At 41.0% G+C, this 273,943-nt stretch overlaps 1 protein-coding gene across 1 annotated transcript; it reads left to right on the top strand.

Annotated features, from left to right (window-relative positions):
- The first annotated feature begins 48,322 nt into the window (after positions 1–48,322).
- On the top strand, positions 48,323–248,006 carry FARS2 (phenylalanyl-tRNA synthetase 2, mitochondrial). Its single transcript, XM_075704989.1, has 6 exons — positions 48,323–48,940; positions 60,496–60,655; positions 67,755–67,886; positions 141,811–141,971; positions 164,634–164,785; positions 247,842–248,006. The coding sequence occupies exons 1-6, from the start codon at positions 48,323–48,325 to the stop codon at positions 247,978–247,980; spliced, it is 1,362 nt and encodes a 453-aa protein (XP_075561104.1). The 3' UTR covers positions 247,981–248,006.
- Positions 248,007–273,943: the final 25,937 nt, after the last annotated feature.

Below are 273,943 nucleotides of genomic sequence, written 5' to 3'. Positions count from 1 at the left end.
GAATGTGATGGGTTTGATCAAAAACCCTCCTCCAGAAGGAGGACCCAGGAAACTACAGGCCTGTCAGCCTGACCTCGGTGCCGGGAAAGATTATGGAGAGGTTCATATTGAGTGAACTCAACAGGCAAGTGCAGGTCAACCAGGGGATCAGGCCCAGCCAACATGGGTTCATGAAAGGCAGGTCCTGCTTGACCAACCTGATCTCCTTTTATGACCTGCTGACCCGCCTGGTAGATGATGGAAAGGCTATGGATGTCATTTACCTGGACTTTAGCAAAGCTTTTGACACCATCTCCCACAATATTCTCCTTGGGAAGCTGACAGCTCATGGCTTGGATGGGCGTAGTCTTCGCTGGGTAAAAAACTGGTTGGGTGGCCGAGCCCAGAGAGTAGTTGTAAATGGAGTTAAGTCCAGTTGGCAGCCGGTCACGAGCGGTGTTCCCCAGGGCTCAGTTTTGGGGCCAGCCTTGTTTAATATCTTTATCGATGATCTGGATGAGGGGATTGAGTGCACCCTCAGTAAGTTTGCAGATGACACCAAACTGGGTGGGAGTGTTGATCTGCTGGAGGGTAGGATGGCCCTGCAGAGGGACCTGGACAGGCTGGGTCGATGGGCCGAGGCCAACTGTATGAGGTTTAACAAGGCCAAGTGCCAGGTCCTGCACTTGGGTCACAACAACCCCATGCAATGCTACAGGCTTGGGGAAGAGTGGCTGGGAAGCTGCCTGGCCAAAAAGGACCTGGGGGTGCTGGTTGACATCCGGCTGAACATGAGCCAGCAGTGTGCCCAGGTGGCCAAGAAAGCCAACAGCATCCTGGCTTGTATCAGGAATAGCATGGCCAGCAGGAGCAGGGAGGTGATTGTGCCCCTGTACTCGGTGCTGGTGAGGCTGCACCTGGAATACTGTGTCCAGTTTTGGGCCCCTCACTACAAGAAAGGCATTGAGGTGCTGGAGCGTGTCCAGAGAAGGGCAACAAGGCTGGTGAAGGGTCTGGAGCACAGGCCTTATGAGGAGCGGCTGAGGGAACTGGGGTTGTTTAGCCTGGAGAAGAGGAGGCTCAGGGGAGACCTTATTGCTCTCTACAACTACCTGAAAGGAGGTTGGAGTGAGGTGGGTGTTGGTCTGTTCTCCCAAGTAGCTAGCAATAGGACAAGAGGAAATGGGCTTAAGCTGCGCTAGGGGAGGTTTAGGTTGGAAATTAGGAAAAATTTCTTTACGGGAAGGGTGGTCAAGAATTGGGACAGGCTGCCCAGAGAGGTGGTGGAGTCACCATCCCTGGAAGTGTTCAAAAAACGGGTAGATGTGGCACTTCGGGACATGGTTTAGTCTAGTCTACCCTTGATTGGTTTAGAGTAGACTTGGTAGTGTAGGTTAATGGTTGGACTGGATGATCTTAAAGGTCTTTTCCAACCTAAACGATTCTATGATTCTATAAAAAAAAAATGCCTTTTCAAACAAGAAATGCTTGAAATCTGTCTTAGAGTAGGAAGGATGTAAGGTGGCCAACTAAACAGCACTGCATAGACAATTTTTATTGAAACTATGTCTAAACACTAGTTTTGATTTAAGCTTGTATCCCTCTCTAGATGCAATGTGAAGTTTTAGGCATAGACATCATTTCCCCTGTTGAAAGCTGACAACTTCAGTTTTCATTTAACTGACTGCTGATTCTTGAACAGGAAAGATTATTTTTCATTATTTAATTTCCTATGCAATGCTGATTAGATTTAAGACATTGTTTATGTGATGGCTAATAGCAGTGATGCATATATTGGATGCCCAAATAAAGATTTTTATAGCAACTCCTGTCCAGCTCTGCTTTAAACGAATGAGAGCCTTTAGTGTGATCTGAATGGACATCTGCTGAAACCCTGTCTACAAAGAGACAGAACTAAGCATCTGTGCAGCGCTAGGATCTGAGTTTTGAGGTGCTGAAATTAAATTTTCATTTTTAATACAAACATTTAGTGAAAAATAGAATGTGAAAAAGCATTGTTAACAAGAATTGAATCAAAGGCTATGCAGATAGGTTTCATAAATGTAACATCCAGGTTACTGAAGTTGTCTGACAATTGTGACATTGCATTTCAAATTTAATTAAAAATAAATAGTTATTTGAGATGAACATTCATTCTTCATTTCTTTGACTTTAGGTGACTTCAGATTATCTCTCTATTCATCTTAGGAAGCCTTTTAAATTTAGTGTTCTATTTCCAGTACATTGGACTGACATTTTCCATGCTCAGATATGGCAATATATTGCTGTAGGGATGAATAATGTGGCACATAAATGTATTTATAATGAAGGTAAATCTGTATGTGAAAGAAATAGTTGAAATCTTTTAAACCTATTGGTGTAACAATAATAGTAGTAGTCTGTTTTCCTTCAAAACCTGTAGTAGCCTCTAATAGAGCTTTATGGAAAAGCTTACTTAACTGTATGTAATGTAGTCAACTGTCAAATAATTAGTTTAAAATTCAGATCTAAGGGGAGATACAAAATCTGTAGACTCATATGGAGTCTTCTTCACTTTCACACTGCTGGAGTGCTTTTGCTAAAGAAGAAAGAGGATGGAGTAGCAGCTAGCTGTCTGGAACTGATCCACAGCTCATTGAATTAAATGGGAATTTTTTTTTGTTAACCTTGATCATCCTTGGATTGAACCTGCATGCGTATGATTTAATTAGTAGAAAGCTTGGGAAATGCTGGTATGTTGGCTTTTCTATTGTCTTACCTACTGAGATGATAGTAATTACATAAACCAATATATTTGTATATCTATGATATGGCAAGTGCAGAAGTACCCACAGTTAGCTTTCCTAGTGCTGGACCTTCATTTAAAAGCTAGACACATTGCTGCTAAACCTCTTTTTCTTTCTTGCTGATTATAACAGCATATCTGATCACCCTATATTACACATAAAACAGATCTATTTCGATGTCATTGAAAATATTTTTATGCTGAAAAAGGGAGCAGATTGCAACTTTATTGTATGTCTACTTTTTAACTACATACAAAAAACCCCTGAAGTTATATTTAAGGGTTAAAAATGCAAACTTTTGACAGGTTGTCTTTGCCTGAGAGCAAAAAGGAGGTTCTCTAATGTGAAATGTTTAGTTGTCCAATAAAGTATGTTTTTATCATGGATCATGTTGAAGGTATCTCTAGTAATGCTGTCATTTTGTGTGGGGGGTTTTTGTTTGGTTTTGGGTTGGTTTTTTTCTTAATCATAGAATGCATTTGAAACATTTCACCCTCAGTCAGATTTCTATCATGTTAATCCACGCTGTGTTGTACCTTATTAGGTGAGTTGCCCCAACACCTTAGCTGTGGCGGTTCATGAAGTTAAGATACTGTTTGGGGTGAGCAAAGAAGGGTGGTGGGACCTGGCTGTGGGTATTGACCCTGAACACAGAGATTCCATGTAGATGTGGCCTGTATTTGCTTTGCAAATATTGGCAGACCTTGTTGTAAGTCTGAATGATTTACAGTCTAAGAGTTTATGAAAGCCTAAATAAGAATAGTAGGTATAAATACCAACTATTTGGGTGTTAGCTTATAAGCTTTTCTCAGTTTAGCAGTCATGTAACTAGCCATAAATCTGTTACTTGGGTTTGCTTATACTTTTGATAGTTTGCACCCAATTTTTAGCACAATAAATGGGGATTCTCTAAGGTGTCAGTTGCATACCTGTCAATGAAAACTACACTAAAAAAAAATTAGGTCTATATCAGTGAAAAACTATTAAAAGGAGCCTCAAATTTTTTTGCAGAGGCATTTAAGAGCTACTGAAGCAACATTAACTATTATACCAACAAGATGCTGAGGTTTTAGGTGGTATTTTCTCTGTCGCTTTACAAGAAAAATTTCTGTAGTGACTGCAACATAGCACAGGACATATGCTACTTTTGAGGCACACATTATCTTCTTAATGACATATACTTAGGCTATACTGGTATGTGATTAGGCTATACTGATATGTGATTGTGTATCATCTACAATGATGTTGGGGGACATGTATTACAAGAGTGTCTGTATGCTTTAGGGAGTGATCCAGACCTCAGAAAATGAGTGGAGTAGGTGATCTAAGTAGCTATTTTTTTGTCTCTAGCTGCTGATTGATAAACTTATATTTCTACTTCTGCATTTGCATTTGAGAAGGGACCTAGGTAAGCAGATGATTTTTCTCACTTGCCTTTGTTGCTCAAAAAATTAGTGACTTCTTTTAGAAGGAGAACTATATTTTAACAGAGGAACAAAAATGTATATGTGGTCTATTTTTTTGGTGTCAAATGGGAATAAAAGCAGAAAAATATTAATGTATTGTGAAGCAAGATATATCTTGCTTGTTATGTATCTTGAAACAACATAGGTAAATGATCAGGGTATTATTATACAAGTTGGGAAAACTCTTGCTCTGTCACAAACCTGCTGTTTGACTGCCACAAGATTTTAAAGAATATAATTATAGTTATTATCTGACCTCTACTGATTAGGAATTGGGATTTGGTTTCTTGTTTTTGAATATGTCAGTTTGTCAGCTTCTGTGCCTCTGATGTAGTTTAGCATTTCCATGTAGTCTACCATTTCAAAAATTATCATTGCTGTCATACCTCTTAATATCTTTGAAAAAGCAGACCTTTAAAAAGCAGCGACTCTCATTTTTCTGCCCAGGATCACCCACAGAGAAACGTGCGGTTTGTGTTCCATGGCCCCTCTGTGAATGTATGGTTTCACTCTACAAAGTCTCTCTCGTAATCTTTGTCCATCTACAGTGAAATGCAGTGGCAGCTTGTTTCACGTTTCTGGATGTTAATTTGTTCACACTTAAACATGTTGCAGCCCAGTGAAAGCAGTGAGTATCCTGGATGAATGATATGAAAGAAGTGAAATGGATGTATGTAAGTGTAATCTGCTCCCAGAGGGGGCAGATTACCTGTGCATTATTTAGCAATGAACTTTATCACTGAGAACAGACTAAAGTTGTATAATTTTTGAGAACCAGAGTGCTACTTTCACTTAAGCTGTTGCTGGGTGATATGTTTTGATGTCACTTTTTGGAGACACTGTTGGGTTGAGTTTAATATTATTCTTAAAAATTCCAGTTTTTAAGCATAAATTCCTAAGGAAATGATGGCTGCGAGGTAGTATTTGTATATCTGTTGTCAGCCCTCCTTTTTCCACTTATCTCCAGTCAAATTTCGCAAAGGGTGTCCAGATCACCAAAGACAGCAAGTTACAGGTGGTGTGTGAGAATAAAGGGCTTAATAAAGGAGAGAGACCGTATTAATGCCTCAGCTAAAGCAGAGGTGGCAGGATGAATTTGTCCCTTACCACTGCATCTGCAAACAAGCTTTGCTTCCAGACATAGAGGAAATAAAGTTTTGCGTTTTCTGCTGCTTGCAAAAAAAGCTTACTCTAAACTGCTTTCCCTGAGGATGAATTATGTTCCATTGGCTGACACATCTTACAGAAGTGGAAAAGAGAATAGTGCTGTTGAAATATTTTAAAAGAACTGAGAACGGATGCTTTATGAAAAAGTGCATGTGTTGTCTTTCAGACTATTTTGGAAGAATAGTGTGTCTACAGGAGAAGGCTTGAGACAGAAGATGCTATTTTTCCCAGTCTTGGAGATCATTAGCAAATGTTGGAATTTCATAGAAATGATAATCAACTGTAGATGTAGGCTGTTAGATTGCTGCAGAGGGAGAAGGCTGCTTAGACAATAAACCTTACAGTAACATGTCTACTTTTAAAGCTGTCAGCGTGTTGCCATCATCTCGAAAAGTACACAATAACTTGTCATAAATGTATCAACTTTCCTCCTCAAATGAACATCTCCATTGGTGATGTACGAGATCTTAAATGAACTATTTTTAAATGAAAGCTGTTCTCATTTTGTGGGTTTAAACCCCCTTGCCACAATTAAATTCTGAACGAGAAATATTCTAGATGGCAGGAGCTGTGGACCCATGGAGAGAGGAGCCCACGCTGGAGCAGGTTTGCTGGCAGGACTTGTGACCCCATGGGGGACCCACGCTGGAGCAGTCTGCTCCTGAAGGGCTGCACCCCGTGGAAAGGACCCATGTTGGAGAAGTTCATGGAGGACTGTATCGCATGGGAGGGACGCCAGGCTGGAGCAGGGGAAGAGTGTGAGGAGTCCTCCCCTGAGGAGGAAGGAGCGGCAGAGACAACATGTGATGAACTGACCGCAACCCCCATTCCCCATCCCCCTGCGCTGCTGGCGGGGAGGAGGTAGAGAAAATCAGGAGTGAAGTTGAGCCTGGGAAGAAGGGAGGGGTTGGGGGAAGGTGTCTTTAAGATTTAGCTTTTATTTCTTATTATCCTACTCTGATTTGACCGGTAATAAATTAAAGTAGTTTTCCCCAAGTCGAGTCTGTTTTGCCTGTGACTGTAATTGCTGAGTGATCTCTCCTTGTCCTTATCTCGACCCATGAGCTTTTTTGTTATATTTTCTCTCCCCTGTCCAGCCGAGGAGAGGAGTGATAGAGTGATTTTGGTGGGTACCTGGTGTGCAGCCAGGGTCAACCCACTACAAGGACTTAGAGCAGATTTTCAACAAGAGTGTGTATGCTGTGAGCAACCAGGATGTGGAGAATTCTGGTTCCTGAACCATTGGACTCTGTGTATCTGGATCATGTTATTCTGGAGCTCAAACGTTTTCTGGAGTGGACTAAGTTGGAATGACTGATCCCAAAGAGAGGGCTCATGTATCCCGAGAGCAAGGTTCAACAAAAACTCTTTTCCTTATACTGCTCATTTGCTTAGCCCTGCAGTTTTGGAAGGTGTTTAAAACTCTATTTCTTTAATCTTCTGCTTGTACTGAGAAAGCTGCTCCCTTGTGGTACTCATCACCAGCGAGAGGAAGCTGCAAGTAACAGTAGTAGTTAATTACCCATTTTGAGAATTGGCAGTATCTGTTTTTCCCATACCAGGGGAAATTAATGCAATTCCAAAATGTGGTGGAGAAATGCAACTCTTACTGTATTTTTTTTTTATCCCTTTCCCATTGCTTCTATTAAAGTTTTTTTTTGAGCAGTGGCAATATCCCAATGTATGCTTGAACAATTAGTACAGTGGGCCAGCTGATGCCAATTTGATTGCCTGAGCACAATAGCACATGGAAAAATCCTCTATGCAACTTGAAGTGGTTTGACAAAGGAGGATGTATTTTTCCAGTCCCCATGCGCATGAATGTAGAAACACACGTACGCACCTGTTGTTGCAACCAAACAGCCTGCCTTTTGGAGATCATGCCTCAAGTGTGCATGGTCATGCCACAATCTGGAGTTAGGTGACCTTATTCTGCTACTGGAAATATTCAAAGTAATTTGATTTAAAAAAAGAATGCTAGTGATTTCAAATTCAATTGCTTGCCATTGCTTGAAATATGAGGTGCTGTATGAAAAATAAGACAACAAACTAGCAGTATTTTTACAGGCTCTCCTTTGAGATACTGGTCTGCCAAGCATATATTGGTAATATATTTACATTGTGAAATGGTGTCTTATTATACTTCACTCTTAAAATGTAATATCATGTAGTACCTAAGATTTGCAGCTGTCAAACTATACCCATTCAGAGCATCACTGATGATGTTTTATAAAGATCTCACCACCAGATGTGAGTACAAAATACTTAGAAAACTGTGGTGATATCTTTTACTGATGATTGCTAATAGAGCTTCCTTTCCAATGGCCTGGCCAGCACGTTTTGATATGTATAATTTGTGGTTTGCATTTGGAACTAGGCTCTCTAGCTTTTACCCTCATAGGAAGGCAGAACAAAAACAGAGTGAAATGCGAAGCATCGTTTCTGTAGAAAGCTGTTTATGCTAATTCTTGAGGGTTCTCTGTTAATCCTGAACTAAAATCTTAGATACAAATAAATCACACCCTGGGGAATGAATGTGCACCAGGTGCTGATGACTGCTAAATAATACAAGTATTTTTAAAAAGCTGATTCATGAATATTCGGGTTAAAGGCTCTGGGCTGACCATTGCAGCTAAGGCCACTCTCTGCCATTGCTTAATAGTAACAGGATGTCTTACAAGTGGCATAAAAAACCTGAAAACCTCCCTTTCTTGGCTTCTCTAGATGCTGTAGAAAAAGATATTGTTAGGTTCACTTCATACCTTTATTCTCTTTTTGATTGTCACAAGAAAAAAAAAAAGTGCTATTTCTTTTCTCAATGAAATGCTGAGTGCTCCAAGATGAGATTAACTCAATAGAGGAATGCAAAACTTCTACTACAATGAGCAACTTTACCCAGATGAGTTATTTGCTGAAAATAATTAAGGATGTCCGGGTAGCTGAAAACTTTCATCTACTGTGCACCAGAAGGAGCATTTGGTTTGTTTTGCTCTTTTGTTTGTTTTGCTCATAGAAGTTTCCTCGTTTTCCAAGCCAGCCAGGAAAACCAGCAGAATTGTTTAAACACAGCTCCCTCTAGCACACTATGATAAGGCCAAATAATTAGATTCATACCCTTAGAGTGGGTATACAGAACAGCTTAAAAACAAAAACAAACCCCTCTGATTCAGCTGACACGAGTTGTTTTCTGGTATAGGAGGACAGAGAAGAGAGTTCACCTGTCTGATAGTAGGCTGGTTGCACTTTGCCAGCACTAGGACTGTTGTCCTAGAAAGACTCTGATGTTCCTGAGGTAGAGTGGGAGCTGAAAGAACCTGGTGCCAGCATCAGCAAAGATTTCATGCATTTAATTTGGTCTTCCAGTGTGTATAAAATAATTCCATTTCAGATGTCCACTCTCTTAGGAAAGAATCTTTTTAAGCAGGCAAATATTGTACTTTTAAAGCCATTTTCCACAAAATATCTCTGTTTGTGAGTAGAAATAAGCCAAAATGAGCTTATTAAAAAACCCTCAGTGGTACATGACAAAACTGAGCTTCTGTACTTACTGTGTCATTGATTCCCCATAGATTGTTCTGTTTATATGAAAGTAATACTTTTTTGAAACTATTGGCCCATCAGGCTCTGATTCAGATATTTAAATTGGAATGGATACTTTTGCTGGTTGTACTTCTACAAATGATGGTTTCCATAATTGTTATGGGTGGGCTAGTTACCAAGTTCTTTATTTTTAGGGAGGCTAGCACTGACCGCTATTAAGTCTGGTAACCTGGGTGGAAAGGAAAGGGAAGAAAAACCCTGCTTTTGCATTGTGATGATACCGAATAATTCTGGATACATTCAAGAAAAAGATCTCTTGAACAAAGCTGTAACAATTTATGATTGCTGTGTAGAGTAAAATTTCATCTCTAAGAGAAATCATAAGAGATCAAAACCTGAACCTGCTTCCACTGAGAGAAATAGAAATGTTTCTTCCTCGGAAGATCTTTGAGCCCAAATTCTAAAATGCTGGAATATTTTCAGGTCTGGGTAGAGTGACTTTTACTAGCTAGCTGTATTTAATCAAATGTGAATGCAAGACAGATGAGAAAAGTAAAATACAGTGTAAAATTAAGACCTGGAGAATCGAGTCAGGTTTTGTTGCTGTCATGCACATCTGCTTTTAAAGAAAATGCTGAAACTTTGTTGTGGGGGTTTTTTTTGAGCAGGTTTTTAGCAAAGTGAAATGTTTTTGAAGGTTAAATAGGAATATCTGCTTAGGTGATTACAGTTTCTTAAATAAATTAAGAGTGTTACGCACACTAGAGTCAGGATGCCATGCTCTGGGATGAATCCTGACCCCACAAGACCATTATAAAAGGATATGGAATGGTCTAAGTGGACTGTGTAACTATAGGTCAGTGATACCACTTACAGGTGTGCCTTTTTCCTTTTCATAATGAGAACAATTCAAGACTTGATAAAACAAGAAAATATGTTGTGTTTTTAAATAATTTTTGGTTTGTACGGTTCTCAAAGGTATGAGGAGAAGCCTTCAACAGTGGGTACAAAGTAATTTTTACTTTTAAAAATTATTTGGCTGTGGGCACTAGCTGCCTCTGTTCTTTTGTGTAGCATGGGCAAGATCTGTCTGTCACAGCAATGTACCTTATTTGTATCGTATTGAAACACAGATGATTTAAAAATAAGATGCAATAAGCTAAAGGAGGGAATAGAAAGAATATTTTGCTAGTAACATTGGATGATTAACGTTATAGGAACTTTAAATTTTCTTCTGATGCGTTTTTATAATAGAAGTTAAAAATTAAAGATGTCTGTTTCATACGCAAGTTTTCAGTGATGTAGGCTTTGCTCCAACTGTTTCATAAAAATAATTACTTAAAAAAACCCAAACAGCTGTTTTTATTGGACTAGAAAGGGGTTTTCATGTGAATAATGCTATAGTTAAAAACCTATTACCTGACTTTGAGAGTTTATTTGCTTTGGTGGAAGGCTTTGTTCATTTGGATTTAAACAGAGTCTTCTGTTCGGCATTGTATCTGAGAGTTCCCATTCTTAACCCACATCATTTTAAAAAGTGTGGGCCAATTCATGGATGAACCAAATCATGTTAGCTGGTTTTTATTACTTAACTGTGGGCTCATGCTAATGCAGGGAATACAAAACAGTGGAAATAACCTGCATGGTTCCAGTGTTGTCATCTGTGCTTTAGCTGGAAGAGCCGGGTTTTGCAGCTGGTACTTGGTAAAGGTGCTTGAGACTTTAGGAACCAAGTGTCTTCGCTTCAGTCCCAGGAACAGTTGGTCAGACTTTTTGTAGCTGTTGTTGAGATACAAAATTCTGAAGACTACCAAGTCTAAAGGAATTTAAACAATCAAAATAACTTTAATTTTGAAGAAATAAGTTTCCTGAGAACTATGCTTTCAGTGGTGCATAGCTCTTCTGTGTTGCACCCAGTGCAGTATCTGTTGGCTTCATTTTAGTACGGGCATTTTTTAAAACCGCTGTTTGGAAGTTTTTAAAAATCTGTTGTAGTAACTATGAAGGAACTCTGGCCTCATGCATACAGACATTTACAGAACTGTGGCTTGTGTGGATACACGTTTGCTCACATTTTGTGATTTCTATCTCCTGAAAACTGCTTTTTGTTGTGTTCTCCTTTCTCTTCATACATGTTTATATAAGTGTATTTTAAATTTAATTCTGTCACATTTTTGCTATATGAAAGGCAAAATTTAGCGCAAAACATTTATGGACAAGTAGTAAGATAACTTTGTATTTGCAAAGATGGTGGTAAATGTTATAAAGGCCTGTTCTGGATAACTTTGTGTGTTAAAAGAACCCAGACAGTTTTATGTGATTGAATTGCTTTCATTGAGGTGGTAGAATTGATGATGTTAAACAGAACCGTTTGGGGTTTTTTTTTCAGTGTGTCATCTATGAAAAACAAATATACCTCTGAATCAAAAGGCCAGCTTGGAAATCCCAGTCTAAGCAAGTTTGCTCCACACTCTTATGCCTTCACTCATTGCAAAAACAATGTTTAGAGCTGATAAAGGTTAGTGCTAAAGAGGAGGCATTTTGCTTTCAAACTCATGAAGGCAAACCAACCTTCAAGGTTTAGTTTTCTCTTCCATCCCATTTCATTTTGTGGCAGTACTTTGAGAGACCTGAGCATTCCTCATTTCACCTTCTGCCAGCTTGACCTCCTTTCTCAGTCCACAAGTAGAACCAGCAGAAGGATGGTACTCGTCGCCATTTGGGGAGGCCAGCAGAGGAGGTAAACTGAGCTTGTACCTTGGTTCTTACACTTCTTTTTGAATGGAGATACTTTCTGCTGCTGATATCTCCAGAGGAGTACTAACTTTTTGAATTTTGAACTGCCTCTCTCATTTAGGGTTTTGCCATCAGTCCATTCATTTGGCCGAGATACCTTTCTAAAGACATTTTGAAGGCAGTGATAATTACAGAGCTTTTGGTTATTTAAAAGGAAGTTGTTGAAGCTTTCTGTTGTCATGAACTCTTACAGCTGCTGACTTGCCACATACTTCCAAGGGTCATTTTAAAGCATTATTGTGTTCATGGCAAGTAGTTGTTAAGCCATGTAAGACCCAAATAAATATTTTAAACAAACAGGTCTGCTGAAAGCATGTGAGTAGTGCTGAGGGAATTGTATTCTTTTATATTTTTTCTAGTAAGAGATATTTATTAGGGTGAGCAGATGGGCACTACTCATTTTTGGCATTCATTGATAAGCCTGCTACCTCTCCAGGTGGCTCAACAAAAATGATAACACTGTGGCACTGCTCCCATTTTATTTTTATTTCTCTCAGACTAGTTAATCACCTGTCTCTGTTCTCCTCATTTAGAGCCACCTGCTGGAATTTTTTGCTTCTGGTTTTTGGTTGTTCTCTAAAGTCACCAAGGGATCTCTATTAGGGGCTGATGCAAAGTCTTTGTATGTTTGCTGAGTATTGGGCTCAAGGATGTCTTCTTCTTCTCATCTCTGTAGTCAGCTTGCAAGTTTTATTTTCTGCAGCCTGTCCTTATGAAGTAATCCATGCAACACTGAATTATGCTTGTCCTTAATGGACTAGTCTACCACTTTTCATTATTAATATAGTGGTTCCCTTACTTTTTTATGCTCTTCATTAAAAGAATGAAGAGCAACTGAGAATCCATCCTCTGTTGCGTTTGTTCTTATCACAAGAGAGAAGAATGGGAATTTGATTAAAACACAAACTTTATCTATATAAAAATACATTTTTAAAAGTTTAATCCAGAATTTATTTCTTGTCTGAAGAGATGAGATAGGGAACATGCTTCTAAAATGGAAACCCTTTTATAGTGAGTGTGTGAGACTGTCTAGACTGTGTTTAGGGCTGAGTAGGACTAACCCACACCTATCACAAGCATGCATCTCTGAAGTAGGCCAGTAGCTTCTCTTCCCACTTGCTCACTATTCATGTTGAAGTGTCCTCACTTGGATATTTTCATTGTGATAAATGTGCTCCATTTGCTTAGCAAGTCTTTTGAATATATGCATTTTTCCTACGTATTAGTTTAAAATGTATCACCTGGATGGATTTGAGAATGGAATCAACAAAAGGCATATACCTGATACCAGACCAAACAACTTCTCTGGCTGAAGGGCCAGGCCACTATTTCATGGCCCTGTTTCCCCGTGCTTTCTTATTCTTCTTTCCTTCTTCCTTGCAAACTCGTTCTTCTTCCCTCACCTTGAAGGGCAAAGCTGCTTTGGCGTGGGTGGGGAGTGGGAAGTCCCCTGCACTGCTCACTGGAGAGACCTTGGAGGGTAATGGGGTACATGCAGACCATGACTTCTCTGCTGTCTTTTGCTGAACGTGTATTTGGTACAGAGCCACTCTCTTCCACTTCAGTCCAGCCTTATTCCTTGGTGGATCCTACTGAAATCAGTGGACCTCCTTGTGGAGTGAGAAGCAGTTGTTTGGTGTGTGTAAAACTGCTCTGGTGGGAACCACAGAGATGAACTTACAAGCAATACTCATAAACAGCTTCCAAGAGAGCGCAGCTTCCATATCCTTTTGGAGAGCCAGTACTAAGCTATTGGACCTTGTTCCCAGGTTTCCATTTGTGGTTGCAAATTTTTTTTCTCTAATGTGTTATTAAAACTGATATAAGCAACATTAGAAGAAAAGTCAATATAGATGAACATACAGCTTAATTTTAAATGTTTAAGTGCGTATTATGTGTGGCCACAGGAACAGGAAAAACAGAAATTTGATCATATTGAACTCAGAATTACCTGTTTGTTACTTGCTAGTTATTAAGATCATTGTGTCGTGTTGCTCTGAAGGTTTGGGAGCACTGATACACCTGATTTTACTGCCTAGTGGCAGTAAGAGTATGCAGTTTGAGTTTCAGTTGCAATTCCTCTTTCTTGAATATGTTTATTAGAAAACAATGGAAATGTTTTTTCCTTGCAGACATCTGGGATGTCTTTTCCTTCTTTCCCCTCCAGACATCAGCACATCCTTTTGCTGGTCTTGCTCCCAGCTGTTTCTATTGGAACACTGAATATTACCAGATCTTTCTCATTTCTTGGCTTGTCCCTGCCCTTTTTTCCCCCTTATTATTAGTTGTATGATTCCCCCTACCCTGTACTGTATTTTGTTGTATGTAGCTGTTGAAAGAGTTTCTCTTGCCACCACCCATCTATTTAAGGAAATGTCTGAGCACCCCATTATCCTCATTACGGTTGCTGCATTATTTTCCCATTACCTATCCTTACATCTATTCTTGCTTTGCTGTTTTAATAAATAGCTGTTGGCAGTGATACAGAAAGGACAGAGATAAATGACAGATGGTAGATCTGAGGAGGTAAAGAGTGAAGTTCTACATATTACGTTTTTTGGTTTGGTGGTGTGAGGCTTTATAGTTTATTTTTCTGAGTGGTAGTGTAATATCTATTCTGGAATTTATACTAATAATAAATTATTGCAATCAGTTCAATCAGCAATGGCTTGAGACCACTGAGAACTGATGTAATCCATAGTGATAAAGCTACTGGGTAATCCAGGGTGAAATTTATAGATATTTACGCATATTTACATTTTTACAGAGTTTTTACTGTGTTCTTGCATTTTTTCTGCATGCCAGTTTGCCTCTGGTGAATGATGTATTTTATCCATGGCTTTGAACTCTTAGTAACCAGGTTTTTTTCTCTGTTTGATGACTTTGCATTTCCGTAATATTGAGCTTTAAACTACAGTAAACAGACTGAAGCAGTAGTTTGTCATTTGTGATGGAGAACCATGTCAACATACTTGAATTTAGTTTGACCTCAATGATTTTTTTCCCACCCTCTAAATGTCAGTAGAAAAAAATGATCTTGAAGTTTCCAGGAGGAATTTCTATACAAAATGGAGTCAACCTAGGTATCTGGCTTTTAACATTGATGATCTGGACCAGTGAGCAGTGATGTATGTTCCATCTGTGTCAGTCAGAACTGCTTGAGGGAGAACCTATATATGTTGTCATCGCTGTGTCCATATTGTTTTTATTTCAGTAGTTCAATTCCCCCATCTCAGGTTCAAGGTCTACTGCTGTCGTGGTTTAGCCCCAGCCAGCAACTAAGCACCACGCAGCCACTCACTCACTCCCCCTACCCTGATGGGATGGGGGAGAGAATTGGAGGAGTAAGAGTGAGAAACACTCCTGGGTTGAGACAAGAACAGTTTAATAACTGAAATAAAGTAAAATGGTGATGATAATAACAATAATAATGTACGAAGCAAGTGATGCACAATGCAATTGCTCACCACCCACCGACCGATACCCAGCCAGTTCCCGAGCAGCGATCGTTGCTCCCCAGCCAACCTCCCCCAGTTTATATACTGAGCATGACGTCATATGGTATGGAATAGCCCTTTGGTCAGTTTGGATCAGCTCTTCTGGCTGTGCCCCCTCCAGGTTTGTTGTGCACCTGGCAGAGCATGGGAAGCTCTTGACTAGCATAGCTAGTCCTTGACTAGCATAAGCAGTACTTAGTAACAACTAAAACATCAGTGTATTATCAACGTTCTTCTCATTCTAAATCTAAAAGACAGCACTATGCCTGCTACTAGGAGGAAAATTAACTCTATTCCAGCCGAAACCTGGACAACTGCTGATATGGAGAGGTTTGGAGTCACTTTCTGTGGCTTTCTACTAACTTCTGAAATGAGGCAGCACTCAAGTCACAGAATGGATTGGTAAAGAACAATTAGATTTTAATGCAAAAAACCCTAAATGAATGTGACAGCTGAGGACCATGTGTGTTTCTCGTCCTACTTAATTTCTCACAATTCTTTTTCTATTCCATCTTGAATCTGTAGAGAAACCTGCTTAGCAGATATAAAACAGGCCATCTTTTGGAAGAAGATTGAAAATGTAGACCCCAAAGCAGTGATTGATAACAGGAGTGTCCCTTCTGTTTTAAATCATAATACAAATGGCCCAGTATCTAACGCAAGGCATATATAACAAATTAATTTCCTTGAATCAAGGCTGACATACATAGCTAATAACCCCGAGGCATTCCTACATTTGTTTATTTAATAACGTAGAAATAAAAGTGTTTTAAGAGAGTAATAAAACAATATGGTCAAAGTGTAGGTATTAACCAAAATGCTTTGTGAGTGAGCATTTTTAACAGTTTTTGTGGTGAAACGTGCTCGTTTGCCTCATTTGAGGCAAATGAGCCCTTCAAATTGAGGCGAATTTGAAAGAGAGTGTCTGTCAGCTCTAAATTTCCCTCGCTGCTGTTGCACATCTTTCTTTATGTTTAAAGCGTTCTCTTTTACTGGAGATCATCTGCTTGGTGCTTTTTTAAGCAACTGGTCTCAGTGCTACTGTCAGTTAAACCAGTACAGCTACATGAAGCATCTGACCCATAGGTCAGTGTTCTGTCTTTTGCTCTCATAAAGGACTGAGATACTGATATTATCATCTACAGAAGAATTGCAGCGTGGTGGACAGGGGATGGCATGCTAATGTGGGAGATCTTTGAATAAAATTCATGCCTTTTTGGAAAGGAGAGGTGAAAATAATAAAAAAAATAAATGGATGAATATTTTAGAACTTCACCGTGCTCAGAAATTCACCTTAAGGAAGGTTATCTAGAGAAGAGGTAAGTAGAGGGAAATGCACATGAACCATCAGTTCTATAGGTCCTTAAAATATATGTTTTTCTCCTCCCTGTTCTCATTTTTAATGTAAAATGGCAAAGTTCAGCCATTACGGATGTGGAAGTAGGAAGGAGCATTATATTATCTAGATTGATAGTATGAGTGGGACAGTCAGACAGATTTCATTGGTTCTTTCCAATAGCTTCTGGATAGGGCAGGGCATATCTTTCAGAGATGTTCAGTCTCAGTGTAAGTACTTCAGTTAATGGAAATTATGTCGCACATGTTCCCAGGTAGTTTCAAAGAGAAAGAGGGATTGGATAGTAGCATTCTTCAGTCAACTAGAGAAAAGCATAAATGAGTAACAACTTGTAATCAAATACATATATATAGTTTGTGTGTGTGTGCGCACATGTACGCATGCATATGTAAATGGCACTGACATGAATGATTATCCGCTGCAGCAAATTTGTTACCAGCCCTGGATAGGATCTATCCCAAATCAAGGCCTGTTGATAGACTGAGGAATAATTCTACCTCAACACTGCTCCGTACCCCAACTTTACCCAAACTAGTGTTTTACCTTTCTAGATCTGTCCGTTTCCACAGGATGTGTGGCTTGGTCTTTTCTCACATTTTCTTCTTTCCTCACACATGTTGAAAGGGATCAGAGTGCTCCTGTATATTCAAACAAAGACTACAAACAAAACATGCTTCATTTGCAAGATACATAAACAGAGTTTAATTGTGCTTCCTATTGTCAGAGCTTGCTCTGTAATTCATGTGTGGTAAAGCTAATTAAATTATACGCTGATAGTTTCAAACCGTGATTTATTTTTCTATGTATTTGAAACAAAGTCTTTTATGTTGGTGGTTGCAGTTGCCAGCCACCTTTGTTGTTCTGGGCTTGGAAAATGACAAATTCACATTTCTAAGGTTCTTCCATAAGGAAAGTATGCTTATAAAATGAGAGCTCAGTTTCTGCTCTCATCCTCCCATTCTAGAAGCTGGAGACATTAAGTAGAATGCCAGTTGATATGAGATGCTCTATAAAAATTTGATCATGAAAGGACAGGCATGGATGGAGACCTCTGCTTTATTTTTTTACTTTGTTTTCTGAATTGGGAGGAGGGCCTTTAGAGCTGAGCAGTTTTCCTATCTGTGCATCACTAAAATAGTCTCAAAAACCAGGAAGAGACAAACTTACTTTTACATACCTGTCTTCTAACTGTTTGGGTTTTTTAGGGATGACAAGAAAAAATACCGCCAATGGACGAAAATGTGATTTCCCCCCTGCCCCCCCCAAATCACAAAAGTACTCCTCCCTCCCTGAGTGTAAATAAACAAATCAACAACAAAAATTCAGCTGATTTTCTCCCTTTCCCTTTCCCTTTCCCTTTCCCTTTCCCTTTCCCTTTCCCTTTCCCTTTCCCTTTCCCTTTCCCTTTCCCTTTCCCTTTCCCTTTCCCTTTCCCTTTCCCTACAATTATTCCATTTTATGCAGTGTGTATAACAGTGTGTTACCACTGTTTGTTCCTTCTAAAACTTTACAGACTCTTTGAAGTAATCAGTACAAGTTTAGGGGACAAGTGCGTAGCTTCTTAAACCTGTGAATTATGATGGAAGACACTTCTATTAAAGTTTATGGTGTGTAGATAAAGGTTTGTAAGATTTTCAATTAACTTGAAGAATTAAAGAATTACAGCTATTGTTCCTGCCTTGTGAGAGGTGAAGAAATGGTAACCTGCTCATTAGGTATGGGTAGTATATATACCTGTATAAAGTATATATAGTATATGTAGCAGGAAGACCATTCTGTTTTCTTCATACTTTGGGAATGAAATGACTAGTTACTTTTGATAGACTCCTAAATAAAGGGAAGAACAATAATTAACCAGGACCTGCATGAAGGCTACTGCAATAAATAGAGATAAGTATCATGACACTGGAAAATAGGTGTACCAAAATAATAACTTATTCTGGTTGATCGTGCATGTGGTATACATTACAGGTTAATCTGAGGCAAAGAAACCAGAAGGATTAAATCTTTGGGTACTGTGCGATGACAGGGCAAGAACAGCCTTGTGGTTTTGTTCTGGTATTTAATTTTATATATTTTTTCTGAAAGTTAGCTCAATGTATTGTGTGTGAGAGAGAAGCTTCTCTAGGGAGTGATTCAGAGCAGGTGCCTCAAGTCAAAAAATCTTCTGTTTAGTTGATAGAAGGAAAACTTTGGTTCTTCAGGATGCTGAGCATTCTGCTCTGATCTGCTGAAGCAGTTACAGGTGTTTAGTTTAAAGCATTATGAAGCCATTGAAAAGTATAAATGCTTTGCTGGGTTGGTGTCAGATCACACAGCAACTTACAGGTGGGGAACTAGAGACTAGAGGAGGATTAGAGGAGTGGGAAAGAACCTTTGTTGTAAATAAGTAATGAAAGGCTGTGGCCAGAGAAGGTAAGATGTTTACAAAGAGCAGGAGGAGGTTGTAAAGAAGGAGAATGTGCCTGTGGCTGTGTATGAGCTTGTTGCGTTGAGAAGGAAGAAAACAGAATATGGAACATACCTCAATTCGATTAAAAGGTCGAGAAGAAATAATAACACAAGAAAAGGGTGTAAAACTTAATGCAGTTTTTGGAATATTGGCAAAATGCTCTAGGGGAAAAGAATATGAAAACCAGAGTTAAATAGGACATTGAAAATGTGTAATAAATATATAGGGGTGATAGAGTGGGTTAAAAAAGAAGGTAAAACAGAAAGTGTTTTATATGCTACAGGAATTCTGACAGAAGTAGGTGAAGACTTTCCTTCTCAAATGGTTTTGTCTTCATCCCTTCCTATTCACACCTCACTGCACTGTCTGCTAACACCCTCTAGATGGTGTTGGGGGATACCGGGATGTTGAATTTCTCCTAACTCTGTGAGTTAGGATAGATGTGTAGTGGTTGTGGGTTGGGGTTCTTTTTTTTTAATATATAAAGTTATTTTTGATGAAGTGTTGGCATAATTGTAGGTGGTGTTTGAGCCAGTGTAGATTTAAACACATGAGGAACTCAAATACAGTCATGAAGAAAATAGTCTGTTATCCTTTATTTAAAACATTGCATGGATACTGTAGCCTGGTTTTTTTGTAAGAAGTTAAGAGCATACAGCAGAGTATTTCGAGGGAACCCATCTCTGGTGGGGATTATGTAAGTTTTGACTTGGCTTTTCTTTGGGTTGCATGCCTGCGTTTCTCAATGGCAGGACACTGTTTCAGAGCTCTGCAGTTTCCTTTTCTCAGCACAGCTAAGAGTCACTGCCTCTGTTCTCTGGTATAGTGTAATGAACACAGTCCTTAAAGGAAATTAGAACATTTTCTTATGTGATCTGCAAGTAGTTGCAGCTGCTCTGTTGTCTGGAAAAACTAAACAACCCACCACCCCCTACATACCTGCCGGCAGAAATGGAGTGCCATTGCAGGAGTATTTTTGGCTTGTCATATGTAAGAATGGAAGTCAGTGTGTTAATGTTTGTTTGGGTTTTGGTTTTTTTTTTCCTTTTCAAACAAAAATCTTAAATTATTTTTAAAAATCCTGAAAGGACAGAAGCTGAGTAGTCATCCTTCCTCTTGAAAATCCCCAAATATTTTAAAACATTGTGCAGGACACAAAACATATGGCATTATCTCTTTAATCATTTTTGTGTGGTGGGGAAATGCTGCTTTGCTTTCTGTGGAGTATATTAAATATGCTATTGTTGCACAAGCTTAATGTTCACTATGCATTAGAGGAAATAGTGGCAACCAAAAGAGATTGACACCTGATTATTGCATCATTATTCCCATATTTTCATAGGACAGTGCTGTGATGCTGCAATCCCTTTATCATCTTTGTGGCCCCTCCCTGGGCTTTACTTGGAAGCCCAGAGTGGACACCATACTCCACGTGTGGCTTTACCAGTACTGAGCAGAGGGGAAGGATCACCTCCCTGGACCTGCTGGCAACGGTCTTCCTAATGCAGCCCAGAATACTGTTGGCCGTCTTTGTTGCATGAGACCGGCTCATCTTTTTATCCATCTGGACCGTCAGGTCCTTTTCTGCAAAACTGCTTTCCTACTGGTCAGGCCCCAGCATATAATGATGCATGGGGTTGTTCCTCCCCAGGAGCAGCATTTTGGCCTTCTCTTTGTTGAACTTGATGAGGTTCCTGTCAGCCCATTTATCCAGTCTGCCATGGTCCCTCTGAATGGCAGCATGTTCATCTGGTGTATCGGCCACTGTTTCCAGTTTTGTTTCATCTGTGACTTTGCTGAGGATGCACTCTATCCCACCATCTAGGTCATGAATGGAGATGTTAAACAGTATTGGACCCTGTATTGACCCCTGGGGCACACTGCTGGTGACCAACCTCCAGCTGGACTTATTGCAGCTGATAACAATCTTTTGAGCCTGACAGTTCAGCCAGTTTTCAGTCCACCTCACTGTCCCCTTATCTAGCCTGTACTTCATGAATTGTTTATGAATATGCTATGGGAGACAGTGTCAAAAGCCTTACTAAAGTCAAGATGAACACGTGCACTGCTCCCCTCTCATCTGCCAAGCCAGTGATCTCTTTGTAGGAGGCTAACAGGTTGATCAGACATGATTTCCCCATCATAAATTCATGCTGATGGCTTCTAATCACCTTCACATGTTTTGGAAGTTATTGCCATGATTAGTTACTCCACCACCTTCCCAGTGATTGAGGTGAGGGTGCCTGGCCTGTAGTTCCCCAGATCCACCTTCTTGAAGATAGCACTGACATGATTTCTTCTACCTCTGTTTCAGCTAAACTTTTCTAGAGAAGACATTTAGATTACAGTTGCCTTTTCTTGATGTAGTTTGCTTGTTATTTTTGTAAAGACACTTTTAATTTAGACACTGCAAATAAAATAACACTATTCACCGAATTTAACTTTCCTATATGTTGATCAAATCTTCACCTTACAGCTGGAAGGAGGTTAAATTTGTACTGACTATAAATAAGGTTGTATGCTGAAAGTAGTGTAGTATATCTTGTTAATTTTTTTCCTCCCTTCCACTTCATTAGCTGGAACCAGCCTAGGTTAATTGAGAGTGGGAACTCTATTCCAGACTACCATCTTTAGAGAATGATCAGTTTTCCTGAGAGCATCACGAGGAGATTGTTAGGGAGGGCACTCGTAAAGGCCTTCCTTTGATGCACACAAGAAATCATTTATGCAAGCTAGCAGCTCCCTACACATCAGTATGAAACTTAGCAACATTCATTCTGGTCATGGAAGGGGAAGCTTGCAGATTGGTGAGAGCAAACTGGGCCATCAGTCAAGCTGAATTGATTTAAATCATAATTAAAAATGGATTCTTTAAAGGAGTAGGGATGCTTTTGTGCAGCTTATGTTGTTTTTCTTGGAAATGCTTGGTTCTCACTGGATGGCAAAAAGTGAAATAAGTTGTTTGGTAAATAGTGTTAGTCCTTTATGCTAAAGTAAGCATTGACTTTGCACTTCTAAGCAAGTATACAACCTAACAGAAATATGGTTAGTTTCTTGATATTTACACGTTCTTATTTTATAAAATAATGGTTGGTGCATTTCCTGCTGTCGTGGTTTAGCCCCAGCCAGCAACTAAGCACCACGCAGCCGCTCGCTCACTCCCCCTGCCCTGATGGGATGGGGGAGAGAATCGGAGGAGTAAGAGTTGAGAAACACTCCTGGGTTGAGATAAGAACAGTTTAATAATTGAAATAAAGTAAAATAGTAATGATAATAATAACAATATAATAATGATAATAATAATAACAACAATATACAAAGCAAGTGATGCACAATGCAATTGCTCACCACCCGCTGACCGATGCCCAGCCAGTTCCCGAGCAGCAATCGCTGCCCCCCGGCCAACCCCGCCCAGTTTATATACTGAGCATGACGTCATATGGTATGGAATAGCCCTTTGGTCAGTTTGGATCAGCTCTTCTGGCTGTGCCCCCTCCAGGTTTCTTGTGTACCTGGCAGAGCATGGGAAGCTGAAAAGTCCTTGACTAGCATAAGCAGTACTTAGCAACAACTAAAACATCAGTGTGTTATCAACATTCTTCTCCTACTAAATCCAAAAGACAGCACTATGCCTGCTACTAGGAAGAAAATTAACTCTATTCCAGCCAAAACCGGGACACCTGCTTAGCAGCTAATGATTAATTTTGATTTGGGACATGTGCAGTTGCATTTGGATGGAAATTTGAATTAAATTAAAAATACAGAAACCTAACATGATACAATTTTCCCCCAAAACATATTCTGCATTTAAAACTAGTGGAGTAGACTAAACAAAGGCAGTATCTTTATTGAACGAAGCAGATTGTTTCTGGATATCATGGTCTTCTAGTTTTTATAATTAATGGATATCATCTTGAGAAGGAAAGGTGCAGGTGGTTTTGGTCTGACAAGCCCATTATGATTTTCTTCTGGAGAAGTTATGTGTGGAATATGGTGATGTATGATTTTTGAAGTGACAAAAAGGTGTTTATATTATCTTCCATGGTTTTTTAGAGAGTTGTTCTGATCTGTGGTTCATTTCAATAATTAAGTATTCCCAGATGTTAGCAGGTGCTTGTTTTACTATGCAGAAAGTTAATGTCCCCCAGCTTTGTTATTTATACAACTTTGCTTTGTTGAGGGATTTAAGAATTGAGTGCATAATCTTTTTTTTTTAGATCTTACTCAGTTTGACAGAAGAAAAATTATGAACAAACTTGCCATGGAATATCTCTTTCTTGGTTTTGCTCCTTTCTATTTTGTTGTGGGTTGTATGACATGAGGACTGTGTAGGTACGTGCAGAGCTTAGAATGTAGTTCAAGCTTCAACCCCAGGCTTTAATCCAGGCTTCCTCCATTCCAATGATAATAATTTGCTATAAGTGAAGGAAGGAACATAAATTTCTTAACATGCTTCAGACAAATTTTTGTTTAAATTCCGCCTTGTCTGCTGTTTTCAAGTAAGGAGACACCTTTATATTATTTGGGTCTGTGATGCCTGGGGCCAGCAGGTTTCTCCTTTCAGGTCTGAGGGCCTCATCTCCCAGCCTGCCTGGACACATGGCAGGAAAAAGGCTCTGGGATCGTCTCTTCCCATTACATAAGGAAAAAATGCATACTACCTCAGACTTCATGCCATCTGAGGTTCAGACCAGTGCAGTAGATCTGTTTTCCTGGGATGCGTTGCATCCAGTCAAACCCCGAGATGATCCGGCTGTCAGGAGGAATCGGTAATGACTGAAGCAAATGGTTGCTATGACTGTAGTAACATGATTGCCTTCAGTGCTGTTTTACTGCCTTATTCTGACGATGAATTAGGCCTAGGATGCATGGGGCAAATAAAGAATAATGGAATAAAGTATACATGTATGACTCTATAAATCTACCTCAGAATGTGCAGTGTCTGAAAGGTTAATATAATATGTAATAGTTAATGTAAGTGCTGACAGCTCACATACTAAAGTGGCTTCTAAGAGATAGCTGCAAACTTACTTATGTTGCTAACTGAAAAAATCTGGTTTCTGTATTTTGGTGAATTTAACATGCAAGTAAAATTAAGATATTTGAAGAGGCAAAAAGTGTGGTATTTGGGTTTTGCTACGGGAACCCTGTAACCTTTAAATCAATTTAATAGCAGTATGCAATAGCATTTGCTAAACAAGCATGCTTATGTTTAGGGAGTCTGGTTCATCAAGGATACCTTAAACTATAGGGTTTCCCAGCCTTTTTTTTTGCAATGGTGGTGGTACCCGCAGCATCTTCCAGCTCTGGGCAAAGCTGTTATGTATGTTCAGGTGGAAGTTTTTTGTTACCTTGGCAGTGTTTATATTCTGCTTTGAAGTAGCTTGCCATAGTTTGAAAATACATTTCTCTGATGTGTACTCTGAACATTTCAACTTCAATGTGAAAAGAAAAAAATATTTTGCACCTTTGTTACTTAGTGCTTTTACTCAGAATTGAATGAAACAGCCAGTGAGTCGTTAGTTGTTAGAAAGGAGATGATGATTCTGCAGTTACTAAGCTTTCCACTTCTGTCTGAAGGTACCTTCTTTACCCAAATCTGTGAAGCCTATAATTTTTTGAATTGGAGATTTTTGTCAAAGGGTTTTTTTTGTCAGAAAAAAAAAAATCATTCCCAAAACCAGTAAAATCATTATCCTTTCGAGATTACTTCTGAATGACTCTGTGTGCATGTGCGTGTAGAAGCGTACCACTTGGCATTCATGCCTGTATGCGTTTGAATGATGGAGATCCTGAGGGGAATGAGGACTTGCTTTGGGAAGTGATTCTTAGAAATTTCTGGACATGTGGCTTACAACATTAGGTAGGACCTGTTTATTTTACTTCCTCTACAAGCAGAAAGCCTTTGACTTTGCCGAGTACTTTTATTAAGCCATTAACAGAAATGCTTCAAAACAGATATGTCTTGTACAGATGTATTCAATACTGATGACACTGGTGTGGCCAAATCTGATGTACAGGAACAACTGAGCTGATTAAATGAGCAGATGCCACTCAGATGGTAAAAGACTGTTCTAAACTCTGCTCTGGCAGTTTTCAACAAGCGCATGAAAAGGGAAATGAACGTTTTTATTGAACAAGTAGTTATTCAGCTTTTAATGTAAATTGTTATTATTCTGCAATACTACTGCCGCTTCATCATCTGTCAGTAGGTCCTTTGGGGGCCAGGTCTCTTCCGTCTCAGTAGTGCTGCTAAAGTCAATGTGACTGCTCTGTGCGGTTCATTTACACAAATGAAGGAGAAGATGCAAGAGGAGGAGAAGGCGCGTGTGACTGTTTCGCCAAATGAAGGTTGATTACGTTCCCTTCTTTCCCTCCAGATTCTTGTCCTTATTGTACTGAAATTTACTTTAAGAATTGGCAAAAGAAGGATTTTCATCAAACTTTGAACTAGTGAATTGTTACACAATTTTTACAGGAATTCACCAGGCAGAGGTCCAAAAAAAAAAAAAAAACCCAAACCAAAAAACTGTACATCACTTAAGGCAAAAAATTGTGGCAAGATGATTTCTTCTTTCAAAAGAGAAGATCCCTGTGCAACATTAGATTCATTCCACAAAGTGGCAGGTTTCATCTGGAAGTATCTGTGGCTCCATAGAGTTCATCTTTAAAGGGGAAAATGCTTTAGGGGATCTGCTAAAAGTCTTTCTCACTTTAGATTGCTGTAATCATGGATTGGTATTCGCAGATGAAAACAGCTTTTCTCATTTTCCACAAACCCTATTTTAGGTACTTCAAGCATGGACAATTATTTTGCAAGTTGGTATCATCCTAATGTGCAGAGCAAATTAAGGGTTTCAGATACACTTAAAATTGTGAGAAAGTCTATTTTAGGTTAAAATCAGTGGATCCCCCCCCCCCACCCCTTTTGCTATTGATGTGAGACTCTTGCTTTCCAGCCAAATCATATGGTTTCAGTTGTTGTGCAACATGGCATTTGAGGATGTGAATGACTGTTAATTTCCACTGGATTATGCACATGCTTGCAGCTCCAGAAAAGGATTCAATGAAGTGTGGCGGATCATGCAGCACTTGGCTAGCTTCAACTTTGTGCTTGTGCTCGAATTCCAGTGGAATCAAGCATGAGTCTAATCCAAAGTCCAGTAATTACAGTACAGTTGAAAGACTGTGCGATAACAAGACTTTGGGGCAAGTCTTAAGTTCTTTGGGCTTTCAGTAAGTTTGCAAATTGCACTGCTAAAGCCTCATTTTTCTCAGGTACATAATTAGCTTCATTCTTACCCTGTGTTGGTACCCTCTGCAAGCCCAGGTAAGGGCCTTGTGCATTGAGATGCCAAGCTGAGCTGAGTGAGTTTATGATTGTAATGGAAAGAGTGAAAACTCAAGCAGGGACTAAGCTGATGCCAAGACAGACTTGGCAGGGGAGGAAGGGAATGGTTGATCATCAAATTGAAATTCAGGGAGATCTGAGACCCTGTATGACCTGTGAACAAATGCCCCAGCATTACGTATGCGGGGCAGTGCAGTGTTAGATTTCAATGCAAATATTCCCAAGTGTCTGTGTCCTTTTATTAATTGTATAATCAATGGAAATAAGACATTTTAGACTTTAGTCAGCAGAATAGTGATGGCTTATGTCATAATGTATAAAAGTTTTACCATCGCATCTGTACGGTAGTTTGTATTAGTATGACAACTGTTGTTGCTTGCGAGTCACAAGTGGTAATCTTAAGATCATGTCAGTAAAATCTTTATGCTACACAGTTGCCATTGTGTTTGATATACAGTACACCAAAAATGTTTTACAGAAAACAAGTTTATTTACTAACAGTTTAGAGGGTTTTACATTTTTATTGTAGGTAGTTTTCATTTCCCTCATCTGTAAATCTACTCTTTAGTTATTTCATTGCTGTATATAGTCGAGAAAAGAAGATATTTTAATACACTCATAAGAAGCCTGCAGGAATTACTTGTAGTAAAATTCAGTATCTAAACAAAGTGCTCCTAAGATTTAGTACCTTGAAACTTTATAGGAAATAAAAACATGTGCTCTGCTGCAGATGAAAGGTGATAATCCACCTTTTCCCATATGAAAAACATGAGATTTTTAAAACAGGTTCATGATTGATAATGTAATGTTACCTGTCCTTCCCCAAAGTTCAGAATAATTCTGGAAGAGGAAAGCCTTAATTCTTGTGTTTTTAAGGGAGAAAAAAAAAAAAAAAAGAAAAAAGTGAGGCGTGGCTGTCTCTCAGGATATTTACATAATACGATTAATTTATTTATACCTGTGTGGGATGAACTTTATTTGAAGTAGTTTGAACATCTGAGAGGATTTGGAAATATTACAGGTTTAATTGGTTTCCAAGAGTCATAGCCTATGTACTCTGTAGAATAAAGATGTTCCAGAAAGGTGGATGAGTAGGACTTTCAGAAACTCATGTTATACAAAGCATGTAGGAGGTCTCACCTGAAATAACCTAACGAAGTCACACATTCACTTCAGATCTGTATTTGGGTGGGAAATTAGTTTAAAAATGTCAAGAGCATTGTCACTTCTTCTGTTTTCTCTGCCTCTCAGCTCTAAAATAGGTTTCTTAGATTACTTCTATGATACTTATTTGGTGTAATTACTAATGCTTAACTGGCTTAAAAGTTTAACAAATAAAAAACTACTATAGGGTTGCTCAGAGCAGGATTAAGCGTGGTCTGGAACATATTCCTCCAACCTAAATACCCCCTAATTGCTGTTCAGTGTTTCCTTTGGACTGACTGGATGTTGCATACCTGTGAGTAACCACTTTGCTCAGGGACAGAAGTGAGGCCTGATGAGACTGCACCTCAGGACTACAAAACTGACATTATATCTGTAAGGGCAGGGAGAAATACAGATGTGATTTTTATTTGTTACATTAGGTGGAGAGCGTCATCGGACTGTCGGATCTCTGGAGACGGTACATCTCCATTGTGCTAAGACTGTGGTTAGCATGCTGTGCAAAATGTCCTGTCCTTTCTTTACAAGAAAATTGTATCTATGTTTTCTACACAGGGTATCTACAGTCTTTTCTGGTGTGCTGTCTTGTGGAACTGGATGGCACCTTGCTGCTAATATGTTTGAATTGACTATTAGTGATTTCTGCATTTCACTTTTTTTTTTTTTTTTTTTTTGGTGGTTGTTGTTGTCCCAAGTGAAGGCTCTGTCCCGAAAAAGCATTAAATCCACAGTTTGTATTCAGGGTTACTTAAAAAACATCCCCTTTGGAGACCTGTGCTTGAGTCTTACACTTGCTAGAAGCAGAGCAACACAGGATGCATTTATTCTGGCTGGAGTAGACGTGCAACTGAGAACAATGACTTCAAATGAAAGCTTTTCTGGAGAGGGAGGAGATTTTTTGTTTGTGTGCTTGTTTTATTGCACTTCTTGCCTGAGCATATTGGGAACCCGCCTGATGAAGATGGATGTGTTAGAACCTCAGAATGATGGGATGTTATAAGAAACAAGAATATGACCTGAGGAATTTGCTTTAGCAGTCAAGAAGCAATCTGCTTGTCAGGTGACTGCTTTTCTATCATTTGTATATGCAATTTAAAAAGAGACTATTATTCTTAATAGAACTGATGGAGGGGAGGAGAGAAAGGGACTGTTTTCCATTCTGAAAGTATTTGTGATGGATACCCTTTATCTTATATTTGTGTTTCTGATGGAAAGATCAATAGGAAGTCTACCAGGAGAAGGGACAAAAACACATTGGAAGGTATATTAGAAATGCTTTTGATGGGGTGTTGATTGCATTTTTAGTTTCCACTTACCTTGCTTCATTTAAGGAAGGGTTATGTGTGCTAACATCTATGTATTTCATCATCAGGTCTGTCTTGGAGCTCTCTGTCCTGCAAAATGCATTAAATAATAATGTGGGATTTTGCATGATGGGTGTTTCAAAATTTCTTCTGTGTTTCATTTGTTTATTGAAGGGGGAAAAAAAAAAAAGGTTATTTCAAGCTGTTTTATAAGAGGGCCAGGCTCTTTCTTTTCACAATTAATCTTAGTTTTCCTACTTGTGTGTTCTTTCCATAATTACTGAGTAGTGCAGTGCCCTGCGATGCCTGCTTGTCCTGGTTTCGGCTGGGATAGAGTTAGTTTTCTTCCTAGCAGCAGGCACAGTGCTGTGTTTTGGATTTAGTAGGAGAAGAATGTTGATAACATGCTGATGTTTTTAGTTGTTGCTGAGTACTGCTTATGCTAGTCAAGGACTTTTTCAGCTTCCCATGCTCTGCCAGGCGCACAAGAAACTGGGAGGGGGCACAGCCAGAAGAGTTGATCCAAACTGACCAAAGGGCTATTCCATACCATATGACGTCATGCTCAGTATATAAACTGGGGGGGGTGGGGGTGGCCAGGGAGCAGCGATGGCTGCTCGGGAACTGTCTGGGTATCGGTTGGCGGGTGGTGAGCAATTGCATTGTGCATCACTTGCTTCGCGTATCATTATTATTATTATCATTATTATACTGTTACTATTAGCATTACTATTTTACTTTATTTCAATTATTAAACTGTTCTTATCTCAACCCAGGAGTGTTTCTCACTCTTACTCCTCCGATTCTCTCCCCCATCCCATCGGGGCAGGGGGAGTGAGCGAGCGGCTGCGTGGTGCTTAGTGGCTGGCTGGGGCTAAACCACGACACTGCTGTTGACAGCTGATAGGTATGTCAGACACATTCAAACAGACTCTAAATGTTACTGCCCCCCACCTTTTTTGTGACAGCATGGGTCTACTTGAAACAGCCTTTTTCAGGGAAACAAATACAATATCTTATTCTTTATCTTGCTTTGACCCTCTCCACCCTTATTGCTGAGATGCTAAATTAGTAATTTTACTCCTAATGTAGTAGATTCTGTGATTATATAGAAGTGCACCCTGAAATGTCCTCTTCAGTGGGAGGAACACTCTGTGGTGTGCAATGCAGTGAGAAGAATTCCACTTTCAGAACTGCCTTTTTAGGTTTTTCAGTTGTCCTGCTTAAAATTTGTTTTCAGATTACTTTCTTTGTATGTCTTTGAAACACATAAAAACATTAAACGCATTGGTACGTACTATATATATGACATCTTGCATGACTTTTCCATGGTAATGAGCATTTTTCAACAGGAGGCAGCTGTTACTCACATGAAATATCATTAAAAAAGAAGAAAATGAAAAAAAGTTTTTGCTAGATACCAGAGGATAGAGGAAAAACAACTACATTTTTTTCTCTGCTTTTGCCAGTGTTCACCTGTGTTACCACCTTCTTTTGCCATGAAATGAAACAGTATTGACAGTGAAGCATCATTTCTGAATCGCTGGGGTGTGCACATCAGATACAGCTAGTTAGGAGCCACTGTTGCTCATATTTTATAGTGATGGATGAAACTGAAAGCTTTGAGAATAAAGTTCAAATATGTTCCTTGCACTTCTGTTTGAATCTGCTTAGGGGTATTGGAGTAACAAACTGCAGAGTACAAACTTGGTGCTTTAAGAAAGGAGAAATATTTTATTTTTATGTCCTTCAAGCAGTATAGTCACAGGCGTCATACAGGTTCGTATTGTGCTTAATGCTTAATCTCACTGTCGTCAAGCAGCCAAGATGAAATGTAAGTAAAGAAAAGAAAAATGTTGGGATGTGAGAAGGAGATAACTTTGGGAAGGTCATTGTATGTTCCAGTGATATCAGCTGAAATATTAAATCTTGAGTATAGTTTTCAATTTCAGTCCACTTATTCTCTAAAAAGAGAGATCAGAGCAAGCAGTAGAAGTTACTCAAGAACCTAAGTGATGGAAATGATGACTTCTGTATGAAGGAATACTAAAAAAAAATTTAAAAAAAATTGCAGTATGTATGACTGCCGTTTGTGGAGTGGAGTAAAAATAGTATCTTGTCAGCTCAATATATTTCCACAGATGTTTCTGGCGTCTTTCCATTAATTTCAGTGGGAGTTTGTATCTAGACCACCTGGAAATTTTAAACACAAATAGGATGAAATTATGAATGGAAAAGCCTAATCCAAATGGATTTTTCTGCCTATCTTATGCCATGGAACAAGATGAAGGGACTAATTGAAACACAACCATAGTACATTTTAAGTAAATCAGGTACCATTGTTGCAGCATACAGTTAGCAGGTGGTGTCTATTTGAATGACCATTGCAGTTTGTCTACTGTCGTATTTCCTTCAATACAAAAAATTACTGAGAAATTTTGTTGTAATAGGAAAGGAACATTCTTGTGTTGTGTTTTGTTTACTGATAGTACACAGCTAACTGTGGCTGTCAGTGAGCGCTCAAACTTTCTTTTTTAAAACTGCTGTGAATATTTGTACTCTTGCCAGTTAATCTGAGAGTAGGAATGCCAATGTGGGGAATAAAATATGGAAAATAATGCTGTGTTTTATATAGCACCTGCCATATTCTAGAATGTTAAAGCACTTACTAAATAGATGCTGAGATGGATAAAATGTGACAGTGCCTACAAGCAAATACATCACCTGCTAAGCTTTCAGCAATATAACTGGCATACAGCCATAAGCACCATTAAAACTGCTACTGAAAGAAAGACTTGGCTAGGCCTCTAAGGGATAACCCCCTATTATGTGTTTCATTAAATAATTTGTAATGATGATCACAGAAATTATAACATAAGAAACCAAAACAAGACTAGAAAGACCTTGAGATACTGACTAGTCTGTTCTTTGGCTCCCAAAGGCTGAATTTTATAACTGTTTTTTTTAGCACAGCTGTTCAGAAATCAACATGAAATAATAAAACTACAATGGGGTCCACACAAGCCCTTCCTTAAAATATGTCACTCTATTGGTAGAAATACTTCTCCTAATAACAAATACAATTTTTTCTAGCTTTGGTTTCAGTAGGTGCATTGCTGCTTCTCCTAGCCAGGGTACAGTGGAGACAAGGTGTGCAAATTTCTTTCAGATCTGATGATGATGAAAACGCCTTGAAATTTTTACCTCTCTAGTCTAAATAGTCCTAGTATATTCAACCTTTCTACATAGTTCCTCCTTTGATACTTGTGGTATTTTCTGTTACTATCTTTGGACTCTTTCCAATTGATTCACATTTTTTATAAATGTTATGCCAAAACTTTGACTCTCTTACTCCTTCCTGCTAAACAGAAGGACAGAAGTGCTTCCTATTTTATGGAGTATGTACTCCTGTTTATATTCCTGTATGATGGTTTCTTTTTTTTTTTTAAATCACATTTTGAACTTTTATTCAGCTCATGGTCTCTTATAACCCCTGATCCTCTTCTGAAGAAGCTGCCATCTGACCGCTTACTTGCTGTGCTGTACGTATGCAGCTGACTATCTGCCAAAGTACGGAAACTTGCACTTGCCCCTGCTGAATCATTCTGTTATTTTTCTACTACTTCTCTAGTTTGACAGAATAAATCTGAGTTCCAGCCCTGCAGTGCTGGCTCTTGATGAGCATGTCCTCTGTTCAGTTATGTAGGTTGCTAATGAAAATATTCCCTGAAACTAGACCGAGATCAGGTCCTTGCAAAAAGCCACTCACTGCATCTTTTTCGTTTTCGACACTGAGCTATTAACAATTTTTTGGGGATCATGTAATCAACAAATTTTGCCTTCATTCACTAGTAATCTCCGGTAGAAAATACCAGCGTATAAGAAAGGATGTGTGAGGGAGTCATCTGCCTTTTCTTTGTTAGGACAAGCTGGAAAGCATAAAAAGGGAATCAGGAATCTCCTGGTTTCTGGCCTGTGCTATATTTCCCCACTGTTCCTCAGTGGAATAGAATAAAAGTTGACATTTTTAATGATCTGATGGTGCCTAAGAAATAGGACTAGTTATTCTTATGTGCAAATTAGGACTTTACTGTTGAGAAATGATCCCATAGCACAAAAAGAAAAAAATAAGTGGAGGTACTTGTTTGCACATTAGGAACTACATGTTTGTTGATAGTTGGATGGTCAGATCAGGGTATTCTGTGGCTATTTTAGTAGCTTTGATAGTCAGGCCTATGTTTTCTCAGGTTGGACTCCTGTAATTACTGGATGCTTGTAACAATGCAGATTACAGTTGCTAGAGAAGAGACAAACATGAAAGTATCCTTTCAAATATTGTAGAATAGTCTTTTTTGTTCAAAACTTACATTTTACCTTATTTACTGGTGTATACTTCAAGTCATTATAGAATATACTTTATAATTTATTCGACATTTGTATCTGTAGAAGGAAATATGTCATGAGCTAAATTTTATGTTGTGAAGGCATTCTGTGACATGCAGAAAAATACATAGAATTCAATGGGGTTTTTTGTGGTGGGGTTTTTTTTGGTTTTTTTTTTTTTTTTGTGGGGAGGGCCAAATACAACAGCATGACTATAGCTAGATGTAAAGTCATCGATATTCTTACTATAGTGTTTTACTGGTGATACCTTGTTTGCCTATGGAATTGAAACAAACACTGATTAAGATGAATCCAAGTCTGCTGATAATTACACTAATTACACACAGGTTGCTAATAATAAACTTGTGATTTTTGAGAGAGATAGTAGAAGTTAGAGTGACAGATGTACTGACTGCACTAAATTTGATGCTCATGGAACTTAAAGTGAATGAAGTGTGGATACGATTAGGATGGAGATTAACATGGTAATTATTTGAACAGTTGAATGCAGGACATTCATACAGAGATACAATGTTACTTACGTGAAACATTTTTGAGTGTACCTGGTATGTCAGAAGGCTGTTTTCTGAAGTTCTCAATAAACAGATTTGAGTTGAGGCCTTAAGCTGCAAATTCCTGCCATGTGAGATACATCTAGTGCAGAATTCAGGCATCAGAACTGTGCATGATTTTATAGTTATCTTTATAAGGCTTACCTGGCAATGAATCAGGTGCCACCCTTCTGCAAAGTGGTGAATTTCAGCCTTAAACGTGAGTATATGTCATCTTCGGGTACACCAGCAGAGATCTTTCTATCGTTTATTTCTCAATTTACAGCAAAATTAGCAAAAGTGCAACAAAAAATACAGCAGCTTAAAAGACCACTGAAATTTAGCTCTTTTTTTCCTGATGAAACATTTTGCTTTACCCACTCCACATGGTATCAAAATAAACATTAGAGCAGAGAAGTCATTCAAAAGTGTAGAAGAGCTTTCCCTGGTTTGCTACTTTGTTGTGAGAAGAAGTTGGCCTTAAGACTTCAAGGAAAAAGTCTTACTGAGTGCTTTATAGTTATTTTATTTTAAATTAATGTAGTGCTAAACAAGACTGAATGCCCACAAAAGCTAGCAATGATAATGCAGGAAACTACCATTCCCCTGCTTCTGTCTTAATTAAACAGCATCAGCCTGGAAGCAAGAGATTGTAATTTGGTGGTGGGTTTTTTTTTTTTTTTTATTCTTTCTGTCTGCCTGTATACAGTTATTTGATCTTTTCCTGTAATTATGAACAGAGGTTCTGATTGTAATGGTGTATTTTATACGTGATTTTGCAATACTCTGTGATTGAAGGCCCCTTCACTGGATGCAGTTCTTCTTTAACGGCTGTTGAAATATTAGCGTCATGTCTTGATTGCTTGCTTTTCCTTTGAGCTGTGTTTCTTAGTAGCTCTGTAGTAGGAAGTAAATGAGAATTGAAGAGACAGACTTCAGTTTCATTCTGCTTAAATTCTGTTCTTCACATCTTTTTCATAAACTTTGCTATGTGGTAAATTCAACTTTTTTTTTTTTTTTTTTCAAATCACTTGCCTTAAAAAAAAAAAAAGTTCATTTTTTGCAGCATTGCTCTTCAGCTTTGTTGAAGAAAATTTAAACATTCCTATCCAGTCTATTGATCCTTATTTAGCAAGACTCCTCTCTGTGGTGTCAAGGAATGAACTACAAACTGAAAGCAATCAGCAACTGCTTGAGTCAATCTAATTATTCTACTCTGCCTCCCAGCAGCTGACAGAAAGAAGAATTGGAAAAGGAGAGTTTTCAGCCCAGATGCCAATGCATGTATTGGAATGGCAGAAAATTAAATGCCATAAAGGTCCAAGATAGCGGCTTTAACTTTAAGAATTCAAAAAATTTCATCCTAGGACTTTTCATCCATGGCTTAGTTACCTGATAGATTTTATGGAAATATTTCCCAACAAAGTTCAGTTGTTTTACCATGTTTAAATAAAAGTCAAAGGCAGCAATTGTGTATGCAGCTTTATATGGTGGGGTGACAGAAAATATTTTTTCTTAAAAAACCCCACAAATAACAAAGACCAACACCCTCACCCAAACCCCAAACAAGAACCAAACAACAAAAAAAAAAATGCTAAATAATATAGGCTGAACGATAAAGGATCTGGTAATTTAGAGAATGATTTTTAGCTCTTATGTTATTCACTGAAATAATGTTTTTAGCTTCATGGGAGTAATTTGTTTTAAAGCAGTGTATGGTGTTCAGTTTGGCTTAGCTGAGAACAGACCCCAGAATGGTCTTAGAAATATCTGGGCTCTCAAGTGGTATGAGGTAAGAACAGAGCAGAATCCTGCAAATGCGTCCAGCTGAGCACACATCTTGGTGTGGCTGGAAGGGGGTGGGTGTAGGAACACATAAACAACTAGAAATGTTTAGTTGTAATTTATAAATATGAAATTAAATATAATTAAAAAATTATATAGTCCCTGAATATGAAATTACCACATGCAGGTTTATTTTATACCTATAGAAGTTGGATGTTTACGATTATGCATATAAATCTTTACAGTTTTGCTTACATGTTTTTGAATAAATTGCCAGTTCATATTTGGGCATTCAGTAGATTTGTAGATAAATCAGGTTCATCTGACATGATTAATATGATTTTGTCTACTCAGCCTCAAAAATAAAGTCTAATACTCATATTTTAATGTTGTCTCGAAAATGAGGCGATGTGCCATGCTAGGGCAGATTTTATTATATCAGATAGCAAGCTGGACAAATTTCATGTAATTCTTTTGGTTCTTTGAGTATACGTAGAGTACTAGCATGAAAACGAAATTAATTCTTTTTTTTAAAGACCAAATAAGGTAATAATAACTAGAGAGGAAAAAAAAAAGTCAAAATCAATCACTATATCGGTTACATGATAGCCTATACTTCGGAAATTGTAACTTTGAAATTAGCTAGCCTGTATAGAGAATAAAACAAGTCTAAACCATCATTTTTATGTAATAGCTCTTGGCAGTGGTCCCTGGAACTTCAGGAATTTAATATGAAAGGTTCATACTGAAAAAATGTTAGGACACATTATAAACGTGTGGCTGTCCCAGTTTGATATTGTGTAGATGCTGAGCGAGACCTGATTGCCCTTACTCACCTTTCGTAGCTGTTCATTATAGCAATAATCCATTGGGTTTTATGCATTTAAGCAAGAGGGATTGTGGCCATGCCTTTTACCTTAAAGTTAACTCACTGTGACCTTCTCAGGTCCCATGTAGTTGATTCTGGCCTCAGCAAGTCACCGTTTCCCACCTTGCACACTGCGAGACCTGCATCTCCCACCCCTCCATTCAATTAGGATTTGGTTTCAAAACATCCTGTAATGCTTTTAAATCCCACTGGGGATTCACTTCTACCCTGCCCCCTGGCTGTGGTAAAGATTATAGTCTAGAACTATGTAGCACTAATCTGTGGTATCTGTCACTACTGACCTCACGCTTCTTTCTGGTTGCGCCAGGTTGCACTGGTGGCACCAGGCGTGGCCATTCTGCTGCTGTGCCCAGCCAGCAGGCAGGTGCCGTGGCCCCAGGAGAACCAAGTCCTAAGGCTGATGGCACGCTTTTGGCTAGGTTTTCACTGGTAAATATGATTAAAAGGTTCTTATCTTTCTTGCCTGCCTTGGATCTCGGTATGTATTGTGTGTGTTTGAACCTCAGACGACTGCCGGTCCTCACAGCTGATAGAGGAGAGAGAACCTGCCGTGTCACGCTCTTTCTCCTGGTCGGGCTGGCAGGCTGACGTGATTCTGCATCATAGAATCACAGAATGCTTTGGGTTGGAAGGGACCTTGAGAGATCATCGAGCCCAACCCCCCTGCAGTAAGCAGGGATTGAACCTGTGAACTTAGCACCATGTTCTAACCAACTGAGCTAACCCAGCTGGTCATCTGAGGCAAGAGCAACGGTGGGGTTAGGTATAACGTGAAACTTCCCCAAAAGAGGCCCCTGACAAACATAAAATTTCCTCGTCAAAGTAAATGCTATCTTTGGTTCTGGTAAATGTGGTGATCAGAGGTGAAATCCTGGTTAAAGGAAGATGATTTGTGGATGCTGTGCTGGTTTGCAGGCCAGCTGTGCCATGGAGCAGATAGAGCAGCAATGGTCTGTCCCATGCAACTTCACCCAGTTTGTTACTTTCTTCTTTCATATCCCTCTTTGCCTCAACAACACTTCATTTATTTACCTTCCCATCTCCCCTAAACGTCTTCTGCCTCTCCAGTTGATCTCTCCTGATCATACTAAGTACATAATTATAATTACAATAAAGTTAAGGCCTATAAAGTTTGAGACACAATACAAACAGAGCAGTGACTGTACTTCTTGCTCAAGGAACGTAGGTTTGAGCCTTAAAAATCTGCACGTTCAGGGACAAGGTTGTTTCAGTGGTAATTGCTCAGTATTTCTGAACTGTTCGGCATGATTCTTAATAGGCGATTTGTGGCAAGCTGCTTTCAAAACATTTTGATTCTATTCACAGTAGCCTTTATACTTGTTAAATTGTTGATAAAATGATATTGCAAACAACAAAAAAATTCTGAACGTGGAGAAAAAATGGAAATATAATCAAAACAATTTGGAAAGAAAACATAAGCATAGGCCGAGATGTTTAACTACAGCACTTTTTGAATTGAGAGCTGCCACACTAATGGGTATAAATAATGCAATACTTTTCCTGTAGGGGTATTGTGGAGCTTAATTGGTTAATGGCTGAAAAGCAGTTTGAGATCCTATGTAGATATATGCTGTGTAAGAGCAGAGTGCTGCTTAATGAAAGTCTCAATGCTGCTGTATAACACTGTTCCATATATGTGTCAGTATGTCAAACTGGTGTCAATGGTGATCGACCCATGGATCACACTGTTGGATGTTTAACATTTTGCAAGGTGACTATGGCTATGTTTTGGTAAATCAACATACATTAATAATTGGCTTTCTTTGCCAATAGGACCATGTTCTTTTTTAATGAAAGTTGCAGATTATTTTTTAATACATGATGATGCTTTGTGTGCTTTTCAAATTTGCTTACACTAAAAATTAGCAATGTCACTTTAAAAACTAAGCCTTCAAATTTATTATATAAAGAGTACCATATAAAATTATAGTATACCTGGCCCTAAAAGCTTGCTTACAATTATTATAATTACCATATTTAATAAGCATATTAAAATTATATCAAAATTTATGAATAAATATAAAACGTGGGAATAAATGGTAGGAATATGGAGTCTGACTGAATCTTTTCATAATCTTTTTCTTTTGCAAGTTCCTCTTATGGAGAAATAATACTTGGAAACTCCAGGAACTGATTTAGTTCTTAGGTCTTTTATAGAATATAGATTTTAACACCTGATTTGACACAGTGGTTACAATTTTGTCTTTGCTTTCTTCATTATGATTTGTGAGGAAAACTCAAGAGGAGTGTGTTTTTTCATTGTTCTGTATCTGTCCCTTGTGGGTTTGTGGTTTGGTTTGTTTTTTTTTTTTTGCATTTGTTTATGTGAGTTTTCAATAATTAAGTAGCTTCTTTCATGACAGCACCTTTTAGCTCACATACTACATGGTGAGCTATTTATTTGCAAAGAAAATCACTAGGAGTAATTTCTTGGAGGAATCAAGACTTGAAAATTTGAATTCTAGATCTTGGAACGGCTCATAGTTCCTTTTGGAAGTTAGTACCTGTTATTACTAATTCTGAGTCTGATGAATTTTTATCTTTAAATACTTCCATTCATTCATTTATTGTTTTCTTCCAAAGCTTATAAGCGTGGACAAGCAAATGAAAGTGATCTTTTTTTTTTTTTTTTTTTTTCCTTCCTTTTTTCCCTTTTCCTCTTTTAACCGCTTGGTTTGTACTGCCCTAGCTTGGTATCTTATTGCTAGCCTCTTTGTGTGGCTGCCAAGGTTTCTTGCATAATTTTCTTGACAAATGGCTTACTCATTAATATTTCAGCCCTGTTCCTACCAACCTCAGAGAAGTGGTATGCCCCAGGCAGGAAAATGTAGTTCCTTCCTTAGGAGCCTTCTAATCTTTTCCTTAAACGCTTTGTCAGAGCCTGTGACAGATAAATGAAGACGGTGCAGTTCAAACTAGAGATGATTCCTCTGTACATGTGTGATCATACATTTTCTAACTGGGAGGTGCTGGACTGCAGTGGTCTCTGCTGCAACCATCTACATTTTCTCTTCTTTATCCATACTGAAATCTGTGAGACTGATTGATTCTGAAGTAAAATCTGTAGAGAAATTTGTCTCTTTCTTTTTTTGATTGGCTGTTGAAATACACATAGTCCTGGTAAAGGCTCTGTCTGTTCACAGACTTTCATTATTTCTATAATAGATACAGACCAAGGCGCGATACTGCAGCTGAGTTAGTTTGAGTTGAGATCAAGTTCACATCACAGCTAGGTCTGAGATGTGGATCTCTAGTGATATTTTTGCTCAAGACGATAGCAAATATGTGAAACTGATCTCTTTAGAGCTTGGTGTGACAAAAAATTGATATGACACAAAACTTATAATACCCCCAGCCCACTTAGGCTTCAAACATGATAAGAAAGGGTAGTTTGATTTGAATGTTGATTACATACATACTAAAACTGTGAAATAACTCCCTGGTTTAAAATATTCATTATCTTTATTAATATTTAGATTATTCTTTGAAACTATAGCATGATGTCTAGGATATTGCTAAGGAGGGCATGTGCAGATCTGTGTTGAGTCATGGATTTTGCCAGTTCTCCTCAAGAATGGAAGGAGATGGAGGAATCGGAGTACTACCAGGAGATAGCAGGTAAAGCTGAAGACTTCTCCTAGTTTGTGGATGAGAGTGATTCATGTTAGCTGCCTCCTCTGGCATGACCCATCTAAGTCATTTGGTTTTCTTGGTATTGAGTGGGCTGGGTTTGTTTCTCGAGTTTAATTTTTCACTGTGCAATATGAGGTGTCTGAAATGTCAGCGTTTGGGCATGTTGAATGTTTTGCAGATGAAGGTTAAATGTAGCCCGTTAGGTAGCATGTGTGTTGCATCTGGTATGTAAGATGTTGCTGTGTTTCTTTCTGCCTTTTCCCTGGAAGAGGCAGGCAGTCATTATTTGATCAGTGAATGATGCCTTCTGAGTTGAAGGGTATCTTCTTTGTCTACCACAGGCATCTCCAGAGGGCTTGGGCTGCTCCTGCCATTGCCATTGCCAGGGATGTGCAGCACTTCTCCAGAAGGGAGATTGCAGCTTCCCGGTTGGCCCACCGGGAGGATACAGCACTTCCGGAGGCTGCGGTTGAGCCATTCTGCCTTAAACTGTAAAAATAAAGCATATACCTATAGCCTCATGCTTTTCTGCAGTGTATTGCGGTGTGCGTCCTCATCCCACAGAGACCACTGACACGTGCCAATGCACCTATAGGTGACTTTCTCTACGTGAGAAGCAGTGCTGAAGTTCAGGAGGTTCTGCTGTTTCAGGAATGCAGTGTGTACCACGTTGATCACCCCCCACGCTGTGGAGTTGATGTTTTATGGTGTAGTGTTTTGGATTACTAGTATGGAAATTATTAACACTTAAAATTAATTACTTATGCTTCCTCTGCTGTCCTTTGCACTGTACCAAGTCTGCACGTGTCCCATTCATGGCATTTAATAACTGACTGCAAAAAAATTATTACTCCCTCCTCCTGTTAAGGCAGTATGAGGTCTCTATGGTTTTATTATGTCCAAATGGTGTAGTTAATCAGTGAGAACTAAGAAAGTGTACCAGTACCTCATAAATATTGCTAATATCTGATTTCTAAACAAATTAATTTTTACTGAGATAAAACTCCATAGGAGTAAAATTCTTGATGGCATATGCCTCTATAGGAAAATACAGATAATCAAGTTGCAGATATTGGTAGAAAAAAAGAAGGCAGAAGAGATAGTGATAATCTTGACTGCAGTGAGGATTTTATAGGTATTTAAAAGTCTCTGTCCCTTTCATCTGGCAGTTATTTACAATATGTCTTCTAAGGAAGAAAGCTAGTTGGCAACATTTTCAAGGTATTGGAAAAAGAATATTCCCTGAGCAGCCAAAGGTAGTGTTTTCTCAGATTGCATCCCTTGAAAAATGGATGTATTTAAAAGCAGGAGACACATCTGAGAATATTTAAGAGTGATTCCTGCATTGCCTTTTTGCAGTCCGTAATTTGTAATGTAATGCATTCAAAATATGTTTGTGTAATGAGGATTTTCCCTTAAAATGTGGAATTGACTATTAGCTGTTTTGTCTCATTGTGGAGAGAGGGAAGAGCACAGGTATGTCAGTGGGAGCTCAGCTCACAGCTGCTTAATTTTCAATAGAGTTTTGTGTGCCTTAATTGACGTTTCTTCGGTAAAAAAACCCCTCTGTTTTAGTTTGTGAAAAGAAAATCAAGAAATAATCGATGTATAAATGAAAGAAAATTAGGTACTGTTTCTAAGAAGGGGTGATTTTCCTTAATTTAATCTACTGTCATGTATATATAGAAAATCCTTTTTTTTTTTTTTCTCTTTTCCACTGATAGTTTCTTTCCTCTGTATTGTTTATTTTATTTTTATTCATCTGGGGTTTTTTTCTGTTCAACTAAAAGTGGCATGGTTGGACTGCTCACCTTAAAGTTCTGAATTTTGCATGTTACAGAGTTTGGTGTCTTTCCATCTTCTAGAACCTGAAGTCTGAATTTGTTTGCCTTTGGTCTTTAACTTCTAATGCAAACTGTGCTGTATAGTTTTCTCTTTTAAAAAATTATATAGTCCCTGAATAATTCAGCAATTTGATGACCACAAATTCCAGTGTGTGGATACTCTGCTTCTGAACTGCTTAAACCAAATTCACTGCAGGTTGTCCTGAAACCTGATCATGTCAATCTTTTAAACAGTCTTATACCAGCTAGGCAGTACAGCTACAAAGTATTTTGACTACTGAAACACATTTTACCTGTCTTGAATCATATGTCTTGAGAAGTATTATCCTTTTAATAAGTGTGAAACATGGATAAACCTGAACAGTCTTGGAGTGACTCTGTATCAGGGGAAACTAGTGCCTGTAGCAGCCTTTGGAGGACCGCACGGGGAACTGAAACTCGTTGCAGTGTGATGTGAATACAACATTTGTCATCATTTGCAATATCCAACCTGAAATTGAATGGCGAGTGTACTCAAGCGATGCTTCAAAACATGTTAAGACTGGTGCTTGCCCAGATGTCCTTACAGAAGTGTGTTCCCCTCTCCAAAGACTTGCTGCCCACTATGACTATTTTAGCCCATCCTGCAGTCCTAAAGAATGATGAAGGTGGTTGAAGGTGTACCTCAGAAGTATGGACCACGTTTTCTGTGCTTGCTTTCGAGTGCTCATGTATGTGAAGCAGGGCATGAAACACTGGTCTTTGTTCAGACAATAGGCATCTTCTGGATCAGTGAAAAAGGTGCATGGTTGTTAATAACTTTTATTCCATATTTAAGAAGGTCTTACTTGTAACACTGAGAGAAAACACAGTCATGCCTTGTCCCAGAAAAGGTTTTTTAATTTTCTCTTCCAATATTGCAAGCCTCAAAATGTTGCCAAAGGTGGCATCATGATTAATGTATCACTATTAGAGAGCAGACAGCAAGCCAGCTTATGACACATTTTTGCTTCAGTTAAGAAAAATAACAAAAAAAAAGGTTATTCTGTATGTTTCTTGGAACTTGCTGATGGATTATTAACTAGATGAACTCCAAGTACATGAAAAAATTAAAAGCCAAATACTTGAAGGCTATGTTATCTGGCCTGGTGCTTTGTAGTGCATGCAGCATTTTGTTCCATTGGGTATTTAGCCATCATCAGGCACGTGTGAAAATGTTCTGCCCTCGGAAGGTCAGGTTCTAAAATGGATCCATTCTAAGTTGTCTATAAGGCTATTTCAGAGGTTTGTGTGTGTAACATAAATTCAGCATGCTCAGTAAGAGTGAAAGCCTCTTCTGGTGTGCGATAATATATATGCATTTTAAAATGAGCTTGAAAAGAATCTGAGATCATTATTAGTATTGCATGCAAAATAATTTCTGTTATAGGCTATGCAATGTAGATATGGTCATGGCAATACAATGATATTTGCTGCTGTATGCCTACATAGTTTTCAAAACTAAAATTCAATGCTTAGCTAAATTGCTAAGCAGACTGGTAAATGTCCAATTTTAGCAGCCTAGCATATGTTTATAACTTTTGTTTTAACATATGCTATGTTGGTTGAACTCCCCTCCCCACACATACGGTAGATAAAAGCTGTCACATCACAAAATGGTGGCAGCCCAACTTTTCTAACATTTTCCATGGCACTTCAGAGTCTTGCATTAATTAGCTATTCTTGGATAGGAGACAGACTCTCATCTTTGTAGAATTTTGGTTTCAAACCCGTCATGTACTTCGGTTTATGTATGCAGTAGCCCATCTGTGTTTCTGCAGCCATAAACAGTCAAAAGCACAGGGCATACAGAAAAGTGGTCAGCGAGAGCGAGGGTGCCCTTGCTTCACAGAGATAAATACCTAGCAAATGGCCCTAAAAGCAGGCCTGTTTGGTTCACCGGTGGGCTCTAGTTTGCTCGAACAAGAGCGTTCTTTCTCTTTTACTTTTCTAGGAGAGGTGGGTGAATAAAACAATGCTGGTGCACAGGCCTTTTTCTTTTAATTGTGAGCTGCTAAACTACCCCTCTTTTCTCCTCCTTTTTCAAGGCAGGTGTAAGGAGGAATTTCACTGGGTCTATGATTCTTTCCTAAACCTCAGTGGAGTAGAGGGGACTTGCGACAAATACCACTGCAGCTGTGATAACGCTGCCTTAAATCCTTGCTGCACTGTGACATGGAAACCTGGATTTAGACATGAAAGGACATGCATTAACAGTACAGCAATATGATCCCTTATCACATCAAACTGCCTTTTTGCATGTGCTCCAAAAACACGATACTTTTTTGGTATTCTGTCTGCTGTTGTTAAGCTCCTGACTGTGGTGTACTTCTGCATGTATAATGTCTGCTGTGCTGCTGCATGGGGGATGGTTGGTTTTCTGTGGGGGATGAAGGAGCCTTGCCCATCAACTGAAACTGCTATAGAAATGGCACGGGGTCTGTGGTAGAGGGCTGACATTGGCAAGTGCAGTCACATCTGTGCCTGGTCTATCTGCAGCATGGACAGGGCTGTTCTGATGCCTTCATCCCTGGGTGGCACAGGTGCCACCTCCTGCCCTCTGGTCTACCTTGAAGCTGCTCAAAAGCTCATACCCACGCGCAGGCATGGTTCCAAATGTATTACCAAAACACAATGTATGATATCATCCCTATCAAAGATCCGAGTTCCAATTGTATTAGACATGTCAATGTGGAGATTGAGGTACAGGGACAGGCTCATGGAGCTTCAGAGGAGCTGCTGAGGTACGTGGGAATGTGGCAGCATCAAGGTAAGGACCTGTGTAGTAGGAGATAGTGGGCCTGGTGCTTGCACGTCCATCTGCAGTGCTTTTGAGAAGCCCCACTGGGAGCTGCTGGTGGGGCAGTCTGCTTCCAAAACCCTGCATCGGCTCCCAGCTGTGAGTCAGAACCACTGTCAAGCCCAGAGCGTGTGGACCCGCTGGTAATGCTGGTGGAGTGCTTTGCCATCTTTGGATTGTAGATGCCAGTGGTGGTTGTTCAATGTTTATTTCCCATTTATGTATTTGTTTTCAGCTACAGGACCTACAGCTGCTGTTTGGCTTGCTGTGGTTGTTAGCTGGCTGGCAGTCTTTGCTGTGGGATTCAGGTTTTGTCAGTGTGCGCAGGAACCAGTTTCGGTTTACTGCCAAATAATAAGCATGGTGGAAATGAAGGAAGAAAATGATAAATTTAAACTGTGCTTTTTCAGACCTAGATGTCTACTAGAAATAACTGTCCATTTATTACAAGTGAACGTAAGTAATTAGTGTATCCTTAACATCAGTTAGTTATTGCTAGCAGAAAGGTAAAGAGTTTTCTTTATTTGCCAGCGTTGCTCTCCGACCTGGTAAACATTTCTTTGATGTACAGTGCAAAGAGTGTAAACATGGCCTTTTCCTTCCTTCTTTATGGCTTCTCTTCCCCAAATGTAATTTATCACCGGTTGAGTTGAACTAAGTCCGATACCCTTTTTCTGTAATGAACCTGGAAGTAGCATACGTGAGTCTGTGGTGGGAGAGGGGAGCAGAAGAGCGTTGGTGAAGGACTGGTGATCTTGTGTGATACCGTGTCGGTGACTCTTTTACTGCTTGTTTGCTGTCGTTTGCAGTACTTGGACATTGGATAACTCGTCGGATAACATTAGATAACTGTAACTTTTTTCCCTTACTGCTCACAGTAGATTTTGCTTTAAATTAGAATAATAGTGCAGATAGTAATGCAATTTAACTCTTTAAGGCACAAGCATAATGTTAGGATGAAAACTCTGATACAAATTCATCTGTAGGTTTTTCTCCTATACAAGTTTGTGAAGAGTATATATCACTCAGAAAAATTAGCATTTCTGAACTATTAGAAACTGATAGCAATGTTGCTCATTACAAATATTAAAAAATCATCAGGTAAGCCCTTAGAGATATATGGGTTAGAGTCTCCCTTAAAAAACACGAGTCTTAAAATAAACAAACAAACAAATGTTCCTCTTTCCCCCCCCCCCCCCAACACTTATGGTTCATGTTCTAATTTCTTTTTCCATAAAGTTATAATCATGAGAAGAACTGTTTATGTGAAAGTTAAGCTTCTCATATGGTTGTCTGATTCTCAGAGGAATGGTATTTAGGAAAGCAGCAAACATCACGAGACTCACGATAAGGTCACGAGAGTTTTTCATACATTACAGTTATGTATAAGATTTGAATCGAATTTTTTGGAAAAATAAATGTATGGACAGATGGTGATATTTACTTAAGGGAAGCTGAATTCATTATCTGACTGGAACTGGGTATTTCAAGCAGCTGTTTGGAAACGAGAACTCACTTGCCATGAAGGAGAACGTATGTTTGGGGAAAATGGAGCCTCTTTTCAAAACGTAAGGCTATCCCTCATTTAGTCTATGTCAGAGGGGTTTCTAGTGTGTGTGTGAATTCATTTATGGAAGAAACTTACCAGTAATGGCCAAGAACTAATTTGGTGAAATGGTTTTGCAAACTCTTTTTTTTTAAAAAAAAAAAAAAAAGTAGTCCTCAAACGTTTCAAAACTAGATAAAAATTTAGCTGCTCTTTTTTCTTAAGATATTCAACGAGAAAAATGATTAAACGAAATATTTAGTAATCTTACGCTGCCCTGTCAAATCTAATTTCTGACTACCCAACTTGCCTTTATTTTGATTTATTGAGATACAGTTACTTCAGGAAATAGACCTATAGAGGTGTAAGCCAGGAGAAAAGCAGCCAAATATGAACATACCCGTTATCTTTTACAGATCTGTTTTTGGGGACTCTGTATTCTAGAATGTGTCTATTCTATTTGCATACATATTTTTAGAGCTTAAGAGTATGTAATATAATCTTAGCTTATTTATTCTTTTTTTTATGCTTGTTTCTCTTATGTTCCTGTGGAAAGCTAGCCAGATACTGTAATCCTAGCGTAAAGGTGGAAAGCTATCCTTTGAAGACTGTGATCTATTCATTGCTTATGTCCCTTCTTCCCCCATTTCTTTAAGACGACTTTCACAGGAAATTCTTTCACCCAGGGAACCTGTGGCCCTGGATTTCTTGGTTCATAGGAAATACAAACCAGTTTGTTGTTTGGAGCAGATGCCTTTCCCCAGTCACTTAACATCTAATGCCTCTGTTTTCCCATTCTGTAATAAGCAAATTGTAATGCTTAATTATTTTACTGGAACCTACAGTAATATTTGTGAAGCCCAACTATAGACTGTCAAGTCCTTTTGCATCTCAGAATGGGCTTATGCATTTGGAGTGACTGAAGGGCTTTGATCCTCAAAACTCTTTGGTTTTGGAATTATCTCTTTGAACACTACAGAGTAATGCAGCTGTGTACACATGAAGCACAAAGCCTATTTGTAAACAGGGCAGATGTGTAAAGATGGCCCTTTGACAGGACACGAGTTGTTCAGTTGAGGCATCTTGCAGAATCCCATCACTTCATTCACCTTCCTGGTATTTGGCAAGCCTCCCTGCCCAGTGCAGCAGTGTAAGCTGTGAAAATGGCCATTCTGGGAACATACAGAAAAGGGGGTTTATGCTCACCCCAAAATGTTAACATTGATTCTGACTATGTGGAGCCTTTGTTGTGAATCTTGTCAATACTCATACGTTAATAATAATATACGTTAATAATAATAATACGTTAATAACTTAATATGCTGTTTATATATAAATATATGCCTTGTGGTCTGGCCATCTGTTTTTTTCACAGTAGTTCAGTAGTTTGAAAGGTTAAACTGGTTTTGTTTGGCATCAAGTAAGAATTAGCGAAGATTGCATAGTGTGTGCCACATACATCTGGTTGGTGTGGAATGCCTTCCATAGCTTCTGCTAAATGGGGGAGATGATAAAACAATAAGTTAATGCTTCAGGTTTTATTATAAGCAAGTCCCTGACTGCCAGAGGGCATTGTTAAATTTCTGACTTTCTCCTAAGCAGTATTCAGTTATTGTCTCATATTTTAACTGGATGAAAAATAATGTTTCAAAGAAGGCCTGACGTTTATTCAGCTGTAAAAAGTAGCAGTATCTAGAATGGGGTTAAGGCTAGGCCTATAGTCATTAATACTGATGCAGTGATGCAGAAGACTGACAACTGAATAAGATACCCTAGCTGAAATTTGATCACAAGGGTACTTTCCCTCCTCTGACGTCAAAACAGTGGTTTATAATGGGAACTTTGTCATATTAATCAAGCAGACATTTGGATTTCACTTATCCCTGAGATACTAGCAATTACTGCAGCAAGATTGCAGTTCCTAATTTTTTTCTTTGTTTGTTTTGTTTTTTTCTTTTCCCCTTTCCTTCTCTAGATCATAAAAGAGTTTGCAATGGCAATGTTCTGGAAATTCATGAGAGTAGCTAAGTATTCTAAAACAGCTTTATCACCAAAAGTAAAGGTAAGAGGAATTCCCACCCATTCAAGGCATTCTTCATCCAAGTCTGTACCTTCAGATTTTGCTGCCAACGCACCCTGCTCAAATACCGTGGAACTAGTTGGTAAAGCTTATCCTCAAGATGACTACAGCAACGTCACAGAGAAGATTCTTTCCAAGGTGGGGAAGAACTTGCATAACAAAAAGCATCACCCTTTGTGGCTAATCAAGGAGCAGGTGAAGGACCACTTTTACAAACAATATATAGGACGCCGTGGGACTCCACTCTTTTCTGTCTATGATGGTCTTTCTCCAGTGGTTACAGTACAGCAGAATTTTGATAGTTTGCTTGTCCCACAAAACCATGCCAGCAGAAGGAAAGAGGATAACTATTACTTGAATCGTGATCACATGCTAAGAGCACATACATCAGCTCATCAGTGGGACTTGATACACTCTGGCCTAGATGCCTTTCTGGCAGTGGGAGATGTCTACCGCCGTGATACAATTGATAATACACACTACCCAGTCTTCCATCAGATGGAAGGAGTTCGGCTCTTCTCCAGTCATGAGGTAGGAATTCTCTAGTTGGGGTGAAAGAGATTTTGGGTAGATTGCATGGTCTTGTGTTTGCTGTAAGCAAAGTGCATGCATGTAAACGTGTTACAGCAACACATGTTATGCTGTACATTGATAAAGATCAAGTGATTAATCATGTAGTAATACTTTTTTAATTTGGGAAAAATATAGGTGGAAAATGTTGAATTTGAAAACAGCTATAAACTTTCCCAGAAAAATGTGGAAAATATGGAAAGACATTATTCTTGAAAGCTAGCAAAATAAAACATTATCTGAAAGGAAACAGCTTGTTCAGCTAATGAGCTGCATGATTCAATTCTAGTTCTATCACAAGTCTCTTCTGGTGAGGTCACTTTACTGAAAACTTTGTCATATTAATACTTGAAGGACTCATGGATGTGAGTTGTTGCAGCTACATCCAGAGTGCAGTTTTTATTCTGTCATCTTTTTTCTTTTAATAGCTCCAACCTTCTGTAAATGAATGTCTTTTTTAATGAATTGTTCCATTCTTTATCTCATCCTAAAGCTGCATTGAAGGATTCATGTGTTGCAGCTGATAGTTATGGGTGTGTGATACATACACAGTAAACTCATCAGGGTCCAGAGGCATCAGCTAAAGAGCTCTAGGTCGATGTCCAAGACTCTTGAGTTTATATATTTTGTTGGCACAGCTTGCGTGTTCTGCAAACACCTGGGTGTCATTAAGTATTCTGCTGTATCATTGATCAGTGGTAAATATAAGCCAGTTTGTTTTCCCAATAGTAATTGATTTGTATAATTTGTGTATGCTTGTAGCAGTACTGCCAAATTCACATTTCTATAACTAAAACTAGCTTATTCTAATAATGCTGAGATGTAGACCATTCTTAATGTGGTTGCCAATGGGTGACAGGAGCTTGGCAGGGGAGCCTGATGGGTTTGGATGCCTGAGGGAAAACTAGGGTAATCATAGAGCACTGCTTTTCTCACTGGCGGAAATAGTTCATGCTGCTTGCACTAGTGTTTCCCACCCCATGCTGTCAGTTCTTCCACTTCAAAAACATACCTGCTGCTGCAGATGTCCTGTGAGCTATGTGGTGTCAAATACAGCTTGCAACTGCTTCTTTGGTAACCAGGAAATGGAAATCTTGCAGATTTATCTAATCTTGTTTGCTGTTCTTTTCCCAAAGGCGTGTTTATGAATACAGTCAGGGTATATGGAAGAGAAAAATGTACAATACTACATTAATAAAATGCCATTTCTTAATGTTTTATGTTCATGACAAATTTTTTTACTTGAGCTGGAGTTCAGGCATTCAGATGGAAAGATTTTATCTGCCACAAAATTATAACATCGACACTCTAGCAGGATGGAATTTCTGCAAACTTAGGTGTGATTGATCTAATTATTGAAATTACTGTTAATGAATGTGTCCCTTAAGAAATTTTCGTCCGAATGACAAACTATTTATTTCTTCTCTACAAATTTAATAATAGGAATAATAGCAATAATAGGATTTTAATAGCTGGGAAGAAAGGTACAGAAATGTTCATTGACAGCTTCTATCTAAGAAATACACGATGTGTAACAATCTGATTCATTGCATTGTAGATTGCTTGTTTATTTTTCTCTTCTTTCTTTTTCCCCAAGAAAATGCTTGAGATGTTACTAGAGAATGTTAATAGCTGATGAATTTGAAGTTAGCTATGTGCTGGAAAATGTGCCTGTCTCTCTAAAGAATGAAAGTCCAGCTGACTTTCTATAGTGATGAAAAAAGAATAGTGGTATGGTGTACAATGTGTAAAGTCTTGTTTATTGGGCAACATGCATAAATTCTAAACCTGAGCATGATCTAAAGTGTCCTTTTTTGCTTCAGTTGCAGATTAAATACTGATAGAGTCTTGCAATATGTAAAACTTCTTACAGTCATCATCGCAAGAGCCTTGTGGAAAAAATTGAATGTGTAATTCTGAAATTTCACTGGGGACTGTTTCTGTGTTTTATATTCTGGTTGCCTGTTCAAAATAACCCACATTTAAATAATTCCAGAAGGAACTGTTTGAGCGGAACAAAGACTAAATAGAGGTAATACTACATGAGAGAAATATTTTTATATTTTTATATTCATTTATTTATACCCGTGTTTAAGTTGTAACCCACTGAGCAGAAATGTGTGAATGTCAGGGCCTGTTACCTTCATCTCAGACTTTTCATTCATAACCAGGCTGCAATGTCTGGCGAGAGGAAATTTGCACAGTACTGAGGATAAGAATTTTTGGAAGGAAAAACCTGTTAGCTCTTAGCTACAAGTCCTGCGTACATTTCCTCTTATGGCCAATACAATAATTTTATATGCTGTAGTCAGTTTACTGATCTACTTTGTTCTTTTGATTTATACATTTATCATTTGTCATCCTCTCAGTGAAGGTGACCACAGAACTGGGGGCGTGAGAACAAAACCCAAAACCTAGAGTGATTTTCATAGGAACTTGAATTTAGAGGAATTTGACATCTCATCTCCAGTTTGCGAGGGGGAAAAAAAGGTCAGTTCATCCTCAGCTGAAATTTTAGGCAGGATAAGAAAGATGATAGGATGTGTAGAAAACTGTCTCTCCTTTACAAATACCAAATTTTGTTGTCAAGGCTAGGTTAAACCTTCTGCCCTGTGACTGAAAGCTTTAGTATAATTCTTCTTCATATCAAAGTTAAAATCAATACCTCGGAAGTAAGAGCTGGAAAAACAAGTCTTAGTTTGGCAATTTTACAGTGTTCTACTCTGAGGTACTTGTGAGCTATTTGCTTCTTTGGCTATACTATTTTTCATGATGGTTGGTTGATTATTTTTATAAGAGAAAAGTAATCTATGATTCGAAGATAGGCAGGTAACATGCTTTTCTGCAGCTTTGTATGAGTGCAGATATTAACGTACTAAAGAATTTCCCATCTTCCAAACTTACTTATTACTAAAAGTTAGAATAATTCATGCTGAAATTTCCCATAAACTTTTTAAAAATTTCCTTGGACTGCTATAAAAGAACATCTGAAAATCTATTTAGACATGTTTTCAGTATATTTAAAAATATTTTAGGTAACTATTAAGAGTTAGAAACTAACTAATAGAAATAGTTAAAACTAGTGCCAAAATAGCTTCCCAAATGTGCTTCAAAATTCTGGACATAAAATGAACTGTTAAATAGTACCCCCAAATGATATTTCTTTTGTATTCTCTTCCTCCAGCATGCCTGTTCTCCTTCTAAAGGGCGTATAGATTTTTTTTTTTTCCCCCTTCTGTGGTGTATGGCTTTTCTTTAAATCCTTTGGTTGGCAGTATTGATTCTGCTGTAGTCAGGTTTGAACTAGCAAACTGTCCTGGGTGGATTATAAAAGAAATTATTTCTGTGCTATGCCGTGGTCTTTGGTGGAGTTCTTTACTTACCACAATTTATGGAAAAGAGGAAAAAAAACCCTCAACTAAATTACACTTTGTGCATTTTAGCCAGCAGAGGGAGCCAGTATAAACCCAATGGCAATCACAGAACGTTTTTCAGTTGACAGCAAATAATGTTTACACATTGGAAGGAGACTTCATAAGGTATTTTATAGTCTGTACTGAATTATACATAAATTTTAAGGGGAACAGATGTGAAAACATAGGAATTGCTCCTCTAATTTAGTAACCTTGTTCCAATGGAGGCCAATACCAGATTGTTCAGATGGAGAAATGATGCTCTCATCAGGCTCATTTGTGCTAACATCTGAAAACTATAAATAGGGAGACTGTGAAGAAGTAGTAGGGATACGTCTTTATTCTCCATTGAAATGTTTTTGGTGGAAATGGCAACTTTTTTGTTAGGACACAATGGAAAACTGTAAATATTCCAGTTAAAAATAAAGACTGCTCCTCAAAGCAGTATATATAATTGCAAAAAAAAAAAAAATTCCATATTGTAAATTCATAGTGTTTATATCCTGAAATGTGAAGACTCTTGTCCCAGGTAACAGAAGTGTAGATTTTCTCTTATTCATAAAAATACACACTTCTTTCTTCCTCTATTCATAGTTGTGTACCTTGGCCATATTCCTTGTGTATTGTTTAAAAAAAAAAAAACAAACCAAAGTTGCTTTTATCCTTTTCCTTATGCTTTGGGTAGGTGTGAGCACCTAAGTGACCTACATCTTTCTTTACACTTTTTTTAAAACCAAAATCAGTGCATGCCATCCTAGGTTTTCACTTGTAAGACTAGTGTCATTCGGTTTGACTTTTCCAGAATCCTGTACATTACTGCAGCTTTGGACACTGTGCTTCGGTGCTGACACTGTATCAAAGGAAAGCTCCTTCCTGTCTTCAGTCACTTTTTTTGTCTCCTCACATGTAAAGGAATTTAAATAAATTTATAGTGTTCCAGGGATCAGCCTATTGTATAGCGTGATTTGGAGCATTTTAGTATGTGCAAGAATAATTGTGTATGTAACTGGGCGTGATAATAGCAATGTTTAGCTGGGCAGCAAGGAACAAATATTTAAAAAGGCTTAAGTGGCCTAGGAAGGGTACTCTTCTTAGCCTCCTGCAACTTCAGGATCGGGAGAGGCTTGTCCAGGGGTGATACAAGAGCCTGAAACCAGCCTCTGGAAATCCCCTTTTCTGTGTGTTTCTTCTGATTTGGGTAATGCTCTTCGGTGCCTTAGCTGGTGAGGATTAAGGCTTGGGTGAGGAGGAGTCAGTGACTCTGTAGCCAGATGAGATGGACGTGGAGAATCATGGATTGGTGTGTCAGTCCCTCTGACTGAGGGCATTTATCTCCTGTCATGTAATAGCATGTATGAGTTAGAGGGAATTTGGGATTTCCTGGATGCTTTGAGAGAATAGTATTGAAGTGGAGATCCATGCAGCTTTCTTCTGTAGATGGCAAATGATGAAATAGGGGTTTTTTGGGTTTTTTTTTTTTTTTTTAAATTTAGGATGGACATCTACCACATATCTCCCTGCATGGATCCATGCTTCTGCCATCCCTTGGTAATACCGCTGTGGGCCAGCAGTTGGTGTACCCGCATCTTAGGCACATCCGGGCGTGGGAAAGTGGTGCAGGGTGCCTGCATTTGGTGAGACGCACGCCCAGCTCAACAAGCAGTGTGCATCGCATCAAGTTTCAGGTGCTGCTGCCTCTGGGATGGTGTTTGGGATGTTGGTTGTGAGCAATGCATCAGTCCCAAGAAGGCTGAGAGATGGTGGGAGTAGGGAGGAGCATACAGGAGCAGGGGCACCTGAACTAGATCCACCATGTTAAGAAAAAGAACAGCAGCGTTACTTTGCTATAATATTCTGAGGCGAATTTATTCCTGAAGCTGCTGAATGGTAGGAATAAAGGGCCTGGCTAGTTCAGGTGGAACTGAGTTCACTCTTGCGGATGTCTACCCGAGTTGTGAATGTTGTATTATTCAGTATTTTCCAAGTCGTGGTATATAAATCATGCCATAATAAATAGAGCTTCACTGGTCCGAGGACCCACATTGTATTCTTTGTTATTTTTAGTTGAAAACTCGACAGCGAAGGGCATCAGAAGGTCTGTGAGATTTTCATAGTGGTCCATGGTCTAGAAAGTTTGGAAGCCGCTAGTGCATCTTTTATTGCAAAGACTTTATATAAAATATTTTTTCAAACTTTGTCTTACTTTGTCTCATCCAGCTAAAAAAAATAAAAAAAATCCAACAATGCTTTTCAGAATAAAGCAGTTAAATCTATTCAATGTGATATTTAAATTGTGCAGGGAAAAAAAGAGCAAAATGTCTGCAAGTGTATTTGGGAAATCTAGGGTGCTTTAAAAAAAAGGAATTTCTATTGCCACAGGAACAGAAGTCGAAGTCCTATCATATATGTCTCATTGTAACTGAGATCTTTGTAGCCGTGTTGCTTTTTCCTTCCTGCTCAAAAACATCTGTATGGTTTTCCCTTAAATGTGGCAATGATTTTTGTGTTTTTCAGAAACATTTTTATTAGGTTAAAAAAAACCAAATAGAAATAACCTTTCTTGACTGTAATTGGAGGTCTGAAAATGGAAGGATCCAGAAATCAAGGTGACCACCTGCAAGCTTGTTGCTTTAAGTGATTTTTGCCATTTTCTCCCAAAACAAATGCTTATGATATGCAGTAAAGAGCATTCTGTTGTGCAGACGATGGGCTGTGTATCTCTTTGGGACCTGAAACTGCCTGGATAGGGGTGCAGGTTTACAAGTTTCATCATCTTGGAGGCCGATCTTCTGGCATTAGGTTTTCTTTTTGATGAGCCATCTTCAAGAGGCATCATCTTCATCATTCCTGATCCATTGGTTGAGTGTTACAGCACATTTAAAATGTGGTGGAAATGGTTTGCTCTTTGTAAGTGGATCCTGAATGCAGCTGTTTGTTTATTTATAGGGATATTTATCAGGGCCAGTGAGTCAAAATGTATTCGGTGTGGCAAGGTTGAGTGTTGCCACATGCAGATCCTCATGTAGAGTTAGTCTTAAGTGCTAGTTTGTCTGTGAGTGTAAGTACATGAGCATTATGTGTACATTATCTTAATTGCTGGTGTATGCATGACTGGCAGGAGGAATACACAACTACATTGTGGAAAGACAGGATGTAGTTACAGATCTCTCTGATCTGAAACCTACTATGAATGCCATCCTGTAAAGAGACACTTAATCTTGGACTGAATCCTAAACGTATGGATAATGAAATGATTGGAGATTAAAAAAAGTCTGTCGAGTGACTGAAGAAATGTTGGGGTCTTTACTGAAATCACACATGTGACATCTGCCCTCCGTGCCAGGCTGAGAAATACCGTGAAGTGCTTTTAAAGGAGCATAGCTCCATTTGGTCATTTAAAACCCAGTGTCTTCTGGCTATTACATGTTACTAAATTTGACTTTATTCTTATTATGAGCTAAAATTGTGAGTAAATTTCATGCCACATGTAAGGTCACTTCGATTCCTTTCTGCCTTCTCCTTTGTAATGCAGCATCAGTCAGATATGCTGATAAATCCTGGTAATTATTAATTTTTTTTGACTTCTGCATGATGACACAATATTCAGTGTTTTGCACATCTTCACTTGAAAAAATTTTTGTCCTTACACTAGACAGACACACAGGTGCTTGATTTATGGCTACAGGAAATTTCTTTTCTGGTAGTAGTAATGACTGATCATATTCAATACAATAAAATAGTGCATTTTATTTTAGTCTGCACTGAAGCAATAAATGTACATAAAACTGTGGCATCTTGGTTGTGTCGGTGTTTTATGCAAGACAGTGAGATTCCCCCCCACCCCCCCTCCATTCGCTCACATATGTGCTTGAGAAGCATTGACATCAAAAAGGGGAAACTGTAGGTGATTCTTCATTTTATTCAAGCTTTGACTTTCCTGGCTTTGTGTATATAGAAATGTTGAAGTGTTTCTAATCTAAGACACGTACTTAGTACAGTTCAATCATTGTAATAGTGAAAGTGGTGTATCAGTTTAAAGCTGCTCATATTGACATAGCAATGTCAGTGAATGGAAAGAAGGGAATAAATATTAATACCACTGTAAGGCATCTTTTTTTCTCAGTATAACCCCATCCACAGCTGTGCTGGAGTTGACAGGAGCTGATGGAGCCTCTATGGAGAATACCAAAGTGCCTCCCAGTGCCTGACTGTAAGGGGGGCTGTTTCCTTGCCGCTACCTGTCTTTCGGGGGACTCCCCTAAGGCTGTGCTTTTGCAGCCTGTGCCAAAAGTGGCCCAGCCCCGTGCCACGTGCCAGCGTGTCTCTTGGTGCTGCCAGCATGCTGATAATTGATTACCGAGCTGAATCTGACCGTTTTCGTGTCCCTCAGCTTCTTGCCTTCTCCTGGGTTACTTCTCATCCAGCCTGGCTCAGTGCACCGCTGCATGGACACTTGTCCTGGCATGGAGAAAGGAGATGGTGCATATGACTGGTTTGGCAAGATGAAGAGGCTGGCAGGTTAGAGGGCTGGGGTAAGACTAAATGTATTTACTCTAATGGCTCTTGCGCATATTTTATTGCCACATCTGATATAATCTACTAAAATAGAATTTTGCTTTACACAGTAATTGCAATATCAACATTTCAGGAATAATACAGTGGTAAGAAAAAGTACTTCTGCGTACTTGTTGATACAAATGCTGTGTTTTAAAGGCAGTGTCCAGACTATCTGTTCCTTGCGGTGGTCTGAGGAACCAGTTTTAAGCTAGGAGATGAGGGGAGGAATGAAGGGGAAAAGCAAGAAGGGAGTTTCATGTCCTAAAATACTGCTGATGGGGAAAATAACAAATATGTCTTCTAATGTGTAAATACAGTGTATTCTAGTCCAAAGGGGGGAAATCTCTCTGGCCTGAAGGATGTTTCTGTCTTACTGAGGGTAGGTTCTTCAGTCAATAGAAAGAAAAAATAGCTACCTGTAGAGGGTACTTAAGAGCAGGAACCTAATTTAGCCACTCCAGGTTCCTGTGTGAGGGATCCTGTTGTCTGTCCATTGACAGCCTAAGACAATTAGCCTCCTTAGGCTAATGCTGGCCTCTGTGAATACCCCCTGGCTTTCAAAACCATATGCTGGATGACTGATCTGCCCTGCTGACAGTAAATTAGTTATAGGGTGGGTAGTGTCTGCTTCTCTTCTAGCCAGTGCAGAAATAATGCCAGTAGGAAGAAAGGGGTTTAATCTTTCAGGTGAGCACTTGAATAAAGAATCTGTTATTTGAAAGTGTAATAACTAGTTTTGTCAAGCTGCTGCTCTTTGATTAGTAAAGGCATTTTTGTTAGACTAATGGATAATAATTTCATTCAGTATTTCTCTTTTTCCTTTTTTATTCTGTATTTTTCTGCAGCTCACTAAGGAGATTGAGAGGTGTTTTCTCAATCTGCCAGCCAAGTCTCCTTCTGACTAGCAATACAAAGTTAAATGCTACTGATGAAATTTTTTTTTTTAATTCCCTCAATCCATTTGACTGCTAGTTTGCGTGCTATCTAAATTCAGACTCCTTCTGCATGCGTTGTGTCTGTATGAAACATGCTAGAAGCTAGTCTTAATTAATTGTGCCTGGCATTTGTAGGCTACCAGAGGTTCACTTAAACTTTTTTTTTTAGAGCATTTAGTGCATTGAAGGCATCAAACTGCAATTAAAACAACTTCTGTGGGCATCCCTGAGTTGTTAAGGTTACACACTGGTCGTGGCATCACCCGAGTAAGAGCTAGTTATGCTGGGAGGCTTCATGTGAAGAAAATCTTAATGCGTGTTTTTTCCTCTCTGTGTGTGCTTGGCTGACTATGGGAAGGTGGAGGAAAAGGGGTAGGAAAGGCCACTAGAAACACTTTGACAATTACCTCTGTCTACCCTCCAGACTTAACAGAGTTGGGTTTTGTACAGCTGTAAGGATTTCCAACAAAAATTCTCTTTAGAGTGTAAATCTGCCTGCTTGTCTCCCCAAGACACAGAGCCTCCAATGATGTGGCTTAGCAAGAGTGTTTTATTTGCCTCTCTGAGAGGATGTAGATTTGCTGGTATGTATCTGTCTGGGATTGCCTGGCCTGAAACGTATGGGGATGTACAGGAACTGGAAATCTTCAACATGCAACAGGTGTGGTAGAGAGCAGCCTCTGCATGAAGAGCAAGTCTGTCACATCCTAAATACGGTCTGCCCCTGTGCTTTGTAATTTATCTGGAAACCCCAGACCAAGACCATGAATCCTTAAATGCCCCAGAGACAAAATTCTTGTATGTTGAAAGGTGCTGTGTGGGGGGAAAATGCAGGAAAATGGTAGTCCTTAAATGAATAAACTGTACCCAAGATGAATCGAATATAAGCAGCTTAAGGTCTAATTAAACTGCCAGGTTTTTTTTTTTGTTTGTGGTTGTTTTTTGTTTCTGTGGTTTTGGGTTTTTTTTTTTTTAAAGTTCATTTTATTACAGCTTTATAAAAGTGTTGGGTTTTTTGGTATTTCTTCTATATCATTCAATTACTCAAAAAAGTTGAAACTGTGATAAATGCCATTGTGTATTGTAGTTTTGGGGATATAAGTTACATATACTGTACAGTGTACTTTGTTCTGCATGGTAACTTTCAAAGTAACAGAATCAGAAAAAAAAGAGATATTTCTGTTATAAATTAGTATTTTCCTGTAGCTAATCATATGTGGTGGGTTGACCTTGGCTGGATGCCAAGTGCCCACCAAAGCAGCTCTATCACTCCCCTTCTCAACTGAACAGGGGAGAGAAAATATAACAAAAAACCTTGCGGGTCAAGATAAGGACAGGGAGATCACTCAGTAATTACTGTCACGGGCAAAACAGACTCAACTTGGGGAAATTCAGTTTAATTTATTGCCAGTCAAAACTGAGTAGGGTAATAGGAAATAAAACCGAATCCTAGAACACCTTCCCCCCACCGCTCCCTTCTTCCCAGGCTCAACTTCACGCCCCATTTTCTCTACCTTCTCCCCTCGAAGTGACTCAGGGGGACAGGGAATGGGGGTTGTGGTCAGTTCATCACATGTTGTCTCTGCCGCTCCTTCCTCCTCAGGGGAGGACTCCTCACACTCTTCCCCTGCTCCAGCGTGGGGTCCCTCCCACGGGAAACAGTCCTCCACGAACTTCTCCAATGTGAGTCCTTCCCATGGGCTACAGTTCTTCATGAACTGCTCCAGCGTGGGTCCCTTCCACGGGGTGCAGTCCTTCAGGAGCAGACTGCTCCAGCGTGGGTCCCCCACGGGGTCACAAGTCCTGCCAGCAAACCTGCTCCAGCATGGGCTCCTCTCCCCACGGGTCCACAGTTCCTGCCAGGAGCCTGCTCCAGCATGGGCTTCCCACGGGGTCACAGCCTCCTTTGGGCACATCCACCTGCTCCGGCGTGGGCTGCTCCCCGGGCTGCAGGTGGGTATCTGCTCCACCGTGGACCTCCATGGGCTGCAGGGGCACAGCTGCCTCACCATGGTCTTCACCACGGGCTGCAGGGGAATCTCTGCTCCGGTGCCTGGAGCACCTCCTCCCCCTCCTTCTGCACTGACCTTGGTGTCTGCAGAGTCGTTCCTCTCACATATTCTCACTCCTCTCTCCAGCTGCAGTTTGTGTCCTGGCCCTTTTTTGTTTTGTTTTGTTTCCCCTCCTTAAATATGTTATCCCAGAGGTGCTACCACTGTTGCTGATGGGCTCGGCCTTGGCCAGCGGTGGGTCCATCTTGGAGCTGGCTGGCATTGGCTCTGTCGGACATAGGGGAAGCTTCTAGCAGCCTCTCTCAGAAGCAGCCCTCCTGCTAACAAAACCTTGCCACGCAAACCCAATATAACATATTATTTGAATATATGGTACAGAAATAGAACAAATCTTGTTGTTTGAATATTTCCATTCTTGTGATGATTTATCTCTGTGTTTAGTGAACAGAATTTGTATAAAATAACAGTCTTTACATTTGTTTTTCATGGTGCAGACTTAGCAGGTAAGATTCCCACTTAAATCAATAAAACTTCATTCTCTGTTTTTGCTGAGAAAGTCATTGATGCAAAACACTGGTGTTTTTGTGGTTTTGTTCTAGTTGTTCTCCAGCATTAAAGATGGTGAAGGCTTACAGTTGTTTGAGGAAGGTCATCGCACTGCGCACAAGCAAGAGTGTCACACCATGGAGGCAGTGAGGCTGGTGGAGTTCAACCTGAAGCAAGTGCTCACAAAGCTCATGACTCACATTTTTGGTGATGGTAGGTTCTTGCACCTTTTTTCCTGGACTGCTGATGGCTGTAGGCATCTGGACTTTTGAGACACATTTTGCTGCATAATAAAAACAGGAGGCTTAGGGGTGATGTTGACAGCTGGTATACTGAAACAGCCATGTGGGGTTTTTTTCTAATGAGAGTTAACAGTAATTTTAGAAGTCTTCATACATATTCTTTACTATTATGTTTTTGTCTTAAGTTCGGTCAGAGTTCCATCCCAGTGTCTTTTAATGTCAGAGTAACTGGCTATCAATTCACCTTTCAGCTGTAACCTGTATTTATATGTTATTGTTCTTTAATACTGTTATATTCACACCTTATAAAATTATTGAGCACAGCCCAGCAAGCCACATATGCTTCTCTCTTGGTTTTCCTAAATACTGGTGCACACAACACTGTGAATCATCAGGTTTTTGTGAAAATGTTTTGGTATGCAGTGTGTCAGGGTAATGTAGTGGGCATGAGTACAGGTAGGGATATGTGCCAGACCTAACTACAGGCACTTGTCTGGCAGATGCCATGTGTTAGAGTAAACGCAGTGTACCTGTTGGTGTGGGTCCTGCGAGGAGAGGCAACTCCAGCTCCAGTGCAAAGCTGCGTGGGACCCCCTCTGCTTCATCCTCATGGGCCTCCCGTGTCCCCGGAGGGACAGAGCGTGGCTGTGGCATCACATCTGGGGATGCATCAGAGCTTAGGCATTGCTGGGGGGGGAGCAGGGCAATGATCGCAACTCGCACCGGCAGCGTGGAGAAGGGAATGGGTACATATGTGCATGTGCTGCTTTGCTGCATATGCACACGAAGTGCCCTGAGCATTTAAAAAAATGTGTAGATGTGGCACTTTGGGACATGGTTTAGTAGGCATGGTGTTGGGTTGGTGGTCGGACTGACGATCTTAGAGGTCCTTTCCAACCTTAACGATTCCTAGTTTTATTTTCATTAAAAAATAAACCAGCCACCAAGCCAAGAAACGTGAAATTCATTATTACTCTACCCTTAATTGGTTTAGTGGTGGACTTGGTAGTGTTAGGTTAATGGTTGGACTGGATGATCTTAAAGGTCTTTTCCAACCTAAACGATTCTATGATTCTATGATTTCCCTTGCACAAATAAATTAAACCTTGCAACTGAGGGGAGATGGTGTTCGCTAAGTTTGCACCAAGCTGAAAAATAATTGTTTTTTAGTACTTAGAGTGGAATGAAGAAGGGTAATGAATGTCTCTGCATACGAATGAAATAGCCTCTCCTCGGAAATACCTGCTTTCAGTTTCAGGAGCTGAATTTATAAATGGCCTGAGTCAAAATTGCTGTGTTAATGCTGTTTCCTGGCAAGGAGGCTCCTCTTCTGAACAGATTCATCTTTCTGTTGAGGAAATACTGGACAGTATTAGAATGCATGGGGTATCCTGGCTACTTTCAAAGTCCTTTTAAGATGCCCACTGCATTTAGAGGAGTAGTTCCGAGTGGATTGATAATGCTAGCAAGTCCTATATGTCTGCTTAAATATTTTTCTGAACTTCTAAAGTTGAATTTACAGCAAGCCAAACTTTTACCAGTTTTTGTTCTATTCCACCTGGACAAATTTTTTTTTAAGTTCCTGAGTTCAGATTTTCTTGTGGTTGTATTTTACTTAACAGTGGCCTTTTGAAACATGCAAAATTGGGATCAAAGTGAGTAATAGCAAGAATGATATTTTTAGATCAACCTCAGACGCTGAGGATGTTGTTTAAAGTAAGCAATTTCTAGGAGTTTTTAGTGATAACTGAGACTGCGGTGAGATCCTTCTCTAACTGTTGACAGATGCTGCACTTTATGCTTCAGTATATTGGCTATTACTAGTTCTTCTACAGTCCACACAGCAGCTAGAAAGACATTAAAAAATATATTCTTAAATGATTGTAAACCTACAGACTAAAAGTAGGTGCCACCTTCTTACTGTAGGGATTTTCTATTTCTATGCCCCTAATATTTTTCCTGAAATATGAAGACAAGATATAGTTAGTGACTGAAGTTTAATTATCTCCCTCCGCCCCCTTCATGGAAATATTAAGCTCTCTCCCCGTCACCTTCTTGATCTTCTTGTAAGCTATCAATACAAACAGGAAGGTAATATTCAAAGAAGCAAACTTTGTGCTAGGCACTAGACATACGAGATGGGTGCAGTGCAAGTGACTTGGGGCACACATAATTAAATTTTGTCTTTTGACAGCTGTCATCTTTTAACTTTCATTTTACTCTTCACTTTACACAATACTTTTGATTACTTTTTTTGTCTCAACTCCTGTAGATTTTAAGTTAAAGTTTAAAATGTATTTTACTGCATTTATTGCTCTTGGAAAAATTCTGTATTTTTCCTTCATGTGGGTATTCTGTAAGGCCCCATGTTCTCTTAAAAGCAAAAATTTCATTCCTTTTATACTTCACATCAGTTGTATTCTTTACAGCCTGTGCTGTCAGCAGAATATTGCAGTGAAGTTGCGCATCTTTTCTAGCACGATAGCATGATCATAGCTGCAGTAAGCTACTGAAATGTTGCATTGTTATGCAGTCAACTGTTATTCATAGGCAGATTGTTTGGATTGCAGGTTAAGTCTACTATGAATGCACAGACATGCAATTTAGTTTTGCATAAACTAGCGTAGGCCTGAAGTCTTGGACTTGGATAGCTGTGCTTCTGCAGTGCTTCTCTGAATTAACCAGCTCAGCGTGATGATAGATTGAGGATCTCTGCAGGAAGGTCAGATCACTGATGTGGTTTGTTTTTTTGGTTTGGTTTGGTTTTTTGTTGCATTTCAGACATGCATTGCACTAGATTAGTTTACAGTAAAAGTAAAGTTTTGCTTTACCTGACTCATGCCACACTATCTGGATGCTTTAGTGTTGACTGAACGTGCCAGTAAACAATATAACAAAAGTTGCTTAAAGATCACTAGGTTCTCATGAGGAAGGTCAAAGACTTCATAAAAATCTGCACCTACATTTATTCCCAAGGTTTGTCTTTTTATTTCTTCCTGGCTTTGCCAACAGGCAAAGGAATGATGGATATTAGAGGCGGGGGAAAGATCTGGAGCGTGCAATCAATTGTCTTAAATACTTGACAACGTAAGATAATTCTTTTTATGACATTTTCTATTGGTATGCCATGTCTGATTTTGCGCTCTACAAGTGATGGTCTTTCAGTTTCTTTCATGAGATTTTGCTGTCAGGAAGCTATTTCAAATATTACGCTTAGAGATCACCTTTCTTAGTTTTCCTCTATTACCTCCAGATACAGTGCACACTTAAAATCCACTAATTTAACTTACACCTCCATCTCCACATGCAGATCGGTCAGTGTAGGAAGTCTGTTCTGTCTCACTTTACCTTGTAATAAGGCTTTCCAAGGTTACAGCTATCTTAGGTTTCCTCGTAAGGTTAGTCGGTCAGTCTTCCCAACTCCACTTCTTTCTCTAACCCTTCTGTAGTTTGCCAAAACCTTTCTGCACCCCGAGAGATTCAGAAGTAATCTTACTGTAGCAAATAGAAAAGAATGACTGTGTACTGGTTCTGTGATTTGTTGCTTTACATTAAATGGCCCCAAATTCACTGCTCTCCCATATTTATCTACCCAGTTCCTAGGCACTGGTAAGGGAAGGCGGGAGGGTGAGTAATGCCGTGCTTTGACTGATGGCTCTGCTGCTGGTGGTGCTGACTGAACAGCCACTGGATTTCTTTTAAATCAAACACGTTGTTTTGCTCACTCTTCTTCTTAACTCTGTTGTACTGATACCTCCTTCGAGTACATGGAGATCTATGAGTGTAAGGAGTTTAAAAAAAAAAAAATCATTTATTGAGGACATAATGGTCTGGCTAATAATAATGTGAGCTAACATAGGTTTATGGGCAGCCAGCTCCTGTCTGCTGCAAGTGAGATGAATTAGCTGAAGCAATGAGGTGCAGAGTACTTAAAAATCGACACACTCCTCAAGTGGCCACAGCTCGATACCTTCTGTGCTCCCCAGCACCCACCCCCCCCCCCCCCCCCCCGCACCCTTCTCCTTTTTCTCCCATAGACTCCTTCTCTAAAAATAATCCTCACAGCAACAAAGAGAATTTCTGGTCAGTGAAGACCATCTGGGTCTCTGGCTTTGTTGCCTCTGTGCTGTAGCGTAGCAATAGGCTGCTTTAATGTGTTGGGGTTTTGTTTTGGGGTTTTTTTTTTTCCTCTTTTCTTTCTTTTTTAGTGCCTCTGGTCAAGCCTTTTTCATTATGAGACTCAATTAGGCTAGCACTGAGAGATACTTGTTTAGCTTAATATCTGATAACATCATTACTTTTGAGTGCAGGCTATGACCAGTTCCTTACCTGGATTCAGTACTCGGCTATAACAATAACTATTCACTTTCTCCTTACTCATTGGAGATGCGACACATGAGTTACTAGTGGACATGTACCCACTGGAAGGACTCCCGTGCATGCTGTGAGGCTGTGGAACGAGCAGGTGTCCTCTGCTAATAGAAATCACCTCTTCGAACTAGGGAAATTACTGAGTTTGTATCCAGTGATCAGTCTTCGGTTAGATTCAGCATTGTGTTCTTTTAAGTGCCTCTGTGTTTTAAGACAGTTAAGCATTTCTTGGCCTCCTAAAATTTCTAGAAAAGATCATTTTTGCCAGCATTTCATAGGCTGTATATCAAGAAATAAATTAGGCCTAATCAGGTAAATTCTATAGTACTACAGAAAGGCTAATCTTTGTAATTCTTTTAAGTCTTTAGGGGTTTAATTTGCTGAGTGTGAGCAATGCCCTTTATTCCTGTGGAATATATTGAGCACCAAGACAATATTTTGTATCTAAATAATAAATGTGCCCATTTATTCTGTGACAGTCTATAGAAATGCAGTTAGAAGGCTTAATCTTGCCAAAGGCTGAGCACCCTCTGCATTTCAGTAAAGTCTTCCAGAGCCAAAAGTCTGAAAGAACACTTGAATGTAAACTACAGAGGTATTCCCAATTGTCCTGGCTACTGTATGAATAAAATCATTGTGGTATATGGGATTAATTATTAATTTAGAGAACAGAATGAATGTGAGAGTTGTTTCTTCACTGTGATTTTATTTTGTTTTATTTCGATTTTTGTTTGTTTGCTTATTTGCATTTAAAACAAAAACCTCTTAAGTACTAATATGCATTAAAATTCAAAATTAAAAAACAGGTTTAAATTAATTTTTTTTACCTTTTAAAATTTATTTTAAGATGTCCTTTTTTTCCCAGACCTTCATTTTGAAGTAACCAGAGGATTAAAAAGAAACCATTATCTGAATGTTGTTAGTGAACACGAAACTACTTGAATATTCAATGTCATTCTTGCTGCAGCTGCAAATTTTGCTAGCTAAATGAAGATACTTTATATGTGCATGGCTTTACAGTGAATGCAGAGTTGTACAGCCCTAGAACTAAAAATGCAATTGCACCAAGATGAGGAAATCAAAAAAATGTTTTCCACACACCATACTTTTGTATACACATGACTTCTTTCATCTATGTAATTTTTTTTATTGTTATGCACACAAGAAAGCAACAGAGTGATTGCTGTAAGTCACAATACAGTCATGAACCATATAATTGCTAACACTTCCAATTTTCTGAGGTTCTGCATGTAAAATTATCAAAACACTTTTTTATCATTCATATAACTTCCTGAGTTGATTTTTAAGAGAGAAAAGAAAATCTAGAAGTACCAATGTGTTTGTTTTGAAACCTGCCTCTCCATTTGAAAGTTCATAGCATCAAGAAAAGTTCCCTGTAACTATTAGGTACTTTGTTTTGACTATGTATGTATACTTTTGTTACAACTTCTTGTTTCAGTTTCTGTAGCCACATTTAATATTTCAGAAGTAAACAGAATCTAATCCTTGAGGCTGCACACCATGTTTTAAGTTGAAAAACTCTCAGTATAAACCATGCAATGTCATGTTTTAAGTTCCTTTTATGAAACAAACCCAAAAAAGCCTGAAAATCAAACCAGGGGTGTTAACAGTTACCATCACCCAAACAAGCCTTTGCAGTGCCCTTTAGTTTCAAAACTGTACCTGCCTGGTTGTTAATGATCCTAATGCTGATTAGCATTTGGCTTAACTGAAGGGAAAGATGGGCTTGGGGTTAAGGCATTAGCCCACAGAATTCACAGTTCAATTCTCTTCCGAGTTTTTATGGTTCATGTTTCCAAGACTTCTTCTCCCTGACACCTAATGGCTAGATAGAATTCTTGAGCGAAAGAAAGCTTGTGTAAATGATTACAAGAACTAAAACTCATCAAGTATAATGAGGGCCTTGACAACACCTCCGCTTTTGGCAGCACTGTAGACCTTGCCCTCTTCTGGCTCCGCTGCTCTTCAGTGCCAGGGGTTTCCTCGCTCTGCACCGGGTACCTCAGAGGTGCTGAGCTGGGGAGGAGGGGGAGTTACCCCTTTCTCTTACACTTCGCATCCACACAAAGTTAAACTCCTATCTCCTGGGTCCGGAGCACCCTGTGTGTGTTGGATTACAGCATACCTTAATAAGGTACAGCTCTGTATATGTATATTTCTGTGTATTAATATCTATTTTTAACTTCCATCTTTAAATGTATACGGAAAGAATAGCTTTGTATTTTAAATAGGCTCTGATGGAAAAAAAATTACTTGCCTCAGCTGGTCCATAAAATACTAAGTAAAAATTAAAGACACAGCTTTTCCTGTGAGGAGCAGTTAGTCATTTCCTGGTGCAAAGAATAACAAAATTACTGACTTTCCCATGATCTTGGCTCATTTTTGTTCGATGCCAGGTGGTTGCTAGAGTTTGACAAATGATTGATTTGGTTTCAAAGGGTGCTTGAATTGCATAAAACGTTTTTCATATTAGAAAAGACAGAGTCATTTTTTTTCCCCCAAGTTTTAAGATTTATTGCCTTGCACAAGTGTTGTAAATTAGTTTGTTTGCTATTTATTTTCTCTGGATTGCTGTAATTGGTGTCATTACTTGAAGGGCAAGTTTTACAGCTGGTTGGAGGGATGGCCTTTTAAGCATACACCCTTCATGTTTGTTTATTTTTTAAACACTGCTACAGGACTGCAGGTCAGATGGGTAGACTGCTACTTCCCGTTTACTCACCCTTCCTTTGAGATGGAGATCAACTTCCAAGGAGAATGGATGGAGGTCCTGGGCTGCGGGGTCATGGAGCAACAGCTAGTTAACTCAGGTACTGAAACTCCTTTACTTCATTGACTTCTCTATTAGCAAACACTTCCAGCGCAATCAGCCTCACAGTCTGAAATGCCTCCTTTTCTCCTGGTGAGCACAGCCGTCTCTGTTCGCGGCAGCCGCCACAAACAGTCCTCAGGTGGAATGCAGCCCTTGCATGCTGTGATTTGGGTGTAGCAATTGAGCGAGCGATCTGGAGCTTGCGAATGGAAAGCTTGCCTTTTATTTCGTGCAGGAAGGAGGCAGACGGATGTCAGCTTTAAAAAAGAAGCTGACGAATTAGGGTGTGCGGTTTTTTCTCTTCCAAGAGATGTCAAGTGCGTTCATAGTTACGATTTAAAAGTATCGTAAGCAAATAGCATTCCCTAATATTTGGAATATCAGAGTGCTCCTGTATCTCTAAAGTATAGAAAGAGGATATCTTCCATATTGCTATTTGGTTGCTGGGTAAATGGTAGGTTGCTTTTTGGTTTTGTTTTGTTTCTTTTTTCCTCAGGTTCATTATTTATGAGATTGTAAACTGCATTAAGAGCAACATCATTTATTTTAATTGAAAATATTACAGCACAATGTCACCTGACAATTTTGCTTTCTAAAGCTTACACATAAGTACAAAAGGAGGAGAGAAGAAATTGGTGGGGTTTTTCTGATTATTTTTTATGTAGAGCACTTATATGCTTGTTTTTTCATTAGCTGAGAATAGGCAATTCTTTGTAAGCACAGGGCAGGCTGCATGTGCTCAGACCTCTGTTCTTCAGTGTCTTCCAGTACTATTGATTAGGTATGGGAGACTTTTGGAATGTATGATCCCTTTAATTCTCACAAGTGTGCTTTGAGATGGCCAAGTTATACTCAGTTGATTTTTTTTTTTTGTAGTTGGTTTCCTAAGATATTGTTTTATTTTCATGTGCTCAAAATTCTTTCTGTTAAAGTCCAAGTATCATAACTATGAATGGCTCAGTTTTGGCCCCAGTTATGTGGCACTGCTTGTTTTCCTCTAAGTTTGCCTGTGTTTTAATGTGATCATTTTCCTTTTAAAAAGATAAATCCTCTTCCAGAGTTTCTCCCCAATGCCTTAATGGTTTATGCTAATGTACTTTCTCCGGTTATTATGTTCATATTGTGGTAAATATAGTACAGCTTCTGATCAGCCTCAGAAGTGAAAGACTACTGTGTAGTATTATTTCCATCAGATGTAACACACCAATGGCCAGGCTTTCTTCTTGAAAAGCTTTCGTGGGGCTCAATTCTTATGTTTAGGTTCCTTTTAATGTGTATGAAAAGAGCTAAACTGTGGCCTCAAAACAATTACTGTATGCGTTTTTGTGTGTGTATGTGAATGAATGTGCATGAAACACCAATAGTTTCTGCAGCGGTCAAAGTTTTCAATTCACTGTGCCTCAGCTCTTTTTCACCTTTCTGAATTATGGTCTTCAAAATTACATCCCTTCTGCACCAAAACTCTCCTAACTATTCATTGTAATTCTAATTGTGGAAGAACTCATTAATTTAGTAGCTGAAGTCTAGCTTTTGAATGACTTTTAGACTTGTATTGTTAAAACAAACAAAAAAACCAGATTCTTTCACTTTATTAGCAATATTTGTAGAGGGTGCAAACTCAGTTATGGAAGTGCCAATCATTTTTCACTTCATTTAGAGAGAGTTGCACTTCATGTAGCCACAGTTTTTTCTGCTCCTTCCAGTAGGTCTGCAAAAACACTTGGCTACGCAAGTTGAGTCTAATGTACCTCAATGTGATTTTATTGAAGCATTGGAATCTGTTTACCACAAGTGAGGAAAAAGTGTGGATAATAATTATGTTGGCTGATGATTAGCTTATTTGGTTTAAAGTAACAATGAGGACCAGGTAGTTCACGTTTTCAGTCAGGTAAGGAGTCAAACACCAGTCTTCCCTGCCTACTGCTGCTCTGAGTATTCCCTTCTTTAATCCTCTCTTGCAACGATTTAAAACGCCAGTAAGTTCCTGGCATGCCAACTTGCATCTATTTATGGTGAAGCCGAATTTGCTATTACTAACCAATAGACCTTTTTTTTTTTTTTTCTTTTTTTTGAGTGTGTTATGGCAGCAAGCTGCTTTTGCCCCACATTGAAAATCTGCAAGTCCAGAAAGGAGATTCTCTGTGGAGAAGGATGAAGGTGAAAATTTTCTTTCCTAGCTCCTTCATCGTTTTTTGCTAGCAGAACTCAAGTGCCGTCCAAAGCGATCCCACATCTCCTTGGGAAGGAGGCCTGTGACTTCTGAATAGCTCTGTCCTTGGGCCTTTTTTTCTGAATACTGCCTGTTCATCTTTATAGGAGGCAGTGTTATTTTCAGTCAATGGAGATTTCCAAGCAAAAGAAATTGAGTTTAATTACTCAGAAAAATACTAGGTTGCAGGGTTTGGGGTTTTTTTTTTTGGTTGGGTGGGTTTTTTTATCCCCATCATTTGTTCACTGATAACGAAAGTCCTTAACAATGGGTAAGTATCCCATTGCCCAACATGAAAGCATCTAACCTCAGAGCACTGACTCACACCACAGACCTACGCCCTCTGATGAGGGAGCAAAGCACTGGTGCCTAAACCTAGATGCTATGTCTCTCTTTTGTCAGATATCTAGAATAGACACTGCAAACTTCCCATTCCTGTCTCAGTCTCCTCAAGGGCTCTACCAGAAAACAACTCAGTAGGACTGAACGAAAAAGAGAAATGTTACTCATTTTTTGGCTGGCTAAGCTGGTGCTGAAGAAATATTTCACTCTTGGTGTGCCAGTTCACCAGGCAAATGCAGAAAGATCTTTTCATGGTGTACTGCACAGCTTGCTGATTAAGAACTGTAGAACAAACTGATGAGTTTGCAGAAATTCTATTCTTTTTTTTTTTAATATACATATAGTCTATAACATTTCTAGTATCTTGCAGTTTGAGATTTTTGTTTTATGGGTATTCTGTGTTTGATATTGACTATTAAAATATGTATTTCTGAAATGTTTGCTGGCAAGCATTGCTTTTCCTTCTGTAAGACAATATTTTCCTAAGGGAAAGGAAGAGAGCTTTTACCTTCAAAATCCTCAAGTGCTTTTGTTTTGTGTCTTACTGGTTGAATATGAAAGGCTGGTTTGTGAGGCAGTCAGAAACACTCACTCAAAGCAGAAGTTGGATGTGCCTGGTTATCCATGATGGTTATAATTTAAACAGTCAGGATGCTTCAACACAGATTATTTTTTTTTTCTTTTCATTTTTGTTTTTGAATATATATATGAAACACAACAAAAATGCAGAAGAGCTGAAGCAGCCTTGTGGAGGGATGAAAAGACAAGGTCTGTGCCGCAAAGGGGCCAGGACATTAGCCCTAAGTAGCTGTTTCTTTATGTTGGCAGAAGTTTCTATTGGACTGGCAGGCCTTATAGTGATGACTCCCTGCCCAAAATAACCTCACTATAGTTCCTTGGAGGTTAACCTCCTCATGCAGCAAATTTTGATGGTATTGACAGATCATATTAAGATTTTTTTCTTTTTATTTTTTTTAGCCTTGAGTGAAGAATTCGGTTGTAACTTTAATGTCCCAGGCAATCAGCATTAAATTTGTTGTTATTTTCTGAAAGGCAATATCCTACTGAATTTTTCTCATGCCTTCTTATGTTTTGGAAGGAGCATTTCTTTGATTTCAACCACTTTTAAATAGAACGTGATACAGATATTTAGTATGTATAAATAGAAATGCATTGGTTATAGGGTAAAAATGTCAAATATGTTCAAATGTATTGACAGTACTCTTCATCACTTGTGTTCTTATTCCACTCTTCTTTCCTTTAGAGGTCTGTGAAGAGTCTCTGTGGCCTTCTCTTTCTTTTCCTGCATGCTTCTTAGAAACTAGAAATCTAGTTTGTTGACATGGATCTCTACAGCACAGTTGTGATAAAGAACCCAGATATGAGAGGCAACAGAACAAAACAGCACTTTTTATTGCAAGTCATTGCTTTATTGCTTTATTGTGCGTGGACTTCCATAGTGCTTTATCTCACCCTTGACATTTCACATTCTTAAAATGTTAAACAGATCAGGATTTGCCGACGGAGGGACAGCCAGGCTCATTCTTAGTCATTCGCTGGGTAGCGGGGATGATCCAGTCTTCTAAACCATTCAGATTTTCTGTGTTAACAGCAAGCAAGGTTTCCATTGTCTTGGTGTGTGGATAAGCAAATAAAATTTGATAAAGACTGTAAATACCATTTCCATTAAAGCCAGTCCAGCTTTTGAGTATTTTTTTTAGGAGTAGTTTGCATTCAGGAAAGTCTCCTACTGCTAACAAAATGGAGAATATTTTTCTAACAGTGATAGTTGCTAATTTTAAAAGAAAAACTTAGACCCTATGGCAGTGTTTTTACATAATTGTTGAAAAAATATGTACTACTGCAAAGAGGCACTGAATTGTAAGGAATGATGTTACATGTTCCCCTAAGGCTTATGGTGCTAAGCTAGAGCAATTATTTGGTATAATGTGAACACAGAAGATCACTATTATAATCAATGTTCCGTAAGTAGTATGAAATCTAACGTATTGTACTGTTTAACTTTCCATTTTTGTGTGCTGTGGTTTTCATCTTAAACTGTACCTGAATACACAACTTTAATAGAAATGTTATGTATGAATTTTGATATAAAGAAATGTTACTTTTTTTCTGGTTAACACTGGGGAAAAATACAGAAACTCTACAGTATAGCAGCAAGTACTCTCAGTTTTATGTCCATGATACAAGGAAATTTTATGGTTCAGTAGAACTAATATCAGTTAACAGCATGTAAGGTATTTATTTCTGTGCTTCAAGAGTTTGTTATCCAGGATTTGCAAAGCCGCTGTTCATTGGTAGGTGCCAAAGTTCCCAGGTCTGTATGGAGTTATATGATTCAAAACTTTGAATACAGGACATTGCTTACTCGGAGGCTGCGACACATACTGTTGCTTAGTACCTGTGAAATTGGAAGCAGTTAGGGTGTGATCCTTTGCTGATTGAAATCAATGCCAATGTTCTCAGTGCTCAATGTTGCAGAATATGTTAGCTGGGGATGGAAGCAAGAAAATTGGACTAAAGTTTACCCCAAAACCAAGAGACTATAGACCCCAATCATTTAAAAACAAAACAAAAAAAAAAATTCAGTAAGGCTGCTCTGGGGAGACTTTATTGCGGCCTTTCAATACTTAAAGAGGGCTTATAAGAAAGATAGGGACAGACTTTTTAGTAGGTCCTGTTGCGATAGGACAAGGGATAATTGTTTTAAACTAAAAGAGGGTAGATTCAAACTAGATATAAGGAAGGAATTTTTTATGATAAGGGTGGTGAAACAGGTTGCCCAGAGAGGTGGTAGATCCCCCATCCCTGGAAACATTCAAGGTCAGGTTGGACAGGGCTCTGAGCAACCTGATCTAGTTGAAGGTGTCCGTGCTTATTGCAAGAGGGATTGGACTAGATGACCTTTAAAGGTCCCTTCCAACCCAAACTATTTTATGATTTTTAAGGCTATGGAGGGAACTCTTTGTCAACAGTTCGCATACAGTTATAGTTTTAAAAGTTGCTGGGCAGTCTTGGTCTTCCAATTGTGTGTGGTATCCTGAATTTATAGCAAAGGTAGTTTTCCTAGTACTGTATTTCTTGTTAATTTTGTGTGTACTTCTAATGAAAAAGTTGCTAACCTTGTCTGTGCCTCTTCATGAATACTGTTGAACATGACGAAAGGAGTTTGTCCTACCTTCTGCATATCATTGCTTTTGTTTTAAAAGGTGGAAGCTTATTTGTCATGAGTGTACCACTTGGTGAAACCTGATTCTTGAAGTGTAAGTCTTTCGCATTTGGAAGCCCATTTACAGATCACTTGCAGAACTTATTTCCAAAATTTAAATAGTATTTGGCCCAGGGCTGCCACTTCAGCCAAGTACAAGTCTTAACATGTAGAACTTGTTTGGCTTCAATTCTGGAGTAAATAAATCTTTCTTTACTCATTTATTGAAGATCATCGAAATTGCTGTCTGAGGGGAAGTAACAATTTTAACTTCTTAATATGTCCGCTCCTTTTTGTTTTGTTTTTGGCAAAAGGTTTATCAGTTTGGACGATTCTTCATGGGCAGCAGATTAGTAGTTAACAGAAAAATTATGTCAGAGTTACCGTTCAGACACAGGACTTTTTTGTTTGTTTGTTTTGGTTGTGGGTGTTTGGTTGTTGTTTTTTTTTAATTTATGAATATGTTCTTAAATGAAATTTTAGTTATGGGTGAGCTAGGTTCATATATCAAGTAGCAGGGGGTGTTTTGGGGAAGGGGAAATTTAATATCTTTCATCTAGCAGGTTTTTTTTCTGCTCAGCTCTTGCCTGGTAAATTACATTAAAATGTTGGAGCAGATGGTGCATGTGGCTTTAATAGTATGCAGACCCATGTTCTGTCTACGCCAACAGCTCTCTGTGGGCGCCTTGAAATAGTTAACGCTGCATGTGTCTATATGGATATAGTGTATAAGGGTAAATATATTGCATTTAAAATACGTTCTTGCAACTCTTCAAGGTGAAATTAAAGTTATAGAGGTATTGATGTCTTGAGCACCTGGGGCCTCCCAAGAACATGACTTAAAACTGTTGGATGGGCTGGTTCTTCCTACACAGTACATGCAAAGCGATTCAAGTCTGCTGCGTAAGCTTCACAGCTCCCCATCGCAAACCTCTCAGGGGTTAGAATCTGCTCTTTTTAGGTCACTGTCTGCCTCCTATGCGACCACATCGCTGCAGTACCTTGACATCTCCCAGCCTTTCCTGTGCTTGTTCTCCTGAGACCGTTATGAGATAGCGAAGTGTCGTCATTCCTCTTTTAAGGGTTGGAACTAAAGTGCACAGGAGGATGACACACATGCACACTGCAGACAAAGCCTTCAGCTGCCTTAGTTAAACTTAGTTTATATAGTCCTTATATACTCAATAGAGAAAGAAGGTCTTCCAGTGTATTTTGAATGTATGGAGCTTTTCTGGATCAGTCTGCTGGGCAGCCTCTTTCTATGACTGGCTGCAGGGGGAGCCTGGTCTCCTAATTTAGGCAGGTACCTGAAGGTACAGTTAATATCCCACAAAAAGACAATGTCTCAGATTAAGTTAATGGGAAATTAGAAAGCATCTGAGTTTGAGTGACTTCCCAAGGGTCTCAGAAGTTGCCTGTGGCAGAAACTGGAGTTAAATCCAAGCTTTGTATCTCAGTTCCTGGGTCACCTTTGTCTCAATTCATCCTAGTGATTTACATTCGCACACACATACGTGTACATATATATGCGTGTGTATATTTATAAAAATAAACACAGAGTGAGAGAAATTTGGCCTATTTTGATTTTTTTTGTGTGTGGTTTTCTCCACACACTCACCCCCCCAGTATAAACAAAAAAAACCCTGATTGTCACAGCTGGCTAATTTGAGAGACATTCTGTTGAGCTGGCAGCCACTGAAATTTTGCTTTGGCCAGTCAAACATGGAGCTGGTGTGGAGTCGTAGGCCTTGAGAGAAAGATGTGATTGAATTTTTATCTGTGTTACGCAGCATTTCATATAGATACCCACAAATGTATGTACATGGCACATCCAGAGAAGTGTGTACCTAAGACAGTGCTGACCAGTTTAGAAGGAAATAAGTAATAGGGCAGGGGACCTGATTTTTCCTAAAAATCTGTGGTGATCCAGCCTGTCTGTACAAGGAGAGGAGCTGTGATTGTAGCCACCTGGGTGGCTACCAGCAAAACAGTTAAGCATGTGCTTGACTTTTAACCTTTGAATAGTTTATCTAAAGGCCCAGACATGTAAGTTAAGGGATGGGGGGGTGGGGAGGCAATTAGCTGTCCTTAGTTGACTACTGCATCTCTTGGCTGAAAAGGAATTGCCCATAGCCAGCAACAGCAGAAGTATCAGCTGCTTTCTCAGCATCTTCAGACTAACAGTTAGTGCCAGCCTCCTTCGCGACTGCAAACCTAAGTGATCATTTGCTAGGCATCCCAGTCCAGCAAAGGGAATAGATAAAGCACTGCTACATATTTACATGTGAGCTGGGACATAGCTTGTGCTTTTAAGTTTTTGCAGGATTAGATCTGGACTCTCAGGACTTTGCAGGTTCAAGTTTCTTAAGAGCATGTATTTTTAAATTAGGATGACTCTTACATAGAACAGCTGTTTCTTCTATCTGCATTCACCCCACTTGAAGAAATTGGAGAGAGTTTATTTCCTGCTTTTGGATGAAGATTGCCTTTTGGGTTCGATTTTGGTTTGGTTTCTTTTGAACTGGCTCTAAGTAAGTCTTGGTGTTGCCTTCATAAGTAAAGCAAAAGACGGAAGTGAGTGGCCCAGAGGTGATGCTCCAGTCAATCAAAGGGCACGTTGTTTTATTTGTTATTTGTTTCTCTTGTTCTGTTACCCGTGGCTACACTATCAGGTCTGATATGTGTTGTGTTATAGTTATACCTTTCCTCCACCCTTCCTGTTTCCATGTCAAGACAATTTGCCTGTTGTCTCCTACTTAATTTACGGCTCTATTTTTAAAACTGGTTTTTCATCAATTTTTTCACCCAGAAGGAACCCATAAAATTTTTGAAATGTTGCTTTCTCTGATTTTATTACCTTTGACAGATTCATTATGTATGTTAGAGTTGGTGTTCTTCAACAGAATTAATAGAAGCTTACTCTCAATCTATATGTGTTTGTGTAGAATGGACAAACACAGTATTCCATTTTATGACAATTCTATTACGCCTGGTTCTGGGAAATGTGTTAGTTATTTACAGGGGTATTTTGTGGGAGAATAAGTATAGGATTGAATCTTGAAGTAAGTAGTTATTACGGAACTTGGATGGCCGTTTGAGTTTGTGGCTCCATATGATTTTGCCAGCTGAGTGTTAGAGTAGTACTGTCAATGGATTTAGAGGATAATTTCCCTTTCACAGTGCAAGACTACATTTTTAGTTGGAATTTATGTTCCTTATCTTCACAATTTAGGAAACTACTTTGTCTTCATACTTCATTTTCTCATGCACAAAAACGTCTGTGAAAAAGGGTTAACTCAGTCTAACCTTGAAACCAACAAGAGTGGTTTTTTGACTGACTGGTGTGTGGTATGTCTTTCCATCCAGCAAATGAAAGCTTCTCCCTAGCATACATGAGGCTGATTTTAGTCCATTTGGAATCTATAAAAGAAAAAAAGAGGTGGGAGAATGTGCAGTTGCATCTTCCAAAGTTTCTGTTGCCTTTGAAGCAGTTCGCCCATGTGTATGTATTGCCTCTCCTTCCCTTTAGTTTTTTTTTAATCAAAAGTAAATTAAAGGTTTAGTAATTCACTATTATTTGTCTCCTTGAGATCCAGCAGGAGGACTAGAGCACCACACACAAGAGAAGGCTAAATAATGATGGATGTAGTTTATTAAGCAGCTCCCAAGTAAAAGAAAGTGCTACTCTTAGAAACCTTGAAGAGCAACAATTTATAGCACAGAGAAGGTGTTTCCCTTGGCTTTATTTATGCAAATGAAAATACAGCTAAATAATACTATTGAATTACTACACTGTTATGTGATGAATGCTGAATGTTTTTTAATCAGCCAGGAGTTGGTCCAATGAGCCTAATATAATTCCTCATCAGGCTAGGATACCCTGTGGGGTTTTTTTGTTGCATTGCAATATTCATTTTTGCTGTTCCCAGGACATTTATCAAGACTACCCAGCTGAGGGTGGAGAAGAGATTTTACAGGCCTGTCTCTAACTGTTCCTGACTGCTACACAAAGCTCAGTTGAGATTAGATCAAACATTTTGGGAAGTATTTCTCTTCACTAGATCGCAAATATAAACTTGATTTCTTATTTCTAGAGGGGGATGTTTTGGTTAGGAAGTTTCTATTGTGCATCATTTCTTATCTTTCAGATTTCTAGCTGGTGAGAGGAATAGGTCAACACAGGTCTCCTGCGTGACTGCTGGAGGCTGAACACGCGCCTCTCCCCCTCTCTGCTCTGCTATTGTATTAAGAAAATAACAAACCAGCGGTAGTGTATGGGTGGTCAGCCTTCCCAACTGCATACCATTTATCAGAGTCTCCAGTTGAGTCGTGAGGCACGTGTCTTTAGAGGGCAATGAGCGGGGAAGGGAAACCTGATCATGTCACGTAGTCGGGAGAGAGCAGTGGCTTTCTAGTGATGCCGGCCTGCTTGTGGCAACGATCCAGGCTGAGCCAATGGCACCAGCCTCTCATGGCTCGTTTCGGCCGGAGGCTGAGAAGATTGGATTGCCCAGCTGTCGGTGTGCCAGTGCATACTGATCCACTGCTGACCAGGCAGGGGAGCCTTGGCTGGGGACCTTTGTTTGAATTGCGTGTAAGCAAACAGAACAGCTCAAGAGCCGGAGTTTGGCCACCGCTTCTCCGTCGTTTCTGCCTGCCAACACAATAACCTTTCATGTTATTATACACTCTAGCTTTGTAAAAGTATGTAAGTCAGCTCCACTGGTGCCGGTTTGGCTTGTATTATAAAGAATAACTTAGCTTCAATTTTGCTTGGGCTTCATCTTCAGATACCCAGATTTGCTCTCCTGTTCAGCATTTATAAACAGGCAGTGTCTACGAGCAGTAGAGGGGATAAACCCTACAACACATAAATAAAAAGGTGTTCAGAAAGAGGTGATTATGCTGTGAAGGAGAATCATGTTTCCAGAAGGAAAGAAAGAGTCTAGAACAGGTTTGGCACCTCCATGCTGCCGGAAGGCATCCACAGCACAGCTACAGAGAGGAGACAGCCCGTTCCAGGCAATGTACCAGCCACTTTTGAGCGGGATCTGGTGCTGCACCTGAAATGAATCAGGGAAAAATGCCAGCCTTTATTAACACTTTCCCCCCATGTAAATAACAGTGACAGATTACTAACAGATATTAAAGCAAAGTCTCCTTTTTCCTGAACAGAACGGATGCCATAATTTATGTAGTCTGATGAACGTTAGTAACAAGTTTGATCCTAAATATTCTGACAGAGTCCCAGGAAACTTTTGTATGTAATAACAAATGGAATTTAAGAGGTAACTGTGGAAGTCATCTCATACCTATTTTCTTTTTGGCCAAATGGAGAGTGGATGGGGGGGAAAGGGCATATTTCTTTCCTTGCTTTTGAGGGCATTTGGATTATTTAAAAACATTAGCTGAATATTTGAAAATTTTAGCAAGTTCTGTATTCTCTGGGTCAAAATGTTGGCTTTATCAAGAAAAAAGAAGAAAAAAAAATCTCAGCAAAAAAGCCCATAAGCTGGTGGCTACAGTTTTAGAGCTCTTCAGCTCCTCACCCTGCAATGAGCAATAACTTTTATCTCCTATTTATCTTAAAATTGTGAGAAGACAGGAAGAAGTAATGGAAGAAAGTTTCTTCCAGCCCTGAAGTTTGAGTAACTCATTCAAAAGCACCAGACGTCTTTAGGCTAATGACAGAGATTGTCACTGACATTGTAATTCAGAGCTTTTTCTGTTTTAAAAAAAAAAAATTAAAGTGGATTTACTGAGTTTTCTTTTAGAATAGTTATTGATGCAAAAGAGCAGTGGGGATTATAATAGAAGAAAAGTTAGTAGGATCCATTTAAATAAGGCAAGAGACTCCAGTTAAAACTTAATCTTTGACTGTATGGTTGAAAAGTATATAGCTAATGAATTATTCCAAAAGTAGTAGTACAGTGAGGGGAATCCTTTTCTCATATTAGTTTAGACTTGCTTGGCATGTTTCAAAAGTGGCAGTCAAAGGTAAACTCCTGACTTGGACTCCTTTTTTCATCTCAGGGAAATACATTCTTAATACAGTACTACTGTATGGCTCACAGCAGAAACTATAATTGCCAAGATATCTCTGCTACTGTATTAGAACCCATCGTATCACGATCAAGACGGACAGAATTACTCACTTTTACAAGTGCTGAATTGCTTTCTAGTCTTATTGAATAAAAGCTGGTGATCTTAGAAAGGATAACTGTACTCTACCTGTATTGGCACTTGCTGCTGCTTTTTTTTTCTTTGTTTAATAAGAGCTGGCAGTTCATCTTATAAAGGAGAAGTTATTTTCTCTAGGGGTCTCTGCTTGCGAGGGGCAGATTGGGTCTGCCCTCTTGTGGTTATTTATTTATTTGTATGGTTCCTTCCCATCAGAGGTTCTGGCCATATTCCGAGGAGGTTTAATAACTGGATTGCAGCTCTTGCACATCATAGGCATGTGAGCCATAGGAACAAAGAAAGTGGGCATTTACTAGAGCCACTCCAGAACAAGAAGCTGGAGTTTACTTAAGCCATCTGAAGATGCACTTAATTGGACAGTAGTTTTAAACAAAAGTTATTTTCCTATGTTGCTATCAGCTTTCATGCATCAGTAGTGAAGTGGAGCAGACTGCATAAGCATTTGCCATGTTCTGCATATGGCTGATTGAAGGAGCTGTAAGCAAACAGTAGACAAATGTGGTAGCATCCTCTGTAGGTTTCCTAAGTTGTTCTATGCCATGTATTGTGGGTTTTTTGTTTTATAATAGTACCCAGGTGATTAAAGTGATGAACTGGTGAGCATCTGGGTTTCTTTAAATGTGACCCTATGAGCTGCTGTCCTAGTGGGACAAGGAACAAGCTGGTGCTTTGTTTTGGCAGCGTGTGATGCTGAGCGGAGTTGCTTCTAGCTTAAAAAAGTATAATTTGTGCTGTTTCTGCTTCTCTACTGTTAATCAATACAAAATAATCTCAGTAGAAGCAAACCTGTACATCCTGGGATGGAGAGAAAGAAGAACTCAATATTATATGACTGTAATTCAGTCAAAAGCAAATAAAGAGATTTTTGTGGTGCCCCATCAGTAGTTCTGTATTTGTCATCTTTGTGGCTGTCACAGAAGCACTAAGTCTTAAAAACAGGGGAGGGAGAGAGTAGGGGAGTGTGAAAATTCATCAGTGGGCATAATTTTTACATACATGAGTGGTAACTGTTGGTTTTGGTTGGTTTTTTTTATTATTGTTATGTTACAGACCATTCATAAACACTGGTGTCACCCTGGAGTTTTCTACCAGATACTTTTAAGAAAATGGGAGTTAAAAGCAAGAGGGAGTGCAATTAGAAGATGAGACAGATGGAAACTCTGCTCATCCTAAACCAAGATTAGGAGCAGTTGCAGGAGTAGTGCAACCAGTTGTTTCCCATAGACCTCTGTGGGCTCTCTGGTGTCAGACAGAGAATGGTCTCACATTCTTGCTCTTCTTCATGGATCAATAATTAGGTCAAATTTGTTTGACAGCCATCAGAGACCTCCCCCTTCTGGTGTTCTTCACTAAATTGGCCATGGGGTTTAAAAGTTTTCAGGGAAGGGAAGGAACAGCAGCCATTGCAACAGGCATGCCCAGAGCATGAGATCAGGTTGGCATCATTTTCGTAGGTTAAATTAACATAATTGTTCTTACAGGTGGAAATACAGTCACAATCATCAAAAAAAAATGCAGATCCTTTACTTCACTTATTTTCAACAGCCAGCCTCTTGTCTTCTGTGCTTTCCACCACACCTGCAGGTGTGATACTCAGCAGTAAGAGAAAATCATTAATTCTTTCCTTGAAAGGCTCAACTTTGAAAAAGCCAGTGTTCCCCTACAATGACCTTCTTGCTGCCTTATGATACTCTGCAGGAAGAGAAAATCAGCAACTCTTTCCTTGAAAGGCTCAAATTTGAAAAGCTAGAGCTCCCCTACAGTGACCTTTTTGCTGCTTTACTCCCATCTCCCTTTCATCATCTCTCTTCTCATGGGGCTTGAAGAAAAATGCGTACACCTTAAGTTAGGGAAAAGCTCTCTGACTGTATAATTCACAGGTGGAGTTTAAGGAAGGTGAACTAAGGGCCACTGAATCTGTAATTCCCTTTATGTGTTCCGCACGTTTGTGCAATACAGAGCTGGCAGGGCCTTCCTGGGCTCCCTGGAGACACCCAAAAGGCTTCATAGCAGAAGGGAGTAATTGCAGAAAGTATGCTGGCAGCTGAAGGACATCCCCAAGATGATTTTCAAACTACAGCTGAGGAAACTCTGTCAAGGAAGTGTGACAGCAGGGGAGATGCCTGCATGAGCTCACCAGCTCTGTTCTCCACTACCTGTGGAAGTCTTGTGCAAGACACTGAATTTGGAGGACTAGGATTTGTCCCAGGCATTGCTTTACTCCTGGTTCTGGACACGTGCCGTGAAGAGGAAAGGTGTTTGACAGGTGATTGAAGGCCTCTGTTGAGGGCCTGCGACCTGGTCCATTGACTTTGATTTTCTTGCTCAACTCCCAGCCTTTTCTTGTAGAATGACAGTTTTAGTTTGGATAATCTGGCTTATGGACTTGCCGTGCCTGAAGGGGTGTGAAATGGAAGCTGAAGTTTTCCTCTGGGAGAGCAGAAAAGCATGATGAGGGGTCATGGTGAGGCTAAGGGTGGGATTGGAGTAAAATGCTGTATTAGGAATAAGTATGAGGAGTAGAGCACTGGTGAAAATAGGGAATAAAAAAGATGGAGTAGCTGTTTCTTGACAGCTGAAGTTTAAGACTCACTAGCAGCTTCTTGACAGCTAAAGTTTAAGACTTACTAGCAGCTGTAACTGGAACAGAGAAAAGGTCTGAGGAATCGCACTGTCCTTTTTTTGGTTTTGTTTGTTTTTTTTTTTTTTTTCCTAAATGAAATTAGAGGGGGTTTTGGTTTTGTTCTTTTAAGGATATGTCAGCTGAAAAACCTCAAGATAAGCTGTAGTCTGATGGCTTGACAGGTGTGTATGGAAGACCAATGTTTTCCCCAGACCTTGCATTCCTCTTTCACTATTCCTTAGCCTTACTAGACTTCAAGCTTCCTGCAGTGGAGTCCTACCTTACTGAAACCTCCTCACTCACTGATGGGCATTGTGCAAATACCCTTAAGATGTGATGCTTTGGCACCAATCCAGACTTGGGTCACTTGTTGTAGGTGTCATAGCTTTGAAAAAATACTAATGTATAGATGTGCTAGCACTGTGCCCTCTTCAACTGCTGAAGTGCATCCATCTGAAACCTCTGATGAACCCATTGGGGTTTTTTTGGTGATGGTTGGTTGTTTTGTTGTTTTTTTGTTTGCTTTTTAAGGTATGTGGAGAAACCGTAATTGAGAGGAACACTGCCTCTGGCTGTCCTCAGTGAAAGAAGCATGGCCAATTTTTTTTGTTCTGCTTAGATGCCCTCTGGTGGATGGTAATAAAAATGGTGCTGCTACGTAGCACTTTTCAGCGGCATGCCTTAATGGATTTTATAAAAGCTGTATTGTTAGACATATTTTACAGAAGGGGAGACTGTGACACAGCTCAGTGTAGTGACTTGTCCAATGTCACCTTGCCATCCACTTGGAGAGTGGCCCTCTTCGGTTTTTTGTCCCCAGTAAGGGTAGCATTACTACTACCTCGTCACCTTCCACTTGGAAGGTAACTCTTCACTTCATGTGTTTCTTTTTATGTGCTTTTTCATCACAACATCCTTTTCTGAACATTTTAAGCTTGATCTCTGGCTCTGAAAGTTTGCTAGTGCTGGGCTTTTCTTTTGTTTTTCTTTTCACCTGAGGAGGTCTGAGCTGGAGGAAGCAAAACAAACATTGAGTAAAGTACGTTCCAGTGTTATGTGAGGACTCCCTGAGATTCACAAGGCTTTTTTTAATAGCCACAACTTTTATTTTTGCAAGGGTTGTTTTCCTTTTGTGTAGTATGTGATTGGCTTGGTGCACTTGGACTGATGTATTAGAAAAGGCTTGGAAAACCTTCCAAAATTGCATGTTAACAATTTCTCTGGAATAATGGTACTCAAATTCCGCATGCTACGTTGTAGCTAATACGATTATATGCTGTCAAACTAGGCAAGATTAAAATGTACGTGGGGTATCAGTCTTTGCACACAAAGTCAAGATGATCACTGACCACTTGAGTTACAGCTGCTGAAACATCACCTGGAGCCATGTTATTGCGTAATTACAGCTTCTGGTTTCTGTAGCTGGCAAAATACCAAAGCAGTCAGATCCTTAGGGCTGATCCTGTTGTAGAAGATTCCTATATATGATAAAATCACTAGCTTTTCAAATCCGTTCTCAAAGATTTGGATTTTTTCTAAATATATTTGTAGTCTTGGTTCTATCTGCAGAATGGTGTGCAATTTCATATAGTAATGTGTCATTTGTCTCTGTCCTGGCGATTAGTAATGATGTACATACAGTATGTAGCACTTTTTCTGCATTGAATAAGATTAGATGCTTACTGCTAAAAATTGTTTTGTTTGATTTGGTGTTTGCTTTCTGCACAAAAGTTGCATAGTTAAGTGCATGGAAAGGCTGCTGTCTATGTTAAAATTATTCAATAGGATTTGCTTGAACTTAACGTCTCTGTTGTGTTCACAGTCATCTTCTATTTACTCGGGTACAAAATGGAGATAATAACCTATTGACTTTTTGCTGCTGTTTCAGGCTTGATTAGTAGTTGCAAAATGCTGTCATACCTACTGATGGAAGTCAGTCAGCAAGTGCAAAGTATCCTGGGAGTTAGTAAGTGCACTAGTTGGTAGAACTAGAGTTGCCCAGCCTTGGATTTTAGTGAAGAATAAGCAACCCATGGCGTGGATGCCAGCAGTGGCTTGTAAGCAGATGCCAAATGGTGTGCAGTAGGGCTGGCATAATGTTGGGAGTACAGACTTCTGAGAGAGGCACAGCCTCGGACTCCTGGGAAATGCAAAACTGAGCAGGCCACAGGAAGAGCTGTCTGATGTGGAAGCGAGATGTTGATGAGGGAGTTACTGAAAGCATCTTGTCTCTTTGAAAGGTAGCATCATCCGGCCTCTGCTGAATACCTACCAGCATGCTTAGTTTAGGATGGAAAAATACAAACTGGTACGCTGCCCTTCTTAAGTGGACAGCCTTGCTTAGTCCAGGTGATAGTTGATAGAGCTTATCCTCCTGCAAAAATGATTAGTAGATGCTGTGCTTCCAGAGGCAGTGCACCTGCGCTGTGAGGCTGTGAGCTTTTGTAATTAATGCTATTAATTGCATTGGTGCCAAAGAGCCCCCCAAAAAGGGATTATTGTTCTTGAGCTTACACTGAGCAAATAAAAAGTACAAAAGAATCCCCACTGCAGAGCTCACAAAAACTAGCACTGACCTGGCAAGTAATGAGCAAACAAACCAGCAAGAGTAGGAAAAACTGATGTAAGTTGTCACCTTGGGCTTCCTAACTAAGCTGATAGCCTTCTGAATGTTACTGGTCACAGTGCTGTCAGTCAGACTGCCCACAATAATGTCCTTGCTTTGGTGTTTTCCAAGGTCTGCACCGCAGCCACACAAATGAGACCTTTGCTGGGCGTTATTTTACTAGTACATTTTTATATTATTCATTTTACTGACTTGAAGATAAAGATATATGCTGACAAGGCTCACGCTGAAGAGTTCTGCTTTAGCTCTCTGATCAAAATTTAGGACTGTTGTCTACCGTACAAACTCATTTTGAGAGGTATCCAACTTGAACAGTTCCAGAATCCATTTGTCATTGTTGCTTAGAAGCATTTGATGTTTTTGATGCATTTTCAATCACTGCTTGCAGCACTCTAATGTTTTCACAGCACTTGGCTTGGTGGCTGCGGTCCTTTGCTGCATGGATGTGTGGGTTTTGGTTTGCTTTTTTTTTTTTTATTCTGCTTAAAACAGTCTCTGCTTGCAGCAGCTGTGACTTGTGCCCATCAAGGTAAAAAGATAGCATTTTTATTGCTGCTGCAAATCTTTCTGTACTGGGTGCTTATAGGTACCTAGCGATACAGCAGCCTCAAAGCCAGCAACACTGGTTGCAAAGACTCTGTGGGGGCAAAGTGAGACTAATGCCTATTTCCAGCCCCTCTGGTGAGAACTGCTCGGAGCAGAGAAAACCCCCTCTCCTCTGTCCTCCCCAGCACGTCAAAATCCGGCAGCTAGCTGCTAATTGCCTTTGCAGTGATTCACATGCCATCTGCCATTGCTGGGATCTTTTGTCATGTATGGTGGTAGGCTCTGGGCGGTTCCATAAACTTCATGTGGCTCTTCTGTCAGTGACACCGACTCGATGCAGCGTGGTAATAACAGCGATACAGCTACGTGCAGAAATTAATTAAGAAACTATTTACGCGTTGTCACCCTTTCTTTTGGCCTTAAGAGGACAGCATTCTCTGGGATAAGGGGGGGGGGGGAAGCAAGAAAGATTATTTCAGTTGTGTGCCACTAATGGTTCCCCCACCCTCACAGAAAGCAGCTCATGGATAGTGGGAGAGAGCTGTCAAAAATAATAAAAGTACAAGGGATTATTACGTATCTGTGTATCACACCTCATCTGCAGCCGAGGGGCGAGCAGGGGAGAGGGCGGCCTCCATGCACAGTGGCTGGGGAGGCAGCGGGAGCCCGGCTTGCTGGGAGCCCGGGTGGGGAGAGGTGAAGGCGCTGGTCCTGTCACAACTTACGTAATGGTTGCATAAGAGTGCCGGTGCCGTGACTGTCAAAAACACACAGGAAGGACGGGATTTTTCCCTCCCTCTGCTTCCTTATGGCTTGAATCAGAAGCTAAGTCTAAGACGCTGTTGTTTTACTCCTCTGCATAGCCAGGGATTCTCTCTCCCCCCAGTCCGAGAGAGCAGGGGGGCTCCTGCTTTTGTTTAATCCTGCCTTGTTTTGCTCTTAGTTCTTATTTCTCTTCTTTTCTTTCTTTTTTTTCTCCTTTGCTTGCATTCACATTTCAATGCTCACTACTACAGCTTTCAATAATTAAATGTTTTATCAGCGTTTTTCTAAAGCCACCTGGATGATTTCTGAAATGCTACCTTGTTTTAAAGTGATCTCTTCAAAGCAGAGATGCTGCAGAATCTCATCTGTTTTTTTTCTTTCCCCCATTCAAGCCTGCTTTGAGGATGCTGGTATGCATCGTCTATAAGCAGGCGCATAAAACAGCTTAATATGTTAATGTGTTAGGAAATGGGGTGGTGAGGGAGGGTGAGAGCATGACATTATCCAATTTAAAGCTGCAAACGGAATACTGTTTTTCCAGGCACCCAGGCGTACACCATTGGAGGGTGTTGTGCACCTCAGTCAGCGCAGCCTGGCTTGCATGCTGGTGAATAAATTAATCCAGGACCAAGAAGTCAGAAAGGTGACTGGGAATGCCGGCCTCCTCATTCCCCAGGCAAGCTTTTTGCCAGCTGAGCCGGAGGGTCAGTTAGTTCATTTAGCTTGAACGGCAATGGCACTTTTGTATAATCCTCACGGCTCCCTCCAAACCACTGTGGCACTGATCCTTTCTGCTGCTGCAGGGCTGCTGGTGCAGCAATTTGTTTGTTTGGGTTTTTTATTTGGCTCTGAAGCAAGAGAGAAGCTTTTGGCTTGCCTTTTTATTTTTTTGCTAAATGCATGTAATTATCGGAGCCAGGAAAAGCGAATGGGTTTATGCGATCTGGTTCGCTGGTATTGACGAGGTGGTTAGAGCACTGCCTCAATCAGCCGGAGGATTCCCCCAGGGCAGGTCTCATCCCACCAGTGCATCCCTGGCCCGCCTGACAGGGGCGGGAGCGGGGCTGCAGCCTGCTGCGGCAGATGAGGACCAGCCGTTGCCATGGAGATGGCTAATACAGCTGAAACGCGCAGAAAGGCCACTCGATGCAGCACGCCGGCTCGATGGAGACTGAATGGAGAACCAGCCTCCTGGAGGACAGGACCCCCGTCAGCCATCCCAGATGGAGTTTTAATTTCCTTCCTCTCCCCCCAGCCCTTTCGCAGCGCTCCTCCTTTAAAGGCAGTAATATCACGCGTCCGAGTTGCTGGTGCGCAGCCAGCTCTGCCTCTCTCCTCGCCTCCCAAAGGCCAAGGGCAGCATATTGATGGCTGTGTAATGGGGAAGAGGGGAGGGGGACGGGGCACGAGGCTTTCATGAAGGAGTGCGCGCCACTTGCCACTGGGGTTTTAGTGGGCGCCATGGGATTTGTTTGCAGCATATGCGATGCTGTTAATGATTGAAAAATTACCACAACAATTAGTCATGGATCGCTGAAGGCAAGGCCCCCAAACACTGTGGACAATATGATTAAATCCATGTATGTGACAATTAACTCTCCTGCAGGTTTATCCACCAAGGAGATGGGAAGAAGATGGACAAAAAAAAATGACAGGCGAGAATAATGCGGCAGAATGGACCCGATACAGCTGGCACTATCAATTTTAATCTGACACTGAATTAATCACACTTGGATTAATCCCGTTCTTATTGCACCATTCCGGTTGCCTGTTTATTTATATTCTTCTTCCTTTGTGGCCTACACGGAGGCATGACGGATTTAATTCCTGTCCATTCCATGTTTTTAAATTTAAAAGGCAAATCCTTCAGTCATGCCATGTTTGAGGTAGTCTGTGGCGCAATTATCTTGTAAAAAATGAGCAGACTCCAGATGCACCATGCCATGAATCCCCTTCTGTATCACAGCTGAGTAACTCTCAATAAATATTTGTTCACCCAGTATTCTCACTGGGTAGATCTACTACTGCCTGTCTGTCCAGCCGGCCAGACATGCAGACACAGAAGTAATGCTTTGCTTGTGCATTTATGTTGCCATTAGGTAAAATTTGGTGTGTGTTCGTTGGTGATTCTCATTGTGCTCATGATTTTGACCAAAAGCAACCCTTTTGTAATGTTTAGATGTTATGAAGAAGATTCAGACTGGAAATGGAAGAAGGTCTGGTGCAGGAACTGGAGAGGGCAGGTATAGATGAGCTGGCATAAACATTTTAAAAGATTAAGACTTTTAAAGGAAAAGAAGCCCTAATGTTTGCCAGACACTGCTGAAATCTTGAAAGAGAAACAGTGTGTATCAGTAGACAGCTGCTCAAATTAGCCAACTGTGTGCCCTTCCTAGCACGCTAAAGGTAGTTGCTTACTACACTGTTGCTGTGCCTCCTCCCTGACAAGTCTCTTGTTCATAAAGCGGCAAGTGCAACTTAATGGGTTGGACTAGTCACAGCTTAATTTCACCTGTAGCTACTGCAGACCTCTCTCTTCTTTCTTCTCTTCCCATCCTTTCTTTCTTGTTTATATTTTGAAATCTCTAAAGAAGATGTTTTAACTTAGAATTCAAGGTGGCTCAAGAGATGTATCTAGGCATGCTGTAACGATTCAGTTTTACTGCAGCATATTGCTACTGTGGTCTGCAATGCTTAGCATTATTTTAGGTGTTCAGATCGCCAGTCTAAGTGTCATACCTTTCCTGGCTTTTAGAATCCCAGTGAAAACATTGGAGATAGTTAACTGTTTTCTTAAACAAGGTGACTTAAAGGTGTATTTCCATTGAAAGTAGTAAAATCCCTCCTGGTTTAAAATGTCAAGTTTTTTGTCCAGAGTCCTCTATTTTATGTATCAGTAACTTGAAAACACAAAATGAAGTATAACTGAACCATCTTATTTTAGAGCGATAGTTCTTGTCCTCTTGCTGCTGGAGAACACAGTCTGTACTCCTGCTCTGACCTGTGGGCTTAACCACAAAGAAATGAGCAAGTCCTGTGAAGTCAGTGAGCAATAAAGATATCAATGACCTTGATATGTAATTCAGTGCCCAAAGGAACCTTGTCTTTCTGTTGACAATGTAGCTTTCAAAAGGTGGTTCAGGGGTAGGTGCATGAAGCTAGAGGATGTGAATTTTGCTTCCTGTGTCTATTTGTGTGCAAAGGTAGCACACTGCAACATGGATAGAGTGGCTATCCTATTCACCAGTAGATTAGTATGTCCTAAGTGAAGGTCAAAAGAAACTGGCTCAGGTACCTCTACCATGCTGGAAAATTTGGAGTAGGTTCTAGTCAGAATCTCAGTCTCACATCCAGCAGTAGTATTGGCCATCATAGCCCAAATAAAGCCAAATTTGAGTCAGAGCTGCTTCTTTCATTATGTCTTTCAGTCATTTCTCCCACTTTATTTCTGCATCTAGGGTCTGTCTGGATTTGGTTGCAGTTACTCTTTTCTTCCCCCCCACCCCCAGCCCTTCATTGAAAATCTCCAGGGAAATAACAGCCCATATTTTAAATGGGGAGGGTTTAAATCCATGTCTCCCCAAATGCTGATGCTGGTTTCTGATAGGTGTGTAGTAAGTAGTGGATATTAGGGCTGATCTGGCAATAGTTTGACTTTCAAAAATGTCCAGAGCAATAGTAAAAGGGTTTCTTTCGGGGTTTTTTGTTGGTGGTTTGGGGCTCTCTTTTCTTTCTTTTGTCATGTGGTGAGATCAGTTTTAGGTTCTGATCCTCTTGTATCTTCTGGCAGCTCAGAAGAGGAGTTGAGTGTATTATAAACTTGTAGCAGAGGATTGCTAGCTCTGCTGGGCAGCAGGGATAAAATTGACTTTACATCAATATCAAAATACTGTCTGTACAGGAGACATGAAATGCTAACAATATGAATTTAATTTCTTCTCTTATCTTCTTCCTGCTCCCCCATTCCCCTGATATAGTCTGGTGTTTTGCAGTTGAATTTGCTGCTGCTGTTTGATGGATAGCAAATACTTGCTGATTACGTAACTAATTGACAACTATGGAAGTTACTTCTTTATTAAGCAATTTATCAAGTGATTAGGAGACCATTTATGTAGACTTTATTAACATAACACCAATAGTTGAGCACATTAGTAGGAAGAAAGTATGAGATGGTTTGAGATGCATTTTTTAAGCAAACTTTGTTTCATTTCCTCTGAGACTTCAAATCACAGGGGTATGATGCATTAAAACATTATTGCTTGGGGCTTCTTACACTGGATGGTCCGTTGGCCAAATGCACATTACATTTTACACCAATCAAAGTTTCTTTAAATTTAATTAAGATTCATCAGACTGATTTGCTGTGCCTGCGTTATAAATAGAGCGAGAGTGACTTAGCTTAAGTTTGGTTAACAAGAATTGAGCTTTATTGTGCAGTTACAATATCAGTAAGTGCTATTGGCACACTTAAAGTTACAAGTGGATGCTTTGCATGTGACAGTGCTTGCAACCCATGTCAAACCTGTGAACAAGAGCATCGTTAAGCATTTCGTGTGTGTGGGTGTTGGGGTCAAGGAGCAGGGTGGAGTGTATGCATGCGTTGATTGCTTGGATCGATGTACGAATCAAAAACATGTTTGCTCACTGGCAGAAGAGACGAGCTTGAAATAGAGACAAGGTAAGAGGCCTGCCAACAGGAGAGTAAATGTTTTAAGACACAGAACTTGAGGGTGATATGGTGAACTCTCTCGTACCCAAACTTGAGCCACTGAGGTGATTCTTCTGATCTTTCCAGTGAGGGTGTTTCCTCCCTAGACCACGTTAAAGCCATGGTCTGCAAAGAGGAACAGTTCTTTTTTTCTTTTGCCCCCCTCCCTAATATGTGTTTTTCATTTCCCTTTGCATACATGGAACTGGATGGGAACAGTGCAACACCCCAAGTGCCAAAAATATCTCAGTGTGGCTGTGAGAATAGAATTACTTAAGGTACTTCACTGTCAAAGAGAATGTGTTAATCCAAGTCTCCTTCTATATCAGCACAAGGGGAAATGGTGCACCAAAGGCCTCAAAACTTTGAAATGAAAACTGTTGATAGAGTATTCATGTTCTGCTTTTTTCCACCCTCCCCTCATAACTGAACCAAAATTTTCCTTTTTCTTTTTTTCTCTTTGTGTTTTGGCAACAAAACACTACCTGGGTTCCCACCTGAATGTTAAATATTCTTCTCAGAGGGTCAAATGAAAGTAAAGTGACAAGAATAAGCACTGGATTGAATGTGTGGAGAAAATACCATGCTTCTGTTGGTGCAGTGCTAATAGTTCTTTCATGCAATATATGCATAAGAATTCAAAAGGCCTTTTTGCATTATGGTTTGCATTAATGGTTGGACTGGATGATCTTAAAGGTCTTTTCCAACCTAGATGATTCTATGATTCTATGATTATTAATGTACCTCTAGCTTGGCCATCCTATGAAGAGTAATGGAGAGGATTATTTATATTGACCCAAATATGGCTGCCCGTATTTGACAGTAGTGTGTTAGCTTTGGGTGTGCGCTCACTGGTAGTTGCAAGCCAACTCCAGTCTGGAAGCTAATAAGATATACTAGCATTTGGTGGTGTCTCTGCCAGGAAGTTCTGTCTTTCTGGATTTTGGGTTGCTGGATTATTGTTATTAATTTGAGGAGAATTTGAGCTGGGGAAGAAGTAGGTGACATAGGAAGTTTCTCTTTTTGGAGAAGGCTGCTTTTTTATCTCTAGGGCAACAAGTTGGTGGTAATTAAAGCAATTTTTTGCCATGTGAAACAAAGACTAAAGGATGATATTGCTATTCCTTGAGGCAGTGCAAAACAATTTCATAAGGTCTTTATTTTATCTAAGGTCTATTTGTAAGAGTTTAGACCGCCACTTGGACAGATTTCTGTAGATACTGTATTTTTGTAGATACTACTGTATCTACAAGTGTAGAATATGATCTACAAGGGTGGAGATGGGGTGAATGAAAAGGCAGACTATCATATTTTACTCCATGGTTTCATGGTGCACTTATGATACTTTCAGGGTGTAGTAAGCCAATGAAGAGGTGAAGGACCAGGTTCTCAGCTAGTGACTTTCATAAAGTCCTCTTTTCTTTAGCCTATAGAGAGCAGATTCTAGACAAAACAGCCAAAACCTGATCTTTCTTTCAATAATGATGCTACTCAGGAAAATTGAGAGCAAAGTTACTGCTTTATTTTTTCCTCTGAAACAGTTGTAAAAAAGCAGACAATATATAAAAAGTACGTAAACATGTGTTTGTTTATGTGTGTCTATATATGTTTATATATTTGAGTACATACACACATGCACACACAAACACTTCCAATTTTTTTGAAGTACCAGAAACATTTTCTACAGATAAAATCCAAATAAAGACTGTGGGCGTTAGTACTAGCCTTTCTTAAAATGCGTATGTGGAATCAGATGACTAAAGAAGTGGAGAGGAGAGAGAAATGATTTATTGAAAGCTTTTTTTTTTAACTTATGTTAATGTGTATGACCAACTAATGTATTTGAAAAGCCTTGCTTATTCATATGAACTTTCATTACAGACAAATTGCTATTATTAAATTTTCTAGGAGCATATAATATAGAAGTCAGTATATACTTTTGATTCTTAATTTGTATATGCTACAGCTTTCTGAAGACATTGATAAATAGGATGCAGGTTTGCAGGAGGTACGCTATTTGACAGACATAGACTCTTTTTGTGCTTTCTGTCACACTGACAACGAGCTAGTCAATTTTGTGTTGGTATGAATTGTTTATTACAGGTAAAGAAAATATATATGTCATGCTTGTTCATATATTACCCAGTAGGAATCTTAGAAGAAACAGTTCTGCCTTTACAGCTTTTTCCTGGTAGCAGCAGTATCATGCAGTCCCAGTGAGCACTAGGTAATTCACCTGCATGCTTCTGTACTAGCTGTACACCTCCCTCATTATTCCCCACCTTGGCATTAAAAGAACCCAAGTACTACAGCCTTGAAAAAGGTGCTGGGTGTGTATATTTGAGGCATAAGGGATTACAGTTGCTAATCCAGTTCAGGCATTTGTGTAGGTCCAATGCTTGTGTACTTGGTCCCTGAACAGCCTGGTACATGGATTGCGTGCACTTACAATATTTCCTCACAGCACATTGTACTGTGCATGGAACTATTTAGGTCTCAGGAAACAGAAGTATATTAAAAATACTTTTAACATTTGCCCTTTGCCACTCATAGCTGGCTTACAAACATCCACCCTTCCTAAGCAGAAGTAAATTCTTTGTCCAGCTGATTAGCTGGGGGGGGGGGGGGGAACCCAACCTCTTGGAGACCTTTGCGAGGTCATTAGTGAAGCTTTCTTTTCTGAACGTGAATACGCCACCTGCCTTTCATGGCCCAGGGGAGCCTAAAGGCAGTGTGTGTCTGGGAGCACGCTGCAGAATAGCATCTGCATACTGCCAGACTGATCTGCTAATAGCCAAGGGAGAGCATTGATGCCAGGGGTGAAGAGAAATGCTGAAACCTTGCAAAGTGTTAAGCAGTGCTCACCTATTTATTAGACAGTTAATGCTGCCTGTAGCGTTAGCAGCGGAGGATAAAAGAAGTGAGGCATGTTGCAGATTGTTAATTGGTCTTAGAGCTGCATGTTGTAATTACTAGCTCACTTTCTTCTCTACAAAGGAAAAAAATATCCCAGAAGGGACCAAAGCTGAGACAGTTTTCATCTGATAAAAATTGTGTTGTGTTTTAAATGTTTCTATTATTTTTTGTTTAAGAAAGAGAAAAATCATTTTGCTGTCAGACTTGTAACCTGCAAGAAGGCCTCTACCTGATTTTGACACCTTTAATGATCATCCTTTATAGGTGGTGGGGTAGAAACTGGTGATTTTCTGTGTGCTTTGAAATAGGTTGTGGGGCATGCATTTGTCTCTGGGAGAATGAGGGAGGTCATTTCAGTAGTCTCTGGTTTTGCTTTTCATGATAAATTGAGAGTTATGTCTCTGTGTACAGGCACTGTGTAGGCTTGAAGAGTGTGCAGATGTGTTGGTAAAACCAATGGACAGAACTGCACATGGGAGAAATGAATGGCAGAGCCATGGGCAAAGGTGCGTGATATTTTTATATTACATGGGAACATGTAATACATATTACATGATAGATATGCTGCATCTGCAAGTGTATAGCTTGTGTTCTGCCCCTTAGTTACATCTCTGCTGAAACTTTATTTACATCACTTGCCCCAGGAATTAGCTGGCAGCTTTTTTTCCAATCTCTGTGTAAAGCTGCTGCATGAGAAGCATCTGGGTTTTTTTGCTGTCCCTTGTAGCTTTTCCCCTCAAGGCTGTGTTACTCAGAGATCTAATACTTCATCTCCAGTCTGTGAAAACTTTCCAGACTGAAATGTCACAACCTGTCATATCTGACAAGAAGATGCAGATGTCATTCATCTCCTCCGTTACCCTGTCTTGCGCAAGGCAAATGTTTAAAGGATGTATAAATGTGTGGGGAGAGATCTTCAGTTGGTGCAGATTGTCGTGAACCCAGCTGACACGTTGCACAAGCTGAACACCTGCCTTTTTATTTACTCTCCTCTCAGCATTTTGCAAACACGCCACTGTCCAACACTATCCCTAGTTAACTGAACAAGTGAGTTATGTTTTTCTGTTGCAGTGGAATATGGAGCATGCAACAATACTAGTGCTGTTTGTAACTCTCATGGTATAAATGCAAATGACATTTTTCAAGTGTTTTGCAGGGAACACAAGTTCTGTATGTGTAATAGGGTAGTGTTTTAAAAATACTTCCACAGGGAAGTTGTTTAAAGTCAACTTGCTTGAAATACACAAGGTAATTAGTTAATTAATTTTTTCGTTATTTTTATTGAGGATGGGTAATTTACAGTTGACTGTTAATTGACTTTTAAAATCTTAATCTTCCTATAGGAATAAGCTCCTTCTCTTTCCTCTGAGAGCTTCCATTTCATCGTTATGGTCTTGCAGTTTGGTCCTCTCTGAGTATCCAGTTTGTGCAAACTCCAGATTCTTTGTCCAGCCACACTTTCTCAGTTGTGCTCCCGTTTACTCCATGCCTTGCAGCCTAAGGACAAAAACAATTGCAACATTAAACAGGAGATTAAATTGCGAACTGTTTTATTTGACTCCTTATTCTTGGGAAATGTCCTCTCAAAGAAATCGATTCACAATAGTAAGAAGGACAATGGTTGGTATTTCTGCTATTTTTTTAATATACACAATATTTTGCCAAGTATTGCCTAGGTAAACATTTCACTCTTAGTTTAAATGAGAAGTAGTTTATTTCCTTTTTCAGGTTTGTCTGCTTGCTGCAGGTTGATTGTAATAGGTTAGCAAACGGTTGTTCTAAAACTAGATTCCTTGACAGATGGACAGATTTATGGGGGATGGGGGGGCGATAAAAAGGGGATGACTATCTCATCCCCATTGGTACCATTAAGTACAGTATATGTTCTCATCACATGAAGGGGGAGTAGGTTTGCAGCCCTCCCTCCTCACCATGATTGTTTCCTCCAGCCCTGGTTTGTGCTTGCAATATAGAAAAGACAAATCTAGTGTGCACTTCTGCTTTTCCCCTCATCTATCCCTGCCCTCTGTGTTCCCCCAGCAGGCACAAGGACCTCCTCCACCAGCCCCAGCTCAGCTTTCCCCGCTCTGGTGGAGCAGATTTACCTCCCACACCAGCAGCAACTTCGGCTTCTCCTCCTGCTTTGTTGGCATTTAGGGTAAAGGCGGGTAGAACATACTGAAAAAAACTTTTGGCGCAGTTTAATGGTAATGTCACACTACAGCCCATGTATTTTATGGCCTTATAGCAGCTTCAGGTGGAAAACATTCTTTCCATTATTATTTTTTTTCTTTTTTTCATATCTAGAAATAAATTAAGCTATATGTTAGAATGAGTTCTTCCTTCGTAAACAGGCTTGTCTGTAGCTAAGGACTCAATGCTTCTTGCTTGCCTAAAATAAAGACAGTGCCTTGAAAATAATTTATTTGGAATTTCCTTCCTAGCTTATCTGACAACTTAGTATGGTAGCATTTGGTTGCTAGAATGCATGCTTTGCTAAGAGACAGGACAAGCTTCCAACTGTGCATGCAGAAAGCATTTGAATTTGAATTTCAATTAATTCCCGTACAGCATGAAATAAAAATGTCATGTTTGGAGGAGGGTTATTGTTGTTTATGCACTTTTGCTAGAAGACTTGCAGAATAAATGATTGGCTTGTACTACAGCACAGTATTAGAATAAGAAGTGATTGCATTATTAGCTGACAAGTCATGAGTGGCCTGGATGCTTTAGTTTGCTCCCATGTAAAACTGCTTTGAAGATTACAGGTCGGTCTGTCATGTCTCTCATCTTTTTTAACATCATATTCAGGTAGCTGTTACAACATTACTTGCCCTGTGATAATTCATTGAGCTATCAGCTACAAATATTTGTTCAGCCTAAGGAGGCCAGGCAGGCATAAGAGAAAAAAGGTCAGATCATGAGGGAGAATATTCTGTGGCCTGAGTTTTTGAGTAAATTAGTATTTTACTTTTGTTCATAAAGGAATTGCAGTCGGAGCTGTATTGATTAGTCTTTGTCTGTGTGCACGTGCTCTTGATTGCTTGGCAGCCAGACTCCGCTTTGATTTTTGGATTGGCAGAAGTAATGATGCTGGAAGGCCCAAGTACAGGAGAATAAGTGGCCCCCAAAGGGCTTTGCTGCTACTAACCATCAGCAGAAACAGCTATGCATCCAAGCACACACAGCTTCACTAGGTGAAAACACTGGTTGACAGGACAAGGTTTAGGACTGCTAAGCGATTTTCTCATTAAAATGTTGTTGGTTTGAGCTGAAAAAGTTATTTTTATTCAAAACTGAAACCTGTAAAAAGAACCTGGTTGGTTTCTGAGAAAGTTTTTGTGATAAATTGCTCCAGAAACATCCGTTTTCTCCATTTTGATACTTTTTGACGTGAATTTTTTTTATTTTTTTCATTGTAAGCCATACTGAGGGCTGAAATATCACATCTCCTGAATGTTGTTTCTTAAAACATCCTGAAAAAAACTTTTAAAAACTGACTTGATTGTGAATCAGAGGACAGATTTTATAGAATCATAGAAGAATCATAGAATCGTTTAGGTTGGAAAAGACCTTTGAGATCATCCAGTCCAACCATTAATCTAACATTACCAAGTCCACACTAAACCAATTAGGGGTAGACTAGACTAAACCATGTCCCAAAGTGCCACGTCTACCCGTTTTTTGAACGCTTCCAGGGACGGTGACTCCACCACCTCTCTGGGCAGCCTGTTCCAATGCTTGACTACCCTTTCCGTGAAGAAATTTTTCCTAATATCCAATCTAAACCTCCCCCGGTGCAGCTTGAGCCCATTTCCTCTTATGCTTATGCTACTGTTTGGAGGAGCAGCCCAAGAGAAACAGTAGTATGTAAGTACTCATATGGTTGGACTAGATGACCACTTGAGGTCCCATCTACTGTGAATGATTTTATCATCCTATATGACAGTATATGAAGACAAGGCTTATTTTCCGCTCCTATGTGTTCTTGGCTCTTACTGGGACAGTCTCAAGGAGTTGCTGTAAAATAACTGTGATCTGACCCAGACTACTGTAACATTATACCAAAGCATTGGACACTTCAGTGTAAAAAATGCAAACAAAAGAGCTGGGCAGCAAAAAGGAGAATTCTGTCAAACTTGAACAAGAAAGGGAGGGGATGCTTTGAGACTTCAGGTATATCATGTGTTAATGACTTTAGGAAGATTCACATCCATGTGCTCTGGGGCTGCAGTCGCCAGACAAAAGAGATGAGGTGCAGGTATTAGAGAAGATGTAGCTCTGCAGCTGAGCCCTTTGTAAGATGTGAATGAATCAAAAGAACTGCATTTAATATCTTTAAAGTTGGAAAAGAATAGTAGCCTTAATAAAAAAAAAATGGAGAATAAGAATTTCTATTTGCAGATCAGTTAGACGATATATGTGTGGTGTTCAGATTTTGCATCTGGCACATACTTATTTTATTGATTTGACTAAACTGTCCTTACTTATAAAATACAGCAGTGCTGTCCCATATTCTGACTGGCTTTCCTATTGACTATGCCATAGAATTGTATATACAGGAATTGCCCAAGGGTCTTCCCCTGCTCGCTGCGCCAGCACATTGAAAATAATGTTTAGTTTTGCTTTTTACCTCAGTTTTGAAAAGTGCATTTGAGGCTTTTGTTTTCACTGATGACCTATGTAATTTAAAATCCCCAGGTTCCAAACTGATAGGAGTTTGAGGCTGTTCGGCTCTTAAGGAGCACGAAATCCAGCACTTTTTGTATTGATATGATAGTATTAGTGAAAAATATCCAGAGATCAGTCAGTCCCTGACATGTACACTCTGACTTAAACCACTTGTAACTCTTCCTCCCTTTGGCTTGAATGATCTCTGTATTTTGTTAGGTTAGGGTTTTTGGGGGTTTTTTTGGATCACCCATTCAGTTGGATGGTCTGCTCAGGATGCTGCCTTGTCGATCTGTTTGCTCCTCCATGGACTAAAAATATTTGTAAAAGTTGAATTTAACAGGGGGGAGGTGGGGGAAATGTTCTTTTTTCCCTCGTGAAGGAATGTGTGAAGTTTTATCTCCAGAGTTTTCACGTGGAGGAAAATTGGTTTATCCTTTTTAGGTTCATCCTTGAGATGCCCTTTTAAGAGGAGTGGATGTTCTAAAATCCATTGATACTGATGGCAGCTGAAAATTTAATAAAAAAAGATTTAGTGATTTTTAATTGAACTAAATGCATTGTCCTACACACAAGATGTTATTTGAACTTGTAGAAGCAAGGACAATAAATAATGACGCATAATGACACATCAGTAAATTTATGGTGGCACCCACTCCTTGCTAGGCGCTTACCACACAGTCTCAAATGACAATCAGATTCTCTGAAGACCTTGCAGTATAAAAATAGATATATGAATCTACTAACAGGATGCCATCCTCTAAAAAAAATCCAGAAAACTAGCCCTTAGTGGCTTACCTGTATATTTATATATGTTGTGAGTGCATCTTTGGTAGTTTGTGGAGCCAAGGCATGTAAGCCTTGATTATGAGGAAAAAAAGCAAGACAGATATGAGCAGTAAATTGAGATATACCAAAGTGGCCATAATAAAGGCTGTTCAAACTAGGCTTTCCATATGTCTATATTTGACCTCAGGCTTTGCTTCTGGCGTTCAACATCAGTTAGGCAAAGTCTTTGGTCACATTAATTTTTCAAACTTTTTAGTTGGTTTGGCAAGTTGAGGAATGGGAAGGAAATCTTCAAAAGCTTGGGTAAAAGCAGTACTGTAGGAGTTTTGCCTTTGATTCTTAATTTATCCACGAGCTTTTTGTTTAATAGAGAGAAAGAGGAGGGTTTCTGTCACAGCAGTAGTCAGTTGGGCTGGAGGCTCAGGCTACAGGGGACGGGGGGGATTCAAGATAGGAAGCGTTGAGGGATTTTGGCACTTCTCATAGAACAGGAAAGCCATTTTTTCTGATTTACCAAAGTTGTGCGCAAGTGTCTTAATTTGACTTTGCATACAGTATAATATTAAATGTGCTATTTTAAACATGATTTAAAACCATTCATCAAACCGGGGGGAAAATGGGCTGAAGAAGTGGATTTATAATAATGGCATATTGGACCAAGACTGTGCAGTCTGTAAGATGTAAAGGAGTACGTGCTTTCAAGAGCAGCACCACTGAAAATATCAGGTGAGGATTAAAATACATCTTCCTAATCTTCTGTTATGTTGCCTGAATAGGTTCATATCCCTTTGAGGCAACGTGCTGTAATTCCAATAAATACTGTGTAATCTTTGGGTAGTGTCTTAGTGATTTCTTTCCCCTAGAACCTGTCGATACTCGTAATGAAATGAGAGAAGGGAGAGGGATCTTCTGTCGCTAAAAGGCTTATGCGGGAGCTGGGCCCCACGTGCCGCCTTGGCACAGGACCGAGGTGATTCCTGCCCTGAGAGTTTCAGGGGGGTTTCAGCTGAAGGCTCCGGTGACACGTCCTTCTACGAGGCCGGGCTGTGCTAGCGAACATGGTCCCTGACCTCAGCAGTTCGTTTTCTGTCCTTGCCAGGCTTTTCCTTCAAGCCGGTCCCTGGCCCGGCGGGGACGCGCGAGGCAGTCGGTGTACGTTTTGCCCACTGGACCAAGCTGGCGGAGCTTGGTTGAGGGCCAGTCACCCCCAGAGCTGTGCTGGCAGACCCCGGGGGAAGAGCAGGAGGTACCCCCTGCTTGAGGCACCTGCAGGGGGAAGGCTGTGACGAACGACTGAGGGGCAGCGACCTCCTCTTCTGCCTCGGCCGCGGAGCAGAAGGGACACCCCAGTCCAGAAGGCCGAGGTAACTTGGGCCTCCTCATCTCTCCCTGCCCAGAAGCTCACAGTGAGGAGGTGAAGGATGGCGCTGGAGTACGTGCCGGCTTCTTTCGTGCTCCTTGGGGGCCGAGGGCGTAGCTGGGGGGGGTCTGGGCATAGCTGAGGGGGGTCTGGGCGTAGCTGAGGGGGGTCTGGGCGTAGCTGAGGGGGGTCTGGGCGTAGCTGAGGGGGGTCTGGGCGTAGCTGAGGAGGGTCTGGGCGTAGCTGAGGAGGGTCTGGGCGTAGCTGAGGAGGGTCTGGGCACAGGGTGGGGAGGATGGAGTGGGAATGGCCTCTGCATCCCTGATAAAGGGCTACTGCTGAGCTTGCTCTCATTCCTGAGGCTGAAGGTTTGCATTCGTAAGCTTTCTGATAAACAGCCTTGGAAGTAATTAAAATTAAATGATCGTGACTTTTTTTTTTTTTTTTGCAAGTTATTGTATGATTGTCCTGACCTTTTCTCTTTGTACTGGCACACAATAGTATGAAATGACAGACCTGCCTGCAGCCAGCCTTTTTTCTAGAATTACTTGCCAGAGCTTCTGCTAGTGCTTTACCCTCTGTGCCCATCACTAAATGCTCTGCTTTTGCAACCAAAAATGTCTTAGAGTCTTTGCAATCTTGTGTTAACCTTCATTTGAGGAGGGGGATTTAAAAGTAGCTGGTTTAGTGTCAGCATTTGTAGTTAACAGTTGGACTTCGTTTTGAGAAAGCTTCCAAATTTGCCATGCTTAAATGTACAGCTTTTTGCATCTTTGCTACCACTCCCTGCTCTTCAGAAATGGCCTGCAACTTCGTTCCTTCGTCCTTGATATTTTTTTCTTCTTCTTTTTTTTTCCTAACAGCAGTTGTTCCTGATTTTTCTGTGCCAGAAAGTTGAGAAGAACGATCTTCTGCGGCACTGTAATGCTTGTCAGCTCTTTCCAATCCTGAGTTTTAATGAACAGTTTAGTTCTATGCCTTTGCGCTTCTGCCTCTGCTGTTTTGCTGCTGTGCTGGAGCTTTCCCTGTGTGAGCAAGGGAGTGCCTGGCAGAAAGACAGGACTTCTGTCTTTCCTGCCTAAGTAATTCGCTCTGACTGAGTTTCTCCAGCCCTCTGTCATTCTTTCTTTGCCTTCCTAAGAAAGCTAAAGAGAAATGCCACATCCCTAGGCCCCTTTGTACTCATTTGTGTATCTGTATTATAACAGCAGTGCTTAGCACTTGCATAATCTTGCTCCCCTGCATGATCACTGTAATCATTTATGCATCTGTTTTATAACAGGAGTGGGTCAGATTCTGAGACGGAGCAGAGCAGTTCTGGCTCTGCACTGTGTTTGCTGGTTTGGCTAGCACTCATCATCGCTCTTTGATGTTTATTGTATGTAGCATTTTATATGTCAAATCACCAGGAGCCAAAGTTTTGCAGATTTGAGTACTACCTTTTGTTCCTTTGATTTTTGTGGAGTTGTTCTCAGCACAAAAGGTTGCCCAGCTTTGGGAAGGGGCAGCAGAGTAGGGGCAACACAGCTGGATTCAGGCTCATTCTCTCTCTAATCATTTTAGGCAAAGTGAGCAGGTGGTGTTTATACTTGGAGTGAGGAAAGCTGAGACCTAGTGCTGAAATTATCTTCCTGAGCCACAGATCATGGGGTGACTCAAGAGCCGGCGAGTTCCTGATTGTCCTCTGCTCGCCTTTCCAGACTCCTGCTGCACTGCAGATAAGCCTGTGAGGCTTAAAGGCCCTCTTTCCTAATCTGATGGTTGATAAACTACTGATGGAGGAGAGTTTCCTCACAGGTTTCTATATTAAGGAGCCGTTTGGATCGTCGCTGCAGCAAGCAGAGATTCTACGGAGACTGTGAGCAATGTCTGTGTTAAAGAGGTCAAAGAGCTGCATCATCTCTAGTCATTACTGCACAGCACTGTGCGGGGAGTGCAGCGCCAAAACTGGCACCCTGGAGGAGCATCTCTGGGTGGAGCTCTCTTCCCCCTCCATCACTCTTTTCTTTTTCTCAGTGTTGACCTAGTTTATTAGTGTTAATTTTATTAGTGCATCTGCTTCATTTTTGTGATTATTAAATGCTTTTGGGGCTTCATAACTTGATTATTTCAGTGCCTTTCTTGATATAATTGAAGCCTGAATGAATGTAGCCTGAAAACATACTTTATTCTAACTTGATAAATCTTGTACAGCTAAACCAATTTATGTTAATAGTTTTTTCTTTTTTGCAACCTTATGCTTATTTAATTTGTTTAGTGATGAAATATTTTTTTCTTTTTTACCCAGAGTGCCTGAAACTGTGGCATATCTCTCCACTAGGTCTCTTTCCGTCTTGAAGTTTTAAATGCTTTATGTTTAGGGCCTTATATAACATGTCCCATCTCTGTAAGAGGAGGTTGACAGTCCAATTAGACATCCATTGATTGTCCCCATCCATTCATTTGCATCGTTGCCTCCTGCTGTGCTAGCTTCTCTTATGGTACCTTTTTATGTCTGCCCTTTCCCATTATTGCTAGTTCATCTCATCTCAGGTGCTATGATACTTTCCTCATTCCCTGTCTGTGCCACAACTTTCATAGCCTTTCATTTTCTGCTGCATTTTTTTTTTCTTTATCTTTCATTGCTGGTCTGAACTAGAATTGCTTTCCCATGGTACTGGGGGAAAGTTTCCAGTGCCAGAAAGGAGAAGCTTCAGACCCACCTCCCCGCAAAAAATAATCTGAACTCCTGGTGCTCTTCCTGTGCGGGTCATTTTGATGCTTTGCTCAGCTTGTTTCCTCTGAGGTTAGTCTGAGAGGCATAGCAAGACCCTTCTCGTCTGCCTAATGAGAGTCAGTGGAGTAGTAAGAGGACTAAGGCATCCTTTACTTCCTTTGGGTGCTGGCAATGTGGAGGCAGTGCTCATCTCTTCTCAAGAAGAGAGCCTTGTCTTCCACTGTCTTTGAACAGGAGGGAAGTGAAACCGAGGTTGGTTGGCGAGCACTTCCCCATAGAGGTGCGGGGCTCCTGCCAGAACCTGTGAGCCCCAGGGGATCAGGACATCCTGGGTTGAAAGGCACGAAGTTGTTGCTGGTTCACCATGAGGCAACTGACAAGTTCTCTGGACTCTTGAGCAAAGTCTTGCTGTAGATTTAGTCCTAAAAACGTAATGGCTCATTTTCCTAAGCCTGTCCTTACTGTTCCTGCATCTCTAGTAATGGTTTTGTGGTAGTTTAACTATCTTGTCATAGGTATACAGCATACCTCTTCATAGATCATTGGAATAATTCTGTTGCAGTTAGGAAGGATTTAAATTGCAGCTCAGCTGAGGGCCTGTTTTGATATCCTCAGTGGTAGCTTGCAGAGTTTTATAGAGCTCTGACTTGGCAGAATAACGTAGATTACTCTAGAATGCGCTGTAGGCCTTCTTCCATCAGGAAACTGGGAAAGCCTGATATCTGGTTGGATGAGGAGTAGCATAGGTGGTAGAAGTGAAAAACTCTAATACCTCAGAGAGTTTCCATTACTCATTTGGATCCAGTGCAATGTATCCATGCAGGGTACAAAGCCACAGCATCTAACTGTCTGTGCTGTGGCATTTGTCTTTTTCATTTGCTGTGTAATCAAAAGTCACAGACTTGATTGTAGAGGAGTAACAGTTTGTTATGGTGCAAAAAGGGCTTGAAACCTTGCCAGAGATTTTCTGTAATTAAAAATGGAATTGGAAATATCAACACCTTTTCTGTTTGTTGTACTGATGCCTCTCAATTTTCTGATAAATATCAAGGTTATGACAAATAAGGAACTAGGGGAGTCGGTGGCTTGAGGGATTAGTAATTGGGTTCAGAGCCTATCACCTTCAGGTCACCATTCTGTATCTGGCCCAGGTTGGCAGTGACTAAAAATCACTGTCTAGTTGCTCCTCAGTGACCTGTGCAAAATGGATTTGTATTTGCAGGCTGGGTATATTGCCAGCCCCCTGGGAAGAATTGGCAGTGATCGATACCATTGGTGTTTTCCTCAGGGAGGCCAAAGACAAATCAAGCCCTTTCTTGTAGAAGCACCACCCCAAGAACAGAGTGATGCCAGAAGCTCTCGTCATGCCTGTCTCGGATGTACGGGCTCTCTGCAATATGCAGGTGGTCTTGGTGAAGGGAGTTTGTCAGCCAAGTACCTTTGGTTACTAATATTGGTACATTTCAAATAAGTTCAGAAACAATCTCTGATGCAGAACAATTAGAAAACATTCTACGTGAAGCTTCACCAAGTAGGAAACTTACGTCATCTCCTTACTTATTATGGTAACATGCTCTAAAACTTCAAGGGAAAAAAATTAGAAATACTCCAAGCTACTATTAAAATAGTGTAATGCACAGGTGGTTAGGATATACAGACATTTAATGCAGATATGTTTTAAAGTTGTCTGGATTGATGTTTTTCATTTTAAGGTATGGCTACTGAAATTTCAGTTTGGGTGAACCCATGTTAGTTCTCTCTGAAGTACCTGCCAAAACCCTTTGTGAAATGAAGTGACTGTACTTACAGGACAAGGAATGATGTTTCTTTTTCAGTATGAGGAAGCATTTAGCATACAACGCCTCAAACATTCACTACATGGTATGTGTACTGAGTTGCACCTACGAAACAAGTAGGAGAAAATGTTATTTTTGATCACATGAAGAAAGGAAGCAATTTATACAGTGGTTTCTGTATAGTGGTTTCTCTTCGTGGCAGAGATGTTTTAGACATTTGCAGAGACGACAGGTTGCCTATAGTAAAATGGAGCACTCCGTCTACGTTGGCAAAGTAGACGGTGGTAGTGTCTTATGGAGATGCTACTTGTGGTTTCACATTTTGTCACAAGATTTGTAAGACAGTAAGAGTGAGTCACACAAGAAAAGTGGGGACTGGATCCAGTCATGTTACATAGATCAGGATTTCAAAGATAGGTGCACTTCTTATGTAGCAGGAATTGAACCCTCTAATTCCAGTGGAGAGGGTTAGACTTGTTATTTTGTATAGCTTGAGTTTCCCATATAGTCCATAAGCCAAAACAGTGTTGTTTAGTTTTTGTGGTTTTGTGCAGAGTGAAAGACAGACAGAAAAGGCTACTCTGGAACCTAGGTTTGCAAAGATGACGGACAGGTTGCAAATGTTGCAATGCCAAAGTAGATTTTAGATCTCAGCAAATGGGATTGGAATTTTCCTGCATAGGTGAAAAGAGGAGAGAAAATATCTCCTAATGATCTCCCTGAAATATAGAATAAAAATATCTGAATGATGAGGGCAAGGAACTGTGGGGTTTTTTTCTTCATAATGTTAATAATAATGCCATATTGCAGTGTAATTTCATTTCTGCCAGTTAAAAGCTTCTTAAGCTGCTATCATGGTAAATAGGTTATTAACATTGAATATGAATGTCACTAGCATCATTGAAAATTCTTTCAATTCCCTTAATATCTTTTATATGCTCAGCATAATGTAGCAATCTGTCTAAGTTTTGAATGTGAGGAATTATATGTTCTTAAAAAAAATTCAGAAAACTTTTTTTTGTCACTATGTTGTGTATTTCCCAACAACTAATTTCCCAATTAATAAACATTTTAATGCAGTATTTAGAGTTCTGTCCACCCAGTGATTTATTTCATGTTGCTGCATTTGGAATCAAATTACTTTACTTCCTTCTTTTTCCCCATTCCCCGCCGAAGTTGAGTCCAATTTAGAAATGATATGCCTAATTACTGCATCTTGGTTTTCAAAATGCAAATTTGCTGGTTTTCTGATTTTTCTAATTTTTTTTTTCCCTGGGGTTGTAAGCAGTTACAACTACTATCAGAATGGTATCCAGAAATTCTTGTCTTCTTGATGAAGATGATAGTCATGTTTAGTAACAGAGGAATCAAAGATAATCTTGAATGTACCTATTAGATTTGCATGCTTGGAAATCAGCAGTAATTCTACTGAAGTTTATGGGTTTTAACCCTCAGCAGAAGCAGCTCCAAAGCAACAAACTGAAACATAAATGACTGAATGCTTAACTTTTTAATTTGACTTGTTTTTGAAATATTTATTTTAGAATTTTTTCTACCTTTCAATGCAAGGAAATCAGCAAAGCTACGGAAATAAGCAAAGAGGTTGTTTGTATAATCCTTTCAGATCTTAAAACGCTCTCTAAGTACAAGGGGGTTTTTTCTTAGATTGCTGATCGTGGCTGTTTTGGCAGTGTTGAAGCTGTTTAACAAGACATGTCAATGGTGTGGGACACATGCAGAATGACAAAAGAATAAAGCAGAAGGTAACACTGCAAAAGTGAAATTTTCTTTATACTATCCTGACCTTTTTTGAAACGCACTATCTTGAAAGGATACAAACAGTACTTTGATTTGTAGTTCATCTAAGTGATGGCATCTTCAATATCCTGTGTCCCCTCTTGGCTTACTAGATAATTTTTAACATATATAGCAAGAGTGAAAAACATTACCCATGAAATAGCACAAAAACATACCAGTGCTGTGGGAGGAGAGTCAGGAGGTCTTGGATTGGCTGTTGCCTTCTTGTGTGACTGTATCTAGGTCATTTTAGGGCAAGTTGTCCTGAGGTATTTGAGTGTTGTGATGCTCTGTGCCTAATGGAGTTGGTTCCTGGGAGCCGTTCTACTCCTGTAAAGGGAGAGAAATTTGGTTCCTAGGCACTTTCTAACAGCTGCGGATGATGGAGCACCAAGAGAGAAATGGTCCTTTGTGGACTGCCCAGTAGCACGTAGGCACGCAGAAAGGGCCTGACTGTCTTTGTGGACCATGTGTGACATCGCTTTATGACTCAATTCTTCATCTGAAAACTAGGATTAAGAATGCCTCTTTCCTCTCATCTATTTAGGCTGTAACCTCCTTGGAGTGTTTAGCGTTTGTTTATGGAGTGCTCAGGAAGATGGGTCTGCAGTCCCATATGGGACATCTCTTTCAACCAGGCCAGCACAGTGATAAAGACAATCAGAACTGCCTGCAGTATTTGGATTTTCTTGAACATTTTTTAGCAAAGCATATGTGATATTTTCTTTATATGGTCTGAGTGTCGGAGCAGCAGGGAAGGTAATGTCTGGGCTCACTTGAGAGCCATTTAGCATTTTCTTGAGAGCTGCCTCAGGCAGCTAAGTTGCACTGTCACAGATGTGTGCTTAAAGTCCCTTTTCTTGGGAAAATATTCCAGTGACAGGCCTCTGGAAGAGGCAAGGGGCTCTTATTTCAGCCACTGCATTGAAATGATGTCTGTGGCCTGATCTGGAGTAGCTTCACAGCTCTGTGTGTTTCTGTGTATTGTTCTTTGCTCCCCTCTCCATTTGCCAAGCATACACTTTAGCCAGCTCTAATGTTTTCAAAACCTCAGTTCAGTGCAGAGAACTCTGTCGCACTGCTAGTTCCTTATTTCAAAGCCTAAAAAGCTGAGTGTGTATATAATACTAAATTTCATATAGCTTCCACATTGTTCATTTTTAATCTATGTCAAATATTTCTGAATTTGCTCACTACTGCCACTTGGTACCAAAAAAGTTTTCTTTTCAATTTTTAGTTTTTGGAGGAAACTTGTCAACTGAAGCCTAATGCCTGGGTCATACAGCTGCTTCCAGCTCCTTGCTGTGATTTCGCTCTCAGTAGAAGCAATGCTAGCTCTAGTCAAAGACATCACAGACGATACCAAACATTTAAAAAAAATGCTAGGCATGGGTTTGGTTTTTGTTGGTTCTGTTTCTAAGCCATATTTTTACACTGCCACTAGATGTAAACATTACTTTTTAAACCTCTGAAATCTGTCGATTCTCATGTCGGAATCTGGGGGGAAAAAAACCAAAACAAGTCTGCTAAATATGGCAAGACTTGGTGAAACTAAGTGACCTGGCACCATGGAATTTTTTTTTTTTTTTTCCCTTCCTGGATTAGAGATTTGAAACAGCTTAGTGCTTACCCCGCTGAAGTATTTCTACATCTAGGATCTAGTCATCCTAGATCCTTTGCTGCTTAGAAGAAATCTCAATTCCCAGAATAAAAGCTGTGAAGCAGTAAAGCCTGAGCCATATACATGAAACTGTGTATACATGCTGCAATGTGAGTTTTAACACGAGTCCTGCATCTGAAACTGTCATTCTGGGCTATGGCTATAGTAAAAAAGGACAAGGAATGTGTTGTTAGGAGTGCTTAACAAGCAGGGTCCTTTTAGCTTTCTAGTAAAAACAAGGTTGCCATCTCTAGGCGGACAGTTTGAGCAGGTAAGTTGCGATGAATTTGCTGGACATAGAAGGACCGTTTCATTTGAAATGACGACTAGTGTCTTTTCAGAGGATTATTTTGACTTTTTTCTTCCCATTCTTGTTCTGTCCCCTCAGAAATGAAGGGACTGAGGTTTCCTGGTTTGGATCTGCCTGTTGTGGGGTTTTCTTTTTTCTGTACTGAAGAGAACCAAAACTGCAAGCTGCTACAGAAAGGGATCTTACCTCCTTAATGACTTGGATTTACGTAGCTGTTGAGCAGAGGCGGCTTATCTCTCAAAGAAAGAATGCTCAGTAGCTGCTGTTTGTTTGAGTCTTGCTGTGCTAGATTGGGCTTTGTCTTGGTGATGAGTGAAACCAAGTTTAGGACTGACACTGCCCTCTTCACTCCCATTTTTGTAATTCTTATGAACAGATCTTGGTCTTTTTGTATCCCAGAACTCCCAAGTGTAATAATGAGACAAAGTAGAGGGTGCAACTTTCAGTTTTCCAGATGGTGTGCAAGCATTTGTCACAAGCAAAAGAAGTTAGCTTTGTACTGGCAAAGGACTGGGCTTGCAAAGGAACCTCCAGACTGAAGAAAGCCCGCATGCGGTATTTATATTTTGTTAACTATATTCAGGAAATGGTGAAAAGGGAAACTGAGTTCTAATGGCCTGTTGTGGTTTAGCCCCAGCCAGCAACTAAGCACCATGCAGCCACTTGGTCACTCCCCCTGCCCCGATGGGATGCGGGAGAGAATTGGAGGAGTAAGAGTGAGAAACACTCCTGGGCTGAGATAAGAACAGTTTAATAGTTGAAATAAAGTAAAATGGTAATGATAATAATAACAATGTAATAATGATAATAATAATAATAATATACAAAGCAAGTGACGCACAATGCAATTGCTCACCACCCGCCGACCGATACCCAGACAGTCCCCGAGCAGCGATCACTGCTCCCCAGCCAACCCCCCCCCCCCCAGTTCATATACTGAGCATGATGTCATATGGTATGGAATAGCCCTTTGGTCAGTTTGGATCAACTATTCTGGCTGTGCCCCCTCCCAGTTTCTTGTGCACCTGGCAGAGCATGGGAAGCTGAAAAGTCCTTGACTAGCATAAGCAGTACTTAGCAACAACTAAACCATCAGTGTGTTATCAGCATTCTTCTCAAACTAAATCCAAACCACAGCACTATGCCTGCTACTAGGAAGAAAATTAACTCTATCCCAGCCAAAACCAGGACATGGCTGTACTTAATTGTTAAAAAGTTTGTGTTAATAAAACAATCAGAATGTGTAAAGCAAGCTGTTATCCCACAACCTTTTCCTGAATGCCAATCGCAGAGTGATACAACTCAGTTTTTCCTAGCTACTGTTCAGTCAGCTTCTTGAAGAATGGTAAATGAGAAGAAAAGAGTGCTGGAGGAATTAGCACTTCAGGGTCTCCTTTCATTCATCAAAGAGATGTATTTTCAAGCTTAATATAGTTTCACACATGCTGCCATCAGCAAAATCTTTACATTAAGAGGTTTCCAAAGTTAGTAGGGAATTAAGGGAGGCATGCTCTGAAACTCCAAAGACAATCATAAAGACGTCAAAGATTTCCTTTGATCTTCTATTTGTTTTCCATACTTTCTTCAGTAAAGGCATAAATCATCAACTATAACCAGAACAAGGGATGGTTTTCTGAAGGAGTGTTCCATCAGTAAGAACGCTTGCCAAAATAAACCCTCAGCTTTAGCAGTACAGGAGAAATCTTGTTCTAACACGAAAAAATGAAGTTGAGTTGTCAGACAGAGTTGAGACTGTTTCATTGTTCCACCTATTTGCAATTCTGCTTCTTCCTATTCCAGTGTTTCTACCTTTACCTAGAGCACAGATTATTCTCTTATTAGTCCTTGTATATTTATCTCTCCTGATTTCTACGTGAATTGACCAAGTAGCAATTCTGAGCAGCTTATTCCTCACAGTGGGCTAGCATACTTTTGTGGTGTCTCCTTGATCCAGCCCAAGTTGTGGTGATTTCATGAATTGGTAGGCATGCCTTCCACCAAACTGCTGGGGGCAATTTAGGATTTTAATATGTGATGCCACATTTATGGAGAAAAACCTCCACCAGTAAGCAGTGATCAGGACCTCTTTCTCAAGCTTCATGCTGGAAGAAGACAGCTTCTGGTTTTGAATGTTTCATGCTTGTCACAGGCAGTGTCAAATTCTGACTTTCTTCTTTGTGTCCTGTCTTGCATTTTCTGTGTTGGCTATGTAGTGTATGATGGAAAAATAACTAATCTCAGCAAAGTGAGTCTTATGTTACATTCCCAACAGGTGTTGAGTTTAGGAAATATGTAAAACACTTTGACTGAAGAACCATCACAGATCTGTCTAGGGCCATGTTTTGGTTTTGCATGACTGCTAGCTCAGTCTCATTATACAAATAGTGCTATGCCAAGAGCAGTCCCAGCTGATGAGATTAGAAATTACAGACCAAAGACCAGGGATATTTCAGGTTAGGTTAATTTAGGAAGGAATAAAGAGTGCCAACGGGCTCCATATGCATCAAAATCTGCTTGGAAAAATGTAGTGCTTCATTTTGGCCAGCAATGCACCCTCACTGCAAAGAAGGCCAACAGCTTCATGGGCTGCATTAAAAAGGGTGTTGCCAGCAGGTCAAGGGAGATGATGTTTGTTCTCTGCTCAGCACCGGTGGGACACATCTGGAGATTTGTGTCCAGTTCCTGGGCTCCCTAGTACAAGAGAGAGATGGACGTGCTGAAACGAGTCCAGCGAAGGGCCACAGCAGTGATTAAGGACTTGGAGCATCTGTCATATGGGGGGAGAACCTTGAGAAGAGAGAATGCTCAGGGGGATCTTCTCAGTGTATATAAATACCTGATGGGGAGGAGTAAAGAAGACTGAGTCAGACTCTTCTCAGTGGTGCCCAGTGACAGGAAGAGATGCAGTGGGCACAAACTGAAATGCAGGCAATTCCATTTAAACATAAGAAAAAACTTTTTTACTTTGAGGGTGGTTGAATGGCTTGCCTGGCAGAGTTATGATGTGCCCACCTTTGAGCTATTAAAAACCCAACTGTATGACATGGTCCTGAGTAACCTGCTCTAATTGACCCTGGTTTGAGCAGGAATGGTTGGACTAGACAATTTCCAGTGGTCTCTTCCCACTGCAGCCATTCTGTGAAGGAGACAGCATTAAGGACTAGAGGATATCTGTTTAACACTTTTCACTCAGGAATATCTGAAATAGGAAGGGATCCCCAGGTACTACATGTGTGATCTGTCTGCTCACAGATGTGCTGTTTAGGACTTATTTGAACTTCAGCTTTTTCAGCACTCCCAGAGTTCTGATTTTAATCAGTCAAATTGCATTCAATCTGAGTTTCAGGCTTGGAAGCTGGTTGACTGGAAGATGTCTAACCACCATCCTCAATTTTGCAAGATGTATTTCTGGAGATAAAGGTGGGTGATACTAGCAGGAAAAAAAGTTGATAGTATCAGGGAAAAAAAAGGAAAAGAAAAAGGAAGGATGACCCATTTCTCTACCACCCTTGAAAGAAGGAGCTTAGTGGAGTGCTGGCCCACACTGTGGCAATTAACTTATAGCAACTATTAAGGGTTAAGATTTTAGTAGAGGACCAGATAAGGATAGTTTTTCAAAGTAACCTATGACTTTGGCACAGTTTTATTTCACTTTATCTATCTATCTATCTAAATAAAAATGACAGTCATAATTTACAATAAATAGAGTAAATTCTGAGGCTAGCAGTTCTTTTGCTCCTAAGTGGTAGTTCCTGGCATTGGGAAGATGTTTCTCCATTAATGTACTGAGGAATACTTAGGCAGACCTGCTGTAGTATACATAGCTGGCAGAGGGAGTGCAAGCAGATAAAGACCTTCAACTGTGATGGCTCTCATCATTTCTATCCAGTTGACAAGCAATTTAAACAGCACTTTGTCAGGGCTAGAAATTAAGCATTTGGGCAATGTTAATTAAGAAAGCATGAAAACGCCTTGGATACATTGTTCTCTACTTTCAGAGAAGGCAACACAGCATGGATATTTGGTGGAAAAGGGAGAAAGACATGTTATATCTTAATGCTAATTGGTTAATTTTTTTTTCTTATCTTGCTGTTCCCTAGCTGGCCATACCTCTGTATTCAGTGTTGTTAGTCACATGTTTATGATTATGCATAATTACAAAAAAAGTTTCTGATTGATTCTGAAATTGATATTTCTCTTCAGGCAGTTTGCTTCAGACATCATTGGTGGATCAGTTGTACTGTTTCTCAGTCAATGCCCAAAATTTACAGAGCTGTTTCTTTTGAATTTTTTATTGGTTTTTTCCCCCATTGTTATATAATGATAATTAAGGTTATTTTTAGTAATTATGTTCCAAAAATGGAACAGACTGCATGAAGTGATTCTATGATTCTAAGTGGGACTAGACTATTTGGGAATTTAAAACCCTTCTAGAAGTTCAAAAGCAAAATGGTATCAGGAAAGTCAGGCTGTAACAACAAATTATTGGCTGTGCTCTTGGTGCTGAAGAGCAGCTTTGTGGAGTAAGGCCAAGAGGCTAAATGTATATTTAAAGAATGTATGCTTTTGTATTTTTTTCCTACTGAAAAAAGGCTTTGAATTCTCAACAAAGGGTTTTATTTTGCAGGCTACACTCTTTAACAGTCTCTGTTCTCAGCTGCTTGAAGTTTCAGATTATCTTAAGAGCTGGTCATCTTTGAAATCTGACCTGGCTAACCTTTTTCTATAAAATGCAGTAGTACTAACCAGTCAGAACAAAGAGATGCTTTCAAAATTTGACACTGTTGATTGACAGAATTGGTATTGTATGACAGTTTTATAGGATGCTGGAATAGCAAAATACTTTCTTGAATCCTACTAAGATGGCATTTGTCAGTTTTTCACGTAAATATTGGATGAAATGCATATAATAAATTAGCTACATTATAGTCTCAGGGGGGAGAAAAAAGCCCTGAAGGTTTCAGAAAGATTTCAGTCCTCCTCTTAGCAATTCTTTACATACAAAACTTCTGGTGCATGTTCTTATTAAATATGTTTGCGCATTCATGTATTCTACTGAACATGTTCAAATTGTTGCATGACTGAATGGATGAATGACCACAGATTCTGGATACTTTTCAGCTGCTGCATTTATTACATGGTAAATGCTTCAAAAACAGCATAATTGTGAATAACAGGTTAACAAAAAGACCAAAATGTACTGAACTTTATACTTGGCAGGTAAGGCACATTAGTTCTAAGATCTGTATTATGCACACAGCCACTGCCAAGAAAAGAGCATAGACACTTTCTGTTACACTATTAAGAGCATATTTAATTAAGACAAAATGCATAATTATGCTTTTCGGTGTAGCATAGTTCCTTTCCAGATGAATCAGGATTTAATGTGATGGTCTCCTTAGGTGTTTGCTGAATACTCTATTGTCCTCTTGAGTTACTTATTCATGCTGTTTCAGAAGCATAACTGCATGCAGTGACACTTTCACACATGGTGCAAGAACATTGTACCATAATCAAAAGTTTTGCTCACAGATATTCCCTATTAAATAAAAGAAGGGCAAACCTGATGATCACTTATCTTAGTTGCTTTTTTTTTTTTTGTATCCTTTAAGTATATTCTTAAGCAGAACAAAACAGTATCTGATACTTCAATGTATTTCTTCTAGAGTACTTGGGGAGCAGAGACCCTTGAATGTGTGATCTTTGGGATCCGCAAAAGACTGCAAACACAGTACTTCCTTGCCTGATAGCTGCACCCTCCTCTGTGGCTGCTGTCCTGAATGAATCTTGGGGACAACAGAGGGTTTATGTTATAGAAAAAGAGAGCAAGTAAGATGATGCTTATGAGAATGTAGCCCTTTCTTCTCCTTACCCATGGCATTTGGTCCCAAGAATAAGATCAAGGTGGTAATCCGACTGCCTTGCTTTACTGTTTTCTCTGATTTTTCTGCCCAATAGCATTACTGTTTTCCAGGGTTTCCTCTGCCTCTCTTCTGACCTGGATTGTTTCATGCCTGACTGTATCAGAAATGTTTATATTTAGACATGTCATCAAATTGTGCTAAAAGCTGATTAAATCATGAGGGAGCGTTGAGGCAGTCGTGCTTTTACAGCTCTTCCCAAACAAGAATCAGAGAAGGAAAAATGAACAGAACCATTCATGTTTCCTTCATTTCCAACAGAAGAAACTCATGGAATAACTTGCATTTTCTGTCTATTGTGTGGTGATAATCTTGTGTAGTGAAAATGAGTAATGAGTAACTGTCTTAATGGTAGTGGCAGTGCAACCACATTGGACATTATTGGACACCTTAACTGGAACACTGGGGTACCATATCATTCTTATGTTATCTTGATTTCTTAAGTACTGGTACTTAAAAGAGGTAGAGATCAGAGGACTGTACTTTTCACTCTGATTCCTACTACTGGTGTCTGTAATGAAAAGATTCTTCTTTCCAAGGGGCCAGATACCAAAACTTCCTTTGAAAACAATATGAACAAGAGGTGTTTTATCTTTTTTTTTGAAATCTGATCATCATGTATCTAGATGTTGTAATACATATTAAAGAGTGTACTGCTAAGCTGTATGCATGTTTGTTGGGATAATGGAGTGGGTGAAGAAAGGTTTGTATGTTTGAAAATCCTGGAGGTCTCAATAGCTGCCATGTTACATCATCAAAAAGAAGTAAATTAATGATCCATCCCAATTTCGCCATTGTACCTGGTTGCCAAAGAGTAGAGGGACCAAGCAAAATGAGAAATGTTAATGTACGGCTATCTAATGCTCGTGCTTCCAACAAGTGCTACTAACAGCCACCACCTTTCTCCAGACAGTGGTTTGGGTTTAGGTGAGGTGGATCCCAAGAGAGAAAGTGCAGGAGTCAGCAGAATGGCAGGTGATGAAATTTCAAGGTGGAAGGGTGTTCAGAGCATAGAAATAATTTGTGTAGGGAGATTTTTCTCTGTGAGAGGGAGTTGTAGTGGTGAAAGAAAGAGCTTTTCAGCTGTGTGTGCCTAAGATAGAAAATTTAATCTTGTTGAGCTTCTGTGGTATCTGCAACCATAGCAGATGTTGGGTGTCTTTGATGTTGGTCCTGTGTGTTGTAGGAGCATATGCCCCCGCAGCACTGAGGGAGAAATGCTGGCACTACTTTCTTGCTTTGTAGCGTCCACAGTTCGTACCTCGAAGGCCTGTGGCATGGTCTGGTTTAGCATTGTTTTAGGCCACCAGGAGACGCATGTTGTCTCCTCTCTTGGCATTATACTTCAGGCTGCTCCTTCCAGCTATTGTATTGTACTGTTATTTTCTAGGGTATCTCTACTAAGCCTTGCCCTCAAGTGGAAACTGTTTCATCAGCACGCTTAGTTCTTGTCAGCCTTTTGGGCTGAAAAAGCTTTTTCTTTATAACTCTGAAAATATTAGTTCAGAAAGATGGTGTATCTTTGTGTGGTGTATACACATCTATCTATCTCTATGTAAATATATAAATGTGCATTGTTGTGTATATGTGATCACACAGTCAACTCCACTAAGCATAGCAGAGATTTTTTTTTTTTTCTTTTTCTTTCCCGTAAGAAGGGCTAAATTTTGCAAAAACTGTGTTTCTGTGGAGGGGTTTGTTCAGTCCTTGTTATTCTGATGATCTGCCCTTAAATTTGCAATACTGATTCCAGATTCAGCATTGTAATGTTGATGATAAAGTGCCCCTACCTATAAACGTGCATTTATTAATGTGGCATGAATTAACACTAATACTTCAGTAACTGTCCTAAGATGTGGCAGAGAGCAACTTGACTTTCTTGCAGGTGCCCTTAGGAAAGGAAGTGGCAACCACTAAGACCCATTTACTTAACTATGACTGTTTACACCATAAAAAGAAATTCACTCTTATAATTATATTCAGAATTATAGAAAGCTGTTGCTGCTTTAGATTATTTGATCTCTCTGGGGAAACTTCCATCAAACATAACAGCCTACATTTTTACTTTGTAAATTATGAAGCTGTGAACAAGAAAATGCAAGACAATCTCTTCTATTCTTAGTGTAATAGTAACCTCCTAAAATATTACTGCCTTTATAAGTCCCAGTGGAGGATCTTTCTTTGGGGGGGAAAAAACCCCACCATCCTATTGCATAAATGAGGAAATACATTCCAGATGCATTAAGCAAATAATCAACACACATTTATCATGGTCTCTTACAAATCCATGCGCTTAGGTTATCTGCAGGTTGGCTCATGATTTTTTCTCCATCTACCCCATCCAAACCAGATGTTGTGTATTCTTTTGAAACATTAGCTTGTGCGTTTTCTGCCAGGAAGGATAGATTAAAAATATTCTCTTCTCTTCTTTTGTGCTGATATGGAAGAGCAGCTGAGCATCGTGTAGAGTAATACTTTGCTTTTGTCTGCTATTGGGGTCATTCATAAAGATGAAAATTTTTGTATTGCACTCCTATTGGAATGTTTTTCAGTTCCTAAATAACTGTTACAGGCCTTTTTATTCCTTAAAGGTTCTTTTCTTAAAGACAAAAATCTTAAGATGTCAGACAGGATCCACTGTGAGGGCTAATCACTTTGTCATGTCCATCTGGAATCCCAAACAGCTGAAGATCCTTAGAAAGGATTTGAGGCTTTCTCACACAGTGTTTGTGCCTTACTCATGGAGGTCAACCTGCTTGCTTTTTACATTGCCATTCATTATTTTCAAATTGTTTGTCCATTGTGGTTGTTATGATCCAGAGTAGTGGCTTGTGTGGATATATTTTCGCAGCTCATTTTCAGAAGGCAGGAATTGCTCTGTGAGGCTTATGGTTTTCAATGAGCATGTCAAATGCAGGCTTTTTCAAGGTTTTTACTTTTCTGGCTTATTCACTGTTACTTTAAAAAAAAAAAAAAGGGTGGAAGGAAAAAGAAAAAGAAATGGAAGACAAGGTATCCTAGTCAGTTCAGCTGGAGATTATTGACCTGTGTCACTCTGTCTGTGGAGATACTCAAAACCTAGTTGGACCCAGTTCTGGGCAACTGGCTCTAGCTGGCCCTACTTGAGCCAGGGGGATTGAAACTGGACTAGATGATCTCAAGAGCTCCCTTCCCACCTCAGTCATTCTCTGATTTTGTGTTTTGCAAAGAGGTTCTTCAGAGAATTCTTTCCTTTGGTGACTTGATATTGGTATGTTCTGCTGTGATGAGTTCTGCTATTGTGTGTGATAAATCATTATGGTCCTACTCCTGCAAGGTCTCTGTGGTTACCCTTCTCAAAGCATCATCAGTTTCAGTGATGCCCAGTTGCTGGACACTTCTAATTGCAGGACTGTAGCTGATCTGATGCCCAAAAGTAAATATTTGCTGAATTTTGAAACCATCAGGCATATGAAACCAGAGCTGCTGCGATGCGCAGCTGCTTTGTGTTGTGTCTGTGCTCTCCCAAAGCACAGCTGTTGGAAGACTTTATTGAACAGTAAAATTAAATCTCACAAAATTAGAACCAGGATGGCTCTGGGTGCAGTGTTTACCATTGGCTTCAGAAGTATACCCCAGCACCGTTTTGCTCTGAATTCATCAACAAACCATTGAAACAAGGAAGGAGAAGAAAAGGGGGAGTGCTGTCATTTGGTGTCACAATCTTGCCACCCAATGGTAAGCTGTTTTCAGGGCAGAAAAGGATGAGAAAGGGGGGAAAAAAGCCACTGAATTCTTACGGGGCAGACACAAATACCAGTAATATTCACAGGACTCAGTTGAGCCTTAAGGTAGAAGGCCAAAGAAAACTTCTTATGAAATAAAAATTGATTAGTAATGATTTCATGTATATATCTTGAAGATGTACCATAGTAACTTGGTATTTTGAAGCTTGTAAGTGCTTTCTGGATGGTCACTGAGCACCAGATGGATTTGGCTGCTATTGTTGAAATAATCAGACCTGGCTTTTTTTTGACAGGCACCATTTAACAATCTGAGTGATAGCCTTGCGCCTTTATTTCACCAGTGAAACCTACGCTTATGATACCTTAAGAGACCACTGTAAGCTTTTGGGATACTTTTAAATCTTTATTGATCATTTTCACTTGTCTTACTTTTTATTAATCTTTTAGATCAAATTTGTAGAAGTGTTAAAGCAAATGTATCAACCATGGCAAATACATAGAAGAACTCCCTAGTGATATTGAGGACCCAAGTGTATGTTTCTTGGCTCAATCAAACAGTATCAAACTTGATATCATCAGCGCTCTTCCTGCACCATAATACTCTTTTTCCTCTAATCATCTGCTAGGACTGTGTTCCTTTCTGGCACATATGGGCAAGCAGAGTAACTTTACAATGCATATGAAACACAGAATTTGTACCTTCTCTTTTCAGTGGTAGCTGGGAGGAGGGGGAGATGTTTACATGTAGTCTCTTGGAAGCTTTTTGTCCAGTTTTTACTCTGGTAGTCTGGGGTTTTTTAACAGTCTTCATGGTCACAAAATACAGAGCAGTTTAAGGGCGGAGAACAGTACACGTTCATAACTATTTGTGTGCATTACTTGAAGTGCAGTTGTGCAAATTCATCTTCCTTTCTTGAACCGTGTGGATTCAAAGAGAGGAAAGATCAACAGAGGCAGACCTTGCAGTTTTCCTATCATGGCATGTCTGTGTGACTGTGTGAATTTTGAGGTCAAAAATTTGCAAGGATGAGTACACAATTGTGATTCTGTGATAATAGCTGGTGGATTTGCCAATTTAAGCTGGTCCAATAAAACTGACATAGTAATGAGTTTATCTTGAGATTAGTGGTAGGAGCAGAAGATTGGGGAATAGAATAGAAATAGAACAGAATAGAATAAAATAGAATTTTGGGTCACTGGAAGAGGCAGGTGCATTCTGCAATCTTGGCAGATGAGTAAATCTTCAAGATACGTTTGCCACAAACAGACTAACTGTAGCAGAGCTGGCTGGTTTACCTCAGCAAGAAAGAAGTGGGATAAATTGTTCTTCCTGGAGCTTCCTATTGACCTGACTAGACCAGAATTGGCAGCTGAATTAGCCTGTTCAAGAAGTGGCCTGTGTACCTTTAGCCTTTGTGTGCCACGTAGACATCCTTGCAGTTTCTCTGGCAGCAAAACAGGGAGAGGAAAGGGCTCTTTTGTTCATCTGAAAGGATTGTCTAACTGTATTGTAAATATTGACTAAAGCGAAAACAAGGAGTGAACAATGTAAGTAGCAATTTTACTGAATTCAGCTTCCTCTCTGTGCTGTGATAAGGTTAGTATCAGCTGTGCAGAACTGGGTAATGGATAGACCCTCTGTCTGTTGAGAAGCTGGAGAGTGACAAAGCGCAGATGCTGGTCCAAACTTTCTTCCCTCTCCCCGTCGGGAAGGGGTTGGCCCTGGCCTGTTTCTGCTCTTCTTGGTTTGCTCTATGTGCTTACAATCCTTGAATTTTTCTAACTTCTTTAAGGGTGAAGTTTTCCAAAGCCAGTCATATGGCTTCTAATAAAAATTACAGATTGGCAGGAATCCTCCTGCTTTGCCTGGCCTGACTTTCTGGTTTTTTGGGTTTTTTTTTTTATGAAATCTGAAATACGGTGAATTTAATCTGATTTAATCTGACCTGATGAGATGCATCCCAGAGTCCTGAGGGAATTGGCTGATGTAGTTGCCAAGCCACTCTCCATGATACTTGAAAAGTCATGGCAGTCAGGTGAAGTCCCTGCTGACTGGAAGAAGGAGAATGTGCCCATTTTTAAAAAGGGAAGAAAGGAGGACCCTGGGAACTACTGACCTGTCAGCCTCACCTCTGTGCCTGGGAAGATCATGGAACAGATCCTCCTAGAAGCTATGCTCAAGCACATGGAAGACAGGGATGCGATTCGAGACAGCCAGCACGGATTCACCAAGGGCAAGTCCTGCCTGACCAACATAGTGGCTTTCTATGAAGGAGTGACTGCATCAGTGGACAAGGGAAAAGCAATGGATGTCATCTATTTGGACTTCTGTAAAGCATTCGACACAGTCCCCCCCAACATCCTTCTCTCTAAATTGGGGAGATATGGATTTGATGGGTGGACTGTTTGGTGGATAAGGAATTGGCTGGATGGGCACATCCAGAGGGTGGTGGTTAACAGCTTGATGTCCAAATGGAGACCGGTGACAAGTGGGGTCCCTCAGGGGTCTGTACTGGGACCAGTGCTGTTTAACATCTTCATCAATGACCTGGACAGTGGGATTGAGCGCACCCTCAGCAAGTTTGCAGACAACACCAAGCTGAGTGGTGTGGTTGACACACCAGGAGGATGAGATGTCATCCAAAGGGACCTGGACAAGCTGGAGAGGTGGGCCTCTGTGAACTTCATGAGGTTCAACAAGGCCAAGTGCAAGGTCCTGCACCTGGGATGGGGCAACCCCCAATATCAATACAGGCTGGGGGATGAGGGGATTGAGAGCAGCCCTGCAGAGAAGGACTTGGGGGTACTGGTGGATGAAAAGCTGGACATGAGCTGGTAATGTGCGCTTGCAGCCCAGAAAGCCAACCAAATCCTGGGCTGCATCAAAAGAAGCATGGCCAGCAGGTTGAGGGAGGTGATTCTGCCTCTACTCTGCTCTGGTGAGACCTCACCTGGAGTACTGCGTCCAGCTCTGGAGCCCTCAGCACAAGAAGGACATGGACCTGTTGGAGTGGGTCCAGAGGAGGCCACAAAAATGACCCGAGGGCTGGAGCACCTCTGCTATGAGGCCAGGCTGAGAGAGTTGGGGTTGTTCAGCCTGGAGAAGAGAAGGCTGTGAGGAGACCTTATTGCGGCCTTCCAGTACTTAAAGGGGGCCTATAGGAAGGATGGGGAGAATCTTTTTAGCAAGGCCTGTTGTGACAGGACAAGGAATAATGGATTTAAACTAAAGAAGAATAGATTTAGACTAGACAGAAGAAAGAAATTTTTTACAATGAGGGTGGTCAAGCACTGGAACAGGTTGCCCAGAGAGGTGGTGGAGGCCCCATCCCTAGAAACATTCAAGGTCAGGTTGGATGGGGCTCTGAGCAACCTGATCTAGTTAAAGACATCCCTGCTCCCTGCAGGGGGGTTGGGCCAGATGATCTCTAAAGGTCCCTTCCAACCCAAAGCATTCTATGATTCTATAATCTGATCTGAAATGTTGTTACAGGATGGTGTTGAATAGCTCAAGCGGTTGTGCAATCAATAGATGTTTATGAACCAACCTGAGGAAACACAATACTTCTGATTCTTCTCCTACTTATGCTGCAGGACACTAGGAATAACAGTGGTGAAGCCAATGATATATTTTTGTGTGCACGTGCATGGAAGTTGGAATGAATGAGAACTGAGAAAATTTTTTTTTTTTCTTTTGCCATTTGGCTAATGACAGCTTAGATCTCATCTGGTCTAAATTGGCATGGCTTTGCTGATATTGGAGGAGCTTTTATACTAATTCACACCATCTGAGCGTGTTATGCAGTTCAGTCTGTGCAAATATGGGGTGGGGTTTTTTTTTTGTTTTGTTTTTACCTCTCATTCTGTTTTCCATCTTGTGCTTGGTGATCTTTTGTTTTACCTCTCAGGTGCAAGTTCCAGCTCTGCCCAATTGACTGCACATAAGCTGCCAGCCTGTTTCAGAGTAGAGCTTCTTTTAATGAATCTAGAAGCCTATTCATTTTTATTCTAGGTTGCATAGATACGTAGAGGATTTATCTTAAATCCAAAATGAGGATTTGTACTTTTCTGTAGCTTTTTTTTCTTCCTATGAAAACCACAATTTTAATGGCTAAATACATCTCTGGGTAAGCAAGCCCTAGTTATTTCATTTGATTTTTTGAGGACTCAAAATGAATATGTACTGAAATCTGCTGCTGATGGTGATTCTTTCTTAGAGTTCAGCAGAAAAGCTTCTGTTTCTATTGTGACAACAAAAAGTATGAAGTATTTACATTCATTCAAGCATCACTATGCCTTAGAGCATATCCTATCTTATCTGACTTGGGGGAATTACATACATTTTGCAGAAAGAAAGCTTATGCTAACGTATGTGCAAACTTCACGTGATAATTATTTAAGGACACCTTGATTAATCTGGTTGTATTTTAATGGCTGATGACATTTTAAATTGTTCAGGAAAGTAGGCAACCATGATGCAAACAGAACTCAGAAGCTAAAAACCTCTTATAATTATGTGCAACCAGTGCACAATACATCTTAGGAACTGACAAGGAAAATGAAATTGTGATGATTCTGTTGAGTTTATAATATTTTAATACCAAGTCATCATGGCTGCGCAACTGTAATGATTTCATAGTATTTTGTGGTTTGCATTCTTAGAGGTATGCGTATTTTAAAAGTATGTTAATGAAAACGAGATGATGAAAGGAAAGTTGGCAAGTTCTATGCTCCAGCTGAGCAGTGGTCCCTCTTCCTGTTCTGTCTCATGACCAGTAAAATTTGTATCAGAGAAACATGTGGGAAAAACCTACAGTAGACAAGTGTGATAACCAAATATTGCTTATATTTCTTGCTACCCAGGAATGCTTAGCAGTTAGCTGACAAGGCAAAACTTGATAATACTTATTTTCCCATATATACAGTATACTGCACGCTCACAGTCATATATTTTATTAACTGTAGCTTTTTCACATATGGCTAATCTTGAGGTATAGAGTTAAGGAAGTTTTATAGTCTCAGTGACTTCTGATAAAGTGGACTGTTTAAGAATTTGAAACACACGTTTTGGATTCTTGTTTTCAGTTTGTCATAATAAATTCCTCACAAACAGTATGAGTAGGTAATTGATTAGCTGAAGTAATTTAAAACTGTATAATTAAGATTCTGTTAATGCAGCGTTGTTGTGTAGAATTTAATACGTTTGGAAGTTCAAAAGCTTCGCAAAGTTGGAGCAGAGTACAGAAACTTCTGTTGAAGTGTATTTTCATGATTCAGACATCAATTCTAGAAATCAATAATTCTGAGCTGTGTTGGTCACTTAGTTTAATGATTTGGTTTCTTTGAGGAAATGACTAGTATGCTTCAAATGTCATCATTTCTAAGACAAGATCAATTGTAGTACTTCCCTAAGGCTTGATGTTTGCAAGAAAATATAAAGAACCATGTTACAAAAATGCTTCATAAACATTAGTGTCTAGGCTGTGGCTGGTTCTTGTCCTCCACTCTGCACTGCTGCGTCACTGTTGGAAAATTATTATCTTTTGTTGTTTAATTCCTTTTGGATTTGTGATAAGCCATATGGTGAGGTCTCCTTCTAGGGGAGTTTTCTGCTTGGCATTATTAATTTTCCAATCCCTTATTAGTAATGGAGGAGTTGCAGCATGTAATCCCCTTTGGTCTAGATGGTTTTACATACCTGTGTGTTGATTTGAAAATTCCTACTATTTCTTGTATCTAACTTCAGTCCAAACTCACTGCATGGTGCAGAAATGGCCAGCTTCCAAGTAACAAACAGATACTTAAACATGGCATTGCTAATTAGTATTTGGGTACCTTTACAGGCTTTTTTCTTTTTTCTTACAGACTGTAATAACAAGATTATAGAAAAGGGAAGTTAACCACAAAAGCATGCATTGCTTTCTCTTTTTTGGTAAGGCATCTTCCAAAGATCTCTAATTTGATTTTTTTAATCTATGTTAGGACATATCCTGTTATGCTTATTTTTTGGTAGTAGAAATCTAGCTCCTGTCAGTGATGTGAGAGTTTCAGAACTAGAGCATTAATGAAATTGTAGTGTCAAAGTCAAGGCAGTGGTTGCTAAACAACTGAGAGGACCTGGATTTTTTGTTTGTTTTCATCAGGATCTATTTGATTTGAGTGAATGATGATTTATATTAGGATTATGATGTGAAATATTGTATTCCTGGAAGAGGTTTCTGCTTTCCAAAATATTAAAGTAAAATCCAAACAATTATTTGTAAAGATCTAAGGAAAGAAGGCAAAAAAATACTATTTAGCATGATTTTCAGGGATTGCATAGACTTTATGTGATGTGAAGCTCAGCAGTTTCACCATGTTAGCTAACCCCATGCAAAATTTAGTGTCTTGTAAATTGTGTAAATGGACATCTTGTATCTTTAGTAACTTGTGGGAACCCCTGAAATCTCATGTTTTATTTCATTAACTGTAACCATCCCACTGCAATATTCTTAAAGGGGTTTATGAGTGCATGTGTGGAGTTTTGTTTTCATTTTAAAAAAATTATTCCGTTGAGTGATGGATTGCAAGACTAAGAGTTCTTTGAATGTATCATAAATTAATAGCCAGTTTGTATATCCTGTATGGCAGGACCTTCTTAGGTCTCACAGTCCCCCGAAGCCCAGGGACGGGCACCCAGAAATCAGGTAGTTCTTCTTAAAGGAGATGCTGGAGCCCCTCTCTTTCTCATCTGTGAAATGGTGCCATAATCCCAAGAGCTATGTTAAATATTTAACTAGTTTGTCCACCATGCCTTGATATGATGAAGTGCTCCATAAATGACAAGTGACATTTATAGAAGTTCTGATTGTGGTTTCATGAGGAGGGTAAGCCAAAGATGCTACTTAAAATGTTGCCATGTAGAAAGCATGCAGTTTATCTACCCAATATTACACACATGCTTAACTGTTCACTGCAGAAAGAATTGACAGAGAGTTTGCATGTAAATGACCTCAGAGTGTGTTAGTTTAAAATGTAGTCTACTGAGAAAGAACATCACACTGTTGTGTTCTACCTCCATTTTTTTGGCAATGTTATAACACAGTCTTCCAGGTTCCTTTTATTTTTTTGAAGCCCGCTGAAATCCTGTGTGATAGCTATATATTGTAGAATCGTAGAATCATTTAGGTTGGAAAAGACCTTTAAGATCATCGAGTCCAACCATTTTCTCTATGAAGTTTTCTGTTGAGATTAGTATTTTGGGTTTAGCTGAAAATTTCTCCTTAGCAAAGATTGAGCATAATTTTCCTACAAAGAATTACATGCACACACACAGAGCCACAATCACAGAATCGTGTAGATCGGAGGGGACCTGCAGAACTCTGTAGTCCCAACCCCCTGATCAAAGCAAGTCCAGGCAGAACAGGTTGCCTAGGGCTTTGTTCAGTCAGGTTTTAAATCTCTCCCAAAAAAGCCTGTACCCATCCATCACTCCAGTCAAGCAAGCTGTCCCACCATATTTGTAATCCTTTTGAGGTCATGGCTCTGCAACTGCGCTTAGACTTTTAATTTCTGCTGTTTCCTTCCCATGCTGCATGCATTTGTGTTCAATCATCTTTTGCTTTCAGTAGAGAGGCAGAGTATTACTAGAGCTGGCCACACCACCTTTTAAAATGGCTGTGGGTTTGCATTGTCTTTAATGTTAGCAAGACCCCTTACCCACAGAGAGAAGGGTGTCAAGCATGTGGTGGTAGAGTGCAGAGCAAGTATAATAGGATTTGGGCTAATTCCACAGCTATGCTGATATAACTCATATTGACAAATACAGTTATTCAGTAAGTTCAGTGGGTGTATGCAGATAAACTGATTATGTGCGTTCACGTAATTCTTTACAAGACGCACAAATGAGCACCAGCTACTGAAAGCTGGCCCCTCTGTGTTTTCATTTTGTTGTGTTTTCTTTTTCCATTTCCTGGGAGAGGGAGAGGGTGAGGAGGGGAATGAGTTCTTAGGATACTTTGTGCTGGAAAACCTGAGGTTACTTGCTGTAAATACAGAATATGTTAGTTGAGACAACAACTTAGAAAACCTCCATTACAGTAAAACGCGAAGTAAAAAAAGAATGAAACCACCTTACTTACCCTTTCTATGTTGTTTGTTTGGTTTTTTTTTAAAAAAAAAAAAGAAAGAAACTGTATGTAGCTGGAAAGGGATTAAGAAACTTCAGATGGCTATTTAAAAAAATATTAAAAGGGGGGTGGAGAAAGTCACGAAGAAACAATTTCTATTGACTTGTTATTTCTTTTTTGGAAAGGTCACTGAAAATTTACACAGTGACAAAATAACAACCCAATTAGTATCTGTCCTGTAAAACTAAATGTTAATATATTTCAGATTCTCCTCTATTGACAAGTGGGACTGATATTCAACATGGACTTCTCTAAATGAGTGCAGGGCAAAAATTACCAGACACAGTTACGAGTTTCTGTAGCAATTGCTGTCAACTTTCAAACTGTAAAGGAAACAAGATGTAATTAAAAACTATCTGTAGATTTATTTTCTAGGAACAGTCTTCTTTTAATTACGTTTGATAGCTATAAGAGGCACAATTTGATCATGACAGTAAATCTTAAAAGCACAGCAGCCCCTTTAGCTAGGGCTTAAAAAAATGCCCAGTGGGAAATAGTATTTCATTAATTGTCATTACATAGGAATTATAGAATTAGGGGGTCTAACACTTCTTTTATCATTCATTTCTTTAAGTGTCAGTGGCATTACCTTTCCAAAATTAAGTTCGGTGCATAACAACAGATTAATTACCAACTGTGGAAAAGGAGCATTAGTTATAGAACTAGTGACTTTTTTTGAGAAAAGAATCTCTTTAATAAGGGGGTTTAAACTGCAGTTTTTCAACTGAGCAAGAGAAATTATTTTTCTTAATATATTCATTCCTCCAGAAAGAAAAGCAGATGAATAGTCTTCTCTGTTAATTCATTTAAATATCTTAACAGCAAATTAAAATACCGTGTAATCAAAGCAGTAACCTTTCATTTATGTTGTATGTATATCAGAATATTTCCATTCGTATAGTCCATGAGGAAGATACAAAACTTACTGAGTAAAGCTTGGATCTTTCCCATTGAAGTGCTGTGATACGCATACACAACCCCAATTACACACTTGAGCACGTCTCTCTTTCTCCAGCAAGACAGTGGTCTGTCTTCCATGCCCCTGCCCTGTGCATGGAACAAGGTGGTGTTCAGTGAGAAAGGAACTTTTCAGTGCCTTACTGAAGTCTCTGTGGATTTCCGCGCCCCCCCGTTTTCTTCATTGGGCTTCAGATTATGTACTCCTGTAGTTTTCAGTCAACTTCTAGTCAAGACTAATTACATCTTTAGTCCACCTTATTTGCAGTTTTGACTGCTCATTGAAGGAGGCTGTTGTTTCAGGAGAGGGAAAAAAAGGCATACATGAGGTATGTACCTGTGTTCAGTAAATAGTACTCTCTTTCTCAGAGGCTGTGCCTGTGAGTAAGAAGACAGAGCACTACTTGGGTGAAGGGTTCAGACACACTTATCCGCAGGAGTTTGTTTAGCTCTGGCTTCCTCTGGAAACTTGCAGTTAGTGCAGCCTCGGTGGTACCACGACTTGCTGTCAGCTGAACTCGTCCAGCATTCACCCTGAGCTGGGCATGGCTGAGTCAGGCTCTCTGCAGTTCAGTCCAGGGCTGTAGGCATCCATCAGCACCTTCCCAGGACACTGGAGACTCGCTCCGTCGAAACTTCCATGCTGCGTCCCAGCAAGAAAGAGAGAAACCTTCATGGTTGGAAAGCCGGAGTCCTGCAGCGAGCAGGGTGGGGGGCAGTTTAGGAGGCAAAGGACATTGCTAAGTTTACTACTTCTCCTGTGAAGGACCGCTATCTGATTCAGTTTCCAGGATGATCATTCCTCTGTGGATGAATTAGGACTGCTGGGTGGAGGATGCTGCTCTTGCAAGCCTCTGCCTCACTGAGGCAGTAGGCGGAAAGCATGAAATGGGTGCCTTTAATGACAGCAGCAAAGGACAGTCTATGCGCTTGAACACTGCTCTGCCTTGTCTTCCTGAGTGAAAAAGTTCCTAGCTGAATGTGGGAACATCTCCTAACACAAACTTTTTGCATGTGGCTGCTAACAGTGTGCTTTTTGTTGTCTCAGTGCCTGACTTGAGACCCTGGGGTCTGATTTGAAGAAGTGTTGAGTGCTCACAGCTGCAGCTGTAGTAATAGGGAGCTGTACTTTGAACATACTAAACACCATGTAATGCTTGGTGCTCAGAAACATCAGGTCCCAGGTATCTCAGATTGGGAGAAAAATTAATAGATGCTTTTGATCTTAAAGTCTCTGTGCCCAAGTTCCCAGTCTGCAATACATGAGACAGCAATACTTACTTACTCATCTCACCGAGACATGTGGAAGAAGACGACAGTCCTTAATATTTTTCCAGCATTTAAATATTGTGGAGCTGAATGCTTCATTGGGAAGCTCATGAAAGAAAGAATGTGTCTTCAGACCTCTGCTTGAATATTTCTCAGTGCATAAGGCACTTGGGGTGCTTGTTCAGCAATGCAAGGAATGCAAACAGGGATCATTAACCATTGCCTCTTCTCTATGCTGAACAGAACAAAGTCTTGTGGAAATATTAATACTTGTTTGTCTCATTGAAGACATCATAATGTGTTTCTAAGATGAGAGCATCTTAGTGTTCCTCAGGCAACCTTAATTTGAGCATTTCAGAATATCTGAATGTTTCATTGAAACACCAAGTGTTGTATTAAGACTCACTTTTGTGGGCCATTTCCTGGTTGTTTTAAATTGAAAACTGAAAAATGGAGATACTCTGTTGTGTATCATCACATTCTTATGAGTCATCAGTGTAATATAATTACAAGCTTTGTAGAGTAATTCTGTGTGTACATACCTCAATAATTATTACACATACAAAATATTAGATATAATTGAGAGTTTATATGAACATAGTGGGAGAATCATGATTTTTTTCAAGCAGCTGTGGAAGTTGGAGTGCTTTATGTGGCGATCTTTGCCTCCTTTGAATATCTTTTCTGAGGAAATTCGCCCCTCCTTCAAAGGTAAAGCAAGCTGTTCTGTTTTGTGCTGTTGGTCCCTGTGTAAGGGAGTAAACTGTTCTATGCAATACGTTTATCTAGGGAGAGGGTAGTTAAGGGGTTATCCTGCAGCCCATCCTTTTGTAATGAACATTCCCTTCATTTCTGGCTTTTAGTGGTTTAACTCTACTCACCAGCTCATATCTCCAGTAATACATCAAGAGCTTGTCTGTGGGATGCTAACATGTTTACATAAGCACATGTATACAGCACCAGCTGGACATCATCAGTGTATCAATAACTTAGTGTACCACATAATCTAGAGTAACACACACCTTGTGTGCAAGTGTCACTCCCCAGCCCAGTATGGGAGAGGTCGGCCAGTGTAGGTGTGCTGTAGATGTACTTCATACCAGCAGAACCAGCTTCTTGCTGCTGGAGTTGTGCTGACACAGACCTTTTTCTGATGAAAAGGTACATTGTTAAGAAGAATCTCTTCAAGCGTTCCAAGAAATCCCAAGTTTTACCAGTTAACTCTGTTGGGGACACATTGCTATTGTCTAATAAGGTAATACATTGCTTTTCATTTTAGCAAAGCATATACTTCCCTGGGTGCCCATCATACCTGGGAAAATGGTCTTGCATGTAAAATGGGGCATTTTGCTACTGATACACTTTGCTAGGAAATGTCATTAGAGATAGACAGCATAAAAGGGGGATTTAAAAGTGCACATTGAAAGACTACATATAAACTTAATTTTTAACATGTGAAATAGCAGGGATATCTTGCCAAGGTATTAGTCCCTGAGGGAAAAGCAACTTCTTGTAGGATTCTTTTTCTTTTCTACTGATTTCATTTACTGTAGGGTTGTTGTAGTCATGCCATTTTGCTAGAAAGAACTGCAGAGCATAATCTGCTTCACTTGTGTATTTTATTGCTTCTGCATCTGTTGCCATCATCTTTTACGTGTCTTGTCAGCTGCATGGCAAAAGTGGGCAAGAAGCCTCTGCAAAATGTACAACTAAGGTACTTCCACAAATTATTTCAAGGACTTCAAGCAAACCCTCTCCTTGTGTCTTCTCTTAAGCTTTTCTTGTATAGTTTGAGTGGGACTTCACAATGTTGTATTTCTTCCAGCTGCAGTAGTGTAGAAGCTGCTAATACTGTACTGTGTGAAACTCCTTCAACCACTTTATGCCAAATTGTAATACAATTTGTCACTTTTTAAGAAATAGTTATTTTTCAGAAGTAAACATGCTGCTGCCAGAATGCATGAATTTCATACAAATTAGAAAGTAGAGCAAGAAGAGTTAATTTGAACTTTAAGGAACAGTTACTTCCTCATCAATATTTTATTGTCACCTGCTTCATATGGAGATGGTGAGTTAATTTTAAAAATAGTCTCTAACTAAATGTTGTACTCGTAAGCAAGAAGAGCATGGAGGTCTGGCTGTGATCCTGTAGTATTACTGGTGAATAAGATGAGTTGAAATAAATTAAATAAATTATAAATTTTAAAAAAGTGGCTATAGGCACTTTGTGCAGTGCAGGAAGAGGGAGATAAGGACAGGAGAGTATACTCAAAACGTAATTTCTGTTGTATTTGTGTCATATGAGTTCCTAAATCATGAAAGAGGTTACTAGAAATGATGAAACTAATTAAAAGAAATCTGAGAAAGAAATCCAAAAAAGAAATTAATGTGTGGTGATTACTCTGAGATGAAAGATTTTTGTTCTCTTGTAATTATACAGGAATGATTATTTCATGATAAAAATTGAAGCTGAAATGGGCACATAGGGTCAACTTCAACTAACCTGATTTACCCATCTAAATTTTGTCTGTACATGTCTTATGATAGAGTGAACAAGTATTCGTGATTCTCTCTCCCCATTTACAGTAGAGCTGAAGGGACTGGCTTAGACCAGATACCTAGCAATGTGTAGTGCTGAAGTAGCCAACGGCGTCCCCCAGAATTAGGCTTCAGCGCAGCATCTTCCTGCAGATATCTCTGCTTCCACTTGGAAGCCTCCCAAAATCCAAAGAGAATACATTAACAGCCATCACGTTGTTAAGAACCAGGCACAATTTCAAAAGATGAACTCAGTAGGAGGGAGAACTCTTTTGCAGTTTAGTGAAACCCTTCGGTTCCTGCCCCAGAAGAGCACTGGGCACAGCAGTGCTGTTCCACAGTGTCACTAAGCAGGTGCAGAGTTAGGCACAACTCAAAGTCCTTTCCCAGGTGATGCAGTTCAAAGGGTCGTGGCTGCATAGAAGTCAAGCAGTGCTCTACAAGCTAAAGAAACTAATTTGTGAGTTCAGGTTTTGCTCCACCTTGATGTTCCTGGGAACATGGGCATGAGGGAGGAAACAGAGGAGATTTTAGGCCCAGGCAAAAGAACAGGTCATGGCTCACTATACCTTTTCCTGAGGAACAGATTTGAGTTTCCCAAGGTGTCCATTAATCCTACAGCTGTATACTTTCCCTTTTATGTGTGCCTTGTGTACAAAATGTACCAGGAGACTAGCTGAGCATCCATAGGTATGTTGCAGGTGCAGATAAAGATATTTGCAGGTGGCCAGGTTGACAAACGCCAACTGGAAATACTATACTCAGGAACAATGTAGAGAGAAATGCAAGAGGGTCCTTTTGTGACATTGTCTGCAAACCCTCCTTGGTAGTTTCTGATCTCATATAGTACTTACTTCTTGTAATTATATATTGAAAACATATCCATGTCTTTGAATAGCAGGAGACCTATTGACAGAAATGATTTTGCCCAGGGAACATTTGAATTTTTTCATCTGGGAGATCAATAAGCAGGCATGGCTTGGGAAGCCAGTCACACTTTGAAGAGCCCTTTGTGAGCAAAAGTGAGAAACGCCCTTCAAACTGTTGTAGCACAGGACTGGTGGAGTAGTTCTCCAGTAAGAAGAAAGGAAAACTGGGGGTAGTGCTTCTGAACAAAGATTTTTCCAGCCTGCGCTATATGACAATATGTTTAGGTACACCTGGACCTTTCATGTTGTGATTTTTTTAAAATAATTTATTTGTGTGTACCCAGAACCTTGTCAGAACTGCTATAAAACACTGTAGTAGGATTACGTTGGAGTTCATTGTGTTGGAGTATATATGGTGCACTTCAGTAAGAAATCTTTCTATAGCTTTACCATCAGAATGCTGAACTATTGACTGACAGATTTTAAAATTTAGTGTTTTACATTTATTATGTCTTACCTAAATCATTCTAGGCAAGGAAGGACTATTATCCCAACCCCAGTTATAAGGCAAGTGATGCCTACGTGATCATGAGGCTTTCCATAAGTTTCTTCCAAAGAATGAGTTTGTGGCAGAAGAGTGTAGTTGTTAAATCATAAACCTTATCTGTCTATTATTTTTATATATCGTAGAGCCAAGGAGCTCCAGTCATGAGCCCAAGGCTTCTTTATGGTAGGTGCTGTAGAAATGCAAAATGCAGTGTCAGTCCCTGCCTGTAAAAGATGAATTTACTGTGCAGTGTCAGGCTTTCAGAGTAACCATGAGACTGTGCTGCTATCAGCTGAACACAGTTTTTAAGCTTTTAATATATACAGGTGTTCTGGCTGTTCTGATTTTTGAACAGGAATATCAAACAGATGCTAATAGCATCCCATGCTATGATACATAAACTGCTGCCTCTATATCTTTTGAGGATGTCTTAATCTCTTGAAGATTGTATCACATTATGATGGTCTTTGCGTTCTTGTTACTTGCTCTGCCTGTTGTTCTTGAAGAAAAGACCATTTCGTAAGACACTGTACAGTCAACTTCAGTATTGGTGAAACTTTGCCACGAAAGTTGCATCTGGGGGCAATTAATATATATGGAGTGAATTTGTCCAGCTGTACTTATACCCCTGAAAAAATGAGATTTGTAATTGAATTTTTGAACTGTACTGTAGACTTGGTCTTTCTGCCAAGTGACAGCCCCTCATATATTTCTTTATAGCTTTTATTTTTTCAAATCTACATGACCCCAATGTCTAGGGAGATTTAACGGTATTAAAAGATATTAAAAGACCCAAAACCTCAAAATCCAACTTTGCCTGAATGAACAAAACACTATGAAAGGAATTGGAATTTGCTTGTACATACACAGAACAAAAAGAACAGTAGTGAAGCCTGCAGGCAGAGCCAGGGGAAATAGACCCAAAGAGTCAATTTTTTTGCTCTGTGACATAAATTAGGACAGCAAATTGCACTGTGTTCCATGGAGAATGCCCAGTTTTGAGATATCCAGGAGTAAAGGAAAAAAACCTCAAAACCAAAGCAATCCATTTGTTCAGATATGTAGGCTGAAGCACAGAGAAAAAGGAAGACCATATACCATAAAAGTGTAGTTAATGACTAGTATCTTGTATTGCACTTGGGACTTAAGTGGATACTTTGTCTTACATAATTTGAAAGGTTGAATGTTATTGCAGTGTATGGTTATGAACTTTGAAAAAATATCTGAAGTTTTAAGTAAGATTCTATTTAATGGTGGTTTTGCATTGATTTTGCTGTGAATGCTTAGGAGGGCTTGTGGGAATAGGAGAAGTGGACTTGGGCAAGGACAGGAAGATAGAAAGGAGCAGGGGAGGAGGACTGAGGAATTCGTAACTTCAGAAGCAGAAAGACACAAGAAACTGAAAGTATCAGTCTGAGGTGGGAAAAAATAGGGAAAGTTCCTCCTTGTTGTTGCTTTCATTCGCTCTTTCCTCTTCTTGCTAATCTAGTTTTCCTGTCCTCTTCTGCTCTGGTCATCCATTTCTCCTTATCAGAAATGTTTTCCTCACCACTGTTTGGCCTGGGTGAAATATTGGTAAAATGGTAGAATGTATGTTAATTACATATTAGAAGAAAGCTGAATCTGGTGAATGGCTTCCCTGGGTAGAAATTTTTTAAATGGGCTGTTCCTTTAATATGTACCCAGCTATTTTGATTATAGAATAAAAATAAACATACATATTAAAAACTCAATCAAAGCCTTTAAAGTTCTTTTGCTCAATTTTCAAGTGGAGCAAACAGAACAGATCAGTCTGACCCAGGAGACAAAGCTGTGGTCTCAAAGTGACTATTATTGTTAGAAAATTATTCCACATATGAGATTTAGAAAGATAAGTTCTTTTTCCACAGAATAGGCATAATTGAATGTTTACTTCTTTTCTTGAGTTCTTGAGGAGTGGGTTACTTAGCATGCATAGTCTGAAAGCCAAGTCCTTATTTTAGGAGGTAATTTAAACTGAATTGCACACAGGAGCCTGAATGCATCAATTTAAAAGAGTTAGAGAATAATATGACAGTTTTGATTTTTGCTTTTGCTGAAGAGAGCAGTTCAGAAGGAAACTTCAGTAAGCTTTTTGGCCTCAGTTGCTTAACATCCCACCCACCTGACCTTGCACTTTCAGAAGCTCTTCTGTATTAGACTGATGCCTTAGTATTTTTTTTTTTTTTACCTGTAAACCTTGACTCCCACCATGCAGGAGTTTTATCTGAAGTAGGAAATAATTTAAAATTACTTATTTTTAACATGGGTAAACATGGTCTACCTCATCGCTATGGCCCTTATGTAGAATATACATTCCTAGTCTCTAGCAATAAGTAAATACGTATTTCGCAAAAACTGTTTTTCAAAGCCTTGTTCATCAGCTGTTCATTATTCACATAGAACTCAAATGTGGGCATAGGTCTTTGTTTCAGGAATTTCTGATGTTTTGTGTCACATCACGTGTTCATTATGTCTATAGCTTACTTTCTACACAGTTTAAAGCACTGATTTGTTTTATAAAACATGGTGTGTAGTCTGTATATCCTTGAGAATCTGTTCAAGCATTTTCCCACCATTTTAGTTCCTGAATTTACTCCCTTTAACAGCCATGGTTTGGACTGAAAGCAGGAGATCAAACTCAGGTCTTTGCTTCTGGAACTCATCCCAGCTTTCAGCTACACACACTTTGCATATATTCATTTTTGGGCATTTTGTGAAGAACACCTTGTATGCAGGCTGTTGTATGCTCCTGACTTTGCCTCAATCCAAGATCAAAATTTAATTTCTTTCACTTCTCAGTAACTGCTGAGTATAGCAATTTAAAGACCCAATTTAGGCTCTATTGAAAGAAAGATTTCTTTATTGGCAGTTTTACAGGAGTAGCAAAAATTGTTAAATAAAAGCCAGCATAGATATAAAAATAAGCGTGACTGAAGTGTATAACAAAAAAGTTTTGGCAACCTGTTCCTAACACTACATTGCAAATATGTCTTAAAAATCTGTACAGTGCAAAATGTCTTGCCTCACACTCCTTGAGAAGATAAACGTTTCTGTCTGTGGGTATTTCTGAGGATTCAGTGGGAATCCATGAGTTCTGGCAGGTCATTATATATGCCTCAGTGAGTAATTATGAAGCTTCCCATCCTGGCTGACCAAATTTAGCTTTCATTTAACAACATCTTTTGGAGAATGGCTTGATTGGTCTACATTTAAGTGTAAACTGATTCATCTGGCCTAGAAGCTTAAGAGCAGGACAAATAGATATGACTTCTCAAGGAAGATAAAGACTCTTGAGCTCCCCTGTAAGACACAGCTGTGATGATGCAACCTTCTGCTGGAGTCAGATTGATCTGTCTCAGCCCCCAGTGTGGGAAGCCAGTCAAGCCGCTTTATCCTTTCCTTTTCCATCTTTGGCTACCTGGCGTGCAAAGCTTCCAGCAATTTTCTCCTGGTGGGTAGTCAAGTTTTTCACGTGAGGCAGCAGGAGCCTGGCAGTGTACAAACCTTTGAGGGCCAGTTGGGGAAAGCTCATGTGTCAGGAAAGCTTTATCCACTGAGCTGTGTTATTTCAAGCAGTGATGCTATGATTGTCCCACCAGGTCCCTGGAATCTGCCGCTTTGGCCAGGTCTCCTCATCAGAACCTCAACCTGTTTTTTGCCACATTTAAAGCTATTTCTGTCATGTTGACTCACATTCAGTTGACTTCTTTGCATACTACTTCCCAAAATTCAGTGTATTTAAACATATATATGTGCTGTGAAAAGCTTTGGGTTGCTCTCACTCAACAGAGCGGTTAGCTGCACGTTCAACTTTTTAAGCCATCTGGTTATTTCCAGTCAAGAATAAGTTTAGGAGTATGCTTTAGTCTTGTTGAGCTCTCCAAGGTAATTCTTCGGATGCTTTAGAATCATAGAATCATTTAGGTTGGAAAAGACCTTTAAGAGCATCCAGTCCAACCATTAACCTAACATTACCAAGTCCACCACTAAACCAATAAAGGGTAGAGTAGCAATTTCATGTTTCCTGGCTTGGGGGCTAGATTATTTATAATGACCGTAAAAACTAGGAATCATTAAGATTGGAAAGGACCTCTAAGACCATCAGTCCAACCATCAACCCAACACCACCATGCCCACTAAACCATGTCCCAAAGTGCCACATCTACCCATTTTTTGAACACTTCCAGGGATGGTGACTCCACCACCTCTCTGGGCAGCCTGTTTCAATGCTTGACTACTCTTTCCGTGAAGAAATTTTTCCTAATATCCAATCTAAACCTCCCCTGGTGCAGCTTGAGCCCATTTGCTCTCATCCTATCGCTAACTACTTGGGAGAAGAGACCAACACCCACCTCACTACAGCCTCCTTTCAGGTAGTTGTAGAGAGCAATAAGGTCTCCCCTGAGCCTCCTTTTCTTCAGGCTAAACAACCCCAGTTCCCTCAGCCGCTCCTCATAAGGCCTGTGCTCCAGACCCTTCACCAGCTTTGTTGCCCTTCTCTGAACATGCTCCAGCACCTCAATGTCTTTCTTGTATTGAGGGGCCCAAAACTGGACACAGTATTCCAGGTGTGGCCTCACCAGCACCGAGTACAGGGGCACAATCACCTCCCAGCTCCTGCTGGCCACACTATTCCTGATACAAGCCAGGATGCTGTTGGCCTTCTTGGCCACCTGGGCACACTGCTGGCTCATGTTCAGCTGGCTGTCAACCAGCACCCCCAGGTCCTTTTTGGCCAGGCAGTTTTCCAGCCACTCTTCCCCAAGCCTGTAGTGCTGCATGGGGTTGTTGTGACCCAAGTGCAGAACCCGGCATTTGGCCTTGTTAAACCTCCTACAGTTGGCCTCAGCCCATCGATCCAGCCTGTCCAGGTCCCTCTGCAGGGCCATCCTACCCTCCAGCAGATCGACACTCCCACCCAGTTTGGTGTCATCTGCAAACTTACTGAGGGTGCACTCAATCCCCTCATCCAGATTGTTGATAAAGATATTAAACAAGACTGGATTGACTTCAAGTCAATCATATCTTTAAATGCTGCATTGACTTGGAGTTTTACAAAAGGAAATTGGAGAAGAGATCAGAGAAAAAATAAATGAAGATGTGGAGTGCAGTGGAGATTTTCCAGTGCTGATTTGAGGAGGAATTCTAGTTATCTGCGTTTTCTTTTTTCTTTTCTTCCCCCCACCCCCCTGAGTAGAGGGAATTCTTCACTGGTACGGCTTTGACTGCAGACACTTGAGAAGTTTGTGGTCTGAACACTGATAATTGTACAAGGATCATCCAAAAGAGACCGGTTCTGTGACTACGTGTTTATTCATAGCTCAGATAGCAACGCTCTGAGTTGCTAGTCAGATAGCTGGGTGAATAATTTTTGTCTGCTACATAATGCAAAAAAGTACTTAAATGAGCCTCAGTGAATTAATTAACACTGATGCTTAACCTGGCATCTTTAGGTTTCAGGTTTAATGCGTCTGTTGAGATTAAGCAGTGGCCATTCAGAACCATCATGGATTGCTGCAGGTGCTCAACTTTACCTCTGGAGGAGGGAGTGGATTGTGTTAATCAGTCTACAGAAATGTCTGTATCTATATGAAAGTCTGGCACTTTCAAAATGGAGTTTTGCTACTGAGGCAGGAGTTGATGATCTAAGACAGACAAGCTGAAAGTTTGGGGGAGCAACACCATTGCAATGAATCATATACCCTCCTTCATAGCCATAAAAATATAATTACTTTTATATACTGGAGTATAGAGAGAAACAGTACTTTCAGCTTGGAAAAGAAACAGTTTATAGTTTACTCTTAAAGTCAAAGCTCAAAATCTTTCCCAAACACAAATTTCAATACATTCTATGTAGTTACTGTCCTTTCTCTAAAAATACCTCAATCAACAGCAGCAAATCACACAGTTCTTCATGTAATGTAGCATGGCTTGTACATTTCCAGGGTCAGGTTAGCTCAAAGTCTGTTGGTTGGTCTAAGCACACTAGTTTGAGCAGCTCTGCCATGAGGTACCTTTTGAGTTCACACCCAGTCCTCTGTTTCTTAGGACTTTCCATAATTCAGCTGATAAACTGGCTGCTTTCACAGGTCTGAAAGTACAAAATCTTGCCTTGCCTAGGCACATGAGAAGGGAGAAGGCAAAATATCCATATTCCTCTGGGGAATACTGTTACAAAGTTGACCAAATTTCTGTGGCAAGTGCAATGCTGCTGAGATAGCAGATGAGTCACGGATAAGTTCTGCTGGGGAATTAGTATTCCCGGTAAATAGGCAGGTTCAAATTAATTAAAAGAATCAAAGTGATGACTGTGTCTCTTTTCCCAAGCTTGTTAGGCCTGCCTCTATTTAAACAGGACTCTAAACTGTTTCGTCTCAGCATTGAACGTGACAGCGTACCTCAGGATGTCATCAATGCCCAAATAATGGGAGCTGTCCCCTTTCTGATAGCAGAGACAGGGGTCAGAAAGAAGACTTCTGCCTCCAGCCTCCTGCATGATGGTGGGTGTCCTGGTTTCAGCTGGGATAGAGTTAATTTTCTTCCTAGTAGCAGGCATAGTGCTGTGGTTTGGATTTAGTTTGAGAAGAATGCTGATAACACACTGATGGTTTAGTTGTTGCTAAGTACTGCTTATGCTAGTCAAGGACTTTTCAGCTTCCCATGCTCTGCCAGGTGCACAAGAAACTGGGAGGGGGCACAGCCAGAATAGTTGATCCAAACTGACCAAAGGGCTATTCCATACCATATGACATCATGCTCAGTATATAAACTGGGGGGGGGTGGCCAGGGAGCAGTGATCGCTGCTCGGGAACTGTCTGGGTATCGGTCGGCGGGTGGTGAGCAATTGCATTGTGCATCACTTGCTTTGTATATTATTATTATTTTCATTATTGTATTGTTACTATTATCATTACTATTTTACTTTATTTCAATTATTAAACTGTTCTTATCTCAACCCAGGAGTGTTTCTCACTCTTACTCCTCCGATTCTCTCCCCCATCCCATCGCGGTAGGGGGAATGAGCGAGCAGCTGCGTGGTGCTTAGTTGCTGGCTGGGGCTAAACCATGACAGTGGGGAAGCTGCCGAGTTCAAAGTTTCCAAAAAATTAGAGTTTAAATTAATACTGGGGGAGTCAGGTATGGCCTGGTGTTGAGGTTTAACCTGGCAGGCAGCTAAACACCACACAGCCGTTCGCTTACTCTCCTCCTCCCCAGTGGGATGGGGGAGAGAATCAGAAAAAAAAGTAAAATTTGTAGTGAGATAAAGACAGTTTAATAGGACAGAAAAGGAAGGGAAAATAATAATATACAAAATAAGTGATGCACAACGCAATTGCTCACCACCCGCTGACTGATACCCAGCCAGTTCCCGAGCAGTGATCACAGCCTCCCGGCCAGCTTCCCCCGTTTATATACTGAGCATGATATCATATGGTGTGCAATATCCTTTGGCCAGTTTGGGTCAGCTGTCCTGGCTGTGCCCCCTCCCAGTTTCTTGTGCACCTGGCAGAGCATGGGAAGCTGAAAAAGTCCTTGACTAGCATAAGCAGTACTCAGCAACAACTAAAACATCAGTGTGTTATCAACATTCTTCTGCTAAATCCGAAACACAGCACTATGCCTGCTACTAGGAAGAAAATTAACTCTATCCCAGCTGAAACCAGGACACCTTGGTCTAGCTGGGTGGCTGTGAGATGTGCAGTGATATTGTATGACTCAAGAGAGCACTGCCAGTGCTGATAGTGAAGAATCAAGTCTGTCACACATGCATGCATCCTTTCAGCATAAGTCTGTTTGTTTAGGCATTTGTTTAAGTTTTAAAAATGTCTGAGCCTTTGCCAGAGCTCCTGGGCTCTCAGCTTATTTCAAAATCAGTAGGGCGATAGCTAAACATGGAGTTGGTTCCTGGTGTTGAAAAAATCCCTGTTTAATGACTCAGTGCTCCTGCCCAGTAAATGAAGGAAGGTATAAATATTTACTTTCCTGACAGAAATGTTGCATCATTAATATCTGTACAGCCCTACTGTATTAAATATTCTTGTCTTTTCATATTTAGTGCTGCATGAAAGAGACTTGTGTATGTGGGAGCAGTGGCTTGTCCCAAGGGCAGCAGCCCAGGAGTTCCCTGGTTGGAGGTGAGATGCTAATGCAATAGCGCCTCACATCCCATTGCTCCATTTCTTCTAGATGCCTTTAAAGAGGCAATTTTGAGCCTCTCAAATGTTGGTAATGATGTTAATGCTGCATAGGCTTGGTCTGGTCTGTCAGCCCAAGTGAAATGTTCTGAACAGGAAATTCATGTTTACATGTCATATAAAACACAACCGAGTCAGGTGTGAAGTGCTCAGTTCTAAGGAAAGTAAAGGGAAGCGGTGTGTAGCATCATGCAGAATTTCTCAAAGTCTGTCTGAAACTGTGGACACAAATTGCCAAGGGTGTGGCTTTATTTTGTTACCACCTCTGGTCCTGGACTTGGTGATATGCCCAGTCTTGCTGCAGTTTTTGATGGAAGTAGGCTTTAGATCTTTCATTTGGCAGTTACTTGTAGGCTTTTTCCTTGGTAAAGAGGTGAACATTTTATCAGCAATTTTTTATGTTGTGGATCTAAGCTCTTGAATTTTTATCTTCTTTGTTTGCTTATTGCAGCTGGTGCGCAGGATAAAATTGGCTGGGCATTTGGCTTGGGTTTGGAGAGGCTGGCCATGATCCTGTACGATATCCCTGACATCCGACTGTTCTGGAGTGAAGATGAACGCTTCTTGAAGCAGTTTATTGTGCCTCACATTTGGCAAAAAATAAAATTCCAGGTAAAATAATATATATATATGATAATAATTTTCTGTCAGTAAGAAGTGTGTGTAGCCCTATAGAATATCACGTAATTAAAATTCTGTGCCGTTAACAGATTAGGTTTTAAAAGCAAGAGCTTTCCAACTATCATGATTCTCTGATATACTGTAGTAAAAATCCAGCTTTTGATGATAACATTTTTTTCAGCCAGATAATGTTGCTGCTGATGCCCAGTGAATATCTCTGTTCTGAATAATACTTAAGCGTATATTTAACTTTTAAATTTATCCAGAATAGGAATTGATTTAGGCCTGTGTCTAGTTTGGGTATGTTCCTGAATTGTGCCTGTAATTCTGTTTCATTATAAAAATGTGTTTGATGTCGAGCATTCAAATGTTGTAATACATTCCTAATTTTTCTTGTTGTTTTCACTCTACATTCATTGAAGTCAATGTGAGTTGCATTGTCAAACTTTGGCAAAATGCTTTGTGAATGTGCCTCACCATCTTCAATGTGTCAGCTCTTTTCTCCAGATGATAGTGGGGGGAGAATGCAGGCTCAGCTTGTATTTCTTTTGTAACTCCTCTACTGAGGTGATTTTTGTAGTTGGAAACCTTGTCTTCTCGTAGCTGCAAAGTAATCAAGCATAACTGGCTTGAGTAGAAATGTTACTTCCGTGATATTCTTCAGCATGAGCATGGGAAGGTTCAAGTCGGCTGGTATCACTGGTCTTTGGGAGAGTTGAGCTGACATAGCTGTGTAGATGCTTGGTGAAGTCTGAAGTACTAAAGCAGCAAAACACTTTTGGCTGCTGCCTTATACCGTTTTCCTTGCTTTGTTTAGAACAGCTTCATTACGTTTTATAAGAATTGAAAATATGAAGGGCAAAATCAACAGTGATAATGCTCAGGTGATATTTGGGCAGTCTCCACATCAAATCAGTAGCAGCATCAATTTTTTTAGTTCATGGCAATTCTGGCACATCTTCCCTGGTAGAGTCAAAATGTCAAAATGGTGGTTGGATAGGTTTGGGGGGTGGGTTGGGGTTTTTTGTTGGTTTTTTCGGGTTTTTTTGTTTGGGATTTTTATGGTGATACTGGCATTGGGGTATTCAGATTGTAGTTATCACTTACAGAAAGAAGACAGGTTTTTGCCACTGTTCCTGAAGGTGGGTCTGCCTGTAGGTTTCCCTGATGTCCTACAGAATGTTTGTTGTTGAGGCTTGCTGGCTGAAATACATTTTGAAGTAATAACATGAATCAGGAGGTATGATGTAAAGGTGGGGGACTTCAAGGAAGACAAATTGTCAGCTATCTAACTTGGACCAAAGGGAACCGGACCAAACTTGGTCTGGAGTAATATTACCAGGCCACTACCTACTGCTTTATCACATTAATGTGTTGGCAGTTGTCATATCCCAACAAATAGGCCAATGAAAAGTATACAGATTGGGAGAATGAGGGGTATGGGAGAGGAACAGCAGAGGTGGAAAGATGGATTATTTTCAATCTTTTCTTTCTCTCTTCTAAAGAAAGGATATGGCCAATGTTTGAGAAACAGATCTTTGCTCTGGTATCAAGCACTTCTTAGGGACCTTCCCCCCCCCCCCCCCCCCCCCTTCCTTTTTAACACATACATACACACACCCCACTTGGATGTCCCATCTTCAGTTTTGGTAAAATAATTCTCCCTAACTCTTAGTTTATATTTTTCAACTCTGAATATAAGAGACTAGAGGCAAGTTTGTGTTTTTTGTTTAAAAGGAAGTCTGTATCCAGCTTTCATCTGGTATCTTACATTGAGCTTTTTTGAGCTCAATACTGTACGTGCTTCTAGTACATACTGGTATTGCTTTTTAAAGGGTTAATGACCCTTCAAATGAGAGTACTGTGAAATAATCTTTGGTGGTACCACAAGATCTCGGGTGATGGGAGCTAGTAAGCCAGTTTTTCTTTCTTTCTGTTCAGTGTTATTTTTCAGGTATGCTGTAAAACTAAGTTAGCAGACCTTCTGCACCTGTCTACTTTCTACAGAGTCATAATTAATGAATCACATGATTTATTCATATCATATTTAAAAGAAAACTTTTAGCCTGTTTTCCAGTGTTGATGTTGTACGAAATCTCAATGGATATTTAAAAAGTGTCAGATTTTCTGCATGCAAGGCCATACAGTACTTTTCAGCCTAACTGAATTGAACCAAGACAGACCAGGTGTTTTGAGAGCCTTTCGTTACACAAATTGAATCCTGCAGCCTCAGAAGGCCTGGGTAAATGTCCATCCTTTATGTGCTTAACTGAGATAGACCTCCCAACCTTTGGATACTCCCCCCATACTTTCTTATAATCTGAATATTATCCACCAACGTAAATATTTTTCTTTCTGTTCATTAAAATATTCTTCAAATATATGAAGTCCACGCTACATAGCAGTAACCTTTAATTATAGCTGGGCTAAATATACTTGATCAAAAATGGAATTTAATTGGAGCATTTTCTTGGGACTTAAAGTGTATGTTTTGTGCCTTTTAACAGCCTGAATGAGTCAGACTTTTCCCTGTGTCATCAGTTACTCAATATACGCGTGCAGGCTTCAGTAGGTCAAAAAGCTGCTGGGAAAAGCTGACAGTGCTTGTACCGCTGTGGCCACTCAGCACAGCAGTGTTAGAATGCTGCTCCCCACAGATCAGATTATTGCATTGATTTGGATTACCAAATCGCTCTAGCTATAATTTGACACAAGTCACAGCAGTGTGGGCGATCAGAGGCTGGTAGCTTGCCTTCAGTCACTTGTGTAGAGCTTCTGCTCAGGCTGTGAAATGAAAGGCTGAGGACGGACAGGGCAGGAAAGGCTAGGCACCTGCAAGGTGTAATGTAATAAAACAAATGACTTGGATCTGATCTAGTATGCTGTGTTACATCTGTGTTTGTCAAGGCTCTGAGCACAGTTGCATGTAATCGCTTTCTGGTTCATGCTGAGCCAGAACTCTTACAAAAAGAAGATGTGTCCGTTAGCTGACAACTCTCAAGAAAAGGTACAAAAATGAAATGACATTTAGGGAAGAACGGCACTCACAGTTCAGATGAAGTGCCGTGTGCCCAGAGGTGTTGATTAAGACGAATGGGCTCTGGCGGTAGGACGGTTCCTGGAACCTCCATCATTTCGCTGCCACGGTGAGCAAGCGGCATGTCATGTCAATTGACTGCTGATGCATTCTCTCCTTGCAAAGTCACTTTCATTTGATGCTGCTGGCAGCTGTGGCTGCTGTTGTTTTAAATAATTATTTATTTCAGTTGCAGATGAGGCTTGTGGCCTGGAATGACGTCCAGCAGAAGCATGTTTATGCTGTTCTAAGGGAAGCACTGGTACAGGGGGAATCTGGATCAGATTCCTAGCTAAACTGCAGACTCTGTCTGTGAGATTATGGGAGTCACTTCCTTCTTCTTTTCCTCATTTCTGCAGTATCTGTAATATTCTGCAATATCTGTAATAAGCCTAGCACCACCTACTTTTTACCACCCCCTTCCATCATCTCCAGGGGGTGCTTCTTCCTTGCATCTGCTTGGCACATGCGGTCTCTCCAAACTCAGTTCCTTCATAATAACCTGTTAGCTTCAATACTCAAAATAATAGACTTTCTAACCAGGATCGTTCTGATGGTGCCAGGATAGACAAAGCTCCTAGAGCAGCTCTGGTGGGAGACCTGGGAGGCTAGTAACCTTTGGCATTAGAGTGAGGAGAGTTGACAAGCAGCTTGAATTGCCAGTGTTTACCTCCCACACAGCTGTAGTCAGAATCGTGGATTAGCAGAGATGAGAAAAAGTATATCTTCAGAAAGCTGCAGTTGTGTGGAAAGAAGTGATTCATTATACAGAAAAGGAAATCAACATGAGCTCATCTTTCTCCTGTGCAAGATAGCAAAGGCTAGGCCTCACGCACTCCAATTTGCCTTTGCTCAGTGTACCACAGGAATTAAGCCCCTATTCTAATGACAAAGGATTTATCCAGTAGCCCAGTTTGCAATATTTGCTACGTATATGAGCCCTCTTGTTCACTCAGTTACACAGTGCAACTTTTTTACCTTACTGTGCACTTTTCAGTTTTCTGAGACAGTCATCATCCCTGTGCATCTTTCCTGTGCACATACCTGATTGTTGCTGGGAGACATATTGCTTGTCCTGAAGCTTTAGAAGATGCTGAAAACAAAATGCACTGGCAGGTCCAAGGGGAAACTTTTGCAAATTAAACCATCTTAGTCTATATCCTTTATTCCATGCTTGAGAAGGAGAGCATCTAATGTATAAGCCAGCCATTTCAAGCAGTTTGATCTTATTACATTCACTGCACAGGGTGGGTCTGTCTGATCCATCATTAGTATGCTACCCCATATAATTTATATTTATCTTCTTAGTCTGTGATTAGCTTTATTTTCCAATAAAAAAGTAAATAGATTCACTGGCTGCTACATTTTCAGATATTTTTCATCAAGATTAGGTAACTCCATGCTTAAATGGTTATTCATTTATTATGTTTACTTTCTAATAGTGCATCTATTAAAGGCAAATAGGCAACCATTAGTATGTAAATTTAACTTGGATGTCTGAACAAATGAGGTACAGCCTCAACTGTGATTTATTGTCTAATTAGTTTTACTGTAATTGAAGGTATATAATGTTTGTGTGTATGCAAGCGGAGGTACAACAGAGAGTAGATGATAGTGTAGCATAAACATTTTATTGGCACGACTTCAGGAAGGTTGAATTTCTTATGAGTGACTTACGTAGATCATCTTAAATGAACATCAATAAAACCTTTACAGTGCTGTATATCATCTCAGGTTTGTCTGTATACTCTGCAGAACATTGTGAAACTCCTTTTTTAGCGTTGGATGGCCATGGAAAGAAGGCAAAAATTTCTTCTTCTTTGCAGAGATGCTGCACTAAGCTGCATGATTGGATTAGAAATCACTTGATCATCAAGTCTTCTCTCATCAGGATGTTATATCTTGTATCATTTGTAGACAGTGCTGGTATTGAAGCTCTAGGAACCTGAGCCCTCTGGCCCCCGTCAGGCAAAGTACTGAAGCACATGCTGAGCTTTGAACTTGCAAGTAGTCCCATTTATATCAATGGGATAGTTCCTGTGCTCAGTCAAACATAACCTAAATGCCTAAATGGTTTCAGGTCAGAGATCTCCATACTTCCTGGGATCCAACTGAGAGTGATCAGCGCCTTGCAGGGCTGAAGCAGAGGAAACTTTCAAAATGGCTGTTATAAGCAATAAGAACAATCTGACAAACCACAAACTTCATTTGCAAAATCTTTGATCCAAGCCAGTGTTACTGATCAACACTTGGGTAAAGCAAGTCAACAAGCAAGCATCTGGAGAAAAAACAGGACGTGAATCCCCCTTCTCAACTAAAGACAATTGGCTGAAAACACAGGAAGGAAAGAAGAAAATAGGAGCTCAGAAATGAGGAGAGGGAGATTGGATGGACAGTCACATGAGGCTAGATACAAAAAAAACCAAACCACTGAGATAAGATGAAGTAAGAGGAAGGTAGAAGAGAGAAGAGCTGTACTTTGGGCATTGGGGGCAATATGAAAAAGTCTGGGGGCAAACAGAGAAACAAGGTGGGGGGGGCAGGGTGGGAAGAGAAGAAAGACACATAAAAAGAGAGTAGGTTTAAGGCAAAAAAACTGTAGAGACTGATGCAAAAGTCTTTTTCTAAATCAATCGGAAAGTCCTCCCAGACTTTCTACTGTACACATCTACTCTTGATCTCCTTTTGAAAAATCAGGAAGTATAAGTGACCACAAAAATTATGACCACAAGCCATCAAAGCAATTCTGTAAAGTATTATCATCAGTCTCAGTGTGGGGAGTTGTGTTGGAAGCAAGGAATGTGTTGTCTGAGAGTAGTGATTGAAACATTTATAGCAGCTCTCTCAGACATACCTCAAAAACAGAAGAGGAGTGATGAAAACTGGTAGGTATATCCAGTGCTATCCTATTCTAATTTAATTTTGTGGACTTCTAAGTCCAGGTCTAAAAACTAAGCAGCTTACATACCAGCGAACTACAAATGAGTAATATAGTGGCTTTTCCATCATCTGATCCAGTACACAGATGCTCAGACACACATGCAATTTCACTGGAGCACAACTGGACCTGTGTGCCCAGCCTTTGAAGGTAATGAACACATTCAGTGCTTTCTTTCTCTGGCTATTCTTAGCTTTTTATTTCCCCCCAGTAAAACCTGAGCGAGGATACTTACCACAGCTGCTGGTTCTACAGACTGTCTCTTCTTTAAAAGAGAGGTTCTATCTGACACTGTGCAGAAGTGCCAATACGGAAAGGTGTTGAAGAGTGTTACCTGTATTAGTTCAGTGTGCTAGGAACAGCAATATGGGAATCAAAGGAGTACCCTGTCTTATCTTCCCACCACATCTTTACCTTGGCTTTCATTCATCTTCGTAGTCTTAGGTTCTAAGACTAATTCAGGTTGGAAGGGACTTCAGGAGACCTCTGGGCTCACCTCCTCCTCACAGTAGGGTCAGCTCTGAGCTCAGGCCAGGTTGCTCAGGACATTATCCAGTTGGATCTTGAAAACTTCTGAAGATGGAAACTGCACAAGCTTTTTGGGCAACCTATTCCACTGCTAGACTGTCCTCATGGTGAAAAAGTTCTTTCTTATATCCATTCTGAAATTCTCTTGTTTTGACTTACATCCATTGCCACTCATCCTCCCACCATGCATGGGAGTGAAAAGCCTGGGTGTATCTTGTTGATGACCTCCTTATATGTACTTTCAGGTTGCTGTTAGGTTCCCCTGAACCTGTGTCTTCTCCAGGCTGAACAAACCCCAGCTCCCTCAGCCTTTTCTCACAGGGCAAGTGTTTCAGCCCCCTGATCTGCTTGGTGGCCCATTGCTGAAATTGCTCCAGTTTGTCAATGTCTTTCCTGCATTGGGGGTGCCAAAACTGGATGCAGTATTCTAGATGCGGTCTAACAAGCACTGAGTAAAGAGGGGTAATCACTCCCCTTGATCTGCTGGCTGTGCTCCTGTTGATACAGCCCAGGATGCCCTTGGCCGCCTTTGCTGCCAGGGCACACTCATGCCCAGTTGCTGTCCACCAGGAGCCCCCAGGTCCTTCTCAGCAGACCTGAGTTCATGTCTTTACATGTTTTCTTGTTATCCCTTCTGTGGCTTATCAGGGAGATGTTGCTTTTCTTCACTGTCAAGGCTCTTAGCCTGTTCTCACCTAGCAGCTCTTATGCAGAAGCTGATGCCTGCATCAAACTCGACAGTGATTTCAACATTTCTTCCCACTTGTTAAATACCCACATGAGCATTTTGGATTTTCTCTGATATTGCTTCTCACACTGGGGAGGAGCTCTCTGTGATATCCGCTTGCCTGTTGTCTTTCAAACCTCCCCTTCACAAACTCCCGGTTTCTTGCAATGCCTACAAAAACAGCTACCTACCCAGGCCCATGACTAAGGCTGCACTGACATGATATTACTGAAACTCTTGGTAAAAATAACCACTGACGGGGGATGTAGTTCCCAGCAATCCAGCTGCTGCCCTTTGAGCTAATACCGATGATGCAGGTTTTCATGCATACCCTGTTTCCATCCCTCTGCCCGCCCACTGCAATCTAGTCTTACTGATAGCCTCCCATTGAACCTGGACAAATCAGTAATAGCTTAATTCCTTTCTTCTTGTACGTGGAAAAATGTCAATAGCCCTTTGTGCTTAGATCAGTTAGTGATATTTATCTTACATAATATGTCCGTCTGTTTTCTGCTGGAGCACCAAAGGGCGAAGCAAATCCATGTCATCCATCTAGCAGCCATCTTGATAATAGCCAGATGTACAGAGAAGCCTATGATATTCATTAGCAAAAACATAGCTCTTTTCCTCTCCTTCTCCTATGTTCATTGAAAATACTTTAAGTAATTCTAGGTTGTTTTCACAGTCTTAGAATATTTGAAAACTCTCATGTTCACCTCTGTTAAGTTGTCACATGCCAATAGCAAATTTGGTCTTGCTGGTGGTGACTTGAAGCAAAATAGCTGGTTTGGGCTGTTTTTCTGAATGTTATGAGTTTTCTGCCTTGTACACAACTGTCCCAGTTGGAATTTGTTTAGAGTGGATGGAGTATGTGTGTATATGTATGCATACAAAGAGCAAAATATTTCATCCTTACTTTCAGTTTTCTGTGCTAACACACAGTTAAATCACCAATAGAGTTTTTATGATATGGCAGGTAATTCTAAAACCTAGATGTAATTATGTGTTTCCTCAAATTCTCAGCTATGTGGGAGGTCCAGAGCTTTACTAATGAATCTAGAGTGTGCCACAGGGGGGTTTGGAAGCTTGCAATGTGAAATACCGGTGTGTCCACCTGGAAGATGTCCTCTCTTTTGACTGCAGGTCCAGTCAGAGACAGCAGTTGAAACTTCTCTCTGTTTGAAGGATTTTGGTGCTTTTGTGACTGCTCTGTACCACTTGTTCCCAGAGCCTCGGTTCTCACAGTATCAGGATGAGAAGCATAATTTTTTGTTCTTTCCCGTGTACCCATGTACTGTTCTGCTCTGTTGTTCCAGCTCTACCACAGCAGCTGCGTATGTGGCTACACTGTGAGGTGGATCAGGGACCCTTTTTCCTCTGCGGTTCCTTAAAGCCATGTCAGTTCCCTGATCCGCTTCTCAGTGTTGCCCCATGCCCTCAGCACAGCTGAGGAGACAGCACTTTTCTTTTTGGAGTCAGGATAAAACCAGAAGTGACTGGGGAAAGGTGGGAGGAGAAAAACCCTGTAAAGTGGCTTTGCAACTGGATAGTGGCCTGCATGCATAAGCAGTGCAAGGGAGAGGTCATGGATCAGTGAGGGAAGTAAGCAGCCTAGGTGGAAAGCAGAGCCTTTCCTAGCTGGGAGTCTTCTAGCTTTTCCTTCCATGTACATCCAGAACCTCAGTCCTGGAGGAAAGAAGGAAGTAGTCTAGAAGTAATTGAAGGAAAAGTCAAGGACTAGAGAAGAAAGGACAGAGTAACTTGGATGAAGACATACAGCTGTTCTTATTGAAAGTTGTTTGTCACTTAGATTCCAATGGTGGCATCTCAAGTGAAACACAACTGTGCAACGCTCATGAGATCCAAAAGCCACTGAGTCTGTAGGTGTGTCCCATGGATTTCAAAGTGGGCTCTCCATATCTTCCCAAGCAGGTGTTTGCCGTTACCCTTCCATACAATTAATGTAAAAATACTTTCAGGTAAAAAAAGGAATGTTACCTGTTCAAAAACAAATGAAAGAGTCACGATCACATTTTTTTTTCTGCCTCTCTGTAGTGTGGAAAGTTGGAATGAAATGGCAGAAACCCAGCCTCTCACAAGTCTTCAAGAGTTCACATTCACAGTTTATCCCATGAAAGGCTTTGACACAAGCAAAAGAAAAAAATAGTGCCTTAAGAATGTCTGTCTCAGGTGTGGCTGAATTTAGAGCATGTTGTTAGTTTAGAAGGTGATGGGTGAATATGTAGAGAATGTGGTATACCTAGCAGCTGTGTCATCAATACAAGTGAAAGAGATTCCCAGCAACTGTGAACAGATCACCAGGGACTTCCTTCCAACTTGTGTTTAAACAAAAAGGAGAAACTGTAGTCTTGACTGAATTTTGAGCTCACGCCAACATGATGTAAATAAAAACCAAATTTCCAGTTACAAATGCTGCTGCAGTGTACAGTTCTTGTCAGTAGAATCATTTTGCTGATGATGTCTTTTTTTTTGTAGGCAAAAGCCAATGCAACCTAGTCAAAGTACACCTGATACTATTTAAATGATTACTTAGCAAAAACTGCAATAAGCTTCAAAAAGCATATGTTACTGTGGTTTGCTCTGATCTCTAAACCTCATATATTTTCAGTTTCACTGGTTGAGGCTCTTTAAAACAAATAGCTCACAAATGAGTAATTCTGCTGCTGAATATATCAACCGATCTTTATTACATCCCAAATGATGAAGTATAATGGTTATAGAAAGTGCTTAAATAAGCCATGGAGCAATTTCCAGCAGTGATATATATACTGAAACCCACATTAAATTAATATTAGGTGAAGGAGTAAACATGGAAATCTAAAATAACAATAGATTTCATATTGGTTGTGTGAAGCTATGAGAACCAGCTGCTGGTGGTTTCAGCAGGAATCCACAGATGTTCAGAGCTTTCAGTCTTACTGTCTGCAAAAGTATGTAGCTAGTAAGGAGAGTAACCCTTACACTTTTGCCGATATCTTTCCAATAGTGGTTTAATTACAGTATAGTGAATAGAATTCTGGCTAAGAGGTTGGCACAGTAACTATCTTGACTTTAGTCTTTGGCCCTGACCTGAGAAGTGACTCAGTTTCCTTACTGAGTAATTCTGTTTTTTCATGCTGTTTACAGTTGTAGTTTTCTTGTACCTCCTACCTCAGCATGTCTTCTCCAATACTATCCTACGACAGAAAGTTCTTCGGGACAGGGGCTATCGTTTTGTGCTCTGTCTACCTAATGGGACCCTGGTTTCTGACTGGCAGTCCTAGGTAATTATCACAATCTGAATATCTGCATGCCTACAGCAGGGTTAAATACATCTTTGTGAGTGTACAGTATGCATTTGATGCAAGAATAAACTCCTGTTTAAAATGTGCCTAAGCACTTATGCTATGCAAGTGTGTGTCTTCAGAGGTACAGGTATGTATTGGCATGCATACACAACCACAGAAATATTAAGGGGCGGAGGGAGGCGCGGGGAGATCTCTTGAAACCAGTAGGAAATACCCCCTAATTCTTTTTGCCAGTTTTGGATAAAAGGATGGGTTTTGTCATAGATGAGTTTACTTTGTAGCCGTTTTAAAATTTGTGGCAATGTTTTACACACAAAAGATACATCTTGCAAAGAGCTTTTGATAAAGTGGTCTCTAAAATCATGCCTGAACCCCTACAGTCATCATCTGCATCATGATTAGCCATTGCAGCTCAGCTGTGGAGCATCCCTAGGAAATGAGGGCTGCGGAGAACAGTCTGGGTGCATGTGTGCATATGTGTGAATAGGAGCACCTTTTGAAGTACGTGGTGTTAATAAAAAAACCCTGATTTTCAGCTACCACTTCTCTGATCAGAATATGAATTAGGCTACAGAGAATAGCCAAACAACAGAAGGCACAGTTGGGAAGAACTGCATTATTCTTACCATACCCGTCCTCAATTTCCTTCATCTTGCTAGTGTGAGACACATGGACCATAGTAGTGACAGCCTAAAACGAAATGTGACAAGTAATGCGTTGGGGTGCATATGCTGCAGAGGATTTGTTTTTGCAATTTTCTAAAAATTAATAATGGGAAGAAATAATCTCTCTGGGGGATTGCTTGCAGACTCCCGCTCCTGTACATGTGTTAAATCCAGTTTGCATAATTATTCCCACATGTAACCTGTTCTCCTAAATCAGCAATAGTAAACCCATTTTCTGATTCTTGTAAAATAAGGAAAGGCATTAAAAAAAAAAAAAAACCAAACCTGTTCTGCACAAGGATTCTGCTTGTAGAGATTTAAATGTTCTTTATATTTTGTCATGACATACTTAAACACTTAGTGTGCTTTTTGTGCTTGGTCTGTTCTCAGCTTATGACTTCTCTGTAGTTTTCTGTTTCTAAGTGTTGTTACTCTTTAACAAGAGTATAGTTTTAGGAATGCTCAGGGTCTGCTGGAAAGGAAAAGTTAAAGGCTTTTCTCCCTCTTCGGAGTATTGGACAAGTAGAGCCTTTCGTTTCTGTTTCTCTCTAGCTTGCCTACTGTTCTTTAAATTTAGATACTTAGTTTAGCTTGCTACACTACCCTGGTGTTTTATTATTGGTTTTGCAGTTTGGAGGTTGTGATTTGTATGAATTCAGTATTTAAGGGTGAAAAAAGTGAAGCTGACTACTGTGGAAACTAAAGTACTGGACTTCACCAAGAGTCATTGCAACTTGGGCAGTTTCCCTAAGTGAAGAAGGAAACCCAGCTATTTTAGTGCCATTGGAAATCATGAAGAGTATTTCAAAACCACCACTAATCTGCTCACATAAATTGCTGTATGTGGCAGTTGGGATCTTTTAATTTCCTAGGGAGCATAGATTTTTATGTTACAGTATCTACAGTAGCATTTCCCAGACGATGCAGATTAGCTTGTAAGTCTGAGAAGTGTAGAAAGATGAGGACATTCCTTTGTAGCATACCAGTGTCCAGGGAATTCTGTGAAGTTGTACCTGGCCAAGAAATATGAAGCATCATTGCTGTTGTCTTGGAAATCTCTATGCTTTTTAGGAGGGAGAGAGAAAAAAAAAGACAAGACAGCTTGTTAGGTGGGAAGAAGGACTTTTTCAGGTGTTGTGTGTGCCTATAAGATTTGTGATGCTAAGCTTATTTTGGTGTAAGTCATATTCAGGTGTCCTGGAGATTCTGCTATTTAAACAGTAACTCTCCGGAATGGTGGATTTAATGAGCAGAAAAGGAAATATAATCAACAGTGCTTTATATGAGATTTTTCGTCTAAGCTGAAATAAAATGTTGGGTGCAATTTGTTTCCATTGTTATGCTGTGTGTTTGGAAGAAATACATCTTCATATTGCTGCAGTCTCTTTCCAAATAGTTGCATTCTTTATTTAGATATAAATCTTTTATATGAATTGTTGATGTGTGCAGTATTTTACCCCACTGAGCTATTTATCCTGGCATTATTATTAAGCATAATGAGAAAAAACATGCAAACCAAACGAGAAGAAAGGAGGAAACCTGACTTCTGAGCATGGCAAACACTGAATGCCTGCAGCAACCAATGTCTTCTGCATTGCAGGAATTGCATGTGCTCAGCATTGCTGAAGAAGAAAGTATCTGCTGAGAAGTTTGGTTTCTGCTGACTTATAACAGTTTATCACCTGTTCCTTGCAGGCATGGTAGCTATTTTTTAGAAACATGCAGGATTGGTACATCAAGTCTTTATTTGTTGATGGTTTGTTTTCTGAGGTCTGTGTCTTCTCTGCCCTTTTTACCGCTGCTACAAAAAACCTGATGGAGTGATTCTGCCTGTGGGGTAGGAGATTTGGGTAGGAAAGGCAGACAGAATATGGACAGCCTGTGCAAAATGCGCTCCTAAGGGTTGATTATTAGGTTTGGTGTGAGAATCTGTTTTACCATTTTGGTGATTCCAAATCACGGGATTCCTTCCCCAGGACACAAGCTTGCTCGTTTTCTATAGACAACACCACAACATAATAAATAGATTGTCCCATCTGTTCCTCTTTGTGTCACAACAGTTCTCTGGTAGCAACTGCTGAAATGCAAAAGTAATACCAGAAAAAGCATTTCTTGGCTTTTAGTTGTTTTGCAGTGATATATGTGTGGTTGAAATGGGAGAAGATCAGTGACGTGAAGCCAGCTAGCTCAGTAGGCCATCAACTGGGAGGTTGGGGAAGGAGCATGAGGAGAATGCATATTTTTCCACAGTAGACCTAGAACTGCTATAGGAACATGTCAGGCTAACCTCTTCTTCACCCTGGTGCTTTCAAAAGGGGGTTGTAAGAAGCTGTGATGTGGGAGTGAGTAGTAGGGAGACATCCCTTTTGGTGTTTCTCCCTATGAGTCCTATCTGTTCTATGGGAATGAGAAATTATTTTTGACTAGTCAAGCGCAGAGCAGAGAGTCCTTCACCGGTATTTAGGAATCATTTATATTTATCTTTTGGTGGTTTTTATAATCAGATCCCAAGTGGCAAGGCATATCCAAATGCCCAAGTGCGTGGGTATCTGGAAATATCTCTCTGCTGCATACACTGCAACAACCCTGCTTTTAATAAGATTAGGTCAATCCTTTTGTTTTTTTACATCTTTCCCACACTTTTTCAATTCCTTCCTAGTCACGTATATAAATAACCCTTTCAGTGGCAATAGAAGTAATCCTTTTGAGTCTGTAAAACATCTCAAAAGCCATGCATTGTTTCTCAGTTTTTTGACCACAGGTCAGTTTAAAATACATATTTGCACTCAGAGAAGTTTTTTGTGGCTTTAAACTTAGAGCATTGTCCATAACAAATTTAAATGAGCTTGACTTGAAAATAAAATGCTTGCAATTTAAAATAATGTTGTGCATAAGAACACAGTGTCCCTTTCTGGTGCGACCGCAGAGGCTTAATAACTAGCATTACTTTTGGATGAACACATCTAATGGCAAGCTTTCTACTCACTCATTCTGCCACAGCACCAGTCCACTTGTGCATTCTTCCTGGTGCTTGGAAAAGGTGGAGCAGCTTATCTAAGAAGTTTAATGTTTTCATTGGCTGTTACCCATCTTAATTTTTCAGTGTCATATTAGGTATCGACTTTCCTTTGTCAGGCAGGCTCCTCTATAATAAGCTGTAACTTTTAGCATGCAAGAAAGGTCATGTTTGTTCTTGTGCATGTGCACGTGTGTGTGCATTTGTGATGAGTCTTCGGGGAGTTTTCTTCTATTCAAAGGTGCTTCACTAGCATTGGAAAAGGTGTCTAGATGAGCTGATGTGAAGAGCTACCCGGTGACTGCTTAGGCAGAATATAAGAAATTAAACTCTTTCTTCTTTTGCAGCTTCAGGAAACCTGTAATATGGCTCAAGAGAGAAACTCTTACCTTCAACAAGACTCCATAGGGCTTAGCTTAGGTGGGAAGGAGACAAGAGTTCGGATGGTGGTGTGCACCGCACAGCAGAGAGGGATCTGGTCCACAGATTTGGCCAGGCACAAACCTGCAGCTCCTGTCAAGGGGCTGCAGCTGCTTCATCCCACATTGAAGGCTGAGACTTACCTAGAAAGACAATCTGTGCCCCATGGCACCTCCTTGCTCAACCTGGATCTAGAATGGGCGTTTCACCTTTGAGAACAGCTTAATTTACTGTGTTTCTTGATAATGTTGTTTTCTTTCTTATATTTTCCACAGGGTACTTCCTGTATTTCCATAATTCCATGATTGTTTTCCCCAAAGATAAGGGAAGTAGAGGCAAAGAGAGTATTTTGCCAAGCTGAGGAACAGCAATGACTTGTGTATTGGGTTCTCATGGCAAGGTTTTGGGAACAGGGGAGCTACAGAGGTGGCTTCTGTGAGAAGCTGCTAGAAGCTTCCACTATGTCTGATAGAGCCAATGCCAGCTGGCTCCAGGACAGACCCACTGCTGGCCAAGGCTGAGCCCATCAGTGACAGTGGTAGCACCTCTGGGATAACGTATTTAAGGAGGGGGGGGAAAAAAAAAAAGGCACAACAGCAGCTGGAGGGAGGAGTGAGAATATGTGAGAGGAATGACTCTGCAGACACCAAGGTCAGTGCAGAAGGAGGGGGAGGAGGTGCTCCAGGCACCAGAGCAGAGATTCCCCTGCAGCCCGTGGTGAAGACCATGGTGAGGCAGCTGTGCCCCTGCAGCCCATGGAGGTCCACGGTGGAGCAGATACCACCTGCAGCCTGGGGAGGACAACACGCCAGAGCAGGTGGATGTGCCCAAAGGAGGCTGTGACCCTGTGGAGACACCACACTGGAGCAGGCTCCTGGCAGGACCTGTGGAGAGGAGCCCACGCTGGAGCAGGTTTGCTGGCAGGGCTTGTGAACCCATGGGGGACCCACACTGGAGCAGTCTGCTCCTGAAGGACTGACCCCATGGAAGGGACCCACGCTGGAGAAGTTCGTGGAGGACTGTCTCCCGTGGGAGAGATTCCACGCTGGAGCAGGGGAAGAGTGTGAGGAGTCCTCCCCTGAGGAGGAAGGAGCAGCAGAGATACCATGTGATGAACTGACCACAACCCCCATTCCCTGTCCCCCTGCACTGCTCAGCAGGAGGAGGTAGAGAAAAATCAGGAGTGAAGTTGAGCCCAGGAAGAAGGGAGGGGTGAGGGCAAGGTGTTTTAAGATTTAGTTTTTATTTCTCATTATCCTACTCTGACTGGTAATGAACTAAACTGATTGTCCCAAGTCAAGTCTGTTTTGCCCTCAATGATAATTGCCGAGTGATCTCTCTGTCCTTATCTCAACCCACAAGCTTTTTCATTGTATTTTCTCTCTCCTGTCCAGTTAAGAAGGGGTGCGATAGAGTGGCTTTGTTGGGCACTTGGTGTGCAGCCAGGGTCAACCCACCACAGCTTGTAACCCAGAGCTGGTTTAACTGTGCAAGCTGGTCTTTCTGCCAAATGTATGATTTTCTTCAAGGTATTGATCTGTAGAGGGCAGTTTGACATCCCTCCCCCTTTTTCACCCCCATGAAGGGCTGTGAACTGCCCTAGTTGATGTGGAAACTGGGATATTATTTGATTGATTCGACCTGTGGGCGTGTGTTGGCAAGTCCAGTCAGCTGCAGTATCTGTAAGCAAATGCTCCTTGTGGACAGTAGTAGCTTTTGCTTGGGTTCTCATCTCAAATGAAAGAGCAAGGTCAGAACTAGGGCTCCCAAACACAGCTTAGAAATCAAACATTTCCATCAACCATGACAAATTAAAACCTTTAGGAATGGAAAGGAACCAGGCTGGTTAGAGAGTAAAAAGGGAGGAAAATGAGGATGGCTGTGGGAATGTTTGGGCAATCCTTCCCCTTTCCCCAGCCCTAGAACCCCTGGAAGACTTGATTGCATAGTACTGCTGCCATGCCTAAGAGGAGTTATATCTAAGGTTGTGTACACCCAGTTCTTTTCAGTAGCTCAAAGTCTGTATGCTGTCCTTCATACTTGCTTTAAGATGAGAAATCACTAAACTAGATGAAGAAAGGAGATTTGGTTTGGTGATACTGTCATTACCAGAATGCCATGAAAGAAGCAATTTTCTTAAAGAGGAAAGACCTGTTATGCTATACCTAACCATCCAGCTAAAGTATGCTGTCTCCCATGATGGCAAACAGCAAGTGCTTGGAGAACAGCAGAACAGCAGAGCGAGTATGAAAACAGTGTGATCCTTCTCTACTTTTACTGACCCTGCTTAAAGCCATGAGAGAGCTGCTGAACCAAAAATGCAGTTGGATTACTCTGTTTAATAATGACTAGAGGATCTGTTCACCATGAATTTGTTTAGTCCCTTTTTGTTCCATGTAACTGGGCCATAGTTATGGTATGCACAGTGTGGAAAAAATGCACCCTTTGGTTCATTTGAAACCTGATGCCTCCCTTTCTCTCTCTCCTCTTTTCCCTTGCTTCTGTGAGAAATCATGAAGGTTGTTTCCCTTTCCACATTGAATGAATTATTGGTTTGAAGCCATTTGGGACACTCAAAGGTAATCACATGATATTCAAACCAAGGACAGAGCATTCCCACCCATGCATGAAGAAAACATCTTCCACTCAAAATGGTCCATGTACAAGCAGAGTGCCTGAAATCCGGGGAGCACATGATGTTCCCATGGACACATGGTGTTCACCGTAGCTGTATGTGAACTTGCAGAGGTGAAGAGCTCTGTTGGGGGGAGCAGACTGCCATCCAGAAAGGGCTGATCATACTTGTGTGTCCGTTCCCTGAGAAGCTCGGAGCACCACTGGAGGCTAACGCCCTTCTGCCATTCCCTGCAGGAGGACAGAGCAGTGCATCAATCCCAAACTAGTCCATTTGCTTTGGTTTTAAGAGCTTAATCCCAGAACATATCTGTATATCTGCTTATCAGACTTTACAGAAGTTCTCTGTTGAAATTTCTCCATTTCCTCCTTTGGATAGACGTGTGTGTGTACGTATACATGTACGAATATGTAGAATTTACTATATATAGCTAAGAAATAAATTGATTTGGTGAAAGGAAGGGTAGAAAACTTATCATAATGGAACATTGTGACTGCGAATTTTAAGCCATGACAGCCAAGAAATTCAAAATTATGTTTCTTGCAGCAACTGTAATTCGTCTACACTGGTCATAAATACAAAAGTGTAAATCTAGGAGCATACACACTAATACAGGAAACTTCATTATGTGCAAGGGGGCCGAGTTACAGTTGTAAATTTGCAATGAATTTCATGCCTGTTATGTGTTTAAATTTCCTATGATAACACTGAATTAATGCAGTTTCACCATGGAATATATTAAGAAAGGCTTAGCTATTACAGGACTGTAGCTTTCATTTTGATGAGACTATGACACTGCATTAAAACTGTATAGTTTATATACATATTTCTCCAAAACATGGGCAATGCAGGACTGTTAAAGCTTGACAGCCATGATATTGCTAAGACTCATATTTTTCTGATTTAGACTGGTGATGGCAGTAAAGCATGGCTGGCTTTTTAATAGTTTGGCCGCTGTGAAGTTGCTAACCCAGTTTTTGGTACGTGTCGTCATTAACCTTGCGTTTGTGTTGTCGCTGTCAAAATACAAGTACAGCTTTTTCCACCATGTTTGTCTCTTGTTCATAGTGTCCCCACATCTGCAGCCAGCAGCAGGGAGGGAACCGAGTGAATAGCCACAGCACAAAACTTCTGCCCCCTTGGCGTGTTGCACTCGTGGTTACTGCATCAAGAAAAACTTTTTTTTTTTTTTCTCCCAATGTCAAATATTTGTGGAAAGTGCTGAGGATCATCCTGTTTTTCAGGACTGTGGGCTAAAGATACTCTGCAGCCTTGTGCTGGCTTACTCACTGGCACTAGTTGTGCATTATCCCCAGCTGTTTCTCCTCCAGAGGTGGGGGCTTCTGCCATGTATTGTATTTTCTCTCCTGTGCAGCTGTGAGGTATCTGGATCCAGGCTAGCTGATGATCCTTTGCCAAGTGCGGGATGAACAGAGACTACTTTCACGGTGGCTTGATTCCTGCTGCCAAGGTGTCCAAAGTAGTGCCCTGGTGTGGCACTGTACACAGAGCCCAAGTATTTGCTATTTTATGCTGACAGATGGGTTCTGGTGAATCCTGTTGCTGCTTAAGACAGCTGTCCCCCAATGCCTCAAGCTGCTGCAATACCTCATCCAGCATATATTAGCATAAACCACTGAGAGAGGCGATTTTCAGCTGGCTACAGTGGGCTGTGAACTGCGGTGCTGGAGGAATAGGCACGTGTTTGTTTTATCAGCTGCTGCAGGGGCAGTAATCTCAGACAGAAAGGTAGAGGAGAGGGCTGGGGATGAGGAATGCCCTAAACTATCACAAACCCATGTAGAAGAGTCACAGCCCTGTGACTGGCAGGCTGACAGAGCAGGGTACAGCACTGGTGTCCAGCTACTCATTTCTACACTAAAATTAGCACCCTGAGAGGGAAAAGCTTGAAGTTTTAGTAAGTACTTGGCTTGTTTATTAACCAGAGAAGGAAGTGTGACTAATGACTAGTAAACATGTATCATTGAGGGTGGATCATCATAAGCTTCCATGTTATTATTAGAAAAAAACCTGATAGTAAATCAGTACTCCTAAATGCTTTCACCTTGGGTGATTGAAAAATGCTATGTCATTATTTGCAATATTCCCTACAACGTGGGCTCAGTGGAGTCCTATAGATAGTGTAATTACTGGGAAAGCACTTTTATTTTCCAAGGCTGTTGAAAAATGTCAGAGGTAGCATACTGCAGTGTTTGAAATGGAAAATAAACAGAACATTTAAAGTAGTGCTGTGGTGACAAAGCTCTGATGGGACCAAAGAAGTTGTGCAGAGTTGTCTGTGCATCGGCAGTGCTGTCCGCCAGGCCTGGCCTGTGCCTCGCAGCAGCGCTCTGCAGGTAGGATCGGTTCTACCTTTTCCTAAACCTCTTTTCAGTTCCCCAGAAACCTAAGGGGGGTGGTCAGGCAGTGGAAGGAGGGTCGGCGGGGCTTCCAGGCTTAGGCAGTGTGCTAGGAGTCATCCAACACACAGGCAACAGAGCCAGCCAGGGTCCTGTTAGCTTCTCTGAGCATTGTGCTGGAGCACACCTAAGTTATGAAGAGGGTGGAGCTGGAAGTGGTGGCTGGAGTGACAGCAGAGCAGAAAATGTGGTAGGAAGAACACATCACATTGCTCTCAAGGGGAGCCTCTAAAATGTCTGTAAATTCATAAGGAAACAGTCTTCGGGGCTGCTGTTTGCCTTGAACCTGGAAAGGGATCAAAGTCAATGGGCTTTAGACTGCTCTGTTGTTAAAGGGCAGGAGAGTTTAGAGGACGGTGATGGCAACGGCATCTGTGGACCACAGTATGCATTTGCTGGGGTGCCTGAATACAAACTTAGTAACTTCCATTTTGACCTGCCAGTTGGAGACTCTTGTCCTATTCTCTTCACGTTTGAGGTGTAGCTAATAAACAATTATGTAGCTCTACAACAAACAGATCAATATGTTTGAGAACTAGGAATTTTATCCTTATACTAACTTTAGTGTTGATATAATACTTACTGCAATGATATTGACTGCAGCCAGGTGGTGAAGGGACAGTATAATACAGGATTATTGCGTTGCCTTTTACCATAAAAGATTTTTCTGCATTATAAGGCTCTAAGAAAAGTTAGTACCTAATAATAAAAAAGTTATGCTTACTGTTTTAAGTATTTGTCCTTCTATTCTTTGTAACACACACAAGCATACACACATGCGTGCACACACAAAATCACAACAAATCTGTATCTAGGCTAGTAACACCATGGATTGAGTCAAAGAAGCAGTTTTCTTACAGACTTGATAATACAGGAGGGCCAGACCCTACAGTTTGTTACATCTTTGAGTAACTTTGCTCACATGGAATTTGATGACACTGATAATCTAAGTGAGACTGTTCCAGGTGCATTTTTGCAAGATCTGACCACATTGGGTCCTTGTGTACATCTTATTTTAAGTGGGAAAGAGAGTGCTGTGTTCCTGTGCCTGACATAATCCTGCTTCTTTTGAAATTGATAGCAAATAGTCACTCACTATGAACTGGGGGTACTCTGCTTGTTTCGGGGTTGAGGATATTGCTGAGTTACTTGAGCATGTAATTATTTTTCTGTTAGTTTCCTTGTACCTGTGGGAATGAAAGTAGGCACCTGCCCAAATGGAGTGGTCATGCTTAGGCTCATGAGCCACATCTTCTGGTTGAATAATTAACTGTCCTGAAGCTGGGGAGTTCAGTAAGTTTTGGATTAGTCCCTGCAAGCTTTGAAGTGTGTTCAGTAGGTTGCTGAAATATAGCAGTGGTAAATATAGTGGTAGATCAGTGTGAGGTGAGAATATAGAGGTCTGCTGCAGGATTATATCTTTATTTACACTGACACATGTATTGGGTTGTTGACTGAAGAGTATGTCCAGCATTTACAGCTGTGACTTTTATATAGCAGAGGAGATGTTTACATTTCGTTCATTAGTGTTTTATCAAAAGCCCTTGTGTGATGGATTTATTGTGCAAGTTTTTTTTTAATTTGGTGTACAGGATATGAATTCATTTGACAAGTTTATTTCTTTAACAAGTTGAATAATCATTTGTGATTCACAGTTTTATTCACTGGGGGGGGTTATTAATTTAACTTGAACGTATTCCTTATCAGGTATTTATTGACTGGTTTACACTGTATAGAACAGGATTTGAGTAAATCAGCATGCTGTAAATTTGCCTTTTTAACAGGTTTATGGCTTTAGCAGGTATTCACTTAGGATTTCACTGCTCCATCATAAAACATTCCCAGGCATGGAATACATTTTTGAGTGAAATGATATGCTGTATAGACCAAGGTGTACACATCAGCTGTCACATGCTATAAGCAAAACAAGAAAAGATGTTTTCTCCTGCAGACCCCAACAATCTTGTGCAAAAGTACTTATTTCAACTGCAGTGCATTAATAGAAGGCAGAAGTAAGATACTGCATGACCTAGAGGGCATGAAATAGAGCATTGCCATTTTCTTTTCTTCAAAGGGGGAAGCGTCTCAGCAAAGGCAAGATCTGAAACACATTGACTCCAGGGAAGTTTCATCAGAACTGAAAAATTAATAATTGTGTTGGTTTTTTTCTCTTTCTCTTCCTGTTTTTGCAAATAACAAGTTACACTGTTCTGACCACAAGATGAGGTCTTTCTGTCTGCAGCAATGATGCCCCTTTATGTTTAAGAGTCTGTTGTGGTACTTGTGGAATTAATAATTATGCTAACAGCAATACTTTTTTTTGTTGTTGTAGATGTTTGGATGTCTATAAAAACCACTGGGAAGTGAACTGATCCCTCTTTTTAAGCCAAAGTGTGTTTCTTACTTGTAACCTTTTAGTAACAAGGTGCCTATTGATAAGACTTCCTTAGAAATTGGATAATACAAATAATAAACATATCATCTTCTGTAAGAATGATATAAAATAGATATAAATTTTATACATGAATGTGATAAGAACTTTTGAATCTGTAAAAAGATCTGAAAAATGCTTTTACAAAGTGCAATTCTACCCAGTGAATAATCATGTTAAAATGATCTCTTCCTTTTAAATGCCTCTGATCCAAAAGTGTATTCATGCTCATAAATACTGATTTTAGCAAACTAAACAAGTTTTTTCTTCTGAATGAATGAATCAAAGTGGTTATGAGGTAATCTTTAAAGATGTTTCCTAGTATAAAATCTTGCATCTCAGTTGTTTACGACGTCAGTTTGCACTTCAGAAAGCATTTCAGAAAGTTTCTAAAATGTGTGCTCTGTGTGTTATACAAGTTCAAAACAGTTGTAGGTATACCTATGAAGTCCAGCCACTTAGAAAGGTATGTTTTTTTAATTTTTTTAGCCACTCAGCAAATATCCACCTTTGATCAATGATATCTCCTTTTGGCTGCCTTCTGAGACATACTCTGAGAATGACTTCTATGATTTGGCTCGAACCATTGGTGGAGACCTGATAGAAAAGGTTGTCCTAGTGGATGAATTTATCCATCCAAAGTAAGTAAAACTGTTAACACATTTTTCCTGTGGTCAGAATATAAATGTTTTAGTTCTGTACACCAAGAAATTCTTGATTCTTACAGTGTTTGCACGTTTCATTCTTTAGCTCCAAAACATTTTTACAACACTTTCAAGAATAAGTTTTTCTACTTAAAAGCATTACCTTATATTTCAGTTTTGTACTAGTACTGAGCTTCTGGTGTTCAGACCGCAACCACAGTGTGTTGTGCTCAGTTAATCACAGCAGCAGCGAACCACTGCCTTCCTCAATACATCTGCCAGTGCATGACACTCTTACCCATAACATGTCTGATATTCTAGTCCTGCTCTTCACTGAGTGACTCGTGTTTGTCTCCTTGTTCTCTTCCTTTCTTTTTCTAGTCCTGATTCACTAGTAGACCTTTACTATAAATGTCAGGGCTAATAATGATTTGTTGCAGAATACTGTTGTTGGTGTTCAACAGGGAGAAAAAAAATAGGCTTTGTTCCTTTCTTTCTGACACTTATATCTGCTGTTGAACAATCTCTCCAGCTTCAGAATACCTTCTTATGGATAGAGCAGCACCAACACGACCATTGGGTGCACGGGTTACTTGTCCAACTGATACTATCAGTAGTCTCAAAAACTGACAAGTATCAGCTATTACATATGCACTGATTTTCAATTTGCTGTTTCCAAATCAAGAAGTACACATGCTGCTGGCTACCCAACTTTCTAAAACTGGGTTTTAAAATAATTTATCTTCTTTGAGCCTTTTTTTTTTTTTTTTGGTGCTGTAGAAAGGCAGGTAGTAAACCTAACTGCGGTGGTTTTTGAAGATGATAGGAAAATGCTTTGTGTTGTGCTCCAACATGTATAGATTTTTTTTTTTTTCTTTTCTACATCCAGGTATTTGACCTTATTGTTCTTTTGAATTTGATGTGTGTTGCAGACCAGATGGATAGATTATTCTATGGCCTGGTTATCATGGTGGTTCAGTGGATTAATATTTATGTGGTTTTTTTCCTTTTTAGCCTTTTTTTGTGGTATTACATGTTTCTGCTGTGTGTAGAAATAGAAATGCCAATGGAATTTGTGTGGGCATCTGAAAGCTTTGAGTCATTAATTCTTGAGTGGTCCTCACGTGCAAATCATGCGAAAGGATCTTAACCCTATACTCAAAATGATGTGTCCAGCAGAGGAATGTAGGCTGGGATAAGATAATGAGTACTATTCATGGTAAAGAACAACAAGACTCTATCTTACAGAGAAATTCAAAAGCAAGTTTGTTGCGGGTATGGATAACTTCTTTTGTCACTTGGACTGCAGCATAGCATCAGTTAGCACAAGTGCATAGACGTTGAAGGCTGCTCACACAGATCCTGCTGAAAATATATTTAATTGTCTTCTATCATGATGGTTCTGATACAGTACAATCAACATTTTTTGTAAAAATTGGGATGTTGGACCCATTTTTGGAACTGGTCCTTTCCATTCATTCATGCTGAATGCTCATTGTATGTATAACACCTCTGTGTTCATTGCTACTTTTTGTCGACATTCCTTCTGGTGATACCAAATATGCAATCATCTTTGTTGTTACATCTTCTCTTGGGGGAAGGTCCTGTGTGTAGTGTAAGCAGCTCTTCCAGGGCTGAAGGTTTGAAGAAATCTTGTTCCCTGCTCCCTCAAACAGAGGTAGTATTATTCTATGATTACTCTTGCAGCTCACCAGAGGAATCCATATATACTGGGGGGGGGGGCCTCGCCAGCAGCACTACATCAGTCGTGGCTCAGCTCATGGGTCATGCTTCTCTTCTTTACTGGGAATATTATCTTCCATACTAGTAGAGTGGTGAGGTAGGGACAGGATTCACTACTCTGGATTTCTACTATATGTGTTTTCTCCTTTGATAATGCTTTGACACATCCTGAATGTACACCAGGGGTGACAGTTGTTCAGTGCAAGATTGTTTCTTCCTCTGCAAGGAATACATCTCTGGTTCCCTCTGTGACTTCTGCAAATAGATGGGAAGTATGACTGCTCACTGAGAATTGTCACACAGATTTAGGACTTTTCTGGTATTGTCCTCTAAAGCCATTGAACCCTCAGCAGACATCCAAATATATTTTGACACTACAAGGAGGAAACATTTTTCACCTTCATGTCTGAAGAATTTGGGTGGTGACACTAATGGATTGTTGGTAAGTGATGTTGTAGTTCTCTTAGTTTGTTCAACTGCAACAACAATAAAAGAAATCTTTTAAAATGCCACATTAAAAACCAGTAATTCCAAGGAGATTATCTAACTCATTAAAAAAAGAATTATAGGTAAAGGCTATAACATAATGGTTATTTTGCCCTTTCTTCTCAGAACAGGGTGTGTGCAGATATGTAACTTTTGCGGACTGATGACATAAGCCATGTAAGTCATTCTGTCTGTTCTCTAAAGCCTTTGGAAGACTGACTCTTTGAAAAGAGTGTTCTGCTTAGTCTTAATTCCACGATAATTGTCTTGTACAGGAATGATACAGTGGCTTCTTTAATTCAGTGTTGCAGAAAAGCCTCTGGGCACAGAAATTAACATACAAGATCCTCAGTGTTGCTATGGATCTGTATGTTACAGATCTAAATGCTTGTAATCATTATCTTGAATTTGTGGTGATTCTGGTTTGGAGGATGGGAGAAAAGTGTATAAGATAGGGAAGCCTACAGTGCTGCTGTCTTGAATGTTAGTTACTTACAAGCAGCTTAATAAGTTCATGCATGTAATTAATCGCTTCTAGAATTTAAAATTCAGACTTTTTTCATCCTTTAAAAATACCAGTTTCATGAGGAATTAGGACATTTGGCAGTCTTACTTTCCTTCTTAAACTACCTTTCTTAGTTATAGGACTATAAAGATTGGAAAACAGAAAATGCTATACAAGTAAAGCTAGTTTAGAACACAGAAAGAGGTCTTTTAATTAAGATCCTTTATGGAGGCTGTGTGATACTGTGTAGTTACCTTACAGACTTTTCTGTGGTTCAGAAACCTCTCAAGGTTCCACTGGGCTTCGGACTGATAACAGTACATTGCAATTACAGTGTGTATTAGCAGTGAAAATGTATTCCTCTACAGGGAAAAGGAAAGGGGGGAAAAAAGCATGAGGCAAGTAATTGTTTAAACAAGGAAGAGATGTCTGGGAAAAAAAGTAAATCTTGATTATCTGCTTTGTAAGGTGATAATGTTGAGACATCTTCCAGGAAAGCACAGGCAATTAAAAGATACAGCAGGAAGGAGTCTCATTGCTGAAAAGCACAAATTTAGGAGGATGCCAAGTTACTGTGCTAGGGTAATTAAGAACCGTTCCAGCCTAAATGCAACTTAGGTAAACTTCACTAAACAAGACACAGCACTGAGGTAAACTGAGTAATGTGCTATGTGTGAAGAAGGCTTTCCAGAAAATAAAGTTTTTGGTTCAGTTTAGTCTGTAAAAATTTTATTTTCTTTTCATTACAGCTGAAACTAATTGTAATGGATACCAGCCTAGTGGGGCTAGATCAATTGTAAAATGTTTCAAGCAGAAGGTTATTTCATACTGCAGTCACATGTTACCTTGAGGTGGAAAAATAAGTATTCCCTATTAGAAAATAATGTGCTATCAGTAGTTAGGACATGTAGACATTTCCGTATTTACCTCTATTGAATTTTGTCTGAATTCCTGTTCACCAGTGCAACAGGTAGACCTCACAGAGCAAAGAAATCCATATGCTCTGTTCCAGGCAGAGAACTGAGTTCTAGCAACTAAGTCGCAGTAAGTAGCTTTTGCGTAAAGTGATTCTGGAAACCAGGATAACTGTAGGGATGCTCAGCAAGAGTGCTCTGATCCACAAGAACTTCCTCCCATTGCTTTCAGCCCAGTGATTCCAAACAGGTCCACCTGCCCCAAACGCTCCTTTTGAGTCAAAAGTGTCGAACTAAAAGGAGAACATGGACTTTTCAGGTGTCTGCAGTCCCCACACGCCTCTCTATGTTACAGATGCGTGTCTGCATAAGGTATCACATGAGAGGAGACCACCTGTGGATCTCAGCTGCCAAACAGCACTTGGGACCCTAGGTAGCTGCTCAGGGGGTTTAGATTTATGGTCAGACTGGGAAATCTGGGAATACGGTATCCTTGAACAAGAGAGACAAGAGAGGAGCATCACCTGTGTGAGATACGGCTCTTGCATTCAGAACATGCATCTAGGGGAGGGAGCGAGTAGTACATGAGGCTGAACAGGTCAGAGGATAATCCTGTCAGCTGTTGATACCTTCCCATCGCCCATAGCATAAAAGGCCATCACAGACCTGTACAACTGAATGTGGATGAGAAGGTAAGGCCCACTGTCCCCTGATTTTTAGGATATTCTTGGAACCTAAATATTGTACCAGGCTTGTCCTGATAACACAGTCAGGGTGTAACTTCATCTAAGACAAATAACGCAAAATGTGGCTGTAACACCCATTATTCAGGCATATAAAGAATAAATCAGCAGACACGAAGAAGTAGTTGTGGCTTTGCTGAAATGCCAGGGAAACTGAGTGAAACTGTGGCAGTTATGGCAAGAACAGGAGCGGGGTATCTGTAAGGCAAGCACAATAGAGAAGAAATGTCCCCTTGCAGTGAGCAAAATGTTTTCCACAGTCCATCTTGTGGATTTAGGCTCTCTTTGCTTGATGCATTAGCTGCAAACATTTAGGTTTTCATACATTTGGTTTGTGGAACATATTTTTCTGTGTATGGTTTGTAAAATCAGTTCACTGTGACTTGTCTTGAGTTGTCATATGCTGCGTGAGCCGTGAGACCAGCCACCGGAAGGCAGTGGCACTGTTTCTGCTACCCGACTGAATTATTTCTTTCAAATCCTTGGAGATCTTTAAGGACCTTTAAGCATTGCTGTGCAAATACATGATGAGTGAGGATTTGTGGCTGACATTTTTCCCTTTGGAACATTCTAGTGAACAAACATTTGCAAAAACAAAGAGAATATTTTGGACTATATTGATACTGAAGGGAGAAAAGAAAGTCAGAGGTTTTTTCCTTACTTTTTGCAATGGCTGATGTACCCTGCCTATCTTTAAGTTCAGGCCTTCTACTACTCAACTTTTTTAAGCTGTCTAATCAATATGAATGACCTTCAGAAGTTAAATCAGAAAGTAATCTCCTTTGCAGTGGTCAAGACTTCCCCAGTTTCAGAAAGGAAACAGGTTTCACAGAGGAAAAGAAAGGCTGGCTAAATGGCAGTCAAAAGGTAGAAAGGTCTCTGCCCACTACGAATAAGCAAATCAAAGCTGCTGCTATGCAGAGAATCCCAGTAAGGGCAGTGTCTTGCATTTCTGAGACATTCAGGTAAGTATTGCGACCACAGACACATGGAATTCCAGGGATGGTAATGAAAGCACACCTGGCCAAAGTAATAGAGGAATTACTGACTAATCACACATGGTAGAATATGTGGTAGAAGTGGCAGAATATGTTTTTGACCTGAGTTGTCCCCGATAAAGAGGACAGACACAGAGAAGAGTCCAGGTACCTGTCCCCTACAATGCAGCACCACAAAGAGAATCCAGAAATGCTGAGGCTGCTTGGGGGAGCCCTGCAAATGTTTTTTTTCAGCTTAGCATGCTGTGTCTCTTCTCCTAGGTACCTTGCATCATCCTGTCAGGTGTGATGGCCTCACATCCTCATTCTGAAAAGGTATTTTGTGCATTTTGCAGAGAGGATGTTTTCCTATTGGTCTGGGACCTGATTTTTTAAAGTTTGATGCTAAAATTTCTTTTTTATTAGAAAGAGAAGGGAAGGAAAGAAGGATATGACTCCACATCTTCCTTTGTAAGGAGGATACATAGGTAGGCTGAAAAAAGTATACAAACTGTAATCAAGAAATGCAGTGTGTTCTCATTGGTACTTAAGAGGTAAATTTTTAATTAGAACGACTGAAAATACCCTGAAAAGGCAGTGTGGAGACAGTAAAGGGAAAAAAATTGATTTGCTGCGTTTTGACGGCTACGCTGTTAAAAATGTAAGTGAGGAATAGGTAAGAAAGGATTTATTCTTGCATTTGAGTGAATTACTTGCCCACTTCTGGGATGAGATCTGCACATTTGGTAACAGTCTGTTAAGTGAAGGGAGAGGAAATGTATTGGCTGCTGTGATGGAGTAAGGTAGGTGCACCGTGACACCATCTTTGGAGACTTTGGGAGTACTCAGATGACTTGTGCCAAATAGTAAAAGGAAAAGATCTGACAGCGAAGAGTCAGATCCTATTGACTGCTGTGTTGTGTCAACACACACCCCTAGCTCCTTGTTAGTATATAGAAAAAACAATGTAATAACATTGTTTTCCTTTTTTTTTGCCAGATTTGTTGCACTTTTCCTTCTCTAGATGGAGATCAAATCAAATACTTTTAGGTCTGGTTATTTATTGAAGCTGGCTTGGTTTTGTCTTGCTTTTGGAACAGGTGAATTAAGCAGAATAATTCTGAAGCGCTGCTTGCTGCTAGTATTACGCAAATTAAAACAATCAGTTCAGTCCCTGAACACCTTGTTGTTCTTCAGCCTGAGCACTTTACAATTTGCTGAGGGATTCTTTGAGATTACCTTTAACTGCTGAACCGGCAAAGTCCCAGCAGCAGCTTCTCTGCAGAAAAAACAACCCAGAAGCTGCTTTTGATAGTAGCTAGCAGAGGATCGGTTTCCTATTAATGAACTGTGTTCTCCATCTCTGGAATTTTTTTCTCTCATTTGGTCAAATGAGTGTAAGACTAATATTTTTGCAATAGATTAACTGTTTATGGGAGGCTCTGTCAGTGGATACTGTTTAGACTTCTTAGCCTTTCTTCAGCTGTCGCAATAGAGCATGACTATATAGTGGCTAGTTAAAACACTACAGTAGTACCCCCAGTCCCACTTCTCTTTTCCCTCCCTTGTCCCACCCAGGAGCAGTGCCACCTGTTTTCTCTCATGAATAAGAACCTTTTCTGTCATTTCTTGTGTCTTACGGGCTTCAGCTTAGAAAACACACCTGTAATGGACATTGCATACTTGTGAGTCCATTTCACTCCTGGTTTGTGCATGTCAGGTGTTCCCCTGTGCCCCAGACCAACCTGATGGCCAGTGGTGTTTGCTTAATTCACAGTCAGAGTGGCCCCAACTACTCTTCAGCTTCTTCCTCTTCCCTGCCTTTTCTCCTTTGAAAAGCAGCTGTGTAGAAATAGCAGCTCTGTTCTCATAGCAGCTCCTGCTTAGAGGTGGTCAGGGACTTTCTGACCAAATTTGTTTAGAGTAAAGACTGGGCTGCCCAGGGAGAGATGCTTTAAGAAGATGTATGGGTTCTGGTCATGTCCAACCAGAGCCTGGACAACCTGCCACCTGAGGGCTGAGACGGTGAGGTTTTTGTCCCGGCTGCCTGGAGGTTTAAAGGAGCCTGGACCTGGGCTCCGTGTCTGTAACTACAAGTTAACCCTGCCATGCTGGTTGCTATGTGGCTCCAGGGTGTCTTGCACTTCCCACTTTCTAGCAATCTTGATGCCCTGCTGTCCCCCACCAGGACTGAGGCTGTCAGAGTTTAGCTTTCCCAGATATCCTGCACAGCAGGAGGGGCATTCACAGAGCACAGGGCAGCCATCTGCTAGTTTTTACTTTTGAGGCAGTTGAACTGAAAAGCTTTTCATTACTCCTTTTCCTCCCCAGTGAAAACATTCCAGATTGAAATTAATATAGAGAATTGAGTAAATAGGCACATATTTTTGTTTAAAAAAAAACGTTTTCAGATATTTTAGAAATTCTGAATTTCAACCAGCTCCGTTCCTGCTTCTTTGTAGTACCTTATGGGTGAAGTCAGAGATAGCAAAAATGAGCATGCACTTTTATAGCACAAGCCAGAAAGTATTGTTTGATATGGAAGTAGACCTTTTCAGTGCTGTATTTATTATGTATACATGTGTAGACTTGGAATCTGTGTGCGTATTTTTGTTAAGCATCCTCTTCAAAGGTTTTTAAATGCTTGGCCTAGAGCTTTTGAATTCCAGTGTGGATTCAGATACCTAATTCCCTCAGGTTGCTTTGAAAGTCCCCCAAATAACAGTTCCCTGCCCAAATTGAAGAGTGCCATAAAGAACTATGAGAGGAGTGAGAGGAGGGACAGAGAAGTCTATCCTGTAGAAACAGCATGTCCTTGAACTGTTCGGCATCTGGTAATGCTGGGCATTTCTTGCTTCATCTGCCAGGAAGATGGACTTGAAAAATACTGGTAAATGCCTTGGCTTTGTTTTACAAAAAAGAAAAAGAAAAAAAAAATTTAAAAAATCCTTGTTTTATTCAATAAAGTGTGAGTTCTGTGACTTACGGCTTTTTACACAGCTTGTGACTGCCAGTTCAGACCTCTGATGCCAGTGTTTACTTGAAAACCATCTGGTGGGGAAAAAAAAGAATAATCAACTGATCAGGAAAGACAGACTCTACCTTCCCTCCTATTCTCAGTGTTCAGACAGGCACCATACAAATAGCTGTTCTTAATGGCTCGCTATTGAAGTCTGAGGTTTCCTTCAAACCACTGTATTCAAATCAATTGTGGGGCAGACAGTGTTCTGCTGTACCATCCCTGGCTCTTCAGAGACTTCACCGAGAAAATCATCTTCACTAACTGAAAATAATTTACTATTAATGAGCTTCAGTAGGAGTCCCATTATTCTTTGTTGGTGGGAGGCTGGTGGCAAACACGCAGGCTTGTGGGAGGATTGGTACTCAAGAAAGGAAAAAGATGAAGTAACCACAGGTTCCCATTAGGGGCGGGGCGGGGGGGGAAACACAGCCCTGAAGTGTGATGTATCACCCGTGATATTCCATAGGAAATGTAATCACCCTTCACGGGTAATGAGAAGAGAGGAAAACTTAAGTGTGTGAGCCACACAGAAGACAAATGTCAACTCCCTTATGTATTCAGGCAGATACAGAGGATAGCCTTGCTGTATAGAAAAGGGATAGCTGGAGTCACAATGAATCTTTCTAAGAGGCTGCTCGGCTGAAGAGCTTAACCTTTCTTCATCATGTCAACCTGGAGTCAGCCATTCACCACCAGTTCTCAGATGCAGCCCAGAAATCTTTGCCACAATTCCCAAAGCACTTCACAGGAGGCGTCACAGGAATTAGCACAGTGATTTATTGACAAGCAGTGGGCCGGTGAAAAATGGCTAGAGTCAGCTGCCACAGGATGCACGGGAGGATAGCAGTAGGCTTGTGAGTGCTTCTGAGTTCAGAGGAATCCTAGTGAATCACTGTCCTTGTAGACCAGAGGTTGAGACTACTTCTGTGCAAAGCAGTTTTTCATCATACGTAATTGTGAGCATATTATGGTTTGAGAAGCATTGCAATGGCTGTGAATATGTCAGAGATAGAGTGAAAGGTTTTGTAATCACATTCCTTAGACGGTTAATATTGTGTTCTCTGAAGAGCTTGAAATCAGTTTAATCTTGCAGTGCCTTTTGAAAGTGCTCTACTCAGCAGCTAGGGTGGGGGAAGAAGTCACTACGTGTAAGAGGCAAAGAGTCCTCCTTTCACCTGGTGCTTTGTCCCTCTCTTTCTACTTCATATTGAAAGGGTTTTCTCTGCCTATGCCTTTGCTCTGTCTCTGCCTGCTGCTGCCGGGGACGCACATCACTCTGCTCCGCTCTCTGCCCGAGAGGGGGGATGCAGTACCCCTCCGCACTTTTCTTGATGTCTGCCCCTGCCCCATCCATTCTCCCACAATAACACCATAGCTGGCCATCCTACCCCAGCAGGCTAGGAAGTCAAGGTGGACCAGTCCTGTCTAGGCCACCCATGATGGGTGCCCATGCTGCAGTCTGGGAATCCCTGCAAGAGTATATGGGTGAGGGAGGGAAATGTGTTTTGCCTAGGTCTCAGATCTCTGCCTGAAACCAGTTTTTCTTTAAAATAATAGACACATCCTTCATATAACTTTTGTCCCACTCCTCCTTAATCAACTTTGAAACAAACTTTAGCATGAAAGTATTGTATGTTTGTTTTCTGTAGTGTCATAGCAGTGTGAAGAAGCAACACGTCTGTAGCTGATTCTGAGTTTCTCTCGAATTCTCAAAAGAATGAATGGAGATCTGCATGGGAAGGTAGAGATGGTATTGTTTGCTTATCTCTTACAAGAAGCTTTCTAGCCACAGAAAGCGGCCACAGTACTGAGAAAGCCACACCAAGCATTTCTTAGGATGATGAAGGACTTTGCTGTCCTCTGTGTGTTGAGAATTGCTCCTGTGCGGTGCCTGCACACGTTTGCACTCATCTCTTGACAAGGCCTTCACAGAACTGTGTTGAGGCCGGTAATATGGTGGCCAGGCCCCTAATTCTTAGGCTGGATTCAGCCAAATGTACATCCTGTAAAGCTGCCAAGATGGGAGATGAGAGGAAAAAGTCTCCATGTGCCCCTCTTCACTTCCTAGTATTACTGCACAGAAGAGAGATGGATTTAGCACTAAATAATTAATCCTGCTCTTTATATTTTATGGATCCAGAAGACATTTTTGTAGGAGAAAAAACCCTATAGCTAGGAAGGATTTCTTGAAGCTGAGTCAAAGCATTAAGCAGCTCAAAGGTTATTTATCTCCATACTGGAAAATGTCAACATTTAGGCTGAGGAAACAAGGTTTTCTTTAATTTCAGAACAAACAAATGTCAGCATTCCTGAAACAGATCACAGCATCTTCCTATTGTTTGTTTTGTGCTTGATGGATGTTTTATTTTAACCTACCAGTTAACTTTAAATAATTTGTTTAAGAAAATTGTTGCCAAGTTCTATCAAATGCTAAGTGTTCTTGTCTCCGGGTAAATTGAATATAAATTCATGGAACTGTGCACCCCATAAGATCTGTATACTATAGACATGGACCTGAGCTGCAAACGTACGGCTGGATGGTGACTGCTGCCATTCCAAATTCCTCTGGAATTCAGGTTTCTGTCCTGCTTCTCTCAAACACTGTCTGGTAACATTAATATTAACACTAACACCATGGAACTGATCTATTATTTATCGGGCATCACACAGAAATGCAAGGGAAGGGTGCCTTTTAAAAATTATTCTGAGGACGAAGAAAAGATTTATGTTTAGTATTTTCGTGCCTGTTAGTACATGTGTGGGACAGATGGATAGTAAGGAAGTGAATGATTGTTCATACTTGTAACATTTGAATAGTTTGTGTTCATACTTTGTGAATGAACACCAGAAATGAGATAGATGAAGACTGATTTAATGTAGTTCTTGTGGGGTTTTTTATTACCTTTATATGTGAAGGTCTCATGGTTCTCAGCTGAGATTGCTGCCCTCATCCCGTGGACCAGCGAAACAGAGGAGGCTGAAGTTATTAAGTGATACGTCTGACAAGCCACAATGGAAATTTAACAGTTTAGGTCAGAACGTTGCCTTCAGTTGTGTTGGGTAGATGGGATGTGTATTGAGCAAGTGAAAATCAACTAGGATGGTGCAGCAGGTTCAAGTTTTTCTTGAAGTAAATGGCTAGGCTCAATTATGCAAAGCCAAGTGTTTATCTGTGGGTTGTGCCACTTGGACAGACATTTTTTGTGGTGTCTGCTAATGCAGATATTCCTGGGTTTGGCTTTATAAAATGAGTTGTTCTTTTCAGAGCTTCTGAGTGTTAGCAACTCCCACTGAAATCACTGGGTACTGTGGGAACTCCAAACCTTTCAAAACCACGCCCTTGCTGTCATTCACAGACTATCCAGAAAACTGAAATACCAACAACTTAATGGGACACTATGAAAAATCAACCTTAACATCTTTTGTGTGGTTTTAGCTATTTTTGATCATAATGCTAATTCTCCTGTTCAAAGTGTTTTAAGAGGTGAAGATAGGTGAATATTTCAATATGCAGCTTCTGGAGGAAGGTGATACTCTGATGTGAGGAGAAAAAAGGTCATTGAATGTAATGTAATTTCATTTGAAAAAAGGGAAGAGAATACATGAGATGTGTTTAAAAAAAATTGAAGGGGATGAAAGAAACCAGTAGGACCATCTTTCTCTATTGTATTAGTCTAAGAGGAAACATTCAAAAAGCTTACTAAAATGTGCAGCATGGTGTGTAATAAGTCTGCAGTACTGGATATCTTTCAGACAAATAAACCTCTATGGTTACACAAAAATTGCAAAGGCTGTCAATTGTTGTGCTTCAGAACATAAGTGACATCTGCCTGGGGTCATGATGAAATCCCAGTATGAATTATGGACCTGAAGTATTTATAAAATCACTGTTGTATTTTATACAGCCCTGAAACATCTGTTACTGGACAATTCTATCAGCAGGATACTAGATTAAATGGTGTCTTCTTATACCTCAGTATGGCAATATCTATTTCTTGTATGTTTAAATATGTAGAATATCTATATGATCTCAAACTTCCCATTTGATATAGTAGTTTCCTCAGTGGGTCCTTTTGGGCTTTTACAATCCATTTTCTAAATAGGAATTACAGTTATATACCAGTTGTGAAATTGAATATTAACCTAGTAGATCATGATAATAGCCATTATGGGCCACCAAGTTGAATGTGTGTTTACACAATTCTAAAGTGGTAGATGTTTAACATTACAAATTCAAGGTCTTCTACTCTCCTGATTACTAACCCAGTTCCTTGTGTTGTCTTTGAAGTAAATCCACTCTCAGCTCAGTGAAGAATATTTTAGGGATAAATTTCTAAGCTGGTTTGGTACAAGTAAATTAATGTCCCTCACTAGTGTATAATTGTGCTAGTTTTATATATGTTGTGAACCTACTGGATTTGAAATCTGCTTGGAACCCGTGCTTATCTTCTCTTTAATCTTCCCTCTATCATATGAGGTCAATTCCATCATACACAATGTATTATCTCCCTGGAGAAAATAACATTTCTGTGTACTAGAGGGAGAACTATCAACCTAGGCAAATACAGAATGGAAAATCAATATGTAACATGGATTCTATACCTACTTTAAAGTTATCGTCTATGTAATTAATATTTCTTCCCCCATTCACTCTTTTTTTTTTTTCTACTTTCAGTTTCAACATCTATTGTCTTTCTGTTGTTCTCCTCATCTGCAGTCCTTGTAGCAGCACACAGAAAGCAGGACATAAGATTGTTGATTTCTAGTTGAAGCAACAATGTCCGTATGTGGAAGAAGTTAAAGCAAAGAGATTCTCCTAATGATATTCGTTTTTTAAAGGTCAAAAACCCCAAATGATCCTATCCACTAAGGCAAACTAGCTGAAGCCTCAGGATGATTCAGGGATTTGCAGTGGTTCTCCACTCTTTCAACTTGCAGTTTTGTTTTTGAGTATGGCAGTATGTTCACAGGGTGAAATTTCTTGCCTTAAAAGCAGTATTTCTGCCACTACTAAGTTCTGCTTGGAGCACTGGGCAAGACAGGAATGAAAGCTGAAGGAAAGCAAAGGTGAAAAAAAAGACACAGGACAAAAGCACCATAACTAAAAAAGACTAATATCTTCAAACATGACTGATGACTTAGGAAGCCTTAATAGGGCCATGATTCTCCAAAGCAGATGTTTAGCACTTCTGAAAATGAGAGGAAAAAAAGAATTCACCAAACACCTATATCTTTTGAAAATCTTGGCTGAGAGTTTAAAAAATGTGCATATGAGAAATAAGTGTGACCACAATCCATGCACATTATTTTTACTAAGTAACTAGACTTCTGAATGTCTTTTGGTGCCACCTCTCTCCCTGCAGAGCTGCTGCCTACCCAGGCGTTCCCTGTTCTGTGCTTCATTCCTCTCTTCAGTGGAGCAACTTGCAGCAGGTGAGCAGTCTTGTCGAGCAGCATGCTACACAGCAAGAATGTGCTCTAGCTCAGAGGGGATAAATCTTGGTCCTTAAATCAGGAATTCTGCTATGGATATCAGTGTGACAGTACTTTACTCCAGAAACCTGAGGGTTTCTGGGGCTGGAGATTGTAGCAGTTTGAAGTTAACGTGTTAGTCTCTGACTTTCTTATTCTTTTATTTATTGATTATTTTCGGCACGAATCCTATTTATAAAATAAATCTGCTTTGACTTGTAAATTCAAACTAATTGGACTTATTCTTTAATCCTGTTATGGAGATATGTTATGTTTGCTTGTCATTTTCATTGCAATTATGAATAAAAAGAAGCATCCACGGGAAAAGAATATATATGCACATATTCTGTGATAACCAAGTAGCCAAAGCTGTTGCAAGTTTGATGGGCAAGAGCTAAAAATCTGTGACTGGTCAGAGCATCAAATGGAGGAAATGCTGTGAAATAGTTCTGAAGAACACTTACTTGTTGACCCTAGCTGTGTTTGCATAGTGTACTGCCAACAGAGTGCAGCAGCACCATAGAGAGATGTTGCAATCATGGCTATTAGTTTTCATTGAAGAATTTTGCCAAGAAAGGTTGGACCAAATGATCCTTGGGGTCCCTTCTAACCTGGTATTCTATGATTCTATGAATTGTGTCCTTAACTCAAAGCTTACGTGTAATTTATTAAGGTCATTAAAGAATTTACTTGAGTAGGTCAGGCATACACTGAAGTAATGGCTTGCAAAGCACAACAGTAGAAAGAAAAATACCGTATAGGTGGGGAAAAGCTATGTCTTTTGAACTGTATATTATAGACTGTAAATTAAAAAGTCCTGTGTAACCTGGCATTCATGGTAAGTTACTATTCCAGTGTATTAGTTTGTCCCAACACATTCCACCAGTTCCACATGAACAGATAATTCCTGTGCTGGAAAACACAATTACTAAAATAAGTAGACTTGAAAATAAAATATGCTGTCAGCAAGGCACCTGTAATTGGTAGTGGAAAAGATTGTAATACATTTGGAGCAGTTAACTGCACTTTCTTCACAATCAGGGTTGGCACAAAGTGAGCCTCTTGAGTGTCACCCCAAAAAGTTCTTCATTTTTGAAAATGCAATCTAAAATTCTTAGCAATTGATTTGTTTTCCTGCTTATAATGGGGGAATTTCCATGTTGGAGGAAGTGGTAATATTAGCTGTCGGAGAACTGTTCTTTGAGTGACACTGAAACTCCATACTGGTCTCAGTGAAGCTGGGAGTGTGACAGGTGCCAAAATCAGGGCCTCAGCTCCATCCAAAGTCCAGTGACTGAAGTGGGATTAGGATCAGGCCCTGTGTGTTTCCTTTGCTCATTAAAACCCAATCTGTCAACAGGGAACACGGAGTCATTTCTCCTCCAGGAACCGGGACTTTATTGCCAGTGAATTCAGTTCTCCATTAAGAAATGTGATGACTGATGTTAGAAATACTCATGTTATTCAGGAGGGACGTGCTGATATTTGCTCAGTAGGGTAAAGTGGTAGCTAATAATGAGATTTGCATTACAGTTGCATTCAGAAGTCCTTCCGGTTTTCTGGTATTTTGGAGCTACAGAAAGCACCTAGATGATGTAGCAATACATTTGCACTCTGCTTAGCCACGTTTTTATGCACTGGTCACCTCTGACTGAAAAATCAATCATCCCCAACTTTATTAAGGAGAAATAAAAACACAGATTCATTATCAAATTTTCTCATATTGTAGCACCAGACCAACCAGGTATAGAACATGAAAGAGCAACTAACACTGTAACTAAGAATGTTTTTTTTCCTAGATATGACAATGTAAACTCTTGCAAGTATGCAGCTGGGAAGGAAGGGAGGAGGTAACTAGCCATTGCTGACTTTGACTTTGCCAAGCCAAACTTTAACTTCATATTGCAGTCATGCCTGGTTTGTCTGGCTAGGAAACAGGTTCCTTCATCATGTTGTTTGGTTTATTGTTTGCCATTGACAGGCATTTAGGGGTGCTGACAGGGCTATCAGCTTTTCCATTACTGAAGGATACCCTCTTTACAAAGACTCTTATTACCTTTAGGAGAACTTGTCTTAAAAAGGAATATATTTGCTTTGGAAGAGGCTCTGTGAGTTTGCTTATGTAGTGTTACAAAGATGCAATCAAGGTGTACTGTTCTTAGTTTTGTTCTTGTCTACAGTCTGTTCCTGGGTCTCAGAAAAATAACAAGATTAATAACTTTTACATGAAATTAAAAGATGTAATCATAGCATGGAAAATAGACTCTCAGAAGACTAAAGAGTGAGGACTAGTTTGCTTAAGCATTAGGAAGGGCTGTCAGTGAGACTAAGAAAAGTTTACCTTAACTGCAGAAGTTCAACTTTTGTAATCAAGGCTGCTTGATAACAGTCCAAACATGCCTTAAAGAATATGTACATCCTTTCAGATGTAAAATCTGGCATGCACCTAGTACCTGCTGCCACTGAACAGTTCTGGTAGCAGAACAACCCTGGAAACACAGGGAGTGCTGGAGTAATCCGAGGAGTGTCCCTCTAGTTGGGTGTCATGTAGCCAGCAGTAGCAAGTCTAGGATGCTGCAGAGGGTGGTGTATGAAATCTTTCCCTAAACTGTTAGGAAATTATGTCTCCATTACAGAATGTCTCCCTAATCTCCATCTGTTAGTGATTGCTTATGGTGGAACTGCGGGGATTATTTGTATACGTACCCAATTACAGTTTAATCCTCTTGTTTCTTGGCATCACTAGTATTTTGTGGCAGAGTTCCACAGGTTATCCATCCGTTGTTTTTAAAACAAAGTATCAATTTGAAATGTGATTTAGTTCTGTTTGACTTTGTATTAGGAGGGCAAGTAAAAAATACTTCCTAATTAACTTTCACTATATTGTGTTATTTATCCAGTCCTGTCGTTATCTTTCAGATAAACAGCCCCGATCTTGCCAGTCATTCCTAATTCAGTTGTCTTTCTCTGACTAATAACTTTTGCTGCCTGACTCTAGGACCCTTTATTGCCTCCATATATTTTTTAGATGTGGAGATCAGAGTGAGTCTGTATGCAAGGTGAGCACATGACATTGAATTTCATGCTACCATTATAATATTTTAAGTGTTTTCTTGTTCCTTTGGGAAGATTCTAGCTGTTGTTTACCATGTTTGTGCTGAGCAAATTTCTTGATCTTTTGGGGAATGGCATGATGGGTTTCCCTTCAATGAACTCTCTATTATGTTGCTGGATTTTATTTCTACCTATTTTTTCAGCAGTAGATTTTGTAATCTGGTTATTTACCCCATTGTCGTGGTTTAGCCCCAGCCAGCAACTAAGCACCACGCAGCCGCTCACTCACTCCCCCTACCCCGATGGGATGGGGGAGAGAATCGGAGGAGTAAGAGTGAGAAACACTCCTGGGTTGAGATAAGAACACTTTAATAACTGAAATAAAGTAAAATAATAATAATAACAATATAATAATAATAGTAATAATAATATAAAAAGCAAGTGATGCACAATGCAATTGCTCACCACCCGCCGACCGATACCCAGCCAGTTCCCGAGCAGCGATCGCTGCTCCCCGGCCAACCCCCCCCAGTTTATATACTGAGCATGACGTCATGTGGTATGGAATAGCCCTTTGGTCAGTTTGGATCAACTCTTCTGGCTGTGCCCCCTCCCAGTTTCTTGTGCGGCTGGCAGAGCATGGGAAGCTGAAAAGTCCTTGACTAGCATAAGCAGTACTTAGCAACAACTAAAACATCAGCGTGTTACCAACATTCTTCTCATTCTAAATCCAAACCACAGCACTATGCCTGCTGCTAGGAAGAAAATTAACCCTGTCCCAGCCGAAACCAGGACACCCATCTTACCAGTGTTTCTTGTGCGCTCTTAGTCAAAGGATAGACTAGATGTTGGGATCAGGAGATGGGAAGAAAAGATAAAGACAGCATTCATCTTGGGTAGTGTTGCCTCAAGTGTTTTTTCATTTATAGTCCACGAAAAATTTGGACTATACTTTGAATGCTCAACTGTGTGCTTTTTTTCTTTCAGTTTGTTTCTGTGTGTGTAGAAGTAAGCACTTCTTTTTTTTTTTTCCCCTCTTTTCCTCTGGTCATTTCATACATGGAACTTGTAGCAAAGCTGTAATAAAATATATTTGCCTTTTTAAGACAAATTCCTGCCACCTCCTTAAGGCACCCTAAGGCCTCTCATTCCAGCACTCCCTGAGCTCAGCCTGGCTTGTCAGTTGCAGTAGTACCTTTTTAGGTGCTTGTTCTCTGAAATTCTATTGAAATTCTGCTGAGGCTTAATGTTTTAATACTACAAAGTATCAACTAATGATAACAGTAAAAAACAGCTCAGTCAAAGCTGCCCTTCAGTTACCAAAGCAGTTATTCTACTGGCCCGGAAGCATTAAAGAGAGCTCGGTACTTTGTGACCCCCCGAGATCAGTGTGGCCCCAGTGTTATCCTGAAGAGTCCATCTCTCCATCGTTTCCAGCAGCTGCTCCCTGGACTGTGGCTACAGAACCCATGGAGGAGCAGTCTCCAGTGAACACTTGTTTTGATAGCTTTGACTATAGTTTCAGCAGAACAAATGTTTTCAGAGTAAATAAACGAAGTAAACTGTCTGCAAAGCCCAGCCTGCTCAACTTTAGTTTGCCACTTTATGGGTGTGGATCGCACGAGTTCGTAATTCCAAAGTCTCTCTGAAATTACAGTTCTGCAGCCTTTCCCAGTGAGTGGCACAGACACCCGAGAGGCCAGAGTCAAAGTTGCAGAGGTGACTAAATAGTTTCTCTTAACTTTTAAGGAATTAGCTCTGTGAGCTAAATGCTATTCTTTTAATAATAATTGGCAAATATGCTATTAATTCTGTTCCTGCTTTCTGGAGGGCTTCAGTTTCAGCCACACTGATGGTTGAGCTCCTACCTTCTGAAAATGTGTGGCCAATTTCTAAGCCTGTACAGTAGCTCGTCTGAGCAGCAGCTGAATCAAAAATCTTCTACTGGCTCTCACAATTCCTAGCAGTGCTGGGACAAGCCCATTTTGGGATGCTTCTTTGCGCTGTGTTTTAAATAGGAGGCATACTCCCTCCTTGCTGAGAATGTTTTTGTGGTTTTTAGGGTTTTCTTTCTCAGCATTGGCATTCGCCTGTTTGTCTGTCTAGCCCCCTTCCCTCCCTCTCCCCCCAGTTTTCATTTTCAGTTATTTTTGTTTATGTTGAACTTCTGCCTGCTCAGCTGCAGCAGAGCTCAGTGTTGGCAGTCCGCCTTGTGTTGTACAATTCTACAACTTCTGCTGCTTAGCAGCATGTTGGAAATCGCTTTGAAATAAATCCATTTTGGACCGAAAGCAGTGTCTTTGTTGTTACCCCCCTCAGAATAATTTGGTGCTATAATTGGAATTCTCATTTGAAATAAATAAACATGATTTCTGATCTACAGACAGATCTGTATGCATAGTCAGTGAGAGAGAGATGCGTGCATATAACCCTCCCCATGGAACAGAGATGCATTTGCAAAGCATGCATGGCACTTCTGGTGCCTTGGGGCAGGTTAGCACTGGAGAGGGAGGGCTGGAGGGCAGCCCCAAATCCCTGCTGGGTCCCCCTGAGACCTGTAAAAGGAATTGTTTACTCCGTACTGCTCTTCACATGAATGTGCCGTAAGCCTTGTGTTGTTTCCACGCTCATCTTTGGAAAGCTGATACCCAGTGGCAAGAGTAGGAAGCTGTAGCTCCACCATGCTACTGCTGCCTTACCAGTCTTTGGATGGCATGTGGGAAGGGAGATGAAGCTGTGGGCATTCATGCTCCCTTTTGTGTGTAGGCTGAAAGCAGCACCCAGTCTAAGATTACCATTTCAACAAGGAAATTCAGAGAAAATTGACAGGAATAATCGAAGCAAGGGAATGATTGAGAAAACCAATTCTGGTAGAGATGTTTTGGTGGATGAATATGATAGAGATCTAGAAAATCATGGGTGGGTCAGAGAGGATGGGTGAAGAAGGATGGTTTCATGGCTTCTACTACAGAAGGCAGCATGCTTCAAATGAAACTACTAGGAACCAGCTTCACAGCAAGCAGGAGCTCTTTGCAGGAGGGTGACATAGATGACAAAAGTTCATGTGGGGAGACTGGATGAGTTAATGCAGAGGAATATACTGAGACATGAAAAATATGTAGAAGCGACATGCATCTGGGTAATGCTTTGTGTTGAAAACAGATTGGAGCCCAGGAGAGTATTGGAGTCTTGTGCTAATACACATGTACACTGGCTTGGTTTTTAACTTAAGGTATCCACTTATCAAGACTGTTTAACTGTGTGTCTGCATTTGTGTGGTGGGGGAATATCTTTTGTTGCAGACAGAACAGGTCTATATTATAGGCCTTTGGTCTGGCCCAAAACAGCTGTTCATGTGTTCTTGTACGGTGTAATTCAGTTACTTGAGATTTTTTTTTTTCCAAGGCTTTGAAATCTGGGAATTTTTGCTGCAGGCTATTCCCCTTTTTTCCCTGTATCCCCATAGTTGCGATCAGCTGTTTGATTTTTAAAAAACAGATCTCCTGAAACCTGATTGCATTAAAATCTGGTGCTGTAAAGGGAGTGTTTAAATCCACTTTGTGCTCCTTTACTTGAGAAATGTCTGGGACGCAGAGACTTAAAATTGCTTTTTCAAGCCAAGAACATGGTTGCTGTTTGTCTGTCACACCAGTAATGGTTCCAAGTGTTTTTGTGAACTCAATCAAGACACAGTCTGGTGCAGCCAGAAAAGCAAGGGGTGAGAAGGTACTGATGAGATAAAAGTGAGGCAGGGAAGACCTGCAGCACAGCTGATTTGCAGTTAGCATCTTCCCACTTCCCGGTTCTCTGCCTGTCCTGAAATTCCAAAGGAGACAGAAAGAATTTGGTGTGAAAGGATGCTAAGGATGACTGTAGAAAGCTGTCAGGGCTACAAACAGAGATGTGTCTGTGGTGCCAGCAGAGGAGGAACAGGTAATGCCCTCTAAGCTTCTGCAGAAAGAGTCATTTAGCACAGCTTGATGGGAATTGGGTAATGGCAGTATGTTTGGAGATTAGATTGAGGAGTAAATGATGGATGAACTGCATTGCCCAAAAAATACTGTATACAGCTGTCATGCCTGTGTTCTCAAGATCAACAGCTGTTGTAACAGTGAGTAGTTGTCCCTACACTGTCCCCTTCTCCTCCCCCACACTTAACTCCCCATTGCACTCCTGTTGCTCAGTGATGCAGTAGCACCTATGAAAAAAGATGAAATGGCATAGATTGTATTTTAAACATAACTGGAAATCCGTATTTTGGTTTTTTTAAAGGATCACTTTCCATTGCAGTTTTCTTCTAAACATCCAAATGGACTTGTGCATTTCTTGAACATAATGAGTGAATCAGTGGGGTTTTCCCTCCTTCTCCCTTAAATTACTAATGATTCATATCCCAACATTCCTGAGGAATGGGGGATATTGGTACTGGCGCTGGAGAAAAATGGACTCCAGGAAAAAGCTTACTGGCTTATTCAGGCATTGAGTAAACCTACAGCTTTCAGAATTTATATAAGATAAACTTTTTATAAATGGTAAGATAAACTTTTTAGAATTGTGTCATTTTTTGTATTGCCTCTTTTTGGGCTGAAAGAGGGGGACTTTGGGGACCTTGCTGAGTCATTTTTATGCCAGAAAGATGCCCCAGGATCTGTGCCAGACCTGTCTTCCTGCAGTGGTCCGCAGAGATCAGTTTCTGCAAATGCAGTAGACACAAAGAGACAGAGGCAGTTTCTTTGCTTGTGATTTCTGGACCTGTCTTCCCACTGGGAATTGTGTTCCCCTGACTGTTGTCCATGTGGTCTCTCAGCTCCATATTCACTATGGATTCTCAAAAGCTGCTGGTTTTCTGGTAACTTTTCTTATACAGGATCCAAAGATGTGCAACCACTCCACCCCACTAGAATCAACCCAAACTAGGGAAGCACCTCAGTCTATGGCTTGACTTCACTTTGTGCATCACTTTACGCAGTATCCTCTTACTGTTTTAACCACCACTTCACAGATAAGCATTCTACTGCTTGATGCTTTCGATCTGAAAGAAACCTGTTTATGTCATCACCTTATCTGCAGTCTGTGTATGATGATGCTTATTAATAACTTCCAGTGTAGCACTATTGCATAGAAAACCAAAGAGCCACCTCTGATGCCTGGAAAATTTGGTGGGTGTGTTTTTGAAATGGATACTGCGTGAGTGCAAGTTAGCTGGTCATGGACCTGGGAGAAAACATCGCTGAAGGAGATTTTTCTGTACAATTCCTATAAAATTGTCTAGACAAAATAATCTTTTCAGGTAGAACTTACACAGCAAAAAACCAGATTTATACATGATGACTTTAAATTGTATAGTAAACTTTTGTATTACATTTTTTATTAAATTGTGGACTCTTTAAAGTTATTATCTTTGAACATTGATACATTTCTATAACTTGATTATTTTCGTACCTAATAAAATTCTAAAGAATTCAAGGTTATTTCTTAGCGCTTAGAATTGTATTGCCTAGTGTTGCCTTTGAAGTAAGTTGTTTAAACTATTCAAACTGTTTATGCAAGGTTCGTCTCTTTGTACTCCTTCAAACCTAGATAAAATCCCTGTTTCCAGAAGGTATGTTGCTTCAGGAGGCACGTACGTGTGCCCCTGCCTGGCTTGTTTTCCAGCCTTTCCCATGCCCTGAGCCTAAAGACCCGTTCCTGATTTTGGTTCTGTTGTCCAGCCTTCTGCTAAAAGCACAGTTGACACTGACTTCAGACTGGGTCACTCAGGGTTTTATCCAGTCTGCTCTTGGAAACCTCCAAGGATGGATATCACACAGCCTCTCTGGGCAACCTGCTCCACTGCTTGACTGTCCTCATGGTGAAAAAGTCTTTCCAAATATCCGATCTGAACCTCAGTTAATCTCAATTTACTGTTGTCACTCATCCTCCTGCTGTGCACTGCTGTAAAGAGGCTGACTGTCTTTTCCATAACCTCCTTGTAGGCACCAGAAAGTAGCTTTTAGGTCCCCTAAGCTGTGTCTCCTTCCAGCAAGGCTCCACAGCCCGTCCTGACAGGGCCTGCACTCCAGCCTCCATCTGCCTTGTGTTCTCTATCACTGCCCAGTTTATCTTTATTTCTATATATTTTTTTGCCCTTGGTGCTGATCTCTGTGTCCAATTACCTGAGGATTTTTCTCTGCAGTCAACATTTTTGATCAGTCAGATCAGTCCATCATTACAGAGAGCATGATCTGGAACTTCTGTGGCTAAAGACATTTCTGTGGTATTTCAAACCTATTGCACCAGGCGTGGGAGAGCAGTGGCACTGCTGGCTAGATAAGCAAGGTGAACTGGGCCATTAGCATTACCAGCACAGTGCAGCACCTTAAAAACTGGGGAGAACTGAATGGGAACCAAAATGCCTATTAGTTTAATGAGCTATAAATAAAATACTTGGCCAGAAGACAGTCCTGGTTTCAGAAGAGTTCATTTCATTTGGACACGGGATCATCTGTGTCCTGGTTTTGCCATAGGTGGAGGAGGTGATGGTTGTTAAAATGACACAGGAGCCCAGCTGGCTTGAAAAATGAGGGATTGCACCATTGTATGAGAGCTGAAGGCACATGTGTTTAATTGTTTCTCTGTAAGACTGCAGTTTTATTCAAGGACTAGAAGGATGCAGGTGGATTGGGAAATCCATAGCACAAATTCTCTACCAGCCTGAACAGGGTGACAACAAACAGGGTGACAATGCCAGTTTACTCCTGTAGAGGAAATGGCTTAGCATTTCAAATAATTTAATTTTCTTTAATTGTGAAATCAAAGTATATCAATCAAGTGTGAAAAAGGGCTCAATAAATTTAATCACAAAACACTAAATTATGGCTAGATGGTAAGTTTAATTTTGTCTTCTATTTCTTTTGATGACACAGAGGAATCTATTGGTTATGATGCTCAGGTAATTACCTATCACAATGATAGTTTTAATGGCACATGATTTCTTGTGTTTTCTGCTTGAAAAATATGCTACGTGGGAGGAAAACAAAATCATTTTTGCAATTTTGTAGATTTTCATTAGCAGACAAATGTATTTTTTAATTCAGTCCGGAGACAGTCTTGTAAAGCTGGCCTCTTTTATTAGGGTTACATTTCTTGGTCATTTTAAGCACAGTTGAGAATGTACCAGAAATACCATTGCCTCTACTGTCATTTTATTTCAGCTTTTCTAAGTATCTTTGCGTAGAAGTGTTTTAATGGGAGAACTTGCTTGTGATGTTTTGTCTTCAGATTTTTCTTCCCCTAGGGAAGCCTGTTAGTCTTTTAAAATGGCATTACAACTTGCTCAATAACCAGCTTGGGAGTTGGAAGAAATCTGGGAGGAATGTTGGAAGGAGAAGAGACCTTTTGAGTAGCAATTTACTGGCTGTATGTGGAATGCTGAGTTAATATAAAATTGTATTACTATTCTACCAGTGCTAATAATGCATAACATTATTCTTCTGTCTTGCATTTTTGAGATAATGTATGTGTACAAATCAGTCCTCACAACATCCTGTGAGAGAGATAACTATCAACGTTATTCTAACCTTCACATTATATTAAATGAGAATAATGACTGTTTCAAATGGAGAGCTCAACAAGAGGTAGAAATAGCATGTTTCTAACTCAAAGTCCTGTAGCAGGTTGTGTTGATCATCCCATAGGTCTTTCTCAGCCCAATTATTACACTTTACCTTTGCAAAAACCTCTCTTATGATTCTAATTTTGCAATTTTCCTATTTTGCTGAAAATCATAGAGCAGCACAGGTTGGAAAGGACCTTGAAAGATCATCTGGTCCAACTTTTTGTGGGAAAGGGAGCCTAGATGAGGTTATCTAGCACCCTGTCCAGTGGCATCTTGAAAACCTACAGTGATGGGGACTCTACCACATCCCTGGGGAAGCTATTCCAGTAAATTATTGTTCTCAATGTAAAAAAATTTTCTTCTATCAAGATGAATGGTCTTGATGTAATATCAAACTGTACTTCAGAATGACCCATAAATGGTTATACAATAGATTACTACATAAAACCAACATATGTGTGTGTGAGTCCATCCATCTTCTATGTGAGGAAGGGAGGCAGAAAACACAGTGCTCTCTAGAGCAGAAGTCCCCAGACTTTCTGGGTTGCAGTTTGGATTTTGGTTGAGTTCTCTCCTTTCAGGCTTCTGACCATACCCACCCCTCATACTCAGCTCCAGTCCAGTCTCAAACCTAGGAGAAGCTATTGCATTTTTGTCAAGTTTCAACTCTGTTTAGCACCTGTCCACATGATTGAATGGAGGTTTGGTTATGTAAGCAGTGTAGTTAGCAGAAGATGAAAGTACACTTATTGCTCTACTAAGAAGAATGATTATTGAGTTAGTACTGATATAGATATACTTTATTGGCAAAGTCCTTGATCTTGCAAGAAATTCAGCTGAACTACTGCGGAAGCACTGTGCAAAATCCTATAGTGGCATGGGGAAGGAGGAGGCTTTAAGCACCTTTAAAGTGACAGCATGTTAATTGGTGGCTCACTCAAAATGCTGATGTTTCTCTGGTGCATTTTTTGTATTCTGCATCTGCCCAGGTATATCTTTGTTTCCATGAACCATGTAAGCTCTGTTATTTCATGCATAAAATCTTTGATTGAAAGTGCTCCAATAATTAATGGATGTATTGCCTATGCAACAACTTATCAAACTATTGAAATATAATCTTTCAAACTATTGAAATATAATCTTTTCCATTATATATCACCCTATTTTAATGAATTTCTAACAAACACACCTAACTTGTAAAGGATGAATAAAATCCTCTTCAAAATTCTTTATGCATTTTTCCCACTATCTTGCTGACCCAGCGTGCCCCTACTCCACTGCCAGCTCACACTTTTCTTTCTCCTCTTGTTTTCCCCTTCCTCACTCTGACAGTGGGTTTGTTTACTCAGGCTCTTCAGCTATCAAAAATTCTCTCTTATGGCTTTTTCCCCCACACAACCTTTGAATAACACTTTATCTCCAAATCTTACTTTAAAGCTCTTTTTCTTTTCAGTTACAATGGTGCTTGTAATTGTAGATGGTGTTATTTAATAAAGATTACTGCTAAATGAAAAAATAATAATTTTATTTATTAATTCAGGGGCCAATTAGACTCCCAGGTGTGTTTCTGTGATTATTGTTACTGCTTTGAATGGGGCTTTGGTTCTGCCTTTATCTTTTTTTTAAGAAACCTTCTTCTCTTCTCACTTAGGTACCTTTAATAGTTGAATAGTGATGCAATGAGTCATTTTAATGTTAATCCATTGCAGCTCTGTCCAAATCAGATTATAAACCTGGAAACCATTTTACTGCAGGACATGCACTGCTGGGGACAATCTGTAGTGCAGACTTCCAGGGATGGGACTGCTAGTCCTGTGTTTCACCTGCAAAACCTCCCTTTTTGGGGGAGATGGCCAAGGAGGCAGTAGATTTATTCCCCACGTTTCCTTTGCAATGAATCTCCCTGTTACAAGGAAAAACAGAAAAGGTCTGTACAGCTCACAGTCTTCTGCAGTGGTTTGTGCCTCAAGGACTTCTTTCAATGCTGTAGCTAGCATCAATGTCTGTTTTCCTTATTTCTTTGGACAGGTATTTCCCAGTTCTTGGCCTATTTCATAGTTACTCAGACAGAAAGACTCGGTCCTGATAACCTGTTTGAAAGTCATATAGTACTATGGATTTAAAACGGTCTTGCTGCCCTCAGTCGCAAATTTCATGTACAGTTAACAAAAAAAAAAAAAAAGGGGGGGGGGGGCAGAAGTCAGAAGGCTTGGTGCTCCTTCACCTTTCACTTGCCTTGCTATTCTTTCTACTTGTACGAGTATGTGCTAAAACAAGCTTCTGCTCCCTGCTGCACATCCGTGAGGCACCAGAGAGATTCTGACCTCAAAATTTCACTTTCCTTTGTTCTGTAGACAATGGTAGGAGTTAGACTAAATCGAGTCATGTTCAGAGAAGATTGTTTCTTTACTCTGAAGGTTTAACCTCCGCTTTCATAGGAGATTTCCTACATGGCATAATTTGCCAGCCAGTTTTATCAACTGATTTTTTTTTTCCAGAGCTCTTTTACTATGGCCATCCAAACTTAGCATGGTTTTTTTGAGAGTCTTGCCAACTTTAAAATTCCAAGTGTGAAAGCACAGAATCAATTTTCTAAAAACTTGGCTTGCTGTTTGTCTGACTTGTGTTCCATAAAAATAACTGAATATGAAGTTTCTAAGTTCAGCCTTTTTTTTTTCCCTTGAGGTGTTAGACTGCAAACATTTTCATCAGGACTTAGGGAGAGTCTTTGTTGATAAAGATGTAATCAAAATTTGATTCATCCTGTCATGTGCTTACCAATTCTGTAAAAACAAAGATTATTATTCTGCAGCTGCTTAGTGGCATGTATTCCTTCAGCAAGTATTAAATGTACTCCTTTCTTTGTTATTTTAAACTTCACAACTCTTTCATTATGGCAAATTTAAACTTCCATTTAGAACTGATACCGGTTAGTTTCGGGAGTTTCTTAATAAAAATTGCAGTAGAAATCTGGTAAGAATTATTTGACAAACAGTATACAATACGCTTTTCATTTTATACATGCTTCTGACTTGGAAATGCCTCATCAGATAATTACAATCTGTTTTCTTTACCGAACGAATCACCTGTTAAAAAGTTTAAATAACATAGGATTTGGGAAAAAAAAAAAGCAAGGCATGTGGCAATATCATTGGCTGTTATGTTTCAGTCTTACCTAAACTGACTTTCCTACTCGTGAGCTAGCTGAGATTTATGTATGCAGCATGGACTTGGCAGTCGGTATCTGAAGGACTCTGAGGGGAGCTGCACTGATGCCTTTGCCTGGGGCTGCTGAGCCTCCTTCTCAGCTGCCAACTTGGAGTCCCAGGGGGGTGAGGAGCGATGCCCGAATGAAGTGGAGTTCTGCTAGTATAAAACTTGGTAGAAAGCAGTAGGCTCACCCAGTACAAATACACGCTGTGGCTCCGATCTGCAGACTTCTGCACATGGTACCTTCAGTGGCATGAATAGTCTTTGGGGGTACTCACAGGCTTTCTGTTAAGTAGATCTAAGTGTCTATGCACAAGTGTCGCTTTTGCGTCCACTTGTGCAAAAATCGTGCATATAGGTGCCATTTCGCGTGTAGTTTCACAGAGTCCAACATTCTTACGTTTCAGAAATCTATCAATAAAGCAGCTCAAAGGTACATAGCCAGTAATATTGGGATGCCTGCATAGGCCTGTGTGGCAGAATGACCTGTACGTTATAAGCCTTATTACCATGCATTAGGTGATTTAGTGCATAGTTTTACAGGAAGCATTTTAGGACATACAGAAATACTCTAGCTGAAACTTCACTTCTGAATATGAAAATCTAATTTTGCTAAATTGTCTGTTGAATTCTTTAGAAGCACTTAACCTGATTTAGTCTGTGCATTTAGTCTTCAGTAACAAGGGAAACTCTTACTAACCCAAAGATCCCATTAAAAATTACATAGTCCAGCTGGCCTGGGTGATTGAGTCTTCGGACGCTGACATTGGTATATCCTGTATTCTGGGAAATCTGTGGTTTCTTCCAGTTAGCACTGACAGGCTTGCAGGTAGCCAAATACAGTCTAAACATTAATGCTGATCATTCACCTTAGATAGATGTTTGCCTGTCATGAAACCCAAATTGCATTACTTGTTTACATGAAACCAAAGTGATCTGTGCTAAAGAGCTAAATTTTCATGCATTCCAGGCTGCTGATGTTAAAATCCGCAACATGAAAAATAAAACAAAGTAAACAGAGGATATATGTAGATGCATGTGAACATGTATTCAGAAGAATACAAAATTAAATTGTATCCATCTGCTGTGTAATAGGCACTGCCTGCAACTGTATTGTATCGTACATCTAAGGTGAACTTCCCTGTGTCTAGAGAGAATAGAGGGAAGGGAATGGTTCCTTTGAGCCATGGGGCAGAGATCAGGTCTGCTGTTTAATTTTATTATGCAGGTTCACGTGCATGTTGCCAGCTGCTAGAGTTGTGTAGTGTGCTCCTGGTTGCTGTTCCCTTGGGATCCAATCTATGGCCAACCTATTTTAGGTGTTGGATCGATGTTACTTCTAGAGTAGAGCAAGGAGTAAAGTGGCAATGTGTAACAGAGCTTGTGTGGTGGTACGAGGCAGGCTGCCTGACTAGGATGAATGAAGGTAATGTGCACTAGAAAGTCCACTGAGGCTAATGAAGAAGGGATGTGATGTTATTTTCTAATTGCCTGTGTTACAGCACCCCTCAAAAGAATGTAAATAATCCATTGCTGGCATATGGAGTTGCCAGGTTGAACTAATGGCAGGGCATCTTTGCTAGAGCAGATCTGCAAAAGAGCATCTTCTTTTCCGCTGTCCTCATCCTTTGTAAGAGTACCAGCCTAAGTCTGTAGGAAACTAGTCGCTCCAACTGTGATTTCATGGGCATCTCATTGAGAAAGGCAGAATTGCAGTCCAGATTGCAGAAATCTGGTGGCTTGAGGAAGCACTTTAGAAGGAAAGAGTCTCCCAGAATTATGCAGGGTAGTTTGCACTCTATTGACTTGCTGTATACAGTGCACAGAGTAGACTATTACAGAATGCTTGACCTGATATGCAGCTGGGTACACCTTTAACTGATAAAGCCTTAGTTATGTATTGTCTAAGAGAGAAATCCCTTTTTTCTAAAAGAGAAATGAGGGTACATAATGTGATACTAAATTATGGACAGGGTTGTAGTTTAGGATTAGAACTGAAGATTCAGGGAGGGTACTGAGGTGTACTTAAGCAGAGGTAGACTGCGCATGAATGTAGTGATAGGTCTAGCCTAGTCTCAGGAGAGATTATGTATTGGAACATTTCAGATTAGCATTCTGTGTCTGGGCCTCTCTTTCCAGAGAGAGTTGGACTAGACTGTCTGTTACTTCTTACCAGCCTACTACCCTTGTATAACACCAGGTTTCTAAACAGCAGGTCAGCTTGTCTTTGTAGTGTTCAGATTGTTTTGAGGTGCGATTCTCTTAAAATTTGTGGGGTCTCTCTATATCTGATATTTTTCAAAGTTTGTCATTAAGTGACAGTCAGGGGAGCAGCCCCATCACCTGATCAGCGCTGCAGGGAACCACACCAATCAGTTGGTGAACTGGCACAAAAACGTTCATGTTGAGATTACCAGTTCAGATCCAGTGATGGCTGAGAGCACTGTGGGGATGAGGAGGTACAATTTGCTTTGTGACTAAGGAAGCAGTCGAATTTTGAAAGCATTTACCTGTTTTGAACCTGCACCGTGAAATAATTAGTGCTCAAAATGGAAACTTTTGTTGCTTCATCATGTGGACCTTGGAGTGCAAAGATGTGGTGATCACTTGAAGTATTAAGAGCAACTGAAGGTCAGACACTGATGCCTTAAATTTCCCCACTGAATGAATACACTAGGCCACCAACAGATAATTATTCCGCATGAGTAAGAGCATCAGAACGCATCTCTAGAAGGGCCTGGTTTTGACAATAGGCTCAGATAGACCAGAAATATTAGTAAAAAGAGTAATCTAGGAAAAGTTTGCAGTGCTTCAAGGATCTGAAACGTAAGTTTCCAAGGAGAAGAGAGTTCCAAATACACAAACTTGATCTGAAAGATCATACAGTGTAAAGAGAATTGCAGTTATTGTCCAACAAAAGTGAGTCAGGAAATAGTAACTGTAAAAATGACATTGTAAGGTCCTCTCTCAATGACTTGTGTATCAAATTTGCTCAGTTTATACGTTAAAGGAAGAAACAATTTCTAATTCCCTATGGTGCACAGTCAACCTGTGATCTAAAATCAACATATTTCTTCCTCTTTTTGAGCGTCACTATCAGCAAATATTTTGTATTCAGAACTTTGTAGTTTTTTGACTGATGCATAACAGCAGATGAAAATACAACTATAATGTTGTATGGCTGATTTAGTGCTGCATTTGTAGCAGAAGTAACTTAGCTTTCTTGACCTAGTGAATAGATATGATCAGCAGTTTTATATTACGTGGCAAGATACTGCTTAGTATTGGGCAAGGCTATACTTCTCTGGCTATAAAGAAATTATAAACAAGAGAGACTGGAAGCTTAAAGTTGTTTAGTATTTTAAATGTGCCACTAGGGATATACAAGAATCAAATAACAAATATGTTATGGCATTGTCAGCTCCTAGGAGGTTGCTCCATTATATTACCAATATGCAACTTTACTGATAGTGTAGAGCCTCTGTCATCATGTCTGGGACACATTCCTCTTTCCGTGGCCTATGTTAATAGGATGAATAAGCGGAGTGAGCATAACTTAGGTTTCCCTGGTTCTGCTGATTCCTGCCTGCTGGTGCAAATCAGAGCAGTATCCATGGCGCTCTAACATATGTTGGGAGACTGGATGCAGGCACAGTTAGGCCGTGACTGGATGGGTGCCCAGGTGGCCAAGGGCCAGCATCAGTCCCTCATCCCTCAACAGAGTGACTCTGAGCCGCTTTGCAGAAATGACAGCAGAGGACCTATATCTGTGGTACTGGAGTCAAGGTGATCATGTTGATACTTCTGTAAAACTGAGTGTGCACAGACCTCAGCTGGATACTGATGTAATTAATAAGTGTTATGGCTTCTCTCCAAGTAGTTAGATCCTGAAATACTTTACCTCTTTTAATTGCTGCATGGGAAGGCAGAGCTGAGGATTGTAAAAATCTAGAAAAGCGAAGAAAGGCAACAGTTCCCAGTGGAGGCAGAGGCTTCTGCACACTTGTGTCTGTGTGTATTAATCGGCTGTTTGTACATACACAAATGGGAGTGAAGTGATGCGTGTTTAAACATCCTCGTGTCAGACACAATTTTATGGAAAGTAATGCCTTTGTTATGAGTGAGGTGAATTGTGAACCTAGCAATGCAACATGAATGTGAATTCCAATGCATTACCCCAGAATAAAGGGAGAAGAGGACACAGTATATACAAATCAGATGGTTAATGCAATTCGAAGTAAACACAAAATGTATGTCTTCATTTTGGGCACAGGCATGAAAAAATACTACTGAAGTGGAAAGTGGGTCATCAGAAATTAACTAGATATAGGGAAAAAAGACATTGCCCATTTCATTTCGCTGTGGGAGAAAAAAAAATAACGTTGGAGGGGCATATAGTTTGTCTAGTCCTAGAAATAAACATCTGCCTGTCCACTGTAGGGTTTTTGTGTTTAAGGAAACGACTCTTGTTGTTTGCTGGAACTGATGCTTCTATAAAGAAATTTGTCTTGGTGCTGGCCTCAAAGAGTCACAAATATGTATTAGAACGCTGTTATTCTACATTTGGTCTTTACTGGCCTTGAAGCTTGGTTCTGCTCTAGCAGAGGCCCAACACCTCCATAAAGATTTGCTACAGGACAGCTGTAATAAAAGAATATTAAAAGTTATTTTGTATTTTCAGTCGCTGTTATATGAAAATCAAGTAGACACAAGCTGGTGGTAGCACCACTGATCTAAAACAGTCATGAACAAATGTTGGACGTTACTTCCAGTGTAGAAGAGATGAAAACACCAGTGTGGCATTTGGAAACCTCCTTGCAAGATGATCTAAAGGCTTTATTGTCTTACACCCAACCCCTTTTTACACTAATCTTGTAATAGCCAGATGATTTATGGAGAAAATATCATTTGGCTTTTATGTTGTGAGCAACAGAAGAATGATTGCTTCTAAAGTGTTGCTGTTTAGTGAGATATTAATGGAGGGATAATCCATTTACATTTTTACAGCGGAAGTTTTGTAATGCTTTTGGGATTCATTTATTCTTTGCATTTGCGAAATAGCCTCTACTGAAATAAAGCTGAAGTAATTTGCTGTGGAGGAATAAAGTAGTTTGTCAAAAAAAAATTTTTTTTGAGGCTCCGTACAAAATCCTGTTGTTAAAATAATCATTTGCTTTTTAAATAATTTTTAAATATTTTTTCACAGGCATCTTATAAAGTGGATCAGAGTTGTAAATTCCACATGCTATATATTCAGTAAGCACTGTGTATGCATTTTAACTATGTGGGTTTTGTTGATCTGCAGTATATAGTGAGATGCATAACTGTGGGTGACTTGTCAATTTGTATTAATCTTCTCAATAGCAGTTGTTTGCTGCTTCTGCCCTATCCCATCTAAATTCTCTTCTAGGTGATCAGTGCTTTGGCCTGCTCCTGCCTCTGCTTCTGTCATACAGTCCTGCTGGGAAAAGCACCAAGATTGCCATTATTCTGTGCTAAGAGGGCAATATAGAGTGCAATTTTCATTTACAAATGAGTATGATGTTACTCTACTGTCTCGGCATTGCAGGAACTAGACAGTGATTATTTTGAACTGCAGACAATGTCCTGCTTATATGTTTGCTGCTGCTCAGGTAACCTTTGCAGAAGAATTGGGGCAGGGAACAAGGGAATAAAGATGGACTGACAATGCACCTCTAGTCAGGCGGCTTACTGGTAGTTGGTGGTGATGTACACTGGAAAAAACCACACGCAGTCGAAAATGTGATACAGCTGACCAAGTGCTTGGATGTTTCAGCACTAATAAAGAAAGAAGCTGGAGCAGAAAAAAAGCGTCTGTATTGAGGGAACTTATCCCATTAGTAAAGTCTTACTGCATTCTGTTTCTTTCAGATCCTTTTGAGGATGGAAACATTTTAAATGATAATAATTCGATTCATGGGGTCTGCTCTGCACTTTGCATTGCTATATGATGTATTTATTTTATTGACTGTTGGCCTGTATACTCTATTTGTGTGATCATACATATGTGTGTAAATTGCAAACAAAAGCAGCTGATTTCTTGACTCTGTTTTTAGTATTCAGCTGCAGTATCTGTAAAAATTGGACAAATGACATGATGTTCGTTGGTGTTACACATGGTGTAGCTGTGTGTGAATACTCAGCCCTGCAGCTCAGGGAGCTCTCGTGGCCTCTCTGAAACACGCCACTTGTTATGTGATCAGTCAGTGAATAGAAGAAACGTGCTAAAATTACCCTTTGCACACTTAGCTGTACAGCACCGGACTCTGGATGGCACCTGGAATGATTTATGACCCAGCACAGGCTTCTGAAAATGTAGCAGAGGAGGAAAAAAAATCTACCTAAGTTTACTTCTTTTTGTTGTAGAGAGTCCATGAAGTGCTGGGTAGCACACCTCCCTCTAAGAGAAGAGAATCCAAAGCCAATGCAAGCCTGCAGATTTTTTTCCATTGTTAATTAGATCAGGAAAACAGATCATGTGTGGCCAGTTTTTCTTAAAAGCTGTTATAGACAGCAGCAAATGGATAAAGTTCCTGCATCCAATATCATGCAACTGGACAAGGAGGAAGGAAAAGGGCAACTACGTCGTTTAAAATAAGTGTAGCAGAGAGAAAAGATCTGTTACCCAAATTTGGACATTATCTGAAAGATGATGTTTTGGTATAAACCATTAAGTCAGTGATTTCAAAGCAAGTTACCACTGGGTGAAATTGTGTTGTCTGTGCTGTGGATGGAGATCAGAGAAGGACCCCAGGATGGTGTGTTTGGACTTGAGGCTTATGAAATACACCCTTACAAACAACCGTGTGCACGATGGATAGTGCTCTAAAGCCTCCTGACCTAATCAGAAAAGCTTTTCTAATGAGCTGGCAATGTAGGCAATGTGCAGAATGGGGCTGTACTATATTAAACTTCTCTCTCAAATAGCTGGAGCATGCATTGTGTCCTGGTTTCAGCTGGGATAGAGTTAATTTTCTTCCTAGTAGCAGGCATAGTGCTGTGGTTTGGATTTAGAATGAGAAGAATGTTGGTAACACACCAATGTTTTAGTGTTGCTAAGTACTGCTTATGCTAGTCAAGGACTTTTCAGCTTCCCATGCTCTGCCAGGTGCACAAGAAACTGGGAGGGGGCACAGCCAGAATAGCTGATCCAAACTGACCAGAGGGCTATTCCATACCATATGACGTCATGCTCAGTATATAAAGTGTGGGGGGTTGGCTGGGGAGCAGCGATCGCTGCTCGGGAACTGTCTGGGTATTGGTCGGCGGGTGGTGAGCAATTGCATTGTGCATCACTTGCTTTGTATATTATTATCATTATGATATTGTTATTATTATCATTACTATTTTACTTTATTTCAATTATTAAACTGTTCTCATCTCAACCCAGGAGTGTTTCTCACTCTTACTCCTCTGATTCTCTCCCCCATCCCATTGGGGTAGGGGGAGTGAGCGAGCGGCTGCGTGGTGCTTAGTTGCTGGCTGGGGCTAAACCACAACAATATGGCTCCAGCAGGTGATAGTTGGTGAGAGGGCTGCAGAGATGGATAGAGAATAGGGTATTACTGGTAAATCTGTCTTAAAACGCACTGGTTGTAAACTGCAAGTATGTCTGGAAGAGAAAACTTGCAACAGCCTATACTACTTTATACTATTTGTGTAATTATGTTCTTTTTAACTGCAAAATTTAGCGAAGAGAAATATGTTCTTGAAAAACACTCATGTAGCAGCAACTGCAGGAAGCTGTGATGGCTTTCAGTGCACAAAGGAAAAAGACATGAAACAAAATTTAGATTAATCAGCTTTCAGTTATTCTTTGAAGTGTCTTTAAGTCATCTTTTTAATATCATACTCACACTGAACCTGATTTACATTCACTTGCAAACTTCAAATATAAAGTCCCTGGCTAATTTCAGGGTGAATGCCTAATGGGAGATGATATGTCACTGAAATGTATCATTCATTTTCACATTTAATACTTGAACATTCAGAAATGGAGCCAAAACATTATCCTGAATGCTCAAACAAATTTTGTGGATTACAAAAAGAGTCCTAGCCAAATGGATTATAGCAAAACTATACTGAGTTAGAGATTATTCTTGAGAAGTTACCTAGTTTTCTGTGGGGAGACTTACTGGCCATTTACAATATTGGGTGTGAGTTTTTTAAGCAAAAATTTTCTTAATGTGGAGATCAGATTTCAAGTCAAGGTCATTTTGCTGACTTTCAGATGGAGAAATAGCATATCTTAGGAAAATTAGAGAGTGATGCATAAAACGAATGAGGCTTAGCTAAGGTTGCTCTTGCAATTAACTATAGATTCCACAATGCAAGATTGTCATTTTCAGAAAAACAGTTACCCTGTTGCTAGGACAACCTATTCTGAATCCAGAACTTTCTGAAGTTTTGCTCTTTTCATCCTTAATTTCTCTGTCCAGCCCATGTTCAGAGAAGACCTTCAAATGTGAGCAGTATTTAAGCAAGTGTATCCAGTAAAGTGAGTTAACCTGAAATGACTCCAGGAGGAATGATAAAAGCAATTGTAGCAATCTCTATATAAAATAAACCAGAAGGAAGAAAAATAAATAACTTTCTACAAGGGAGATCAATAATGAGTAGGATTCATGTTTTCTAAAGACCTCAGGAACCAGCTCGTAACTTAACTTGTTAAATACTGCTGACACTAAAAAGACTGATTTCTTTTTTCCCCAGAAGGCTGAAGAGCAGCAGACCTCTGACAATTAAGACCTTTAAAAAAAAAAAGTCAGTTTTGACATCCAAACCAAAGACAGGCAGGGAATCTGTTAATTAGTCTTGACAATCTTGTGATGAAATGCATCACTTCTGGGCCTTGATGTTAGAGACGTTTCAGCCTATGTCTTCAGTCAACTGAAGAGGATAGATTTTTCCTTCTCTGGGTCTAGTATCTTAAACTTGCAGTGAGTACATGTGATTTATTTTTCTGTGCTCTGCTGGTGCCCTGCACAATATTGTTCCTTGGAAACCTGTGAGGAACAAAAAATGTCTGTCTGATGACTGTGAAGATGTGGTGTCCTGAAAATAGGAATTGTGGTCAATTCCTCATCTTTAGCAGACATTTACTATATAGCAACAAAAATGAAACATTTGGCAGTGTATTTTCATTGGAGACAAAGCTTTCAGTCCACTGGATTAGTCTGTGATGGTGCCCTGATGAAGCTGCTAACCTAAAAAAAAACTAACAGCGTATGTCCAGGTCTTCTTGGTCCATCATAGACATGGTACAGGTAAGAATTTTTCTCATCTTGTTGGTGCTGCTCATCAGATCTGGAGATAATCAAGCAGAGAAACAGACTTATGCTTTTTAGTGTATTGGGTCCCTTTTTTCCTCGAAAGATTCACCAGTAGCCGGAGCACAACATTATTTGAAACCGAGATGCTTGTTTTCTCTTTCAAATTGTGCATTTCTCCTATTCTGCCTTGTGCTTGATGAAACTCTTCTGCCTATGCCTCCCAGGCTGGTGTAGCAGAAGCTAGCGTCAATGAGAGGAGGAAAGCCTCTCACCAAGGAAAGCCATGGTGTTATGGCCGGGATTTTCTTGCGTCTTCACTCTACAAACCCCTGGAAGGTTATGAAGCAATTTGGCCATATTTGAAGTTATCTTTCTTGCTTTTTTGCTTAACTGTGAGGTCAAGACCTTTTTTGAGAGAAGCGATGTAACAAACTGTTGAAGAAAACTCGGGTTTGCTGATGATCATTAGAAATGTTTACTAGCCTTAAAACTACACAAGCTTATGGGGAATTGTGGTGCGTTCTGTTTTATTAACAAAGTGCTTCATATTTTAATAGGCTCTTTCTCTCAGGCATTTGAGGTGCTGTTATGCTAGTTACTCAGTTTTATGAAGTTAAACAATAAACATAAAAGTAAAACATCAGGAAAATTGCCAGAGTACAAAACAGATCTGTCCCTCGGCAGATTTACTTTACTTTCATTTTCAAAATGTTCTTATTTTAGTTTAGTAACATGTATTTTAGTATTTTGAGCAAGGGAAGACAGACTTTAACCTGACCCTCTAGGTCTGAAGGCACAGAAAGGAGTGATCTATTTTCTCCAGAGAATGGCAAGCTTTGTTTTCAATTAACCCAAGCATTTGCAATATGGGGCGTGTTGATGCTTCTGCACTTGAAAACTTTGTGGCTCAACCATAGAATCATAGAATCATAGAATCATAGAATCATCTAGGTTGGAAAAGACCTTTAAGATCATCCAGTCCAACCATTAACCTACACTACCAAGCCCACTCTAGACTAATCAAGGGTAGACCAGACTAAACCATATCCCGAAGTGCCACATCTACCCGTTTTTTAAACGCCTCCAGGGATGGTGACTCCACCACCTCTCTGGGCAGCCTGTTCCAATGCCTGACCACCCTTTCCGTAAAGAAATTCTTCCTAATCTCCAGTCTAAACCTCCCCTGGCGCAGCTTAAGCCCATTTCCTCTTGTCCTATCGCTAGCTACTTGGGAGAAGAGACCAACACCCACCTCACTACAACCTCCTTTCAGGTAGTTGTAGAGAGCGATAAGGTCTCCCCTCAGCCTCCTCTTTTCCAGGCTAAACAACCCCAGTTCCCTCAGCCGCTCCTCATAAGACTTGTTCTCCAGACCCTTCACCAGCTTCGTTGCCCGCCTCTGAACACGCTCCAGCACCTCAATGTCTTTCTTGTAGTGAGGGGCCCAAAACTGGACACAGTATTCCAGGTGCGGCCTCACCAGCGCCGAGTACAGGGGGACAATCACCTCCCTGCTCCTGCTGGCCACAGCATTCCTGATACAAGCCAGGATGCTGTTGGCCTTCTTGGCCACCTGGGCACACTGCTGGCTCAAGTTCAGCCGGCTATCTACTAACACCCCCAGATCCTTTTCGGCCAGGCAGCTTTCCAGCCACTCCTCCCCAAGCCTGTAGCGTTGCATGGGGTTGTTGTGACCGAAGTGCAGGACCCGGCACTTGGCCTTGTTGAACCTCATACAGTTGGCCACGGCCCATCGATCCAGTCTGTCCAGGTCCCTCTGCAGGGCCATCCTACCCTCGAGCAGATTGACACTCCCACCCAATTTGGTGTCGTCTGCAAACTTACTGAGGGTGCACTCGATCCCCTCATCCAGATCATTGATAAAGATATTGAACAAGACTGGCCCTAAAACAGAGCCCTGGGGAACACCGCTCGTGACCGGCCGCCAACTGGACTTAACACCATTTATCACTACTCTCTGGGCTCGGCCACCCAACCAGTTCTTTACCCAGCGAAGAGTATGCCTGTCTAAGCCGTGAGCTGCCAGCTTCCCGAGGAGGATATTATGCGAGACGGTGTCAAAAGCTTTGCTAAAGTCGAGGTAGATGACATCCACAGCCTTTCCATCATCTACCAGGCGGGTCACCAGGTCATAGAAGGAGATCAGGTTGGTCAAGCAGGACCTGCCTTTTGTGAACCCATGCTGGCTGGGCCTGATCCCCTGGTTGACCTGTACTTGCCTGTGGAGTTCGCTCAAGATGAACCTCTCCATAATCTTCCCCGGCACCGAGGTCAGGCTGACAGGCCTGTAGTTCCCCGGGTCCTCCTTCCGGCCCTTCTTATAGATGGGCATCACATTGGCAAGCCTCCAGTCATCAGGGACCTCCCCTGTTAACCAGGACTGTTGATAGATGATGGAAAGTGGCTTGGCAAGCTCCTCTGCCAGCTCCCTCAGTACTCTCGGGTGGATCCCATCCGGCCCCATAGACTTGTGAGCGTCCAGGTGGCATAGCAGGTCATTAACTGCTTCCTCCTGGACTATGAGGGCTCCATTCTGGTCCCTATCCCTATCCTCTTGCTCAAGGGCCTGAGTACCCTGGGGATGACCGGTCTGGCTGTTGAACACAGAGGCAAAGAAGGCGTTAAGTACTTCAGCCTTTTCCTTGTCCTCGGTGACAATGTTCCCCCCCACATCCAGCAAAGAATGGAGATCCTCCTTGGCTCTCCTTTTATTGCTGATGTACTTATAAAAGCATTTTTTATTGTCTTTTACAGCACTGGCCAGATTGAGTTCTAGCTGGGCTTTTGCCTTTCTAATTTCCTCCCTGCAGGACCTAACAAGATCCCTGTACTCCTCCTGAGCTGCCCGCCCCTTCTGCCAAAGGCGGTAGACTCTCCTTTTTTCCCTGAGTCCCCGCAAAAGCTCCCTATTCAGCCAGGCCGGTCGATTTCCCCTCCGGTTGGTCTTACGACACACGGGGACAGCCCGCTCCTGCACCCTTAAGACTTCCTTCTTGAAGAGGGCCCAGCCTTCCTGGACCCCTTTGCCCTTCAGGACCGCCTCCCAAGGGACTTTCCCAACCAGGGTCCTGAAGAGGGCAAAGTCTGCCCTCCGGAAGTCCATGGTAATAGTTTTGGTGCCCCTCCGCTTAGCATCACCCAAAATTGAGAACTTTATCATGTCGTGGTCGCTAAGCCCGAGACGGCCTCCGACCTCGACATTTCCCACAAGCCCTTCTCTGTTGGTAAACAGCAGGTCAAGCGGGGCACCTCCCCTGGTAGGCTCGCTTACCAGCTGCATTAGAAAGTTATCCCCCACATGCTCTAGGAACTTCCAAGACTGCTGCCTCTCTGCTGTGTGGTATTTCCAGCAGATGTCCGGCAAGTTGAAGTCCCCCACGAGAACAAGGGCTAGCGATTGCGACACTTCTGCCAGCCGCTTGTAGAATGCCTCATCTACCTCTACCTCCTGGTTGGGTGGTCTATAGCAGACTCCCAACAGGACATCCGCCTTTCCAGCCTTCCCCCTCATCCTTACCCATAAGCATTCCACCTTGTCATCACCACTGTCAAGCTCTATGCAGTCGAAACACTCCCTAACATACAGAGCCACCCCACCGCCTCTCCTACCCTGCCTATCCCTCCTGAAGAGCTTATAGCCCTCCAGTGCAGCACTCCAGTCATGAGAGTCGTCCCACCACGTTTCCGTGATGGCGACTATGTCATAGCCATCCTGCTGCACAAGGGCCTCCAGCTCCTCCTGTTTGTTGCCCATGCTACGTGCATTGCTGTACATGCACTTAAGCTGGGCTGTCGATTTTGCCCCCAATGTTGCCATGCCGCCCCTGGGCTCCTTACTAGCGGGCCTGTTTATATCCCCTTCCCCCTTCAAACCTAGTTTAAAGCCCTCTCAATGAGTCCCGCCAACTCTTGGGCGAGAATCCTTTTCCCCCTTGGAGACAGCCGATCTCCATCAGCCGCCAGCAGGCCCGGTGCCGTGTAGACCTCCCTGTGATCGAAGAACCCAAAATTCCAGCGATGGCACCAGCCTCTGAGCCACCTGTTAATCAGGTGAGTTTTCCCATTCCTTTCAGTGTTCCTTAGTGAAGTTGAACTTGGACGTCAACATGTAAGAAACCTGGAATGGTCAAAGTAGGACAAATTAATATTTGGTGTAGTGACGTATGTTTATCTTTTATGTTTTCCGCATTTACCTACTTTTATAGACAGGACCGGTACCTTTTTGTGATTATGAAAAACTAAGTTAGTTATTTAGCTATAGTCTTACTCTTCCACATGCATGAATCTGAGCGATTCAGTGTTTTGTTTGGGCAGAGCAGGGAAACTAAATACACAACCCTGCGGGCAGATAATGCCCATTAATTCCTTTTATTTTCACCTAGCCTGCGGGCATGTAATTATTTTTCACGTGTTACTGTCAGAAAACACTAAGCTGTGTGATTAATGTGAGTCTATCAAAGGTGTAGAAAGGCGTAGTTATTTCTCAGGAAGGAACAAGACCTCCCTTCTCCAAGGTGGAATATAAATCATGTGTGCAAGGAGGGAAGGCAGGCTCCATGTTACAGTAAGCACAAAATTTCTAGGCAGGAAACTCTCCTGCTCTGCACAACTGTTACTTACTACTCAAGCCATTAGCCCCAGGCACAAAAGGCTTCGTTTCATGGCACAGATGGCATTTCATCTGCCCAGACAGCTGGGCTAATTTCACCCTTGGACCTGTTCTACAGGAGGCCTTCAAAAAAGGTTAAGAGCAGTAGGGTTTGGGCTCTGCTGTTTAATATGTGTGCTCGTCCCAGTTGCTAGTTTGCTGAAGACATGATACAAGCATGTTTATCACTCTGGTGCTTTCAAAGCATAGAGCAGAGTAGGAGTACTTGTAGTCGTGTTTTGACTGGTTTTTGATGTTATATTGCTGTATATACATTTTATTTTAAAATGGTGTTTTAAAAAATATTTAAAGAACCTTGAAGAAAGGGTTATAAGAAGGATAGTAACTTTCCCTGAGGTCAGGAGCATTTCTGTTCCCTGGTTGAGCAATTAAGGGAGTGAGCAATGCAATGAACTGAGTGTATAACCAGTTGTCTGTTACTTGTGGCTCTGGAGACAGAAGCGTCTCAAACAGTAGACGATTTCTGATCACCCTGTGGGTGATAGGGGCTGTTGCCAAGACTTGCCGGGGACTGCTGTGCAGAGCAGAGCCAGCTCAGGTCTGCAAGGGCTTGTTAACACCCAGTGCTGCCTGAGACGGCCGAGCTGGCCCTGGAAGCAGTGAAGTTGCATTCAGCAGTCTTGTTTCTGAGTGAATAAATCCTTCTGGGCCTGAGCTGCTGACATGGGGCCAGCTCTGATGTCTCTCCATCTGTGGCACAGTTAACTTGCAGCCCCACTTCTTCTTGGGATCCCCCAGCTTCAACCATACCGTCTGCCTCCTCAGCTCTTGGACTGAGCAAATTGCTAATTACTGTGTCTGCTTGTGTGGCCCAGTTTAGGCATTCCTGCAGCCCAGATTAGTTGATCTCATGGGTCATGATCTTGTTCAATGCACAAAAGGCCTGTACTTGTCTGTGCCTTTTGGTACTGACTTACTTTCCGTATTTAGTATTAGAGCTGGTTTTTATTCTCTATGGGAGAGGAGCATCCCTCTAGCTCTGGGCCCTCAGGCTGGGACTTGTTAAGTGGGGTAAGGATGAGGAGGAGGATCCTGACTGAATGGAAGGGGGGAACCCCAGCATCAGAAACTGGAAAGTGGTAGGGACAGTTCCCCTGATCTACAGTTGAGAGGATCATCAGGAAAAACTACAAGCCCGTGTTCAGAAGAGTTTGAAGCAGTAATGGAAGAAGCTGTGTTAGAGTTAAATCCTTCAATGCATTTGCTGCAGAATTTTTTCATCCTCAGATGAAAGAAGATGAAATATAACGAGTGCTGAGTAGAGCAATCTTAGCTGTAACCAAAGCCTTTTGAGGAATAAAAGCAAATTAAAAAAAAAAAAAACAAACAACACAACAAACATGCCTAAAATAGAAAAGCTAGTGGAGCCTGTGAACACTTCCCGATTCTTTGGACTTATTCTTGGGTTGAGATTTTTTTTCCTTCCATTATTTTCCGTACTTCCCTGCATCAGGTAGTGCTTGATATCATCACCTTGTTGTCATATTTGCTTGGGGAAAGAAATCTGTCACAGCAGTTTCTTGTCAATACCCTGTCTTGAGTTAGCAGCATGTGCCTAGCTGCAGCACTGTAGGATGATGTCGCTTTTGCTGATAAAATCCCACTCTTTTCATTATCTATTGAAGAATGAACTGCATGCTGGCATTACCCAGATTTGGAAACCAAGTGTGCTGTCAGAGGCAGAATTTGTAGCAATTCTTTGAAGTCACAGTTTCAGCCTATGTGTAGTTTATAACTTCAGATATCTGTGGAGCATGAAATTATTCACACTCAGAATGAATTCTCTGATGTTCTCCATTCTGCATTTTTTTCAACCCCATTTTTTATTTTTTAGCATTTATATATAAAAACACATATATGGCATTAATATTCCCAATGTAACATTGTACTTATACATAGGAGCATCCCCACAGAGAGCTGTCAGCATCTTTACTTTTCTCTCACCTGTTGCTTCATTCTTATTAGGATTTTATGTTGCTTGGTGTACTGATGGTGTCAGAGGGGTTGTGGTGCAAGGAGACTGGTTGTATCAGAGTTGTTTAGTGGTTACCGGTACCAGGCAGTTTGCAGAAAGGTATTCCTGTAACAGGAATTTAAAGCTGAACTGGATCAATCTACTAGGTTACATGGTAGCACTGTCTGTAAGGCAATATATCCTAAGAAGAACAGATACTTAAACAGATGGAAATGATAAGAACTAAGCAAATGAGCATGTTTGTCTAATCAGTTAATGAAAATCATTGCATGGCTATAGTGTGAAAATGGTGAATGTAACCTTGGCAATAGCTTCACTAAGCATTGTATCAGAGGTTAAAAATGACAGCTCTGCTTTCACCAAGATATGGAAAGCAGAGATTCAGTAAATCCCAGAGCAAATAGTGCATATAAGAGGATGGAGGCCAAAGAGGATAATGTGCATTAGTCTACATATGTGAATCCACATAAATCTTCCTGGTTGTTTTATGTTTGCCAAGTCTAAATGGGAATTAATGAGGTTGCTTTTTTTTGTTTGTTTTTTAATAATCACTGTCTACGTTGAACTATTCAGCTCAGTTTTGTACCATGTGGAAAATTCTTCCTGAAGTAAAATGACCACCTGCAATTCAGCTGGAAATTTAGGCTTTGTAATGCAAAAGATCAATAATAATGTTTCCATTTGTATTTTTTTTAAAAAGAGATGTCTTCTTAGGCCAACAAATGGGATGAACAGAGAATAAGTAAACTGCACATCAGTAGGTCTGAATCAACAGCCTCAAAGATCTGATGAACCACATCAAAACAGACGGGTAGTAATAGCTATGAAGGAGGTTGCATGACACACTGAAGATCAGCAGTGGGCCAGTAAAGTGGAAATGTGGAGGACCTTCAGCCTCTGTCAGGCAAGACAATTCAGGAGGCAGTCAAAATGCCATACACAGCATGGCCAACGCCAGTTTCCCCCTTTCTCAGAAGCTACCTCCAGGACTCAGTTTTGAAGCAATTCTGCTGGGCTGAAGGACCATGAGTACCCAAGCTGGTTCGGCATCCTTGCTGAAGACATACTGTGTCAGTATATGAATGAGCCAAAAAAATCATAGTCCCACTGTCAATCTCCTGACCAAGCCATCTTTTCCTATTTGTAGAGTATGATCAACACTTAAAAAAAGTGAATTTGGGGTATTTGGCCTGACCATTTCCCTCACTCTGCAGTAGGGTGAGGGAATCTGAGCAGGTACCTGGGACACTAGCTAACAGTCTTTAACCTGAAGCAAGAAATAGGATGAAAGAAAAGGTCTCTCTCAGGTGATGCTGTCTCCCATAATGAACAGACCTACCAAACTGGATGTGCAGTTCTCCCCAGCAGACAAACAGACGGTGACTGCACCACTGCCTTTCCAAGGAGTCTCATCTCAGGATGCTCCCTTTTGTTTCAGCATATGCATGGTTGCACAAGCAATACCCAGAGAAGGTCTAGTCCAGGAACATCTTGGCCAATGCCCTGGCTGACATGAGTTAGCATTTAGCACTATCTTTTAATTTATGCCATTCTTTGTGTTTTTAACACTTAGAAATCCATTTGTAAAAATTATGTTATCAGTACCCATGCTGATGGGTGACTACACATAACACAATAATGCCTGAAGAGCAACCGAGAGCAGGGCCCTATTGTGATGATAATTGTTGCAAAAAGGAAGTGTGCTTGGAAAAGCTTTCTAAAGACCAAGCACATGAGAAGAAGACAAACGCTAAAACAATGTAAAGTACTGTGAGGCAGAGTGAAGCTGAGGTGGAGAGAGCACAGAGTGAAGAGCCAGGAGCCAAGAAGTTCAGGGAAAGATGGTCCAGGCAGAACTGTAGGAAATTTTCTGAATTCCCCAAGGGCCCTGTTTTAGCACCTTCTGCAGCAGTTTGTCTTGGATCAAGTCCTTGGCTTTGTTCTTCCTTTTCTGCAGTCAATCCAGAGATACCATGTCAGTCTTAGTTTTCTGCAGAATTTACTGCTTTAGAATTTTATGCTTTCTCTTCCAGTGCAGCATGTAGTCACTCAGCCACTTCTGCAGCTCTTTCCCCTGACCTGGCTTGGTATTGAGCTGTCTGAAAGCAGCACTTTCCTCACCAGTGGATTGGCCCAGACTTGATGTTGCAGTGAATTTAGTTTGAATGTGGCGAGTGCTGCAGAGGTGGCACAGCTATGGGAAGATGAGTTGGAGTCTGTTGTGCACTGTTAGTGATACCATCCTCTAGCGGCAGGATTGTTGGGAAAGATATGTGAAAAGACAACACATAGGTTGAAGAGGCTCCAGGAGGAGCCTGGCATTTAGCAAAATGTCTTTCTTTGCAAACTGACAAATTAATAAATGATGGAATCCTGCAGTGTCGCTTCAGAGTTGGTGGTAGGAACAGAGCAGCACTTTAACACTTTGCCTGAAGGGAGTGGAAAAAAAACCTGTTGCGAGTTAAAAGGAGAAATGTTCATCCCATAATTGCCTGGCAGAAATTTCTCGTTTACAATAAACTGTCAGTTGGAATTTTCAGCCTTCAGAAGTAAGTGGCCTGGTGTTCAAGAATGCTAAGTACCAAAAGTTGTGCGGGTCAAGTTGTGTTGAGAACATAATCTGAAAACAAAGTAGCAAAACAAATGTTATGACTTCCGTACCTTTGATTAGCAGGATGGACGTACAAAAAGAAGAAAGCAGTCTTCTCTCTCTTTCAAAGCCCACTCAGAGACTTTCAGAGCTGGTTTTGAAACACAAAATCAAATAATTTTATTACATGCAAAACAAGAGCATTTGATTTTGAAGCTTTTAAGACATGAACAGAAGGGCCCAGGATGCCATTTGAGGCACTGAGGTAGTTATGAGTTTTAATGTTAACCTGTCTATCTCAGTGTGATACTACCGACCTGTCCCACATTGTAAGGATTAATTACTTAGTTTGCACTGGCACTTTGAAGACGTAAAGCACATCTCACGTGAAGTAAAGTCTGCATCAAAAGATTCAAGAAAACACTAAGCACTGGTTTGGGTTTGTTCTCTTTTTAAGTCATCTGGCAGCACCTTTCCAATCTACCAGTGTGCTACAGGATAAGTTTATTTTAGGCTGAAGGGAAGAGCAGACTGTTTTCAGATGTTTTCAGTTCACTCAAGCCATTTTTGCTTGTTATAGCTTTAAGTCATAAATCGATTTAGAATGTTAACAATTGCTGCAGGTTGTGAATAGACTATTGAAATGCTGTTTGAGTGAGTGTGTCCTTAATGCCATAAGCTCCTCAAGAAAAGATCATCCTAACAGGCAAACTTCAAACCTTTATTCTTTTTTGTGTTTCATCATGTAAAAAAACCAAACTAGTCCTTCTCCCAGCATTTTTAGGGGCAGTCATGCCTCTCGGCTGATCATCTGGGAACTGCTGTTGGCTTCCAGGGACAGAGAAAAATCAAAGCAAATAAATAAACGAGGCCCCTGAATGTTATGGGGGACTATAGAAGAGCAAAAGGGATGTCCTAGAGATTAGCTTGAACCAAACTCTACCATGCTCTGAAAAAAATGAGGAGTGCAGATTCCAAAGTTTGCAGAAAGATAGAATAACTGGACTGGCCCAACACCTAATGACCAGTTCCTGGTCCTCTGAATCGGACTAATCTCCGTGAAATTAAAAAAAACATAGTGGACAAGCAAAGTGTCTCTCTAAACCTCTTTGACAGTAACTCATGTAGCTGAATACCAGCTCTAGACTCAGAGACTGCCTTTGCTTCTTTATTGAGACAATTGACCTAAGGTCAATGGATAAGTTCTTTTCAGTGGTCTGTCGTGTGAGCGGTGGTCTGGTCTCCTAGGTCTGAGTGGAGCAGTTTCTTTCCAGATCAGAGTGCTTCCAGCAAATGGGATATTTTGAGGTAAGCTCTTTCCCATGGGGGTAGTTGGTCCAATCTGTTCTTTTTTCCATTGCTTTGCTAGTCCCAGCCATTTATACTTGTTTACTTTGGGCTCTGATGAAGTAAATTCTCTTTTGCAGTGACCTTTGCTTCAAGTGCGCAGTAAATGGCCCATTCTGTCCGTATTCCACTCTATCTGTGATACAGCTTTTCAGTTCTGACTTTTTCATATTGAAGATACTAGAAGGGAATTTTATAATACATATTGTATACCATGATTTTGTATACTATGATTTCAGACTACCCCTAAGCTCCTACTTTAGATTTTAACATGTTCAAAAGGTGACAGTGGTGGTTGTCTGCTCCAGGCTAATGTATATTTGTCTGGGTGTATGTATGAAGTGTATCAGCAATTGTAACATTCCACTGGCATTTCTCCAGTAACCTTTTTCTCCATTTAGGATGATTCCAGTGAGATTCCATGACCAAATACATGGTCTTTGTCAAATAGATACTGTTTTGTACCAATGTCAGCAGTCAAATCTAAAGGAGAGAGATCGGGTGGAAGTAAGCTTAGGTTTTATAGTGGTGTTTTATCACTGTTGCACGTGCAAATACTCCATTCCTCTGTCCGCAAGTTCTACCAGTTCACCAGTAAATCACCTGCTCTACCTAAAGTAGGAGTCTTTCAAATGAAGGAAGATTTTGGATCTACTTCTTTCCATTTTCTCCCTTGGGGACATAGGTAAAGCCTCAATCTTATGTGACTACCATTAAAATATCACAAAACCAGATGACCTGGGACATGAGTAGAGGAAAATCTAGGGAAAACAAATATTTTAGTTTTTTTGTGCTCTTAGAAGTCACTTTTACTGCACTAGTGTGCAACACACATTTTCCCTGCCTCCAATGCAGCAGTTGGAAGAGGTGTTGCTATAACAGAATGAAGTAAATTTTAGGAGAGGGGAGAAAGGGTGGAAAAACAAAATTCAGGACCACATTGTTATTTCTTGTTTGCTTTTCTGAATGATGACACTGCAGATGTGCTTACTTGACTACCCACCTGCTATGGTTTGTGTCGTACAGCCAGCAGACAGGCCAGTTTTGCGAGATGCGCACAGGTTGTATTTGTCTATGCCGTGCTTGTTCACAAACCCTATTCTTTGCAGGTTTTTTACTTCTACTTCCTGAGTCACACTTCTGTCACATTTTTGGATTAATATAATAGTGGTTGACATTTTTATATCCTGAAGGCTTGTAGAGAATTTTAGTACCTGTAGAAAAAGGTGCAAATCTGGAAATGTACATTTGGATGGGAGTAAGTCATTTTACATCACTACTTCTTTAGGTGTTTTGAATGCCTGTTAGAAAGACCCCCTTTTTCCTTTAGGATGTAGCTTCCCCTCGACAGCTGTTCTAACATAATAGAAAATGCCATTGCTAAGAGGAATCCTCTCTTCTCCTTTCCACTGAACTGATGTGACATGATATGCAGTCAAAATAAATGCCAATGGCAAAATAAATCTTTCAGGGAATGCTGAAACACCTTCAGGAATCCAGAAAGCGGTGGCTCCACAGCAGTTGGGTGGAAGACCTGCAAAGCAGCTGTCATTGTTTCAAACATGCTTTTTAGTGGGAGAGTCCAGCAGTGAGAGGGGAACACGTGTTAAGTGCCTCCAGTGAAGGAGGGCATTGCCCACCATGATGTCTGATGGGAGGAAGGTCTGCAGGAGGTGGGTTGCTGCCGGTGCCATTTCTCTTCTCATCTGGGGATTATTCCTTTTTATGTGTCTTTGGGTCTGCCTAGATTTCTACTTGCTGGAGCAGGTCAGGAGACCTCTTTTTCTGTCCAGGCTAATTTGGCAGACTAAGCTATAGGGTTGCAGGCTCTGGTGTGAGTTTGTGCAGCAGAAGCCAGGTCCCTCAGTCAGATTGTGTGCGTGTGTTTCCTTATTAATAATGCTTTGAGGGAACATGGAAATGCTAACAGACAGATGAGCAGATCTCTAAATTTTACACTGCTGTAGGAATGAGGGAGTCCTACACAGTAACTGGCCAGAAGGAATGGCAAGGTCTCTGTGGCCCCAAACTGCTCTACTAATTACTCCTCTTTCCCCTCAACTCTCTGTGCTACTTTGGGTGACATCACTTCTGCCAAGCCTCAGTTAACTCATCTGTAAAATAGGGCTAATCAGATTTGCCTACCTTATAGATATTAATTTATAAAGTTTATATTGCAAAGTGGTGTGAAGGCATAAAACGTTATGGAAATGTTGAGTGGTAGCCATGTTATATTAATTTTCTTTATGGAGTCCCATCACACATAATGTCAATGCACTTCTGCAAATTATGGCAGTACAAGCTAATCAAAATGTAGGCTTTTCTAATGCTGTTTTTATTTTGTAATAACCTTGCTAGTTTTCCAAATCAATATGAGTTGGGTAAATAAATAAATAGCTTATCTTTTGTTTAGCAGCACAGGCCATTTTAAAGGCTGCTCTGGAATCTGGCTGGGAGCTTCACTTTTTTCTGCTTCCTATATTGTCATCATCTCACAATTTTAACCCCTCTGCCCCTTGCTCCGTCTTGCTCTTCCAGTGTTTTTTTAGTGATTCTGCTGCACTTAAATCTCTTTGGCCTTTGATTTTAACTTGCTGGGTCTAGTGCTATGACTTTCAATGATTTTGATTTGAATGTCACTGTATCTTACCATCCTGACTACTGAGTACTAAATGTTTACATGTGTAGACCCTACGGGGAAGAAAGAAGCCCTTCTAGTTCATCTACCAGGGGATACAGTGATTAAGTGTATAGGACTGAAAGTTCTGCTCTGCTGTTCCCCGTTGTGAACAAATGTGCTTTCTCAAAACCACAACGAGGGAAGGAGGCAATACTTGGCAAAGAAGCTTCCATTAAGAGCACTTGCTGGAAATGTCTGTACATCGTTCCTGAAAAATGCACTACAGAACACTGCACTCTTCAATTTGCATTCTTTAAAACGGACAGAGAAAGAACTTTGTCAGGGCACCTAGGTGTCTTGTTCAGGAAGCTGTTGTAAGATACAGAGATCCGTCGCAGCCTGAGCCACTCCAAAGGGAAAGCAAACCCCTAGATGATCCTTGAGTCCCGGAGGTGGCGTGTTCAAGAGAGAAAGACGTTAACAGTGACACAGAGGGCATGAAGTTCATTACACAGAGAGCGCTTGTCTTGGTCTTCAGTGTAGTGGCAGAATGTAATTAGGCGTTCCTGTAATCAGACCATTTTCAAGCAGAACTATTTTGAGGTGAAAGAAAAAGTAGAGGTTGGAAAAGTAAGTACAGTGCCTGTATGTGAATGATGCATTCTCCCAGAAAGCACTAACTGTAGAGAAGTACCATGTATAGTGTAGGTGTTTTCATTCTCTTTCTACAGAAAAGCTGTCTTTGAAGGCGTGGGCTAGGTTTTTGTGTACCTCTGCAGATGCCTACATACCAAGCAGTGTGCCAGGGACCAGACAGTACGCCATGCACTTGGCATCATCAACTTTTTCAGCCCCAAAATGTCTGGCATCTCCCAAGGCTGATGCACAGTAGTAACCCCAAGTGGACTGGCCTGGCCAGCAAGCACTACTTCCAGAATCAGAGGAAGTTGATCTGGCTCCTGAGCTGCTTAAACTGTGGCTTATTATGGGCCAGTTTTTGATGTTAGTAAGATCAGTTTCAACCCAAAAGAACTTGGCTGTTATCGGTGGATTACTTTGGAGTGTGTTGCTTCGCGTCTGGCACTTTCCCATGAAGGTGGAGTAGTAGTAGTGCTGTCTCAGGCTTCCTGGAATAGAAACTTCCCAGTGGCCCATAAACATGTTCTCCTAATCCAGGGAGGTCCTGCAACATTGGCACTTAGTGTCTTTTCTGTATAAAGGAGCAATTTCAATTTCATTTTTAATAGGCTTCAATGGTTTTCTCTTGGGACTTGTGTAGTTAAATTCTTAATAACTCATTTGTTGAGCTATTCATTCTCAGGGAGTTGAATGTTCTCCCTGTGTTCCTGTGGGAACACACCAGGCTCAGACTCTGTGTACCAACCCCACGTGAACAAAGACTTGATATCATGCCATCCACCATCATGTATTAATTCTGCGCAGCTTTTACTGAGTGTTTTCTTGCAAGTGGGGTAGTCTTTGATTGGTCTCAGGATGGCAGTTTAGTTGAATAGGGATCCCTCCCGCCATCAGGAACTCCACAGAGGGAGAGTTTGGTTCTGTTGTCCAGGCTGTGGAGGTAAGCAGGATTGTGATAACATCCAAAGATGGTGTTCAAGAACAGGTCTTCATTAGGAGATAAATTGTACAAATGTCAAAATGGACAGAGGGCATATGGGCAAAAAGGTGTAGAGAGGAGGAAAGGTGGGGAAACTCTAGCTTTAGGTAATAAAGACAAGGGAAACAGACTGGACTTTATGCAGCCCTATCAGTGATAGAAAAGTGTGAGGCTGGAACATTGCAGACCCATGGAGTAACCCCTGGCTAACAGGGGCTCAACATAATTAATGATCTTTGTTTCTTTAGCATTTACAACATATGGTATCAGAAGCCTTGGAAGTGCCAGATTTCCCAGCCTGGAAACTGCAGTTAGTGTTTTCAATGCACACAGCTTTGGCCTTGCTCTTTTTTTTTTCCACATCTTAATTAAAATGCTCCTGTCAATGAGCAAATGAGCAAAAGTTGAGCCAAAGAGGTGCACTTGAAGTAACTTAGGGTGAGATTATATTCGGCAAGCCAGAATGTTACCACCTGTACAGGCGTCTGCCATGGCAGCCTCCTGATGCAGAAATTGGCTGTGCAGCTGTAAGCAGCCAGTTCAGATAGAAACTGAGGTGAAAAGTAATGCATTTGTGAGACAGAACGTTATGCATCATTGGTTAGGCAAAAGTTATATGATTTCATAAAATCCTTGTAGTATTGTAAATGTGTCTACCAGGCAAAACATTAATATTGCCAGTATTTATTACACTGAATAAAACATGGTGTTTTCAGATCATGGGGAGTCATGTAAAGCTTGTTCCCATTCACATGGGTCCACATCTCCTGGGTCTTGTGCAAAGAAGGAAACCCAAAAAAGCTTAGAGCAAATTTCAACTGAAACCTAAGCATTTGGGTTTTATTTATTTATTTATGATCCCTAAATATTATTTGTTGATTTAAATTTAATTTATTTATAAGCCAAAGCTTTATTTATGTATTTATTTTTATGATTCCCATATGATCATAAACACCACATTTTCTCAAAAAGTTATTTAAATTTATGAAGAAGTTGCCAAAACTCCTTTTTTTTTCACCGCAGAATTTGTCAAACTGTTGTGTTAGTAATAGCATCTAAGCTAAGTGATTTTTCTATTTGAGGTACTGTTTTTAAACAACTTCAGTGTAGGTAACTGAATTGTGTGCTTTACTTGCTTGGAAGCAAATGATGTTGTGAAGGAATAATTACATTTAAGATGCTGAGTAAAATTTTCCCAAGTGACTTTACCATCAGCTTAGGTCAGCAACGGTATTCATGCTTCTGAAGTCAGCTGGATGTAGGCACTTGCACGTTCCTGTGCATCTGGACCTCAAGCTCCTTGAAAGCAGACCTGATGTTCCTAAGTTCTCAAAGGGCCTTCTGAAAATGTACCCATTTTCAGTAAGTCCAGAATCATGCCCCATTATATATATTTTTCCCAACAAACCTGTCATGTTCTATCTTGTCCATAATGAAACTTGGATACCTTGCAGAATAGGTAATGCTAGGAGGATCTGAGAGGTTGTTGAGCATTGCAGCTACTTGTGTCTCCCTGATGTCTTCCCTGCATTGTAAAAGTTTTGAAAAGAGTGGGTACTTTCTTAAGCTAAAATGTACAACTGTGGAAGAAAGACTGGCTTGCTCAAAACGATTGTTGCTTTTGGCAAAAGAATTTGAAGCTATTTCATAAAGCAAATACAGGGTGTGAAAGAACCTTTCTTTGTGGTAAGTGACATGAAGTAGGTCAGTGTGCATGTAGCGGGTTGTAACAGCTGCTAACTATTGCTTGAATTATGAAGAAAGCTCCAGCACAGATGTAGTATATTTTTATAGAAGACACATCTTCTGAAAGAAGCCGAAGTTTAGTGCTTAGACAAGGACTCAACATCAGATGTGAAAACTCACAGTTCCATCTATTTTTATTTCAATAACATTAGAGAGCAATGGAAGGGAAAGAAACCTACTTCTGTGCTGTGATGATAGGACTAAGTGCCAGCCTGGGGAATTGTAGTAGCTGTGTGTGCGGCATGCTTTAGTTTTCCTGGATTTTGAAGGACCTGCAGAGTTTAACCTGCAGGTGCCAGCTTGGTCCATTTTTAAAATTTCCCTGAAAAGGGCACTTAAGAAGAGGCAGTATGTGCTGTCTTCAAAAGCACCGTCTGTCTTGCTCTTACAGAGGAAGCTGAGCCATGTTGGCTACTACAAATAGCAATAAAAATTTCCTGGATAAAATTTCTGCAGGGCCAGTGGAAGTTGTAGCCTCTGCATTAATGAGTGTCAGCCCTCCCCATGACTCTCTTGCTGGTTATGAGCTCTGAGGACACTGGGCAAGAGTCTGCAGAGCTGGTTTGTTCCTCCAAGGCAACCTGGCTGCAGCTAGCCGTGCTTGCTGAGGGCACTGGGCTGTAGAAGCATCACTGTTCTCATTTCACCTCTGGTATCAGCCTATTGCAAGGGTTCAGAGGTGTCTTGGATGCCTTGATTTTCAAACCTGCTTCATAATAAAAAATGTTTTTATAAGTACATCAACAATGAAAGGAGAGCCAAGGATCTCCATCCTTTGCTGGATGTGGTGGGGAACATTGTCACCGAGGACAAGGAAAAGGCTGCGGTACTTAACGCCTTCTTTGCCTCTGTGTTTAATAGCCAGACCAGTCATCCCCAGGGTACTCAGGCCCCCTGACCTGCAAGACAGGGACAGGGACCAGAATGGAGCCCTCATAGTCCAGGAGGAAGCAGTTAATGACCTGCTATGCCACCTGGACGCTCACAAGTCTATGGGGCCGGATGGAATCCACCCGAGAGTACTGAGGGAGCTGGCAGAGGAGCTTGCCAAGCCACTTTCCATCATCTATCAGCAGTCCTGGTTACCAGGGGAGGTCCCTGATGACTGGAGGCTTGCCAATGTGACGCCCATCTACAAGAAGGGCCGGAAGGAGGACCCGGGGAACTACAGGTCTGTCAGCCTGACATGGTTTAGTCTAGTCTACCCTCGATTGGTTTAGTGTGGACTTGGTAATGTAGGTTAATGGTTGGACTGGATGATCTTAAAGGTCTTTTCCAACCTACACGATTCTGTGATTCTATGATTCTGTACCCATGTCTTCATATCCCCCATGAGTCTCTGAGGGGGAGGGCTGTGAGAACCAGTACCATCACAAGTCTGAACAATCTCCTGACCTTATGGGATGAAATGCAGGCCCCAGAGAAGTCAGCAGCAGTTCACTGTCGACTTCAGCAAGATTGACGTTTCACCTGTGATGTCTGCTGACAGCAGGGAGAGCATGACAGGGGCTTTGAAGAATTGGTGTCTGAATATGTACATGCAGTGTTAGTAAGACTGATGAAAATACAAAAAGCCGCTGAAATTTTGTAAGCCATCAAAGTAGGGAGACATTAAGGATGTCTTCGATATTTCAGAATAGCTAACTGATTTGATCGTGGGAGGTCCAATTCAATCAGCTTCTGAGTCCCTCGGGTACCTCAGCCAGGTTTAAATGAGTTGCCTTGTTCTGGAAATAGCCTACCCACCCAAGACTGTGGTATGTGTAAGTTGATCTACCTACGAAGAAGTAGGGTAAATTGTCCTGTGCCAGGCACCGTGCTGTTGCAGCTGGATTGCTTCTGCTCCAAACCTGGGTCTAATAACGGTAGCTCAGACCCCTCTGCACTACTCTGCTGTCTGTAGCGGGGATGTGCCATCTATCAGAAAGATACCTGCAAACAGTAGCTCTGGGAGGGGTAATAAAGCTTAAACGTGTTTGAGAAGGAAGGAGGTTGGAGCAATACGAGCCTGTAAATTGCAGCAAGTTGCCAGGATTTTTGAAGGAATCTCAGACTGAATAAAGTGACTGTGCTGATAACGAAAATATATAATCCTTTGTGAAATTCAGCTCCTGTGCAACCTACAAGCCCTTAAGCCTTATTTTAGAATGAGCTAAACTCATTGCGGGGAAGAAGAGCAATGACAACAATAAAATCTGTTGGGGAACATGGCTAAAGAGGGATAAATGCCTATCAGAAAGGAGTATTTTAGAGTTCTTGCAGATGTTGATGAATTTTAAATATACAGAGTAACTTTAGGAACAAATTGTTGTTGATGGCCTAGGAAGTAGGATTGCTATAATTTATGACTGACATAAAGACGGATGCTACATAACACTGCAAGTGCTTGTATGTGTAGGTAGTTCTGCTGAGATAGGAAGGAGTAGTCTTTTCAACTTACTGGCAGTCCTTAAGGAGAACTATTTCTCAGCTGAAGATGAAGTCGTATATCCTGCACTTTGATTTAATTTCCTATCCATCTGATTGTTTCTTCTTCTCATTAAAGGAAATGAAGTGAAACATAGTTGCATGTGGCTGTAAATATTATGATGCTACTATATAAATTGTGGGCCTGTCCCCCTTAAGAGAAGGTGTATTCATAGCTGGTCCTTGCATCTTGACAAACATCAGGAAAAAAATACCCAGGCAGCAGAAGTTGTCTGAGATGTGAAAATGCACAAGACATGAGGATGAATGAAATGTATTAGAACTGCTTAGGTTGGGGAGGAAACAGATGACAGGTGACATGATAGTGGAATGTAAAAATAATGAATAGTGCAGAGAAGGCTGGCTGCATGCTCGTACTTACTGATTTGCAGATATAACAAGAACATCCAATGCAATTAGAAGGCACCACGTTCAAAACAGTTAAAAGGTAATCTTTTATGACAAAAGTGCATAGATAATCACTGACACAAGAATCTCTTGAGCAAAAGAGCTCCAGTGGGTTTGTAAGATTAGACTAACATATGAATGAAATCTTTCTGCTTTGGTACATAAGCCCAGTCATTAATGGATGAGAAAAGTCTTCCTCCATTGGCTTGTTATCAGAGAAATGTTCTTTATTGGGCATGGGACTGCTTGCTCAATGAACTGATACTGGATGCTTGAAAGGACCAGAAGACTCTTGATCCATCTTACAGCACTAATCCTCCTGTTGCTGTAAGTTGTTTAAGGCTCAGTCCCCATATTTCACCTCTTGCTGTTTGAGGTTTTTTTCTGTAGGTTAGCAAAACACTAATTTTTAACTCACTTGCAGATGACTACCTCCAGATCAAAGCAGCACACAATTCTTGTTTGAAATTTAATGCAGAGAGCTAGATTTATCTTTGGGTAACTTCACAGTAGTCAATAAAATTTCCAGAAACACTAGCTAGGTTGAGGTTGTTCAGGAAGGAGCTATTTTTATACTGAATTAAAAGCTGTTGGATGAATAGCAGTTGCAGAAGTAGCAAATTACAGTGCTGGCATTTTGTTGCATAGTTAAGGTGGTACAGAACCAAAGATTAATGTGATGTGAAAATAGTGGACAGTGCGAGGATACAGATTGAAGGAAACACAGCCACAGTTCCCATGTTATTCTGAATTTAGAGGCAGAGCCTAAAGGCACCCCACTGCATCAGGAACGAATGGAATCCTTCATGAAGGCCAAATAGGGCTTTCAAATACAGAAGCATCTGCTTTATGGAAATGAAAAGCAGAATTCGGGGGTTTTTCCAACCTAAAATACCTTTTTGCAGGAAGGTAGGCTCAATCAAATACTTTGATTTTTGACAGTTCAAGAAAGACATTGACAAACCAAGTTCTGCAAAGGGCCACCAGGATGGTCAGGGGTCTCAAGCACACAACATATGAGCAGCTGAGGTATTGTTCAGGCTGAGGAAGGGAGCTAGCGTAAACTAGAGCAACCTTGAGAGTGTTTTAAATTAGGAGTTCCCACCCTCACTGCTGCAGCTGTCTCTTCTTCAGTGTTACCTCCTCTCCTCTGACATTACTGGGGGGTTGGTGAGGCTGATAGGGACAGCTGCCCTAATGCTGTTGCTCATGCCATTACTGGCCTCTGTGAAGGCCATTAATACGGCGGAGATTACCGGCACCTTTTAACCCGTCACGTTCTGTCCCAGAGTCCTAAAAAGTATCTTCACTGCAGGGTGCTTCCCAGTGAAAGGATTCTCCCACAATTAAGTCCATTTTTTGAAAACATGTGTCCTGGTATTATCTGGCAAGTAGAAAATCTGGGTCTGTATTTTTAGACTGGAATCCTGTGTTGTCCCTTACTTCTGAGAACAGCATGCCATTAAGGACATGATAGGATGAGCTTTCCTTTTTTCCCTGAAGGGACTGCCAGTGAAGTTGGAGCACGTGATCCCCAGTGCAAGAGTGAAAGAGAAGTTTTGAAACATCTTCAATAACTTTTTATCCTCTCCTGGAGGACAGAGGTATTAATAGATCACAGAATAGTTTTCCTCATTTGATTACAAAGGTAAAGTTTCTAGGTGCCTTTTTCCTCTTTTTCTTTTTTTTGTTCTTTAAAGATGAAAGTTGAGTCTCCTGTTGGGGGGTTCCCCTTGGTCCAGCTGGAACAGGGATTGGCCACTGCTTCTCTGTCAGGCAGTGAAAAGAGACTTATGAAAAAAGCTCGGGCATTTTGAAGGGTCTTTCTTTCCTTCCTTATTTCCTTCTTAGGTGTATTAACATGGTGGATTTTCAGTGTCATGAAAACGTTCAAGAGAAAAGACACTTTCTGCAGAGATTAAATGCTACCAATGCAGTTCAGCTTTGACTAGCATATAAATGTGACTACAGAGTTTTCATAAATGCTGACCTCATCAAAAGGATATTCTTAATATCAATAGCTATAGCAGCTGAGCGTTTAAAGTGGAACCTGCAGCCTTATCTATTTTCCTTCCTTAGCCCTTTGCTCCTTTTTGGGTTCATAGGATGGTGAACTGTCTAATCAGAAATATCATCTGTAATTGAATTCTGTAAATCCACTTGAATTGGCACAATTGCATATTTGCAAAGAAAATTTTCCTGTAGGTGAGTGGTATTTTTGTTTTACAAATGAAAATATTGGGGGTTTACTGCATTCAATCATAACAAAATGAAAATTCTTAACAATTTCCCAAGTCCAGCTCTGGGTCTGATCCTGTGAGCTGATACGTGCATTCAGCTCTTAGTGAACCTAGAGGGGGATAAAGGTGATTGCAAGTTGCAGTTCAGATTCTTATGCAGAGTGTCCACAATGAAAGTAAATTCCACACTCGCACAAAGTGAATTCTTCCTGAATATGAATACAATTATATTTCTTCAGCTAAGTGTTTAACAAAGACATTGCAGCATGAAAAATGTTAGATAAGCTTTATCTAAGTGCTAATAAATGAGTGCTTCAATTGCACAGAAGGTAAGTCCAACATATGACATGGTAAATGTCATGAAAAATATGTATTGCATTATTGGATAGGGGGTTTGTTTTATTCATTACTCAACAAAAAGCATTTCAAAACCAGTGAGTAATGAATGATTTAACAACTTCATTTGTGACATACTTAATATACTATTTTTTCTGTTTTTCCATTGAATTAGTACATTGGGTGATTTAGTGGTTTCTGTTTAGACCTAGCCAATGTCTGATAGGATTTACATCAAGACAGTCATAAAATTGAAACAATGAATAAGTACTCCGACACATTCTTTCAATATTAGCTTAATTCTTGCTCCGACTTATCAAGGGTGATATTTATTATAGACCTAAAGGGCATGGAATTAAACCGTATGAATTAGCAGAAGAATCCAAACCAGCAGTGCAAGTCAATTTCGTAGCCCGTGTGCTTACTTCCACGGCTAAGGGTAAATGTTATGTCATTAGAGCCAATAAAACAGTTTTGGGATAGATGGTGTCCTGGTTTCAGCTGGGATAGAGTTAATTTTCTTCCTAGTAGCAGGTATAGTGCTGTGGTTTGGATTTAGTATGACAATAACGTTGATAACACACTGGTGTTTTAGTTGTTGCTAAGTAGTGTTTACACTAGTCAAGGACTTTTTCAGCTTCCCATGCTCTGCCAGGTGCACAAGAAGCTGGGAGGGGGCACAGCCAGGACAGCTGACCCAAACTGACCAAAGGGCTATTCCATACCATATAACGTCATGCTCAGTATATAAACTGGGAGAAGCTGGCTGGGGGGCAGCAATCGCTGCTTGGGGACTGGCTGGGCATCAGTCAGCAGGTGGTGAGTGGTTGCATTGTGCATCACTTATTCTGTATATTCTTTTATTGTTATTTATTATCATTTTCCATTCCTTTTCTGTCCTATTAAACTGCCTTTATCTCAGCCCACGGATTTTACTTTTTTCCGATTCACTCCCCTATCCCACTGTGGGGGGCGGGGGTGAACGAGCAGCTGTGTAGTGCTTAGTTGCCGACAGGGGTTAAACCACGACAGATGGCAGGCAGAGAGAAAAGTGTGCAAGTGTTGGATGTCCATGTAAATATGTTCCTATGTCTACGGGCTTAAGTGGATGAGCTGAAGTGTGGGAAGCAACCACCACAGGTTTGCGCCTAAACTTTTTATGCTGATGTGCAGTAAGCCCACCCAAAGAGCAGGTGATATTCTCACATTAACTGTCCATTTCCCCTCTGTCCTCTGTCTCCACAACAAACTGTTCATGGTGATCTTCTAAAACAAAAAGACACAGTCTCGACAAAGACAGTACTGTAAACCAGCAGCCTGTTAGAGAGCTAGTTGCAGGAGGGAAGCAGAGAAATGTGAAATGGCGCTTGCTGGCAGCACTGTAACCCACAGCCTGTGGTGGATGGGAGGGTGGTAACCATTTGCCTGAGTGAATTTCATGTGAGGAGAGCATGACTTAAAGTTGCTTTTACTCATGTTTTGAGACCAGGGTCCTCTAGACACCGTGTGGGTGCAAAGCTGTGGGCTTGGCATTCCCCAAAGGCCAGACCTTAAACCCTGGACTGGGATTTTGATAGTTTCATCAGTGGAAGGAGGATGGTTTAAGCATCCTTTTGCAGTCAGAGAGCTGGCGAAGTCACCACATGAGCAGTTTTCTTCTCCCCAGCTTTTCTCAGCAGGTCTATTTGCTTTGATTTTGCGTTTTCATGCATCATTTTGTTAGGCACCGACAGAAAAGCCGCAATTCACGTTGCAAGAGAACTCAGCAGGTGTGGCTCTTCAATTTTTTGGTTTGGCTTTTGCCTGTGTAAAGCAGAGCACAGGCTCTGAAATGTCTGTCTGTCTGCCTTTCTTGCTGCTGTAGTCTAAACTGTGTCTTGCGTAACATTAAAATGTGCATTCAGAGCTTGACTCTTTCCAGTAGAGGTAGCAGCCTTTGCAGAAAGGCAGGCTTTACAGTACTTTGTACAACCTCCTCTTCTGGAAAACCAATAGAGAAAACCTCCAGGGCAGTTCATCAAAACAGATATATGAAACCCTCAGGAGACACCCTTTTCCCAAAAATAGGCCCTTCCTCTACGTGCACACAGACATGTTCCTGTAAGCGATTTTTCCGGAGACATATCTGACAAGCATTTCCTTCTTCTGTGTTCCATGTAATGAAAATTTGCTGCTTCATTGAATTGGGATCAACAATTCCTGCTTTAAACATGAGCTTGGACTTGTATTGCACTAAAAGAATATTTTCCTTCTGGGTTTTGGGAAACACCTTATGCAGGCAGGAATTCTTAACAAGTCCTGCAACACCCACATTTGGCAAGTGTGCATATAATAGGTGCACCTGGAGTCATTCAGGTGTTCTGAAGTTCACTTGTTTTGCACATGGATATAGTGTCATAGCTGCAGAAGTCTTCCACTAGAAAAAAGAATTAAAGATGATTTATTAGTTGTCTTTAAGCTATTGATCCTGTAGTAGTTTTGTGCCTTTTGAAGGAGTACCTGTTTAATTCCTCATCACAAAGGATACTGCCGGCAGCACTGTCCTGCTGTAAAGGAGCAGGAGGAAAGCTGTAAGGCTGTCTGCTCTCTCAGTACACCAGAAAGAAAGTGAGGTTCATGGAAGGAGCAAAGCCTGGTGGGCTTGCAGCTTTTGAGATCTGTCAGTCATTCCTCCACTGACAGCAAAGGAAGGCTTGCAATATCACCTGATGTTCCTCTGTTGGATAGGGGAGGACCCCAGTCCAAGCATATCCCTCTTGGATTTGCTCCCAAATTAAGACTTAAGCACATACTGGTTACCAGCTTCAGCGAGTGCTTCAAGTGATCTCTTTCATGCCATCACACGTCTCCCTTATCAGTTTACCTACTTCCACCTTCAAATTTTGTGGTGTTACTCCTTCTCCTTTCAAGTGGAGTCAGTGAACTTGCCCTCCTACTTACACCTTGTCTGATTTTCTTCTGTGACCTTACAGTGATTTATGTCATGGGATAGATGGGTGCGACACTTTGCTAGGTCTGCTGCTCCCTCCATATTCTGAATGTTCAGCATTAGGTTTTGGTTCTGCTTTTCATGGTAGTACTGGGCATCTCAGTGACTTCAACAGGACCATGCTAATAGTATGGTGGTACTTGTTTTGTGTTAGGTGTCAGAAATTGACACCTAGTAACTTCCCCTCTAGGGAATATATATATATATGTGTAGGGCTTTTTTTGCTTCCCACCTACCTTTCCTTTCCAAATTCCCTTCCTCGGGGAATTTCACAAATAAATTACTGATGATCTAGGCATAGAGGAGCAGACTGAAGAGTAGGGTTTAAAAATAGTTTGACGCCTGTAAAATGTATCATTTTCACAGTTAAAGTATTTTTGCTCTTGTCTCAGAGGAACATTGAAAGTGCAAGGAAAATGTTTTTGCAACAAAAATTATTGGCAATTTTCAGCTAACACAAAAGTATTGGAAGTACTTGGTTTTTTTTTTCTTTCTGAGCTCTACTTGAGAGCTGTTCTGTTAAATATAACAAGATATAGTTGTATTATAGAATATATGTACTAAATAACACACATCAGTTAAATTGTGTTTCCATCTTCCCAATTACACTTACTTTGCTTTTCAGTATAAAGTTACAAGTATGAAAGTTAAACCAAGATACGTAGTTGTTTCCCCCAAATTAAATTCCAATATTTATATGGGTTCTTTGTGCTCTTTTAATTAATTATTTGGAAAATCACAGTTGTCTCTTTAAAAGTGTAAATGCAAATGAAAGATACAAATAAAAGGCTTGCCTTGCTTTTAGAAAGCCTGTGCATGAGCTAGTTTGAGGACAGGGAGCAGTCTAACACAGCAGAAGAGAACTCAATGCGGGCTGCAGTCTGTCCCAGGAAGCAGGGCAGGTTTACTGTGTGTGGGCATCCCCATGCTCGCCTGCCACCAGTTGCTTAATCATGGCTCTATTTTGTGCTTGTTTGGTGGCTGTTACATTTCTGAAAGGAAACACAAATGAATCAGATTCTTTTATGCCTGCAGCCAGACAAACATCCCAAATCCCACAGGCCTCTACTAGCTCTCCCATGAATCTCTGCAACTATGAGGAACAGAAAAAAATTTGCTTAGAAACTGAATGTGTTGCAAGGTCAACCCACTTCAGTGTTCTCTCAGTTCTCATATGGGTTACAAGCAAGAAGTATCATTTACATTGCAATAACTCACACTGGAGTTAGTGGGCTATGAAGGATGTTCTCAGTCAAACTTAAGAAAGGCCAGGTTAAGACTGTCAAGTGTTGGTGCTAGGTGGTACCCGCTGAAGATATCACATCTTGCATTGGCAATTGCTTATGAGAGCCCAAAGCAGGTAGGAGCTGAGCTGGCAGGTTCTCTGCGTTTGGTCCTGGAACTGTCATCTTAGACTGTGGCAAAAACTTGTATTTTGATTAACCGTTCCTGGTCTTCACTCCCGCACTCGTGCCATCCCCTGTGTTATGGCATCCAAATCAGTGAACTAAGTCAGGGGACTGATCTAGCTGAAAACCTGTCCACCAAAAAAAAAGCCGGGGGGGGGGGGGGGGGATTGTGTTTCAGCTGCATGGGTACCATTTGTCTGCATTGTCTGCACAACCAGCTGTGTGGCCACAAAGCAGGGCTGGTGCTGCCACAGGATCAAGCAGGGCAAGGGCTGCTTCAGCTGCTGTTGCTGTTGAAGACCTTGCTTCCTGCTCTTTCCCGAGGAAGAGGCTGTGGTATTTGCTGTGGAAAGAGAATAATCCGTGGCTTTGGAGGATGTCTAGCAGAGAAGTCACACGGATGCCCTTTACCTTCTCTTGGAGACTGTCCTTTTCATGCAAAAACAGTTGGTTACTGCCTTTCAATTTTGCAGGTAACCTTTGCAGCCATTGCCACATCAAAGACTGCAGTTTAGACTAATCATATTTATGTTTGGACCTGCTGCTCTCCTCGCCATGATGGATGAGGGGAAACGGACTTTTTTTACCTGTTAAACATGAGCATGATGGATCAACTGCTAGTCATTGCTCTCAAGTCTAATAAACTGCCCATTTAGTCTGCTCAGATGTTTCATAATAGACTGCTTTATTCCGTATTGAAATATCTGATGAAGAGGAAATTTAAACAGATAAGATATTACTTCAATAAATACATTGTAAAGCTTTTATGCACAAAGTTTTACCCTCCTTATTTTCCAAGGTTCATAGTAGGAGTTTTGTCTTAGCATGTGTTGCCACTCCACACTGCCAGATCACCTCTGAGAAGCCACATTGTCTCATGTAAGAGGTATTCACAGAGATGGTCCCGCACACAAAATCCAGGTATGTTAAATGCTTACATTTCATTCTTCAAGGATCTCAGAGCCCTTTATTTGGACAGAAGCTTCTACTAAATTGAGCTTCTTCGGAAGGCTAAGTGAGGTACCTGCATTTCTCTTCACATGCAAAGAGGTTAAATGATTCGTTGAATGACATTCAGCAAGTCCTTGTCACTCACTGTCCTCAGCCCTGCTTCCCCTTCTGATATCCTGCAATGGTCAGAGATGACTGGTGTTTGTCAGAGATGAACATGTTACTTTAGGCAGGCCAGGCTGCTATAAATAAGGTATGAACTTGTGATTGGAATTGATCCCATTTTTGTAGCTGAATGAATTGCCACCTCTGCTCGTCTGCATAGTCTGGAAGTTTTCACATTCTTCAATATTTTTAGTGGAGCAGTTTAAGCTAATGTATTTTATTGTGTTGCTGGTATGGATAGAAACATGGACATGGTTGCTTTCAGCAGTTCAGCTGATGAATGGTAACTCAGTAATTCTCTGTAGCTCAAGCATCATAGTACGTGAGTACACTTAAATTTCATTTTGACATTGTCTGTAATTCTTGAAATTCTCTTCTTGGTTTCTAGCAAAAGACCAGCTAGTTCCTTCTGTCTGTGCTTTGCTTCCTTGAGCCTGCTTTCAGTGCTGCTTTCTACCTCTTAAAACCAAGCATGCCTCGCTTCTGCTCATTGGAGAAAGCAGAGAGGACGGGCATGCTTGCCCTGAATAGAAAGGGCAAAGCTAGTGAACACCATGCTTACTGTGTGTGCATAGGTATGTTTGTAACACTAGAGAGGGTACATTTTCAGCAAGGCACAGGTTTGGTTCATTTCCTGATTAAAACAAATCTCTACGATTTCATCCTGGTCCATTCATTCTTTTAGCGGTAACCTTTGTGAGCCACACAACACTTCAACTGGGATTTCTGTAGCCCAGTGATGCGGGGGAGTGAGGGTTATGCCATAAACCCAATTTAACTGTTATGATCATCTGCTGTCAGAATTTCAGTATGGATGGATCAAGTTCATCTAGATCAAGTTGATCTTTTGTGGTATTCTGTTTGAGATATATAATGGAGGAAAAAATGTGCCCTTTATCAAGAGTCCTTAAAAGGGTTGGAAAGTAAAAAAAAGGCACATCAAAGGTGGTATTGATATGAAGCTGGAAGAGAGGTGCCAAGTACAAACAGAGCAGAGAGATGGAGTTGTGAATCCTTTCCAAGTCTGTTCTATGCTTTTATGGTTTGCGTGATGTTTCCAGGGGGTTACAAGTGAGGGTGACCATGAAGTTGGTACCTCTGTGCTGAAAGTAGTTTTTGGGTAGTTTTTACAGCTCCTTTCCTTTGAATTTCCCAAGTACCTTCAGCTGGCTCCATGTACAGGATTCACAGCTCAATGCCAGCAAATGCCAAGCCAAAAAGAAAGCAGAAGGGAGAAAAAGAGTGAAAAGCCAGAAAAAGAAGACAGAGTAGTTGCCATTCCAAAAGAAAAAAAAAGAACAAAAAACCAAAAGCCAACCACAAAACCCGTAAGGGCAGTAGGCTGACCATGCGCAATGGTCGTGAATGTTGCACTGCTCAAGACAGTGCTGCGGTTGGGAGTAATGCTCTGAGTCTTCTTGTGGTGAGTGTGCAAAGACATCTGCAGAAGAGACGTTCATTTTATAGGCAATGCTGTCAATGTCACCTTTGAGGAAAATCACCGGAGAAGCTTACTTGTTAGTAAATGTTCCTCCCCCATCCAGTTTGACTGCCTTTGTCCCCTTCCCACATGCTACAGAGTAGCTGCAGAGACCACCTGTCCCCCTTCACAGCAGAGGGAGCGAAGAAGGTGCAGTTTCCCCTTGCTCCTTGTCCTGCCGCTCTGTGCTGCACCACAGGCTGATGCTACACGGGGCAGTAGGTGCTGCACAGGCACTGTGCAGGGAGCCTTCATCTCCAAGAGCCCCAGTGCTGCATCCCTGAATATCAGTGGAGAGCAATTCAGCACCGATGCCTGGGAAGTGCCAACTGCTGAGATACTGAATATTCAAACTATACTCAGTGGCTTAATACGAGGGTGAGAAATCATAAAAAGGAGTGCTCTTTGCTGTCTCTTCATCTCTCTCTTACAATATTTTTAAAATGGCTGAGTTGTGCCAAAAGACACAAGTTGTCTTTGAAACAATTTTTAAGTGTAAATGTGACATTTCCTCCACTAATCACACTTTCTTCAGTTGAAAGATAATAGAGTTGTCTGACTAGCTCAGCCCTGGGTCTTTGCTTGAGTAGTTACTCCAGCATGAATTATATCCGTAGTGGTGGTTTCGTAAGTTCTTCTCTTTTTTGTGTTAAGCGCTCAGCTCGTTTAGCATCTCAGTTTGAATGTGAAAGTATTCTAAGAGGTGAAAGATCAGTGATTTATATGTGGTACCCAGCATTCCTCTGCCCAGTCCTCATTTTACTTTGAGGTGATGTCGTAGCAGGTACATCAGTGCAGAGAACATACTGTATTTTTTTCCCAAAACATTAAAAATCCATGCTAATTTCATGCCTGCTAATTCTCAATCACAAGACATCTTTAATTAAAAAATAAATTACAAAATAACGTTAGTGTGGATAGTACATAATTGCAGCTAATTATTTGTTATTAATAATTTTTTATTCTTGATAATCCATGTACATGTATGCTCATTTCCATCTTCTCTAACCAAAAGCAAACCATTCAATGTCTCTAGCCATACGGATTTCATATGCCATACAGTGCAACTCAGTCTTTCATGGTAATGACTCGACAACTTACTGAATCCAGTTAGCAGCTTTATAGATCATTACTCAAAGTATCTCATAGTTAAGTTTCATAACAGTCCCACTTAGATTATCTCACACCCTCCGTGTAACTATTCATTAAAGGCAGCCACGCCTTCTATCAGCAAAGGAGTGATTCACTGATTCATTAGTATTTCTTTCTCTTGGTCCCCACACCCTACTTCTGTCCAGCCCTATTTCTTAATATCCGAAAGCCAAACAGTCAGCTTGGGCTGATGTCCCACAATACAGGGGATAAAGGCAATGATCTTGAACAGGTTCGTCTTTAATGGTAGTAACATCTTAAGCATTGCTGCTATATTTGATGAAATACTGAAAGAGCGAGCTTACAAGCACAGGTCTCTCTTCCCAGGATCTCTATTACATTTGCCAGAAGGGAGAACTTAGCTTGCATAGAGTGAAATTTGTGTTATAGCAGAGGCCCTACAAAGGACCCTACTCACATAAGGTCTGCTCAGACCACTGACCTCAGGCTTAACTGGTGGCAAAAGAGTTTGCACTATTACAAAGTTCAGCTGTCATAGCTGTTTTCACTTACCTCTTCTCATGTTGTCCTGAACACATTCATTCATTTCCTAACTAAACTGGTGTATCATCATTTTTAAGAAGAGAATCTGACTGGCTGCTTCTGCTGATCAGTTTTAAAAACATTGGTACCCAGGGACCTGTCCCTCTTGTTTTGTAAAGCGTCAGCTGAATCCTCAGTTGGCAGAAAGAGATGTCATCCCATTGCCTTCAGTGGGAATAGGTCAGGAGATTGGACTCAGCAGCATTTGGGGACAGCCAGATGGGTTTTTTCCCTCTCCCTTGTATCTAACTCTCATTTTGAACATAATGTATAACACATTTTTACATGAACTTAGGGAAAAAAAAGGAGGAGGTGATTCAGTGCTTATGTGGATTCAGTGAATTACCAGCTTGTGATTTTAGTCCGTGTTTCCACATGAGTTTCTCCTGGCAGCATAAGTCTTGATTTGTGCTGTTCTCACCCTGGCACTGTGCTGGCGCAGTGGCTGGTGTGGCCATTCAGTGAACCAGATTGGGACTGGCAGGGGAGAAGAGTTTGTGCACGTGAGTGCAGCGGAGAGCCACTGTGGATGCAGATGATTCAGAAGGGAGCATGAGTAGCATTGCAACCCTCTCAACAGTGGGTGCCTAATAATTTTCATATTTTTTGGTACTGTGTATGTTTCAAAGCACAATATTAGAATACCAGCCATCCTGGCTAGGTGTGACAAGAATCAGGCAAAGTAGAGAACAAACTCTGCTGATCTTAATGGTGCGACCCAGTGACACTTCACAAGGTGACTGTTCAGGTGTAATCTCAGAAGGAGCATCTCCTTCCTTGTTTGTTACTGTAGTTCAAATGAGGAAGATCTACTAGCAGAGATGATGGTGTTTAAGGTCATGCCACCAAATTGCTGCATCTTATGTATAATAAATACCAGTCTCCTCTTCTGTAACTCTAAAGTCAATAATGTAAGAACAACTTGAGTTCATTTCAGTTAGTTATATATGGATTATATATGGATTTTATATATATATATATATATATATATATGGATTAATAGTTGCTGTCTGGATGCAGCTGTATGCAACTTACAATGAATTACCTACAAGTAAGACAGTTATATGGGACTGTGGTGCAGGAGCCTGTGGCATGCATGAGTCTTTCTGCTATGACTTAGACAATCATGTCAAGAATTTCATGGGTTTTTTGAGGCAGAGGAGAGTATATGTCTTAAACTTGTTTAAGAGAGTCTCCAGATCAGGGAACAAGAGACTGCAGTACTTTCAAAGTAGTACATGCCCCCATTAAGCCATTCCTCGTTACTGTACAGGCATAAGTCATAAATAGTTTATTTGTTCCTTGGCAACTTCATATTTCATGTAAGAACGAAAGAACACATATGCAATGGAACTTTTATGAGATCAACATTTAATTCCTGAAAAAGATTTAGTAAACGTCAATATTTCCCCAAAACTGGTGGTCTTATCAGTCCAAGCAAACTTGCAAAGGTTAATAAAAGACTGGCCTTTGCAGCGATGGCTATGAATGTGTATATACACCTATATGCACACACTCTTATACAAGTACATGGGGTTATTTTTCCTTGTAGCAGAGTCGTGGCCTCTCATTCTCTGCTGCAAAAGGCAGTGTAGGTAGATAAAATGAAAGGCAGCTCCTTCCTCGCAGCTATTGTATAGGTAAGGAAGAGGTACAATAAGTGAATACAGAACAGCAAGTGAGTGAGAATGGGGAGGCCCGGATAATCTTGTGTGGATAATACAAATACAAGGGAAACATGGCTGGTTACTCAGAGCATTATATTGAGGCTCCCTAAGATGAGATTTCTATTACGTTTCTATGTATTTCTATTATGAGATTCATTGATCTGCAGTATGTCCTTGGGCATGTCATTTCCTCCATATTTTTCAGTCTCTCTACCTGCAACAGGGCATAAAATTAGTCAGCTTCTATGTGAAAAGGCCATAGTCCCGAGAGTTGTTGTCCTCCTCGGGGCCAATCAGCCTTCATTCAAGGACTGGTGTCTCAGATGTCTCCTCATCCCTGGACTTCCCCAGATTGCCTTGGGGTGCAGATTTCCAACAGGCTTGTTTGCAACATTGTTTTGTTAGAAGGACTTCGTCCTTATTTCAGGATTGCCTGGGGTTGAATGTGAACTTGGAAAGCTGAAAGCAAAGGGTTAACCTCTTGATACAAACTCAGAAAAACATAAAAGAGAAAGATGCAGTTCAGCCTATCAAGAATATGCAGCATCTTCTGTGGCTGTTCCTTAGAGCTTTCCTAAGGCATCTCTCAGCCCTGAAGCAAAGGGGACAAGCAGCTGAGTGACATTCTCCCTGTGGGATGCTGTCTTACAGAGTGGACTTTTCTGGGGTTTTTGTTTGTTTTTTTATTGGCTTTATGCAGTGAAAGATAATTCAGCAGCACTTTGCTTTCCTATCTGCTGTATTTCAACATTGGCCTATAAGGCTAATGAAAGGGTTGCTGGCCTAAAGAGGTTATGTCATTTTCAGGGGATTCCTTTCCCACTCAGTCTGTGGGTCTCTGCTGTTCCCCTTCAAAAGTTTTTCCCTGTTTGCTTTATTTCCTGGGAATCTAGTGTTGGTAACACAGAGCTCTCTTGCTAGGTGTAGCAGCAGTGGTTTGTGTTTCCTATCTCCTTGGCTTCCTGAACTAGGCTTTTTTCCCCATCTCCTTTTAATGCAATGGGATAAACAAATGCACGATGTGTATTCAGTTGGAGCTATGAGGAGCTGTCTTTGCTACTCAAGTAACTTTCTGCATTTTAAAGACTGTTACATTATTTTATGCTAAAGAGTTGAAGAGTGCTGCCACCTAGTTCATCCTCCTACTCCAAAACAGGATCAGCTCTACTTATAGCATTCCTGACAGACACTTGTATAACCAGTCCTTAAAGATTTCCAGCAATGGGGACCCTACCGCCTTTCCAAGAGAATTTTCAAGCTGAGCATTTCTGCAATATGAGCTCATTACTTTCGTCTCCTGCCGCTTGTGAATGTTGATGAATAGATTATTACCTAACTTTGTGCAGCAGCATTTTATGTATTTGAAGGGTGTTTTCATGCTCTCTCTTCTTTAGGCTGAGCAACCTGTGTCCTCTCAGTCTTTCCTTATAATTTGTGATATCTAGATATCTGCTTGTTCTCATGGCTCCCCAGTGATCTGCCTCCAGTTGCCTCACATCTTTTTTGAGGTGTGGAGAGGGTACTTCAGCTGAGCCAGGAGCAGTGTTGAGTAGGGCAGAAGGATGTCACTCTGGCTGCATTCCAGCAGTTCGTCCCAGAGTGGTGCTTGCTTAGCTTAAAGCACCACAACAACATCACAGGTTCACCTTCAGCTCATGATTCTCTGTGGTCCTTAGATGCTTTGTGCAGCACTGCTGTATGCCCAGCTGTTCCCCATCCTCTATGCATGCAGCTAATTGTTCTTGGTTAAATACAGAAGCTTACACTTGCCCTGGTTGAATTGTATCCTTCAGCTTTTCCAGTTTGTCAAGGCTATTCTAATCTTGTCCTCAGTTATACTTACTGGTTTACCCAGCTTAATGTAATTTGCCAGTTAACAAACACTTCTGCTGCATCACCTATTCCGTTAATTAAAATATTCCATCATCCGGGAGCCAGGATGAAGAACCCTGCAAGTGAGAACGGTCCTTCACATTTGGCTACGAACTGTGGCTAACTGCTTCCAGAAACAACAAATTATTGGCAGCTACTCCAGCCATTTGGAATACCACCTTTTAGTAGTAATCATATTATTCACCAGTTTTCTCGTCTACCTTCATGCGACTCCCTCCAAGGTGAAACATTTAGGAAGACAGATTTTGTACTACCTAATTTTGTGAACTGGACTTAGTATTTTTCTTCTTTTTTTCCAGTTTTTGTTACAACCTTTAAAATTTTTTCCTAAGATTTTTCAGCTTTGTCTGAAACTGCTTGTAACTGCCAATGGATCCATGTTTTGTGGCATATTGATCTTAGACCATTTTTTTCTTACCTGGTTTAGCTGACTGAAGATATGTGTCATAAGCACATACACACCCCTGCACACGCACTTGCCCCCCATGGTGTTTGCTACGTCCTACAATTTATTGTTTCATTTATTGATTATTGATTTATTAGTCTGTTACCCTTTTATAGAGGGAAATTAAGTTGTTTTGACTAGATTTGCTCTATACATCCATGTTTTCTATTTTTTTGTCTTTTTTATTTCTATTTTGTGCTTACAAGTGGTTGGGTTATCTGCACCAGAGTTTTTCTGGGGGTTTAAAGTAAAAGCGAGTGGTCCATAGCTCCTACAGCTTCCTAGCTTTTGTTTTCCATTTTCAAAAATAAGCACTCTGTCTGACCTTTTCCAAACATTTGGTACCTTACTTGTCCTCCATGAACTCTCAAAGACAACTGATAACAGCTCTGAGATTTCTTCTGCTCATTCCTAAAGTATCTTAGGGCAAAGTTCATCTCTTGGACAATTTGAGAACATTTGATTGGCTCTAGTGCTCCCCGTGTATTCCCCATTCTGAGCTAAAATCTTATCCTTTCTTTGCTAGTATTAATTCCTGCTACTGAGAGTATCAGTTGGCCTTTTTCAGTAAAGTTTTAGCAAAAATGGTATTTTGATCCTCCTAGTGTAATGTCTCAATGGCTTGCTTTCCTTTCTTGAGTGGTAGACCAATAATTTCATTGTACTTACAGAATGATGTGTCTCATTTTGTGCCCTGACCTCTAGTCAGTAACACACATGGTGTTTTATTGCATGATGCTCATATCATCTTACTGTAGGAGGTGTTCACTATGCATGCCTCCTATCACAGTCACATTTTTCTTTTCACTTGTCTTTTCATAAAGAGTAGCCATAATATTAAGGGGGCAGCATGCCAAACATGGCAGTTAGAGTTTTCCAAACTAATGCTCATTTTGACAGCAGTAGAAGTTCTGGCCAGTGCACCTGATTGGTATATGTTGTCATCATTTGGCTAGTTGCAATGGTGCTGTGACGTTTTCCCCATTGCTATATTCAAAATAACCAGGCAAACCTCATCTACAAGACACTGGCTCTTCGTCCATCATTGTAATCCAAATGTATTACCTGTACAAATGGGACCCAGCAAGAGAAGTGTTTAACAGCCAGACAGTTTTCCTGTGTGTTAACAGTAGTTTAATCTGCTGGCCAGTAGTTATCCTTACTTTGAGGACTTTTTCTGAGTTATCTTCCCAAGGCAGCAACTGTCAGAAAAGCACTGAGAAAAGGTTTCTTGTGACTGTCTGTGTGGAACCATACTACCCTCAGGGATTGAAAGTGGGGAATTTCTGCACCTCCAAAACAAATCCAGTTAGCCAGATTAAGGCTCATAAAACCTGACAATTCTGAGAGGAAAAATAATGTATGGACTGGAAGGAGATAATAAACAACACTTAATTGTGCAAGTGGCTGCAGAATTTTCACCAGGTTTAACAAATACTGTAAGCAGCCCCATTGAGACACACCCCCCCAACCCCCCGTCAATCCCCACCCCACCCGCCCCCCCGTATTTGCACACACAGAGGCACAAATGTTTTTAAGTTGCCTTTTAGTGCTGCAGGTTGCCCAGAGGGCAGGTGGCTTTAATGTGTTGCTTTTACACAAAAAAGGGCAAGTGATTTCTTTTAACCTCTGCTTTCCGTTTTTAAGTCCCTCCTGTCTTCTGGTCTCAGGTTAACTCATCTCTTCCTGCTCCTTTCTTCCTCTCCCCATCCTGTTTTCTCCTGATTTGGGATTAGTTTTTCACTTGACAAACAGCACATTTGGTTATCCTGATGTTGGCTCTGCACTTTTCCCCGCCCTGTCCATTGTACATGGAATGAGTTGCTTTTTTCTTGCCGTAGCCTGTTCTGTTTCCAGGGCTGCTGTACAATTTGCAGAAAAGGGTGACAGGAAGGGGGTGTGTGTGGGAAGAGTAACTTGAAAGAAGGGTAACTCAAAGGGTCTGTGCCTGCATTTATCCAAGTCCCCGTTCTCTCATCGATATGCTGTGTGACCTTGGAAAAATCATTTAGGTTCTTGATCTGAGTCCAGAGCCGTGTTCCTCTTTACCTCAACTCTCAGCAAGTGTAAAGGGAACTTAAACACCTAGCTCCTGGGCGTGGTGAGAACAAAACCACTCATCTCAGTGATGAAATCTATACAAGTACCTGAAACAGCATTCCATCCTTCCCATGTACCTGTCTGCCATCTAACTTTGTAGACCCTGATTTCTGCTAGTACTCAGTGGAGATGCATCTGAACCAGCTGTCACTCCCATCCATCTTCATTTCCTAGGAGAATTAATTGTTTTAAATTCTCATATAAATTCCCTTTTTACTCGATTATGAACTATGTTTTAATTTGACAGCGATGTTATTTTTAGTAATACTTTTTGTAGCCTTTAGTATTAACATCTAGTTGGGGGAAAAACTGCTAAATATTTATACTTCTCTTCTTTGATCTTTCACTCAGAAGAACTGAAAAGGTATCACACTTAACATTTTTACTATAAATATTTTAGATAGCATTTGCAAGTGTCCAAATTCACCTCTCGTGTTGGATTTGTTCAGATTATTGAGATAGGTTGTCACTCTTAAGTGCTTCCAGATGGCATTTCAGTTGCCAATGGTTGGAAACTTTTGAGTGATACTGTTGTGGCTGATGACCAGTGATGGGGTCATTAATACTGCTGTTTGACACAAGTAGGACCAGAGCCTCTTCCGTCCTCTTACTTGTATGCTGGGGCTCAGAGGGAGATGAATATAATGTTTTTGCACAAGAAGCACAACAACTCTGCAAACACAGTGTCTTCCAGAGTTACTCTTTGCAAACAGGTTGTGTCCCTGACCCACTCCAGTCCTAGCCAGTTGCCCTGGAAGGGCACAAGGGGTTGTGAATGAGATATCTGTCATGAAGTTCTGCCAGACCCACAGAGCCTGTTGCTGCTGGAGCTGCCTCAATTTACCATTAAATTACTAGGAATTTAGGAGGGCAAGAGAAATGTGGAAAAAGTAGGAGAGCCAGCAATGACAGAAAATATGTTGATTTGTTGTGGTTTTACTCCCTGAAAATGTAAATTTTTCTGTAAGAATTTTCTGGCTAGCAGCCAAAACGCTTCAGCTGCCAGCACTGCCAGGACTTCCAGGTATCGCATGCTTCTGTTCTCCTCAGTATGCTCTGATTCCTCATCACCTATGTCAGACAAGTTTCTTTTCCAGACAGAAGAGGTGATCCATCGTAGGAATTTTTTGCCTTGCCCTCTCATGGGAAATGTAGTCCTGCCATGGGTTCTGAACTACACAGGGAAGGAGAAGGTCAAGGAGCTTAGATGGCAGTTCCCATGAGACACAATATCCAAATCGAGTTATTTTGTTCTTTTGTTTGCTGGGTTGGAGAACGTTTAAGCCTCTGGTGGTCAATTTTTAAACAACAAATAACAAAAAGTATTACCCCTTGCATTTTCTTTTGGTGAAAAAACAATTAGACTTTGAAAAGCATTTGACACGGAACCTTTTCAGTCAAACCTAGGGGAAGTGAAGCAAAATAGAACCCTGTGCTGTACACAGAACAGGTATTCTGTCCTGTCTGATGCTGAGACATCACTTTTTCTCTCTTACTTTCAGCATCGAATTATTTTTCTGTGTTTAGTACATAAAATGAAGTGTCTCAAGTATTTTACCAACCAACCCTATCTCATTTGGCACTGCAATGGGTAGAAGGTATTCCACTGGATTTTTTTATGTGTGTGTGTTGTATCGGAAAGTTTGCTTTTTTCCTATCTTTATTCCACCTGTGCAGTCCTTGTATCTATCATAGTGACAACCCTAAAGAAAAAGTAGGGTTTTGTACCCTATTCTGAGCCTCACAGGCTTGCACATGTTCTGATCTTTGTGTGCATGCCCACTGCATGACTTCCTTTTATTCCTGAAAGTCTCAGCCTTGGTAAGTTGGGAGACTCATGCATAAAACTCGTGCATTAGAAGTGCATAAAGTTGCATCTATCTGGCATGATGAGTGCTCCAGGGTTACTATGCTGACAGCAAGGCAAGTCTTGAAGATATTCAGCTGCTAGTCTACTCTTGAATCTTCCTGGATTTAGAGCAGGATTTTGAACTGACTCACTAGATGGAGTGGTGAGCCCCTAAAAATTGAGGAGGCCCAGTGTGAACTGAGAGCACAAAGTTTGTCTTACAAGAGGGACAATTCTCAGTCACATCCAAGTTGAAATCCATGTGGAACGGATTCCTCAATATTGGTGTAGATCAGATATGATGGGAATTCTGTCGCCTGTGCTTGGTAGATGATTTTTCCAAAGAGAGGGAGATTGGAGGACAAGCAGTCATCACTGATGCTGGAATCCATCCCCTTGAGAACTGGTTTCATACCTGCTTCACAAACATTGATCATTGCTTTCTTCAAGGAATCAATGAGTCATTGTATTAAAAATGAAAACAAAAAACCACAATCCCAAACCCCAAGGCTTTGCAGTTTTATTCTGGCCTTCCGTGGCAGCAAAAATCTGTGTCACAGTTAGCTTATGATCCTGTGGGGACTTTGGATTTTCTTTTGTTATAATGGAGAATATTTTTCTCCTTATTCTTCACCCTAGTGATATTTCATCGTTGCCTGCATGTAATGGATTACATTACTTTTGATGCTGTGAGGCTTAAGAGCTTTTTAATGGGAAGTGCTTGGATCTGAGATGGGTTGACTGTATCATTGGCTGGTTCCTGAGATGACTGTAACAGTGCACAAGGGAAATACTCTCTCAGTTTCTTGTGTAACTCCGTCTGTTTACAAGAGTTCCCTCTGCTTGGGAGCTGGCAGAAAAGAGCCCTGCACTGCTCACGTTAGTTCTTCTTTTGCTGGCGTGTATCAACAAAACAAGGTGGTCTGTTGAAATGAGAAGAGATTGTTAGGGGCCAAAGTGCTGTGCCAAAGCACAAATAATTGCTTGAATTGTTTCACTAAACATTTAGGGAGTACATCTAACAGCCAGAAGACTTTCTCTTCCAGGTGATGCTTATGAATTATTTTTTTCAGTATACATCTGTTCGTATCTCTTCCTGCATGTAAGAAACTAGGTGATAGATTTAGGTAGAAAAGGAAAATGATGATCAAAACTTTCTAACCAGTTCAATGTTTTCAGATACTTGATGATGGCTTCGATTCTGTTTATGGCTATTTAACAGTGTCTCAGTGGCTGAGAAGCTGAAAAGTTTCTGAGTGCTTTCACTTTTCATCTACCTTCCATTATCTTAACTAGTAGGTGTTATTTACATCTATTGCCACTGCATCCCATACTGCGCTCTTTATCTCTCTCAATAAGCTGGCTATTAACAGAATTTTGACTTTTTTTCTACATTAAGAGAAAAACTTAAAAGGGAATTAATATTAAAGAAGGAAAGAATGAAAAGGCCAAGCAGGTTCAGGGATTGCTATTCAGATACAAATTTCACCAAGTCCAATTAGAAAAGAGCAAAGTCCATTACTGTCTCAATTTTGTGAAATAGAAGAACAATATTTTGGTCCAACCACCTGTCAGTGATCATGCATCTCTTCTAAAGTAACCACCAAAAAAATCCACACAGTCTCAACATGGTCACGTTGACCTGAACTATCTTTGAAGCTGAACCATCCTTCTGTCAGGTGTCAACTGCAAAAGACCTGCAACAGGAATGACCGTTCCCTGCTTCCTGTGCGTTTAAAACAATTCTTTCTTCAGGAGGTGATCTAGTGCCTTTCACTAGCATCAAAATCACCTTAAACAAAAACATGTCCATTTTTTAAAATATGCTGTTGTATACAATAGGCTCTTCCAGAGAAATGGAGTATTAGCATTTGAAAGGACTGATGAGAATGCACCTTTGGGAAAGGCCTTTGTTCAGAGAATTACTGCTATATTCTACTTGCATATCACCATGGTAATTGAATTATTTGCCATTGACAGTAAGGTATATAGCACAAGCCTTTTGCCATTTTCCATGATGTGGTTCCTAGCAAAGAGTGCTATTTGTCAATTTAAAATTTATAGTATGACATTTAGCAGTTGTGCCTATTATCGTAGTGGTGGATGTGGTTTGAAAGCATGAAACAAAAAGGAAAAGGTAATTACATCATCATCTTCTTCTTCTTCTTCTTCTTCTTCTTCTTCTTCTTCTTCTTCTTCTTCTTCTTCTTCTTGCAGTTTAATATTCCTCCCTGTCCTGTTTTTGGCTGGGATAGAGTTAATTTTCTTCCTAGCAGCAGGCATAGTGCTGTGCTTTGGATTTAGTATGAGAATAATGCTGATAACACACTGATGTTTTAGTTGTTTCTAAGTACTGCTTATGCTAGTCAAGGACTTTTCAGCTTCCCATGCTCTGCCAGGTGCACAGGAAACTGGGAGGGGGCACAGCCAGAATAGTTGATCCAAACTGACCAAAGGCTATTCCATACCATATGACGTCATGCTCAGTATAGAAACTGGGGGGGGTTGGCCGGGGAGCAGCGATCGCTGCTTGGGAACTGTCTGGGTATCGGTCGGCGGGTGGTGAGCAATTGCATTGTGCATCACTTGCTTTGTATATTATTATCATTATGATATTGTTATTATTATCATTACTATTTTACTTTATTTCAATTATTAAGCTGTTCTTATCTCAACCCAGGAGTGTTTCTCACTCTTACTCCTCCGATTCTCTCCCCCATCCCATCAGGGTAGGGGGAGTGAGCGAGCGGCTGCATGGTGCTGAGTTGCTGGCTGGGGCTAAACCAGGACACTCCCCATTTCCACTTACAGCATGAACTATTCTGGAACTGTTGGAGCCATAAAGCAAAACCAAAGCTGTGCTCTCCGCATGGCTTTGGCAACTATGATGCTAGTAACCTGAGGCAGTATTTTCATTTCTTCCCATCATCATCCCTTTCAGGACATTACTGCAAACAAGACATGCCTTTCTCTTCGCTGTGGTCATTTCATGCATACTCAGAGCATGATGTGATCTCTGTGGAGCATGTAGTGGTCACTGAGTACTGTGTGAAGGTTTATGTAAGGTAATTACATGATGAATCTTTTGGGGGGATATAGGATACAAACTGCCATGGCAGGAATTGGAAGACCCTCAAAGAACCTCATTAACACAACTCACTTAACAAAGAGAAAATAATCTCAAATACTTGCATTACCATGTGTGTAGACCTTTCATTTTAAATAATACTCTGTAGGAAAAGCTGCAATATAGATATGGTGGTGAGAAGTACTGCTTAGTGCACTGCTCAGAGTACAGAAGAGATGGTACTCTTTTTTTGCTCCTTGATGCTGTGGGAGAGTGTCATCTCTACACTTCTGTTCCTCAAAGTAAATCCAGCTTTCTAGAAAAACGTCTGGTTCTGTGTTGTCCTCACCACATAGGTGCGGGGATAACCTGCCTACAGAAGTTTCTGTGCTTCCGTGCTTTATCTAAGGCAGATGGAAAGTCGAACACAGTTAAAAAGTGGGTTTTTTCCCACTCACTGCTGCCCCTTTTATCTCCCTCGTCAAGTACAGGATGGAGAAATTTTCATTCTTGTTACGGTATTGCATGTCATGCCAGGCATTTATTCTTTAGGCAACATTTCGGTTACCAAATGATCCTGTGTCTTAGTCTTATCTACCCACTGCGACAGGTTCCCCAGTATGTTTAGGTGTTCTGCTGTTGGTAGCTTCTGGGATCAGCTTTCTGGCCAAGTTGTATTTAAAACATCCTCCAGTGGACTTCCATGCAGGGAAAGCTAACACACAGGTATTAATTTTTATTGCCTAATGTACCCTTTCGTTCTAGCCCTGGTCCCAGTGTCAGTTTGCTTTCATGTTTGTTTTATTAGACTAGTGGCAGGCTAAGGCCCCTTAATTTCTTGCTGTGCTCAGATATCAGGCTGAAATATTGACACATATACACTGACCTTCAGGTTGGCCCCATGCAGTGAATCTGACCTGGCAGTGAGCATCTTCCTAGCACGTGGAGGCGGCTGCGTGCCAATTCCTGAAAATCACGAGGCAAAGCCATTTCCTCCAAAAAAATGTATGAAAGAGCATTAGGCATTGTTTCACTCCAGTGTTTGTTCATGAACTGTTATTCTTGTTTCCTCCTGCGGCGTCAGAATAAATCCCTGTCTTCCTTTTCCCTTTGAGCAGTGCTTCACTGTATTCACTGCATTTCATTACCTGAAAGCCGCAGGCTGGTGCAGAGGAGACTGGTGACACTAAGATCAGCTGAAGCCTAATGGGAGATGAGTCCACGTGACGGTGAACCGCATGGACTTGTCTGGCGGTGCAGTTTAGGTAAATAAAGCCCAATATGCTCACTGTTAAGCTGCTATTTTTTTTTTTTTTTAACGGGTGAAGCTGCTGTTCTAGGTTTTGGCCTCAAATTTTCTGCTGCTCAGGATAGAGAGCTACTGCTTCTGTATCATCAGGCTGCAGCATGACATGCAGCAGAGAGTTCATTATGCATTAGCAGAGCCATCTTTAAGGTAGGCAAACACTCTATGACTCTTGCAGAACAAAGGAAAGCAAGAAAGGGAATCAGCAAACGTATTATTTGCTGACAATAATTGTTTCCAGTTGCAGCTGACAACAGTGATTAATCAAATTGTCTTAGTATTTTATTTGGGGGCAGGGGGGTAAGTATCAGGGGGGGAAGAGCCAAGAAGGACTCTTCCCCATCTCCCTTGAAAAGTTAGCTACTACTACTCTGAAAACAGTGCTTAACATTTTGAAGCTTGCAGTGTGTCTTTTATTGAAATAGCATTGAACCATTAGACGACTCCTTTCTAATTAGTAACAAAGATGCAAATAAACCTAGCTAAAACATCAGAGAAAAATGTAACATACCAACCATGTGAGTTATGTGTAGCCAGCCTTGTGTATTAGTAGTTACATCATTTCTTGGCTATAATTAAAATTAGATTAATTACATTTAATGCAATCCCTGTTTTATTTCTCTTGCACCAATGCTTAACTTCAGCTGCAGCTAACAGAGCTCTAGTCCAGTGCTGCTCTATAAGACCCCTACCCTTTCCTAATTGAAATGCTTCCTAAAGATGCTGGCTTTCCACAACAACCACAAGAAACTATTGCGTCCTATTCTAACCTATTTAATTTGCCTTGTGAATGAACTGCTCACTAGGATGGAGGGACGGGGATACATAAACACATGGGTCAAGAGAAATTGTTACGTTCAGTTAACTACGACCAGTGAAGACAGAATGTTGTAGCTACCCTTACCACAGCTTAAGTATGTTAAGCAAACTTGTGTTTGCATCACATTGAATGGTAGTAATGAGTTTTCCATCATGGGATATATTCCCAGTATATACAAGACTTCAGGATCAAGCCTGTGACTGTACATCTTCTAAATAGATTTTCAGCCAAAGCAATTTGCAAATGTTTTTGATCAGGTGGGTTGCTGTAACACCATTAAAAGCTGAAATACTACCAGCTGTAATGGTATCTGCCAGTCTGGTTTTGAAAATTGTTTCTGTTGAGCCCAAATTCATTATTCCTCTCTCTCATTCAAATTTTTCTCTTACAGTGTAGCATCTGGCCAAACCCTTGTTATTCCATTTACTTGCTTCTCTCAGGTCTGACCTCTCGACTGCTTTGCAGAGGTGGAGCAGAGCAGAGCAACACCTTTTCTGCAGTTACACCTCCCCCTCTTTTCTTGAAGATCACTTTTCTACAGCATTTAACCTGCACCCAGGGAAAGCTTGTGGCTGGGTTTTAGCAGTTAACTGCGGTCAGCATAACACTTGATGAAATGCAGTTTGCCCTTTCCTATGCTAGTCAGATTTAGCTTGCTTTATCTTCAGAGAACACAAAAAAGAAGGAATGCTTTAATCTGAAATAACCTTTTTGTTGTAAACTGCCAGTGGGAGCAGGGCAAGCTTCCCACCCATGTTGGGTGGGACAAAGTTGGTATCAAATAGCTTTTCTGAGATAAAAAATACCTGTGCCTGTTTCTAGTAGGATCTGAGGTTGAAATGAGTATCTGGAGAGTTATCTTTGTGTGTGAGCACATATAACCTTAGTTTTAATCAAATAGTCAAAATAAACGTGGTTTCTAACATGAAACAGTTCTCAGGAGAGAGATGACCCAAAGCTTGCTGAATGCCTTTGTGTGCCATTAAATGCAGAGTTCTGCCAGTCTGGGAGATCCTTCCGTCTAGTACTTGATCTCTGGTTTTCCATTATTTTTCCCCTCAGATTTTCTGTCTTTCACTGAAGTGAGTGTTTACCTTTGAATGAAGAAACTGTGGGGGCTCCATTTGAAATTAAAAATAAAAAGGATGCCACAACTGCCATTTAAATTCAGTAATACAAGCTCTGCAATTGTAGAGATGCCCTTGCAAGAGATATGTACTCCAGCCTGGTTTTGCTAGAGAGCAAGAAGGTTTTTTGCTGTCTTATTCAACTTACTGGTTTGTTCCTGGTTTTGCATTAACTTGTCTTTGCCTAATTCAGCAACACTTAAATACTCTTTTTCCCCCATCATTCCCTCTTCTCTATTCCTTTTCCCTGTTCTCTTTTGCTTTTTCTTTTCCACAGCAAGGGGTAAGAAATTTTGCCATGTGTGCCTGCTGTCATGTCTCGCCCTGTTTCTTGCCAAGTTTGCTGGGCACTGCCGTTTGGTGCTCTGCTTTGGGAGTGGCGGCCACCCTCATCCTGCATTTCTGTCCTTCTCCCACAAATGGAGACTTCAGATGCATTTTGCCCTTGTTTCTAGTTTCCAGTGAAGGCAAAGTAGTCACCTGAATTGAAAAATAAATGTTTTACTCTGTTTTGCAGCTGTGTGTTCAGTCTCCTCACCAAGGCTGGAGCCTGGATCGTAAGGCTTGTGAGGTGCCCTGTATTAGCTAGCAACATTGCTCTCCAGTGCGCTGAGGTTGCGCGGTATTTTCCTTATGCCCATCGCCGCCAGCCCCACTGGTCTGAGGGGAGTATGTGTGCACAGTGCTCCCTTGAGGTAGCCCCACTAGCACCAAAATGAGAGCGCTGTGGTGTCAGCAGCAGTTCAGTGGTGTTAGCATAGCCCTTCTCCTGGGCTTGTTTGCTCTGGTAAGAAGCTACCACACTGCAATACAAGTCGAAGTATAAGGTGGACTTCAGCGAAGTCCTCTGCCAAAATTAAAATTCAGCTCAGTCCCACCTCTCCGGACTGTATTTTAGCATTAAAGTGATTTTCAAGCAACAAGAACAAAATTAGACCGCAAATAACAAAATGATCCAGAAGGTGAGTTTTTGGCCTCATGTGTTTGCGTTTGTAGGCACATGTATTTATAAGTCCTCTTTTGGTTTATATTTTGTAGGACAAAGAAGGTCAGCCATTGCTACCGTATCATTTACCGCCACCCGGAGAGGACTTTAACGCAGGATGAGGTGCATCGCATCCATCAAGCTATTGAAGAATCAGCAGTTCGAGAACTTGGGGTTGAGGGCAGGTTCTAGCATTGCTGGTCTGAAGCCCTAATGACAGTTGCTTTTTCCTTCCCCACCCCCCCCCCCTTTTTTTTTCTTTTGGGGGTTGGAGAGTACAAGTAAAGAGAGGGGTTTTGTGACTGAACCTAGCACATAGAAAATTATTGATAAGTGGGCAATGGTAAAACTACCAGATAATAAACATTACTACTGAGAAATCATTGACAAAGCGCTGGCGCTTTATTTTAAGAAATGAGTGAACAGCAGTAATGTAAGATTTCCCTCCTGTTACAATAGGAAATACACTGCCTGGTGGTTTTCTGTGTTGTTAATTGGTCCCTGGGTTCCATTAAACTGTAAATACTTGGCATTATTTCTGTGTTGACAGGATCTTCTGTCCATGTAGCGAGTGAAGCAAATCAGAGACACAGATTAGCTCAGGGAAGAAAAACCTATCCCTCCCTCTTTTTTAAATAAGAAATGCCAGGTTTTGCTTCAAGAAACCTTCCAGGAAGTACATCTTGTGAAGTTTGGCTCTCTTACCTTCAGAACCCCTGGGTATTGCTTTCATTTGCTACAGAGAAGGAGCCAGTGTGGCTCTGGGGCCAGGCTTGGCTGTCTTCAAATGCTGGGTCATTGGTGAGTCTTTCCTGTTGGATCGCCCTGCTCCCACAGAGCTGAGCAGAGACACTTAGTGAGGCGCTCCGAGCTGTGCTGCCTTCCCCAGGTGAGGAGCTCCCTTGTCTTGGTTGTCCTCACATAGGCACCAGTGCAAGATAAATCTGTTGCCCTGTCACCATCAAAGGATTGATACCACATGGGGCAGGATGGCAGAAAAGAGAAACTCTTCCCTACAACAACCTGAAAAGCAGCTGCCTTGATCTCTCACAGGATCTTACTTTCTAGCAGCAGTGTCTGCTCATAAATTTGACCTTTAAGGCAGGAAACCAAACTAAAATGGGATCTCCTACTATCTCAGGCACCAGTCGCTTTACAGGGTGCTTGGCGTTTTCATTGCAGGTTATAATAAGTAAATTCTGGCAGTGGTATGATGCTAGGACCTGTAGAAGTGTTCAAATGGTCTGATAAATACTTGATGAGCCATTGTAGATGCTGATACGGAATATGGGACCTGTTTTTGCTTGTAATGGTATTTCATACAGTCTTGCAGGTCACATCTGGTTGCCATGTGGGCAGCATTCCCTCCTTCAGGGAAGAAGGCAGTAAAAGCACTGCAATAAACAGCATCTAACACTGATTTATACCTTATCAAGAAACATCTGTGCAGCAGGCTTGTACTCAACCATAAGAAGCCAGTTACTATTGCAGATGTGACAGAAGCAGAGAGCTCATTTTAATTTCATTACTCAACCTATTTATCTGTGTAAACAAATCCTAATCTAAATTGCTGTTGTGTTATCCAAATAACTTGATTATGAAAACAATATGCTAGACTTTCTACAAGGCAAAAAGAATGGGTGCCATTTAGGCAACAGAAAAACCTACTTAGTTATTTTAAACCATGATCTACTAAGATCCAGAAACACAGCCTAGCCCATTTGATGTTTCTGTGTCTCCTTCATCCTTTGCCTTTTCAGGATTCTCAGTGAGGACCACTGAAGAGGAGGAGCACTCCCCTGAACTGCACTGAGCAGTAATTATTCCAAGACAAGGCTTGATCGATGCTGCCACACGGGGCAGCAAATTATGTGGATGTTAATTGATGGGATTGCATGTGGAAAGAGTACTAAAACCTGTCTGCTGTATGAAAGAACTAAATCTCTTGGGAAAACAAGAGACTCTCTGGGGTGGAGTAGGTTGCAAGATTCCCCTTTTAATTTATTGATTAGTGAAGTCTCCATTTTCTGCTCCCCAAATCCTTCAGTTCTTCTCTCATTCTAATCAGCCAGTTTTGGACAAGGAGGAGAAAATTGGACAATGAGCCATTGTCACTGCGTCCATGTCCAGCTTTGCAAGGAAACTTGGGTGTTCTTGAATCAGCTAGTCTCCAGCCGCTAACATCAGTTGTGTTTGGCATGTCTGGCTGTGAACTGTCTGCAGTCTGGTGAGGAGGGACTCCTTGCAACAGCCAGGTCTTTGTGGAGTAACGTTATTCTTTGAAACCTAAAAGATTAACCTCATGGACTAATAGGATGAAGGGGAAATGCAAAGCTTTCCCTGAAGTTGACCTGACACCATGGGATCATCTTCTGGAGTAGGTGTTTTCATAGCAGCAACTTTCAGACAAAAATGTGAACCATTAAGATTAAAAAAAAACCCAAAACACAGCTTCTTCAGGAGCAAGCACAGTTCAATTATATGAAGGATTTTAAGGCCTGTAAAATCAGATGGGCTGACTGTGAGCATAATAAGAATACTTGCGTATGTTTAGATTAGGTAAGCCTTTCTCATATATATTCTAGGATTAATCTACTCCAAAGGCCTATTGTTCTGGCAAAGATTCACCACTACTAGTAAAGCAGACCTCAGATTAAAAGGCATCAGAGTTGCATTTTTATGCTGCTGTCCTTTGGAAGATACGACTTTCCCTTCAAAGCCTGACCTTAATTTTACTGGGGAAATTTGCTGTGGGCCGTTGTAGACTCTCAAACCATATGGTCCCTTGTGGATACGAACAGAGAGCCCATGGGAATCTAAAGGTGTAATAGCCATGATTTACTGCTGATTAGAGACACATAATGCTACCAGTTTCTCGAGTTGGGCTGATCCTTAGTGGGAGTATAGATAGAGAACCTGACTGAGGAAGGCCCTCAGTACAGTCACTGACCAACTCTGTCAAAGAAAGGGCTACCCTCAGCTGTCACTTGGCTTTTCTTAAGACATATTTAGCACAAAAGTAGGTAAACTAGCTTGAAGACCAAGAACAACATAGCTACCAAGGTAAGTTCACTTGCTAGTATCTGCTGCCCTACAGTCTGTCTCATGAACATCCCTCAATCTTGGATGGGCTACAAGTTTAGTAAAGGTGGATGAGTTCCTCAATATCAAAATGATACCGTGCCATGTGGAAATATTAAGGGGAGCAGCGTTGAGTAATTAGTGTGCGTGCTGACTGACTAGTGCAGTGGCAGGCACAGGGCCCTGCTTCTTGTTTTTATCAACTGCTTGTGTTTATTTTTTGTGTGCTGCTGGGTTCTATATCAGCATCCTTTAATAAAAGAGAAAAAAAATCAATTGTAGCAAAAGAAGCTACACGTCCCCAGAAGAACTGGCTGGGGATTTCTATGACTGAACAGTGTGTACCGTTTTAATGTTCTGGGTGCTGGTTTTGTTCCTAGTTGCCATTGGTTTTCAAGGTAGCTGTGATTCCTGGAAGACTAAAGATTTTGCTTTAACACCCAGTTTGGGATCTTCCCAGTAAACTGGCAGCAAATTTACAGTGTGCTGAGACTTGCCTGGTTTTGGTGCTCTTGTTAAAGGCGCAGCAATGGAAAAGTGTTGTGAGCTAGATAAGCAGTAAATTGCTCTGTGTTTTTACCCTTGAGGCTTCAGTGACCTCTGCCATAGTATCGCCAGGCACAATCAAACAGTTGCACAAATCTGAAAGCAGCTTTGTACTGAGAACCCAAACTAGATTAGTAAACTACTGGTGGTGGGCATTTGCCTTCCACTGAGAAGGCAAACTCTGTTCCCTTCTGCAGGTTGGTGGCCACACTTCAGTGCAGAATTTATCAGTACTCTGTGCAACTGTACCAATTTTCACAGGTATTGACAAATTGGTCTCAGCCCTTGAATAATTTCATGTAGGGGTTAGCTTCTTGTTTTAAATGGGGAAAAAAAAGTTCTGGGCTTTTTGTTTGTTTGATAGGTTTTTTATCTGCAGTGACTAATGCATTTCAGCTGTCCCAGGTAAAACTCAAGGCCAAGACATGACTCTTCGGTGGTCTATTGAAGTAAATATGGGGACTCTCACCCCAAAAAGCAGAATTATGTCCATCTCATTGAGTTCATATTTGGGCAAAACTAAAGAACCTTGTCTTCACTGTGGGTTGACTGAAGGTTGGCTGGTGCTCGTTAGTTAAGCCAAGGTCAGAAAGCACTCTGTGTCTTGCCATCACCACCCCAAACACACACACAAGTAGTTTTATGGACAAGGAAGTTCTGTCGAATTCAGTGCAAGCATATAAAATGGTTGTGCTAGGTATTTGAGGCCTGCTAGTTGATGTTGCTGAACTATCTCCATCAGCATTGTTACCATCTGGGAGAGAAAATGGGTTTGTACTTCAGCTCTGAAATAAGTAGCTGTATTTTTAAAGCTCAGAGCTCTCTTCAGATATTGTCTGCTGTGCGTCTTTGTTAAGAAAAGGCTGTTTACGTAAAACAGATTTGCTTTCTGTGTAGACCAGGCCATATTGACTAATTACACACATCCTGATCAAATTTTAAGGTATGTGAGCATGCTCTCTGAAGGGCCACCAGAACTGAAGCAGTCTTGTGAGGACCTTGAACAAATGTGTAGGGGATGCAAGAAACCAGTCATTGGCACTTATTACCTGCTTTTAAACATGACTGCAATTACATCTGAACTTTAAGCTGAGTATCTCAGAGGAGATTACTGCAGTTCAACACAGAGCGCAGGCATATGCTGGGTGAAGGCACTGACTTCTCCAGAATCTGTTGTATAAGGTTTGATCATCATTAACATCTGATGCACTCGCATGTTTGGCAGTTTTCGTGCTTTTGTGCTTTTGTCAGATGGCCTCTGTTGTTCTGTTTATGCCCAATGTTAACTAACTAGAGTCTGCGTTTAATACTTGGAAAACTGCGCCTAAAATCGCTTCTGCCATGACCTAGCTTTCTCATTTCAGTTTTGCCCACTTTCTCTTACAGTCCTTGCTATTCAAGTTTGGTACAGCTTTGGGGAAGAAACAGTGCCAAGCTGTAAGCAGGGAGATTTATTATACCACAGCCTAAAGCCTGTGCTCCCACGCCGCATTACTGCCGGGTCTCTCTGTGCTCACCCTCTGGATGCAGGTGATTAACACGTGGTCCAGGGAATTGTGCCTCTGCCTGCTCAGTAATTTGCTGGGCAGCACTGCAGTCATCCAGAGCAGCTGCCACTTAAATGGGCAGTAGAGTGTTCTCTTTTTATTCTAGTGTCTGCAGCTTCACTTGTATCACAGTATGGTACAGCCAGAAGCACTGTGTTAGTATTTGCTGCAGCTAAGCATCAGTTAGATGCATCTCATGATGTGGTGCCTGTGCAGCCATTTTTCAATGGAATTGCTATGTGCTCGTGAATGGCTATAACATCTTCATCTACAGATATGAGGCACATTAGACCAAGGGTCAGGATTAAAAAATTATTAGAACCCAACAGGTACAGATAACTGTTTGTGGGATTTTGTTGATGTTTGTGCAGGTTTGAAAGTCCCACTAGGCATCCATCCAAATGTTTAGTCACTTGTAACCCAGCACTCAGTGACCGTGGTGACACTGGTGTCATTTTGGGAGAGGGGAGCAGGTTTAGCGAGATCACACAGTAGCTGAGCAGCAAGGCAGGAGGAGTTGTCATCTGATGTCCTGGGCTCAAAGCGCTGAATTACCTCCCTCCCACTATGCTACCAGGAGGCACGGATGTGAGTTTGGCTGCCTGCCTTTGCATAGGCACATAGTAAAAAATTAGCATGCACGGCCAGGCTTTTTGGTCGTCAGTTATTGTTGTAAATTTAAGGGATTATTGATTCTCATGCCAAATCTTTATTCACTGGTGGTAGAGAAACTAATAGTCATTCACAGGGTCTTTATTGACAGATCTCAGTATAGGAATAGAATAAAACAGAGTGGGAATGGAAGTGTAGGTCTGTAGGTTGGTTTGTGTCTTCCCGATCATGAGGGGATTGACAGACATTTAACTCAGTCAAAGGTCTAACCTCGTGTACCCACTCCATGGCCCTTTTCATTGGGTGTTCAGCAGCTTGGCAGGTGCTTTGAGGAGGGATGGGGCCATCTGAGATCACCAAACAGCTTTCCAGAGACATCTGCCCAGTGCCCATGAGAAAGCCCTTGCCTGGGCACTGAGGGCTGTGAGCACAGGCTGTGCCTTGCACAGCAACACTGGTGGAGCCTGATTGTCTCCAAATTTCTGTCCTATGCTCACAATACACATAAGCCTACCTCCTTGGGCCCTCCCCTGAAACACTTTCTTGCTTCTACAGTCTCCTAAGTGCTGGTTAAGCTCCCTCCCATGACCCCAAACCTCAGTTCTTCACCCCTTTCTACCATGGTGCCCCGCTCAGTGCCTGGTGCCTTGCCAGAAGCTTGCTTGGAGGGCTTTCATGTTGGCTGGCCAAGAGGCCAAGCAAACCATATTGATGACCCCTGTGCACATGCATTAATGTTTGGGTCTCTCCTCTCAGCACAGCTGCTGTTTTCACAAAGTTTGCCAGGACGTCATGCTTTGGAGACCCTTGCCTTGAAGTCCAGCGTGGATGGGATTATTCAGTGGGTTCAAAAGTCCGCGAAGGTCACTGACAGTGGAAGCATGGACATCATCACTATTGCGCACACCCTTGCTTCCTTAGGAAGATGAGACAGAGAAATAGCAGGGCTGTAATGAAGGTCGTCATCGTAGATAAGTGTATCCTGACTGAAAGTTCAGACAGGGGAGACAGCATATTAGTAAGAACCTGATGCCCAGCATGGTCCCCTGCATGTAATTCCAGAAAATGATTACAAATGTATTTTTGACAAATAATAACAGCAGCCCTCTGTGTGTGTTTACAAGCTGCTATGTTATTGTGCTATATCGTCTGCATCACTTTTCATTCCTTTCCGCTTGCTAGAAACTGAAAAATGTGAATTTGGTTAAGAATGAAATGCTTTCCTGTTGTTCCTGGTTTTGCAGCATTACCTCTTATTTTTGGACAAGGGCAGCCCAGCATTGCTGAGGAGATCTTCAGCACCTTGCCAAATTATGTTATTCATGTGCTGCACACACACATACATATGAAATCGGTTGGAGTGGGTGATGTGAGCCTTATTTCTGTGCTGCGGATACAAAAGCAGAGTTGTTGTTCCCCATACTCTGTGTGATTAGAGACTTTTCTCTTCTGCTGCTTTGCTCTGATACACAGAAAATTACCTTTTTCCAAGACAAATTCAATACTTTCTGATGCCTCCTGCTGTCAAAGAGCCAACAGTCTTCTGAGCACTCTCCCTTCAAAGAGCAATCAAATTTTGGGCAGAGAACTCCCTTTCCCACTTGAGATGTTTTCCTTTCAGCCTGAAAGACTTTCTGGCATCTGTTTTGGGTTCCTGTGCAACACCTGCTGCTGGTGACAATGCAGGTCTTTTTCTGCCTTGTGGGAAGAAAGGTGACTTAATAGAAAGGCTAGCTTTATAAAAGAAATTTGAACTACTTAAATGTCCTGCCCTAATTAAAAAAAATAAAAATATCCTAGCCTCTTAAAAGTTATTAATAAAAGTCCATTCTGATCTTTACTAGAGGGCAGGCTTGTGCAGTGGTAGCATTTCCACATCAGTGCAGCCCATGAGGCTCCAACAGAGGACAGCTTTGCCAAGGAGGGCTCTTTCATTCATGTTTGGAAAATTGCTTGGTAGTTTTCTGGCTTCCTTTCTATTTGGTCACACATCTGGAGTTGTTGGCTGTGCCTTCTGTGCTTATTCCTTAACACCTTCTGTGGTACTTTACAGATTGAATTTCTTGACTGTTCACAGTGTTGGAGTTGTTAAGCATCCTTAGGGCTATTGTGAAATATATCACCAGGGGAGTCAGGACTTCAAAGGCACCCAGCTCCTGGGGTACCGTCCATATTACTCGCTCACTCCTGTGCAGCTGGGGACAGCCACCAGCCCAGCCACCTTGTCCAGGCAGCCCAGGCTGCAGCTTGGAGCTTGTTCTGCAGGAGCAGCACAGACTTCTGGAGGGCTCTAGTGCATGGGCATGGGTTTTCCAAGCTGAGCAGGAACCAGTGCATCTGTGAGTGCATTTCTGCCCATACAGTTGGGTGGGCTGCCCATGACACCTGGAAGGAGATCCATTTTAAGGCCAAGGATGACAACACATGGTTGGGACAGGGAGGAGAAATTCCTACCTGGGTTCAGTGTGTTTCAGGAGAGCCACTGTAAGATGTATCAGTTACATCCTTGAAAGGAACCTTGTTACCTGCCAAGAGGAAAAGGCTCTGCAGAGGACAGGGCAACAGATGGCAAAGTGGCTCTTAACTTGCAGGGCCTGTTGATTGCTACCACTTATTCTGGGCTGTGAAGGAGATCAGCTGGAGGAGAGAGAGGTTGTCCAGGCACAGTGGTGCCTCTCCTAGCACTGATGTTTCAATGGAGACATGATGAACAGGAGGAATAGTACTGAAATTTCCCAGTGGTGAGTAGATGAGAGATGATCGATGAGACAGTCGGCCCTGCATTCAGATAGCAACTATTACATGCTGCTGGGGAGGAGGTGATTTGTCTGATGTAGATGCAGATGGCATCGTGCATGGCCATCTCCACCTGGAAACCACCTCTACAGTCCAGGCTGATGTTGAGCGAAACCAAGAGTCTTTCCTGATGTGGAAAAACTCAAGATAAAGGGCTCTGTGCAATCCTTACATAGATCGTGAGATCCACAATAGTCCATGGTGATCCCAGGAAGAAAATTAACTCTACCCCAGCCAAAACCAGGACAAATGCTTAGTGGTAAGGCTTAACCCTGCAGGGGCATCACTCCAGACATGATGCTGCAGAGAACTGCAGTGCTTCTCTTCCCTCTGGTCCTTCTCTGCACCGAGGCCAGTGCATACCACCAGTGCTTGCACCAGGGTGACTTAACTCAGACACATCCTTATAGGGTTCCATGAGATCTAAGACTCATGTGGTGGTGACTGAAACATTTCCTCTTGTGAAAGAGTGGTAAGCATACTTGAAAGCATTTCATCAAGTTATCGAATAGCATTTTGTCCTTCTTGTCTCAATTTGTTGAGCATATCTTGGCGGTCCAGGCACTTAAATACAAGATCATGTATGTAGGAGCTCTCAATGCATGATTTTTCTTCCGTTAACTTACTCTGTTTCCCTTTGTACCCATGCAAACTTCTGTCATTCACATCCTATGGCAAGGAGCTCAGTTTAAGTAAGCTGTGTTAAAAAGAAAGCATGCTTTGGATTGCTTTGAACCTGCCATCTAGCTTCGCCTGGTGTCCCAAATCCCAAAATAACTGGTACAGTCAACACCAGGCCCTCGATAACCCGAGAGGTACTGACAAATCTGGAAAATTTTTGGAGGAGAGTGACAAAGCTGATCAGGAGAGGTGGAAGTACAGGTAGATGAGTTTGAATTAAAAATGATGCAGAGTTTAGCTCAGGAATGACTAACAAATGTGTGGTTTGTGAGACATGTAGCACTCTGATGAGTACGAACACCCTCCCACTCTCCCGAGCATGAGAGAGGAATTTTTAGCATGACATGCAGGGATATAACAAGGGCTAATAGTGTGACAGTCAGGCTGAATGTAAGGTAAAATTTCCTGACAGTGAGATATATTTTGCTGTGGAACAGTCTCCCAAGGGAGAGGGCAGGAACCCAACTGCTTGGTCCTTTTTAAAACCAGACTGGACAAAGCATTAGGAAAGGTACTCCAGAGAGCAAGCATTAATTGGCAGGAGGACAAACTGGAGATCTAATACGTCCTTTCCATTTCTAGCTCCTATGATATGATATTCTCTGTAACGGGTTTTGACTGGTTTTAAGCTCAGAGGGTAGCAGGGAGATAAAGCTGAATGAAAAGGTTAACAATAAGAACTAAGAAAAAACTGTAGGTTTATTTAATAGTCATGGAGAATGCCAGATTGAGAGTTCCTTAGGCCAATGGTGCTATTCGAAAATAGCATTGCAAATGGGAAAGTGAAGATTGTTACATCGGTAATGATTATGGTAATGACTTATTTTTATAGAGCCCCCAGTAGTCCAAAAGGGTTCAAAAGCACGTTTCAGATTGGGGGCCTGCACATGTGCATCCATATAATGGGGCAGTTGCTGCAGCTGCCACTGAAATGTAGCAACCACTGGACTGAAACAACCTGTTTTAATGGCAAACAGCAATGCAGGGTAGCAATTTAAGATGCGATATAAAGAATAACTTCTGTAATTGAAACTATAAAAGAATTGTTTTGGTTTGGCAGAATTTCATTAACTGATGAATTATGTAGGCAGGAGTTTGCAACTGCCTTTCCCCATGTCTTTGCTTTTAAGGCAGCAGGGTCTGGCAATATTGACCTGGCTTCCCTGGTTGCTTTTAGGTGACAGGGAGAAATCTGTTGAACTAGTATGACCCTGAGCCAAGCCACGCTGGACTGGCATCAAGGATGGGCACAAGGTCACTCTAGCAACCAGCTGGTCATGATATCGCTGGTTCTCTTGGCCTGTGTCACCCTCACGCTCTTACCTCTTGGAGGCTTTTCAAGAAGGGTTTCTTGCAGATGCTGTATTTTCCAGGCTGTTGGCCCTAGACATTTGGTTCAGGTAGTAATATCTTGCTCTGAACCTGGTGCCTGAACGTGGCTGCTATAGGCAAAGGCTGCCTCTTTGTGTAGTTTTTATCTGTTTCTTGTGAGTCCTGACTTCCAGGCTTTGAATTCCTGGAGGACAAGGGGACTCATTTATTTTAGCCAAGACAACAAGGAAGCCCTATTGAAAAAGAAAAGTATGAAAATGCGAAATAGTAAGGTCTGTGTATGGAACCAGAAAAGGCAATTTGGAAAAGCTGAAGTACATTATTAACTGTTTTTAATATTGTCATTTTAAAGTGAACTGTGTTGGTTATCATTCATGTGGAGAACCACTCTTTTTTTTCCTTTTTTGTTTTTTTTAAATAAGCAGTCACAAATCTAAGAGAAAGAGTTAGAAATTGGCCAGAATACAGGTGTTCTGCATTGTTTATCTCCCATGAAATTAGACTTTCTTAGATGACAGTCTTAAGGATCATTTCAGTTAAAAGAGGAAGGAAATGAGCTAGGTGAGAACTTGCATATTGAACATGTCATCCTTCTGGAGCCACATGCTCACCATAGAACTGACTCACATGACATTAAAAATGGTTTGTTCTCATTTACACTATCTGCAACGCTATGTTGAATGTAGTATTTGTTAGCTTCACAGTTAATCAAACACTATCCATTTGTTAATGAAGGTGGAAAACGTTCCTATATAAAGTGCCATTGACTACTGAATAGCTGAGGTGCTGTAAAGTTTGACTACATCTATTTTTTAGGCAGATTTATCCAATATTCAAGATTTTTGTTCTATACTCACTACAGATTTTGTTCTTTTGGCTGTTAGCTAGTCATGCATAAATCAGTCAAAATTTTCCATTCAATGTTTTTATTATTCACAGGGGTTGGTTGGAGTTAGAGTTCTCACTTTATCCACCAGAAATTTTAGCATTTCAACAAAAAAAAACCCAAAACCAAAAAAACATTCAAGCTTGAGACAAAATCCTGCCAGTCTCATCCTTCCAAAATATCAGAGCCCCCAAAAATATTTATTTAGAAACAACTGATTTGAAAACTTTTTTTTTTCCCCCCTGATTGATAAGGTGTTCAAAAACATCAGAGGACCTGCTACTTCCTTATGTGCTGATGAGAATTCAGCTTGAAAGCTGCTGTAAACCTTCATGATCTGGGGTTCCCAGGGCTTACAGGTTCTTAGTGTTATGGCAGCTGACAAAATGGCTGCACCAACAACTTCCACCACGTGAGCTGCCAAAATTGCAAGGTTCCTCTGAAATGGCTCAATTTTTTTTCTGGACCATCTTATGGAAAATTTCTCTGTCTAAAACCTTTCAACTAGTCTCAGGACTTAGACTGTAGATTAGTATTTGGCTTTCAGCAGGACACATGTTTCTAGACCTCTTTTTTTGTGAATGGGACTTATATTCCTTTTTCGTTTAGGCATCTTAGCAATCCTGCCTTTCTTAATAACATGGCAGAAGATCTCTCAAACTGTGGGTTGTTCATCAGCTGCTGTTACCTGATATAACATTCAGTCTGGGTATTCTGCCTTGTTTTGGGAGAAGGATGGCCTCTGGCAAGAGGCTGTAGATCCCTTCCCTCTGTTTGCTTGGTGGCTACTGGTATGAGGAGGCTGGAAAAGGATGGGAAGGGACCTCATCTGGGATCTAGCAGCAAAACCACGGCATGAGTGAGTCAGAGATCATTGTTTCCTACTTAAATGCTAAATTCATATTGGGTAAAAGGAGGGGCGTGATTCCAAAATCCAGGCACAGGATTTGCAATCCTGACCGGTCAAGGAGGTCTAAGCACCATAATAAATGATGTGGTTGACTGAAAAGGGAGTTGAGGGGGCTCTGCTTTTTATTTCCTGCAGTGGCACTGACCAGTCAGGTCATGAAAAAGTCACTTCCCCTCAGTTTGCCAGTCTGTAAAATGGGAATGATGATGACAGTTTTCCTTTGCCCCACATTTTGAGACCTCCAGAGGTAACACACTGTGTAAGCCCGCTTTATTAGCGTGGGTATTTAGCGAGACAATGTTTGCATTTATATCACGGCACATCCCCATCGTACAGGGACCATCAATGGTATCTGGTACAGTACAGTGAGAAGGACTACTCAGAAACGGTCCCTGAACTTCAGCCGGTCGCCACGGTGACATAACAGCTTAGCACAGCAAGAAAAGAGAAAGGCAATATATTCTGTTAAGGATAACTTATGGCATCAAGGCTACACATTGAAATATCTCTGGTTTTCTGGGTCTGGGCTTGCAGGACACATTGCTGAGCTCTGGGATTCCCTCTCCCTGAATCCTCTTCTCCAGTGCATCTGCAATGAAAAAATACGGGCCAAAAAATGGAAAGTCACGCTAGTAAGAGAACCGCAGGATAGCTTTCCCTTGGCATTTTAGTTTGATAGGGTGGGTGGAAGGGAATTCTGCATCTCTGAAGGACTTCTGCAAGGACTTAGTGTCAAAGGATGATGAATACCATCTGCTGGCCTACTTCTTATCTATCATTTCATACATGCAGCTGCCAGGTGCTCCTTTAGCCCCTGGGTCAGTTACATTTCTAGTGCAAGGACTTTTCCTCCAGCCATCCCCAGGGGCACCAGTCACCCTCAGAGCCTTGAGCAGAGGGCAGGGAGGGGTGCCCTCATGGTTCAGGCTCTTCAGATGGAGAGAGGCTTTTAGCCTGCACCCTGCAATGGGCTCCGGTGTTGCCATGCCCTGTGGGGACCTGGTCCCAAAGCCTCACGGTGGGTTTTGCAGCAAGCACCTGGCGCAATGGGAGGAGGGCCTTGGGGAGAGGACTAGCAAGAGCTGATACCACCCCAGAGGGGCCAGTTCACATCGTCCGTGTTTCTCAGTAAGCTTTCGAAGGGAAGCAGGGCAGTACCCTGACATCTGTAGCATGGTGTGGATTATAGGTTTCATCGTCTTTAGCCAGGGCCTTAAAAACAGGCAGTGGGGGAGCCAACCTGGCTGCGCAGAGCCAAAACCAGGTGCCTCCGCACTGAGGAAGGGTTGGGAACAGCGGTGCCTCGGCTGCCAAAGGCCTGTTGAAACACGCAGCAGTAACCAAGGAAACTTCATGCTAGAACCAGCTCAACATGATGAATTGCTGCCTAATGACTGGCTGCTAAAGGGTCCAGGTAATTCAGCTGCTTCTCTTGGGGTGGGTGCTGCATGGGTAACTTCTAGTTGCTTTTATGCTAAACATTCCTAGCGTGAATGTTACCATTGTGGTGAAGCGGGGAACCCACCGCCTGAAGCCCACGTGCCCAGCACAACGCACGCTCACCGCTGGAGGGGCTCTGAGAAGCCTCCACATCGCAGCAGCTCGCTGCAGCTGTGTGTTGCCGCCGTGCCATCAGCTGTGTCTTCCTTGACCCACAATGCCGTGTTAGCACCTTACACGTGGGCCCCATTCTTGGGTGATTTCTGCTGTTTTCAGGATCGTCTGCAGTCAGTCACCAGGAGTGGGTTCTCCAGGCAGCGGCAGTGGCTGGGGGGATGCAGCCATCATTCAGTGCTGCATCCTGATGGGCATATGAAGCCTTTTCCGTGGTGGCCCAGGGCTGTACGACTGGGATCTTGCCTGGAAGAATGCACTGAATGGTCTGCTGGCAGTGACATTGCTGGTGAGGGCAGATGCTAAAAATTGCTTCAAGGGAAGCTGGAGGGTGTAAGAAGGGTCACTTTGGAGATGGGGAGAGGTCCAAGTGGTTGACAGTTGGAGGGTGCCACATTAAGTGACGTGAACTTCCTTGCCGTCTGCTGCTTTTATTTTGTAGTTTGGAGGAAAAACTGTTGAGAATTTTCCTGCTGATGAAGCATCATACAAATGGACATGGTTGCAGCATGGGGGCCATAGATTTCATAAAGGAAATTATGAAAAACGCCTGGTGGGCCACACTTGCTGGTGAAAGTAGACTGAGCTTCTGAAGATGGGAGGAAGAAGACAGGGGTCTAGGAAATCTCCTTAAAGACTAGGGAAAGCATAGGGAAACTTAAAAGAAAAATGAGATAAAATGGCAATTGCATATAAGCCCACGCATGCACTCACTCTCTTGCTTTCTCTCTTACACCCACACACTCAAGCACATCTTTCTGTCCAAAATAGTAGGGAAAAGACATCGTAGCCTTTATTGTCAAGAGTAATTTCTCTTCACGTGTCGCTACCAACAAATTCTCGGAGCAGGGGGATATATTGCACAAAACTCATCTGCCTGCTTTTTTCCTTTTCTAAACCTGAACAAAACAAAGAAAAAAGCCCCTGTGAATGGTGAAGTTGAAGAGCTACATGCTGATGGAGCTCTTTGGTGGATGAAGGCTGAACACAACTATTTGTATGCCAGTAATGCAACGGGAGACAGCAGGGTGAGTCTGTGGGAAACAAGGGCTCACTTTTCCTCACAGGAATGGCTTTTAGCCCGTGCCCCTTTGCATTGGGGTTGTCAGGCAACCTGGCTGCAGCTCCGCTGTGCGTTTCACTCCTGAAGTGCTTTGCAAGCTGGGAGGTTTCCCACCCCTCATGTTCAGCCTGCAAGGAGCATTGCTGAAAATAACCTGCTGGCTGCTCTTGCTTGGGGGTAGGATGCCCCGCAAGAGTAAGGCCTTTCGGTTGTATGGGCTGCAGAGCAATTTTATGCAGCAGGATGAGGACAGGTGGCTGCCAGCTGGGTTTAAACTTGTGCTGTACCTCCACACTGTTGGCGATAGCACTAATACTGTGCTCAGAAGGGCCAAACTTTGGGTGTCTCTGGGGAGTGGGGCCATCGTATGCTCAGGTAAGGTTGGCGCAGTCTGCCTGGATTACATGAGCAAAAGCTTGGGCCCACACTAAGCATGCTTGGACTCTCCTTTTCCAGGGACGATGTCTTCACATACACTTGAAGATTCGCACGGCGGACTGCAGGCAGTTTGGGTCTTTGTCCTGTATTTAACTGATGCTGTAAACTTCCCTGATGGATACTGGCACAGGCCCTCTTGGCTTTAACTGGTGTTTGTTTGGCTCCATGAGACTCTCCATCCCAAAACGCTTGGGTGAAAGACTCCACCAGCTCATTTAAAAATGAAGTTTGTTCATCAGAGTCATGTCCTATGCAGAGAGGAAAAAAAGATCCTTGGACTGTTGTGTATTCCTCTATTCTGTGTATTCATTCCTGGCTAATGGTTGGGAACTTATAGTATGCAAGAGATCATTATGGTTCCTGGCAAGGAGTGGAATTTGTGTTAGCAGATTCTATTTTATTTTATTTTATTTTATTTTACTTTATTTTATTTTATTTTATTTTATTTTATTTTATTTTATTTTATTTTATTTTATTTTATTTTGCAAAAGGCTAAATAATACCCAAGATTCCCTCAATCCACTTCCAGTGTTCCCTTCTCACTGCATGAAACTACTGAGTCTGAATTGAAAAAAAGGTGAAAAAAATGTAGGGGTTTTTATGATGCTTGGAAGAAAATGGATTTGCAGAGCTTCTCTCTTTAAATGTGTCAATATAAATGACATCTTAGCAGGTCTTGCAGATTGCATGGCATAGGCAAATAACTGCTATTTATTGCATGGGGCTGTGCAATTTTTTACCTAGCTATTTCTGCTACATGCAGAATAGATGAAACAAATTTTCCTTGTACATTTATATAGTGCCTGTCAAGAGATGCATGCAGTGGTCTCCACTAATGCTCATTTGCGCCATGATTCCTTATCCAGGATTTAACCCCTCCCAGAGGAAAACTACATCACATCTGTGATACCTATTACCAAGCAGGCCAGATTCTGTGCAGCATTCTGTCTAACAGGTTACATGTGGCATTCTCCTTCCCTTTGGCCTCCCTAGTCTTCTCCTCTGTCAAGGCAGTCTAAAGCAAGTCTATCTCAGAGTTACAGGAGAGAGACCTTGCAGTCGGCATTAGAGAGGCCAGCACTAAGTTTTTAAGGTCTCTCAGTCTTTAGTTACCAGCTTGTTTCAAAGGGATAGCAACATTAAAGGGAAAAGCATTAAAAAAAAAGAAGAAAAATAAGTCAAGCAAGGCTCAACAAGGAAATTCAAGTGTTCTGTGCATGGATATCAGTAGAAACTACATATGTAAGCACATCAGAGTTAATTTGATTGAGAATTTTGATAGTAAGGAAAAAAGTTAAACTCTCTCTCTATTTCTTCTCTCCTTGCCATTTGTATTACCGCAGCTGTTTGCCCCACTGGCTTTGGGCATTCTCTACTAGTATGTTATTTACAAAATATATTATGCCCCAACCGGTCCTCTGGATGAGAGTATCGCTTCTGTTGCTTACAGCTGTCATCAGAGGGACAACACAGGTGTCTAAAGGTACCCCTGTATTTTGCTGAATCAGATTCTGAGTTTCCTTTTACAATAACATATTGCAGTTCTCCTCTCCATCGCTGATCTAAATATCTCTGTTTAGTGATACGCACAAATTATATCTGTGATGCAAACATTGTGCATGCATGTTTCTGTATGCTGTTTACTTGGGCAGAGCTTTTACCACTCATGTTTATTTTTCAGAGTAAGAAAAATAACGGTCTCTGTACTTAGCCTACGATGACAGTTTTGCAGCAGGAGAACACTGAACAAGAAAAATGAAGACTGCAGAAGTGGAAGGAGGAAATGAAAGTTGCTCTACTGACAGGGCTACATGAATTCAGCAATGGGTGGATTAGGCTGAGTGTTATCAGTGATGATGAAACACAGCAGACTGTGGTAATGAAATATTTATGAATGGGGAAATGATACTGCATTCTGCAGTGCAGCACAGGGGAAAGTGAAATTTCAAGAATACTGTAATAGCAAAGCCCTCCATTAATTATCGAAAGCAAGCTGTAATGCCAGTTACTATGACAACAGGGTCCCCTATGTATTTTGCACCATTTGGGTGGGGGGAGGAGGGGGCTGTTTCTATTTACTGGAGTTCATTGTATTTCTTTTTCTGTTGTTGTTGTTAATTATGACTGTCCCAGCCTGTGACTATGTGGTTAATTTCAGTGATAAAATTATAAAGTGACTGTTGGCTAAAATATAGGGAGAGCCTTTAATAAGTAGTACTGGTCTTTTTATTCTGGAAAGAGCTAAAGATGCCCCTTCCCATATTAAGGGACAGGCTATTGTCATTATTAATAATCTTATATAATATTAATGCATGATAATGTAATAATAAAAAGTGAAATGCTGCTAGAAGTATTATTATTAATAACAATTTTGACTGTGTTAGGCTTTCACCCACAAAGCATTTTAGAAGCAGTGATTAATTAAAATGTCAATATTGGCATACTAAATCCACCACTACATTTCCAGATGGGGCAAGGGAACGTACAACCTCTGCCCACTTATTTTTAATTACTACTTATTTGGTTTCTTAAACCCATGACCCTCTTTGAGATTTCCACTTATCTTTGGCACAGCCAACGTTTTTTTCCCGCCAGCACCCCTGCCTGGTGCAGTGAATGCAAGGAAAGCAAGGTATAGACCATGATGAGGAAGAAGGACGTCGGCTGAAACATGTCTCAGGTCTGTGGCAACGTGTCCCATTAAAACAACTCTGCCAACTATCCACGTGGCACACATTTGTGGACAATATATCTATAGTTACTAAACGGAATAGGCAGAGAAGTGCCCTCCAACCCCTCTGGTCCGATGACTGTAGATGCTGGGGATGGATGGGGATAATGGGCCACAGACGGTGGCTAGGCTGACCAGCTCTCACTAGACAGCATTTTCTACTGCCACTGTAAGAGGCAGAGCACTCCTCTGCATGGCCCATTGCTCCGGGCCAGTCAGACATTTCTTATATTTTGAAATGGACATAATGCCATGAAGGACATAATTTCTTATGGATGGGTGTATGTACATGCATATATAAACATATGGTTTATATGCATAGAATACAATGGACTGCGTACCATGACAGACATTGGCTTAGAGAGGAAGGATTTTGCCTGATTTTGTTCATGATGAGCTTACTGAATGGATACAGAGGAGAAATCCGTTTATTATTTTTTTATTACTGCAACCCTCCCCGTCTTCCCCTCCTTGCCGTTCAGAGCCCTCAGCTCCTCTTTGCTCAGATGCCTTATTGCCATCCTAAGGCAGAAATCACCTGCCTTGACATGGGTCAAGACCAGAGCTAGGAGTCCTTAGTAGCCTGTACTTCCTTTTTTTTAAAAAAAAAACCCCACAAACCAAAACACAGCACTGTGAGAATGATGTGAACCCTGTGAGCAATAAACAATGGAGTAACGTAATCTGGCCTCCCATCGCCTGATGAATGGCTGCGGGAAGCCAGCGGGGAAGGCAAGGGTTCCATTTTCACTGTCATGAGAGCTGCCCCAAAGGAGTGATACGGATGTGAGCTTTCCTCTCCTTGGCTCCAAGGCTAGAGGCATCCAATAAATAGCTCAGACTACAACTCACTTACTTACAAACAACAGGGGGAAGGACAAGCCTGGTAGGTACGGGAAAGAAGAACAGGTCATATTGGTTTAACAGTTTCGGACACTTGACAAAGAAAAGGTTCTGGTAACTGTTTGTTTAGTGCGGAAAAGGCAAGAAGTAGCTGTGGGCAGAGGAAATGTAATAATATTCCTCAAACACAGCGTATGATGGTCTGCCAGCAACAGGTCAGATATATTAATCCTGCCCCGGCACGCAGGGATGGCTGGACAACACCTGTAATTTTCCCGTGTCAGGAGCTCTTAGTCCACACGCGTCTTGTTGCAGGAGGATGTCTGTCAGTAAGGGGCATTGTTGGGCTCCAGAGAAACCCAGCGCCGGCATTCAGAGCCATGTCATCTGGGACAGAGGATGGGGAGGGCCTTGTGTGTTGCAGAAAAATCATTAGTCCCAGGGCTAATTTTGGTGTAAAGAAAATCATGTTACAAATAATTCCTTTCTCTACCTAGAGGGCATTACCTACACCTCTGTGTATGTAGTGGTGTCTGTGGGCCCATACTGGAAGGAGGCTGAGCTGGGGATGTCCCCTTTTCCTCTTCTAAATGCTTTTTGGTTGGCAGTCTCCTCAGGGTAAATCTTGAGAGTGTGTACATGCATGCGTGTGTGTGTGCACGCATGTGTAAACTTTAGTTCATTACTTGTCACATACTTAGGGTCATCAGGGTGATTGCAGGAGTAATCTGGCAGCCACGTAAACTTTGTCTTCTCTGGGATGGAAGGCGTTGTTAGCAGATTTGTACATCGTTGTGCGGAAAAGATAAACAGTGACCCTAAGATGCATCAGCCAGCTGAGGTAAGCCTTACGTGGCCCTCTGGGTTTGCTTTATCCAGCCACTGCTGGCTACAGTATAAATTACCCCGTCTACACAAGGATTAACCCATGAGTCAACCTGTGTCAAAAGTCATCCTTGTTGTCTCAAGAAGGACAGAGCTGAAAGCTACCATGCTACAAAGATTTGCACCAAACCTTGGGGTCAGTCTAAAACAAATGCCAAATGTCTGTAACACAAACATTTGGAAAGAGCCCAGACCAATGTTTATGGACATTTTAACCTGTGGAAGTGAGAAACCAGTCACGAAGCTTGAGAAGGCAACCGCTGAACGACACTAGGAAAAGCAGTATATGAGCCTCGGCAAGCAAAGGGGTGCATCTGCGCTTGCCCAGTGTGTAGTGGGGAGGGAAATCAGACGGGGAGTTAGTTTCTGGTTGCTTCTGCTTCTGACAGCCCCTAATGTGCTAGGGGAAAAAAAAAAATAATCCTTGCATTAGACATGTTTGCATCACTCCATAAATAATGAAAAACAACAGTCAGCCTGAGCAGGGGCTTCCCTCAGAGGCGTGAAAGCTGTAAGGGAGGAAATCTGGAGCGGGAGTCCATAGGTTGCGTTAGTGGCATTTCTCCCCCAAACTCCATGTCCTCGTTGCAATTCAGCACATGCAGGTGGCCAGCCCTGCCCAAGCCTGCAGTAGGAGCCATGTTTGTACTAAATCAGTGAGCAGAGAAGCCCCCTTCGTAAACTGAGGGATTTTATGTTCATGCGTTGGCTGTTTATTCTTTCTAGCACTATTCTGTTCGGTCGCTGCAGGGACTCCTAAGAGACGCAGGGGAATGGGGAGTGCTTAGTCAAGGGCAGAAATATTTGGATGCAGTCAACAATAAATAGAATCCCTAAAAATTTAAGACATTTTCCAGAGTAGCTATTTTCTCTGCCTGCAATGTTTCATATGTTCCATGCTGAATTACCCTAAAGTGCAATTAAAATACTTTAATGTTTGAAATCTGGAAATCCTCAGTCCCACAGTCTTAATATCATTCCTGGCTGTGAAAGAGGAGGGGAGGAGGGAGGGATTTATTCTCACCAGGCTGCAGGGGGTCTACACCAGCAGTTTTCATCCACTTCACTGCAAATCCTTTCCGATCAATATGCAGGTGGTGCCGGTGTGCGGGAGGAAGGCAGAGGTGCGGGTGATGCCGGCATCTCCCCTGCTTCCAAGCAGTGCAGCTGTGACACCCTCCCTCCGCAGCCCCGAGTCAACCAGCAGCTCTGTGCCCTGCTTTCAGCAAACCTGGAATAATTTTATATCGACTCCTGTGGGAGGAGGTATAAAGCTAAGACTGCAGTTCTGCCTCTGAAAGTTCACTTTTTTTCTTCTTCCAGAAGCAGGTAAGCCCTGACCTTTGAATGCGGAGTGAGGATGGAGCCAAGGCACGGGTTTTTTTGGCTCTACAAGTGACAACCAGAGATGAGATATCAGAGAATGCTGTACCACTCTGCCAAAAAATATTGGAAAGCTGCAGTATGTAAGGTCGCTGTGACCATCAGGGAGGGAAGAAAAGCCAGTTTGTTCTTCCCTCAGCTCATCCTTGCCCCTCTTGGACTTTTGCTGCTCCCCACAGCTGCCAGGCGGAGCGTGTGCATGTGTGTCTGGATGCGAGTTATAGAAGCACTCAGCCGGGAGGAGTCTGCCTTACTAAGCAAACATTTAGATGAGGGATATCAGACCTTTCTTAAAAAGCACGAACTTAATTTAAGACTCAGCAGCCTGGCTGAGGCAATTCGTGTGTGCTGGCGGAAGGCTGCCGGGGTGAGTGATGGGAGCCCCCGATACCTGGAGCGTAGCCTGCTAAGTGAGAGAGGCTACAAGTCATCATCTGGGTACTTAGGAGCAATGTCCTTTATGATCCTCTGATTCATGGGCAAGGAGCATCACATAACTCAGGGACACTTACAAAGCCCTGAGGTGCGATCCTTCAAAGTTTTGCTACAGTGAATTCAGGACTGACTCCAAGCAACTCTCTAACTCCAGGCCCGGCTGAACAGGGGCTCAGCTCAGCTCTTCACGCTTATAATTATTTAACACACTTACTGCTATAAGACAAAAAGAACTGGTGGAGGAGCTTTCCTGCCTAGGAAAATTCATGGTGGCAGAAGTGTAATCAACAGTGAGCAGCAAAAAAAGAGAGAAGAAAAAGCAGATCCCTATGGTTCATGGTGTTGCCCCTAAAGCTGCTCACAGCTTTCTACTGCTGCTGCTGGTTTTTCCTCTGGCTAGAGGTCTGCCAAGAAAGCAAAAGCGTTGCCTACCTGGCGCTCTTGACACTCAGATGCGAAAGGGGAAATGAGTGAGGATGACCAATTCGGTGTCCTGCGGCTAGAGGAGTATCAGATGAGACACCTGTAATCACTGGCAAATCAACTGGAAAAGCTTAGACCTGTGGGCTATTATGTTGCAGACATCGGTGTACCAGTGCCAGTGGCTGGCGGCTGTAGCCCCCCATACCAGTAGCTGCTTGTAGCCAGCTAGACCATACCGCTCCCAGCAGCTACAATCCATTAGCAGACTGTGTGACCACTCTTAATACTCCAGCACAAAGACAGGTAGGACGTGTCTGATGGTGATTTAAATAACTGAGAAGACTTGGCATGAAAGTGGGCAAGAAATGATCTTGTGATCACCGACAGCTGAGCTGCAGGGACAGTGAGCTGCACCACAAGGAGGGTTAAAAAATGGTAGGGACTTTAATGCTTTGAGGTACCATTAGCTCTGCACACCATTGTTTGTGGGCATCTTATCGGTTGAGAAAGTTTTGGAATTTTAATCCGTTCTCCATTTCCTGTGCCCTAGTAAAAGGCCCTTCTGCTTAATGGCGTATCTATTAGGGAAAGATTAGCCAGATGAACTGTATTTGGGGGGCAGCAGATTTTGGTGCTGGTAGTAAATTATCACCTCATTCCACTGCTAAAACAGTCTTTACCCAGAGTATGTGCTGAGATGTTAAGCATTTTCTGTAAAGAGCTATTTATTAAGCAGAGAGTGCCTCAAGATAGAACTAAGTGTCTAGATTTTCTGGGAGGAAAAATAAAAATCTTTGTAGGTTAAAATTAGCTTTCATATTGCAGGGGTGAAACCACCTGAGGTTAGAGCCTTGCTGCTTTTTAATAGGCAAATGAGGTATTTCATGAGGAATTGCCTTTACGTGACTACTGAATGAGTGTCATCTTCCAGCAGCACCTTCTGTGGCGTGAGGTGTCTCTCTCCACGGGAGGAACAAAGCGGGGAGCCAGGTGAGATTGCCAGGGAGACAATGGGTTCCCTCTGTGCCACGGGATGCTTCACAGTAAAGTGGGTATTGCCATTTATTGTAAGTGCCCTGTCATTAACTATTCATTTTAATGTATTAAACAGAGGGATCTCACAGGGCTCTCATGCACTTCCTCAGAAGTGTGCCCTGGCTTCCCTGAAGCATTGTTTGAGCTGAGCGTGACAGCACTTGTCAATGGAGCACTTGTGGTGACATGTTTGAGAGTCCTAATGCACTTTTTAATTCTCCTCCATCAGTCTCCTGCACTTTCTTTCAAATTCAGATGTGAATTTTTCCACCATGTCCATCCCAGAGGATGAAAGCTGTGTTTGCTATGGTCTTTGTTCTGCTCTTTGCCTTTGACGTGAGCTGGTCCCTGACTGTCTGTGCACCAGCCCTTTACCAGAGTGTGTCCTAGCTCATTTCCCTCTCCATTTTCCTTCCCAGAGGACATGTCCTGGCTCCAGACACTGAGGACTGGCCACCACAGCAGAGACAAGGATGATCAGAGATATGGACCATCTTCCTCAACAGGAGCAAATAATTAGATTGGGGTTCTTCAGCCTCTGAGACTGAAAGGAGGTAGGGTGGAGGCTTGCTGGAGCCTGAATGGTGTGGAGAGGAGAGTTGCAACCATTTCAGACAGTTCCTCACTGTTTCCTTCATACTACAGGCCATACACATAAGCTAGCATGTGGCAGGCTCAAAGCCCACAAAAGGAGGTAGTTCTTCACACCACGGACTTAAGCTGTGGGAACTCCTTGCCATAGAAGGGTGCAGGTGCTGGAAGTTTATGTGGGGTCAAGGGATCAAGAAGCATGGTCACAGAAGAGAAATCCATTGAGAGTTATTACATACAAAGGCTATATCTCTGAGAGAAGCCCCTGAGCTGCAAGTGATTGAAGGCTTAGAAAATATTTGAGGTAGTAGCACTCTATGCTTGACTCATTTTTATGCTCCTTCTCAGGCATTTGGTTTCAGTCATTGGGGGAGACTTGGGTAGATGGATGTCTGATCTAACATGGGGTGGCTCCTCTTGTGTTCACCCTATCATTACCACACTGTAGTCCCCTTTAGTGTGAAAAGACCGAGGCCGAACTATCTCACAACCTTCAGCAGGAACTAGGCTAGTGCATACATCATCACAGCAGGGCGAAGCTACTGCCACTAGCTACAAATCTGCTCCTCTTCCAAGGTCTGTCCCTTTCCATTTGGACCTATGGTCTGCATTTTATGGACAGAAATTTTTCAGAATCTACTAAATATTGGATGCTTTATGTGCCTGAGGTATTATTCTGGAGTTCGGGAGGCCTTCCTTTTTCACTAGCTGTTGTACTTAGCAGGCACCACTCACCACAGACAGAGTACCACTGAGCGGTCTCTATTATACTATTATCATTGTTTGTTATATGTACTTATTGTGATTACATTATTATTATCATTATTATTATTATTATTATTATTATATTGCTATTAAACTTTAGTTATAATAATGTTTGTATTTCATATATAAGTTCTTATTTAACCCTTTGTTTTTGTGATTCTCGGTGGCTTCCCTGTGCTGAGGTTGACTTACGTCCAATGGCAAATAGTCTCTTACAGTGCAGTTCAACACCTCAAAGCCTTGTAGGACATGATACCTTCCTGGACTGGAAGGGAACAAATGAATATCAGGGTGTCAGCTATATGGGGTGTGCTACTAGGGCCTGCCCAACCTCCCAGGGTGCCTTGGTCCTTCTGACATCAAGATCCCCGAAGGACTTGAAATATAATTGGTGCAAGGGAGACAGCTAATGAGGGAACCTCTCTGTGGCATCAGCTTCATTGTCATGAGCACTATCTCCAAAAGGGCTGATTTATTTTCTGTGCTGCCTATGATGCATGAAGCAGGGGGCTGAAAATCTATTTTAATGGCAGTGAGTGGTGTCAGGTGAATACCCATCCCATCGGGGTAGGGGGAGTGAGCGAGCGGCTGCGTGGTGCTTAGTTGCTGGCTGGGGCTAAACCACGACAGAGCTGACATAGAAATCCAGACAATTAGAGCAGCTTCCCTTGACCCGATATTAGCAGAGGGTTTTCTGCAAGTTGTGATAGATGTAGATCCTCAACCATTGATTTTTTTGGTACCTGTCCACGAATATTATGATAAAGTGTTGTTTTTGTGAGGGTATTTTTTTTAAAGAGAGTTGAGTTGCTGCAGCTTTGTGAAATATTGGTGATGTAGTTATCTATGAGCTATCTAAGCACCATGACACACAGAGCATTAGAATTCATCATGCTTGTTATTGTCCTTTTACAAATGACTTTATGCCAACCAGTCAAATCTTTGGACTAAAAATGCAGCTACCCAGAGGTAGCCGCACACCATCTTCTGTGCAAAAGGTCTGATTTCATCCTGAATGAGGTGCTTCCAGGGACCACGGAAATGAAGTTTTTCATGAAGCAGATAGGGGATGTGGACCCAGCACTGAAGTCAGGAGGGGACTGCAAATACAAATGTGACAGGAGGTTAGGAGAAAATATTTGTCAGTGAAAGGTAGTAGATGTGTGTCCAGAAACACAGGAACTAGAAAAGCAGAGAGATGCATTTTGGTTTGAGAAGACTCCCTGATGGCTTCATGACACCCCTTCTAAGCTTGACTGAGCTTTAGGACTCATGGATTCTTTGCAAATAGGTTCACCTGCACCTGAAGTCTTCTGTTTTCCTCTGACAGCACCACCTTTTCGAAAGACTCAATTGGCTGACTTACAAAATATTTTTTCCATTATTTCAGCCCTCATTATCAATTCGGATTGCTGGGGTAAATGGCCCTGGATGTACCTTTTTCTCCTCTCATCCCTCTGTTGTGTCTGTCCACAAATTCTTTCAAGTTTTGGCTTCATTTTCCTCTCTCATACCTGGATGACTTAATCACTGAAACATCCAGCCATAAATACTTGGT

Source organism: Pelecanus crispus, chromosome 2 (genome assembly GCF_030463565.1).
Source record: "Pelecanus crispus isolate bPelCri1 chromosome 2, bPelCri1.pri, whole genome shotgun sequence".
NCBI classification, from domain to species: Eukaryota; Metazoa; Chordata; class Aves; order Pelecaniformes; family Pelecanidae; genus Pelecanus; species Pelecanus crispus.
This window is presented reverse-complemented; position numbering and strand designations above follow the sequence as displayed.

What these genes read in the sequence shown, in the direction of transcription:
- FARS2 (XM_075704989.1), top strand. Translation starts at nt 48,323, where the DNA reads ATGGCAATGTTCTGGAAATTCATGAGAGTAGCTAAGTATTCTAAAACA. An exon ending in GCAACAGCTAGTTAACTCAG is followed by an intron (nt 67,887 to 141,810) that starts GTACTGAAACTC and finishes TGCTTATTGCAG; the next exon opens with CTGGTGCGCAGGATAAAATT. An exon ending in GATGAATTTATCCATCCAAA is followed by an intron (nt 164,786 to 247,841) that starts GTAAGTAAAACT and finishes TATATTTTGTAG; the next exon opens with GACAAAGAAGGTCAGCCATT.